General features: G+C 45.2%; 4 protein-coding genes and 1 pseudogene across 5 annotated transcripts; 3 read left to right on the forward strand and 2 right to left on the reverse strand.

The window, feature by feature from the left end:
* Positions 1-116,945: 116,945 nt before the first annotated feature.
* LOC123406266 (AP-1 complex subunit gamma-2-like) lies at positions 116,946-126,988 on the reverse strand. Its single transcript, XM_045099751.1, has 20 exons — positions 126,844-126,988; positions 126,425-126,727; positions 126,186-126,327; positions 125,639-125,812; positions 123,996-124,175; positions 122,790-122,944; positions 122,571-122,661; positions 121,659-121,822; positions 121,532-121,586; positions 120,772-120,894; positions 120,563-120,658; positions 119,900-120,027; positions 119,230-119,334; positions 118,844-119,130; positions 118,621-118,728; positions 118,441-118,536; positions 118,281-118,355; positions 118,030-118,202; positions 117,780-117,884; positions 116,946-117,344 (listed from the first exon to the last, which is right to left on the reverse strand). Exons 1-20 carry the CDS (start codon positions 126,879-126,881, stop codon positions 117,249-117,251), a joined length of 2,694 nt encoding a protein of 897 aa, XP_044955686.1. The 5' UTR covers positions 126,882-126,988; the 3' UTR covers positions 116,946-117,248.
* A 3,239-nt stretch (positions 126,989-130,227) lies between these two features.
* LOC123405834 lies at positions 130,228-221,936 on the forward strand (annotated as a pseudogene).
* A 506-nt stretch (positions 221,937-222,442) lies between these two features.
* Positions 222,443-224,634, reverse strand: LOC123404582 (actinidain-like). 2 transcript variants are annotated; one of them, XM_045098518.1, is made up of 4 exons: positions 224,141-224,634; positions 223,598-223,694; positions 223,364-223,500; positions 222,443-223,293 (listed from the first exon to the last, which is right to left on the reverse strand). In XM_045098518.1, exons 1-4 carry the CDS (start codon positions 224,568-224,570, stop codon positions 223,253-223,255), a joined length of 705 nt encoding a protein of 234 aa, XP_044954453.1. In that variant the 5' UTR covers positions 224,571-224,634; the 3' UTR covers positions 222,443-223,252. The 2 variants fall into 2 exon arrangements, with proteins under 2 accessions (XP_044954453.1, XP_044954454.1); XM_045098519.1 differs by lacking the exon at positions 223,598-223,694 and having other exon boundaries at positions 223,364-223,538; positions 224,141-224,633.
* A 4,340-nt stretch (positions 224,635-228,974) lies between these two features.
* LOC123405836 (probable beta-1,3-galactosyltransferase 3) lies at positions 228,975-229,979 on the forward strand. Its single transcript, XM_045099375.1, has 5 exons — positions 228,975-229,063; positions 229,110-229,321; positions 229,416-229,479; positions 229,570-229,642; positions 229,792-229,979. The coding sequence occupies exons 1-5, from the start codon at positions 228,975-228,977 to the stop codon at positions 229,807-229,809; spliced, it is 456 nt and encodes a 151-aa protein (XP_044955310.1). The 3' UTR covers positions 229,810-229,979.
* Positions 229,980-268,179: 38,200 nt separating this feature from the next.
* LOC123406160 (auxin-responsive protein IAA9-like) lies at positions 268,180-269,172 on the forward strand. Its single transcript, XM_045099638.1, has 2 exons — positions 268,180-268,788; positions 268,905-269,172. Exons 1-2 carry the CDS (start codon positions 268,307-268,309, stop codon positions 268,945-268,947), a joined length of 525 nt encoding a protein of 174 aa, XP_044955573.1. The 5' UTR covers positions 268,180-268,306; the 3' UTR covers positions 268,948-269,172.
* Positions 269,173-272,583: the final 3,411 nt, after the last annotated feature.

Consider the following 272,583-nt stretch of genomic DNA (forward strand, 5'->3'; position numbering starts at 1 on the left):
TGAGAAATTACTGCGCAACTGGAAAGAAAAACCTCTGAACGCTAGGATGAAATACGACCCGAAGTTTGCTACTTCGCCTATCTTTGTGACCGATAAGGATTATGAATTCTCTGTCGACCCTGAGCTAATCACTTTGGTCGAATCTGATCCTTTTCATGGTTATGAGTCTGAAACGGTTGTAGCCCATCTTACCAAACTGCACGATATAGCCACCCTATTCACAAGTGAGGAAAAGATCCGCCACTACTATATCCTTAAGCCGTTTCATTTTTCTCTAAAGGATGATGCTAAGAGTTGGTTCACTTCTCTTGCTCCTGGTTGTGTGCGTAGCCCCCATGATATGATCTACTACTTGTCTGAGAAATATTTCCCTGCCCATAAGAAGCAAGCTACCTTGCAGGAAATATACAACTTTGCGCAAGTTGAAGAAGAGAGTCTCCCACAAGCTTGGGGGTGGCTTGTCCAATGCTACTTCTCAAACAACAGCCCAGAATTTGACAGGTTGACGGAGACTTGCTTGCGTTGGTTTTTCCCTTGAAGAGGAAAGGTGATGCAGCACAGGAGCCGTAAGTATTTCCCTTAGTTTGAGAACCAAGGTATCAATCCAGTAGGAGAATCTCGTCAAGTCCAGAGTACCTGCACAAACACAAAGAGCTTGCACCCAACGCTATAAAGGGGTTGTAAATCCCTTCAAGATTGATTGCAAAGTGAGATCTGAAGGCGTTAAGTGAAACGAAGTAAAAGAGTAAGGCTGAAAATATGGTGTGGAGTAGACCCGGGGGCCATAGTGTTCACTAGAGGCTTCTCTCAAAATAGCAAATATCACGGTGGGTGACCAAATTACTGTCAAGCAATTGATAGCACCGCGCAAAGTCATGCCGATATGTAAGGCAATGATCATACATATAGGCATCACGTCCGAGACAAGTAGACCGATACTTTCTGCATCTACTACTATTACTCCACACATCGACCGCTATCCAGCATGCATCTAGTGTATTGAGTTCATGACGAACAGAGTAGCGCCTTAAGCAAGATGACATGATGTAGAGGGATAAACTGAAACCAATGATGAAAACCCCATCTTCTTACCCTTGATGGCAACAACATGATGCGTGCCTCGCTACCCCTTCTGTCACTGGGTGAGGTCACCGCATGGTATGAACCCAAAACCAAGCACTTCTCCCATTGCAAGAATCATAGATCTAGTTGGCCAAACAAAACCCACAACTCGAAGAGAATTACAAGGATATGAAATCATGCATAAGAGAGATCAGAAGAAACTAAAATAAGATTCATAGATAATCTGATCATAAATCCACAATTCGTCGGATCTCGACAAACACACCGCAAAAGAAGATCACATCGGATAGATATCCATGAAGATCATGGAGAACTTTGTATTGAAGATCCAAGAGAGAGAAGAAGCCATCTAGCTACTAGCTATGGACCCGTAGGTCTATGGTGAACTACTCACGCATCATCGGAGAGGTCATGGTGTTGATGAAGAAGCCCTCCGTATCCGAATCCCCCTCCGGCAGGGCACCAGAACGTGCCCCAGATGGGATTTTGCGGAGACAGAAGCTTGCGGCGGTGGAAAAGTACTTTCGATGATCTCCTGATTTTTTCTGGGATTTTAGGGAATTTTTAGGTGATAACCCACAAGTATAGGGGATCGCAACAGTTTTCAAGGGTAGAGTATTCAACCCAAGTTTATTGATTCGACTCAAGGGGAAGCGGAAGAATATTCTCAAGTATTAGCAGTTGAGTTGTCAATTCAACCACACCTGAAATATTTAGTGTCTGCAGCAAAGTATCAGTAGCAAGGTAGTATGATAGCAGCAGTAGCAATGGTAACCAGTAGCAGTAAAGTAACAACAGTAGCAACAGAGTAAAAGCAGCAGCAGCGACAACAGTAGCGGCAAAGTAACATAGCAAGGACCAGTAGGAAAAACTCGTAGGCATTGGATCGGTGATGGATGATGATGTCGGATGTGATTCATCATGTAACAACTATAACATGGAGAGATATGTAACTAGCTCCCGTTCGTCAATCTAATGTAGCCATGTATTCCGTATGTAGTCATACATGCTTAGGGAAAAGAACTTGCATGACATCTATTGTCCATCCCTCCCGTGGAAGTGGGGTCCTAATGGAAACTACGGGACATTAAGGTTCTCCTTTTAATAAAGAACCGGAACAACGCATTAACACTTGGTGAATACATGAACTCCTCATACTATGGTCATCTCCGGCAGTGGTTCCGGCTATTGTCACTCCAGGGTTGCTGGGTCATAACACATAGTAGGTGACTACAACTTGCAAGTTGGATCTAAAACACACATATATTGGCGACAACATAATAGGTTCAGATCTAAAATCTTGGCACTCGGGCCCTAGTGACAAGCATTAAGCATGGCAAAGTAGTAGCAACATCAATCTCAGAACATAGTGGATACTAGGGATCAATCTCGTCAAAACTAACTCGATTACATGATAGATCTCATCCAACTCATCACCGTACAGCAAGCCTACGATGAGATTACTCACGAACGGTGAAGAGCATGATGGAATTGGCGATGAAGGAAGGTTGGTGATGACGATGGCGACGATATCCCCTCTCCGGAGCCCAAAACGGACTCCAGATCTGCCCTCGAGAGGAAGAACAGGAGGTGGCGGCGCCTCCGTATCGTAAAACGCGATGAACTCTTCTCCTTTATTTTTTTCCAGATGAAAGAGGTTATCTAGAGCTGGAATTGGGGGCGGCGGAGCTCCGAGGAGCTCACAAGCCTGCCAGCCCCGGCCAAGGGGGTGGCCGGGCCTGGTGGGCTTGTGGGCCCCTGGCTCCATCCCTCCAGTTGATTCTTGCACCAATATTTTTTATATATTCCAGAAAAATTCCTCGTAGATTTCCAGGTCATTCCGAGAACTTTTGTTTCTGCGCAAAAACAACACCATGGCAATTCTGCTGAAAACAGCGTCAGTCCGGGTTAGTTCCATTCAAATCATGCAAATTAGAGTCCAAAACAAGGGCAAAAGAGTTCAGAAAAGTAGATACGACGGAGACGTATCAACTCCCCCAAGCTTAAAGCCTTGCTTGTCCTCAAGCAATTCAGTTGACAAACTGAAAGAGACAAAAGAAAAACTTTGACGAACTCTGTTTGATCTTGTTGTTGCAACTATGTCTAACTCATATCCAGAGTTTCAGCAAGATCACAAGTAAACCACATAAACAAATGACATCTAGGTCTCACGGTAAACTCATATCAATGGCATAATCAACTAGCAAGCAAATAATAATAAGTCTCAAACGTCAACACTTCCATCAAAACAATCATGAAGCAACACGAATAGATGGTATCTGGCTAGCTCTTTCTGAGACCGCAAAACATAAATGTAGAGCACCTTCAAAGACCAAGGGCTGACTAAACATTGTAATTCATGGCAAATAAGATCCATTCACAATCATACTCAACACAGTTAAAAGCAAAGCATAAAAATGACAGAGGTGCTCTCTAATTGGTGCTTTTATAAGAGGAGGATGACTCAACAGGAAAACAAATAGACATGCCCTTCGCAGAGGGAAGCATTGATTTGTAGAGGTGCCAGAGCTCAAGCTTTGAAAACAGAGATAATAATTTTGGGTGGCATGCTTTCATTGTCAACGCAATGACTAAGAGTTCTCGCCATTTTCCACGCTACACATGCTATAGGCGGTTCCCAAATAGAAAAGTAAAGTTTTGACTCCCCCACAACCAATCAATCACACTCCACGACTAGCCGAATACTCGGGTGCCGTCCATACAAACATCAATCCAGGGGGAGTTTTGTGTGCAATTATCTTTTTGATTTGAGCATGGAACTGGGCATTCCAATTACCGGCCCCTTTATCGTGAATGATAGTGAATAAACACATATCGAGGATAACACGCCTAGCATGGAAGATACTGATAGCCCCCTGTCACCACATGAGCGGTTTGGGCATGCAAAACAGATTATTTCTTGAAGGTTTAGAGAATGGCACATGCAAATTTACTTGGAACGGCAAGTAGATACCGCATATAGGTAGGTATGGTGGACTCATATGGAACAACTTTGGGTTTATGGGAGTGGATGCACAAGCAGTATTCCCGCTTAGTACAAGTGAAGACTAGAAAAAGACTGGGAAAGCGACCAACTAGAGAGCGACAACAGTCATCAAAATGCATTGAGATTAACTAACATTGAGTGCAAGCATGAGTAGGACATAAATCACCATGAACATGAATATCATTGAGGCTATGTTGATTTGTTTCAACTACATGCGTGAACATGCGCCAAGTCAAGCCACTTGAATCATTCAAAGGAGGATACCATCCTATCATACTACATCACAGTCATCTCAACATTCATGTGGGCATCCAAGACAAACCATTATAAGCTCCTAGCTAAGTAAGCATGGCATCAACAACTATGATCTCTAAGTTGTCATTGCAAACATGTTTCTCTCACAACAAAGCTGAATCAGGAACGATGAGCTAGTCATATTTACAAAAACAAAATAGATCGAGTTCATACCAGCTTCTCCAGGCTCAGTCACTTCATCATATATCGTCATTATTGCTTTTCACTTGCACGATCGAATGATGTGAACAATAATAAGAGTGCTCGTGCATTGGACTAAAGCTGGAATCTGCAGGCAAACACAAAGGAGAAGACAAAGTAATAGGGCTCTTTGTTGGGGAACATCGCATGGGAAACAAAAAATTTCCTACGCGCACGAAGACCTATCATGGTGATGTCCATCTATGAGAGGGGATGAGTGATCTACGTACCCTTGTAGACTGTACAGCAGAAGCGTTAGTGAATGCGGTTGATGTAGTGGAACGTCCTCACGTCCCTCGATCCGCCCCACGAACTATCCCGCGATCAGTCCCACGATCTAGTGCCGAACGGACGGCACCTCCGCGTTCAGCACACGTACAGCTCGACGATGATCTCGGCCTTCTTGATCCAGCAAGAGAGACGGAGAGGTAGAAGAGTTCTCCGACAGCGTGACGGCGCTCCGGAGGTTGGTGATGATCTCGTCTCAGCAGGGCTCCGCCCGAGCTCCGCAGAAACGCGATCTAGAGGGAAAACCGTGGAGGTATGTGGTCGGGCTGCCGTGGAAAAGTCGTCTCAAATCAGCCCTAAAACCTCCGTATATATAGGTGGGAGAGGGGGGACCTTGCCTTGGGGCTCAAGGAGTCCCAAGGGGGTCGGCCGAGCCAAAAGGGGGAAGGACTCCCCCCCAAACCGAGTCCTACTTGGTTTGGTGGGTGGAGTCCTTCTTTCCTTTCCCACCTCCTCCTTTTTTTTCTTTTCTCTTTGATTTTTCTTCCAATGCGCATAGGGCCCTTTTGGGCTGTCCCACCAGCCCACTAAGGGCTGGTGCGCCACCCTCAAGGCCTATGGGCTTCCCCGGGGTGGGTTGTCCCCCCGATGAACTCCCGGAACCCATTCGTCATTCCCGGTACATTCCCGGTAACTCCGAAAACCATCCGGTAATCAAATGAGGTCATCCTATATATCAATCTTCGTTTCGGGACCATTCCGGAAACCCTCGTGACGTCCGTGATCTCATCCGGGACTCCGAACAACATTCGGTAACCAACCATATAACTCAAATACGCATAAAACAACATCGAACCTTAAGTGTGCAGACCCTGCGGGTTCGAGAACTATGTAGACATGACCCGAGAGACTCCTCGGTCAATATCCAATAGCGGGACCTGGATGCCCATATTGGATCCTACATATTCTACGAAGATCTTATCGTTTGAACCTCAGTGCCAAGGATTCATATAATCCCGTATGTCATTCCCTTTGTCCTTCGGTATGTTACTTGCCCGAGATTCGATCGTCAGTATCCGCATACCTATTTCAATCTCGTTTACCGGCAAGTCTCTTTACTCGTTCCGTAATACAAGATCCCGCAACTTACACTAAGTTACATTGCTTGCAAGGCTTGTGTGTGATGTTGTATTACCAAGTGGGCCCCGAGATACCTCTCCGTCACACGGAGTGACAAATCGCAGTCTTGATCCATACTAACTCAACGAACACCTTTGGAGATACCTGTAGAGCATCTTTATAGTCACCCAGTTATGTTGTGACGTTTGATACACACAAAGTATTCCTCCGGTGTTAGTGAGTTATATGATCTCATGGTCATAGGAACAAATACTTGACACGCAGAAAACAGTAGCAACAAAATGACACGATCAACATGCTACGTCTATTAGTTTGGGTCTAGTCCATCACGTGATTCTCCTAATGACGTGATCCAGTTATCAAGCAACGACACCTTGTTCATAATCAGAAGACACTGACTATCTTTGATCAACTGGCTAGCCAACTAGAGGCTTGCTAGGGACAGTGTTTTGTCTATGTATCCACACATGTAAATGAGTCTTCATTCAATACAATTATAGCATGGATAATAAACGATTATCTTGATACAAGAATTATAATAATAACTATATTTATTATTGCCTCTAGGGCATAATTCCAACAGTCTCCCACTTGCACTAGAGTCAATAATCTAGCCCTCACATCATCATGCGAATTACATTGTAATAAATCTAACACCCATACAGTTCTGGTGTTGATCATGCTTTGGCCGTGGAAGAGGTTTAGTCAGCGGGTCTGCTACATTCAGATCTGTGTGCACTTTGCATATATTTTCGTCCTCTCCTTCGACGTAGTCGCGGATGAGGTTGAAGCGTCCTTTGATGTGTCTGGACTTCTTGTGAAACCGTGGTTCCTTTGCTAAGGCAATGGCACCCGTGTTGTCACATAACAAGGTTATTGGATTCAGTGCGCTTGGCATCACTCCAAGATCCGTCATGAACTGCTTCATCCAGACACCCTCCTTAGCCGCCTCTGAGGCAGCCATGTACTCCGCTTCATATGTAGAATCTGCTACGACGCATTGCTTGGAACTGCACCAGCTTACCGCACCCCCATTAAGAATAAATACGTATCCGGTTTGCGACTTAGAGTCGTCCGGATCTGTGTCAAAGCTTGCATCGACGTAACCTTTTACGTCGAGCTCTTCGTCACCTCCATACACGAGAAACATCTCCTTAGTCCTTTTCAGGTACTTCAGGATATTCTTGACCACTGTCCAGTGATCCACTCCTGGATTACTCTGGAACCTACCTGCCATACTTATGGCCAGGCTAACGTCCGGTCTAGTGCACAGCTTGCATACATGATAGAACCTATGGCTGAAGCATAGGGGACGGAGCGCATATGCTCTCTATCTTCATCAGTTGCTGGGCACTGAGTCTTACTCAATCTCGTATCTTGTAAAACTGGCAAGAACCCCTTCTTGGACTGTTCCATTTTGAACCTCTTCAAAACTTTATCAAGGTATGTGCTTTGTGAAAGTCCTATCAGGCGTTTTGATCTATCCCTATAGATCTTAATGCCTAGAATGTAAGCAGCTTCTCCTAGGTCCTTCATAGAGAAACTTTTATTCAAGTAATCCTTTATGCTCTCCAAAAACTCTACGTTGTTTCCAATCAGCAATATGTCATCCACATATAATATTAGAAACGCCACAGAGCTCCCACTCACTTTCTTGTAAATACAAGATTCTCCAACCACTTGTATAAACCCAAATGCTTTGATCACCTCATCAAAGCATTTGTTCCAACTCCGAGATGCTTGCACCAGTCCATAAATGGATCGCTGGAGCTTGCACACCTGGTTAGCATTCTTAGGATCGACAAAACCTTCGGGTTGCATCATATACAATTCTTCCTTAAGGAAACCGTTAAGGAACGCCGTTTTGACATCCATCTGCCCGATTTCATAATCAAAAAATGCAGCTATTGCTAACATGATTCTGACGGACTTAAGCATCGCTACGGGTGAGAATGTCTCATCATAGTCAACTCATTGAACTTGTGAAAAACCCTTTGCCACAAGTCGAGCTTTATAAACGGTCACATTGCCGTCAGCGTCCGTCTTCCTCTTAAAGATCCATTTGTTCTGAATAGCCTTGCGGCCCTCAGGCAGTACCTCCAAAGTCCACACTTTGTTCTCATACATGGATCCTATCTCGGACTTCATGGCTTCTAGCCATTTGTTGGAATCTGGGCCCACCATTGCTTCTTCATAATTGGCAGGTTCATTGTTGTCCAACAACATGATTGATAAGACGGGATTACCGTACCACTCTGGAGCAGCACGTGGTCTCGTCGACTTGCGTGGTTCGACAGAAACTTGAACCGGAGTTTCATGATCATCATCATTAACTTCCTCCTCAACCGGCGTCGCAACGACAGAGGTTTCCCCTTGCCCTGCGCCACCATCCAGAGGGATGAGAGGTTCGACAACCTCGTCAAGTTCTATCTTCCTCCCACTCAATTCTCTCGAGAGAAACTCCTTCTCGAGAAAAGATCCTTTTTTAGCAACAAACACTTTGCCCTAAGATTTGAGATAGAAGGTGTACCCAACTGTCTCTTTTGGGTAACCTATGAAGATGCACTTTTCCGCTTTGGGTTCCAGCTTTTCAGGCTGAAGCTTTTTGACATAAGCATCACATCCCCAAACTTTAAGAAACGACAACTTTGGCCTTTTGCCATACCACAGTTCGTATGGTGTCGTCTCAACGGATTTTGATGGTGCCCTATTTAAAGTGAATGTAGCTATTTCTAATGCATAACCCCAAAACGATAACGGCAAATCGGTAAGAGACATCATAGATCGCACCATCTCTAATAAAGTACGATTACGACGTTCGGACACACCATTACGCTGTGGTGTTCCAGGCGGTGTCAACCGTGAAACAATTCCACATTGTCTTAAGTGAGCACCAAACTCGAAACTCAGATACTCACCCCACGATCAGACCGTAGGAACTTGATCTTCTTGTTACGATGATTTTCAACTTCACTCTGAAATTGCTTGAACTTTTCAAATGTTTCATACTTGTGCTTCATTAAGTAGACATAACCATATCTACTCAAATCGTCAGTGAAGGTGAGAAAATAACGATATCCGCCGCGTGCCTCTACGCTCATCGGACCACACACATCGGTATGTATGATTTCCAACAAGTCACTTGCACGCTCCATTGTTTCGGAGAACGGAGTTTTAGTCATCTTGCCCATGAGGCATGGTTCGCACGTGTCAAGTGAATCAAAGTCAAGTGACTCCAAAAGTCCATCGGCATGGAGTTTCTTCATGCGCTTTACACCAATATGACCTAAGCGGTAGTGCCACAGAAATATGGCGCTATCATTGTTAACTCTAACTCTTTTGGTCTCAATGTTATGTATGTGTGTATCGCTATCAAGATTCAATATGAACAATCCTCTCACATTGGGTGCATGACCATAAAAGATGTTACTCATAGAAATAGAACAACCATTATTCTCTGACTTAAAAGAGTAACCGTCTCGCAATAAACAAGATCCAGATATAATGTTCATGCTCAACGCAGGCACTAAATAACAATGATTCGAGTTCATAAATAATCCTGATGGTAACTGAAGTGAAACTGTGCGGACGGCGATTGCATCAACCTTGGAACCATTTCCTATGCGCATCGACACTTCATCTTTCGCCAGCCTTCGTCTATTCCGCAGTTCCTGTTTCGAGTTGCAAATATGAGCAACAGAACCGGTATCGAATACCCAGGCACTACTACGAGAGCCGGTTAAGTACACATCAATAACATGTATATCAAATATACCTGATTTTTCTTTGGCCGCCTTCTTATCTGCCAGATGCTTGGGGAAATTGCGCTTCCAGTGACCCATACCCTTGCAATAGTAACACTCTGTTTCAGGCTTAGGTCCAGCTTTGGGTTTCTTCGTAGGATTGGCAACAGGCTTGCCTCTCTTCTTTGAATTACCCTTCTTGCCTTTGCCATTTCTCTTGAAACTAGTGGTCTTATTCACCATCAACACTTGATGCTCTTTACGGAGTTCAGACTCGGCGACTTTCAGCATCGCAAACAACTCGCCGGGTGACTTGTTGATCCCTTGCATGTTGTAGTTCAACACAAAGCCTTTATAGCTTGGCGGCAGTGATTGAAGGATTCTGTCAGTGATAGCCTCTTGCGGGAGTTCAGTCCCCAGCTCAGCTAGACGGTTTGAGTACCCAGACATTTTGAGCACATGTTCACTGACAGACGAGTGCTCCTCCATCTTGCAAGCATAGAATTTATCGAAGGTCTCATACCTCTCGATCTGGGCGTTCTTCTGAAAGATAAACTTCAACTCCTGGAACATCTCAAATGCTCCATGACGCTCAAAGCGACGTTGAAGTCCCGGTTCTAAGCCATACAAGACTGCACTTTGAACTACTGAGTAGTCCTCCTTACATGCTAACCAAGCGTTCTTAACATCCTGATCAGCCGTAGCGGGTGGTTCATCTCCTAGCGCAGCATTAAGGACATAATCCTTCTTCCCAGCTTGTAAGATTAGCTTAAGATTACGAGCCCAGTGTACAAAGTTGCTTCCATCATCTTTCAACTTAGCTTTCTCTAGGAACGTATTAAAATTCAGGGTGACTGTCGCGTGAGCCATGATCTACAACACAAATATATTCAAAGTGGACTTAGACTATGTTCAAGATAATTAGTGTTTAACTTAATCAAATTATTCGCTAAACTCCCACTCAAAAAGTACATCTCTCTAGTCATTTGAGTGGTTCATGATCCACTTACACTAGCACAAGTCCGATCATCACGTGAATTGAGTATAGTTTCAGTGGTAAGCATCCCTATGCTAATCATATCATCTATATGATTCAAGATCGACCTTTCGGTCTCATGTGTTCCGAGGCCATGTCTGCACATGCTAGGCTCGTCAAGCTTAACCCGAGTGATCTGCGTGCGTAACTGTTTTGCACCCGTTGTATGTGAACGTTGAGTCTATCACACCCGATCATCACGTGGTGTCTCGAAACGACGAACTGTAGCAACGTGCACAGTCGGGGAGAACATAATTTCGTCTTGAAATTTTAGTGAGAGATCACCTCATAATGCTACCGTCGTTCTAAGCAAAATAAGGTGCATAAAAGGATTAACATGACATGCAATTCATAAGTGACATGATATGGCCATCATCACGTGCTTCTTGATCTCCATCACCAAAGCACCGGCACGATCTTCTTGTCACCAGCGCCACACCATGATCTCCATCAACGTTTCACCATCGGGGTTGTCGTGCTACTCATGCTATTACTACTAAAGCTACATCCTAGCAAAATAGTAAACGCATCTGCAAGCACAAACATTAGTATAAAGACAACCCTATGGCTCCTGCCGGTTGCCGTACCATCGACGTGCAAGTCGATATTATCTATTACAACATGATCATCTCATACATCCAATATATCACATCACATCGTTGGCCATATCACATCACAAGCATACCCTGCAAAAACAAGTTAGACGTCCTCTAATTTTGTTGTTGCATGTTTTACGTGGTGACCATGGGTATCTAGTAGGATCGCATCTTACTTACGCAAACACCACAACGGAGATATATGAGTTGCTATTTAACCTCATCCAAGGACCTCCTCGGTCAAATCCAATTCAACTAAAGTTGGAGAAACCGACACTTGCCAGTCATCTTTGAGCAACGGGGTTACTCGTAGCGATGAAACCAGTCTCTCGTAAGCGTACGAGTAATGTCGGTCCAAGCCGCTTCAATCCAACAATACCGCGGAATCAAGAAAAGACTAAGGAGGGCAGCAAAACGCACATCACCGGCCACAAAAGTTTTGTGTTCTACTCGACAAGACATCTACGCATGAACCTAGCTCATGATGCCACTGTTGGGGAACGTCGCATGGGAAACAGAAATTTTCCAACGCGCATGAAGACCTATCATGGTGCTGTCCATCTACGAGAGGGGATGAGTGATCTACATACCCTTGTAGACCGTACAGCAGAAGCGTTAGTGAACGCGGTTGATGTAGTGGAACGTCCTCACGTCCCTCGATCCGCCCCGCGAACTATCCCGCGATCAGTCCCACGATCTAGTGCCGAACGGACGGCACCTCCGCGTTCAGCACACGTACAGCTCGACGATGATCTCGGCCTTCTTGATCCAGCAAGAGAGACGGAGAGGTAGAAGAGTTCTCCGGCAGAGTGACGACGCTCCGGAGGTTGGTGATGATCTCGTCTCAGCAGGGCTGCGCCCGAGCTCCGCAGAAACGCGATCTAGAGGGAAAACCGTGGAGGTATGTGGTCGGGCTGCCGTGGAAAAGTCGTCTCAAATCAGCCCTAAAACCTCTGTATATATAGGTGGGAGAGGGGGGGGGGACCTTGCCTTGGGGCTCAAGGAGCCCCAAGGGGGTCGGCCGAGCCAAAGGGGGGAAGGACTCCCCCCCAAACCGAGTCCTACTTGGTTTGGTGGGTGGAGTCCTTCTTTCCTTTCCCACCTCCTCCTTTTTTTTCTTTTCTCTTTGATTTTTCTTCCAATGCGCATAGGGCCCTTTTGGGCTGTCCCACCAGCCCACTAAGGGCTTGTGCACCACCCTCAAGGCCTATGGGCTTCCCCGGGGTGGGTTGTCCCCCCGATGAACTCCCGGAACCCATTCGTCATTCCCGGTACATTCCCGGTAACTCCGAAAACCTTCCGGTAATCAAGTGAGGTCATCCTATATATCAATCTTCGTTTCCGGACCTTTCCGGAAACCCTCGTGACGTCCGTGATCTCATCCGGGACTCCGAACAACATTCGGTAACCAACCATATAACTCAAATACGCATAAAACAACATCGAACCTTAAGTGTGCAGACCCTGCGGGTTCGAGAACTATGTAGACATGACCCGAGAGACTCCTCGGTCAATATCCAATAACGGGACCTGGATGCCCATATTGGATCCTACATATTCTACGAAGATCTTATCGTTTGAACCTCAGTGCCAAGGATTCATATAATCCCGTATGTCATTCCCTTTGTCCTTCGGTATGTTACTTGCCCGAGATTCGATCGTCAGTATCCGCATACCTATTTCAATCTCGTTTACCGGCAAGTCTCTTTACTCGTTCTGTAATACAAGATCCCGCAACTTACACTAAGTTACATTGCTTGCAAGGCTTGTGTGTGATGTTGTATTACCAAGTGGGCCCCGAGATACCTCTCCGTCACACGGAGTGACAAATCGCAGTCTTGATCCATACTAACTCAACGAACACCTTCGGAGATACCTGTAGAGCATCTTTATAGTCACCCAGTTACGTTGTGACGTTTGATACACACAAAGTATTCCTCCGGTGTTAGTGAGTTATATGATCTCATGGTCATAGGAACAAATACTTGACACGCAGAAAACAGTAGCAACAAAATGACACGATCAACATGCTACGTCTATTAGTTTGGGTCTAGTGCATCACGTGATTCTCCTAATGACGTGATCCAGTTATCAAGCAACGACACCTTGTTCATAATCAGAAGACACTGACTATCTTTGATCAACTGGCTAGCCAACTAGAGGCTTGCTAGGGACAGTGTTTTGTCTATGTATCCACACATGTAAATGAGTCTTCATTCAATACAATTATAGCATGGATAATAAACGATTATCTTGATACAGGAATTATAATAATAACTATATTTATTATTGCCTCTAGGGCATAATTCCAACACTCTTTAACAGGTAAACAGATATGCATGCGAGAGCCACTAAACATTGTAACCATGGTCTTCTACCTTGACCCAAAGAAAAAGAAAACAATTTACACGGGAAAGCTCCCAAAAAGAAAAAGAAGAACAAGAAAATCTTTTTGGGTTTTCTCAAACTAGACAGACACACGGAAAGAAAACGAGAAAAAGAAAATAAACTAGCATAGATGATACAGTGGCAAAGTGTGAACACCGACGAACAAAGTGAAAGCATAAGAAAGAATGTAAAGTCGGTGAGAAACATGTACTCCCCCAAGCTTAGGCTTTTGGCCTAAGTTGGTCTACTCCCATGGATGGTCCTGGCGATATCCGAAATCATAATGGCGGTTGTATGGGAGCGCTGCAGCCACTGCCTGATTAGCTGCCTCTCGGAGACGAGCAGCTTTTGCCTCCCTCTCATACTCCTCTGCCTCTCCTCTAGTTATGTAATATCTCCGTTTTACCTGAAAGTCAAAGAAGGCAGGAGCAGGAAGGGTAATATGGAAAACACGCTGCCGGTTAAATACTAAACGGCATAGGAGGGATTCATCATCCCTCAAGAGGAACTGGTAGCGTGTCAAAGCGACACGGTCAAGGAAAGCTGTATGGAGCAGGGGATCTCCTTCGCGGATGGGTACTCCAAGGAAATTCGCTATGCGAGTGGCATAAATCCCACCAAAGAAATCCCCTTCATTAGTATTATTATTCAGTCTCCTTGCTATTATAGCTCCCATGTTGAAGCTTTTATCACCCCGTTACTGTGCTTTTAAGAATACTAAGGTCTGGTGCACAGAGATGACAATGATCAATCTTTCCATTAATGCATCTGCCTATGAAGAGGGCAAAGTAATGCAAGGCAGGAAAATGGATGCTCCCCATGGTAGCCTGCGAAATATCTCTAGTTTCTCCCATAGTTATACTAGAGAAAAAAATCTATAACCGAAGATTTAGGAGGATCACTGAGACTACCCCAAATAGGTATCTTGCCAATTCTATTGAAATCCTCTAAATCCATGGTATACGATTTGTCATAGAGATCAAATAGTATAGATGTATTACGACCAACTAAAAGTTTGAATCTACGAACAAAAGAGGAAGTGAGCATAACATACTGTTCACATTTATCGGAGGTGAATTCTTCTAGTCCGACGTTGTGAACAAGTGTATCAAACTCGTCTTTGAAACCTGCCTCAATCATGAATTCATCGGAAGGCCATTCACATGGTTGTACCGGTGCGTTCCTCGGTTGGTAAGGATCGGGCTTCCGAATCGCAAGACGGGGACCTCCCTTGCTTGGGGAAGCACCATGATAGTTTCTCCTGAACATCTTCCTTTTCTGAAATTTTCAGTGACCCAAAGGAAAAGTGAACAAGACTCAACTAAACTCGTAGCAACTACTCCCACAAGTGCCTAGAAGCCATATTACGCATCAAAACTAATTGGGACCAGCTAAAATTAGCATGCAAAGCTCAAGAACATGGTCACCAACGCAGCAAAAATACGCGGAGTATAAGGCACTAGAGAAAAAACTAATTGGACCAATGGAGGAGTCACTTACCAAGGAGTAATTTCCCCAAAACCGTTCGGAGAATGGTGCTTTGAGAAAGGAGATCGAAAATCCCAGCAAGAGGAGCAAGAACACGGGTTTGAGCTGCGAAAAGATTTTTTCTGGAGGTAGGAGAAGTGGATGAGAGCTAGAATAAGTGGAGGGGGTGCCTGTGGGCCCCACAAGCTTGCCAGCCCCGGCCAGGGGGGGGGGGGTGGCTGGGCCTGGTGGGCTTGTGACCCACTGGCGCATCACCCAAACTAGCTATTCGTCTAAGTATTTTTCAAAAATTCCAGAAAAAATCATACTTGATTTTCAGGACGTTCGGAGAACTTTTATTTTCGGGGTACTTTTCTACGGGACGCTAAAACAGAAAATAGGGAAAACTAAACTAAACCTATCATTTTTCTTCTAAGCAACCGAAGGTGAAACCTTGGAACAGAGGTTTGTTACTCCTTGATTCATCCTTCTCATGGTCATCGAAAGAAATCCATCAATTAGGTTGATCAAGTCTCCTCGACAAACCTTTTTGAATCGCAAAAGAGAACGAAGAATTTTCGAGTAGTCACTAGGTCACCTCAATGGGGATGTGTATCTCCCCAGAAAGCAAATCATACTTCATCTTGACAGGAGGTATAGGGCATTCAAAGCTCCCAATAAGAATCGATGAAGTTTTTTCGATAGCATTGATGCAATGTACTCGATATTGTTTCGTTAGGAAGTGCATCGTATGCTCATTACCGTTGACATGGAAAGTGACATTGCCTTTGTTGCAATCTATAACAGCCCCTGCAGTGTTTAAAAATGGTCTTCCAAGGATGACCGCCATGGCATCGTCCTCGGGAATATCCAAGATAACAAAGTCTGTCAAGATAGTGACATTGGCAACCACATCCTCGCAACTGCCGATAGGGAAAGCAGTTGATTTGTCAGCCATTTGCAGAGAGATTTCAGTAGGTGTCAACTTATCCAGTTCAAGTCTACGATAAAAGAGAGAGAGAGAGGCATAACACTAACACCGGCTCCAAGGTCGCATAGAGAAGTTCTAATGTAGTTACCTTTAATGGAGTAAGGTATAGTGGGCACACCGGGATCACCTAGTTTCTTAGGAGTTCCACCCTTGAAGGTATAGTTAGCAAGCATCGTGGAAATCTCAACCTCAGGTATCCTCCTCTTATTAGTCACAATATCCTTCATGTACTTAGCATATGGAGACATTTTGAGCATATCTGTCAAACGCATTTGCCGAAAGACATGTCTAGTCATTTCAACAAATTGCTCAAAATCCTCATCATCCTTTTTCTTTTATGGTTTGGGAGGAAAGGGCATAGGTTTCTAAACCCATGGTTCCCTTTCTTTACCATGCTTCCTAGCAGCGAAGTCATTCTTATCGTATCTTCTATTCTTAGGCTGTGGGTTATCAAGATCAACAGGTTCAATCTCCACATCCTTATCATTGCTAGGTTGAGCATCAACATGAACATCACCATTGATATCATCATTAGGCTCACGTTCATCACCAGATTGTGTCTCAGCATCAGAAACAGAGGAATCGTTTGGACTCTCAGGTGTAGTAGCAACAGGGTTGTTAGCGTGCAGGTTCCTATCATCTTTCTTCTTCTTTCTAGGATGACTAGGTGCATCAGTGCTAACTCCTTGAGAATCTTGTTCAATTCTCTTTGGATCACCCTCATGATACAAAGGTTCCTGGGTCATTCTACCGCCTATAGTGACGACTCTGACAGAATTGTCATTCAACTAATTGAGCAACTCATTTTGAGCTTTAAGTACTTGTTCTACTTGAGTAGTAACCATAGAGGCATGTTTACTCAAAAGCTTAAGATCACTAACATTTCTGTCTACACAAGCACTTAAATGACTAAGCATACGAGCATTCTGTTCCAATTGTCTGCTAACATAATCGTTGAAACTCTGTTGTTTGGCAACAAAGTTATCGAATTCATCCAGGCATAGGCTAGTAGGTTTATCAAAAGGAATATCACTCTCATCAAACCTACGCAGAGAATTTACTTCTACTAGCTGTATCGGGTTATCGAGACCATTGATCTCTTCGATAGGTGGTATATTTTGACATCTTTAGACTTAATGCCTTTCTCTTTCATAGATTTCTTAGCTTCTTGCATATCTTCGGAACTGAGGAATAGAATACCTCTTTTCTTCGGAGTTGGCTTAGGAGGTGGTTTGTGAATAGTCCAAGCATTCTCATTGCACAAGATGTTATTCAATAGGATCTCAGCTTGTTCTACAGTCCGTTCCCTAAAACACAACCAGCGCAACTATCTAGGTGGTCTTTAGAAGAATCGGTAAGTCCATTATAGAAGATATCAAGTATTTCATTCTTCTCAAGAGGGTGATCAGGCAAAGCATTCAGTAGCTGGATGAGCCTCCCCCAAGCTTGTGGGAGACTCTCTTCTTCAGCTTGAGCAAAGTTGTATATTTCCTGCAAGACAACTTGCTTCTTATGGGCAGGGAAATATTTTTCAGAGAAGTAGTAGACCATGTCCTGGGGGCTACGCACACAACCAGGAGCAAGAGAAGTGAACCAAGTCTTAGCATCATCCTTTAGCGAGAAAGGAAACTGCTTGAGGATATAGTAGTGGCAAATCTTTTCCTCACTAGTGAATAGGGTGGCTATATCGTGCAGTTTGGTAAGATAGGCTACAACCGTTTCAGACTCATAACCGTGAAAAGGATCTAATTCGACCAGAGTGATTAACTCAGGGTCGACAGAGAATTCATAATCCTTATCGGTCACAAAGATAGGCGAAGTAGCAAAATTCGGGTCATATTTCATCCTAGCGTTCACAGATTTTTCTGTCCACTTGAGCAATAGTTTCTCAACATCATAGGTATCCTTACACGCAAGAAAGTCCTCAGCTATCTCTCCCTCCATAACATAACATTCAGACATATCAGGCAATTCAGGCATAGGGGAGCTAGTTCTAGCGGGCAAAATAGCAGGTTCTAGTTCAATAGTATCAGCAGTTTCAGAAGTATCATCACATCTAGCAGCAACTATAGCAATTTGTGCATCAAGGAATGCACCTAGTGGCAAAACAGTATCAAGCATAACATCATCAAGCAAAGCAGTATCAGGCATAGCATCATAGGCAGCAGAAGTAGCATCATCAAGCAGAGGCGACATATCAAGATTTCTAGCAGGAGGTGATGTCGCAAACTTACTCATAACTGAAGGTGAATCAAGTGTAGAGCTAGATGGCAGTTCCTTACCTGTCCTCGTAGTGGAGGGCAAGACTTTAGTTCTTGGATCTATCGGATTCCTCATAGTGATTAGCAGACGTAAATCCCAATTGACTCAGAAAATATAGCTGTGCTTCCCCGGCAACGGCGCCAGAAAAAGGTCTTGATAACCCACAAGTATAGGGGATCGCAATAGTTTTTGATGGTAGAGTATTCAACCCAAATTTATTGATTCGACTCAAGGGGAAGCGAAAGAATATTCGCAAGTATTAGAAGTTGAGTTGTCAATTCAAGCACACCTGAAAGATTTAGTGTCAGCAGCAAAGTATCAGTAGCAAGGTAGTATGATAGCAGCAGTAGCAACAGTAACCAGTAACAACAAAGTAACAGCAGTAGCAACAGAGTAACAGCAGCAGCAGTGATAGCAGTAGCGACAAAGTAACGTAGACCAGTAGGAAAAACTCGTAGGCATTGGATCGATGATGGATGATTATGCCGGATGTGATTCATCATGTAACGACTATAACACGGAGAGATATGTAACTAGCTCCCGTTCGTCAATCTAATGTAGGCATGTATTCCGTATGTAGTCATACGTGCTTAGGGAAAAGAACTTGCATGACATCTATTGTCCATCCCTCCCGTGACAGCGGGGTCCTAATGGAAACTACGGTATATTAAGGTTCTCCTTTTAATAAAGTACCAGACCAACGCATTAACACTTGGTGAATACATGAACTCCTCATACTATGGTCATGTCCGGGAGTGGTTCCGGCTATTGTCACTCCGGGGTTGCCGGGTCATAACACATAGTAGGTGACTACAACTTGCAAGATAGGATCTAAAACACACATATATTGGCGACAACATAATAGGTTCAGATCTGAAATCTTGGCACTCGGCCCTAATGACAAGCATTAAGCATGGCAAAGTAGTAGCAACATCAATCTCAGAACATAGTGGATACTAGGGATCAATCCCCGTCAAAACTAACTCGATTACATGATAGATCTCATCCAAATCATCACCGTCCAGAAAGCCTACAATGAGATTACTCACGAACGGTGAAGAGCATCATGGAATTGGCGATGAAGGAAGGTTGGTGATGACGATGGCGACGATCTCCCCTCTCCGGAGCCCAAAACGGACTCCAGATCAGCCCTCGAGAGGAAGGACAGGAGGTGGCGGTGCCTCCGTATCGTAAAACACGATGAACACTTCTCCTTGATTTTTTTCCAGACGAAAGAGGTTATATAGAGCTGGAATTGGGGGCGTGATAACCCACAAGTGTGGGGGATCGCAACAGTTTTCGAGGGTAGAGTATTTGACCCAAATTTGTTGATTCGCACACAAGGGGAAGCGAAAGAATATTCTCAAGTATTAGCAGCAGAGTTGGTCAATTTCAACCACACCTGAAATATTAGTGTCTACAAGCAAAGTATCAGTAGCAAAGTAGTATGATAGGAACATCGTCAGAAATGATCTGTTGACGGCAGACTATTCCTAACTGTTGTATCAATGGCGCCAGTAGGTTGCACGTGGGTGAGTAACTATTCTTCCCCGACAACGGTGTCGGAAAAGGATCTTGCAACAAGTAACAACGAAGTAGCAAGGAACAGCAGTAGCAACAGCAACAGAGTAACAACAGTAGCAACAGTAGTAGCAAAGTGGCCCAATCCCTTTTGTAGCAAGGGACAAGCCTAGACAAAGTAACGTAGCAAGGACCAGTAGTAAAAGACTCGTAGGCAGTGGATCGGTGATGGATGAGTATGACGGATGTGATTCATCATGTAACAACTATAACACGGAGAGTTAAGTCTAGCTCCCGTTCGTCAATCTAATGTAGGCATGTATTCCGTATGTAGTCATATATGCTTAGGGAAAGGAACTTGCATGACATCTATTGTCCATCCCTCCCGTGGCAGCGGGGCCCTAATGGAAACTACGGGATATTAAGGTTCTCCTTTTAATAAAGAACCGGACCAAGGCATTAACACTTGGTGAATACATGAACTCCTCATACTATGGTCATCTCCGGGAGTGGTTCCGGCTATTGTTACTCCGGGGTTGCCGGGTCATAACACATAGTAGGTGACTACAACTTGCAAGATAGGATCTAAAACACACATATATTGGCGACAACATAATAGGTTCAGATCTGAAATCATGGCACTCGGGCCCTGGTGAAAAGCATTAAGCATAGCCAAGTAGTAGCAACATCAATCTAGAACATAGTGGATACTAGGGATCAATCCCCGTCAAAACTAACTCGATTACATGATAGATCTCATCCAACTCATCACCGTCTAGCAAGCCTATGATGAGATTACTCACGAACGATGAAGAGCATCATGGAATTGTCGATGGAGGAAGGTTAATGATGACGATGGCGACGATTTCCCCTCTCCGAAGCCCCGAACGGACTCCAGATTTGCCCTCCAGATGAAGAACAGGAGGTGGCGGCGCCTCCGTATCGTAAAACGTGATGAAACCTTCTCTCTGATTTTTTTCCGGGCGAGACGGAAGATATAGAGCTGAGTTTGGGCGCGGTGGTGCCACGTGGGCCCCACAAGCCCTCACGGCACGGCCTAGGGGGTGGCCGCGGCTTGTGGGCTTGTGGCCCACTGGCACGCCCCCTCCGGTGGATCTTTGCGCATGTATTTTTATTTTATTCCAGAAAAAATCATCGTAAATTTTCAGGACATTCCGAGAACTTTTATTTTTGCGCAAAAAAACACCATGGCAATTCTGCTTAAAACAGCGTTAGTCCGGGTTAGTTCCATTCAAATCATGCAAACTAGAGTCCAAAACAAGGGCAAAAGAGTTCGGAAAACTAGATATGACGAAGACGTATCACGGCGGCGGAGCTCCGAGGAGCTCACAAGCCTGCCATCCCCGGCCAAGGGGGTGGTCAGGCCTGGTGAGCTTGTGGGCCCGTGGCTCCGTCCCTCTTGTTGATTCTTGCGCCAATATTTTTTATATATTCCAAAAAAATTCCTCGTAGATTTCCAGCTCACTCCGAGAACTTTTATTTCTGCGCAAAAACAACATCATGGTAATTCTGCTGAAAACAACGTTAGTCCGGGTTAGTTCCATTCAAATCATGCAAATTAGTGTCCAAAACAAGGGCAAAAGAGTTCGGAAAAGTAGATACGACGGAGACGTATCAATAGGCGAAAGACCTAGGGCAGAGGAGGCCCAAGGAGCCCACAAGCCTAGGAGGCGCGGCCCCCCCTAGCCGCGGCTAGGGGGCTTGTGGGGTCCCTGGTGGCCCCCTGCCCTGATTCTCAGGCTTCCCGATCTTCTTTTGTTTCGGAAAAATCTTTTTGGCAGTTTCGTTCCGTTTGGACTCCGTTTAAAATCCTCCTCTGAAAGGGGTCAAAAACATGGAAAAAACAGGAACTGGCACTTAGCACTGAGTTAATAAGTTAGTCCCAAAAAATAAATAAAAGACATAGAAAACATCCAAAGTTTGACAAGATAATAGCATGAAACCATAAAAAATTATAGATACGTTGGAGACGTATCAAGCATCCCCAAGCTTAACTCCTGCTCGTCCTCGAGTAGGGAAGTGATAAAGAATGAATTTTTGATGTGGAATGCTACCTAGCATAGTTGTCCTTTGCAACTTATTTCATGTGACATGAATGTTCAGATCCGTAAGATTCAAAACAATAGTTTGCTATTGACATGAAAACAATAATACTTCAAGCAAACTAGCAAGGTAATCATGAACTTTCAAAATAACAAGGCCAAAGAAAGTTATCCCTACAAAATCATATAGTCTGGCTATACTCCATCATCCTCACACAACTAATGTAAATCATGCACAACCCCGGTATTGGCCAAGTAATTGTTTTCGCACTCTTACTTTCTCAAACTTTTTATAACTATCACGCAATACATGAGAGTGAGCCATGGATATAGCGCTATAGGTGGAATAGAGTGTGCTGGTGGTTGTGAGACAAAAAAGGAGGAGATGGTCACATTGACTCGGCATATCAAAAAGCTATGGAGATGCCCATTAATAGATATCAATGTGAATGAGTAGGGATTGCCATACAAAGGATGCACTAGAGATATAAGTATGTGAAAGCTCAAAAGGAGAACTAGTGGGTGTGCATCCAATTTGCTTGCTCACGAAGACCTAGGGCAATTTTGAGGAAGCCCATCATTGGAATATACAAGCCAAGTTATATAGTGAAGATTCCCACTAGCATATGGTAGTGACGAAACGAGAGGCTCTCAAACATGAAGAACATGGTGCTATTATGAAGCACAAGTGTGGAAAAAGATAGTAGCATTGTCCCTTCTCTCTTTTTCTCTTTTTTTTATTTGGGCTCTTAGGCCTCTTTTTTTTTCTTTCCTTTTTATTTGGGCTCTTTGGCCTCTCTTTTTTTATTTCCTCACATGGGACAATGCTCTAATAGTGATGATCATCACACTTTTAGTTACAACTCAAAGCTTAGAAATGACTCTATGGGAAATGCCTCCGGCAGTGTACCGGGATGTGCAACGTTCTAGCTTGGCGTATGACGTTGAAACATCTCGCTAGCTATCTTACGATCATGCAATGGCAATATGAGAGTGACGGAACAAGTCATGAGATGGAACGGTGGGAGTTGCATGGCAATATATCTCGAAATAGCTATGAAAATGCCATAGTAGGTAGGTATGGTGGCTGTTTTGAGGAAGGCATATGGTGGGTTTGTGCATCGGCGAAAGTTGCGCGGCACTAGAGAGGCTAGCAATGGTGGAAGGTGAAAGTGCATCTATACCATGGACTCACATTAGTCATGAAGAACTCACATACTTGTTGCGAAAGTTTTTATTAGTAATCAAAACAAAGTGCTAAACGCATACTCCTAGGGGAAGGGTTGGTAAGTGTTAACCATCGCGCGATCCCGACCTCAACACAAAGGATGACAATCAATAGATCAATTATGCACCGACTTCCTAACATAGCGGTTCACCATACGTGCATGCTACGGTAATCACTAACTTCAACACAAGTATTTCTACATTCACAACACCCTACTAACATAACTCTTAGTATTACCAAATCCACGTCTCAAAACTAATTGAGAGGAACCAAGACTTCTCTTTCTACTCAACGCACATGAAGATGGAGGTTTTTGTATCCTCCTTGGATACCTATCACCTTTGAGACTACTTTCATAGCATAAGCCAACTACCAAGTCACGTACCGCCGTGCTCTAAAAGATCTAAGTGAAGCACATAGAGCAGAATTATCTAGCTCAAAAGATATAAGTGAAGCACGATGAGCATTCTAGCAAAATCACGATGAATGCATGTATCTCTCTAAAGGTGTGCAGCAAGGATGATTGTGACACAACGAAAAGAAAAGACTCCTAAGATACAAGACGCTCCAAGCAAAACACATATCATGTGGTGAATAAAAATATAGCTCCAAGTAACGTTACCGATGGATTGAAGACGAAAGAGGGGATGTCTTCCCTGGACATCCCCAAGCTTAGGCTTTTTGGTGTCCTTGAATTTGGCTTGGGATGCCTTGGGCATCCCCAATCTTGATCTCTTTGCACTCCTTATATGTTTGTCCATGAGAACATCACCCAAAACTTGAAAACTTCACAACACAAAACTTAAACAGAAACTCGTGATAACATTAGCACAAGAAAACAAACTACCACCACTTTAGGTACTGTAGCAATCTTGATTTCTATTTATATTGGTGTTGGGCTACTGTATTCTCACTTTTCCATGGGTAGTACCCCCCGATACTAACCATAGTTTCATCAAAACAAGCAACCACCTCAACAAAAACAGAATCTGTCAAAAACAAACCAGTCTGTAGCAATCTGTATACTTTGTATACTTCTGGTACCTCAAAAATTTTGAAACATTACGACTGCCTGGGAAAAAGGCATATCAACCAACAGCAAAAACAATCAACTCAAAAGTTATTTCGTAATAAAAATGAAAAATCATCTCGTGAGCGAAAAGTTTCTGTCTTTTTCCAGCGGGATCAAACAACCATTACCAAGACTAGTCATAAAGGTTTTGCTTGGCTCAAACACAAAAAGAAACAAAAAAAACACAATCATAATAGAATTATGATAGTGTGATCGCAACAAAACAGAAAGAAAAAGAAATAAATTCATTGGGTTGCCTCCCAACAAGCGCTATTGTTTAACGCCCTTAGCTAGGCATAAGGCGATAGAATCACGTATCGTCGTCTTGACAGTAGAATCAAACCATAAGTGGCCCTCATCATGGATTCATAAGGCAATCTTATTTTCTTTCTAGGAAAGTGCTCCATGCCCTTCTTCAAAGGAAATTGAAATCTAATATTCCCTTCCTTCATATCGATGATGGCACCGATAGTCCTTAGAAAGGTCTACCAAGAATAATAGGGCATGTAGGATTGCAATCAATGTCAAGCACAATGAAATCCACGGGTACATAGTTCCTATTTGCAATAATAAGAACATCATTGATCCTTCCCAAGGGTTTCTTGACAGTAGAATCCGCAAGATGCAAATTAAGAGAACACTCTTCAATCTCATTAAAACCCAGAACATCACATAAAGACTTTGGAATCGCGGAAACACTAGCACCCAAATCACACAAAGCATTGCATTCATAGTTTTTGATTTTGATTTTGATAGTAGGTTCCCACTCATCATGAAGCTTTCTAGGTATAGAGACTTCCAATTCAAGTTTCTCTTAAGAGATTTTATCATGGCTTCGACGATATGATCGGTAAAGGCCTTGTTTTGGCTATAAGCGTGTGGAGAGTTTAGCACGGATTGCATCAAGGAAATGCATTCAATCAAGGAGCAAATATCATAATTGAATTCCTTGAAATCCAAAGTAGTAATTTCATTACTACTCAAAGTTTTAATATCTTCTACTCCACTTTCAATGCTTTTAGCATCAATATAGATGGACTCCGAATCATTGGGGCGTTTTTCAACCAAAGTGGATTCATATCCAGCCCCATCATCATTGGGTTTGACACAAGAAAACAAAGATTCAATGGGAGTCACACCAAGCACTTTAAGATCTTCGTGATTCTTATCACGAGAACACGCCTTTTTAAGCCATTCATGTCTAGCACGAATTTGGGCGGTTCTTTCTTTGCTCTTTATCATGGAAACACGCAGAGCTTTCGAAGTTTCATCCATATTGATCTTGGGAGGAGCACATCTAACTTTAAAAGCATCATCACTAGACATTCTATCAACGCTCTTAGCCAAATCGTCAATTTTGAGTAGTTTTTCCTCTATGGACGCATTGAAAAAAATTTGCGAGTTGATAAACTCTTTGATATTACTCTCTAGATCACAGGGTAATCTATTGTAATTTCCATGAGTTGTTGTTGGAGTTGCCAAAGTTATTAGAGGAGTTACTAGGAAAAGGCCTAGGAACATAGTTTCCTCTAAAAGCATTGTTGTTGCCAAAATTATTCCTACCAACAAAATTAACGTCCAAGCTAGCGTTGCTACTCTCAATCAAAGAAGACAAGGGCATATCATTAGGATCTAAAGGAGCACTTCTACTAGCAACCAAATTCATTAACTCATCCATCTTAGCACTCAATGAGTTAATTTCTTCTATAGCGTGTACTTTCTTACTAGTAGGTGACCTTTGAGTGTGCCACTGAGAGTAGTTCGTCATGATATTGTCTAAGAGTTTCGTGGCTTCTCCTAACGTGATTTCCATGAATGTTCCAACTGAGGCGGAGTCCTAGATATTTCTAGAAGCGAAATTCAGGCCAGCGTAGAAGATTTGTATAATCATCCAAAGACTCAAGCCATGAGCGGGACAATTTCTAATCATAAATTTCATTCTCTCCCAAGATTGTGCAACGTGTTCATGATCAAGTTGCTTAAAATTCATGATATCATTACGGCGAGAGATAATCTTAGCTGGCGGAAAATACTTGGATATATAAGCATCTTTGCACTTATCCCAAGAATCGATACTATTTTTTGGCAAAGACGAAAACCAAGTTTTTGCTCGATCTCGCAACGAGAAAGGAAAAAGCTTCAATTTAATCACATCATTATCCACATCTTTCTTCTATTGCATATCGCAAAGCTCTATGAAGGTATTAAGATGGGATGCGGCATCTTCACTAGGAAGGCCGGAAAATTGCTCTTTCATAACAAGATTCAGCAAAGCGGCATTGATTTCGTATGACTCCGCACTAGTGGCAGGAGCAATCGGAGTACTAATAAAATCATTATTATTAGTATTCGAGAAGTCACAAAGTTTGGTGTTTTCAGTCATGGTGACTTCGGCAAGCAAGCTAGGACACAAGCAAACAAAGAGCAAGCAAGAAAAAGGGCGAACGAAAAGGCAAATGAAAAAGGCAAACGAAAAAGGCAAATTGGTGAAGTGGGGGAGAGGAAAACGAGAGGCAACTGGCAAACAAAGTAAACGCAAGAGATGAGTTTGCGACACTTACTTGGATGAGTTCTTGACTTGATCCTCCCCGGCAACGACGCCATAAATCCTTCATCTACTTCTCAAACAACAGCGCCAGAATTTGACACATTGACAGAGACTTGCTTGCGTTGGTTTTTCCCTTGAAGAGGAAAGGGTGATGCAGCACAGGAGCAGTAAGTATTTCCCTCAGTTTGAGAACCAATGTATCAATCCAGTAGGAGAATCTCGTCAAGTCCAGAGTACCTGCACAAACACAAAGAGCTTGCACCCAACGCTATAAAGGGGTTGTCAATCCCTTCAAGATTGATTGCAAAGTGAGATCTGAAGGCAGAAAGTGAAACAAAGTAAAAGAGTAAGGCTGAAAATATGGTGTGGAGTAGACCCAAAGGCCATAGTGTTCACTAGAGGCTTCTCTCGAAATAGCAAATATCATGGTGGGTGAACAAATTACTGTTGAGCAATTGATAGAACCGCGCAAAGTCATGACGATATCTAAGGCAATGATCATACATATAGGCATCACGTCCGAGACAAGTAGACCGATATTTTCTGTATCTACTACTATTACTCCACACATCGACCGCTATCCAGCATGCATCTAGTGTATAGAGTTCATGACGAACAGAGTAAAGCCTTAAGCAAGATGACATGATGTAGAGGGGTAAACTCAAACCAATGATGAAAACCCCATCTTTTTACCCTTGATGGCAACAACATGATGTGTGCCTTGCTACACCTTCTGTCACTGGGTGAGGTCACCGCACGGTATGAACCCAAAACCAAGCACTTCTCGCATTGCAAGAATCATAGATCTAGTTGGCCAAACAAAACCCACAACTCGAAGAGAATTACAAGGATATGAAATCATGCATAAGAGAGATCAGAATAAACTCAAATAAGATTCATAGATAATCTGATCATAAATCCACAATTCATCGGATCTCGACAAACACACCACAAAAGAAGATTACATCGGATAGATCTCCATGAAGATCATGGAGAACTTTGTATTGAAAATCCAAGAGAGAGAAGAAGCCATCTAGCTACTAGCTATGGACCCATAGGTCTATGGTGAACTACTCGTGCATCATCGGAGAGGTCATGGTGTTGATGAAGAAGCCCTCCGTATCTGAATCCCCCTCCGGCAGGGCACTAGAACGTGCCCGAGATGGGATCTTGCAGCGAGAGAAGCTTGCGGCGGCGGAAAAGTACTTTCGATGATCTCTTGGTTTTTTCTGGGATTTTAGGGAATTTATAGGCGAAAGACATAGGGCAGAGGAGGCCCAGGGAGCCCACAAGCCTGGGAGGCGCTGGCCCCCTGGCCGCGACTAGGGGCTTGTGGGGTCCCTCGTGGCCCCCTGCCATGATTCTCAGGCTTCCCGATCTTCTTCTGTTTCGAAAAAAATCTTTTTTGCAGTTTCAATCCATTTGGACTGCGTTTAAAATCCTCCTTTGAAAGGGGTCAAAAACATGGAAAAAACAGGAACTCACACTTGACACTGAGTTAATAAGTTAGTCCCGAAAAACATATAAAAGGCATACAAAACATCCAAAGTTTGACAAGATAATAGCATGAAACCATCAAAAATTATAGATACGTTGGAGACGTATCTGTCACGCCCAAGATGCGACCCTATCCTCAATTTGGCACGAAGGCCTTGTCAAGGATAGAAGCGCATCTCGTCATGTCGCAAGAATGGATATCGTTACAAGTACATGTACTGAAAAGAAGAGATATATATATATATAGAGTTGGCTTACACTCGCCACAAGCTACATCAGAGTCACAACAGTACATTACATAAACATCAAGACTAAGAGCAAGGTCCGACTACGGATGAAAACAAACAAGAAAAGAAGAACGACGTCCATCCTTGCTATCCCAGGCTGCCGGCCTGGAACCCACCCTAGATCGATGAAGAAGAAGAAGAAGAAGCAACTCCAAATGAACAATCAACGCGCTCACGTCAAGTTACCTTTACCTGTACCTGCAACTGGTGTTGTAGTAATCTGTGAGCCACAGGGGACTCAGCAATCTCATTTCCAAAGGTATCAAGACTAGCAAAGCTTACTGGGTGAGGTATGGTTAAGTGGTGAGGTTGCAGCAGTGGCTAAGCATTTATTTGGTGGCTAACTTACGAGTACAATAAATAAGAGGGGGAAGATCTACGCATAACGGACGTGAACTACGGATGATCAAATGAATGATCATGAACACCTACCTACGTCAGACATAACCCCACCGTGTCCTCGATCGGAGAAGGAACTCACGAAAGAGACCGTCACGGTTAGGCACATAGTTGGCATATTTTAATTAATTAATTTCAAGTTATCTAGAACCAGTGTTAAACAAAGTTTCCACGTTGCCACATAACCACGGGCACGACTTTCCGAAAAGATTTAACCCTGTAGGGGTGCTCCAACTAGTCCATCAAAAATTACCATAAGCCGCATAGAAATCCTCAATCACGAAGCTCACGATCTTGTCAGATTCCGTAGTGGAAAACCTCAACTCTGAGATTACCCAAAGCATCACCAGAATCCCGATGCACAAGATATTTTGTCAAAGGTAAAACTAATCCAGCAAGGCCGCCCGACGTGTCGACGATCCCGATAGGAGCCGCGTATCTCGTTCTCAGGACACGACGGATGAGCTAGACGTCGGGATCGCTAAACCTCTGGGTGACCAGAGGGGCGCCGGACATCGCTCAGGTGGGACCAACACTCATGAGGAGCACTGGCCCGGGGGTTGATTAAATTATCCTCGGGGTCCGGAAAGTCCCTATGCAATTTTATTAGGTGTTTAGGCAAATGTAGTACCAAAGTTGGGCCTTGCTAGACCAGCTTTAATCTAAAACGAATTATCAAGGGGGTCCCTATAACAACCCCGATCGTGTTAGGAGTGCTCGTTTATGGAACATAACACCGGTAGCCGAAACTAAGGGGGCAAAGGTGGAAGAAAACACCAGGCTAGAAAGGCCGAGCCTTCCACCTTTTACCAAGTATATAGGTGCATTAAATTAAATAGCATTTAAATATGGTGATATAACAAGGAACCCATGTTATCGCATGGAAGCAATTGCACCTGCAACTAGCAACGCTACACAGGGTTAAGCAAGCGGTAACATAGCCAATCAGTGGTTTGCTAGGTTGAACAGGTTGAAGGTTTCATGGCAATGTTGAGAGGCTGATATTTAACATGTGGTAGGCAACGAGACATAAACGGCAGCAACGGTAAAACTACCATGGCAATGATGGTAATGGTATCTGGGGAAATGGTCATCTTGCCTGAGATCCCGCTTGGAAGAAGAATGACTCCGTGAAGCAGACGAACCGACATAGTCGAACGGGTCCTCACCTCCGACACGCTTGCGGAGCTCTATCGAGACGAAGCAAACCGGAAACACAAATCATCACACGGAATTCACCACACGATGCACAACACAAATGATGCATGAGAAGCTGAATACATGCAAGTCACGGCATGACAATTCACACAAACAGACACTACACATTAAGTGAAGTTCAATATGCAACGAGTTGCATATTGACGAAACTCCACGTTAATTTATTTAGTTCTATCCCGATTAGATACACGACAATATTAAATGTGGTTAAACATGGCAAGAGGTGAAGCGTAATTTAATCTACCTATCTAGGCATTTTAAATGAGGTCGGAAATGACATATAGCATCTCCGAGACGACCTCACATGTTAATTTACAATTCTGTCCAGATCTGAACTAACACATTTAATTAGTTGTTAAACAGCAAAACAAATAGGTTCACATGATTCTACGCTTCATTTCAAGCACTCTACACATAAAGAACATCTCCAACGGAGCTACGGATCAAAAGATACAAGCACCGCAAGATATGATGGCATGAATGCAATATGTGTGCAACGACGTTCACGAGCACTCAAAACATACAACCAACAAGAGAAAATGAAACTACATGAGATTCTAAGAAATTTTCACATAGGACACGATCAAATCGGAGCTACGGTTCAAAAACTACGAGCAAAACAAGAAATCACTACAATCTGCCAAAATCAGCCACATAGCATTTTCTACACCCCACAACTACGGGCTGCACAACTCCGATAAACTCAAGCAAGGCATGACACGAAAAAGGGCAAGAAGCACTACTACAAACAACTAACAACAACTAGCATGGCATCATGGATCACTAGGGAAACAAGACACAAAATGGCATCTCACACACTATTTCAGACTTAGTGAAAATTACACCTCACGAAAGTGCAGTTTTCGATCTGAAGCCATATTGACAGCAGCAAAACCTTAAGCTACAGGTCTCCAAATGGCATGAAAATTCACAGCATGCTAGAGAATTGTTAGAATTATGCCCTAGAGGCAATAATAAATATAGTTATTATTATAATTCCTGTATCAAGATAATCGTTTATTATCCATGCTATAATTGTATTGAATGAAGACTTGTATACGGTTTTACCTCAAGATCCCGTTTCTGCGGAGCTCGGGCGGAGCCCTGCCGAGATTAGATCACCCCAACCTCCGGAGCGCCGTCACGCTGCCGGAGAACTCATCTACCTCTCCGTCTCTCTTGATGGATCAAGAAGGCCGAGATCATCGTCGAGTTGTACGTGTGCTGAACGCGGAGGTGCCGTCCGTTCGGCACTAGATCGTGGGACGGATCGCGGGACGGTTTGCGGGGCGGATCGAGGGACGTGAGGACGTTCCACTACATCAACCGCGTTCACTAACGCTTCTGCTGTGCAATCTACAAGGGTACGTAGATCGGAAATCCCCTCTCGTAGATGGACATCACCATGATAGGTCTTCGTGCGTGTAGGAAATTTTTTGTTTCCCATGCGACATTCCCCAACAATGTCATCATGAGCTAGGTTCATGCGTAGATGTCTTCTCGAGTAGAACACAAAAGTTTTTTGTGGGCGGTGATGTGCGTTTTGCTGCCCTCCTTAGTCTTTTCTTGATTCCGCGGTATTGTTGGATTGAAGCGGCTTGGACCGACATTACTCGTACGCTTACGAGAGACTGGTTTCATCACTACGAGTAACCCCGTTGCTCAAAGATGACTCGCAAGTGTCGGTTTCTCCAACTTTAGTTGAATCGGATTTGACCGTGGAGGTCCTTGGATAAGGTTAAATAGCAATTCATATATCTCCATTGTGGTGTTTGCGTAAGTAAGATGCGATCGTACTAGATACCCATGGTCACCACGTAAAACATGCAACAACAAAATTGGAGGACGTCTAACTTGTTTTTGCACGGTATGCTTGTGATGTGATTGTTGGGGAACGTCGCATGGGAAACAAAAATTTTCCTACGCGCACGAAGACCTATCATGGTGATGTCCATCTACGAGAGAGGATTTCCGATCTACGTACCCTTGTAGATCGCACAGCAGAAGCGTTAAGAAACGCGGTTGATGTAGTGGAATGTCCTCATGTCCCTCGATCCGCCCCGCAAACCGTCCCACGAACCGTCCCGCGATCCGTCCCACGATCCACTCCGATCTAGTGCCGAACGGACGGCACCTCCGCGTTCAGCACACGTACAGCTCGACGATGATCTCGGCCTTCTTGATCTAGCAAGAGAGACGGAGAGGTAGATGAGTTCTCCGGCAGCGTGACGGCGCTCCGGAGGTTGGTGTGATCTAATCTCAGCAGGGCTCCGCCCGAGCTCCAGAGAAACGCGATCTAGAGGTAAAACCGTGGAGGTATGTGGTCGGGCTGCTGTGGCAAAAGTTGTCTCAAATCAGCCCTAAAACCCCACAATATATAGGAGGGAGGGAGGGGAGGAGGCAGCCTCAAACCCTCAAGGTTTGGCCGAAATTTGAGGTGGAGGAGTCCTACTCCAATCCTACTTGGAGTAGGATTCCACCTTCCCACTTGGAAACTCTTTCCACCTTGTGTTTTTCCCTTCTCAAACCTTATGGGCCTTAGTGGGAACTTATTCCAGCCCACTAGCGGCTGGTTTATCTCTTCCCATAGCCCATGAGACCCCTTGGGGCATGACACCCCGCTCGATGGTCCCCGTCACCCCTCCCGGCACTCCCGGTACACTACCGATGAGCCCGAAACTTTTCCGGTAATGCCCGAAAACTTTCCGGTAACCAAATGAGGTCATCCTATATATCAATCTTCGTCTCCGGACCATTCCGGAAACCCTCGTGACGTCCATGATCCCATCCGGGACTCCGAAAAACATTCGGTAACCAACCATATAACTCAAATACGCATAAAACAACGTCGAACCTTAAGTGTGCAGACCCTGCGGGCTCGAGAACTATGTAGACATGACCCGAGTGACTCCTCGGTCAATATCCAATAGCGGGAACTGGGTGCCCATATTGGATCCTACATATTCTACGAAGATCTTATTGTTTGAACCTCAGTGCCAAGGATTCATATAATCCCGTATGTCATTCCCTTTGTCCTTCGGTATGTTACTTGCCCGAGATTCGACCGTCAGTATCCGCATACCTATTTCAATCCCGTTTACCGGCAAGTCTCTTTACTCGTTCCGTAATACAAGATCCCACAACTTACACTAAGTCACATTGCTTGCAAGGCTTCTGTGTGATGTTGTATTACCGAGTGGGCCCCGAGATACCTCTCCGTCATACGGAGTGACAAATCCCAGTCTTGATCCATACTAACTCAACGAACACCTTCGGAGATACCTGTAGAGCATCTTTATAGTCACCCAGTTACGTTGTGACGTTTTATACACACAAAGCATTCCTCCGGTGTCAGTGAGTTATATGATCTCATGGTCATAGGAACAAATACTTGACACGCAGAAAACAGTAGCAAAAAAAAATGACACGATCAACATGCTACGTCTATTAGTTTGGGTCTAGTCCATCACATGATTCTCCTAATGATGTGATCCCGTTATCAAGTGACAACACTTGCCTATGGTCAGGAAACCTTGACCATCTTTGATCAACGAGCTAGTCAACTAGAGGCTTACTAGGGACAGTGTTTTGTCTATGTATCCGCACATGCACTGTGTTTCCAATCAATACAATTATAGCATGGATAATAAATGATTATCATGAACAAAGAAATATAATAATAACTAATTTATTATTGCCTCTAGGGCATATTTCCAATAGTCTCCCACTTGCACTAGAGTCAATAATCTAGTTCACATCACCATGTGATTCCAATGAATCCAACACCCATATAGTTATGGGGTCTGAGCACATCTTGCTCGTGAGAGAGGTTTTAGTCAACGGTTCTGAAACTTTCAGATCCGTGTGTTCTTTACAAATCTTTATGTCATCTTATAGATGCTGCTACTATGTGCTATTCGGAAATACTCCAAATATCTACTCTACTATACGAATCCGTTTCACTACTCATAGTTATTCGGATTAGTGTCAAAGCTTGCATCGACGTAAACCTTTACGACGAACTTTTTAACCACCTCCATAATCGAGAAAAAATCTTTAGTCCATCAGTTACTAAGGATAAATTTTGACCGCTCCTAGTGATTCAGTCATGGATCACTCTCTGTACCTCTCAACAGACTTTGAGTCAAGGCACAAATCAGGTGTGGTACCCAGCATGGCATACTTCAGATTCTATGGCCAAGGCATAGAAGACGACCTTCATCTATTCTCTTTATTCTACCGGGGTCGGGTGTTGAGTCTTACTCAAATTCACACCTTACAACGCAACCAAGAACTCCTTCTTTGCTGATCTATTTTGAACTCCTCCAAAAACTTGTCAAGGCATGCATCTTGTTGAAACTTCTATCAAGCGCTTTCGATCTATCTCCATAGATCTTTGATGCTCAATGTTCAAGTAGCGCAATCCAGGTATTCCTTTGAAAACTCCTTTAAAACAACCTTGTATGCTTTACAGAAATTCTACATTACTTCTAATCCACAAAATGTCAACCACATATACTTATCAGAAATTCTATAGTGCTCCCACTCACTTCTTTGGAAATACAAGTTTCTCATAAACCTTGTACAAACCCAAAATCTTTGATCATCTCATCAAAGTGTATATTCCAACTTCGAGATGCTTGCACCAGTCCATTGAAGGATCGCTGGAGCTTGCATACTTGCTAGTATCTTTAGGATCGACAAAACCTCCTGGTTGTATCACATACAATGTTTGCTCAAGGAAACCGTCGAGGAAACAATGTTTTGACATCCTATGTGCAATATTTCATAAATAATGCATCAACTACTAACATAATTCTAACACACTTTTAGCATCGCTACGAGTGAGAAAGTCTCATCATAGTCAATTGTTTGATCTTGTCGGAAACATCTTTGCGACAAGTCGAGCTTTTCTTAATAGTGACTTATCACCATCATCGTCTGTCTTCCTTTTAAAGATCCATCTTTACTCAATAGTCCTATGACCATCAAGTAGTTCTTCCAAAGTCTACACTTTGTTTTCATACATGGATCCTCTCTCGGATTTCATGGCTTCCAGCCATTTGTCGGAATCCGGGCCCACCATTGCTTTCTCCATAACTCGTAGGTTCACTGTTGCTCAACAACATGACCTCCAAGATAGGGTTACCATACCACTCTGCAGTAGTACGCGACCTTGTCAACCTACGAGGCTTAAAGTAACTTGATCTGATGCTCGATGATTACCATCATCAGCTTTCACTTCAATTGGTGTAGGCGCCACAGGAACAACTTCCTGCGCCCTGCTACACACTGGTTGAAGTGATGGTTCAATAACCCCATCAAGTTCTACCACCCTCCCACTCGATTCTTTCGAGAGAATCCTTTCCTCGAGAAAGGATCCGTTTCTAGAAACAAACACTTTGTTTTCGGATCTGAGATAGGAGATGTACCCAACTGTTTTGGATATCCTATGAAGATGCATTTATACGCTTTGGGTTTGAGCTTATTCGACTGAAACTTTTTCACACAAGTGTCGAAGCCCCAAACTTTCAAGAAACGACAGTTTAGATTTCTCTAAACCTTAGTCTATACTGTGTCATCTCAACAGAAATACGCGGTGCCCTATTTAAAGTGAATGCGGTTGTCTCTAATGCATAACCCATAAACGATAGTGGTAATTCGATAAGAGACATCATAGCATGCACCATACCAAATAGTGCGTGGCTATGACGTTCAGACACATCATCACACTATGATGTTCCAGGTGGCATGAACTGCGAAATAATTTCCACATTGTCTTAACTGCGTAGCAAAACTCGTAACTCAGATATTCATTTCTATGATCATATCGTAGACAGTTTTTCCTCTTGCTACGACGAACTTCACTCCTAAAACAGAATTGAACCTTTCAATATTTCAGACTTGTGATTCATTAGGTAAATACTCTTGTATCTGCTCAAATCGTCATTGAAGTAAGAACAAAATGATATCCACTGCGTGCCTCAGCACCCATTGGACTGCATACATCAAAATGTATCACTTCCAACAAGTTACTATCTTGTTTCATCTCAATGAAAACAATGCCTTGCTCATGTGGTATGATTTGCATGTCACTAGTGATTCAAAATCAAGTGAGTATAAAGATCCATCAGCATGGAGCCTCTTCATGCAATTTATACCAACATGACTCAAGCGGCAGTGCCACAAGTAAGTGGTACTATCATCATTACCTCGTATCTTTTGGTACCAATATCATGAACATGTGTAACACTACGATCGAGATTCAATAAACCATTGAAGGTGATTATTCAAGCAAATAGAGTAACTATTATTCTCTTTAAATGAATAATCGTATTGCAATAAACACGATGCAATCATGTTCATGCTTAATGCAAGCACCAAATAACAATTATTTAGGTTTAACACCAATCCCGATGGTAGAGGGGGTGTGCGATGTTTGATCATATCAACCTTGGAAACACTTCCAACACGTATTGTCACCTCGCCTTTAGCTAGCCTCCGTTTATGCGGTAGCTTTCATTTCGTGTTACTAATCACTTAGCAACCGAATCGGTATCCAATACCCTCGTGCTACTAGGAGTACTAGTAAAGTATACATCAACATCATGTATATCAAATATACTTCTTTCGACTTTTGCCAGCCTTCTTATCTACCAAGTATCTATAGTTGCTCCGCCTCAGTGACCGTTCCCCTCATAACAGAAGCACTTAGTCCCGGGCTTGGGTTTAATCTGGGGTCTCTTCATTAGTGCAACAATTGTTTTGCCGTTTCACGAAGTATCCCTTCTAGCCCTTGCCTTTCTGGAAACTTAGTGGTTTTACTAACCATCAACTATTGATGCTCCTTCTTGATTTCTACTTTCGTAGTGTCAAACATCGCGAATTGCTCAAGGATCATTGTATCTATCCTTGATATGTTATAGTTCATCACGAAGCTCTCACAGCTTGGTGGTAGTGACTTTGGAGAACCATCACTATCTCATCTGGAAGATTAACTCCCACTTGATTCAAGCGATTGTCGTACTCAGATAATCTGAGCACACGCTCAAGATTGAGCTTTTCTCCCTTACTTTGTGGACAAAGAATCTTGTCAGAGGTCTCGTACCTCTTAACAAGGTCACAAGCATGAAATCACAATTTCATCTCTTTAGAACCTCTCTTATGTTCCGTGACATTTGAAAACGTCTTCGGCACCTTGCTTCTAAGCCATTAAGTATTTTGTACTGAACTATCGTGTAGTCATCAGAAACGTGTATGTCGGATGTTCACAGCATCCACAGACGACGCTCGAGGTGCAGCACACCGAGTGGTGCATTAAGGACATAAGCCTTCTGTGCAGCAGCGAGGACAATCCTCTGCAAAGTTTGCTACTATCAACTTTCAACTAAATTTTCTCTAGGAACATATAAAAATAGTAGAGCTATAGCGCAAGCTACATCGTAATTCGCAAAGACCATTAGACTATGTTCATGACAATTAGTTCAATTAATCATATTACTTAAGAACTCCCACTCAAAAAGTACATCTCTCTAGTCATTTGAGTGGTACATGATCCAAATCCACTATCTCAAGTCCGATCATCACGTGAGTCGAGAATAGTTTCAGTGGTAAGCATCTCTATGCTAATCATATCAACTATACGATTCATGCTCGACCTTTCGGTCTCATATGTTCCGAGGCCATGTCTGCACATGCTAGGCTCGTCAAGCTTAACCCGAGTGTTCCGCGTGTGCAACTGTTTTGCACCCGTTGTATGTGAACGTTGAGTCTATCACACCCGATCATCACGTGGTGTCTCGAAACGAAGAACTGTCGCAACGGTGCACAGTCGGGGAGAACACAATTTCATCTTGAAATTTTAGTGAGAGATCACCTCATAATGCTACCATCGTTCTAAGCAATATAAGGTGCATAAAGGATTAACATCACATGCAATTCATAAGTAAAATGATATGGCCATCATCATGTGCTTCTTGATCTCCATCACCAAAGCACCGACACGATCTTCTTGTCATTGGCGTCACACCATGATCTCCATCATCATGATCTCCATCAACGTGTCGCCATCGGGGTTGTCGTGCTACTCATGCTATTACTACTAAAGCTACGTCCTAGCAATATAGTAGACGCATCTGCAAGCACAAATGTTAGTTTAAAGACAACCCTATGGCTCCTGTCGGTTGCCGTACCATCGACGTGCAAGTCGATATTAACTATTACAACATGATCATCTCATACATCCAATATATCACATCACATCGTTGGCCATATCACATCACAAGCATACCCTGCAAAAACAAGTTAGACGTCCTCTAATTGTTGTTGCATGTTTTACGTGGTGACCATGGGTATCTAGTAGGATCGCATCTTACTTACGCAAACACCACAACAGAGATGTATGAATTGCTATTTAACCTCATCCAAGGACCTCCTCAGTCAAATACGATTCAACTAAAGTTGGAGAAACCGACACTTGCCGGTCATCTTTGAGCAACGGAGTTACTCGTAGCGATGAAATCAGTCTCTCGTAAGCGTACGAGTAATGTCGGTCCGAGCCGCTTCGATCCAACAATACCGCGGAATCAAGAAAAGACTAAGGAGGGCCGCAAAACGCACATCACCACCAACAAAATCTTTTGTGTTCTACTCGAGATTACATCTACGCATGAACCTAGCTCATGATGCCACTGTTGGGGAACGTCGCATGGGAAACAAAAATTTTCCTACGCGCACGAAGACCTATCATGGTGATGTCCATCTATGAGAGGGGATTTCCGATCTACGTACCCTTGTAGATCGCACAGCAGAAGCGTTAAGAAACGCGGTTGATGTAGTGGAACGTCCTCACGTCCCTCGATCCGCCCCGCGAACCGTCCCGCGATCCGTCCCACGATCGGCTCCGATCTAGTGCCGAACGGACGGCACCTCCGCGTTCAGCACACGTACAGCTCGACGATGATCTCGGCCTTCTTGATCCAGCAAGAGAGACGGAGAGGTAGATGAGTTCTCCGGCAGCGTGACGGCGCTCCGGAGGTTGGTGGTGATCTAATCTCAGCAGGGCTCCGCCCGAGCTCCGCAGAAACGCGATCTAGAGGTAAAACCGTGAAGGTATGTGGTCGGGCTGCCGTGGCAAAAGTTGTCTCAAATCAGCCCTAAAACCCCACTATATATAGGAGGGAGGGAGGGGAGGAGGCAGCCTCAAACCCTCAAGGTTTTGCCGAAATTTGTGGTGGAGCAGTCCTACTCCAATCCTACTTGGAGTAGGATTCCACCTTCCCACTTGGAAACTCTTTCCACCTTGTGTTTTTCCCTTCTCAAACCTTATGGGCCTTAGTGGGAACTTATTCCAGCCCACTAGGGGCTGGTTTATCTCTTCCCATAGACCATGAGACCCCTTGGGGCGTGACACCCCTCTCGATGGTCCCCGTCACCCCTCCCGGCACTCCCGGTACACTACCGATGAGCCCGAAACTTTTCCGGTAATGCCCGAAAACTTTCCGGTAACCAAATGAGGTCATCCTATATATCAATCTTCATCTCCGGACCATTCCGGAAACCCTCGTGACGTCCATGATCCCATCCGGGACTCCGAACAACATTCGGTAACCAACCATATAACTCAAATACGCATAAAACAACGTCGAACCTTAAGCGTGCAGACCCTGCGGGCTCGAGAACTATGTAGACATGACCCGACTGACTCCTCGGTCAATATCCAATAGCGGGACCTGGATGCCCATATTGGATCCTACATATTCTACGAAGATCTTATTGTTTGAACCTCAGTGCCAAGGATTCATATAATCCCGTATGTCATTCCCTTTGTCCTTCGGTATGTTACTTGCCCGAGATTCGACCGTCAGTATCCGCATACCTATTTCAATCTCGTTTACCGGCAAGTCTCTTTACTCGTTCCGTAATACAAGATCCCGCAAATTACACTAAGTCACATTGCTTGCAAGGCTTGTGTGTGATGTTGTATTACCGAGTGGGCCCTGAGATACCTCTCCATCATACGGAGTGACAAATCCCAGCCTTGATCCATACTAACTCAACGAACACCTTCAGAGATACCTGTCGAGCAACTTTATAGTCACCTAGTTACGTTGCGACGTTTTATACACACAAAGCATTCCTCCGGTGTCAGTGAGTTATATGATCTCATGGTCATAGGAACCAATACTTGACACGCAAAAAACAGTAGCAACAAAATGACACGATCAACATGCTACGTCTATTAGTTTGGGTCTAGTCCATCACATGATTCTCCTAATGATGTGATCCCGTTATCAAGTGACAACACTTGCCTATGGTCAGGAAACCTTGACCATCTTTGATCAACGAGCTAGTCAACTAGAGGCTTACTAGGGACAGTGTTTTGTCTATGTATCCACACATGCACTGTGTTTCCAATCAATACAATTATAGCATGGATAATAAACGATTATCATGAACAAAGAAATATAATAATAACTAATTTATTATTGCCTCTGGGGCATATTTCCAACAGTGATATGGCCAACGATGTGATGTGATATATTGGATGTATGAGATGATCATGTTGTAATAGATAATATCGACTTGCACGTCGATGGTACGGCAACCGGCAGGAGCCATAGGGTTGTCTTTAAACTAACGTTTGTGCTTGCAGATTCGTTTACTTTTTTGCTAGGATGTAGCTTTAGTAGTAATAGCATGAGTAGCACGACAACCCCGATGGCGACACGTTGATGGAGATCATGGTGTGGCGCCGGTGACAAGAAGATCGTGCCGGTGCTTTGGTGATGGAGATCAAGGAGCACGTGATGATGGCCATATCATGTCACTTATGAATTGCATGTGATGTTAATCCTTTTATGCACCTTATTTTTATTAGAACGATGGTAGCATTATGAGGTGATCTCTCACTAAAATTTCAAGACGAAATTGTGTTCTCCCCGACTGTGCACCGTTTCTACAGTTCGTCGTTTCGAGACACCACGTGATGATCGGGTGTGATAGACTCAACGTTCACATACAACAGGTGCAAAACAGTTGCACACGCGGAACAGTCGGGTTAAGCTTGACGAGCCTAGCATGTGGAGACATGGCCTCGGAACACATGAGACCGAAAGGTCGATCATGAATCATATAGTTGATATGATTAGCATAGGGATGCTTACCACTGAAACTATACTCAACTCACGTGATGATCGGACGTGAGCTAGTGTAAGTGGGTCATGAACCACTCAAATGACTAGAGAGATGTACTTTTTGAGTGGGAGTTTAGCAAGTAATTTGATTAAGTTAAACTCTAATTATCTTGAACATAGTCTAAGTCCACTTTGAATATATTTGTGTTGTAGATCATGGCTCACGCGACAGTCACCCTGATTTTAATACGTTCCTAGAGAAAGCTAAGTTCAAACATGATGGAAGCAACTTTGTAGACTGGGCTCGTAATCTTAAGTTGATCCTACAAGCTGGGAAGAAGGATTATGTCCTTAATGCTGTGCTAGGAGATGAACCACCCGCTACGGCTGACCAGGATGTTAAGAACGCTTGGTTAACACGTAAGGAGGACTACTCAGTAGTTCAATTTGCAGTCTTGTATGGCTTAGAACCGGGACTTCAACGTCGCTTTGAGCGTCATGGAGCATATGAGATGTTCCAGGAGTTGAAGTTTATCTTTCAGAAGAACGCCCGGATCGAGAGGTATGAGACCTTCGATAAATTCTATGCTTGCAAGATGGAGGAGAATTCGTTTGTCAGTGAACATGTGCTCAAAATGTCTGGGTACTCAAACCGTCTAGCTGAGCTGGGGATTGAACTCCCGCAAGAGGCTATCACTGACAGAATTCTTCAATCACTGCCGCCAAGCTATAAGGGCTTTGTGTTGAACTACAACATGCAAGGGATGAACAAGTCACCCGGCGAGTTGTTTGCGATGCTGAAAGTCGCAGAGTCTGAACTCCGTAAAGAGCATCAAGTGTTGATGGTGAATAAGACCACTAGTTTCAAGAGAAACGGCAAAGGCAAGAAGGGTAATTCAAAGAAGAGCGGCAAGCCTGTTGCCAATCCGACGAAGAAACCCAAAGCTGGACCTAAGCCTGAAACAGAGTGCTACTATTGCAAGGGTATGGGTCACTGGAAGCGCAACTGCCCCAAGTATCTGGCTGATAAGAAGGCGGCCAAAGAAAAATCAGGTATATTTGATATACATGTTATTGATGTGTACTTAACCAGCTCTCGTAGTAGTGCCTGGGTATTCGATACCGGTTCTGTTGCTCATATTTGCAACTCGAAACATGAACTGCGGAATAGGCGAAGGCTGGCGAAAGATGAAGTGACGATGCGCGTAGGAAATGGTTCCAAGGTTGATGCAATCGCCGTCAGCCCAGTTTCACTTCAGTTACCATCGGGATTAGTTATGAACTTTAATAATTGTTATTTAATGCCTGTGTTGAGCATGAACATTATATCTGGATCTTGTTTATTGCGAGACGGTTACTCTTTTAAGTCAGAGAATAATGGTTGTTCTATTTCTATGAGTAACATATTTTATGGTCATGCACCCAATGTGAGAGGATTGTTCATATTGAATCTTGATAGTGATGATACACATATACATAACATTGAGACCAAAAGAGTTAGAGTTAACAATGATAGCGCCATGTTTTTGTGGCACTGCCGCTTAGGTCATATTGGTGTAAAGCACATGAAGAAACTCCATACCGATAGACTTTTGGAGTCACTTGACTTTGATTCACTTGACACGTGCGAACCATGCCTCATGGGCAAGATGACTAAAACTCCGTTCTCCAGAACAATGGAGCGTGCCAGTGACTTGTTGGAAATCATACATACCGATGTGTGCGGTCCGATGAGCGTGGAGGCACGCGACGGATATCGTTATTTTCTCACCTTCCCTGACGATTTGAGTAGATATGGTTATGTCTACTTAATGAAGCACAAGTCTGAAGCATTTGAAAAGTTCAAGCAATTTCAGAGTGAAGTTGAAAATCATCGTAACAAGAAGATCAAGTTCCTACGGTCTGATCGTGGGGGTGAATATCTGAGTTTCGAGTTTGGTGCTCACTTAAGACAATGTGGAATCGTTTCACAGTTGACACTGCCTGGAACACCACAGCGTAATGGTGTGTCCGAACGTCATAATCGTACTTTAATAGAGATGGTGCGATCTATGATGTCTCTTACCGATTTGCCGTTATCGTTTCGGGGTTAAGCATTAGACACAGTTGCATTCACTTTAAATAGGGCACCATGAAAATCTGTTGAGACGACACCATACGAACTGTGGTATGGCAAAAGGCCAAAGTTGTCGTTTCTTAAAGTTTGGGGATGTGATGCTTATGTCAAAAAGCTGCAGCCTGAAAAGCTGGAACCCAAAGCGGAAAAGTGCATCTTCATAGGTTACCCAAAAGAGACAGTTGGGGACACCTTCTATCTCAAATCCGAGGGCAAAGTGTTTGTTGCTAAAAACGGAGCTTTTCTCGATAAGGAGTTTCTCTCGACAGAATTGAGTGGGAGGAAGATAGAACTTGATGAGGTTGTCAAACCTCTCATCCCTCTGGATGGTGGCGCAGGGCGAGGGGAAACCCCTGTCGTTGCGATGCCGGTTGAGGAGGAAGTTAATGATGATGATCATGAAACTCCGGTTCAAGTTCCTATCGAGCCACGCAGGTCGACGAGACCACGTGCTGCTCCAGAGTGGTACGGTAATCCCGTTTTGTCAATCATGTTGTTAGACAACAATGAACCTGCAAATTATGAAGAAGCAATGGTGGGCCCAGATTCCCACAAATGGTTGGAGGCCATGAAGTCCGAGATAGGATCCATGTATGAAAACAAAGTGTGGACTTTGGAAGTACTACCTGAGGGCCGCAAGGCTATTCAGAACAAATGGATCTTTAAGAAGAAGACGGACGCTGACGGCAATGTGACCGTTTATAAAGCTCGACTTGTGGCAAAGGGTTTTTCACAAGTTCAAGGAGTTGACTACGATGAGACATTCTCACCCGTAGCGATGCTTAAGTCCGTCAGAATCATGTTAGCAATAGCTGCATTTTTCGATTATGAAATCTGGCAGATGGATGTCAAAACGGCGTTCCTTGACGGTTTCCTTAAGGAAGAGTTGTATATGATGCAACCCGAAGGTTTTGTCGATCCTAAGAATGCTAACAGGGTGTGCAAGCTCCAGCGATCCATTTATGGACTGGTGCAAGCATCTCGGAGTTGGAACAAACACTTTGATGAGGTGATCAAAGCATTTGGGTTTATACAAGTGGTTGGAGAATCTTGCATTTACAAGAAAGTGAGTGGGAGCTCTGTGGCGTTTCTAATATTATATGTGGATGACATATTGCTGATTGGAAACAACGTAGAGTTTTTGGAGAGCATAAAGGCTTACTTAAATAAAAGTTTCTCTATGAAGGACCTAGGAGAAGCTGCTTACATTCTAGGCATTAAGATCTACAGGGATAGATCGAAACGCCTGATAGGACTTTCACAAAGCACATACCTTGATAAAGTTTTGAAGAGGTTCAAAATGGAACAGTCCAAGAAAGGGTTCTTGCCAGTTTTACAAGGTACGAGATAGAGTAAGACTCAGTGCCCAGCAACTGATAAAGATAGAGAGCATATGAGCACCGTCCCCTATGCTTCAACCATAGGATCTATCATGTATGCAATGTTGTGCACTAGACCGGACGTTAGCCTGGCCATAAGTATGGCAGGCAGGTTCCAGAGTAATCTAGGAGTGGATCACTGGACGGCGGTCAAAATATCCTGAAGTACCTGAAAAGGACTAAGGATATGTTTCTCGTGTATGGAGGTGACGAAGAGCTCGCCGTAAAGGGTTACGTCGATGCAAGCTTTGACACAGATCCGGACGACTCTAAGTCGCAGACCGGATACATATTTATTCTTAATGGGGGTGCGGTAAGCTGGTGCAGTTCCAAGCAAAGCGTCGTAGCTGATTCTACATGTGAAGCGGAGTACATGGCTGCCTCGGAGGCGGCTAAGGAGGGTGTCTGGATGAAGCAATTCATGACGGATCTTGGAGTGGTGCCAAGCGCACTGAATCCAATAACCTTGTTCTGTGACAACACGGGTGCCATTGCCTTAGCAAAGGAACCACGGTTTCACAAGAAGACCAGACACATCAAACGACGCTTCAACCTCATCCGCGACTACGTTGAAGGGTAGGATGTAAATACATGCAAAGTGCACACGGATCTGAATGTAGCAGACCCGCTGACTAAGCCTCTTCCACGGGCAAAGCATGATGAACACCAGAACTGTATGGTTGTTAGATTTATTACAATGTATTTCGCATGATGATGTGAGGGCTAGATTATTGACTCTAGTGCAAGTGGGAGACTTTTGGAATTATGCCCTAGAGGCAATAATAAATATAGTTATTATTATAATTCCTGTATCAAGATAATCGTTTATTATCCATGCTATAATTGTATTGAATGAAGACTTATATACATGTGTGGATACATAGACAAAACACAGTCCCAAGCAAGCCTCTAGTTGGCTAGCCAGTTGATCAAAGATAGTCAAGGTCTTCTGATTATATACAAGGTGTTGTTGCTTGATAACTAGATCACGTCATTAGGAGAATCACGTGATGGACTAGACCCAAACTAATAGACGTAGCATGTTGATCGTGTCATTTTGTTGCTACTGTTTTCTGCGTGTCAAGTAATTGTTACTATGACCATGAGATCACATAACTCACTGACACCGGAGGAATGCTTTGTGTGTATCAAACGTCGCAACGTAACTGGGTGACTATAAAGATGCTCTACAGGTATCTTCGAAGGTGTTCGTTGAGTTAGTATGGATCGAGACTGGGATTTGTCACTCCGTGTAACGGAGAGGTATCTCGGGGCCCACTCGGTAATACAACATCACACACAAGCCTTGCAAGCAATGTGACTTAGTGTAAGTTGCGGGATCTTGTATTACGGAACGAGTAAAGAGACTTGCCGGTAAACGAGATTGAAATAGGTATGCGGATACTGACGATCGAATCTCGGGCAAGTAACATACCGAAGGACAAAGGGAATGACATACGGGATTATATGAATCCTTGGCACTGAGGTTCAAACGATAAGATCTTCGTAGAATATGTGGGATCCAATATGGGCATCCAGGTCCCGCTATTGGATATTGACCGAGGAGTCACTCGGGTCATGTCTACATAGTTCTCGAACCCGTAGGGTCTGCACACTTAAGGTTCGACGTTGTTTTATGCGTATTTGAGTTATATGGTTGGTTACCGAATGTTGTTCGCAGTCCCGGATGAGATCACGGACGTCACGAGGCTTTCCGGAATGGTCCAGAAACGAAGATTGATATATAGGATGACCTCATTTGATTACCGGAAGGTTTTCGGAGTTACCGGGAATGTACCGGGAATGACGAATGGGTTCCGGGTGTTCACCAGGGGGGGAAGCCCACCCCGGGGAAGCCCATGGGCCTTGGGGGTGGCGCACCAGCCCTTGGTGGGCTGGTGGGACAGCCCAAGAAGGCCCTATGCACCAAGGATAGAAAATCAAAGAGAAAAGGAAAAAAAGAAGGTGGGAAAGGAGAGAAGGACTCCACTTTCCAATCCTAGTTGGACTAGGATTGGAGGAGGACTCCTCCCCTTGGTGCGCAGCCCTTGGGGCTCCTTGAGCCTCAAGGCAAGCCTCCTCTCCCTCCTCCTATATATATGGAGCAATTAGGGCTGATTTGAGACAACTTTTCAAGGGCAGCCCGACCACATACCTCCATGGTTTTACCTCTAGATCGCGTTTCTGCGGAGCTCGGGCGGAGCCCTGCCGAGATAATATCACCACCAACCTCCGGAGCGCCATCACGCTGCTGGAGAACTCATCTACCTCTGCGTCTCTCTTGCTGGATCAAGAAGGCCGAGATCATCGTCGAGCTGTACGTGTGCTGAACGCGGAGGTGTCGTCCGTTCGGCACTAGATCGTGGGACGGATCGCGGGACGGTTCGTGGGACGGTTCGCGGGGCGGATCGAGGGACGTGAGGACGTTCCACTATATCGACCGCGTTCACTAACGCTTCTGCTGTGCGATCTACAAGGGTACGTAGATCGGAAATCCCCTCTCGTAGATGGACATCACCATGATAGGTCTTCGTGCGCGTAGGAATTCTTTTGTTTCCGATGCAACGTTCCCCAACAAGAATCACAATGTCTACAACTTAATCCATTGCACCAACCTCAAAAGAGCTTCAGATGATAAGATACAAGCAAGACAAGACAGCAACAAAAGATAACAGATTCCAGACTTAGAAATATTTCAGCTCCTCCAAATCAACACTATTTCTAGCAACTTGAGAGCAAGCAAACCACACCTAAACATGTATTTCTATTGCAACCAAAAATACCAGGGGCTAGAGTAAACATCAAAGAACAACTCCCTAGTTGACAACCTAATCAGACGAAGCACGGAATAAATCCTACGAATTAAACAAAAGGGCATCACGGCAAAATATCGCGCGTACTAACTTGCTCAAAAGCTAAAACTAGTTGCACGGAAAAATCCTTTGGATTTTTCTAACCCGAAAACATATAAAACAAGTGGGGTTGCAACACAAAAATAACGCGACACTTAAATGCGAGATAATAACCTATACACGGAAAATAAACTAGCGGCAAATCCCTACAAGAAAAAAATACAAATGATCACTCTAAAATACATGGAAAAGTGGTTCCTAAAACATGAACATTTTACCTAAGGCATTCGGGCAATCCGGACATGCGCGAAAAATAACTACGACAATAAACCTATCGAGACAACACGCTAAACTAGGCGTTAGGCACGCTAAACGACGTCAAACAATTATGCGTTTGCAAAGCCGGATTCTACGCGAAAATCTACGCCAAAACCATATGCTACATGTCGCGATCCGATTTACGAATTAAAAGATACGGGGATTCTAATATACGTCTATTTACTGGAATTTAAATAATTCCGAAAACCATCTATATTATCTTACGGGCCGAATCTACCTAATTGGGCCTACAGTGCCATGGGCGCCACTTAATTAAAACTGCACGCGGGCGAGAAATAGTGATAGGGGCGGGGCTTACCACCTTGGGCCGGCCTGGAGGTGATGTGGAGATGGGCCGAGGCCTGGGCGTTGGAGAGGCCGGCTGCGGCGCGCTTGGGCCAGGGAATGCGCTTCGCACCGGACTGGGCCGGCTCGGGGCCCTTTGGGCCACGCGGGGAAGGCTTGGGGCGTTGGGGCGTCGTGCTCCTCGTCTCCTCATCCTCCCAACGAGGAGGTTGCCAGCGCCGGCGGCGGGACGATGGCACGGGGTGACCGGCAGCCCGGGGATGGCGGGACCGGCGGGGAGGCCGAGGAATGGCGAGGTCAACCGGATCTGGCACAGATCGGGGAAGCCACGCGCGGGAGTTGCCAGCGGCCGGCGACGAGGACCTCGCGGATGGATTGGCGGCTGCCGACTCGGGCTGACGGCCAGAGGTGGCACTCCAACCGGCGTAGCAGGGCGGCGCGGCGAGGTAGGCGGAGTAGCAGGACCCGAGGGGGCGCTACCTACTGGCGACGAGGGCTGTCGACGGGGCATCCGTCGAGGGAGAGGCGAGGGGACGCTCCCGCGACGAGGGCTGCCTTGGGCACGGGCAGCGCGGAGCGCTGCGGGCGGGGGCGGCCGGACGGGCCTGCCCGGGCCCGATCTGGGCTCTACGGGCCCGCGGCGGCTGGTGGGTGGCGGGAGGAGAGAGAGAGGGTTAGGCTAGAGTTTCGCATGGATCCCGAGGTAGAGGGGGGTTGCTGCCTAAAATTAAGGGGGAGGTCTATTTATAGACAAATGTGGGGGGCTAGGTTACCCGGAATTTCGTTCCGGATCCAACCGTGCGGTCGGATTCGGATGATTCCGAACACGGGAACGGGTAAGTGGCCATGTAGAGAATGTATCCGAAGAGGAGAGGGAAAGCGGGCGGCGCGGCAATGCATTTTAAAACACCGACAATCGTCTGACGGTAGACCGAATACGGTGCCGCTACGGTCGACCGTTCGGGTACCAGACGGACTCCGATTGTGATGAAACTTGACAGGCAGCCTACCTATATATAAATAATACCGCACGTCAAATCTCACCCCAATCAGAGAAAGTTTTACGCACACTTTAATAACAAGGTTTAAACGATGCCGCGGGCGCGTGCGTGTGAAAACGGCTCAGAACGACCAACGACGAGAACCGGCAACTAACAACGGATGCAAGTTTTGAAAACTGGCGGCAACGGAGATGCCGATGCAATGCAGATGATGCGCATGATGCGATGATGATGCGACAAAAGAAAATAGACACACGACGAAAACGAAAAGAAGGGGGAATCTTCTGGAACACCGACATCGGGCCGTCACAACTCTCCTACACTACAAGAGGATCTCGCCCCGAGATCCAAGAATGAAAGGGGGAGAGGATGAGAAGGCAAGAGGTAAAAACTTAGTCGCATCTTTGAAAAACGAGTGAAACCAACGATCCTTGAAGGTTGCAAAGAGATGAGGAATGATATGAGAAAAAAGCAAGAATTCACGGAAAATTTCGGCAGCACTTCGGTAGGAAAATGGGACAAAAAGTTAGATAAGATGGAAGAAATAGACAATATTCATGACAAACAACTAAATAGAGCAAGGGAACACCATGATCTTGATAGAACAACATGATTGACCCAAAAGAGCAACAACACAATGCCTCTGGAACAATAGAATAGGAACTAGCTCATACGGAAGAAGAGAATGAAGAGAGAATGACAACTACTAACTCCAATGAACTTGACAAGCACCCTTGCGAGAAGAATTGAACGGAGTTGTTGCAAAAACAACAACGAAAAGAACAAGACAGAAGTGGGCTTATGGAAACCTTTTCAAACTAATGAAGTGACAAGCATCCACTAACAGAAACAAAGATTGATTGGGAGAAACAAGATATGAACAATTTCTTACACCAAGAGGATACATTGAGAACTTGGATTAATGACAAGCAGATAATAGCAACAATCCATAGGAAAAGCTTTAGGTGAAATCCAAACCAAGATAGCTCAATGAAGAAATCATGGGTTGAAATATCTCATGACCATAGAATAGGTGGGTTTAATTATCTCATTCTTGAAAGGAAATCTCTTCGAGGCTCCTACACTAACAAGAATGCTATAATACCACCTCAAAGGATAAAGGAATAACAAACACACAGAAATGCAAGAGAAAGAATGCTTGAGGTATTCCAACAGGAATGTTGAAGAACACTTGAGAATGAATGAAATCTTGATGAACCACCAAGAAGGACCTCCGTATACGAATGAATGATGCAAAGATATCAAGGTAGAAAAGAATACGATTATGACCTTGCCAAAATTAAGATGAAGCCTCACAAAGAGATACTTAAAAAAACTTGGAACTCCGGAAAAGAAAGATAAGCACCTGAGAAAAGAATCGATATCATGAGCCACTCCGGAAGAAGAATTGAAATCTCTTGGAAGAAGGAACAACAAGAATAAGAATTATGTTATGCTTATCCTTCATCAAGTTTAAATGATGACAAGCAACGGATTTAGCGTAACACTTATTCTACTAGAAATGAATCTTGAAGATGCACAGAGAGATAAGTGTTGGAATTATGCCCTAGAGGCAATAATAAATATAGTTATTATTATAATTCCTGTATCAAGATAATCATTTATTATCCATGCTATAATTGTATTGAATGAAGACTTATATACATGTGTGGATACATAGACAAAACACTGTCCCTAGCAAGCCTCTAGTTGGCTAGCCAGTTGATCAAAGATAGTGAGGGTCTTCTGACTATGTACTAGGTGTTGTTGCTTGATAACTGGATCACGTCATTAGGAGAATCACGTGATGGACTAGACCCAAACTAATAGACATAGCATGTTGATTGTGTCATTTTGTTGCTACTGTTTTCTGCGTGTCAAGTATTTGTTCCTATGACCATGAGATCATATAACTCACTGACACCGGAGGAATACTTTGTGTGTATCAAACGTAGCAACGTAACTGGGTGACTATAAAGATGCTCTACAGGTATCTCCGAAGGTGTTCGTTGAGTTAGTATGGATCGAGACTGGGATTTGTCACTCCGTGTGACGGAGAGGTATCTTGGGGCCCACTCGGTAATACAACATCACACACAAGCCTTGCAAGCAATGCAACTTAGTGTAAGTTGCGGGATCTTGTATTACGGAACGAGTAAAGAGACTTGCCGGTAAACGAGATTGAAATAGGTATGCGGACACTGACGATCGAATCTCGGGCAAGTAACATACCGAAGGACAAAGGGAATGACATACGGGATTATATGAATCCCTGGCACTGAGGTTCAAATGATAAGATCTTCGTAGAATATGTGGGATCCAATATGGGCATCCAGGTCCCGCTATTGGATATTGACCGAGGAGTCACTCGGGTCATGTTTACATAGTTCTCGAACCCGCAGGGTCTGCACACTTAAGGTTCGACGTTGTTTTATGCGTATTTGAGTTATATGGTTGGTTACCGAATGTTGTTCGGAGTCCCGGATGAGATCACGGACGTCACGAGGGTTTCTGGAATGGTGCGGAAACAAAGATTGATATATAGGATGACCTCATTTGATTACCGGAAGGTTTTCGGAGTTACCGGAAATGTACCGGGAATGACGAATGGGTTCCGGGTGTTCACCGGGGGGGGGGGGGGGCAGCCCACCCCGGGGAAGCCCATAGGCCTTAGGGGTGCCGCTCCAGCGCTTGGTGGGCTGGTGGGACAGCCCAAGAAGGCCCTATGCGCCATAGATAGAAAATCAAAGAGAAAATAAAAGAAAAAGGAGGTGGGAAAGGAGAGAAGGACTCCACCTTCCAATCCTAGTTGGACTAGGATTGGAGGAGGACTCCTCCTCCCTTGGTGGCGCAGCCCTTGGGGCTCCTTGATCCTCAGGGCAAGCCTCCCCTCCCCTCCTCCTATATATATGGAGCTATTAGGGCTGATTTGAGACAACTTTTGCCACGGCAGCCCGACCACATACCTCCACGGTTTTACCTCTAGATTGCGTTTCTGCGGAGCTCGGGCGGAGCCCTGCTGAGATTAGATCACCACCAACCTCCGGAGCGCCGTCACGCTGCCGGAGAACTCATCTACCTCTCCGTCTCTCTTGTTGGATGAAGAAGGCCGAGATCATCGTCGAGCTGTACGTGTGCTGAACGCGGAGGTGCCGTCCGTTCGGCACTAGATCGTGGGCAGGATCGCGGGACGGTTCGTGGGACAGTTCGAGGGGCGGATCGAGGGACGTGAGGACGTTCCACTACATCAACCGCGTTCACTAATGCTTCTCCTGTGCGATCTACAAGGGAACGTAAATTGGAAATCCCCTCTCGTAGATGGACATCACCATGATAGGCCTTCGTGTGCGTAGGAATTTTTTTGTTTCCCATGCGACGTTCCCCAACAGTGGCATCATGAGCTAGGTTCATGCGTAGATGTAATCTCGAGTAGAACACAAAAGTTTTTGTGGGCGGTGATGTGCGTCTTGCTTCCCTCCTTAGTCTTTTCTTGATTCCGCGGTATTGTTGGAATTAAGCGGCTTGGACCGACATTACTCGTACGCTTACGAGAGACTGGTTTCATCGCTACGAGTAACTACGTTGCTCAAAGATGACTGGCAAGTGTCGGTTTCTCCAACTTTAGTTGAATCGGATTTGACCGAGGAGGTCATTGGATAAGGTTAAATAGCAATTCATATATCTCCGTTGTGGTGTTTGCGTAAGTAAGATGCGATCCTACTAGATACCCATGGTCACCACGTAAAACATGCAACAACAAATTAGAGGACGTCAAACTTGTTTTTGCAGGGTATGCTTGTGATGTGATATGGCCAACGATGTGATGTAATATATTGGATGTATGAGATGATCATGTTGTAATAGATAATATTGACTTGCACGTCAATGGTACGGCAACTGGCAGGAGCCATAGGGTTGTCTTTAAACTAACGTTTGTGCTTGCAGATGCGTTTACTATTTTGCTAGGATGTAGCTTTAGTAGTAATAGCATGAGTAGCACGACAACCCCGATGGCGACACGTTGATGGAGATCATGGTGTGGCGCCGGTGACAAGAAGATCGTGCCGGTGCTTTGGTGATGGAGATCAAGGAGCACGTGATGATGGCCATATCATGTCACTTATGAATTGCATGCGATGTTAATTCTTTTATGCACCTTATTTTGCTTAGAACGGCGGTAGCATTATGAGGTGATCTCTCACTAAAATTTCAAGACAAAATTGTGTTCTCCCCGACTGTGCACCGTTGCTACAGTTTGTCGTTTCGAGACACCACGTGATGATCGGGTGTGATAGACTCAACGTTCACATACAACGGGTGCAAAATAGTTGCACACGGGGAACACTCGGTTTAAGCTTGACGAGCCTAGCATGTGCAGACATGGCCTCGGAACACATGAGACCGAAAGGTCAATCATGAATCATATAGTTGATATGATTAGCATAGCGATGCTTACCACTGAAACTATACTCACCTCACGTGATGATCGGACTTGAGCTAGTGTAAGTGGGTCATGAACCACTCAAATGACTAGAGAGATGTATTTTTTGAGTGGGAGTTTAGCAAGTAATTTGATTAAGTTAAACTCTAATTATCTTGAACATAGTCTAAGTCCACTTTGAATATATTTGTGTTGTAGATCATGGCTCACGCGACAGTCACCCTGAATTTTAATACGTTCCTAGAGAAAGCTAAGTTGAAAGATGATGGAAGCAACTTTGTAGACTGGGTTCGTAATCTTAAGTTGATCCTACAAGCTGGGAAGAAGGATTATGTCCTTAATGCTGCGCTAGGAGATGAACCACCCGCTACGGCTGACCAAGATGTTAAGAACGCTTGGTTAACACATAAGGAGGACTACTCAGTAGTTAAATGTGCAGTCTTGTATGGCTTAGAGCCGGGACTTCAACGTCGCTTTGAGCGTCATGGACCATATGAGATGTTCCAGGAGTTGAAGTTTATCTTTCAGAAGAACGCCCGGATCGAGAGGTATGAGACCTCCGATAAATTCTATGCTTGCAAGATGGAGGAGAATTCGTCTGTTAGTGAACATGTGCTCAAAATGTCTGGGTACTCAAACCATCTAGCTGAGCTCGGGATTGAACTCCCACAAGAGGCTATCACTGACAGAATTCTTCAATCACTGCCGCCAAGCTATATGGGCTTTGTGTTGAACTACAACATGCAAGAGATGAACAAGTCACCCGGCGAGTTGTTTGCGATGCTGAAAGTCGCAGAGTGTGAACTCCGTAAAGAGCATCAAGTGTTGATGGTGAATAAGACCACTAGTTTCAAGAGAAACGGCAAAGGGAAGAAGGGTAATTCAAAGAAGAGCGGCAAGCCTGTTGCCAATCCGACGAAGAAACCCAAAGCTGGACCTAAGCCTGAAACAAAGTGCTACTATTGCAAGGGTATGGGTCACTGGAAGCGCAACTGCCCCAAGTATCTGGCTAATAAGAAGGCGGCCAAAGAAAAATCAGGTATACTTGATATACATGTTATTGATGTGTACTTAACCGGCTCTCGTAGTAGTGCCTGGGTATTCGATACCGGTTCTGTTGCTCATATTTGCAACTCGAAACAGGAACTGCGGAATAGGCGAAGGCTGGCGAAAGATGAAGTGACGATGCGTGTAGGAAATGGTTCCAAGGTTGATGCAATCGCCGTCGGCACAGTTTAACTTCAGTTACCATCTGGATTAGTTATGAACTTGAATAATTGTTATTTAGTGCCTGCGTTGAGCATGAACATTATATTTGGATCTTGTTATTTGTGAGACGGTTACTCTTTTAAGTCAGAGAACAATGGTTGTTCTATTTCTATGAGTAACATCTTTTATGGTCATGCACCCAATGTGAGAGGATTGTTCATATTGAATCTTGATAGTGATACTACACATATACATAACATTGAGACCAAAAGAGTTAGAGTTAACAATGATAGCGCCATATTTTTGTGGCACTGCCGCTTAGGTCATATTGGTGTAAAGCGCATGAAGAAACTCCATACCGATGGACTTTTGGAGTCACTTGACTTCGATTCACTTGACACGTGCAAACCATGCCTCATGGGCAAGATGACTAAAACTCCATTCTCCGAAACAATGGAGCGTGCCAGTGACTTGTTGGAAATCATACATACCGATGTGTGCGGTCCGATGAGCGTGGAGGCACGCGGCGGATATCGTTATTTTCTCACCTTCACTAACGATTTGAGTAGATATGGTTATGTCTACTTAATGAAGCACAAGTCTGAAACATTTGAAAAGTTCAAGCAATTTCAGAGTGAAGTTGAAAATCATCGTAACAAGAAGATCAAGTTCCTACGGTCTAGTCGTGGGGGTGAATATCTGAGTTTCGAGTTTGGTGCTCACTTAAGACAATGTGGAATTGTTTCACAGTTGACACCGCGTGGAACACCACAGTGTAATGGTGTGTCCGAACATCGTAATCGTACTTTATTAGAGATGGTGCGATCTATGATGTCTCTTACTGATTTGCCGTTATCGTTTTGGGGTTATGCATTAGACACAGCTGCATTCACTTTAAATAGGGCACCATCAAAATCCGTTGAGACGACACCATACGAACTGTGGTATGGCAAAAGGCCAAAGTTGTCGTTTCTTAAAGTTTGGGGATGTGATGCTTATGTAAAAGAGCTTCAGCCTGAAAAGTTGGAACCCAAAGCGGAAAAGTGCATCTTCATAGGTTACCCAAAAGAGACAGTTGGGTACACCTTCTATCTCAAATCCGAGGGCAAAGTGTTTGTTGCTAAAAACAGAGCTTTTCTCGAGAAGGAGTTTCTCTCGAGAGAATTGAGTGGGAGGAAGATAGAACTTGATGAGGTTGTCGAACCTCTCATCCCTCTAGATGGTGGCGCATGGCAAGGGGAAACCCCTGTCGTTGCGATGCCGGTTGAGGAGGAAGTTAATGATGATGATCATGAAACTCCGGTTCAAGTTCCTATCGAACCACGCAGGTCGACGAGACCACGTGCTGCTCCAGAGTGGTACGGTAATCCCGTTTTGTCAATCATGTTGTTAGACAACAATGAACCTGCAAATTATGAAGAAGCAATGGTGGGCCCAGATTCCAACAAATGGCTGGAGGCCATGAAGTCCGAGATAGGATCCATGTATGAAAACAAAGTGTGGACTTTGGAAGTACTACCTGAGGGCCGCAAGGCTATTCAGAACAAATGGATCTTTAAGAAGAAGACGGACGCTGACGGCAATGTGACCGTTTATAAAGCTCGACTTGTGGCAAAGGGTTTTTCACAAGTTCAAGGAGTTGACTACGATGAGACATTCTCACCCGTAGCGATGCTTAAGTCCGTCAGAATCATGTTAGCAATAGCTGCATTTTTCGATTATGAAATCTGGCAGATGGATGTCAAAACGGCGTTCCTTAACGGTTTCCTTAAGGAAGAGTTGTATATGATGCAACCCGAAGGTTTTGTCGATCCTAAGAATGCTAACAAGGTATGCAAGCTCCAGCGATCCATTTATGGACTCGTGCAAGCATCTCGGAGTTGGAATAAACGTTTTGATGAGGTGATCAAAGCATTTGGGTTTATACAAGTGGTTGGAGAATCTTGTATTTACAAGAAAGTGAGTGGGAGCTCTGTGGCGTTTCTAATATTATATGTGGATGACATATTACTGATTGGAAACAACGTAGAGTTTTTGGAGAGCATAAAGGATTACTTGAATAAAAGTTTCTCTATGAAGGACCTAGGAGAAGCTGCTTACATTCTAGGCATTAAGATCTACAGGGATAGATCAAAACGCCTGATAGGACTTTCACAAAGCACATACCTTGATAAAGTTTTGAAGAGGTTCAAAATGGAACAGTCCAAGAAAGGGTTCTTGCCAGTTTTACAAGGTACGAGATTGAGTAAGACTTAGTGCCCAGCAACTGATAAAGATAGAGAGCATATGAGCACCGTCCCCTATGCTTCAGCCATAGGATCTATCATGTATGCAATGCTGTGCACTAGACCGGACGTTAGCCTGGCCATAAGTATGGCAGGCAGGTTCCAGAGTAACCCAGGAGTGGATCACTGGACGGCGGTCAAGAATATCCTGAAGTACCTGAAATGGACTAAGGAGATGTTTCTCATGTATGGAGGTGACGAAGAGCTCGCCGTAAAGGGTTACGTCGATGCAAGCTTTGACACAGATCCAGACGACTCTAAGTCATAGACCGGATACGTATTTATTCTTAATGGGGGTGCGGTAAGCTGGTGCAGTTCCAAGCAAAGCGTCGTAGCTGATTCTACATGTGAAGCGGAGTACATGGCTGCCTCGGAGGCGGCTAAGGAGGGTGTCTGGATGAAGCAGTTCATGACGGATCTTGGAGTGGTGCCAAGCGCACTGAATCCAATAACCTTGTTCTGTGACAACACGGGTGCCATTTCCTTAGCAAAGGAACCACGGTTTCACAAGAAGACTAGACACATCAAACGACGCTTCAACCTCATCCGCGACTACGTCGAAGGGGAGGACATAAATATATGCAAAGTGCACACGGATCTGAATGTCGCGGACCCGCTGACTAAACCTCTTCCACGGGAAAAGCATGATCAACACTAGAACTGTATGGGTGTTAGATTTATTAGAATGTAATTCGCATGGTGATGTGAGGGCTAGATTATTGACTCTAGCGTAAGTGGGAGACTGTTGGAATTATGCCCTAGAGGCAATAATAAATACAGTTATTATTATAATTCCTGTATCAAGATAATCGTTTATTATCCATGCTATAATTGTATTGAATGAAGACTTATATACATGTGTGGATACATAGACAAAACACTGTCCCTAGTGAGCCTCTAGTTGGCTAGCCAGTTGATCAAAGATAGTCAGGGTCTTCTGACTATGTACAAGGTGTTGTTGCTTGATAACTGGTTCACGTCATTAGTAGAATCACGTGATGGACTAGACCCAAACTAATAGACATAGCATGTTTATCGTGTCATTTTGTTGCTACTGTTTTCTGCGTGTCAAGTATTTGTTCCTATGACCATGAGATCATATAACTCACCGACACCGGAGGAATACTTTGTGTGTATCAAACGTCGCAACGTAACTGGGTGACTATAAAGATGCTCTACAGGTATCTCCGAAGGTGTTCGTTGAGTTAGTATGGATCGAGACTGGGATTTGTCACTCCGTGTGACGGAGAGGTATCTTGGGGCCCACTCGGTAATACAACATCACACACAAGCCTTGCAAGCAATTCAACTTAGTGTAAGTTGCGGGATCTTGTATTACGGAACGAGTAAAGAGACTTGCCGGTAAACGAGATTGAAATAGGTATGCGGATACTGACGATCGAATCTCGGGCAAGTAACATACTGAAGGACAAAGGGAATGACATACGGGATTATATGAATCCGTGGCACTGAGGTTCAAACGATAAGATCTTCGTAGAATATGTGGGATCCAATATGGTATCCAGGTCCCGCTATTGGATATTGACCGAGGAGTCACTCGGGTCATGTCTACATAGTTCTCGAACCCGCAGGGTCTGCACACTTAAGGTTCGACGTTGTTTTATGCGTATTTGAGTTATATGGTTGGTTACCGAATGTTGTTCGGAGTCCCGGATGAGATCACGGACGTCAAGAGGGTTTCCGGAATGGTCCGGAAACGAAGATTGATATATAGGATGACCTCATTTGATTACCGGAAGGTTTCCGGAGTTATCGAGAATGTACCGGGAATGACGAATGGGCTCCGGGTGTTCACCGGGGGGGCAGCCCACCCCGGGGAAGCCCATAGGCCTTGGGGGTGGCTCACCAGCCCTTGGTGGGCTGATGGGACAGCCCAAGAAGGCCCTATGCGCCATAGATAGAAAATCAAAGAGAAAAGAAAAAAAAGGAGGTGGGAAAGGAGAGAAGGACTCCACCTTCCAATCCTAGTTGGACTAGGATTGGAGGAGGACTCCTCCTCCCTTGGTGGCGCAGCCCTTGGGGCTCCTTGAGCCTTAAGGCAAGCCTCCCCTCCCCTCCTCCTATATATATGGAGCTATTAGGGCTGATTTGAGACAACTTTTGCCACGGCAGCCCGACGACATACCTCAACGGTTTTACCTCTAGATCGCGTTTCTGCGGAGCTCGGGTGGAGCCCTGCTGAGATTAGATCACCACCAACCTCCAGCGCGCCGTCACGCTGCCGGAGAACTCATCTACCTCTCTGTCTCTCTTGCTGGATCAAGAAGGCCGAGATCATCGTCGAGCTGTACGTGTGCTGAACGCGGAGGTGCCGTCCGTTCGGCACTAGATCATGGGACGGATCGCGGGACGGTTCGTGGGACGGTTCGCGGGGCGGATCGAGGTACGTGAGGACGTTCCACTACGTCAACCGCGTTCACTAACGCTTGTGCTGTGCGATCTACAAGGGTACGTAGATCGAAAATCCCCTCTCGTAGATGGACATCACCATGATAGGTCTTCGTGCGCATAGGAAATTTTTTGTTTCCCATGCGACGTTCCCCAACAATAAGCATCACTTGAGGCATAATTGAAGGAAGCACCGGTGAGAATTGGATTTAATGGCGATACCAAGAATGAAGAGATCATGAGCCACCTGAGAGAAGAAAAACTTAAACAAGGCACCGGAATAATTGAGAGACGAACAAAGAGACAACAATTGAGAAGAATTGAGGATGAAAGCTGAAAGTTGAGAATGAAGTTTCTTCTGAAATGATGGCCTTCGGAGGATCGATAATGCAAACAACTCAGAGAAGCACCGGATAGCAAGAAAGGGATTACTCATGATTGACACAAATGAGAGGATAACACGAAGCTGAGATGACAATCTTCACCAGAATGGAACAAGATTTGAGAGAAACACCCCTTCAATTTGCAAGCTGAGAATGATGACGAGGAACAACACCAAGAATAACTGAGACACTCCGGAATAAAGAAGAATGCAAGATTGAGCCAAATATGAGAATTAATTCAAATTGATCTTGAAGAAGGGATATGACTGATGAAATTCATACTTATGTCATAGTTGAAAAGGATTAAAGATCTCCGGAAAAGATTACAAGAGCTAAAAGATCCTGGGAAAAACCTGTGGGTTATGGGCCCACTCAAAACAAACCACCGTTGAAAAGATTGCTTAGAAGAGAGATATTGCACCGGTATGAAGAGAACTAGATGAGGTTAGCACCTCGAAATAATTGAAAAGATTGGAAACAAGAACTACAGAGATAACTTCAACGCTCCGGATAGACTAGAGAGAAATGAATAACAAGATAGGCTGAAACGAATCTCGAACATAGGAAAGAATTACAAGCACGAAAAGGATATGATGAACACGGACAACTGAATTGAATTCACCGGGAAAGATGACAAGATTGAATAAATATGAATACGAAGCTCCTGAGAATCTTCACAATGAACCACCGGGTAAGAGAGAAAAGAACAGACAGAGGAAGCATAATGAAAAGAAACCTCTTGGATGAAAATGGAATCACAGAGAAAAAGGGTGGGAGGGCGGGAAAAATAAAACAAAGACAACTTGGGACAGATGAGAGAAACTCCGGAAGACATGAGAGATTGATGTTGCAAAATTGGAGAGGATGGAATTCACTTGAAGAGAAGCACACCGTTGGAAAAGAATTAACATGACAACTCCGGTTGACAAGAATGATAAGACAATTGATTTGAGCAAAGAGAATTAGCATTCTCACATAAAAATATGAGAACACAGATTAAGAAAGATCTGAAATCACCATTGACATCGAAGCAACTTAAATTACCATATTCCAACAAAACAAGGGGTGAGTCTTGGAAATAGCCAGAAAAAACTCATGAGAAAGATTTCGTCCGATATTTTCGTGGACATGACCGCATGGGCTCAATCCTTACAGTATCCATCAAGTGTAAGGCAGTGCACCCGACATACGAAGCGTCCCCGAGTCGTAGCAAGCTACAAGGACTCTTTAAGACACAACGTGTACCGATGTAATTCGACCATGAACAAACGAATCCACTAGATGTCGAACCCCAACCTAACATCATGCATTTGTCGGAAGATTGTCCTATAAGAAACTACTTGAATTCCCACCTAAGAATTCCCGAAATATTTGGTCATGCAATCTGGTACACGGATACAAGGAGTAATAATCACACAACTCCTATACTAACCCGTCACCTGTATCACATTCGTCAACACACAACCAGAATCTCGAACCTTCATCTACAAAAGACCCTCGTGATCACAACGATACAAAGTATGGCAGTACTCCCGAACAATCTGCACCAGTACTGGGGACATTGGGGTTATCTCGCCACTACTAGTATTGAAGCAATTATGAACATCCTTCGTCCTGAGATATTGAGAAATCTGAATGATAACGATGTGCTCAAGAATCCCCTGGAGCTCAACTCCCCTGAAACTCAAAGTAGATAGGAGGAACCAAGACAGAACTCCGTCACATCGGCATCATATAGATTCCAAAAATATCCGCGTGATCCTAAATTTTTTTTGAGTGAGAAGAGGAGTAGAATTAAATTATTACGTCAAGATTCCTCACCAGAGCATAAAAGAGGAGAAAAAAGAATCCTACTCTGCGATATATAACTAGACTCAAAGCAATTTTTTTCACTAGACTCGACTCGGCCAAGTTCGATCAATCAAGGGGGCTCCTAGGTCGGTACTGCTCTGATACCAACTTGTCAAGCCCAAGATGCGACCCTATCCTAAATTTGGCACGAAGGCCTCATTAGGGATAGAAGCGCATCTCGTCGTGTCGCAAGAATGGATATCGTTACAAGTACATGTACTGAAAAGAAGAGATATATATAGAGTTGGCTTACACTCGCCACAAGCTACATCAGAGTCACAACAATACATTACATAAACATCAAGAATAAGAGCAGGGTCCGACTACGGACGAAAACAAACGAGAAAAGAAGAACGACGTCCATCCTTGCTATCCCAGGCTGCCGGCCTGGAACCCACCCTATATCGATGAAGAAGAAGAAGAAGCAACTCCAATTGAACAATCAACGCGCTCGCGTCAAGTTACCTTTACCTGTACCTGCAACTGGTGTTGTAGTAATCTGTGAGCCACAGGGGACTCATCAATCTCATTTCCAAAGGTATCAAGACTAGCAAAGCTTACTGGGTGAGGTATGGTTAAGTGGTGAGGTTGCAGCAGCGGCTAAGCATATATTTGGTGGCTAACTTGCGAGTACAAGAAATAAGAGGGGGAAGATCTACGCATAACGGACGTGAACTACGGATGATCAAATGAATGATCCTGAACACCTACCTACGTCAGACATAACCCCACTGTATCCTCGATCGGAGAAGGAACTCACGAAAGAGACAGTCACGGTTACGCACACAGTTGGCATATTTTATTTAATTAATTTCAAGTTATCTAGAACCAGTGTTAAACAAAGTTTCCACGTTGCCACATAACCGCGGGCACGGCTTTCTGAAAAGATTTAACCCTGCAGGGGTGCTCCAACTAGTCCATCACAAATTACCACAAGTCGCATAGAAATCCTCAATCACGAAGCTCGCGATCTCGTCGGATTCCCTAGTGGAAAACCTCAACTCTGAGATTACCCAAAGCATCACCGGAATCCCTATGCACAAGATATTTCGTCAAAGGTAAAACTAATCCAGCAAGGCCGCCCGACGTGTCAACGATCCCGATAGGAGCCACGTATCTCGTTCTCAGGACACGACGGATGAGCTAGATGTCGGGATCGCTAAACCTCTGGGTGACCAGAGGGGCGTCGAACATCGCTCAGGTGGGACCAACACTCATGAGGAGCACTGGCCCGGGGGTTGATTAAATTATTCTCGGGGTCCGGAAAGTCCCTATGAAATTTTATTAGGTGTTTAGGCAAATGTAGTACCAAAGTTGGGCCTTGCCAGACCAGCTTTAATCTAAAACGAATTATCAAGGGGGTCCCCATAACAACCCCGATCGTGTTAGGAGCGCTCATTTATGGAACATAACACCGGTAGCCGAAACTAAGGGGGCAAAGGTGGAACAAAACACCAGTCTAGAAAGGCCGAGCCTTCCACCTTTTACCAAGTATATAGGTGCATTAAATTAAATAGCATTTAAATATGGTGATATAACAAGGAACCCATGTTATCGCATGGAAGCAACTGCACCTGCAACTAGCAACGCTACACAGGGTTAAGCAAGCGGTAACATAGCCAATCAATGGTTTGCTAGGTTGAACAGGTTGAAGGTTTCATGGCAATGTTGAGAGACTAATATTTAACATGTGGTAGGCAACGAGACATAAACGACAGCAACGGTAAAACTAGTATGGCAATGATAGTAACGGTATCTGGGGAAATGGTCATCTTGCCTGAGATCCCGCTTGGAAGAAGAATGACTCCGTGAAGCAGACGAACCGACGTAGTCGAACGGGTCCTCACCTCCGACACGCTTGCGGAGCTCTATCGAGATGAAGCAAACCAGAAACACAAATCATCACACGGAATTCACCACACGATGCACAACACAAATGATGCATGAGAAGCTGAATACATGCAAGTCACGGCATGACAGTTCACACAAACAGACACTACACATTAAGTGAAGTTCAATATGCAACGAGTTGCATATTGACGAAACTCCACGTTAATTTATTTAGTTCTATCCCGATTAGATACACGACAATATTAAATGTGGTTAAACATGGCAAGAGGTGAAGCGTAATTTAATCTACCTATCTAGGCATTTTAAATGAGGTCGGAAATGACATATAGCATCTCCGAGACGACCTCACATGTTAATTTACAATTCTGTCCATATCTGAACTAACACATTTAATTAGTTGTTAAACAGCAAAACAAATAGGTTCACATGATTCTACGCTTCATTTCAAGCACTCTACACATAAAGAACATCTCCAACGGAGCTACGGATCAAAAGATACAAGCACCGCAAGATATGATGGCATGAATGCAATATGTGTGCAACGACATTCACGAGCACTCAAAACATACAACCAACAAGAGAAAATGAAACTACATGAGATTCTAAGAAATTTTCACATAGGACACGATCAAATCGGAGCTACGGTTCAAAAACTACGAGCAAAACAAGAAATCACTACAATCTGCCAAAATCAGCCACATAGCATTTTCTACACCCCACAACTACGGGCTGCACAACTCCGATAAACTCAAGCAAGGCATGACACGAAAGAGGGAAAGAAGCACTACTACAAACAACTAACAACAACTATCATGGCATCATGGATCACTAGGTAAAGAAGACACAAAATGGCATCTCACACACTATTTCAGACTTAGTGAAAATTACACCTCATGAAAGTGCAGTTTTCGATCTGAAGCCATATTGACAGCAGCAAAACCTTAAGCTATAGGTCTCCAAATGGCATGAAAATTCACAGCATGCTAGAGAATCACAATGTCTACACCTTACTCCATTGCACCAACCTCAAAAGAGCTTCAGATCACAAGATACAAGCAAGACAAGACAGCAACAAAACATAACAGATTCCAGACTTAGAAATATTTCAGCTCCTCCAAATCAGCACTATTTCTAGCAAGTTGAGAGCAAGCAAACCACACCTAAACAAGCATTTCAATTGCAACCAAAAATACCAGGGGCTAGAGTAAACATCCAAGAACAACTCCCTAGTTGACAACCTAATCAAACGAAGCACGGAATAAATCCTACGAATTAAACAAAAGGGCATCACGGCAAAATATCGCGTGTACTAACTTGCTCAAAAGCTAAAACTAATTGCACAGAAAAATATCGCGTACTACCCTGAAAACATATAAAACAAGTGGGGTTGCAACACAAAAATATCACGACACTTAAATGAAAGATAATAACCTATACACGGAAAATAAACTAGCGACAAATCCCTACACGCAAAAAATACAAATGACCACTCTAAAATACATGGAAAAGTGGTTCCTAAAACATGAACATTTTACCTAAGGCATTCGGGCAATCCGGACATGCGCGAAAAATAACTACGGCAATAAACCTATCGAGACAGCACGCTAAATTAGGCGTTAGGCACGCTAAACGACGTCAAACAATTATGCATGTTGCAAAAACGGATTCTACGCGAAAATCTACGCCAAAACCATATGCTACATGTCGCGATCCGATTTACGGATTAAAAGATACGGGGATTCTAATATACGTCTATTTACTGGAATTCAAATAATTCAGAAAACCATCTATATTATCTTACGGGCCGAATCTACCTAATTGGGCCTACAGTGCCATGGGCGCCACTTAATTAAAACTGCACGCGGGCGAGAAATGGTGATAGGGGCAGGGCGTACCACCTTGGGCCGGCTTGGAGGTGCTGTGGAGATGGGCCGAGGCCTGGGCGTTGGAGAGGCCGGCTGCGGCGCGCCTGGGCCAGGGAATGCGCTTCGCACCGGACTGGGCTGGGTCGGGGACCTATGGGCCGCGCGGGGAACGCCTGGGCGTTGGAGCGTCGTGCTCCTCGTCTCCTCATCCTCTCGACGAGGAGGTTGCCAGCGGCGGTGGCGAGGCGAGGACACGGGGCGACCGGCAGCCCGGGGGACGGCGGGACCGGCGGGGAGGCCGATGAATGGCGAGGTCAACTAGATCTGGCATAGATCGGGGAAGCCAGGCGCGGGAGTTGCCGGCGGCCGGCGACGAGGACCTCGCGGATGGATTGGCGGCTGTCGGCTCGGGCTGACGGCCAGAGGTGGCACTCGGGCCGGCGTAGCAGGGCAGCGCGGCGAGGTAGGCGGAGTAGCACGACCCGAGGGGGGTGCTGCCTACCAGCGACGAGGGCTGCCGGCGGGGCATCCGTCGAGGGAGAGGCGAGGGGAGGTTCCGGCGACGAGGGTTGCCTCGGGCACGGGCGGCGCGGAGCGCTGCGGGTGGCGGCGGCCGGATGGGCCTGCCCGGGCCCGATCTAGGCTCGGCGGGCCCACGGCGGCTGGTGGGTGGTGGGAGGAGAGAGAGAGGGTTAGGCTAGGGTTTCGCATGGATCCCGATGTAGAGGGGGGTTGCTACCTAAAATTAAGGAGGAGGTCTATTTATAGACAAATGGGGGGGCTAGGTTACCCGGAATTTCGTTTCGGATCCAACCGTGCGGTCGGATTCGGACGATTCCGAAAGCAGGAATGGGTAAGTGGCCATGTAGAGAATGTATCCGAAGACGAGAGGGAAAGTGGGCGGCGCGGCAACGGATTTTAAAGCACCGACAATCGTTTGACAGTAGACCGAATACGGTGCCGCTACGGTCGACCGTTCGGGTACCAGACGGACTCCGATTGCGACGAAACTTGACAAGCGACCTACCTATATATAAATAATACCGCACGTCAAATCTCGCCCCAATCAGAGAAAGTTTTACGCACACTTTAAAAACAAGGTTTAAACGATGTCGCGGGCGCGTGCGTGTGAGAGCGGCTCAGAACGACCAACAACGAGAACCGGCAACTAACAACGGATGCAAGTTTTGAAAACTGGCGGCAACGGAGATGCCGATGCAATGCAGATGATGCGTATGATGCGATGATGATGCGACAAAAGAAAATAGACACATGACGAAAACGGAAAGAAGGGGAAATCTTCTAGAACGCCGGCATCGGGTTGTCACAGTATCATCCAGCTACTGAATGCTTTGCCTAATCACCCGATTGAGAAGAATGAAATACTTGATATCTTCTATAATGGGCTTACCGATGCTTCTAGAGACCACCTAGATAGTTGTGCTGGTTGTGTTTTTAGGGAACGAACCGTAGAACAAGCTGAGATCCTATTGAATAATATCTTGTGCAATGAGAATGCTTGGACTATTCCCGAACCACCTCCAAAGCCAACTCCTAAGAAAAGAGGTATCCTATTCCTCAGTCCTGAAGATATGCAAGAAGCTAAGAAATCTATGAAAGAGAAAGGCATTAAATCTGAAGATGTCAAAAATCTACCACCTATCGAAGAGATCCATGGTGTCGATAACCCAATACAGGTAGTAGAAGTAAATTATCTTCGTAGATTCAATAAGAGTGATATTCCTTTTGATAAACCTGCTAGCTTATGCCTTGATGAATTTGATAACTTTGTTGCCAAACAACAAAGTTTCAATGATTATGTTAGCAGACAATTGGAACACAATGCTCGTATGCTTAGTCATTTAAGTGCTTCTGTGGACAGAAATGTCAATGATCTTAAGCTTTTGAGTAAACATGCCTCTATGGTTACTACTCAAGTAGAACAAGTACTTAAAGCTCAGAATGACTTGCTCACTGAGTTGAATGACAATTCTGTCAGAGTGGTCACTAGAGGCGGTAGAATGACCCAGGAACCTTTGTATCCTGAGGGTTATCCTAAGAGAATTGAACAAGATTCTCAAGGAGTTAGCACTGATGCACCTAGTCATCCTAGGAAGAAGAAGAAAGATGATAGGAACTTGCACGCTAGCAACCCTGATGCTGTTACACCTGAGAATCCAAACGATGTCTCTGTTTCTGATGCCGAAACACAATCTGGTGATGAACATGAGCCTAATGATAATATTAATAGTGATGTTCATGATGATGCTCAACCTAGCAATTATAAGGATGTGGAGATTGAACCTGTTGATCTTGATAACCCACAACCTAAGAATAGAAGATACGATAAGAATGACTTCGCTGCTAGCAACAATGGTAAAGAAAGGCAACCATGGGTTCAGAAACCCATGCCCTTTCCTCCCAAACCATCCAAGAAAAAGGATGATGAGGATTTTGAGCGATTTGTTGAAATGATTAGACTTGTCTTTCTGCAAATGCGTTTGACAGATATGCTCAAAATGTCTCCGTATGCTAAGTACATGAAAGATATTGTGACTAATAAGAGGAGGATACCTGAGGTTGAGATTTCCACCATGCTCGCTAATTATACCTTCAAGGGTGGAACTCCTAAGAAACTAGGTGATTCCGGAGTGCCCACTATACCTTGCTCCATTAAAGGCAACTAAGTTAGAACTGCTTTATTCGACCTTGGAGCCGGTGTTAGTGTTATGCCTCTCTCTCTTTATCGTAGACTTGACCTGGATAAGTTGACACCCACTAAAATCTCTCTGCAAATGGCCGACAAATCAACTGCTTTCCCTATCGGCATTTGCGAGGATGTGCCTGTTGTTGTTGCTATCGTTACTATCTTAACAGACTTTGTTATTCTGGATATTTCCGAGGATGATGCCATGGCGGTCATCCTTGGAAGACCCTTTCTAAACACTGCAGGGGCTGTTATAGATTGCAACAAAGGCAATGTCACTTTCCATGTTAACGGTAAAGAGCATACGGTGCACTTTCTGAAGAAACAATATCGAGTACATTGCATCAATGCTATCGAAAAAATTCATCGGTTCTTATTGGGAGCTTTGAATGCCCTATACCTACTGTCAAGATGAAGTATGACTTGATTCTTGGGGATATGCACATCCCCTTTGAGGTAACCTAGTGACTATTCGAAAATTCTCCGTTTCTTTTGCGATTCGAAAAAGTTTGTCAAGGAGACTTGATCAACCTCATTGACGTATTTCTTTCGATGACCATGAGATGGATGAATCGAGGAGTCACGAACCTCTGTTCCAATCTTTCATTTTTGGTTGCTTAGAAGAAAAATGATAGATTTAGTTTAGTTGTCCCTGTTTTATGTTTTTGCGTCCCGTAGAAAAGTACCCCAAAAATAAAAGTTCTCCGAATGTCCTGAAAATCAAGTATGATTTTTTCTGAAATTTTTGAAAAATACTGAGACGAAGAGCTAGTCAGCGGGCTACACCAGTGGGCCACAAGCCCTGGAGGCGCGGGCACCCCCCTGGCCGCGCCTAGCAGGCTTGTGGGGCCCACATGCACCCCCTCCACTCATTCTAGCTCCCATCTGCTTCTCCTACCTCCAGAAAAAATCGTTTCGCAGCTCAAACCCGTGTTCTTGCTCTTCTTGCTGCGATTTTCGTTCTCCTTGTGAAAAGCACCATTCACCAAGCTGTTTTGGGGGAAATTGCTCCTTGGTAAGTGACTCCTCCATTGGTCCAATTAGTTTTTGCTCTAGTGCCTTATACGTCGCGTATTTTTGCTGCCTTCGTGACCCTGTTCTTGAGCTTTGCATGCTAATTTTAGGTGGTCCCAAGTAGTTTTGATGCGTGATATGGTCTCTAGGCACTTGTGGGAGTAGTTGCTACGAGTTTCGTTGGGCCTTGTTGACTTTTCCTTAGAGTCACTAAAATTTCAGAAATTTTCAGAGATAGAAAAGGGAAAAGATGAGGAGGTTCTTAAGAGGCTCTTCAAGCCATGACCCCAAGGATGATGGGAATGAGAAGAAGAAACCCAAGTATCCGGTCCCCCGAGCTGCAGAAGTTCGAGCGTGCGAGTGGCCAAGCGATGTGTTCTTATGCGCCGCCGGACTTTATGAGGACTTCTATTACTTGGTGGAGAACGCAGGCCTTACCGCCTTCGTTGAAGATAAGTGTCCGCAATACCTCCTCCTCACTAATATTTTTGTGCAAAGCTTTAACTTCTATCCAAGGAAGAATCCTCCTATGGTTGAGTTCAAATTATAAGATATCCCTCAGCGCATGTCACTCCAGGATTTTTGCAATGTCTGCAAATTGCCTTTTGTTGGGGATATTCATGAACCTCATCCACGGGACTTGGAGGCTTTCATAGATACTATTATTGTAGGAGAGGAGAGAGATTGTCTTGAGCTAGAGCTCCTAGCATACATTTTCCCGTGCTTCGGTACTTCTCATTATTCATGGGAAAATGTCTGATTGGACGTGGGAAAGATGGGTCCCTTAGCTCCCCAGATATTGCGGTCTTGTGTGAAGCCCTTTATAATGATAAAACTTATAGCTTGGGCGCTATAGTAGGTCAACGGTTGAACACGAACCGTTCTAAAGGCGTTGTCTATGGAGGTATCTATGCTACTCGTCTTGCTAGACATTTTGAGATACCCATTAGACTAGACGAGGAAGAAGAGATTCTTCTTCCCGAGAGATATCTAGATTATGATAGCATGGTTCGCCATGACTTTCTTGATAGAGATATAAATATAAGGATGATTTATAACCTGTTATTTAGTCAGGGTACTCGTGAAACTATTACTTTGCCTGCTCCTTCTTTGCTCAATCTTCATACAGGCAGGTACATTATTATGCCCTCGGACATCTACGCATATTGGGGCATAGCCCGACCACATGTGCCCGTGCCCGAGCCACCAGTCGAGTACCAGACGCCAGTTTATCAGTGGGAGCCAGAGGAGCTCACACAGCAGTGGCACCCTTAGTACACTTTGGAGTACCCCAGAGCTGGTTATTTCCCTCCATGGGAGTAGACCAACTTAGGCCAAAATCCTAAGCTTGGGGGAGTACGTGTTTCTCACCGACTTTATATTCTTGCTTACGCTTTCACTTTGTTAGTCAGTGTTCACACTTTGCCACTGTATCATCCATGCTAGTTTATTTTCTTTTTCTCGTTTTCTTCTCATGTGTTTGTCTAGTTTGAGAAAAACCCAAAAATATTTCTTGTTCTTCTTATGCTTTTTGGGAGCTTTCACGTGTAAATAGTTTTCTTTTTATTTGGGTCAAGGTAGAAGACCATGGTTACAATGTTTAGTGGCTCTCGCATGCATACCTGTTTATCTGTCAAAGAGCCATATTACTTTGTCTTCTCCTTTGTGTTTGCTTGCAGATTCCAGCTTAGTCCAATGCACGAGCACTCTTATTATTGTTCACATTATTCGGTTGTGCAAGTGAAAGGCAATAATGACGATATATGATGAAGTAACTGAGCCTGGAAAAGCTTGTATGAACTCGATCTATTTTGTTTTTATAAATATGACTAGCTCATCGTTTCTAGTTCAACTTTGTTGTGAGAGAAACATGTTTGCAATGACAACTTAGAGATCATAGTTTCTGATGCCATGCTTAATTAGCTAGGAGCTTATAATGGTTTGCCTTGGATGCCAACATGAATCTTGAGATGATTATGATGTAGTATGATAGGATGGTATCCTCCTTTGAATGATTCAAGTGGCTCTACTTGGCGCATGTTCGCGCTTGTAGTTGAAACAAAATCAACAGAGCCTCTATGATATTCATGTTCATGGTGATTTATGTCCTACTCATGCTTGCACTCAATGTTGGTTAATCTCAATGCATTTTGATGACTATTTTCGCTCTATAGTTGGTCACTTCCTAGTCTTTTGCTAGCCTTCACTTGTACTAAGCAGGAATACTGCTTGTGCATCCACTTCCATAAACCCAAAGTTGTTCCATATGAGTCCACCATACCTACCTATATGCGGTATCTACCTGTCGTTCCAAGTAAATTTGCATGTGCCACTCTCTAAACCTTCAAGAAATAATCTGTTTTGCATGCCCGAACCGCTCATGTGGTGATAGGGGGCTATCAGTATCTTCCATGCTAGGCGTGTTATCCTCGATATGTGTTTATTCACTATCATTCACGAGAAAGGGGCCGGTAATTGGAATGCCCAGTTCCATGCTCAAATTGAAAAGATAATTGCAAACAAAACTCCCCCTGGATTGATGTTGGTATGGACGGCACCCGAGTATTCGGCTAGTCGTGGAGTGTGATTGATCGGTGGTGGGGGAGTCAAAACTTTACTTTCCTGTTTGGGAACCGCCTATAGCATGTGTAGCGTGGAAGATGGTGAGAACTCTTGGTCATTGCGTTGACAATGAAAGCATGCCACCGAAAATTATTATCTCTGTTTTCAAAGCTTGAGCTCTGGCACCTCTGCAAATCAATACTTCCCTCTGCGAAGGGCGTGTCTATTTATGTTCCTGTTGAGTCATCCTCTTCTTATAAAAGCACCAATTAGAGAGCACCTCTATCATTTTTATGCTTTGCTTTTGACTAATATTGAGTATGGCTGTGACTGGATCTTCTTTGCCATGAATTACAATGTTTAGTCAGCCCTTGGTCTTTGAAGGTGCTCTGCATTTATGTTTTGCGGTCTCAGAAAGAGCTAGCAAGATACCATCTGTTCGTACTGCTTCATGATTGTTTTGATTGAAGTGTTGACGTTTGAAACTTATTATTATTTGCTCTCTAGTTGATTATACCATTGATATGAATTTACCGTGAGACCTAGATGTCATTTGCTTATGTGGTTAGCTTGTGATCTTGCTGAAATTATGGATATGAGTTAGACATAGTTGCAACAACAAGATCAAATAGAGTTCGTAAAAGTTTTTCTTTTGTCTCTTTGAGTTTGTCAACTGAATTGCTTGAGGACAAGCAAGGTTTTAAGCTTGGGGGAGTTGATACGTCTCCATCGTATCTACTTTTCCATACTCTTTTGCCCTTGTTTTGGACTCTAATTTGCATGATTTGAATGGAACTAACCCGGACCAACGCTGTTTTCTGCAAAATTGCCATGGTGTTGTTTTTGCGCAGAAATAAAAGTTCTCGTAATGACCTGGAAATTTACGGGGATTTTTTGTGGAATATATTAAAAATACTGGCACAAGATTCAACCGAAGGGGTGGAGCTGTGAGCCCACAAGCCCACCAGGCGCGGCCCCCCTGGTCGCGCCTGGCAGGCTTGTGGGGCCCACGTTGCTCCACCGCCTCCAATCTCAGCTCTATTTAGTCCCTTTCGTCCGGAAAAAATCAAGGAGAAGAGTTCATCGCGTTTTACGACACGGAGGCGCCGCCACCTCCTGTTCTTCCTCTGGAGGGCAGATCTGGAGTCCGTTCTAGGCTCCGGAGAGGGGAGATCGTCGCCATCGTCATCACCAACCTTCCTTCATTGCCAATTCCATGATGCTCTTCACTGTTCGTGAGTAATCTCATCGTGGGCTTGCTGGATGGTGATGGGTTGGATGAGATCTATCATGTAATCGAGTTAGTTTTGACGGGGATTGATCCCTAGTATCCACTATGTTCTGAGATTGATGTTGCTACTACTTTGTCATGCTTAATGCTTGTCACTAGGGCCCGAGTGGCATGATTTCAGATCTGAACCTATTATGTTGTCGCCAATATATGTGTGTTCTTGATCCTATCTTGCAAGTTGTAGTCAGCTACTATGTGTTATGACCCGGCAACCCCGGAGTGACAATAGCCGGAACCACCCCCGAAGATGACCATAGTATGAGGAGTTCATGTATTCACCAAGTGTTAATGCGTTGGTCCAGCTCTTTATTAAAAGGAGAACCTTAATATCTCGTAGTTTCCATTAGGACCATGCTTCCACGGGAGGGATGGACAATAGATGTCATGCAAGTTCTTTTCCCTAAGCACGTATGACTACATACGAAATGCATGCCTACATTACATTGACAAACTGGAGCTAGTTACATATCTCTCCGTGTTATAACTGTTGCATGATGAATAACATCCGGCATAATCATCCATCACAGATCCAATGCCTACGAGTTTTTCCTACTAGTCCTTGCTACGGTACGTTGCTGCTACTGTTGTCACTGCTGCTATTGTTACTCTGTTGCTACTGTTGTTACTTTGCTGCTACTGCTGTCACTATTGCTAGTGGTTACCGTTGCTACTCTTGCTATCACACTACTCTACTACTGATACTTTGCTGTGGATACTAAATCTTTCAGGTGTGGTTGAATTGACAACTCAACTGCTAATACTTGAGAATATTCTTTGGCTTCCCCTTGTGTCGAATCAATAAATTTGGGTTGAATACTCTACCCTCGAAAACTGTTGCGATCCCCTATACTTGTGGGTTATCAACGAGTTCAACGTAACCGGACCCCGGGGCTCCCGAAACATTCGGATCGCAGCGGGACCCAAAATGAATGAGTAATAGCATACAAAACTGGCCAGAATAGACCAAAACTATGAGTTTTGACGAGTTCGCCGTAACCGGACCCCGGGGTTCCTGAAACGTTCGGATCGCAGCGGGAACCAAAACCAGTAAGTAATAGCATACAAAACTCGCCAGAATAGGCCAAAATTGCAAGTTTTGATGAGTTCCCCGTAACCAAAACCCGGGGTTCCCAAAATGTTCGGATCGCAGCAGGACCCAAAATCAGTGACTAATAGCATACAAAACTGGCCAGAATAGGCCAAAACTGCGAGTTTTGACGATTTCCCCGTAACCGGACCCAGGGTTCCCGAAGCATTCGGATCACAGCGGCACCCAAAATCAGTAACTAATAGCATAGAAAACTGGTCGTAATAGGCCAAAATTGCGAGTTTTGACGAGTTCTCCGTAACCGGACCCCAGGGTTCCCTAAATGTTCGGATAGCACGTGGACCCAAAATGAGTGACTAATAACATACAAAACTGGCTGGAATAGACCGAAACTGCGAGTTTTGACGAGTTCCACGTAACCGGACCCCCTGGGTTCCCGAAACGTTCGGATCGCAGCGGGACCCAAAATCAATGAGTAATAGCATACAAAACTGGCCAGAATAGACCAAAACTGCGAGTTTTGACGAGTTCCCCATAACCGGACCCCGGGGTTCCTGAAACGTTCGGATCGCAGCGGGAACCAAAACCACTCAGTAATAGCATACAAAACTCGCGAGAATAGGCCAAAATTGCGAGTTTTGATGATTTCCCCGTAACCGGACCCCGGGGTTCCCAAAACCTTCGGATCGCAGCAGGACCCATAATTAGTGACTAATAGCATCCAAAACTTGCCAGAATAGGTCAAAACTGCGAGTTTTGATGAGTTCCCCGTAACCGGACCTCGGGGTTCCGAAAATGTTCGGATCGCAGCAGGACTAAAAATCAGTGACTAATAGCATACAAAACTGGCCAGAATAGGCCAAAACTGCGAGTTTTGACGAGTTCCACGTACCCGGTCCACGGGGTTCCCAAACGTTCGGATCATAGCGAGACCCCAAATCAGTGACTGATACGTCCATTTTGCATCATGCTTTCATGTTGATATTTATCGCTTTTTGGGCTGTTATTACACTTCACGGTACAATACTTACGCCTTTTCTCTCTTATTTTGGAAGGTTAACATGAAGAGGGAAAATGCCGGCAACTGGAATTCTGGCCTGAAAAAGGAGCAAGTTTGAGATACCTATTCTGGCAACTCGAAAAGCCGTGAAAATCAACATGGATTTTTTGGGGATTTATAAAAATACTGGGCCGAAGAAGTGCCGGAGGGGCGCCAGCACGAGGCCACAAGCCTGCTAGGCGCGGGCCCCCCTGGCCGCATCTAGGGGGCTTGTGGGATCCCACTTGGCCCTCTGGCTCCCCCCTTTTCCTACAAGAAGGGTTCCATTCTAGAAAAATCAAGAGGAGGCTTTTCGAAGGATTCGCCATCGCCACGAGGCGGAACTTGAGCAGAACCAATCTAGAGCTCCGGCAGGACGATCCTGCCGGGGAAACTTCCCTCTCGGAGGGGGAAATCGTCGCCATCGTCATCACGAACACTCCTCTCATCGGAGGGGACTCATCACCATCAACATCTTCATCAGCACCATCTCATCTCCGAACCCTAGTTCATCTCTTGTAACCAATCTCCGTCTCGCGACTCCGATTGGTACTTGTAAGGTTGCTAGTAGTGTTAATTACTCTTTGTAGTTGATGCTAGTTGGATTACTTGGTGGAAGAGTTTATGTTCGGATCTTTGATGCTACTCATTACCTCTCTGGTCATGAATATGATTATGCTTTGTGAGTAGTTACTTTTGTTCCTGAGGACATGGGATAAGTCTTGCTATAAGTAGTCATGTGAATTTGGTATTCGTTCGATAATTTGATGTGTTGTATGTTGTTTTTCCTCTAGTGGTGTTATGTGAATGTCGACTACATAACAATTCACCATTATTTGGGCCTAGAGTAAGGCATTGCGAATTAGTAAGTAGATGATGGGTTGGTAGAGTGACAGAAGCTTAAACCCTAGTTTATGCGTTGCTTCGTAAGGGCCTGATTTGGATCCACTGGTTTAATGATATGGTTAGACTTTGTCTTAATTCTTGTTTCGTAGTTGCGGATGCTTGCGAGAGAGGTTAATCATAAGTGGGATGCTTGTCCAAGTAAGGGCAGTACCCAAGCGCCGGTCCACCCACATATCAAACTATCAAAGTAACGAACGTGAATCCTATGAACATGATGAAAACTAGCTTGACAGAAATTCCCATGTGTCCTCCGGAGCGTTTTACCTCCTATAAGATTTTGTCTAGGATTGTCCCTTGCTACAAAAGGGATTGGTCCACTTTGTTGCATCGTTGTTACTTTTGTTACTTGCTACTTGCTACGAATCATCTCACCACACAACTACTTGTTACCGATAATTTCAGTGCTTGCAAACATTACCTTGCTAAAAACCACTTGTCAGATCCTTCTGCTCCTCATTGGGTTCGACACTCTTACTTATCGAAAGGACTACGATAGATAGCCTATACTTGTGGGTCATCAAGACCCTTTTCTGGCGTCGTTGCCGGGGAGTGAAGCGCCTTTGGTAAGTGGAACTTGGTAAGGAAACATTTATATAGTGTGCTGAAATTTATTGTCACTTGTCACTATATAAACTAATCCTTTGAGGGGCTTGTTCGGGGTATCTTCACCTCGAACGGAAGAACAAAGAGTTGCTCCTCAACCTTCTGCACCTACTAAAAATATTTGCTTTGAATTTCCTTCGGGTATGCTTGAGAAACTGTTGGCTAATCCTTTTACAGGAGATGGAACATCACATCCAAACTTGCATCTAATCTATGTAGATGAAGTTTGTGGTTTATTTAAGCTTGCAGGTTTGCCCGAGGATGAGGTCAAGAAGAAGGTCTTTCCCTTATCTTTGAGGGATAAGGCGTTGACATGGGCTATGTGATGATACTGGATCATGGAACTACAATCGGTTGAAATTGGAATTTCATCAAAAGTTTTATCCTATGCATCTAGTACATCGTGATCGGAATTATATTTATAATTTTTGGCCTCGTGACAGAGAAAGCATCGCTCGAGCTTGGGGGAGGCTTAAATCAATGTTATATTCATGCCCCAACCATGAGCTCTCGAGAGAAATTATCATTCAGAACTTCTATGCTCGGCTTTCTCATGATGATCACACCATGCTTGACACTTCTTATACCGGTTCTTTTATGAAGAGAGATATTGACTTCAAATGAAATTTATTGGAGAGAATTAAACGCAACTCTGAAGATTGGGAGCTTGATGAAGGTAATGAGTCAGGTATGAATTTCAAGTTTGATTGCGTTAAATCCTTTGTTGAAACAAATACTTTTTGTGATTTTAGCGCTAAGTATGGACTTGACTCTGAGATAGTAGCTTCATTGTGTGAATCATTTGCTGCTCATATTGATCTCCCCAAATAGAAGTGGTTTAAATATCATCCTCCCTTAGAAGTAAATGTAGTTAAACCCAATCCAGTTGAAGAGAAAGTCATTGCCTATAATGATCCTATTATTCCCAGTGCTTACATTGAGAAACCACCTTTCCCTGTTAGGATAAAGGATCATTCTAAAGCTTCAACTATGATACGTAGGGGCTACATTAGAACACCTACACCCCCTGAGAAAATTAGAGTTGAACCTAGCATTGCTATTATCAAAGATCTCCTGTCCGACAATGTTGATGGCCATGATATTCACTTCTGTGAAGATGCTGCTAGAATTGCTAAACCCCATGCTAGAGACAAACATAGGCCTGTTGTTGGCACGCCTGTTGTTTCTGTTAAGATAGGAGATCATTGTTATCATGGTTTATGTGATGTGGGTGATAGTGTTAGTGCAATACCTCAATCCTTATATGATGAAATTAAAGACGAGATTGCACCTGTCGAGATAGAGCCTATTGATGTCACTATTCAGCTTGCCAATAGAGATACTATCTGCCGTGTGGGAATTGTTAGGGATGTTGAAGTCTTGTGTGGTAAAATGAAGTATCCTGCTGATTTCCTCGTTCTTGCTACCACCCAAGATAGCTTTTGTCCCATCATATTTGGCAGACCTTTTCTCAATACTATCAATGCTCATATTGACTGTGAGAAGCAAACTGTCACTGTTGGCTTTGAAGGCGTGTCACATGAGTTCAATTTCTCCAAGTTTGGTAGACAACCTCATGAAAAAGAGTTGCCTAGTAAGGATGAAACTATCGCCTTAGCTTCTATTGCCGTGCCTCCTACTGATCCCTTAGAGCAATACTTGCTTGAGCATGAAAATGATATGCATATGGATGAAAGGGATGAGATAGATAGAGTTGTCTTAGAATAATATCCTATCCTTAAGAATAACTTGCCTGTTGAACTCCTTGGGGATCCACCACCACCAAAGGGTGATCCTTTGTTCGAGCTTAAACAGTTGCCTGATACTCTTAAGTATGCTTATCTTGATGAAAAATAGATATATCCTGTTATAATTAGTGCTAGCCTCTCAGAGCATGCAGAAAAGAAGTTACTAAAAACTCTGAGGAAGCACCGTGCTACTATTGGATATACTCTTGATGATCTCAAGGGCATTAGTCCCACTCTATGCCAGCACAAGATTAAAACCGATCCTGATTCCAAGCCAGTTGCTGATCATCAAAGGAGATTAAATCCTAAGATGAAAGAGGTAGTAAGAAAAGAAATACTAAAACTCCTGGAAGCAGGTATTATCTATCCTGTTGCTCATAGTGATTGGGTGAGTCTGGTGCATTGCATCCCTAAGAAGGGAGGTATTACCGTTGTCCCTAATGATAAAGATGAACTGATCCCACAGAGGATTATTACTGGCTATAGGATGGTGATCAATTTTAGGAAATTGAATAAAGCCACTAGGAAAGATCATTACCCTTTGCCTTTTATCGACCAAATGCTAGAAAGACTGTCTAAACACACACGCTTCTACTTTCTAGATGGTTATTCTGGTTTCTCCCAAATACGAGTTGCACAATCTGATCAGGAGAAAACCACTTTCACCTGCCCTTTCGGTACCTTTGCTTACAGACGTATACCTTTTGGCTTATGTAATGCACCTGCTACCTTTCAAAGATTTATGATGGCTATATTCTCTGACTTTTGTGAAAAGATTGTTGAGGTTTTCACGGATGACTTTTCCGTTTATGGGTCTTCTTTTGATGATTGCCTCAGCAACCTTGATCGAGTCTTGCACAGATGTAAAGACACCAATCTTCTCTTGAATTGGGAGAAGTGCCACTTTATGGTTAATGAAGGCATCGTCTTAGGACATAAAATTTCTGAAAGAGATATTGAAGTCGATAAGGCTAAGGTTGATTCAATCGAGAAAATGCCATACCCCACAGATATCAAAGGTATAAGAAGTTTCCTTGGTCATGCTGGTTTCTATAGAAGGTTCATTAAAGACTTCTCTAAGATTTCTAGGCCTCTTACCAATCTCTTGCAAAAGGATATTCCTTTTGTTTTTGACGATGATTGTGAGGAAGCCTTCAAAATACTTAAGAAGGCTTTGATAACTCCACCTATTGTTCAACCACCTGATTGGAACTTACCTTTTGAAATCATGTGTGGTGCTAGTGATTATGTTGTTGGTGTTGTCCTAGGGCAAAGAGTTGATAAGAAGTTGAATGTTATTCACTATGCTAGTAAAACTCTAGACAGTGCCCAAAGAAACTATGCTACTACGGAAAAGGAATTTTTAGCAGTCGTGTTTGCATGTGAAAAGTTCAGATCTTACATAGTTGATTCCAAAGTCACTATTCACACTGATCACGCTGCTATTAAGTACCTCATGGAGAAGAAAGACGCTAAACCTAGACTTATCAAATGGGTTCTCTTGCTACAAGAATTTGATTTGCACGTTGTCTACAGGAAGGGTGCTGATAACCCCGTAGCAGATAACTTGTCTAGGTTGGAGAATGTTCTTGATGACCCACAACCTATTGATGATAGCTTTCCTAATGAGCAACTGAATGTCATCAATACTTCACGTAGTGCACCGTGGTATGCTGATTATGCAAACTATATCGTTGCCAAATATATACCACCTAGTTTCACATACCAGCAAAAGAGGACATTCTTCTTTGACTTGAGACATTACTTTTGGGATGATCCTCACCTTTATAAGGAAGGAGTAGATGGTGTTATTAGGCGTTGTGTACCCGAACATGAACAGGGACAGATCCTACAGTAGTGTCACTCCGAGGCCTATGGAGGACACCATGCGGGAGATAGAACTGCACACAAGGCATTGCAATCAGGTTTCTATTGGCCCACTCTCTTTAAGGATGCCCGTAAGTTTGACTTGTCTTGTGACGAATGTCAAAGAATAGGCAATATCGGTAAACGTCAGGAAATGCCTATGAATTATTCACTTGTCAATGAACCATTTGATGTTTGGGGTTTTGATTATATGGGACCTTTTCCATAATCCAACGGGTATACTCATATCCTAGTTGCCGTTGATTACGTCACTAAGTGGGTAGAAGCTATCCCCACTAGTAGTGTTGATCACAACACCTCTATCAGGATGCTTAAAGAAGTTACCTTCCCTAGATTTGGAGTCCCTAGATATCTAATGACCGACGGTGGTTCACATTTCATTCATGGTGCTTTCCGTAAAACGCTTGCTAAGTACGATGTCAACCATAGAATTGCGTCTCCCTACCACCATCAGTCCAGTGGTCAAGTAGAGCTAAGAAATAGAGAGATTAAACTAATTCTGCAAAAGACTGTCAACAGGTCTAGAAAGAATTGGTCTAAGAAGCTTGATGATGCACTGTGGGCTTATGGAACTGCCTATAAGAATCCCATGGGCATGTCCCCATACAAAATGGTGTACGATAAAGCATGTCATTTACCTCTTGAGCTAGAGCATAAGGCTTATTGGGCAATCAAAGAGCTCACCTTTGATTACAAACTTGCTGGTCAGAAGAGGTTATTTGATATTAGCTCGCTTGATGAATGGAGAACTCGGGCATATGAGAATGCCAAGTTGTTCAAAGAAAAGGTTAAGAGGTGGCATGATAAAAGGATACAAAAGCGTGAGTTCAATGTAGGTGATTATGTCTTGCCATATAATTCTCATTTAAGATTTTTTGCAGGCAAGCTTCTCTCTAAATGGGAAGGTCCCTATATTGTTGAGGAAGTATATCGTTCCGGTGCTATCAAGATCAACAACACGGAAGGTAATTGTCCGAGAGTGGTAAATGGGCACAGAATCAAGCATTATATCTCAGGTACTCCCATAAATGTTGAAAGCAATATTATCAATAATGTATCTCCGGAGGAATACCTAAGGGATATTTATCAGCCTGTTTCAGACTCCGAAAACGAAGAGGTATGTGTTTCGTAAGTAAACAGACTCCAAAACTTTTCCAGTAGGAATTTTTCTCCGTTTTGGAATATTTAGAAAAATAGAAAAATTTGAAGTAGTCCGGAAAGCGCGCGAGGAGGCGACAAGCCTGCCAGGCGCGGGCCACCCCCTGGCCGCGCCTGGGGGGCTTGTGGCCACCTCGTGTGCCTCCCGGATTCCGTTTTCTTGCGGAGTACTCCTTCTGGTCTGGAAAAAATCATTATATATTCTCCCGTAAGGTCTGACCCTCGTATCACGCAGATTTCCTCTGTTTTTTGCCGCAGATTTAGGGCAAAATGTCTTCTCAAGATTCGGAGGGGGAGAACTATGTGGCTGATTACCTTGCTAACCCCAAGGTATATGGGGACTTGGATCCTTATGGCTGGACCACTGATGAGAAAGAAGATTATGATCCCAAGGGGAAGGAACAAACAAGTTCCGATGACGAGGAGGCTCCTCTACCTCAACTTGGACACATGCATGTGGAGTTCAAGAAGTCGAGCCTCTCTGACTCAAGGAAGAAGCCTAAGACTTTGTTTATCCCTTCTCGTTTCTTGCAGGACAGTAAGCAGGAATTATGCCAAAGGGTGTTGAGGCTTGAAGAGGAAAATGATGATCTGAGGGAGCAGAATTTTATGCTTAAGTGGAAATTAAACAAGTTCAAGACCTCTGCAACAACTCCACCACCATCGCCTCCAAAGGAATACAACTAAGAATGGGTATGGGCAATCCCCTTGGCTTGTGCCAAGCTTGGGGGAGTTGACCCGGTATCGTATCACCATCACATCTTTTGCCTTTACCTTTGTTTTAGTTTGTTCCTTTTCAGTTTTTTCTTTCTCTAGTAGATTAAAGGTCTTAGTGTTTTAGGCTTGAGTTTTGCTTTGTGTCACCCCCGATGTATTCGAGCTCGTGAGCCATATAATAAAGAGTGTCTTAGTTAAGGGCCTTGCCTCATGCCATGATCAAAAGAATGAGAAAAGAACGAAAGCATGAAAGATCATGTAATGATCTTATGGGAAGTGATGGCTTCACATATAAAAAGAATGTTGATTGAAACTTGTTGAGGGTAGACAAACGTAGACCTTGGTCATTGTTGCAATTAATAGGAAGTGATAAAGAAGGAGAGATTCACATATAAATATATCATCTTTGACACCATCTATGATTGTGAACACTCACTAAACTATTGCATGCTTAGAAGTAGATGTTGGACAAGGAAGACAACATAATGAATTTTGTTTTCTTGGTTCTGAACAATGTTATATGATTAGAGACCTCTTAGCATGTGACGATTTCTTCCACCTCATATTAGCCAAAACTCCCGCACCAAGTAGAGATACTACTTGTGCATCCATAAACCTTCAACCCAGTTTTGCCATGAGAGTCCAGCATACCTACCTATGGATTGAATAAGATCCTTCAAGTAAGTTGTCATCGGTGCAAGCAATAAAAATTGCTCCCTAATATGTATGATCTATTAGTGCGTGGAAAATAAGCTTTGTACGAACCTGTGATGAGGAAGACATAAAAGCGACGGACCGCATAATAAAGTTCTTTATCACAGGAGGCAATATAAAGCGACGTTCCTCCACACTAAGAGGACACACATCCAAACCTCAAAAGCGCATGACAACCTCTGCTTCCCTCTACGAAGGGACTTTCTCATACCTTTACTTTTTGCCCCTGAAAGAGTCATGGTGATCTTCACCAATTCCTTATGTCGCTTTTACCTTGGCTAACGCCATATGCTTGGGAAAGATCTATATTCATATGTCAACTTGGAAGTAAGTATTCATGAATTATTATTGTTGACATTACCCTTGAGGTAAATGGTTGGGAGGCGAAACTATAAGCCCCTATCTTTCTCTGTGTCCAGCTGAAACTTTGATCTCATGAGTACGACGTGAGTTGTAGCAATTGTAGAGAACGAAAACATGATTGAGTATGTGGATTTGCTTTACAAGCTCTTATTTGACTCTTTCTGATGTTGTGATAAATTGCAATTGCTTCATTGACTAAAGGCTATCGGTTGTTAATTCTCGGTAAGGTTCTTGATCCATGCTTTACTTTGTGAAGGAATTGTCACTTTAGCATAAGAGATGATATGATGGTATTGTTGTTCTGACAATGATCATGATGCCTGCATGTCCGTATCTTGTTTTGTCGACACCTCTCTGTTGGGGAACGTCGCATGGGAAACAAAAAATTTCCTATGTGCACGAAGACCTATGATGGTGATGTCCATCTACGAGAGGGGATTTCCGATCTACGTACCCTTGTAGATCGCACAGCAGAAGCGTTAGTGAACGCGGTTGATGTAGTGGAACATCCTCACGTCCCTCGATCCGCCCCGCGAACCGTCCCACGAACCGTCCCGCGATCCGTCCCACGATCTAGTGCCGAACGGACGGCACCTCCGCGTTCAGCAGACGTATAGCTCGACGATGATCTCGGCCTTCTTGATCCAGCAAGAGAGACGGAGAGGTAGATGAGTTCTCCGGCAGCGTGACAGCGCTCCGGAGGTTGGTGGTGATCTAATCTCAGCAGGGCTCCGCCCGAGCTCCGCAGAAACGCGATCTAGAGGTAAAACCGTGAGGTATGTGGTCGGGCTGCCGTGGCAAAAGTTGTCTCAAGTCAGCCCTAATAGCTCCATATATATAGGAGGAGGGTAGGGGAGGCTTGCCTTGAGGCTCAAGGAGCCCCAAGGGCTGCGCCACCAAGGGAGGAGGAGTCCTCCTCCAATCCTAGTCCAACTATGATTGGAAGGTGGAGTCCTTCTCTCCTTTCCCACCTCCTTTTTTTCTTTTCTCTTTGATTTTCTATCTATGGCGCATAGGGCCTTCTTGGGCTGTCCCACCAGCCCACCAACGACTGGTGCGCCACCCCCAAGGCCTATGGGCTTCCCCGGGGTGGGCTGCCCCCCCCCCCCCCCCCCCGGTGAACACCCGGAATCCATTCGTCATTCCCGGTACATTCCCGGTAACTCCGAAAACCTTCCGGTAATCAAATGAGGTCATCCTATATATCAATCTTCATTTTCGGACCATTCCGGAAACCCTCGTGATGTCCGTGATCTCATCCGGGGCTCCGAACAACATTCGGTAACCAACCATATAACTCAAATACGCATAAAACAACGTCGAACCTTAAGTGTGCAGACCCTGCGGGTTCGAGAACTATGTAGACATGACCCGAGTGACTCCTCGGTCAATATCCAATAGCGGGACCTGGATGCCCATATTGGATCCACATATTCTACGAAGATCTTATCGTTTGAACCTCAGTGCCAGGGATTCATATAATCCCGTATGTCATTCCCTTTGTCCTTCGGTATGTTACTTTCCCGAGATTCGATCGTCAGTATCCGCATACCTATTTCAATCTCGTTTACCGGCAAGTCTCTTTACTCATTCCGTAATACAAGATCCCGCAACTTACACTAAGTTGCATTGCTTGCAAGGCTTGTGTGTGATGTTGTATTATCGAGTGTGCCCCAAGATACCTCTCCGTCACACGGAGTGAAAAATCCCAGTCTCGATCCATACTAACTCAACGAACACCTTCGGAGATACCTGTAGAGCATCTTTATAGTCACCCAGTTACGTTGCGACGTTTGATACACACAAAGCATTCCTCCGGTGTCAGTGAGTTATATGATCTCATGGTCATAGGAACAAATACTTGACACGCAGAAAACAGTAGCAACAAAATGACACGATCGATATGCTACGTCTATTAGTTTGGGTCTAGTCCATCACGTGATTCTCCTAATGACGTGATCCAGTTATCAAGCAACAACACCTTGTTCATAATCAAAAGACCCTGACTATCTTTGATCAACTGGCTAGCCAACTAGGGGCTTGCTAGGGACAGTGTTTTGTCTATGTATCCACACATGTATATAAGTCTTCATTCAATACAATTATAGCATGGATAATAAACGATTATCTTGATACAGGAATTATAATAATAACTATATTTATTATTGCCTCTAGGGCATAATTCCAACAGTCTCCCACTTGCACTAGAGTCAATAATCTAGCCCTCACATCACCATGCGAATTACATTGTAATAAATCTAACACCCATACAGTTCTGGTGTTGATCATGCTTTGCCCGTGGAAGAGGTTTAGTCAGCGGGTCTGCTACATTCAGATCCGTGTGCACTTTGCATATATTTACGTCCTCCCCTTCGACGTAGTCGCGGATGAGGTTGAAGCGTCGTTTGATGTGTCTGGTCTTCTTGTGAAACCGTGGTTCCTTTGCTAAGGCAATGGCACCCGTGTTGTCACAGAACAAGGCTATTGGATTCAGTGCGCTTGGCACCACTCCAAGATCCGTCATGAACTGCTTCATCCAGACACCCTCCTTAGCCGCCTCCGAGGCAGCCATTTACTCCACTTCACATGTAGAATCAGCTACGACGCTTTGCTTGGAACTGCACCAGCTTACCGCACCCCCATTAAGAATAAATACGTATCCGGTCTACGACTTAGAGTCGTCCGGATCTGTGTCAAAGCTTGCATCGACGTAACCCTTTACGGCGAGCTCTTCGTCACCTCCATACACGAGAAACATCTCCTTAGTCCTTTTCAGGTACTTCAGGATATTCTTGACCGTCGTCCAGTGATCCACTCCTGGATTACTCTGGAACCTGCCTGCCATACTTATGGCCAGGCTAACGTCCGGTCTAGTGCACAGCATTGCATACATGATAGATCCTATGGCTGAAGCATAGGGGACGGTGCTCATATGCTCTCTATCTTTATCAGTTGCTGGGCACTGAGTCTTACTCAATCTTGTACCTTGTAAAACTGGCAAGAACCCTTTCTTGGACTGTTCCATTTTGAACCTTTTCAAAACTTTATCAAGGTATGTGCTTTGTGAAAGTCCTATCAGGCGTTTCGATCTATCCTTGTAGATCTTAATGCCTAGAATGTAAGCAGCTTCTCCTAGGTCCTTCATAGAGAAACTTTTATTCAAGTAATCCTTTATGCTCTCCAAAAACTCTACATTGTTTCCAATCAGCAATATGTCATCTACATATAATATTAGAAACGCCACAGAGCTCCCACTCACTTTCCTGTAAATACAAGATTCTCCAACCACTTGTATAAACCCAAATGCTTTGATCACCTCATCAAAGCGTTTGTTCCAACTCCGAGATGCTTGCACCAGTCCATAAATGGATCCCTGGAGCTTGCACACCTTGTTAGCATTCTTAGGATCGACAAAACCTTCGGGTTGCATCATATACAATTCTTCCTTAAGGAAACCGTTAAGGAACGCCGTTTTGACATCCATCTGCCAGATTTCAAAATCGAAAAATGCAGCTATTGCTAACATGATTCAGAAGGACTTAAGCTTCGCTACGGGTGAGAATGTCTCATCGTAGTCAACTCCTTGAACTTGTGAAAAACCTTTTGCCACAAGTCAAGCTTTATAAACGATCACATTGCCGTCAGCGTCCGTCTTCTTCTTAAAGATCCATTTTTTCTGAATAGCCTTGTGGCCCTCAGGTAGTACTTCCAAAGTCCACACTTTGTTTTCATACATGGATCCTATCTCGGACTTCATGGCCTCCAGCCATTTGTTGGAATCTGGGCCCACCATTGCTTCTTCATAATTTGCAGGTTCATTGTTGTCTAACAACATGATTGACAAAACGGGATTACCGTACCACTCTGGAGCAGCACGTGGTCTCGTTGACCTGCGTGGTTCGATAGGAACTTGAGCCGGAGTTTTATGATGATCATCATTAACTTCCTCCTCAACCAGCGTCGCAACGACACGGGTTTATCCTTGCCCTGCGCCACCATCCAGAGGGATGAGAGGTTCGACAACCTCATCAAGTTCTATCTTCCTCCCACTCAATTCTCTCGAGAGAAACTCCTTCTCGAGAAAAGCTCTGTTTTTAGCAACAAACACTTTGCCCTCGGATTTGAGATAGAAGGTGTACCCAACTGTCTCTTTTGGGTAACCTATGAAGATGCACTTTTCCGCTTTGGGTTCCAGCTTTTCAGGCTGAAGCTTTTTGACATAAGCATCACATCCCCAAACTTTAAGAAATGACAACTTTGGCCTTTTGCCATACCACAGTTCGTATGGTGTCGTCTCAATGGATTTTGATGGTGCCCTATTTAAAGTGAATGCAGCTGTGTCTAATGCATAACCCCAAAACGATAACAGCAAATCGGTAAGAGACATCATAGATCGCACCATCTCTAATAAAGTACGATTACGACGTTCATACACACCATTACGTTGTGGTGTTCCAGACGGTGTCAACTGTGAAACAATTCCACATTGTCTTAAGAGAGCACCAAACTCGAAACTCAGATATTCACCCCCACGATCAGACCGTAGGAACTTGATCTTCTTGTTACGATGATTCTAAACTTCACTCTGAAATTGCTTGAACTTTTCAAATGTTTCAGACTTGTGCTTCATTAAGTAGACATAACCATATCTACTCAAATCGTCAGTGAAGGTGAGAAAATAACGATATCCGCCGCGTGCCTCCACGCTCATCGGACCGCACACATCGGTATGTATGATTTCCAACAAGTCACTGGCACGCTCCATTGTTCCGGAGAATGGAGTTTTAGTCATCTTGCCCATGAGGCATGGTTCGCACGTGTCAAGTGAATCAAAGTCAAGTGACTCCAAAAGTCCATCGGTATGGAGTTTCTTCATGCGCTTTACACCAATATGACCTAAGCGGCAGTGCCACAAAAATATGGCGCTATCATTGTTAACTCTAACTCTTTTGGTCTCAATGTTATGTATATGTGTAGTATCACTATCAAGATTCAATATGAACAATCCTCTCACATTGGGTGCATGACCATAAAATATGTTACTCATAGAAATAGAACAACCATTATTCTCTGACTTAAAAGAGTAACCGTCTCGCAATAAACAAGATCCAGATATAATGTTCATGCTCAACGCAGGCACTAAATAACAATTATTCAAGTTCATAACTAATCCTGATGGTAACTGAAGTGAAACTGTGCCGACGGTGATTGCATCAACCTTGGAACCATTTCCTACGCGCATCGTCACTTCATATTTCGCCAGCCTTCGCCTATTCCGCAGTTCCTATTTCGAGTTGCAAATATGAGCAACAGAACCGGTATCGAATACCCAGGCACTACTACGAGAGCCGGTTAAGTACACATCAATAACATGTATATCAAATATACCTGATTTTTCTTTGGCCGCCTTCTTATCAGCCAGATACTTGGGGCAGTTGCGCTTCCAGTGACCCATACCCTTGCAATAGTAGCACTCTGTTTTAGGCTTAGGTCCAGCTTTGCGTTTCTTCGTCGGATTAGCAACAGGCTTGCCGCTCTTCTTTGAATTACCCTTCTTCCCTTTGCCGTTTCTCTTGAAACTAGTGGTCTTATTCACCATCAACACTTGATGCTCTTTACGGAGTTCAGACTCTGCGACTTTCAGCATCGCAAACAACTCGCCGGGTGACTTGTTCATCCCTTGCATGTTGTAGTTCAACACAAAGACCTTATAGCTTGGCGGCAGTGATTGAAGAATTCTGTCAGTGATAGCCTCTTGCGGGAGTTCAATCCCCAGCTCAGGTAGACGGTTTGAGTACCAAGACATTTTGAGCACATGTTCACTGACACACGAATTCTCCTCCATCTTGCAAGCATAGAATTTATCGGAAGTCTCATACCTCTCGATCCGGGCGTTCTTCTGAAAGATAAACTTCAACTCCTGGAACATCTCATATGCTCCATGACGCTCAAAGCGACGTTGAAGTCCCGGCTCTAAGCCATACAAGACTGCACATTGAACTACTGAGTAGTCCTCCTTACGTGTTAACCAAGCGTTCTTAACATCTTGGTCAGCCGTAGCGGGTGGTTCATCTCCTAGCGCAGCATTAAGGACATAATACTTCTTCCCAGCTTGTAGGATCAACTTAAGATTACGAGCCCAGTCTACAAAGTTGCTTCCATCATCTTTCAACTTAGCTTTCTCTAGGAACGTATTAAATTCAGGGTGACTGTCGCGTGAGCCATGATCTACAACACAAATATATTCAAAGTGGACTTAGACTATGTTCAAGATAATTAGAGTTTAACTTAATCAAATTACTTGCTAAACTCCCACTCAAATAATACATCTCTCTAGTCATTTGGGTGGTTCATGACCCACTTACACTAGCTCAAGTCCGATCATCACGTGAGTTGAGTATAGTTTCAGTGGTAAGCATCCCTATGCTAATCATATCAACTATATGATTCATGATCGACCTTTCGGTCTCATGTGTTCCGAGGCCATGTCTGCACATGCTAGGCTCGTCAAGCTTAACCCGAGCGTTCCGCGTGTGCAACTGTTTTGCACCCGTTGTATGTGAACGTTGAGTCTATCACACCCGATCATCACGTGGTGTCTCGAAACGACAAACTGTAGCAACGGTGCACAGTCGGGGAGAACACAATTTTGTCTTGAAATTTTAGTGAGTGATCACCTCATAATGCTACCGTCGTTCTAAGAAAAATAAGGTGCATAAAAGGATTAACATCACATGCAATTCATAAGTGACATGATATGGCCATCATCACGTGCTCCTTGATCTCCATCACCAAAGCACCGGCACGATCTTCTTGTCACCGGCGCGACACCATGATCTCCATCAACGTGTCGCCATCGGGGTTGTCGTGCTACTCATGCTATTACTACTAAAGCTACATCCTAGCAAAATAGTAAACGCATCTGCAAGCACAAACGTTAGTTTAAAGACAACCCTATGGCTCCTGCCGGTTGCCGTAACATCGACGTGCAAGTCGATATTATCTATTACAACATGATCATCTCATACATCCAATATATTACATCACATCGTTGGCCATATCACATCACAAGCATACCCTGCAAAAACAAGTTAGACGTCCTCTAATTTTTTGTTGCATGTTTTACGTGGTGACCATGGGTATCTAGTAGGATCGCATCTTACTTACGCAAACACCACAACGGAGATATATGAATTGCCATTTAACCTTATCCAAGGACCTCCTCGGTCAAATCCGATTCAACTAAAGTTGGAGAAACCGACACTTGCTAGTCATCTTTGAGCAACAGAGTTACTCGTAGCGATGAAACCAGTCTCTCGTAAGCGTACGAGTAATGTCGGTCCAAGCCGCTTCAATCCAACATTACCGCGGAATCAAGAAAAGACTAAGGAGGGCAGCAAGACGCACATCACCGCCCACAAAATTTTTTGTGTTCTATTCGAGATTACATCTACGCATGAACCTAGCTCATGATGCCACTTTTGGGGAACGTCGCATGGGAAACAAAAAAATTCCTACGCGCACGAAGACCTATCATGGTGCTGTCCATCTACGAGAGGGCATTTCCGATCTACGTACCCTTGTAGATCGCACAGCAGAAGCGTTAGTGAACGTGGTTGATGTAGTGGAACGTCCTCATGTCCCTCGATCCGCCCCACGAACCGTCCCACGAACCGTCCCGCGGTCCGTCCCACGATCTAGTGCCGAACGGACGGCACCTCCGCGTTCAGCACACGTACAGCTCGACGATGATCTCGGCCTTCTTGATCCAGCAAGAGAGATGGAGAGGTAGATGAGTTCTCCGGCAGCGTGACGGCGCTCCGGAGGTTGGTGGTGATCTAATCTCAGCAGGGCTCCGCCCGAGCTCCGCAGAAACGCGATCTAGAGGTAAAACCGTGGAGGTATGTGGTCGGGCTGCCATGGCAAAAGTTGTCTCAAATCAGCCCTAATAGCTCCATATATATAGGAGGAGGGTAGGGGAGGCTTGCCTTGAGACTCAAGGAGCCCCAAGGGCTGCGCCACCAAGGGAGGAGGAGTCCTCCTCCAATCCTAGTCCAACTAGGATTGGAAGGTGGAGTCCTTCTCTCCTTTCCCGCCTCCTTTTTTTCTTTTCTCTTTGATTTTCTATCTATGGCGCATAGAGCCTACTTGGGCTGTCCCACCAGCCCACCAAGGGCTGGTGCGGCACCCCCAAGGCCTACGGGCTTCCTCGGGGTGGGCTGCCCCCCCCCCCCCCCCGGTGAACACCCGGAACCCATTCGTCATTCCCGGTACATTCCCGGTAACTCCGAAAACCTTCCGGTAATCAAATGAGGTCATCCTGTATATCAATCTTCGTTTCCGGACCATTCCGGAAACCCTCGTGACGTCCGTGATCTCATCCAGGACTCCAAACAACATTCGGTAACCAACCATATAACTCAAATACTCATAAAACAACGTCGAACCTTAAGTGTGCAGACCCTGCGGGTTCGAGAACTATGTAGACATGACCCGAGTGACTCCTCGGTCAATATCCAATAGCGGGACCTGGATGCCCATATTGGATCCCACATATTCTACAAAGATCTTATCGTTTGAACCTCAGTGCCAGGGATTCATATAATCCCGTATGTCATTCCCTTTGTCCTTCGGTATGTTACTTGTTCGAGATTCGATCGTCGGTATCCGCATACCTATTTCAATCTCGTTTACCAGCAAGTCTCTTTACTCGTTCCGTAATACAAGATCCCGCAACGTACACTAAGTTGCATTGCTTGCAAGGCTTGTGTGTGATGTTGTATTACCGAGTGGGCCCCAAGATACCTCTCCGTCACACGGAGTGACAAATCCCAGTCTCGATCCATACTAACTCAACGAACACCATCGGAGATACCTGTAGAGCATCTTTATAGTCACCCAGTTACGTTGCGACGTTTGATACACACAAAGTATTCCTCCGGTGTCAGTGAGTTATATGATCCCATGGTCATAGGAACAAATACATGACACGCAGAAAACAGTAGCAACAAAATGACACGATCAACATGCTATGTCTATTAGTTTGGGTCTAGTCCATCACATGATTCTCCTAATGACGTGATCCAGTTATCAAGCAACAACACCTTGTACATAGTCAGAAGACCCTGACTATGTTTGATCAACTGGCTAGCCAACTAGAGGCTTGCTAGGGATAGTGTTTTGTCTATGTATCCACACATGTATATAAGTCTTCATTCAATACAATTATAGCATGGATAATAAACGATTATCTTGATACAGGAATTATAATAATAACTATATTTATTATTGCCTCTAGGGCATAATTCCAACACTCTCTCCCTAAACATGTGGGCATATTTATTGATCTCGGCTTTCGCTTGAGGACAAGCGAGGTCTAAGCTTGGGGGAGTTGATACGTCCATTTTGCATCATGCTTTCATGTTGATATTTATCGCTTTTATGCCTTTTCTCTCTTATTTTGCAAGGTTTACATGAAGAGGGAGAATGTCGGCAGCTGGAATTCTGGCCTGAAAAAGGAGCAAGTTTGAGATACCTATTCTGCACAACTCCAAAAGCCGTGAAAATCAACGTGGATTTTTTTGGGATTTATAAAAAATACTGGGCCAAAGAAGTGCAGGAGGGGCACCAGGAGGAGGCCACAAGCCTGCTAGGCGCGCCCCCTGGCCGCACCTAGGGGGCTTGTGGGCTCCCACTTGGCCCTCTGGCTCCCCCCTTTTCCTACAAGAAGGGTTTTGGTCTGGAAAAAATCAAGAGGAGGCTTTTCGGAGGATTCGTCGCCGCCACGAGGCGGAACTTGAGAAGAACCAATCTAGAGCTCCGGCAAGACGATCCTGCCGGGGAAACTTCCCTCCCGGAGGGGGAAATCGTCACCATCGTCATCACCAACACTCCTCTCATCGGAGGGGACTCATCACCATAAACATCTTCATCAGCACCATCTCATCTCCAAACCCTAGTTCATCTCTTGTAACCAATCTCCGTCTCGCGACTCCGATTGGTACTTGTAAGGTTGCTAGTAGTGTTAATTACTCTTTATAGTTGATGCTAGTTGGATTACTTGGTGGAAGAGTTTATGTTCAGATCTTTGATTCTACTCATTACCTCTCTGGTCATGAATATGATTATGCTTCGTGAGTAGTTACTTTTGTTCCTGAGGACATGGGATAAGTCTTGCTATAAGTAGTCATGTGAATTTGGTATTCGTTCGATAATTTGATGTGTTGTATGTTGTTTTTCCTCTAGTGGTGTTATGTGAATGTCGACTACATAACACTTCACCATTATTTGGGCCTAGAGGAAGGCATTGGGAGGTAGTAAGTAGATGATGGGTGGCTAGAGTGATAGAAGCTTAAACCCTAGTTTATGTGTTGCTTCGTAAGGGGCTGATTTGGATCCACTAGTTTAATGCTATGGTTAGACTTTCTCTTAATTCTTCTTTCATAGTTGCGGATGCTTGCGAGAGGGGTTAATCATAAGTGGGATGCTTTTCCAAATAAGGCCAGTACCCAAGCGCCGGTCCACCCACATATCAAACTATCAAAGTAACGAACGCGAATCATATGAACATGATGAAAACTAGCTTGACAGAAATTCCCATGTGTCGTGGTTTTGTCACGGCAGATGTCCTCGTGAAAGGACTTAGTATTGGAACCATCGCACTTTGGTGGCGACTCAAAGGGGTTTAACGGGAGTGAGACGGCGATTTTACCCAGGTTCGGCCCCTCGTGAGGAGGTAAAGGCCTACGTCCTGCTTTGTGTTGTATTGATGGAGTTTTGATTACAAGGAGGGCGTAACTCGCCAGACCTAGCACTCGATGATTTCTATCCTGCCCTCTTCTTCCCTGGGACTCGCCTTTATATACAGGTCGAGTCCCTAGGGTTTACAAGGGTCCTTTCCTCTCTACAAACCGTGACTCTTACGATCTCTAAGTCGCCACCTTTCCAAAGCTTGGAGGCCTTCTCTATTATGGACTCCTTCCGGAAGTCGTAAACCGCCATACAACCTTTGGTCCTACCAGGCCAAGGCCCGAACCATATTTCAGATGAATCGCCAGCTTTGGTGACCCGACCCAACTAGGGCGGGTTATCAACAGATAATATCCCCAACATTAGGCCCCAGATTGACTTGAATTTCCTTCACGCCAATATCCTTACTCAATTAAGGGCGATTCATCTTCACCCCTTTTATACGCCATAAACATAACCCGCCATCTGTTGCGGAAAAACTTGAGTCGCGAAACCATTTCTCGTTGGTACCTCCTTATCCCTTGAATCCCGGAAAAGATAATGACATAATCCCCAACGGATCCTTCGGTATCGTTATCCCAAAAATCTCGGGGCGCAATCATGGCGAATCTTTATCTTTTGGTGGTTCCCGCTCGTGGCGCCTCGATCCTAGCGCCTGTCCTGATAAATAGGCGGGAGGAAGGGACTGGGCGCATTCCACCTACCAGTCTTGTCGCCCTTCTCTTCCCCACTATCACAGCGAAAAACCCTCATTGTCTTCTGAGAGCTCCGCCACCACCCGAGGACCTCGTCGCCATCCGAAAGCTTCGGTGCCGTCCGAGGACTTCGTCGCCGTCAAGCACTTCGCCGTGGCCGAGCAGTTCGCCGCCGTCGAGCACCTCGTCGCTGCTGAACACTTCGTCGCCGCCCAAGGTTTTCGCGCCCATCGGAGACCTTCATCACCATCCGCGCTCCTCGTCGCGGTCGAGCAGTTCGTCATCGTCGACCGTCTCCAGCCGAATCCATCAGGTTAGGTTTCTGTCATTCACGAGCAGATCCAAGTTCCTTTTCAAAGTTCATCACTGTCGCGTTCTTGGTGCTTCCCGAATAGCTTTATTTGTTCCTGACTAGTTGGCGGCGATGATAACGAGAAAATAGATGTCTTTCATACCTTTATTTGTTCGGCCTCTACTTGCATACTTAGAGTAGGGCTTCACCAAATCAACAGTATTGTCCCACCTTAGTCGCAGGTTACTATATCCAGTCATTTTCCGTCTGCCTGGTAGATCCATAATCTATTGCTTGTCAAGTGAAATCTGTTTGTAGCCTCATACTTCACCATTTTGACAAATACCACTGATGCTCCAAAACATCGCTCCTTTAAGTAGCAAGAATTTCATAAGTCGCCCCTGGCAACCTGACCCGGACAAGTTATTTGGCGAGTCAAATGAAATTGTTTCACCATTTTCAGTAGATGTTTGGCGTGTCAATTCACCCGTAATTTTATCCCTTTGTAGCATGGGCGCCGTCTGCAAAAGCGACTGGCTCCCCACCAAGGTTAATGATGCTATACTAGATGATTATGTGAAAACGGGAAATTTGGACCCTCAGGAGGTTATCGGTTGGCGCACCGGGTTAGGAGAAGAAATCCCCAATCCCAAGGAAGGGGAAATAGTTGTTTTTGTTGAACACCTTGAGCGGGGCTTTAAGCCGCCTCGATCGAAATTCCTCAGAGACGCCATGGCTTTTATGAATGTCCGCCTCCAAGATCTAGGGCCCAACTCGATAAGCAATCTATGCCAGTTCCAGGTGTTTTGTGAGGCTTACTTGCGGATGGAGCCCTCAGTTCCCTTATTCTGGTACTTCTTCCACTTAAATCGCCAAACAGAATTTCACAATGGCCCCAGCCTGGAGCTTGGTGGTGTCAATGTTCAGCGCCGCAGGGATAGCCCATTTCCGTCACTCGCCATGCCAAGCCACCCCAAAGGCTGGGGTGAGTCTTGGTTCTATTGCCAGGAGACTTCGCCTGAGGGCGAGAACAAACTTCTGGGTTATAGGGAAGATCGCCTTCCAACAAATTTCAAACTCCCAGACAAGCTCACCGAAGAGGAGGAGTCAGACTTTATCCCAGTATTGTCCGAGTTAAGATCTTTGACAAACAACGGCCTTACTGGAGTTGACTTGATCTGCTGCTGGGTCGAATGGCGTATCCTCCCTTTAAGTCGTCGGGACGGGTTAATGTGTGAATTCGACGGCACCCTAGATCATCCTCAGTGCTACTTCCACACGGCTCTGACGGAAAATGACATTCTAACAATCATCAAGAAGCTGACCGGCAAGCCCGCAGCAAAATGCGGCCAAATAGGTCTTAAACCTTTCTGCAAGATTAACCCGGCACTGAAGGTAAATAACTTTAACCCGCCTTTTTTATTTTACTCCTTACGTCTTATTTGAATTATGACCTCTTATAAAATATGCCATTTCAGAAAGGTGATAAATTTTGGTCCAAGAGGCCAAAAAAGTCAGCCATGAAGCAAGCTAGGCCACCTCCAAAGAAGAAATCCAAGGGCAAGGGCAAAGCTGTTGTTACCGAGCCATCTGAGGCCGATGAATCCCAAGTCGGCGACACACCTTCGGAGGTAAAAAAAGCTATCCTCTTTTAACTCACCATCCATTACTGATAACTTTGTATTTACACCTCTGCATCTCTTGCGTAGAATGAAGACAATGAAAGCCAGGAGGATTCTGTAGAGGTAATTTCTGTTTCCTCCGATTCATCTCCTTCTCCACCTAAGTCGGCCAGGCGAATTTGTGGGAAAGTTCCCTTCTCACACCCAAATGCTTGTTTGGATCCAAATTTTCTTCTGAAGAAAGCACAACACACCTCAAATCAGAAAACTCGAAGTCATTCTGGCGATCTGGTGTCCGGTTTACCACCAAGGAACAAGAAAAGGCCAAATGAGGTATCTTTTAATAACACTTCTTCGGGTTTTTTTGGATCGCATTTGTAACTCGCTCATATCTTCGAAGTATAACTTTTTGCAGAGTTCTCCTCCTACATCTGGCGACTCAGTAATGTCGGCGCTTCCACCGATGATCCGTGTCCCTGGGTAAACCTTTGATAATTTTTACTTTTAGTCTGATGGCGATAAATTTTCAGTCCTTTAAACGCACCCCCTTCTCCTTTCAGGGCACAGGCGAAGAAAAGAAAAACTGGCGGGTCAACTCCCATTACAACTTCGGAGCCTATCGGAAAGTCGGCGCCGATCCAGGATAACCCGGACCAAGACAAACCTGAAGATCAAGTGGATCTCCCCAGCTCTCCCAAGGAAAACATGGATGCACCTAACCCGCCAAGTCCATTGACAACAGCAGAAGACCCAGACACTGTGGTTATCACCGGTACTCGCTTCTCTAAACTGGCCACAGCAATTTTATCGAAGCATGTATCATCATCAGCTCAACCTATTCTTGAGCATGAACTTTCCAAGGCTAAGCTCTCCCAATATGAAAATCTGGAATTCAAAGAACTTTGCTCTGGCTTTGCAAGTCGCCTGGAGGCGAGTTATGAGATGGAGAAGAGCCTGCTTCGGATGCTGAAGAACAAACATGAGGTACATTTTGTTGTACACTATATTATCCTCATTAACCCCCAAGGGCCGGGTCATCAGTAAAAAGATGAGCCGGGTCTTGATGATTTGAAAAACTTTTGACCTGTAACCCCCAAGGGCCGGGTCATCAGTAAAAAGATGAGCCGGGTCTTGATGATTTGAAAAAGTTTCGACCTGTAACCCCCAAGGGCCGGGTCATCAGTAAAAAGATGAGCCGGGTCTTGATGATTTGAAAAAGTTTCGACCTGTAACCCCCAAGGGCCGGGTCATCAGTAAAAAGATGAGCCGGGTCTTGATACTGTATAATTTTGTCTAAAAAAATTATACATTAGCCCCCAAGTGTCAGGGATGTTGCTTGCAATAATTCTGAGACTTGCCCCTTAACTATATGCTTCAACAGGAATCACTTATCCAAACTGAATCAGCACTTGGCGACTTGAAGAAAAATTTATCCGATCAGCGGGATGCCCGGGCCAAATTAGAAGAGAAGTATCAACTGATCTTATCTAAGATGGAGAAGCTAAAAGCCGACTTAAAAAGGGCTCAAGCTGATCAAGATGCTTTAACAAAGCGAGCAGAAAAAGCTGAAGCCAAATTGGACACTGTGCAACAGGAGCTGTCCGGCTTAAAGCGACACATCTCAAACATGGCGCAAGCTGTCTTCGGTAAAAACCAACTCTTGACCTTTGTCAACCAATAGCTTTATATAAATCGCTAACTATCATTACCTCTTATACAGGTCCGAGAGCCGCCAACCTTCAGGATGATTGCGTCCTGATGCTGAAGGCGATTTACACGTTGATGGAGCAGCTATATACCGGGAGTGTGCTGACTGTCAAAGTAGTGATGGGCGCCAAGGAACCTATAACATCAATAAAGAATATGCTTGGCTGCTTATCCACTCTTCCTCCCCAAATTGGCGAGTTAACTCGGTCAGCCGCCCGGAAAGGAGCGCTGACCACTCTGAGTCGGTGCTTAGCATATGCTCCAGAGATAAACCCAGAAGAAGTAGCGGTGGGCTTTCCTCAACTCAAGGATGATGGGTCAGAATTCGCTGAAGAGGACTATCAACGTGTCGTCAAAGACTCCCATTTGGCAGCGACTCAGCTTGCTGCAAGCCTAGATTTATCAAAATACCAAGCCGCCTACGACAACAAAAACAAGAAGGTTAATCAGCCAACCTTTGTGACGACCAGCTTAACTTCGCGTCGACCCAAGAATCCTTTTGACTTGGACGCAGATCTCTCATCAGTTCTGACCGATGAAGATGAGTTCGCCGCGTTATCCAAATGTAACTGGGTACTGGGCGACTTGCAAATTGAAGTTGGCCAAAGCTCGCAGCAAGCTGATCCAAGGGCATCAGCAGAATAACACCTCATTGATTTGGCCATGAGAGCCATGTAATAGGTCTCTTTAGGAATCAAAAATGCTTCTGTGATATCTTAAAAACCCTTATGTCGCCTTTAAGGCGTTTTGAAATACTTGATCCGCCGTTTGAGGCTTTTATCATAATACTTGACCCGCCATTGAGGCGTTTTTATGATGCTTGATCCGCCATGGCTAGAGTGATTTTGATCATCAACCTGTTCTAAACTTGAAAACATATATCAAACCATCTCAGTGAGTAATAGGTGATAACAAATAGCAATCGCCCCAAGATATTTTGAGGCGAGTCAGAAAAAAAGTCTGAAACACCTTGTGGCGGTGCCAGGGAGGTAAAAAATAGCAATTTCGTCGGCTCATAAGGTCACGACAGGATAGGGCGAGTCAAATAAGCTCAAGCGCCACCCAAGGGAGGTAAAAATAATAATTTCATCGGCTCATAAGGTCGCAACAGGATAGGGCGAGTCAAACAAGCTCAAGCGCCACCCAAGGGAGGTAAAAAATAACAATTTCGTCGGCTCATAAGGTCGCGACAGGATAGGGCGAGTAAAACAAGCTCAAGCGCCACCCAAGAGGGACTTTTGTATCAAAAGCCCAAGTATTTAGACTGGCTGATCAGGCACAAGTCAAGCTTTAGTGAAGCGGGTTCAATGAACCAATGGTTTCTCTATTTTTCATGTGAGGCGCTTGCCGGTACCAGACATGTTTTAACCAAAGCAAGTTCAGGGTCCATTAGCGGAATAACTCGCCAAGAGTTCATGGGTCCATATGGCGATTCTGCCAACACACAGTCCAGTATAACCATTTGTAATGCAGTAATTTTTCGCAGGCCAAATGGGTAGTAAAGCTGATCTCAGTGAGAGGAAGCCCCCAAGTCAGGAGGCGTTTAATTTTATTGCTTTATAAGAAATGAAAAACTTACAAAATGTAGAGCTTAAGAGCTCAAGTGTAATAAGGCCGCAAGTGGGTAATATTCCACGGGCGAGTCGACTCAGCCTCCGTGGTTGGCCGGTTAGGCCGGAGATCCACCAGATAGTAAGACGTGTTGTGAAGATTTTTGCTGACGACGAACGGTCCTTCCCATGGTGGTGATAACTTATGCATGCCAGCGCGATCTTGTATCAGCCGAAGCACTAAGTCGCCTTCCTGAAAGGTTCGGCTCTTGACCCGGCGGCTGTGATAACGCCATAAGTCCTGCTGATAAATGGCCGATCGGGCTGCAGCCAAATCACGCGCCTCCTCTAAGGCGTCCAAAGAGTCTTGACGCGCCAGTTCATTGTCCTGTTCCACATAAGCGGCAACTCTAGGCGAGTCATGCCTTATATCAGTGGGAAGAACAGCTTCTGCTCCATAGACCAGAAAGAAAGGGGTAAAACCCGTGGACTGGTTCGGGGTGGTTCGGATGCTCCATAGCACCGAAGGCAACTTCTCAACCCAACACCCCGGGGTTCTTTCCAAGGGGACCATGAGTCGGGGCTTGATTCCCCGTAATACTTCCTGGTTCGCCCACTCCGCGTGTCCATTAGATTGTGGGTGGGTAACCACAGAAACGTCAAGCCGGATGTGCTCTCGACGGCAAAACTCCTGCATCGCCCCTTGAGACAGATTAGTGCCATTGTCAGTAATGATATTGTGCGGATATCCAAACCGGAATATCAATTTTTTCAAGAATTTGACCGCTGTCTCCGCATCGCAAGCTCCAACAGGCTCTGCCTCAACCCACTTGGTGAATTTATCAACCGCCACCAGCAAATGGGTTTTCTTGTTGGATGACATCTTAAAGGGGCCAACCATGTCTAACCCCCAGACCGTGAAAGGCCAAGTGATGGGAATCATCCTTAGTTCTTGAGCCGGCACATGAGCCTGCCGCCCATAACGCTGGCATCCATCGCATCGACGAACTATTTCCTCTGCATTTGCATGAGCCGTCAACCAAAAGAAACCATGACGAAACGCCTTTGAAACCAAGGAACGTGACCCGGCGTGATGCCCGCAATCTCCGGAATGAATGTCATTTAGAATTATGCACCCTTCTTCGGAGGAAACACATCTTTGAAAACCCCCGGAGGTACTTCGCTTATATAATTCACCGTTGATGATCACCATGGATTTGCTTCGCCGAACGATTTGGCGGGCCAATACTTCATCTGTAGGTAGCTCACCTCGGGCGAGATAGGCTAGATACGGAAGAACCCAATCCGGCGTAACGTGGAGAGCCGCCACGAACTGGGACTCATGATCTGGTATCGCCAACTCCTCCTCTGATGGCAAACTTACGGAAGGATTATGCAAGGTATCCAGAAAAACATTAGGGGGAACCAGCTTTCGCTGGGAACCGAGACGCGAAAGGGCATCAGCCGCCTCGTTAAGGCGTCGGTCAATGTGATCAACCTGATAGCCATGGAAATGACCCGCCACATCGGACACAGCCCTCTTGTAAGCCGCCATCATGGGGTCTCGAGAATCCCAAGTGCCTGAAACCTGCTGAGCCACCAGGTCAGAGTCGCCAAAACATCTGACCCGTGTAAGATTCATCTCCTTGGCCAGTCGCAAGCCGTGAAGTAAAGCTTCGTATTCTGCAGCATTGTTGGTGCATGGAAACATGAGTCGGAGGACATAACAGAATTTGTCTCCTTGAGGAGATACCAGTACCATGCCAGCCCCCGAGCCTTCCAACTGTCTGGATCCGTCAAAACAAATAGCCCAGTCTGTTAGATCAGGCCTGTCTTCCGGGGCCTGTAACTCGGTCCAATCATTGACAAAATCAACCAAGGCTTGAGATTTGATGGCCGTGCGAGGGGTGTACCGTACGTGATGCGGCCCAAGTTCAATCGCCCACTTGGCAATCCGCCCCGTTGCCTCCCGATTCTGGATGATGTCCCCGAGGAGGGCGGAACTAACCACCGTGATGGGATGTTCTTGAAAATAATGTTTAAGCTTCCAGCTTGCCATAAACACCCCATACACTAATTTCTGCCAATGTGGGTATCGTTGCTTGGAAAGAGTTAGCACTTCGCTGATAAAATACACCGGGCGCTGCACAGGGTATTCCTTTCCTTCCTCCTTCCTTTCAACGACCACCGCCACACTTACTGCTTTGGAGTTTGCCGCAATATATAAAAGCATGGGCTCTTTCTCAGTCGGGGCGGCCAAGACCGGCGGGTTGACCAGTTGCCGTTTCAAGGCTTCGAAAGCTCCATCAGCTTCATCTGTCCAAACAAAATGGTCAGATTTCTTTAGCAATTGATAAAGGGGAATCTCCTTTTCTCCCTGGCGGCTTATGAAGCGACTTAAGGCCGCAATGCGACCCGCCATTCGTTGGACTTGTTAACATTTGCTGGCTTCCCAAGGGAAGTAACCGCTTCGATTTTGTCCGGCTTAGCTTCGATGCCGCGCTCAGACACCAGGAAGCCCAACAATTTCCCTGCAGGAACACCAAAGACACACTTGGTGGGATTTAGCTTCATCTGATATACCCGCAGATTATCAAAAGTTTCCTTGAGATCTTCCAATAGCGTCTCCCCCTGGCGGGTTTTAATCACAATGTCATCGACATAGGCATGGACGTTGCGTCCGATTTGGCCACAGAGGCGATTCTGGATACAGCGCTGATAAGTCGCCCCTGCACTCTTGAGTCCAAATGGCATGGACACACAGCAAAAAGCCCCAAAGGGGGTTATAAAAGCTGTTTTATCTTGATCCTCCACGGCCATATTGATTTTGTGGTATCCAGAATAAGCGACCAAGAAGCACAAACGTTCGCATCCCGCCACCGAATCAATAATCTGGTCGATGCGGGGAAGAGCGAAAGGATCTTTTGGACAAGCTCTGTTGAGGTCCGTGTAATCAATGCACATACGGAAGGTACCATTCTTCTTGAGCACCAAGACCGGTTTAGCCAACCATTTGGGGTGGAAAACCTCTACGATGAACCCGGCGGCCAAGAGACGGGCAACCTCCTCCCCGATTGCCTTGTGTCATTCCTCGTTAAACCTACGAAGATATTGCTGGATGGGTTTTGCCTTTGGGTCAACATTAAGATGGTGCTCAGCAAATTCTCTCGGCACACCAGGCATGTCAGAAGGTTTCCATGCGAAGATGTCCCGATTCTCACGGATGAATTCGATGAGCGCGCTTTCCTATTTGGGATCCAGACCCGTCCCAATAGTGAACTGCTTGGTTGACTCGCCAGGGACGAAATCCACCGTTTTAGTGTCATCCATTGGTTTGAACTTGAGGGGCGGCTCAGCATCTGTCGTTGGCTTTTTTAAGGGTGACATATCAGCCGGATCAACATTGGCCTGCTGATATTTGAGCTCCTCCGCAGCGCAGGCGACTTCCGCGTAAGCCGCATCCCCTTCTTCACATTCTCTTGCAAACCTTCTATCACCATCAACCATGATGGGTCCTTTAGGACCAGGCATCTTGAGTTTAAGGTAAACATAGCATGGGCAGGCCATGAACCGGGCGTAAGCTGGCCGCCCAAACAGCGCATGGTAGGGGCTTTTTAATTTGACCACCTCAAAAATCAGCGACTCACTCCTGTAATTAGATGTTGTTACAAATGCAACTGTGAGTCTGACTCGGCCAATGGGGTACGCCGATTTGCCTGGGACGATTCCGTGGAATACCGTGGTTGAAGGCATCAAATCTTTCTCCAACAGGTTCATCCTTTGGAAAGTGTCGAAATACAGAATATTGATGTTGCTACCACCATCCATCAGTACTTTCGACAAGGTATACCCCCCAACTTGGGGAGCCACGACCAATGCTAAGTCGCCGGGGTTGTCAACTCTTGGCGGGTGGTCCTCCCTACTCCATGATATGGTCTACTCGGACCAGTGGAGGTATCTAGGGAGTGCCGGCTCAGAAACACTGTACGCTCGGTGACTCACCTTTTTATCACGCCTGCAAGCATTGGTGGTGAAAACGTGGTACTGCCCATTGCTTAACTGCTTGGGATTGTTGCGGAAACCGCCATTATCATCCTGCCCCTGCGAAGCCCCCTGTGGGGGTGGTTGTTGAAACACTCCGGCCGGGTTATACCGTCACTGGTGATGCACCGGATATTGGCCGTTGTTCGGCTGCGAGCCGCCCTGAGCCCCCGGATCGGGGAAACCGCCGAAGGGGTTCTCACGTTGATTGGGCACGCCGAACTGTTCCTGCCGTTGGTCCGGGTCACCGCTTTGCCCCTTTTTGATCGCCTCCGCCCGAAACTCCCGCATCACGTAACAGTCCTCCCAGGAATGAGTCGTCGGTCCGTCTGCCATGGCGTGGTGCGGGCAGGGGCCCTTGAGTAACTCATTATAGTTGCGCGGCTTTTTACCACTGTATCCCCTGCTTTTCTTCTGGCGTTGGTTGCCATTATTGGTGTTGGTGTTGGCGACTAAGTCCGAAGATTCTTCCTGCTGCCTTCTCTTTCTGTTCGCCCCCTGATTGTGGCGGGGCCGTCCCTGGAACCGGGTATGATTTTTGGATGACTCGCCCTTTCTTGGTGATTTAGTCTTGCCGCCATCTTTGCCGGGATCTTTGGTGTCGTCCGCCTCAGCGTACCTAGTGAGGGTATCCATTAGCTCCCCCATGTCTTGGACCTTTCGTTTGAGTCGCCCCAACTTCTGCACCAAAGGTTCATAGTGGCAATTCTGCTCGAGGATCAGCACAGCCTGAGCCGCCGTAATACCGTCTGACGAGTGAATGATTTCCGCGACCCGCCGTGACTAGTGGTGGGCCGACTCATCGGGGCGTTAAACGCAGTGCTGTAGATTGACAATTGTCATTGGACGCTTGCAGGTTCCTCTGAAGTTTTTGATGAAGCGCTCTTTCAATTCATCCCAAGTCTGGATGGAGTTGGGAGGTAAGTTTTTTAACCAAGTACACGTTGTCCCTTCGAGCATCATTGTGAAGTAACTGGCGCAAACTGCTTCGTTTATGTCGAGCATGTCCATGGCGATTTCATAACTCTCGACCCACGACGCCGGCTCAAGGTCCGGAGTGTAGTTAGGCACCTTTCTTGGCCTTAAAATCCTTGGGCATTCGCTCGTTGCGAAGGGCGGGGGCCAAGCACGGCACCCCCACTCGTCCGCCGCTCCCGACAAGAGGGGCTGGGGCGACTTGGATGTCCGGATGATCCCAGCCTGGCGGGTCTTGATGATCACGCAAGTTGTCCTGGGGGATGAGCCACGGTCCGCTGTTTACAGCGGGCTAGTCCTCTGGCCGACTCCTGGTGCGGCTTGCCTGGGGAGTAGAATGCAGCCTATCTAGGCTATGTGAGAACTGGGCGTTTTGAACCACCGCCGTCTTCAACATCTCAATGGTGTTCCTTGCCTCTATCTCGGCAGGAGTGTTGCCGTGAATCGGAAGGGATTCCAAATGGCGAGTTGCGGCAAGGACGTTGTCCACCGGGTTGGAAAAGTGACCTTGAGGTGTCCGTAATCGGGGGACGCGATCCACAACTGGCTGGACCGGTGGGTTAGGCGGCTGGCCCGGCCCTCCCCCCAGGGCGGCTCCCGTCCAGGGAGTTCGTGGAGTGTCGAACAAGCGGGTCGGGTTGAGATGAGGGGGCAGGCGACCCTAGTGCCTCCGCTGGTGGACGGCGTCAGATGCACGCTGGTGCCTTTCGAGCCGCCAGTTGTCAGTATTTAAGCGAGCTATCTCAGCGGTAATTTGAGCTTGCCGGGTCTCGATCCTGGCGGACTCCACCTTGGCATCCCGTTGGGCCTTTGCCACTGCTTCTCTTAGTTTCGTCAATTCCGTGTTTATTGCCTCCTGGTTTTCCGGTGTGATGGGGGTTGCCATGATCCTTGTAATTTCCGCTGCTAATTCCACCAAGATAGCGGCCGGGCTTCTAGACGTCTCGCCAGTTCCATCTCTGCCTGCCGGGTTTGGCGAGGGTTGAGTCGCCCCAGCCATGTAAACGGCGATCTGACGGCGAGTTCGGTCAATAACTTCGGGGTCCATGGCCAGCGACAAGCCCCCAAGACAGTCCCCATGTAGAGACTGGATTGAATCCGAATCGCCCATGGACGATTCGTCGTCAGTGTTGACCGGCGTGGTTTCCTGGGTCGCTGAGTGTTCTGGTTCCTCCGATCCCTGCGTGAATCCAACAAAGACCGGGCGAGTTAGATTTGGCATCACGACCGAGCGGACGTACCTGGACGGCTCGACGATGTCGGAGGAGATGTCCGGCTGAGGCACGGGCGATCCAATCATGCTGATGAAAACGCTGATCTTGCCGAAGGGGACCCTGTAACCAGATTTGATCGAATCCACCTCGGGCCCCCATAGCAGGTTGTTGATGTAGTACTTCCCACGACGGCTCTGAGTCATGAGCCCCGTCGCGTAGCTCCCAAACCCTGGTAGGGCTCCCTTTGAGAACTCAATTCCACCGTGCGCAGGCCCCACGGTGGGCGCCAACTGTCGTGGTTTTGTCACGGCATATGTCCTCGTGAAAGGACTTAGTATTGGAACCATCGCACTTTGGTGGCGACTCAAAGGGATTGAACGGGAGTGAGACGGCGATTTTACCCAGGTTCGGCCCCTCGTGAGGAGGTAAAGGCATACGTCCTGCTTTGTGTTGTATTGATGGAGTTTTGATTACAAGGAGGGAGTAACTCGCCAGACCTAGCACTCGATGATTTCTAACCTGCCCTCTTCTTCCCTGGGACTCGCCTTTATATACAGGTCGAGTCCCTAGGGTTTACAAGGGTCCTTTCCTCTCTACAAACCGTGACTCTTACGATCTCTAAGTCGCCACCTTTCCAAAGCTTGGAGGCCTTCTCTATTATGGACTCCTTCCGGAAGTCGTAAACCGCCATACAACCTTCGGTCCTACCAGGCCAAGGCCCGAACCATATTTCAGATGAATCGCCGGCTTTGGTGACCCGGCCCAACTAGGGCGGGTTATCAACAGATAATATCCCCAACACCATGTGTCCTCGGGAGCGTTTTACCTCCTATAATACTTTGTCCAGGCTTGTCCCTTGCTACAAAAGGGATTGTGCCACTTTGCTGCACTGTTGTTACTTTTGTTACTTGCTACTTGCTACGAATCATCTCACCACACAACTACTTGTTACCGATAATTTCAGTGCTTGCAGATATTACCTTGCTGAAAACCACTTGTCAGATCCTTCTGCTCCTCGTTGGGTTCGACACTCTTACTTATCGAAAGGACTAAGATAGATCCCCTATACTTGTGGGTCATCAGTGACTAATAGGGTACAATACTGACCGGAATAGATCAAAACTGCGAGTTTTCACGAGTTCCACGTAACTGGACCCCGTGGTTCCCGAAACGTTTGGATCGCAGCGGGACCCAAAATCAGTGAGTAATAGCATACAAAACTTGCCAGTATAGACCAAAACTGCAAGTTTTGATGAGTTCCCCGTAACCGGACCCCGGGGTTCGTGAAACGTTCAGATCGGAGTGGGAACCAAAATTAGTGAGTAATAGATTACAAGACTGGCCACAATAGGCCAAAACTACGAGTTTTCACGATTTCCCCGTAACCGGACCACGGGGTTCCCGAAACATTCGGATCACAGCGGGACCCAAAATCAGTGACTAATAGGAAACAAAACTGGCCGGGATAGGCCAAAACTGCGAGTTTTCACGAGTTCCATGTAACCGGACCCCGGGGTTCCCGAAACGTTCGGATCGCAGCGGGAACCAAAATTAGTGAGTAATACCATACAATACTCGCCACAATAGGAAAAACCTGTGATTTTTAACTAGTTCACCGTAACCGGACCCCTAGGTTCCTAAAACGTTCGAATCACAGCAGGACCCAAAACCAGTGAGTAATAGCATACAAAACTTGCCGCAATAGGCCAAAACTGCGAGTTTTGACGAGTTCCACGTAACCGGACCCCCTGGGTTCCCAAAACGTTCGGATCGCAGCGGGACCCAAAACCAATGAGTAATAGCATACAAAACTGGCCAGAATAGACCAAAACTGCGAGTTTTGACGAGTTCCCCATAACCGGACCCCGGGGTTCCTGAAACGTTCGGATCGCAGCGGGAACCAAAACCACTCAGTAATAGCATACAAAACTCGCGAGAATAGGCCAAAATTGCGAGTTTTGATGATTTCCCCGTAACCGAAACCCGCGGTTCCCAAAATGTTCGGATCGCAGCAGGACCCATAATTAGTGACTAATAGATACAAAACTCGCCAGAATAGGCCAAAACTGTGAGTTTTGACGAGTTCCCCATAACCGGACCCAGGGTTCCCGAAACATTCGGATCACAACGACACCCAAAATCAGTAACTAATAGCATAAAAGGCTGGTCGTAATAGGCCAAAACTGCGAGTTTTGACGAGTTCTACGTAACCGGACCCCGGGGTTCCCGAAATGTTCGGATCGCACGAGGACCCAAAATGAGTGACTAATAGCATATAAACGTGGCTAGAATAGGCTAAAACTGCGAGTTTTCACGAGTTCCCCGTAACTGGACCCCAGGGTTTCCAAAATGTTCGGATCGCAGCGGGAACCAAAATCAGTGACTAATAGCATACAGAACTCGCCGGAATAGGCCCAAATTGCGAGTTTTGATGAGTTCCCCGTAACCGAAACCCAGGGATCCCAAAATGTTTGGATCGAACCAGGACCAAAAATCATTGACTAATAGCATACAAAACTTACCAGAATAGGCCAAAATTGCGAGTTTGGACGAGTTCCCCGTAACCGGACCCGAGGGTTCCCGAAACATTCGGATTACAACGGGACCCAAAATTAGTTACTAATAGTATAGTGGAGTATGGGGAGCAATTTACAAGTCTTCATCGAGCCAGCGCAATCAAGAAAGGTGGTCCATCTTGAGGAAGTCAAGATCGTCATCATCTAGCTCAAGTGGACTATGTGCAAGGTATAGGTTTGTCCTTGATAGGTTTTATATTTTAGGATAGATTTTCGTAGTGTCAAGGGGGGATCTCAAGTGATTAGCTTGATCGTATCGTTCATTGAGAGCTCAAACCATTTGCATCCTTGCATTATCTTTCTTTCTTCTTGTTTGGTGGTTCTCTTTGTGAGTTTTAGAGCTTATGGTCATCTTTATGACAAGCTCGAGTTCATCAAAAACGGAGTTCATGTGCATCTTCTATGATGTTTTAGATGTTGGAGTTTTTGTCGGTTCTTCATTCATAGAGGTTTAACATCTCTATATCATCGATGTTGGATAGCTCTTGTCGTCGTGAATCTAACAAGCTTGAGTTTGCTCAATTCGGAGCTCATTTGCAGAAGCTATGGCAGTTTTGGTATTCGTGCCTTCCATCTGTTGCATGTGGTCTACCTGGAATCAGCCAAGCGGTAGTACCGCTCCCTGGAGCGGTACTACCTCTTATCATTGGTAGTACCGCCCGTGCCGGCGGTAGTAGCCCAGCTTGTACCGCTGGCCAGTACTGCTGCCCATAAGTTTGACACCTTTTTTGGTCAGACTTTGCGGTAGTACTACCTCTTATCATTGGTAGTACCGCCCGTGCTGGCGGTAGTGGCCCAGCTTGTACCGCTGGCCAGTACCGCTGCCCATAAGTTTGACACCTTTTTTGGTCAGACTTTGCGGTAGTGCTGGGCGGTAGTACCGCCCGTAGGGTGGTACTACCACTCCTGGTGGTACTATCAAGCCTTGTGTCCTCTCAGTTCGGCCTCCCTCTGCCTGAGCGGTAGTACCGCTTTGGCTCGGGCTGAGGGGGTAACGGTTGGATTTTTCCCTTCCTATTTAAGGGGGCCTTCTTCCCCAAAGGTACCTATCCGTTGAGCTCGTGTTTGCCCCCCATTGTTGACCTTCTTTGAGCTTGATAACTCTCAATCCCTCCAATGATTCTTGCTAGTTCTTCAGGGAAAAGAGAGAGGATATCTAGATCCACACTTCCACCAATCACTTTCTCCTCTTTGTGAGGGGAACCCCTTGGATCTAAATCGTGGAGTTCTTAGTGTTCTTCTTTGTTCTTTCTCTCATTTTCTTCCATAGTATTAGTTGTGGTTGAGGGATTTGGGAGAGAAGGACTTGGGCACTCCATGTGCCCTTGCCATTGCATTTGGTGCATAGGTTTGAGTTCTCCACGGTGATACGTGGAATTGAAGTTTGAGAAGCTTATTACTCTTGGGTGCTTGGTACCCTAAGGCTTGTTATTCTTGGGTGCTTTGGCATCCTAGAAGCTTGGTGGTGCCTTGGAGCTCAATCATTGTGGTGTAAAGCTCCGGGCAAGCGTCGGGGTCTTCAATTAGGTTGTGGAGATTGCCCCGAGCATTTGAGTTCATCTCGGAGCCAAAGTCCATTGTGGTGAAGCTTCGTGGTGTTGTTGGGAGCCTCCAATTAAGTTGTGGAGATTGCCCCAACCTTGTTTGTACGAGTTCGGTGACCGCTCTCAAGGGTCCCTTAGTGGAATCACGACATCTTGCATTGTGTGAGGCCGTGAGTAGATTATGGTGCCTTAGTGGCATCTTGGGGAGCATTGTGCCTCCACATCGCTCCAAATGGAGATTAGCATCCACAAGGGTGTGAACTTTGGGATACATCATCGTCTCCGCGTGCCGCGGTTATCCCTTTCTCGAGCCCTTTACTTATGCACTTTACTTTGTGATAGCCATATTGTTTCTTGTTATATATCTTGCTATCACTTAGTTGTTTATCTTGCTTGGCATAAGTTGTTGGTGCACATATGTGAGCCTAGTTGTTTTAGGTTTTGTGCTTGACTAATTAAACATTAGTTTTATTCCGCATTTGTTCAAGCCTAAACCAAAAAAAATTAAAGCGCCTATTCACCCCCCCTCTAGGAGACATCCACGTCCTTTCACCAACAAACACACCACAAAAGAAGATTACATCAGATAGAACATCACGGGAATCGCGGTGAACTTTGTATCGAAGATTAAAGAGAGATAGAAGCCATCTAGGTACTAGCTATGGACCCGTAGGTTTTTGATGGACTACTCACGCATCATCATGGAGGCACCAAGGTTGATGTAGATGGCCTCCATGGTCGATTCCCCTTTGGTAGAGTACCAAAAAAGGTCTCGAGATGGCCTCTCATTGGAAGAGAGGCTTGCGGCGGAAAAAAAGGTATTTCGAGGGGCTCTTTGCCGATTTTAGAGAATTTACTAGGGTGGAATTACGTCATACGGAGCCACGAGGGGCCCACAAGGCATTAGGGCACGCCTACCCCCCCCCTCGGGCATGCCTTGTTGCCTTGTCGTCTCCTTGCGTTGCTTCCTGACTTCTCCTGAAGCTTCATGGGTCTCTTTTGTCCAGAAAAAAATCATCAAAAAGTTTCGTAGTATTTGGACTTCGTTTGGTATAGATTTCATGGAAAACCAAAAACAGGTACAAAAATAAGAACTGGCACTTGGCACTAGGTTAACAGGTTAGTTACCAAAAATGATATAAAATTGCATATTAAGTATCCTAGATTGATAATATAATAACATGGAACAATCAAAAATTATAGATACATTGGACACGTACCAACCACCGGCTTGACATGAAATGCCCTAATGTTAGCTGGAAGGCATGCTCCTGAACCAACGCCGGAATCCAGAACACAACTCCAGAACTTCTGGGAGGTGTGCGAACACTCCAAGGAGGATTTCTTTGTGGGCTATATAAAGAACACTCGGTCTTCCCCAAGGGGTATCCTTTCCCGTTATATTCAGCTGAGATTTTTCTCTCCCTTACCCCATTTTTGAAATCTCTAAAGCTCGATCTCATATACTTCCATCCATCAAATCATTCTACTTCTAAGGGAAAATAGGTAGGAGCCCTGATCTATACTCCACCAAACCAATTTGGGTTTCATTGATTTCATTGAGGACTTTTTGCTCTTGGAATTGTAACCTCCTAGACGGTAGGATTCAAGGCCTAGAAGCTTCCTTGCTTGTGGTGTGTTGTGGGAAGTTTGTAAAGGTGTGGTGGGGTCACCTTCATGAACCAACCCTAGGCGATTTGAGGCTTGTCCATTGGGGTGACTCAAACAAAGAATAAGGTGAGCCACTTGGTGGCACTCCGGAACTTTGGCTTCGACATCTCTCCAACAGAGGTTAGCACTCCCCAAAGAGTGAACATGGGGATAAATTTTACATCCTCGATTCACTTGTGGTTAATCCTTTCCGGCACCTTTACGAGCTTCGTATGCTTGTTGGCTTGCTAATTACTTTGTTTCCTAGCATACCTTGTTGCTTGCTTGCTTTTCACATAGGTTATTCTCACGTAGTTGCACACCAAGAAAACCTAATTTATTTGCATTATCCTAAAATTGCCAATTAAGTCGCGGCTTGTAGTCACCTATTCACCCTCCCCCTCTAGTCGACCATTTCAACCATTTCAATTGGTATCAAAGATTTGACTATTTATTTGGGTTTAACACCTAAAAGAGAATATGGTCGATCTAGGGAATGATGGTGTGGACAATATGGTGGGAGCCCCCGTCCAAAATTATAATCGCCGCGCAACCTCTAGCTCTCTTTGCTACCTTGATTGTAGCAGAGTTCTCTTCATTTATGGCGGAGTTCAAATATGATATGGTGAAAGAAGTATGTAGCTCATCATATCGATGATGCAAGATAAACTCTTGATCGCCCAAAGCCTACCACCTCACATCTGTGCAATGTCATAGAGGGTCACTACATGCCACAACCTATCCCTCATCCACATATTAATGATGTTGGGGGCTCCATCTCATTTGAAAGCTAACGCATTTTCTAAGTTGAAACTCGCTACGGAGTCTCACATTCAGAGTGTCTTAACACAACTTTGGTGGGTTGTTGTTAATTATTTCAAGCCCAAGGATCCCTAAAGCCTCTCCAAGGGAAGATGTTGATGAGCAATTAAATGCCACTGTCGTTCTGTTGTCACGGATGAGTACGTTGATCACTCCATTTCTCTCCTCGGTGTCGCCAAGGAAATATGGGATTGCCTTGACAAAATGTGTTAAGTTGATGGAACCTTTCAGAGATCTCGGTTGGCCTTGTTCAAGAAAGGATTGAGTTTGTTCATGAGGAATGAGGGAGAGAACGATGTTCCATAGGTTTAAGTGTCGTGTGTGGTTGTGTTGGACTTCAGGAACTTTGGTTGCACAGGGCCGGATGCCAATAGTATTAAGGATAAATTTATTGGAGACATGGTCATGACAGATCACACTATGTTTATGATGATTCATCAACGTCCAAACTATGATCGAATAACTTTCAATCAAGTTGTGTTTACCTTTACCACCCATACATTATGGAGACCAAGTCAAAGAATACTCTTGCAATTGTTTAAGGAACCAAGAACTCCAACCTTGCATTGAAGGCCAAGAAAGTGGTTGTGCGAGCTTCAAGGGAGGAAGTTAAAGAAAATATGTTGAAGATGAAGAAGATACCATGTGCCCAGCTAATGACTTTGAATAAGACTTGGCCCTCTTGGTCAAAAAATATTTGGCACTATGGCAAATAAGAGTAAGAATCTCAAGAGGGGGAGGGGGTCCTCCAAGCGAAGAAAGTGTTAGAATTGTGATAACCCACAACACTTTGTTCTGGATTGTCCCTATGAGAGAAGAGAAGACAAGTCTAAGAAGTTTGTGCTCGAGAAGAAGAAGTTCACCAAGAGGAGAGATGACTAGGCGCTTGTTGATGAGGACTACATGTACGATGAAGAAGAAGATGGCAAAGATGAGAATATGGGTACAACCATCATTGCCATGCGCTCCAGGTCTTCCTCCTGCACAAGCCTCATAACGAGAACAAGCTTTATAAGTCCATTTTGCATCATGTTTTTCCGTTGATATTTATTATTTTTTAATCATTATTTCACTTTATTATGCAATCTTAGTGCCTTTTCTCTCTTATTTTGCAAGTTTCACACAAAGAGAAAGATTGCCGACAGCTGGAATTCTGGACCGAAAAAGGCTACGCAAGAGTTAGGTATTCTCTAGAACTCCAAATGACATGGATATTTATGGGTAACTGTTTTGGAATATATAAAAATTATTGGTGAAAGAATTACCAACAGGGGACCCACCAGAAGGCCACAAGCCTCCGGGGGCGCCCTACCCCGCGGGGCGCACCCCCTGGACTACGGTGCCCATCTTCTCCTATATGATGACATTTACCCTAGAAAAATTCAAGAGAAGACTTTCAAGACGAAGTGTCGCTGTACCGAGGTAGAACGTGGGCAGGAGCACTTTTGCTCTTCGTGGAGCGATTTCGACGGGGAACCCCCCCCCCTCCCCCGGAGGGGGAAATCGAAGTCACCGTCGTCAGCAACACTTCCTCCATCGTGGGCGGACCAATCTTCATCAACATCTTCACCAGCACCATCTCATCTCAAACCCTAGTTCATCTCTTGTATTCAATTTTTGTCTCAAAACCTTAGATTGGTACAAGTGGGTTGCTAGTAGTGTTGATTACATCTCGTAGTTGATGCTAGTTGGTTTAATTTGTGAAAGATTATATGTTCACATCCTTAAGCATATTCATTACACCTATGATCTTGAACATGATGATGATTTGTGAGTAGCTACTTTCGTTCTTGAGGACACGAGAGAAATCTTCTTATGAGTAATCATGTGTCGTTCGATATTTTGATGATGTGTATGTTGATCTTTCTTTTATGGTGTCATATGAGCTATGACTACATGACACTCCACCATATTTGGGCCTAACGGAAAGCACTGGGAAGTAATAAGTAGATGGGTTGCGAGAGTGACAGAAGCTTAAACCCTAGTTTATGTGTTATTCTGTAAGAGGTTGATTTGGATCCATATTTTTCATGTTATGGTTAGATTTATCTTAATCCTACTTTTGTAGTTGCGGATGCTTGCGGGAGGGGTTAATCATAAGAGGGTTGTTTGTTGTAGTAAGAACAACATCCTAGCACCAGTCCATTCATATATCAAATTATCAAAGTATCGAACGCGTTTTACTTCCTATAAGAGAACTTTCTGGCTTGTACTTTACTATAAAGATATTGGGCTACCTTGATGCATCTTTGTTACTATTCTTCCTTGGTACGATTTACCTTGCTATAAAACTATCTGTCACCGCTACTTTCAATGCTTGCAGAAAATACCTTACTAAAAACCATTTATCGTTTCCTTCTGCTCCTCGTTGAATTCAACACTCTTATTTATCAAAAAGACTACGATTGATCCTCTATATTTATGGATCACTAAAGCTCATCACACGTAGTAGCAAAGTCCAACTTCCCTTTATAGTGAAAAGTTGGAGGACAAGTGCGATGATGGTGTGGATTACGATGAGGATGCCTCAATAACCTCAATGAAGACCTTTCATAGTGAACCCCTTGTTCATTTTTGCAATCTCTTAGGGTGTGTTTGGTTGGAGAACCAACTGTCATGGAATGGAATGGTTCCATTCCAGAGGAACGGGTCGGTTCCGTTCCTGTGTTTGGTACGAGCAAAAAAGTGGAACGGGATGGTTCCGTTCCAGTGTTTGGTTGGGAGGCATGGAATGAAAATTGGAATAACAAAAATTCGAAATTTCAGCAGCATTTCGTTTGTATTTTGAAGAAAAACAACACAACAATATATGTATTGACATGTAACACAATTTGCAGCAACAATATCATTAAATATCCAAATATCCAAATATCCACAAGGTGCTAACAATGACTGCTATTGCAGCAAGTGTGACAAAAACTGCAGCTCCCCTAATCATCCTTTGTCTTTTGTTCATCTTCTTGACCATCTACAATTGCTATCAAATATTACAAAGATGTACTGGACAGATATATTGCAAAGATGTACTGGATGGCACCAATTTGAGCAAAGGGGATAGACAGAGGGATTCATACCTTGAGGCAGCACAAATTTCGCTGTGTCGCCGCGCTGGAGTAGCACCTTCTACCTGCATCAAAACATTGGCAAAAATCAGCAGCAGCAGGCAGAGAGTGCAGCAGGCAACGCGGGCAGCAGCAGGCAGCAGCAGGCAGCGCGGCAGGGAGGAAGGGGCGGCGCGCGCAGCAGCAGGCAGCGCAGCAGGCAGCAGGCAACGCGCGCAGCAGCAGGCAACGCGCGCAGCAGCAGAGCGCGGCGCGGCAGGGAGGAAGGGGCGGCGCGCGCAGCAGCAGAGCGCGGCGCGCCAGGGAGGGAGGCGGCCGGCGGCCGGCGGCGCAGCGCGGCAGGGAGAGAGGGAGGCGGCCGGCGGCCGGCGGCGCAGCGCGGCAGGGAGAGAGGGAGGCGGCGCGGCAGGGAGAGAGGGAGGGAGGCGGCGCGGCAGGGAGAGAGGGAGGCGGCGGCGCACCTGGAGAGGGAGAGAGAGCGCCGGCGCAGCTGGGGAGGAGATGAGGATAGGGCTGCGCGAGACGAGCCGTTCCGTGCGATTCCGTGGATTTGCTGGTGCTAGTGCATTCCGGATCTGAGGGGAATATTCCCTAAAGTGGAATGGGTGGGTTCTACTCCGGTTGGTAAACCAAACGCAGGAACGAGGGCTAGGAACGGGTCCGACCCGTGACATTCCAGTCCATGACAGCAACCAAACACACCCTTAAAAGTCACTTGCCAAACGCGATGACTACATCTCCTTGTAGACGAGCAGGAGAGAGTCGATCTCCTGGAGAAAAATCTCCATTAGAAAGTGACAACGGATGATGAAGGCAAGAAACACCTCTGATCTTGAACTCATTTGGTTGAGTTCCTGCATCTTGGCTTACTTAATACTCCCTCCGTCCGAAAATACTTGTCCTAAAAATGCATACAATGGATGTATCTACAATTAAAATAAGTCTAGATACATTCATCTTTAGGACAAGTATTTTCGGACGGAGGTAATATGAACTAAGAAATTCCCAAACAACTATGATTGCGACAAGTTTTTCATTTATTGCTTGATAACTCAAGGGGGCATGCCAAATAATTTTGATTATCTTTAAATGTGAAATACACATGCATGAAAATACATTATGATGATTCCGAAGATTTTACACTGGTGTGAACTACTATACACTATATATTGAGACAATGATGGGCAAGCTGGACTATCTGTTTAAGTGCCCTCAAATGGGGAATAAGAGCCGAAAAAGTATAACAAGAGATAAGAATCTCCCCTCTGCCCCGGGCACAAACATAGCTATCACAACAAAACATAGGTTACACACAAATGGCACTATACTCCAGGTGGAAAATTGCTGACTTGGCCTTGTTCCAACCTGTCCTCGCCATTCACTTTGTAAGACATCCGGATCCGCATTGCAAGTGGTTTCTGCGTGAACATTCATTAGAGGCGACAAAGATAAATCAGCCATCGCAGCAGGGCAGAAACGATAAGTACAAAACATCGAAGAGAAACCAAATAAACTCATTCTCTAATCATGGCTAACCGTGTTCATTTATCAAAAGGTTATTTATGCAGGTGCTACCATAGTACGATGACATGATAGGCAATCTAGAGTGTAGCCTCTGATAACTGATGGAATAATCGACTCTCTTCTTATAAAGCACTACCAAACTCTACAGACAATTCACTTCTCAGCCTGCTATGTACATGCTGTCATGCTGGTAACTGGCACATGAATGGAAATGATGCACTATGCATTATAGGATGGTCTCAGCTATAAAAGGAGCGTAAATTCCCAATGTGGAATGCAATCCAATCTAGTCAGGAAGATGAACCCAAAGTGAAGGATGCAAATCAAACCTGCCCATGCTGATTATTCGTGACACTGAAACCTTGTGTGACTGAACCCTTCCCATTAGCTGGAACAATGTTACCACTAGCTGGATCCAGTCGCAATTGAATGAACTGCAGTATCGTTTAGGAAAGCATAAGGAACATTCCATCAGTATCAGAAAATATTTTAGCCATTAGTCAATAAAACAAGCAAAGAAACAAGCATCCACCACAATTTTAGGCTATATTTCCTTGACCCAAGGGAACATGATGTTACCTTTGGAACAGCTGCCTGAAAAATGAAATCTGTATAATTGCTAGATGTCAAATTTGTAAAAGTGGCATGGATGGTAGTCTCCTGTGGCTTTCCAGGCTGTTTTCTGATATCAAAGGTGATCTTCAAAGTTGCACTCTGGAAAGCCGTTATTGACGGACGAGTATCTTCAAGTCCTGCTCAAATAGAATTTTCAGTGAACATTGACATATCATGGTCAGTTCTTCCTTGCAAAACTCTAAAACTAAACTTACCAGAAACGGATGTACTTGGTGACAAACTATCGAGCAGATCCACAGCTTGAGGTGCAGCGATAGTGGATTTAGTTCCTGAGGCACAAGTATTACAATTTGGGACTGGCGATAAACAGATACAGAGGAAGCAACTGGTACTGTTAGCATCAACCAAACTAACCAGAAATAGATGCACTTGATGACAAACTGCCGAGTAGGTCCATAGGTTCAGGTACAAGAGAACCAACTTGAGGTGTAGCAGAAACGGGTTTTTTCTCTGTTATACAGAAGTGTTAGACAGATCAGCAATGGTTACAAAAACAGAAAATAAGGTCATTGTTACAATTAGAGTTACTTTTACCTTGGGCAGGAAAACTCAAACCTGGAGCTGGCAGACCATTCTGTGAAGGAGACGATCCCATGGATAGAAGATCCATTAGAATATCTGTGCTTGCAGATGAAGGTGCTCCTGAACAAAACGAAAGGAACTTATGAAGTACCATCTAGCACCATTTGCGTCAAGTGAGAAGCAAAGTAACAAGGCATGTCCAAGAGAACAATAATGGAAATGCAAAACAAAATACCTGCAGTTGATAAATTTGTCCCACCAATACCCAAAAGGTCTTGGAGAAAATCACTAGGTGCTGCAGTAGCAGAAGCAGTGGTAGTGACTGGTGCATCGTCAGAACTTAAATCAAGCAAATCAACTAATGGAGCTGCAGCAGGTTTTGCTACACCATTAGGAAGCTTAAGGCCTCCAGGAGTGACTGCTGCAGGCTTATATGCTGGAATAGTTGCTTGTGTAGCACTAGCCCTCTTCACAAGATAAGTAGCTTCATCCAGTACAGGCATACGCTCAAGCAAAGATGACCTGCACTCATACCACATTTCTGTAAGGTTAATACCATTCATAAGTACCAGGATAAAAGAGAAAGTCTATGCAGTAATATTTAGAAGTTCTGTAGCCCACCTGATAGACTGATGTCTTTGTATAATGGAACCGAATTCAATTGATCTTTGCTGTAGTTCAAGCACCATATTCTCTTTATTCTGGGCAACTATTTGTTTTATCCTCCTGTTAAGAAAGATAAATCATATGATTTAATGTAAATATAATGTAAGAAGCAGTTGGCAGTAGTTAACACTATTTACGTTATATAACACGGTAAAGCCTTTCCAGGTAACAACCTGGCACCATGGCAAGGATCTAAAAGATGTGGTGAATTTGTACAGAAGTTCGTGGAGATGCCAAAAAGATGAGAAACATAAACAAATGCACAATGGCAGTAGTATGTACAAAAAGATGAGGAAATCATACATAAATACACCATATGACTACCATAGTGTAGACATCAATACGGCATTACATAGTTCTATCGTAAGTGAAGGACAAAAACTCCATATTTGAAAACCCAGCAGGTCCAAAATTCAATTGTAATAAAAGATGATACAATTGCATAGATTTAGAAGTCATCGTGGAAAATGGTTTTGCAGTATTCAGAAATTACCGAAATATTATGGATACAGGAGAACCAAAAGAACAAATTAGACTGGTTCCCAAAACCATTGCAGCTTTGAGCAGGTATTTTTTTTAGAAGTTATTCAACTACAGTACAAGGTCAAGTCGGAAGATATCTTACTCCGACATAGATGGAAACCGTGAGGAGAGCTTCAAAAGAGCAACTAGACACATAGACCTAGTTGTCACATCTGCAGCATAACGGTTAAGACCTAGCTCCACAGCATCAACAGCATCGGATTCTGTTACCTGCACAAGTTGATGTGTTTGGTATGATGTCTGACAACAATACGGTAGAAAAGTAATACTACCAAATGGAATATTAGCCTTGCAAAAGTTCATGGGACTGAGAGCCTAAGCCCCAGACACTTCACTGTTGGATGCTGACTAAGCATTATTAGCACAAGTGGCCTTTAACTGACCCACTTTGAGCCCACTAATCAAGCTTTGTGACCAAAACAAACGGTTGTAGAGTTCCGTACATAGTTGCATCCACCTCACAAGCTGTTCTTACCCACAATGTAATTTACTCATCCGAATACTCTCTTAGACTAAATACCACATAATTAAATGAATGTTGTGCCGAGAAATACTGCCAGCAATTATTGGAAGTATATAGATCGTGAAAGCAGAAAGAAGAATGAGAACAATAATGGGGGATCAGACAATATTGTGACATATATGTGCTAGCTATTGGAGTAGGTGAAACTTAAAATACAGCTGAAACCTGTCTAGGTAGTTCAGAACATCAAGAATAGCATGGCCTACAAGAATGTGCACTCACCGTGATTGGTCCCTCAGCTTCAAGCATGCCGACATTGTTCACTAGCATTTCACCATATTCACCAATGCACCAAACAGCTACTCTCAATAAACTTCCCTGTTGTGTAAATATGCAATGTCAACAAGGTTACACACGTCAGATAGACTGAGATGTTAAGATGGATGGAATCGAATGGCATACATTATGAAGAATAAAAACTAAATCCAAACCTGTTCACTGTATGCTTGTAAAGCCGTGTATAATGATCTCACTGAGTATCCTTGAAGTTCGGACGCATTGCTTATTACAACAATAAGGGCATGCCACACATCATCTTTCACATGATTTCCAGCCTGTTAATAGAAGTGCAGCATAAATTCGAAATTGTTTTCTATATTGGTCATTGCAGAACTGGAGGTATGTGTATGTTCCATTTGTAGGTTCAAGCATTCATATGCATTCAATAGTACCAACGTGAATTCATACATTTCCAATAGCACATTACTAGACATTTTATTTCTCAGATGGCTAGACTTTTCTTGGATTTCTAACGAACGTGAACAAGAACAACACATTATTGATGATTCTAGTAATCTTTGTCGGCCAACTATTTCAAACTACTTAACCAACAGTTTCTTAATCTAACCCGCAAACCTAAATCAAATCACTTAAGTAACAGGTATCACCAGTAGGCCACAAAATCAAATTCTCTCTGCAACCTCCATATTCTCATGCAGTATTGTCATTTGTCAATGGAGGTCAATGATAGTGATAGTCTGTGATACACTGATACCCTCACTTGCTAGTCCCGGTGTGTACCATGTGCACAGACTTCCCCATAAAACAGATTGAGAAAGCAATGATGATAGCTAAGTCTTCCTACTAGGTCCAACAACATTGTAATGAAGAGGCTACATTGCTAATACCCAATATGTTCTGGACTGCAAACCTTTCCGATACAAGATAGATCCACTGCATTTTGGCACTTACCAGGGATAAAACCTTGAACATCTGATCAAGATACCATAACTTTTCTTGAGAAAACCTATTAGAGACGCAACCTTGTTAAACGTGTCATACATCAACAGGAAACCCCCCTAAAAAGAGAAATACTAACTTTTCAGCTATGGAGCATATCTTGGCTGTGAGATCTTCTTTGAAGTCTGGATCAGCTACTTGCAAGTAGTCGACGAGCTCTTTGGTCAGAGGCTTTACATTGGTATCATTGACCAACAAATAAACAAGTTCCAGGGCCCTTTTGCGAATGGAGGCATCGGCATCCTGAAAGGTGCACAGGTGATTGAAAATGTTACATCATGAGTAACACTGAATAGATTACAGCCTGACTATGCCAGCAGAGGCCTAGACAATATGTTCCAGAATTACTGTTCCAAAATAGCAGAACTAAGGTTCCAAAATTAATAAATGGAAATGTTAATTAAAGCCTGAAAGATTGCAACACTGAATTACTGTACAGTAAGGTTTGAGTTACTTATATATGAGTAAAGTGTAAAACCTTGAGTTAGATATTGCTGTGAAAGAGCAGCAGTATCCGAACATGACTATGCCAGCAGAGGCCTAGACAATATGAATCAACCTTTAGCAAGTAAGAAACTATCTATTCCAAGGGAGCAGGGAAATATGAGATTCCTGATAAGATGTTAGGCTACATATGCCAAGCATTGGGGAAAGTTATTTACAACACAACCACACTCGAAGCATAAGGAATAAACCCCGCATTTCTGGCAATTCTTGTACGGGGACATGTTTTGATTCCACAAAATTCAGAGGGGGGAGAGAGATGATGAAAGAAATACAAACGTCATAGAAGATAAAGTAACGTTAAAACAGATTTTCTCTTTTTTTTTGGGTGGACTGTACTAAAATATTGAACTTTTCACAAGTGCGGACCTTCGGAGGGTGAGGAATTACCAAGAATCCTTATTCTGATACTGAACATACATTGGTCCCCAAACCCCAGTAGAAGACAAATACTCAGCATATCGGACAGATTTATATTTATTGTTACCTTTACACACTCCAATATTGTCACCCTGTGCCTCTGTACTGCTTGTGTATCTACTGTAATGGCCCTCATAAGTATGTTCAGAGCAACATATCTGAAAGAAAAAAATAGATTAACAGTGAAATTTTACCCCAAACAGAGCAGATGGATGAACATTTTTACTGATGTAAGTATTAAGAGAAAAAACAGAGCAATCAAGGTGAAAATAAATAGAAAAATAACCTTATATTGTTATCGCGATTTGACAAGAATCTACCCAGAATATTAATAGCCAGGACACGTAGACCACTAGTAGCTTCAATACCCATTATAGTCTCAACACATTCATACAAGATGGCATTTCCAGCATTCTTGTTTGACTCGGTTTTTGTTGCAACCTGGAAAAATAGCGCAGTTAATTTCCAATGTAATATGCAAACAAGTACCGATTACCAAACAAAATGTGCTTTGTGGTACATTCTCAGTAAATAGGGAAGAAAAGATGAATCTTTCATGGGTCTTCTAATCCAACACACATGCAGCACTACCCTAAGCTGGAGCTAAAGGAACAACAGTATACAGTAATTAACACAACATGAGCAATGGGTCAAGAATGCAAAAGTTGTTCTTCAGACAAAAAAAGAGCAAAACTGAGCTTATGGTGTTGTATAACATCTACTCCCGTCCCAAAATAAGTGTCCCAGACTTAGATTCTGACATATCTCTTGTTGACCTTCTTCCAATCAAGGGATATGCTTATAATATTGTACTCCCTCCGTCCCAAAATAAGTCTGCGACACTTATTTTGGGACGGAGGGAGTACAGTATTATAAGCATATCCCTTGATTGGAAGAAGGTCAACAAGAGATATGTCAGAATACACTGCAGATTTGCTGTCAGATTTTTAGCTTGGTTCTTGAGCCATGTATTACGTGCTCCCATTGTGTTTCGAATTGATGGGTTCAATTGCTTGTGTGATGTAACAATAAAATTCAGCAAGATTTGTCTTTCATCTCAGGCTGCTAAGTTGCTCGAATCTAGAAGTTCATGACTGTATGTTCTAAGCTTGTCCAGTTTCTTTCCTCAATCTGGTGCTCTTACTCTCTCGAGGCTTTGCCAATTGTCATGATTTGTTGCACTTTCAAGCAGATATTGTTATCTGATGCTTTCCACTTTTGTGATTTGCACAGTTAAAATATATGTTTTCCCACATTGTAGCACGGTTGTGTAAGATCACTCAACTTACTGATGTTGTATATCCTCTTAAACAGAATAAATGGTTAACCATTGTCAATACAGATTAAGAAACCAGATAAAACTAGAATTAATAAATAACTTGGGCAACAGGAATTGACCAAATCATCATACTTTGCACGGACAACAATAAATGACAGCATTGTGCATGTGCATGCGGAAACAAAGACAGATACTAACTTATTAAGCAATCACCTGAGCAAGAATGTCATTCATATAGTCACTGCAATCTGCATCGCCTTGACCCAACATACGCATAAGTTTAAGAACTCGAATATGCAAGAAAGGATCCGAAATGCCAGCAACATCATACTCAGGAGCATATGAACTATTGGAGACATCTCTAAGTATCCGGACCAGACCTTCGATGCAGTTCTGCAATGAAATATTTTGCAAAAGTTAAAGAGGATAGCTCGTGTTTCAGGTAATGTTATTTAAAACTTGTAAAGTACTCAGGTTAAATGCTACTCCCTCCGTTCCAAAATATAAGACCTTTTAGAGATTTCACTAGAAGACTACATACGGAGCAAAATGAGTGAATGTACACTCTAAAATATGTCTATGTACATCCGTATGTAGTTTATAGTGCAATCTCTAAAAGGTCTTATATTTAGGAACGGAGGGAGTAGAACACAAAAGATGATTTAATGTATTGACGGTCTTGGGGTGTAATAATCTAATATGTGGAAGCAATTGTAGTACTTTGAAACATAAGGTGTAGACTGCAGGTCAAAGAATATTTTCTATTATGAAACATTGCAGCTTGATTTCTTGACCGCTACAAGGTGTAAAACTTTCTACCAATAAACTTCACTATCATAAATATAATAGTTGAGATGTTACATTAATATACATGATGGGCAACAACTATAAATATAATCATCGATCATCCCTTTGGCGATGTAGGGCAGCCATATGTTTCCCCCTCGTGAGCTCGACCATCCCTTGGCGTGGTTACGATTCTTCCTTCCGAAGCCGGGTTAGCGGGGTGTGCTCCTCTCCGGACCACTTCGTTCCCGTACGACACCTCTCTCCTTGCGGGTGTCGTTGGGTGGCGACCAGATGGCCAACGTTCAAGGCTCTCCTTGCTTGGTCAGATGAAGATAGAAGTTGAGGCCCCCTTTGTGCTGGTTGTGTTATTCTTCATGTCTTTCTCTTCGGCTGCCCTTTGGGTACTCCCGTGCTTGCTCAAGACCCTACCATGGTTGCCGTTGTGCTGCGGCAAGCTTCGAGCTCTTGGTGTGGTCTTGGTTCAACTTTGCTCAGTGACGAAGCAATGATGCCTCCCCAACCTGCTAATCATTTCGACCTCCGTGGCGGATCTTCCGGTCAAGGTTCGTGTTTAGTTCGGCACTCATTGGTTATGGTTGATCCTCTGTTGTGCCGTGGGGCTCGATACGCATGTCGGTGCGGTGCGTTAGGTTGTTTGCAGAGTCTTGGTATTGTGATCCTTCAACAACACCCCACATCTACTTGTGTCTCTCCTGGTGGTGGTCTTTTTGCCTAATAGCTAGGCCATGCCTTTTCCTGGGTGCCAATTTTTTCACATCTTCTGCAACCTTGTTACCTGTACGTTTTTTTGGCCCAGATTCCCTCATAAACGGGGTCAGCTTGTTTAGGTTTTCGATCTGGTTTCCCTTATAAACTGGATCAGCCGAAGTTCAAGGGGTGACTCTTGGCTTTGGCAGCTTTTCAGCAATATATTCAGGTGGGGATCCCCCCCCCCCCCCCCCCGGTGATCGTTCAAAAAAATAATGATCATCGATCATTGTCATAATCCAGTTATTGTCAAAACAGACCTCAGGGCCTCAGGTGTAACATAAAAAAAATGGCATTACCTTTCTCAGGTACTCCAATGCATCTTTGCTGGCTTTACACAATTCAGTGCAGAGCTGAACTGCAGATATCAAAACCCCATGGTGTTTTTCCTTCAGTAATGATGCAGCAAGACCCATGAAATTTTCCGCCAAATCCGGGACTTTTCTTACAATCCTCACAGAGCACAGAGCAGCCTAATAAACAGGGACAAGAATATCATGAATAATACCTCCATAAAACTCATGATTTCAAAGAGAACCAAAGAAAGTATTTTGTCAGTAGCGTAGATGAGTACAGCAAAATGAATAAAATGCCGGGTAATTTTTTTAAATACTCTCTGAAATAACGGGCCAAGAGGAAATCTTTTGTTGCATAGCAAAGCGCCAGGATTTATTTGTGTAAATGACAATCTATAGTGACTGACTTCGATAGTAATGTGCAGTTTCTTAATCTACCCCAAACCTTGGCATACCAACAATTCCTCTGGAAGATGCTTATTTTGGACATGCTCCACCGGATGAGTGGATTCACTGACTATAAACTGAACCGTGTTATGAAAACAAGCACCTTCTTCTTTGTATTAGCATCCCTGCTTCGCATGAGCCTCTCCACTTCAGGCGCCAGATCCCGGGCCATCTCAGCAGAGCAGATGTTCCCGAGCGCGCACAGCGCGAGCCCCACGATGAACTGGTTGGAGTGGTTGAGATCCCTGCCCCCAAATCAAGCAGTAGCATTACTCAAAACTCGGCATCACATCTACGTACTGAAGCAAACACTGTGCAGCAGCAGGGAGGATGCGGGCCTACTGCTTGAGGGAGTTGGTGACGAGCATGAGGACCTCCTGGCGCTCGTCGAGGAGCAGCATGAGGCCGAGGTAGCCGATCCGCTTCTCGGGGTATCCGACGGCGGCGATGAGCTTGAGGCACTCCATCTGGCCGAAGTGGGTGGGGTAGCCGAGCATGTGGATGAACATGAGCTTGGCCATGTTGCGGTGCCGCAGGTCCTGCCCGTCCCCGCTGATCGCCGCCCGTATCGCCGCGCACTCCCGCCGCACCACCGCCCGCTCCTCCGCCGCCGTCTTGCACGCGCGTATCGCCCGTATCATGTCCCTGCGGGAAGGAAGGAAGGAAGGAAGATCGGTCAGTCAGAGCAAGCAAGCAAGCAGGCGCGATTCGCAGCATTGCCGCGGCGGATCCGGGGGTGAATTTCGGGGTTTGGGGCTCACCGCAGGCGGGTGCCGGAGGAGAAGGGGTTGAGGGCCATGTCCGAGGCGAAGTCCTCGACGATCTTCTCGACGGTATCCAGCTTGGGATCCCGGGGAGCGCGCGCGCGAGCGCGCGCACGAGAGGGGCGTGGGGGTGGGGGTGGGAGCTCGCGGGATCTGGCGGCCGAGGTGGTTGGGGGCGGGAAGGAAGGAAGCAGGGAGGCAGCGGGGAGGAGGACGATGGGTGGATCTGGAGGAGTGGAAATGGTGGCGACGGTCGGTGCTCGGTGGTGGGAAGAACTGCCGGCGGCCCCCTGTATTTTTCTGTATTTTAAAAACTTCAGCCCCGTTTGGAACCATGGAAGTTCAAACATAAAATTCGGAGGAATTCGTGTGGAGACGTTTCGATTAAGCGACGGTGTGAGGAGTTTTTATGCGATGGATTTGGTGAGCTACATTCTCGAGAGCAGGTTGAGTAAACATAGACCCGCGAAACCCACAAAGACTGAAACGGCGTAATTCGGTGCTGCGTAGTGATAGCACGGTAGAAGTGAACCCTCGTGTGGAAAGAACTAGGTGTGTACATGTGTTTACATCCGTGTGCATAGATGAAGGATAAGTTTTATGTCTTTCTTTTTCTAAATGATTGCTTTTATGCATATTTTCTTCCTTTTTCAACCAGATCTACTCGTCTTGAAGCGTGTCAAGATATAAAGAAAGACGGCTGCTACGGATCAACCGATTGGTTTTTCAGAAAATCAGCCGGGTCCCCAGCCATTAGATGCATTCCACACAGACGCTGAATCGGGTCAACGCGAGCAACGACCGCTCGTCGTGGTGAAGATCCATTGCGGCGTGAGTGGAGCTTCACTGCAGCTCGGGCGCTGCATATCACAAATCTTGGCGTCGTCGATGAAGCTCCATTGCAGCCGTCGGTGAAGCTTCATTGCAACTTTGGGCGCTGCATGGCAACTCTTGGCGCCGCCGGTGAAGCTCCAATGCAACCGCCTATGAAGCTTCATTGCAGCGCGACACGGCGGCGCTCCAACGCAGCAACGACGACCCATCACAGCCCCAGTGATGCTTCACTGGAGCGCGAACTCCTGCACGGCGGCGCTCCAACGCAGCAACGACGACCCATCACAGCCCCGGTGATGCTTCACTGGAGCGCGAAATCCTGCACGGCGACGCTCCAACGCAGCAACGACGACCCATCACAGCCCCGGTGATGCTTCACTGGAGCGCGAACTCCTGCACGGCGGCGCTCCAACGCAGCAACGACGGCCCATCACAGCTCCAGCGATGCTTCACTGGAGCTGGAGCGCAACAATGACGATGCAGCAAATGACGACTGTTGTGATGAGGTTAGGGGAGCCCCTGTCGCTTCGGCCGCCGCCACACTTCAACACCTTCGACAGCGCGGCTCCCCCCAATCCCGTCGGCGACGCGTTGGACGGTCATCCCATCGGATCAACGGGTACCCCATCTAGGAAGAAAAGAGTGGGGGAGTGGGTGAGGGAGGGAGGAACGAGGAAGACGATCCAAGTGTGGAGAGGATAAGGCTGGGATGTGGTGTGCGAACCTCGTGCAGGGCACGTATCGTTAGGAGAGAGCGGCTTACACAAGGGAGAGATCAGACGGTTTATTTTAAGTGTTTTCCATAAAGAAATCATCATTTGAAAAAATTGTTATTAATTTATTTTGGTTATAATAATACGACGTAGCTTAGGTATCTCATGCTTTTGTGGTGTCCATTGAGGTTGAAAGCATATGACGAGCCTAAACCAACCGTTTAGTTTTCGATCCCAGGCATTTGGCAGGGCTCACCATGATCACATCTAGGCTTCGCTTGTAATTTTTACCTAAACTTTAGCCTTCCTTACTTGGAGAAAAAAGTTCAAATAACTTTTTCCTAATAATTTTGAGGAGATAAGGAAGCTTAAAATTAAAGGAGAAAATTGAACCAACGAAATACTTCTAAAGAGATGTCATACTTTTTTCTTAGGTATGTACCTAATCAATTTTTTAGGTGGAGAGAGTGAGAGAGCTGTATTAATGTTCAGAATTTTAGAACGCTACGGATCTTTTGCTGACTTATATGACAATTTTGACAGGTATTTATTTGTTCTTAGAAATGAATCAATGTCTCTCTCTTTTACCTTTTTGCGCAAACTGGAACATAGAAACCGATGCATTATTTCACTTACTCAACCGACTTTTTTTTTACCATCGCACAAACGCACTTATTCAACCGCTTTTGATTTGCTATGTACGTAAGCACGAATGTAGATGGCATTTGCGTTATACTGATGATTTGGGGGTGAGGAGGAGGGTAAGCATGTGAAAGTTTACACAAGGCGACTAATTGTTGCGGCTTTGGATGGGTAGAGGGTTGTTGTATCCAACGCTTGGTTTAAGCAAGTGTGTTCCAATTTTGATTATATAAACATAAAAAAATGTTGTCAACCAATAAATGGCTAGCGATAGAACCCACAACCATCAAATTTTGATCATATGGACAAAAATGATGGGATAATTGGCAACAAATTTTTGACTGTTAATTACTGCTTTTTAGAAGGTGTGTTAAATTGATTTTAAGTCACCAGCAGGATAAAGCAATGGTTAAACAAATTGTCACCGTTGCAAGACAATCCTAAAAATTATGTATGAACCGTTTTCTTTTCACCTGCTCCGATGACCTAAGATACAGAGGCGATGGCCAATCTACCTGCCTTCCCAGCAAGACCAAGGGCGCCCACTCCCTTTATATGCCGTTATGGAGACGTGAGGGGCATGGACACCAGGGCTTCAGTTGGATGGTTGTAGGGTTATGAATAAGTTTAGTTTTTGTTTTCGGTGAGACGATGGTGTTGACGTTGACGTGAAATAAGGTCTCTCTGCCTCGCTCTTGTTCTAGTGCTGCTTATTCGCATTGTAGGGGAGTTGATGTCTTCTACACACTTCCATTTTTCAGACTATGTTGGGCCTCTAAGTGTAGAGTTTTATCATATTTTTTTCTCAAGTGGGTGAGCTAAGGCTCATCAATCTGCATAAGGTGTAGGATGATTGTATTCTCCTCTCAAACAATCATGTAATAAGATACAAGTAGTGTCTTATCTTTACCTACTAATAAAGTACGGATAACTTCTGTCCGTACGTCATCGAAATTGCCTCTGAAGTTGGTCAAAATTACTCACCAATGCCACCCGTAAGTCAAAAAACGATTCAGTTTTTTCTTTCACCGGCCCAAACGTATTATCTGAACCTATGCCGCCATATTATGTCCATAGTGAAGGACTAGCAGGATGGAGAGAGCCTTGCTCTTCTTAGCTGAAGACCCAGGTTCAATTCCCTCTGCACTCTGTTTTTGCTTTTTCTTTTTTAGTTTTCCTGCCCCTTCCCCCAACTCCAACTCCCCTCGCCGGGGATAGCGCAGCAGCTTTCTTGAACTTGGATCCGATCTGGCTGAGGACAGCAACGCCGGCGAGCGTCGCGGCGCATATGTGGACGGGCTCCCCGTACTCCTTCGCCGTCCTCGAGCGCCTCCTCCAGAAGCACTTCTCCGCCCCTCGCCGGCTCCTCCAGGTCCATGCCCTCCTCCTCGCCTCCGGCACGCTCTCCACCTCCCACGCCGCCGCCACCTTCCCCTACAACTGCCTCATCCATGCCCACCTCCGCCTCCCTGCTTCCATAATCACCCCGCTATGCGCCACCCTCCGCCTTTTCTCGGCCATGCTCGCCGCCGGGGCGCGCCCCAACGGCCACACGTTCCCTTCCATCCTCAGGTTCGCCTCCGCCTCCGGACCAGCCACCAGGGCCTTCCACGCGCAGTGTCTCCGCTGCGGGCTTACGGCTGATCGCTTCATTGTATGCTCGCTGGTCAGCTCCTATGGTCGAGCTGGGCGTCTCGGGTGTGACGCATCTAAGGTGTTTGACGAAATGGCCAACCCGGATCTGGTCTCCTCTAATGCCATGCTTGATGTGCTATGCCTCGTCGGAGACGTGGCTGCGGCTAGAGAATTCTTTGAGCGGATGGTGGTGAGGGATGTGGTGTCTTGGACGACGCTCATCTTTGGTTATCCAGGAATGGGTGCCACTCGGATGCTGTTGAGGCCCTCAGGAGATTTTTGTTGGACAACATTGGGCGGCTCGGGGAGGCCACATTGGTCAGCGTGCTCTCGGCTTGTGCAAACTTGGATGGTGCCGGGGGGCTTGCGGTCGGGACGGCTGTTCATGCATATGTTTTTCGGCATGAGGCTGACTCTACAGCGTTCTTGGAAACGACGTTGATCGACATGTATGGGAAGTATGGGAAGCTTGACTGTTGCAGGAGAGCCTTTTAGATTGTATGTGAGAAGGAGGCATGTACGTGGAATGCATTGTTGTCTGCACTGGCTAATCATGGGAAAGAGACTGAAGCACTGGTTAAGTTTAACTTGATGATAGTTGGAGGGTTCTTGCCGAATCAGAACACATTTCTTGCTCGTGTTTCACACCTCTGCCATTCCTTGACTAGAGTTTGTTTGTTGCAAATATTGCTCTTTTGGGAATACTGTTTGTTTCTCATGACTTGTACCTTTGGGAAAATATTAAACCACACCATGTCCAAGCTTATAACATTTATTTGACATAAATAAAGAATCATATTTTTATTCACTGAATCGGACGGGGTACTTTTGATTCGCAAGCTTGCAAAAAGGTTGTAATAGAAAACATTTACATTATTATACACATTTATTACAATTAATGCTGCATAATGGCACTACAAGAAGGTTGGGTACTTTTTTATTGCCCGGTGCAACGCACGGGCATTTGTACTAGTGTCTCCAACAAACCTAACACGATTGTCAATTGTATAGATATATTAGTTCGAGGAAGGGACTGATAAATTGGATGGTAGATAGGTCATAAGAATGGCGGACATATTTTTATATTTTCTCAAATAATAAAAACAATGAGGTAACAAGTAAACCGTGACTAAGAACAAGATTGCAATGGTTGGAACAAGGCCTAGGGTACGTAGGTTTACAAGTGTCTACTCTCAACATGGTAACTTCTTTAAAATAAATGTTGTAACCATACAAAGTTATTTTTTATTGGTTCAATTCCGGAATAGATCTCGTAGGTGCGCAAATAGCAAAACATATCAAAGTTTTTTTCTAGTCTTAGTCTAACAAGCCACCCCAATGTCACATCATTCAGCCACCGAGATTATACTATGAAAACACTATATGACATTGTCATTCAATACTTTTCGAATGAGTTTCCTCAGTGTCTCGCGAATGTCTCCAGAGATTATGCTAGACATGCATCATATAATCTCATTAACTCCTTATGTTCAAGAATATAACATGAACAAGATTTGATCCATAAAGATACTCGTCACAAGAGGTACATTATATAATTCAACTAATCATCAATGCCCAAGATCATAATGATGATGACAATTCATAAAATCAGGAAAGAAAGATACATGACACACACATACCACCACAACCCGTCGGTCTCGAAGGTGAACTATTCCTAGTTTGTCGTGGGGACAACAAGGATTGATGTGTAGAGGTTGAAGATGCAGGTTCCCCCTTTCTGCAGAGTTCTAGATCATGCCAAAGGGGAGATCGCCTTGGAACGCAAAGAGGCGGCGATAGAAAATCAACAATACTTAAGGTAGGAGTTTTGAAGTCTATATAGACCATCTGCGACCAAAGGCTCTCACAGGCCCTAAGCGTCTTGTAAGGTGGCACCTATATATCCCGCGGGGTCCACCAGAGTTTGGTCTTGCCCATTGGTGCTCTTCTCACACAAAAACATGCCATCTATTTTCATTATCTCACCCAATGCTTATGAACAAAACAAAGTTTTTACTCAACATATAGTGAAAACTATGGTGAAAGCTTATGATGAGAAATTTTAGTTTGAAGTTTCTATTCCTAGAAAGTTGCATGATGAGTGGGAACCTACTATCAAAATCAAGATAAATAAATATGAATGCAATGCTTTGTGTTACGTTGGTGCTAGTGTTTCAACTATACCTAAAACTTTATGTGATGTGCTTGGTCTCACTAATATTGAAGAATGTTCCCTAAACTTGCATCTTGCGGATTCTACCATCAAGAAAGCCATGGGTAGAATAAATGATGTGTTGATAATTGCAAATAAAAATTATGTGCATGTAGATTTAATTGTGCTTGATATTGATTGCAACCCTACTTGTCCAATTATACTTGGGAGACCCTTCCTACGAACTATAGGTGCAATCATTGACATGAAAGAGGGGAATATAATGTTCCAATTTACATTAAAGAAAGGAATGGAACACTTACCTGGAAACAGAATTAGGACACCATATGAATCAACCATGAGAATCACTTATGGGTTGAGTGTCGAAGATGATAACACTTGAAACTATGCAATATGCCTAGCTAGGGGCGTAAAACAATAGCGCTTGTTGGGAGGCAACCCGATAGTTAACTTATTTTTTGCTTTCTCTGTTAGTGTGTGATAACATGATTATTGCCTCTATAATGATTGTGTTTTTTATGTTTTACTTAATGTTTGTGCCAAGTAAAGCCTTTGGGATGATTTGCATGATGAGTAGAATTGGTACAGTGCAAAAACATAAACTTTGACGTCCAGTGCAGAATTTCTATGATTTTACTGGAACCTCTTTTTAAGCTGAATGTTTTAAACAATATTTTTATATAAATTCCTTGGGTCATCCTAATTTTTCATAATTTTTGGAGTTACATAAGTATAGGTTCATTATAGATTACTACAGATTGTTGTGTTTCAGTCAGATTCTGTTTTCGCATGTGTAGTTTGCTTGTTTTGATGATGCTATGGATTGTATCGGGGTATAAGCCATGAAGGAGTTACTATACAATACCCTATGCTAAAATAAAATAAGAATCAATTTTTAACAACACCTGAAAGTATTTGATATGTTGTTTATACTAACGGATCTCACAAAGTTTTGTTGAGTTTTATGTGATTGAAGTTTCCAAGTTTTGGGTATTGTCCCGATGAACAAAGGATTGAGGAGCAACAAAAGCCTAAGATTGGGTATGCCCAAGGCACCCCAAGGTAATATTCTAGGAAGACTCAAGCGTCTAAGCTTGGGGATGCCCCTGAAGGCATCCACTCTTTTTGTCTCAATCTATCGGTATGTTACTTGGAGCTATATTTTTATTCATCACATGATATGAGTTTTGTTTGGATAGTCGTTTGCTTTTGTTTGATTTTACTTTTAGTTTGCCATAATCATTGTTTGCTGGACACACCTGTTTGAGAGAGATACCACATCATCATAATTTGTTAGAATACTCTATGTGCTTCACTTATATCTTTTGAGTTTAGTAGTTTCTCTAGAACTTCACTTATATCTTTTTTAGCACGGTGGCGTGTAGATTTTATAGTAGTATTATGCTCTCGTTCTTCATTTATATTTGTTTGAGAGCTGGAAAAATAGTGACGGTAATTTTCATGGATCATAAGACTAGATAAAAAATAATGAGTATCCAATGAGTGATAATTAAACCATCATGTAGCACATATAGAGAAATTGTGGGTTAATGATATTGATGTGGTGATATGAAAGAGGTGTGAGTGCATTATTATTAATTCAGATAGATGTCGATATTAAGAGATGTTAAAATTCTTGTTCATCTAAAAAATTTAGAAAGGCATGGTGATGATGTGTGAGCATTTATATTCCTTATTGAAACCCTTGTGTTGTTTTGAGTCGGAGTCGCACAATGGTTACTTCCTACCAACCCTTTTCCTCGGGGCATGCGAGTAGTACTTTGATTTGTGATAAAACTAATAAAACTTTGCAATAAGTATATAAGTTCTTCATGACTAATGTGACACCATGGACATACACACTCTCATCTCCTCGTATTTGCTAGCCTCTTCGGTACCGTGCATCGCCTGTTCTCACCTTGAGGATCGGTGCAACTTTCGCAAGTGCATCCAAACTGGTGACATGACACACTTTGTTGCACATAAACCTTTTTATATCCTCCTCAAAACGGCCACCATATCTACCTATCATGGCATTTCCATAGCCATTCTGAGATATACTTCCATGCAAATGACATCATCACTTCACATGACTAGTCGTTCATCATCATAATGTTTTGCATGATCATATAGAGCTGGCATAGTATTTGCGGCAAAGTCGACGTTCATAGTCATGCTAGATCTTTGCACATCCTGCTACACTGTCAGAGGCATTCATTCAGAGTCATAACGTCCTACCAGTTTTCATATTGAGTTGTAAGTAAACAAAAGTGTGATGGTCATCATTATTAGAGCATTGTCCGAGTGAGGAAATAAAAATGGGGGAGGCCAAATGGGCCCATCATAATAATTCAAAAAATGAAAAAATGAATGAGAGAAAAAGAGAGAAGGGACTTTGCTACTATCATTTACCACACTTTTGTCTCAAAGTGGCACCTTGTTCTTCATATAGAGAGTCTCACGTTATATCATTCATATGCTAGTGGAAATCACTTTTTCATAAACTTGGCTTGTATATTCCGATGACGGACTTCCTCAAATGTTCGAGGTCTTCATGAGCAAGCAATTTCGATGCATACCCCACTTAGCTTCAGTGGAGCTTTCATACACTTATAGCTCTTGTGCATCATTTGCATGGCAATCCATGCTCCTTGCATCGATATCTATCGACGGGCATCTCCATAGCTCGTTGGTACGCCTAGTTGATGTGAGACTATATTCTCCACTCTTACCCCTTTGAAAACTACCACCATATTCTATTCCACCTTTATGATATGTCCAATGGTTCACGTTCATGTATTGCATGAAGAATAAAAAGTTGATGCATATTGAAAAAGTATGATCCAATTGCCAGACTTGATGTAGTGCCCCAAGTGTAAACCTTCCCTATTTGGAACCTATTGCAAGTGGGTCCACCTTGTCAGAGATATGATGATATCATGTGTGCCATGACCTCTTGTGGTGTCCCTTGTATTTTTTTTCTTCCTTGCATGCATGCATGGCATATCATCTCTTCCATGTATCTTTGTGACCTTGAGTTTGCAAGTGTGGTGGTGATGATGTGGTGTCTTGTGATTTCATGTGATGTTGGTGCATATGTGTTGTGGTGAGTAGAAGTAGTAGTGTGGTGTTGGAACTTTGCAAAACCCTTTGGTTGCAAACCCCTCTCTCTTTTAATTCCCTAGTTCAAATATTAGTTTGCTCCTAAGTTGTTTTAAAAAAATGTCTTTTATTTAGGGGATATTGTGGGTGTTAAGTGGTGCTAGTTTGGTGATTTTAAAAGTGTTGTGAACAGGTGCAATAAGTACAAAACAGAGGCATTAATTCTGTTTTGTGAAATATTGCTTGCTCCTAAAAATCTTGTTCTTGTTTTATTTAAATAGGTCATATTTTTCTATGATCACGGGTATTTTCTTTTGATTTTATCCCCACTAGTTTGCCTTGCTAAATTCTTTTCCTTCTGGCATATTTCTTAAATAGAAAAGCCACAGAGATCTTTGAAAACGTCGCATGGGAAACAAAAATTTTCCTACGCGCACGAAGACCAATCATGGTGATGTCCATCTACGAGAGGGGATGAGTGATCTATGTACCCTTGTAGATCGTACAGCAGAAGCGTTAGTGAACGCGTTTGATGTAGTGGAACATCCTCACGTCCCTCGATCCGCCCCGCGAACTATCCCGCGATCAGTCCCACGATCTAGTGCCGAACGGACGGCACCTCCGCGTTCAGCACACGTACAGCTCGACGATGATCTCGGCCTTCTTGATCCAGCAAGAGAGACGGAGAGGTAGAAGAGTTCTCGGGCAGCGTGACGGCGCTCCGGAGGTTGGTGATGATCTCGTCTCAGCAGGGCTCCGCCCGAGCTCCGCAGAAACGCGATCTAGAGGTAAAACCGTGGAGATATGTGGTCGGGCTGCCGTGGCAAAGTTGTCTCAAATCAGCCCTAAAACCCCACTATATATAGGAGGAGGAGGGGGAGCCTTGCCTTGGGGTCCAAGAACCCCTAAGGGCTTCGGCCGAGCCAAGGGGGGAAGGTCTCCCCCCCCCCCAAACCGAGTCCTACTTGGTTTGGAAGGTGGAGTCCTTCTTCCCTTTCCCACCTCTTCTTTTTTTCTCTTTTCTCTTTGATTTTTCTTCCAATGCGCATAGGGCTCTTTTGGGCTGTCCCACCAGCCCACTAAGGGCTGGTGCGCCACCCTCAATGTCTATGGGCTTCCCCGGGGTGGGTTGCCCCCCCCGGTGGACTCCCGGAACCCATTCGTCATTCCCGGTACATTCCCGGTAACTCCGAAAACCTTCCGGTAATCAAATGAGGTCATCCTATATATCAATCTTCGTTTCCGGACCATTCCGGAAACCCTCGTGATGCTCGTGATCTCATCCGGGACTCCGAACAACATTCGGTAACCAACCATATAACTCAAATACGCATAAAACAACGTCGAACCTTAAGTGTGCAGACCCTGCAGGTTCGAGAACTATGTAGACATGACCCGAGAGACTCCTCGGTCAATATCCAATAGCGGGACCTGGATGCCCATATTGGATCCTACATATTCTACGAAGATCTTATCGTTTGAACCTCAGTGCCAAGGATTCATATAATCCCGTATGTCATTCCCTTTGTCCTTCGGTATGTTACTTGCCCGAGATTTGATCGTCAGTATCCGTATACCTATTTCAATCTCGTTTACCGGCAAGTCTCTTTACTCGTTCCTTAATACAAGATCCCGCAACTTACACTAAGTCACATTGCTTGCAAGGCTTGTGTGTGATGTTGTATTACCGAGTGGGCCCCGAGATACCTCTCCGTCACACGGAGTGACAAATCCCAGTCTTGATCCATACTAACTCAACGAACACCTTCGGAGATACCTGTAGAGCATCTTTATAGTCACCCAGTTACGTTGCGACGTTTGATACACACAAAGTATTCCTCCGGTGTTAGTCAGTTATATGATCTCATGGTCATAGGAACAAATACTTGACACGCAGAAAACAGTAACAATAAAATGACACGATCAACATGCTACGTCTATTAGTTTGGGTCTAGTCCATCACGTGATTCTCCTAATGACGTGATCCAGTTATCAAGCAACAACACCTTGTTCATAATCAGAAGACACTGACTATCTTTGATCAACTGGCTAGCCAACTAGAGGCTTGCTAGGGACAGTGTTTTGTCTATGTATCCACACATGTATATAAGTCTTCATTCAATACAATTATAGCATGGATAATAAACAATTATCTTGATACAAGAATTATAATAATAACTATATTTATTATTGCCTCTAGGGCATAATTCCAACAGTCTCCCACTTGCACTAGAGTCAATAATCTAGCCCTCACATCATCATGCGAATTACATTGTAATAAATCTAACACCCATACAGTTCTGGTGTTGATCATGCTTTGCCCGTGGAAGAGGTTTAGTCAGCGGGTCTGCTACATTCAGATCGATGTGTACTTTGCATATATTTACGTCCTCCCCTTCGACGTAGTCGCGGATGAGGTTGAAGCGTCGTTTGATGTGTCTGGACTTCTTGTGAAACCGTGGTTCCTTTGCTAGGGCAATGGCACCCGTGTTGTCATAGAACAAGGTTATTGGATTTAGTGCGCTTGGCACCACTCCAAGATCCGTCATGTACTGCTTCATCGAGACACCCTCCTTAGCCGCCTCCGAGGCAGCCATGTACTCCGCTTCACATGTAGAATCCGCTACGAAGCTCTCCTTGGAACTGTACCAGCTTACCGCACCCCCATTAAGTATCCGGTCTGCGACTTAGAGTCGTCCGGATCTGTGTCAAAGCTTGCATCGACGTAACCTTTTACAACGAGCTCTTCGTCACCTCCATACACGAGAAACATCTCCTTAGTCCTTTTCAGGTACTTCAGGATATTCTTGACCGCCGTCCAGTGATCCACTCCTGGATTACTCTGGAACCTACCTGCCATACTTATGGCCAGGCTAACGTCCGGTTTAGTGCACAACATTGCATACATGATAGAGCCGATGGCTGAAGCATAGGGGACGGAGCGCATATGCTCTCTATCCTCATCAGTTGTTGGGCACTGAGTCTTACTCAATCTCGTACCTTGTAAAACTGGCAAGAACCCTTTCTTGGACTGTTCCATTTTGAACCTCTTCAAAACTTTATCAAGGTATGTGCTTTGTGAAAGTCCTATCAGGCGTTTTGATCTATCCATGTAGATCTTAATGGCTAGAATGTAAGCAGCTTCTCCTAGGTCCTTCATAGAGAAACTTTTATTCAAGTAATCCTTTATGCTCTCCAAAAACTCTACGTTGTTTCCAATCAGCAATATGTCATCCACATATAATATTAGAAACGCCACAGAGCTCCCACTCACTTTCTTGTAAATACAAGATTCTCCAACCACTTGTATAAACCCAAATGCTTTGATCACCTCATCAAAGTGTTTGTTCCAACTCCGAGATGCTTGCACCAGTCCATAAATGGATCGCTGGAGCTTGCACACCTTGTTAGCATTCTTAGGATCTACAAAACCTTCGGGTTGCATCATATACAACTCTTCCTTAAGGAAACCGTTAAGGAACGCCGTTTTGACATCCATCTGCCAGATTTCATAATCGAAAAATGCAGCTATTGCTAACATGATTCTGACGGACTTAAGCATCGCTACGGGTGAGAATGTCTCATCGTAGTCAACTCCTTGAACTTGTGAAAAACCCTTTGCCACAAGTCAAGCTTTATAAACGGTCACATTGCCGTCAGCGTCCGTCTTCCTCTTAAAGATCCATTTGTTCTGAATAGCCTTGCGGCCCTCAGGCAGCATTTCCAAAGTCCACACTTTGTTCTCATACATGGATCCTATCTCGGACTTCATGGCTTCCAGCCATTTGTTGGAATCTAGGCCCACCATTGCTTCTTCATAATTTGCAGGTTCATTGTTGTCTAACAACATGATTAATAAGATGGGATTACCGTACCACTCTGGAGCAGCACGTGGTCTCGTCGACCTGCGTGGTTCGACAGGAACTTGAACCGGAGTTTCATGATCATCATCATTAACTTCCTCCTCAACCGGCGTTGCAACGACAGAGGTTTCCCCTTGCCCTGCGCCACCATCCAGAGGGATGAGAGGTTCGACAACCTCGTCAAGTTCTATCTTCCTCCCACTCAATTCTCTTGAGAGAAACTCCTTCTCGAGAAAAGCTCCGTTTTTAGCAACAAACACTTTGCCCTCGGATTTGAGATAGAAGGTGTACCCAACTGTCTCTTTTGGGTAACCTATGAAGATGCACTTTTCCACTTTGGGTTCCAGCTTTTCAGGCTGAAGCTTTTTGACATAAGCATCACATCCCCAAACTTTAAGAAACGACAACTTTGGCCTTTTGCCATACCACAGTTCGTATGGTGTCGTCTCAACGGATTTTGATGGTGCCCTATTTAAAGTGAATGCAGCTGTTTCTAATGCATAACCCCAAAATGATAATGGCAGATCGGTAAGAGACATCATAGATCACACCATCTCTAATAAAGTACGATTACGACGTTCGGACACACCATTACGCTGTGGTGTTCCAAGCAGTGTCAACTGTGAAACAATTCCACATTGTCTTAAGTGAGCACCAAAACTCGAAACTCAGATATTCACCCCCATGATCAGACCGTAGGAACTTGATCTTCTTGTTATGATGATTTTCAACTTCACTCTGAAATTGCTTGAACTTTTCTAATGTTTCAGACTTGTGCTTCACTAAGTAGACAAAACCATATCTACTCAAATCGTCAGTGAAGGTGAGAAAAAATGATATCCGCCGCGTGCCTCTACGCTCATCGGACCACACACATCGGTATGTATGATTTCCAACAAGTCACTTGCACGCTCCATTGTTCCGGAGAACGGAGTTTTAGTCATCTTGCCCATGAGGCATGGTTCGCACGTGTCAAGTGAATCAAAGTCAAGTGACTCCAAAAGTCCATCGGCATGGAGTTTCTTCATGCGCTGTACACCAATATGACCTAAGCGGTAGTGTCACAAAAATATGGCGCTATCATTGTTAACTCTAACTCTTTTGGTCTCAATGTTATATATGTGTGTATCACTATCAATATTCAATATGAACAATCCTCTCACATTGGGTGCATGACCATAAAAGATGTTACTCATAGAAATAGAACAACCATTATTCTTTGACTTAAAAGAGTAACCGTCTCGCAATAAACAAGATCCAGATATAATGTTCATGCTCAACGCAGGCACTAAGTAACAATGATTCAAGTTCACAACTAATCCTGATGGTAACTGAAGTGAAACTGTGCCGACGGCGATTGCATCAACCTTGGAACCATTTCCTACGCGCATCGTCACTTCATCTTTAGCCAGCCTTCGTCTATTCCGCAGTTCCTGTTTCGAGTTGCAAATATGAACAACAGAACCGGTATCGAATACCCACGCACTACTACGAGAGCCGGTTAAGTACACATCAATAACATGTATATCAAATATACCTGATTTTTCTTTGGCCGCCTTCTTATCAGCCAGATACTTGGGGCAATTGTGCTTCGAGTGACCCATACCCTTGCAATAGTAACACTCTGTTTCAGGCTTAGGTCCAGCTTTGGGTTTCTTCGTCGGATTGGCAACAGGCTTGCTGGTCTTATTTGAATTACCCTTCTTGTCTTTGCCGTTTCTCTTGAAACTAGTGGTCTTATTCACCATCAACACTTGATGCTCTTTACGGAGTTCAGACTCTGCGACTTTCAGCATCGCAAACAACTCGCCGGGAGACTTGTTCATCCCTTGCATGTTGTAGCTCAACACAAAGCATTTATAGCTTGGCGGCAGTGATTGAAGGATTCTGTCAGTGATAGCTTCTTGCGGGAGTTCAATCCCCAGCTCAGCTAGACGGTTTGAGTACCCAGACATTTTGAGCACATGTTCACTGACAGACAAGTTCTCCTCCATCTTGCAAGCATAGAATTTATCGGAGGTCTCATACCTCTCGATCCGGGCGTTCTTTTGAAAGATGAACTTCAACTCCTGGAACATCTCAAATGCTCCATGACGCTCAAAGCGACGTTGAAGTCCCGGTTCTAAGCCATACAAGACTGCACATTGAACTACTGAGTAGTCCTCCTTACGTGCTAACCAAGCGTTCTTAACATCCTGATCAGCCGTAGCGGGTGGTTCATCTCCTAGCGCAGCATTAAGGACATAATCCTTCTTCCCAGCTTGTAAGATTAGCTTAAGATTACGAGCCCAGTCTACAAAGTTGCTTCCATCATCTTTCAACTTAGCTTTCTCTAGGAACGTATTAAAATTCAGGGTGACTGTCGCGTGAGCCATGATCTACAACACAAATATATTCAAAGTGGACTTAGACTATGTTCAAGACAATTAGAGTTTAACTTAATCAAATTGCTCGCTAAACTCCCACTCAAAAAGTACATCTCTCTAGTCATTTGAGTGGTTCATGATCCACTTACACTAGCTCAAGTCCGATCATCACGTGAGTTGAGTATAGTTTCAGTGGTAAGCATCCCTATGCTAATCATATCATCTATATGATTCATGATCGACCTTTCGGTCTCATGTGTTCCGAGGCCATGTCTGCACATGCTAGGCTCGTCAAGCTTAACCCGAGTGTTCCGCGTGCGCAACTGTTTTGCACCCGTTGTATGTGAACGTTGAGTCTATCACACCCGATCATCACGTGGTGTCTCGAAACGACGAACTGTAGCAACGGTGCACAGTCGGGGAGAACACAATTTTGTATTGAAATTTTAGTGAGAGATCACCTCATAATGCTACCGTCGTTCTAAGAAAAATAAGGTGCATAAAAGGATTAACATCACATGCAATTCATAAGTGACATGATATGGCCATCATCACGTGCTCCTTGATCTCCATCACCAAGCACCAGCACGATCTTCTTGTCACCGGCGCCACACCATGATCTCCATCAATGTGTCGCCATCGGGATTGTCGTGCTAATCATGCCCTTTGTCCTTCGGTATGTTACTTGCCCGAGATTCGATCGTCAGTATCCGCATACCTATTTCAATCTCGTTTACCGGCAAGTCTCTTTAATCGTTCCGTAATACAAGATCTCGCAACTTACACTAAGTCACATTGCTTGCAAGGCTTTTGTGTGATGTTGTATTACCGAGTGGGCCCCGAGATACCTCTCCGTCACACGGAGTGACAAATCCCAGTCTCGATCCATACTAACTCAATGAACACCTTCGGAGATACCTGTAGAGCATCTTTATAGTCACCCAGTTACGTTGCGACGTTTGATACACACAAAGTATTCCTCCGGTGTCAGTGAGTTATATGATCTTATGGTCATAGGAACAAATACTTGACACGCAGAAAACAATAGCAATAAAATGACACGATCAACATGCTACGTCTATTAGTTTGGGTCTAGTCCATCACGTGATTCTCCTAATGACGTGATCCAGTTATCAAGCAACAACACCTTGTTCATAATCAGAAGACACTAACTATCTTTGATCAACTGGCTAGCCAACTAGAGGCTTGCTAGGGACAGTGTTTTGTCTATGTATCCACACATGTATATAAGTCTTCATTCAATACAATTATAGCATGGATAATAAACGATTATCTTGATACAAGAATTATAATAATAACTATATTTATTATTGCCTCTAGGGCATAATTCCAACACCCCCCCTTTAAAACGCGTTGGCGTCCGTGCCAACTGCCTAGGTTTCCTCTTCCCCCCTCAGCCGCCGCCGCCACCTCTCCCCATCGCCATCTTTCCTCCCTTCCTTCCTCGCGGTAAGTCTTCTGTAGACAGTAGCAGAGAGAAGCAGAGAAGGTGCCCGCGTCTACCACGCCGTCGTCGCCGCCCGGCGAGTCCGCCATCTCCAGGATCTCAGGCCTTGACCCCGCGTTCCATTCCTGGCGCTAGGAGCCCCGGGGATTGATCGCTCCGACGGCCACGAGTTCGTCAAGGTTGTGCCCGCGGTGTTCTTCTACCTCTCCTTCGGTTCGGCAGCAGGATCTTCTCCAGCCTCCTTCTTCCTCTCCGGCCGGGCCCTCTGCTCCGATCGGGACCCCTCCTTCCTTCCCCAAGGTGAGGAGCAGCCTCCCCTTCCTTCTCTCGTCGGCTCCACCTTAGATTCGCCGTGGTGCTGCGCAGTGCTTCTCTGGCAGTAGATCGGTAGCGGGTTGATGTTTGTGCGTGCATCTTACTCAGTCAGGTGTGATGTGTAGCGATGTAGCAGTAGCAGGGGAGCTCTCCCTTTCGTGTTGCAACGTCATGGTGCATGGGTTCCTCCGGTAGCAGCAGCAGCAGGAGGACACCGGCGAACTCTCTGTCGCCATGCCTCTCTATTCGTGTTAGTTCAGCAGCGAAGATGTTTGTGTGTGTGAGTATCGAGTCCTAGCAGAGTAGCAGTAGCTTGGTGCGTGTCCGTGGCTGTTGTGACATAGCAGTCGCGACGGTAGTGTAGGTAGATCTTCCGGTCGCGCAGCAGCAGCAGCAACCCCGACGAGAACACCCCGGCGATCTCCCTGTCGCTGGTGTTTCTGTGTAGGCAGAGAAGGGCTTCTTGATAGCTTACCTTGTTTCAGTCCCCTAATTTGTCAAGTATTATATCGTGGCGCAGTGGTAACAACAGGTGTTTGTCTTCGAGAGGGTGTGTGTTCGAATCCCAGCTTGCCCCCTTTTTTAATTCTTGTTTCTTGGCATAGTAGCATGCAATAGCTATAGTTGCTCTATAACCTGTTCTTTTCCCTTGTTGCTGTCGAACTAGAGGCTGCAGTAGAGTGGTGATGTTGTTGGGTGTGTTAGCCGGGGATCCAGGGTTCGATCCCTCCCCTGTCCCTTTTATTTTTTGTTGCATTTCAGATCTGTTGCTATGTTTGCTTGCAAAGTTGCTGCACATGCTTGGTCTTTTGTGGGTATTCTTATTCACTCACTTCAGCTTGTGTAGCCTAGTATATTTTGGTGATGGTCATATATGTTGTGTGTGTGTGTAGGTGTTGCACACACATGTGGTGATGCTAGTGTATGTATGCATGTGTGTGTTGGTGTCATATGCTTGTGTTGGTCATCTTTGTTTTGCTAGCATGTGTAGGTGGTATGGATGCCACTAGAGGATGTGCATATGAGTGGGTGTGTGTGTGAAGAGATGATGTGTGTGTAGGTGATGCACACACATGTGGAACCTAGTAAGTGCATGTAAATGAAGCTTGCATAATACTTGCTTGGTAGTTTTCCCCTTATGTTGTTCTTGGGGTTTTAGAGCTTATGATGAGATTTGTGGTGTGATATGTATGTGGTAAAACATCCCCATATGCAAGTTGTGCACCTCCTCATGTTTAATATGAGAGAGAGCATGATGTGTGTGTGTGTGGGTGACTTAGTGAGAAGTATTTGTGTTGTTGATGTGCTTGACACCAACATGGGGTCCAAACCCTCATGTCCATATTGTCTTTGTGCACATGAGCATAGCTATGTGATAGTTGTTCTAGTGAGAGTTGCATGAAATGTTGCACTATTCACTATGTTGGATTCTATGTAGTTTTTCCTTCCTAGTTTGAGCTCACTTGCTCCAAGTAAGTGCATGTGTTTTATATATGGTTTTGTGGTAGAAAGATCCCAGGAATCCATTGGTGAAATCATTATTGCCATTGGAACATTTTTCTGGAAAGTCATATTTGCATTTTCTTCTAAGTTTAGAGCTTGGTTCCATGAATGGTGATGTGCTCTTGTATTTGTTTCTTGATTGTGGTAGTAGAGGGTGACCCCCTCTACCACATGTTAGTTTCAATTCATGATTTGGAATCCATGTGTGCAAGTTGTGCCCATCCAAAGTAGGCTTGTGGCTGAAATTCCAACTTAGTGAAAATCTGAGATTTTCATGAAGTCTGAGAATCTGATTATATTTTCTTCTCCTGTAGATGAGGTTGTGCTGGTCATTGTGTTGTGATGTAGCCCTAGCTTTCAACTAGAAAGTTGGACCTGATATGTTTGTCTAGCTCCTTGTAAAATTTCATGTCATTTGGAGCCCTGTAGGTATTGTTTTGGCTGCTGTCAAAAGGCTTCAGAGCAAATACAGAAAGTTAGGTGCAGGAATTTTCACTAAGTCCCTGTGATCTGATGGTTTTGGGAAAGTTTGCAGCCTTGTATCTTCCTGTGTTTAATTCCTTTTTGGGTGATTCTTGCTTGTGCTGGTAGTATTCTTGGCTAGCTACAGCCACATATATTATTTGTCATAGTTGGGTGGTTGTAGGTACTTTGCATGTAGCTCACAAAGTGCTATGATGCAGTTTATGGCAAATTGTGTAGTTTTGTCATTTGGAAGTTTGTGAGTGCTTAGTTGATGTTGTGGTGTTCTTATTTGCTCCACCCCATCCATGATGGGTTGTTTTATGTCTTGGCAACCTGGGAATACCAGATTTGTGCCATTTGAGTGTGTGGTGATGATTTTGACACGTAGGGCTTCATATCTTGTTTCGTTGATTCCCGTTGATCCATAGCTCCGACTTAATGTTCTTTATATGGTTTTGCATCGTTTTCACGAGACGCATCTAATCATGTCATTCTCATGCATGTCAAAATAGGTTAGCATGCAGTTCTGTCCAGGAACTTGTGTTAGCTTCTTAAGCTTGTGTTGGTGATAGAAATAGGGATGCATGCTCATTCCTCATCTCATGCATCATGTGCTTGTTGCATCTTGAGGTGTTGTTGTTCATTGGATGTTATTCTTATGTTGGGTAGCACCGGGATCGGAGAGCGAGTACGTGGATTCGGGAGAGTACGTGCAGGACGAACAAGAACCATTCCAAGCTGAGGATATCACAGGCAAGATGATATGACCGTGATTCCATCTCTAGACTTGTTATGCTAGATTGCGTTTCCATGTCATATTGCTCGCTGCCTACCACTGAATTAAATTGCCTCTTGATATGCCATGAACCCAAACACTGATCCCTTCCTAGCAAACTTGAATGGCTAAGTAGGCTTTGCTCAGCTACTAATGTTAGCGTTGCTAGATGCAGGTGCTTTGCCTCATGTGATAACATGAGCTTGATATCATTATCTTAAATGCTGTTATTTAATTAATGCACCTATATACTTGGTAAATGACGGAAGGCCTAGCCTTTTGCCGGGTGCCTTGTTCCGTTATTGCCGCCATAGTTACCGGCTACCGGTGTTTGATTCCATATTGATCGCTCCTAACACGTTCGGGGTTGTTATGGGGACCTTCTTGATAAATCGCGTAGTGTTAAGACTTGTCCGGCAGGACCCAACATTGGTTTTAATCTGCTAATCATATAATAATCTGCATAGGGAATAGCTACCCCGAGGAATTTAATCAACAACTCGGGCCAGTGCTCCTCATGAGTGTTGGTCCCACCTGAGCGATGTCCTGGGCCCCACTGGTCACCCAGAGGTTTAGCCATCCCAATGCCTAGCTCATCCGTCGTGTCCTGAGACTGAGATACGCGGCTCTTATCAGGGTCGCCGACACGACGGGAGGTCCTGCTAGTCTTGCCTTACCTTAGCGATATATCTTGCGTATAGGAATCCTAGTGAAGCTTTGGTTCTCCCCAGAGTTGAGGTTTTCCTCTAAGGAATCCGACGAGATCATGAGATTCGTGATAGAGAATTACTTTGCGGCCTGTGTACGTTTGTGATGGACTAGTTGGAGCACCCCTGCAGGGTTTAATCTTTCGGAAATCCGTGCCCGCGGTTATGTGGCAACTTGGAATATTTTGTTAACATCCAGTATTAGATAACTTAAACAAAAGCTAATAAAATTGCCAACTGTGTGCGTAACCGTGACTGTCCCCTCGAAGATCTCTCTTCGATCGGGAACACGGTGGGGTTATGTTTGACATAGGTAGGTGTTCAGGGTCACTTAGTGATCAAGTATTTGTCGACCGCTAGAATAGTCCACCTTCACAAACGCTCTACGTAAGTTAGCCAGCAAATCAAGCTTAGGATGCTGCAACCTTAACCACTTCACCTTATCCTACCTAATAACTTGACTAGTTCTGGCACCAAGGTCTTAGATTGCCGAGTCCCCGTGGCTCATGGTTTCCTCCATAATACCAACAGGTTCAGGTACCCCAGAGACAGATGATCCCGACGGCACACTGCTGGCGTGGCAGTACGATGAGGAGACAGACCGCCTGTACGTGAACTATCCAGAAGATTGAGGCGTGGTCGTGATTGTGGGCGTGCAGGCAGGGTAGCATAGCCTTTCTATGTTTTGTAGTCCGTATGCGGAACTACCTTGGTTGTATGCGTGATGTACTCTGAGACATATTTATGAGAAGGCAATTGAACCCCTGATTGTCTATCTTTACTATTATGTATGTGATGTGTTACCTGTTTGCGAGACGCTTAGATGCGCTCCTTTCCAATTCGGGGCCTCGATCCCCAGATCGGAAAGGACCGCATCTTGGTCGTTACAAGTCTCCCCAAGTATAAGTGCTTCACTGTTGATGCCAGGGACACGTTGTTTTTCGAGGATCGCCTTGTCGTCCCGAAAGGTGATCTCAGGAAGGTGATCATGGAAGAAGCTCATAACTCTCTGCTCTCTATTCATCTTGGAAGCTCGAAAATGTACCATGACTTGAAGCAGACCTTCTGGTGGACTCGTATGAAACGTGAGATTGCTCAGTTCGTAAACGAGTGTAATGTATGTCGAAGGGTGAAAGCAGAACATCAACGCCCAGCATGCCTTTTGCATCCTTTGCCAATTCCCGAGTGGAAGTTCGTTCACATTGAGATGGATTTCGTCACCGGGTTTCCGAAGTCCAAGAAGGGTAATGATGCTATCTTCGTCGTCATCGAGAAGTTGAGTAAAGTGGCTCATTTTCTTCCAGTCAAGGAGTCCATTTCAGCAGCTCAGCTGGCAGAGTTGTACACCTCCAGGATTGTCTCTTTGCACAGCGTGCCTATGATGATCTCTTCAGATTGCGGAAGTATCTTCACTTCCAAGTTCTGGGACTCCTTTCAGTCTGCTATGGGCACAAAGATCCGCTTCACCACAGCGTTCCATCCTCAGACTAGTGGTCAAGTGGAGAGAGTGAATCAAGTTCTTGAAGATATGCTGAGAGCCTGTGTTATCTCTTTTGGCATGAAGTGGGAAGATTGTCTACCTTTCGCGGAGTTCTCGTATAACAACAGTTATCAAGGTAGTTCTGGCAAGGCTCCGTTTGAAATTCTTTATGGCAGGAAGTGTCGTACCCCGCTCAACTGGTCAGAGACCGGCGAGCGTCAGATCCTTGGGAATGATATGATAGAAGAAGCTGAGGAGATGTGTCGGATCATTCGCGACAACCTCAGAGCAGCTCAGTCCTGTCAGAAGAGCTATTATGATAGCAAGCACCATGACATGTCTTATGAGCTTGATGACTTTGTCTATCTCAAGGTGTCGCCTATGAAGGGTATGCAGCGCTTTGGCATCAAAGGCAAGCTTGCGCCTCGTTTCGTTGGTCCGTTCAGAGTGGTTGGCAAGAGAGGCGACCTTGCGTACCAGCTCGAGCTCCCGTCAACCTTTGCAAATGTCCATGATGTGTTCCATGTTTCTCAGCTTCGGAGGTGTTTTAAGACCCCCGAGCGCACTGTGCATCTTCAAGACATCAACCTTCAGCCTGACCTTTCTTATCGTGAGCATCCAGTTGCGGTTCTCGAGACGACTGAGCGCAAGACCCGTAACAAGGCTGTCAAATTTCTCAAAGTGCAGTGGTCTCACCATTCCGATAAAGAGGCTACGTGGGAACGCGAGGATCACCTCCGTTCCGAATTTCCCGATTTATTTCAGTCTTAGATCTCGAGGGCGAGATCTTCCTTGTAGTGTGGGAGAGTTTGTAGTGCCCCAAGTGTAAACCTTCCCTATTTGGAACCTATTGCAAGTGGGTCCACCTTGTCAGAGATATGATGATATCATGTGTGCCATTACCTCTTGTGATGTCCCTTGTATTTTTTTTCTTCCTTGCATGCATGGCATATCATCTCTTCCATGTATCTTTGTGACCTTGAGTTTGCAAGTGTGGTGGTGATGATGTGGTGTCTTGTGATTTCATGTGATGTTGGTGCATATGTGTTGTGGTGAGTGGAAGTAGTAGTGTGGTGTTGGAACTTTGCAAAACCCTTTGGTTGCAAACCCCTCTCTCTTTTAATTCCCTATTTCAAATATTAGTTTGCTCCTAAGCTGTTTTAAAAAAATGTCTTTTATTTAGGGGATATTGTGGGTGTTAAGTGGTGCTAGTTTGGTGATTTTAAAAGTGTTGTGAAGAGGTGCAATAAATACAAAACAGAGACATTAATTCTGTTTTGTGAAATATTGCTTGCTCCTAAAAATCTTGTTCTTGTTTTATTTAAATAGGTCATATTTTTCTATGACCAGGGGGTATTTTCTTTTGATTTTATCCCCACTAGTTTGCCTTGCTAAATTCTTTTCCTTCTGGCATATTTCTTAAATAGAAAAGCCACAGAGATCTTTCCTTCTTTAAGTGGTGCCACCTTGTGGGCTCCCTCCCACAAGGCAGGCCCATCTTCCCCCTTTCCCTCCATGCACACAGCCCAGCGAGGCCATCTCCTTCTTCCCTCACGTCGTTCCTTTCTCTCTGTCTTTCCGTTAGGCACCAGAGAGGGCACGCAAGCGCCGTGAGCAGCAACGTCGAGCCCCCCCTTTAAAACCCGTTAGCGTCCGTGCCAACTGCCTAGGGTTCCTCTTCCCCCCTCAGTTGCCACTGCCACCTCTCCCCATCGCCATCTTTCCTCCCTTCCTTCCTCGCGGTAAGTCTTCTGTAGACAGTAGCAGAGAGAAGCAGAGAAGGTGCCCGCGTCTACCCCGCCATCGTTGCCGTCCGGCGAGTCCGCCATGTCCAGGAGCTCGGGCCTCGACCCCGCGTTCCATTCCCGGCGCTAGGAGCCCCCGGGATTGACCGCTCCGACGGCCACGAGTTCGTCAAGGCCATGCCCGTGACGTTCTTCTACCTCTCCTTCGGTTCAGCAGCAGGATCTTCTCCAGCCTCCTTCTTCCTCTCCGGCCGGGCCCTCTGCTTCGATCGGGACCCCTCCTTCCTTCCCCAAGGTGAGGAGCAGCCTCCCCTTCCTTCTCCCCTCGGCTCAGCCTTAGATTAGCCGTGGTGCTACGTCATGCTTCTCTGGCAGTAGATCGACGACAGGTTGCTGTTTATGCATCTTACTCGGTCAAGTGTGATGTGTAGCGATGTAGCAGTAGCAGGGGAGCTCTCCCTTTCGTGTTGCAACGTCGTGGTGCAGGGGTTCCTCCGGTAGCAGCAGCAGAAGCAGGACGCCGGCGAACTCTCTATCACCGTGCCTCTCTGTTCGTGTTAGTTCAGCAGCGGAGATGTTTGTGTGTGTGAGTATCCAGTCCTAGCAGAGTAGCACTAGCTTGGTGTGTGTCCGTGGCTGTTGTGGCATATCAGTCGCGACGGTAGCGTAGGTAGATCTTCTGGTCGCGCAGCAGCAACAACAACCCCGACAATTTCCCTATCGCTGGTGTTTCTCTGTATGCAGAGAAGGTCTTCTTGCTAGCTTACCTTGTTTCAGTCCCCTAATCTGTCAAGTATTATATCGTGGCGCAGATGATCCTGAGGAGACAGACCGCATGTACGTGAACTATCCAGAAGATTGAGGCGTGGTCGTGATCGTGGGCCTGCAGGCAGGGTAGCATAGCCTTTCTATGTTTTGTAGTCTGTATGCGGAACTACCTTGGTTGTATGCGTGATGTACTCTGAGACATATTTATGAGAAGGCAATTGAACCCCTGATTGTCTATCTTTACTATTATGTATGTGATGTGTTACCTGTTTGCGAGACGCTTAGATGCGCTCCTTTCCAATTTGGAGCCTCGAGCCCCAGATCGGAAAGGACCCCATCTTGGTCGTTACACTTGGACACTGTGGCGCTTAACATTTGTATTAATATGGTGAAGATGGAGCCATGCCTCACTAATATAATAAAGATGGATGGAGGGGGGGTAAAACAATCTTTGAGGATCGTATACTTTGAAAGATAAATGATTTGTTGCTTATACCTATAAGTATTGCTATGTTAATGTTTGTTAATTCATCGTTTCTCAATGAGCATACATGCATAAGATTACATCATGGATAGAATGTCACATCAAAAATTCCGTTTTTACCATTTACCTACCCGATGACGAGCAGGAATTAAGCTGGGGCATGCTTGATACGTCTCCAATGTATCTATAATTTTTTATTGTTCCATGCTGATTATTATCATTCTAGAATACTTTTGGGGTATTTATTTACCATTTTATATTATTTTGAGCACTAACCTAATGACCGAGTGCCTAGTGCTAGTTGTTGTTTTCTATGTGCTTTCACTTTTTAGGTTTTCTATACCAAACGAATTCCAATTACCCTGAAATGTTTTGGTGATTTTTTCTGAACCAAAAGAAGACTAACGAGCATCGGAAGAAGGTTGGAGGCCTTACAAGGGGGCCCACAAGACAATAGGGCGTGGCCTGGGGGCGCCCTGATAGCTTGTGCCTCCCTCGTGGCCCTCCGACTCCGTTCTTTGGCTTATAAATTCTCATCTACCATAAAAACAGCAGAGGGAGTCCCGAAACACTTTTTACGCTGCCGCAAGTCTCTCTTCTGACGGGGGGCATCTGGAGCTCCGTTCCGGCACCTTGTCGAAGGGGGGTCGATCATGTAGGGCCTATTCATCAACATTGCTGCCGTCACGATGATGTGTGAGTAGTTCACCACAAATCTATGGGTCCATAGTCAATACCTAGATGGAAATCTCTCTCTCTTTGACACGTCACGATGATATGGATCTTCGCTTTGACCCATATGATGTAATGCCTTTTGTGAGGTGCATTTGTTGGGATCCGATGAATTGTGTGTTTATGTTCAGATTATTCATGATAAATATTTGAGTCTTCTATGAATACTTATATGATTCTTATGTGAATGGTTACGATAGCTTCGTAATTCTTTCTGTAATTCTCTTGAAATAGTTTGGCCAACTAGATCGATATTTCTTTGATGAGAGAGGTGCATCGTGGTAGGTTCAACCTGGCGAATTTCTATACCCAGTGACAAAAGGGGACAAGATGTGTCTTTGTGTTGCTGCTACTATGGATAAAATTATGGGGTTTATTCATATTGCTCGAGTTTACTTTGTCTGCATCATGTCACCGTTCTCCATGCATTACTCTGTTTTACTTAATACTCTAGATGCATGTTGGATAACATTCGATGAGTGGAGTAATAGTAATAGGTGCACGTAGGAGTCTTCCTATTTGTCTAAGGATGTGATGCCTATATACCCGTGAATATCGCATAACTATCCTCTTTTCTGTCAATTGCCCAAGAGTAATTTGTTTACCCATCATATGTTATTTTTCATGAGAGGTGCCATTTGGGAAAGCTATGCCCCTGGGGTCTATTCACAACATATTGATAAAACCTTCGTTACATTGCTTACATTTACTTGTTTTTATTTTATCTTGCTATCTACAATTATGTACACACCTCACTTTCTTGCAAATAATAAGACAAGGGGATTGACAACCCTCTTGCCCGCGTTGGGTACAAGTTGTTTGTTCTTTTGTGTGCATCCACTAAAGACGGTTGTGGTTGATATTCCTTTTGGTTTGATAAATCTTGGTTTCATAACTGAGAGAAATACTTATCCACATTGTGTTGTGATAACCCATTCCTCTTCATGAAAAACCCAACGCAGATCACAAGTATCAAAAGACAGGAAGAGCGACACCAGTAAATATAAAGAAGCAGAGTTCCGAACATAAGCACACCACCAGTGCGAAGGACGCATGCAACCTTCGAACTCGCTGGACCAAAGCATCAAGCCCTCCACGGCTCCTGCAGGTTCCGGCCAAAATCACTGAAGCCATCATCATGTCCTTGCACGGGGGTCAGGAGTAGAATCACAGAATCATGTCAACATCGATAACACACCAATGTCGCCGACCGCGAGAACGAAGATTACCCACACAAGGAACACACCCTACTAGAGAGGCGCATAAGTGTAAAATGCACAATGTTGGGCGTTGACATCTCCTGACCTCCTCGAGCGGCAACGACGGAAGCAATGGGAATCTATCACAACACCTCCCTAATCTACCTCCCCCCTCTACAAGAACTGTCCAAGCTGCCACCCACCAATTTTGACCCGAGCCTAAGCCATCCCTTCGCCCCACCGACACACTCACAATAGGTAGACACTTACATAAGGATCCCACCTAACATCGGTACCATCTGTATGACTCATGAAGACGATTAGGTCAAAATTGAGATACCAAATCACAAAGGCGACTACTATGGATCAACCACGTGATTTCCTAGAGAAATCATCTGTGTAGCCAGCCGTCCGATCTAGCGCAACACTTGGAGCCTTCGGGTGCTATCCATGGAAACATCGGGCGCATGACATTCCCCAACAATTGCAACCCCCACAGCGAGACAAAGTTGTTGCATAGAACCGATGATGCCGTGAAGCTCCACTGCAACACTTCTTGTTGTTGGTGATGCATTTCCCCCCTCCAAGTGTAAAGGATGATGTAGCACAACAAGGACAAAAATTACCTCATTTTGGAATCAAGGTATCGAACCAGTACGAAGATCCACAAGACTATGTAAGTAGTACCTACACACAAACAACAAATCCTCGCAACCCAATGCGTGTAGGGGTTGTCAATCCCTCGTGGGTAAGATAAAATGGTAAATAGATAGATTGATAGATGCAAATAAAGTAACAGAAAATAAAACGCAACAAGGTATTTTTGGGTGTTTGATAATATAGATCTAAAAATAAATTGGAAACGCAAATATCAAAATAGATCTTGCAAATAGATGATGGTAAATAGACCTAGGGGTCATAAGTTTCACTAGTGGCTTCTCTCGAGAAAATAGCATCCGGTGGGTAAACAAATTACTGTTGGGCAATTGATAGAAGAGCGAATAATTATGACCTAGGGGTCGCAAGTTTCACTAGTGGCTTCTCTCGAGAAAATAGCATACGGTGGGTAAACAAATTATTGTTGGGCAATTGATAGAAGAGCAAAATAATTATTATGATATCCAAGACAATGATAATGTATATAGGAATCACGTCCAAGACAAGTAGACCGACTCCTGCATGCATCTATTACTATTACTCCACACATCGACCGCTCTTCGGCATGCATCTAGTGTATTAAGTTCATGGAGAAATGGAGTAATGCTTTAAGAACGATGACATGATGTAAACAAGATCTATTCATGTAGGAGTAGACCCAATCGTTTTATCCTTAATAGCAACAATACATGCGTGTCATGTCTCCTTCTGTCACTGAGATTGAGCACCGCAAGATCGAACCCATCACAAAGCACCTCTTCCCATTGCAAAATAAAAATATCAAATTGGCCGAACAAATCCCAAATATCAAAGACGAAATACGAGGCTATAATAATCAAGACTAGATATAATTTCATAGATCTGATCATAAACTCACATTTCATGAGATCCTAACAAGCACACCTCAAAAGAAAGAGTTACATCAAATAGATCTCTGATACGTCTCCATCGTATCTACTTTTCCAAATTCTTTTGCCCTTGTTTTGGACTCTAATTTGCATGATTTGAATGCAACTAACCTAGACTGACGTTGTTTTCAGCAGAATTGCCTTGGTGTTATTTTTGTGCAGAAATCAAAGTTCTCCAAACATCCTGAAAATTTACGGGGAGCAGTTTTGGAAAATATAAAAAATATCTGCGCCAAGTTCCACCTGAGGGGGTGGGCCACTGGGCCACAAGCCCTGGCTCCTCCACCACCACCCCTGGTGGCGGTGGGCAGGCTTGTGGGGCCCACACGGCTCTGCCGCCCCAAACTCAGGTCTATAAGTCCCCTTTCGTCCCAGAAAAAATAAAAAGAGAAGTTTTTGTCGCGTTTATGATATGGAGGCGGCACCACCACATGTTCTTCATGTGGAGGGCAGATCTGGAGTCTGTCTTGGGCTCCGGAGAGGGGAAAATCGTCGCCATCGTCATCATCAACCTTCTTCCCTCTCCAATTCCATGAAGCTCTTCGTTGTTCGTGAGTAATCTATTCGTAGGCTCGCTAGGCGGTGATGAGTAGGATGAGATATATCATGTAATCGAGTTAGTTTTGATGGGGATTGATCCCTAGTATCCACTATGTTCTGAGATTGATGTTGCTACTACTTTGCCATGCTTAATGCTTGTCACTAGGGCCCGAGTGCCATGATTTCAGATCTGAAATTCTTATGTTGTCACCAATATATGTGTGTTTTAGATCCGATCTTGCAAGTTGTAGTTACCTACTATGTGTTCTGATCCGGCAACCCCGGAGTGACAATAACCGGAACCACTACCGGTGATGGCCATAGTTTGAGGAGTTCATGTGTTCACCAAGTGCTAATGTGTTGGTCCGGTTCTTTATTAAAAGGAGAACCTTAATATCCCGTAGTTTCCTTTTGGACCCCGCTGCCACGGGAGGGATGGACAATAGATGCCATGCAAGTTCTTTTCCCTAAGCACGTATGACGACACACGGAATGCATGCCTACATCACATTGACGAACGGGAGCTAGCCACATATCTCTCCGTGTTATAGTTGTTGCATGATGAATATCGTCCAAACAAATCACCGACCCATTGCCTACGAGTTTTTCCTATTACTGTTGTTACTTGTCTTGCTCTGCTGCTGCTACTACTACTGTTGTTATTGCTGTTACTTGTCTTGCTCTGCTGCTGCTACTACTATAGCTACTGCTGTTACTTGTCTTGCTCTGCTGCTACTGTTGCTACTACTGTCGCTTGCTACTGTTGCTACTTGATACTTCTGTCACTAGTGTTGTTCCTTCCCACTGCCGTTACTCGCTACTTTGCTGTTACTACTTTGCTTGCAGATACTAATCTTCAGGTGTGGTTGAATCTGACAATTCAACTGCTAATACTTGAGAGTATTCTCTCACCTCCCGTCGTGCGAATCAACAAATTTGGGTCGAATACTCTACCCTCGAAAACTTTTACGATCCCACGCGCTGGTGGGCGTCAACAACATTCTTCTAGTTTCGGTTGCTGGGGATTGCAATCAGCATTCTTCTGGTGCTGTTGCAAGGGGAAGAACAGTTGACATCAACCATTTTTCTGGCGCCGCTGCCGGGGAGGTATTGCTATATTCTCTGAGTCACTTGGGATTTATATCTGCTGATCACTATGAAGTATCTGAAGGATGCGAAGACCAAAGTCTTGCCCTCAACTATGAGGGGAGGTAAGGAATTGCCATCTAGCTCTGCACTTGATTCACCTTCAGTTATGAGTAAGTTTGCGACATCACCTCCTGCTAGAAATCTTGATATGTCGCCTGTGCTTGATGATGCTAGAGATGCTATGCTTGATACTGCTTTGTCTGATGATGCTAGAGATGCTCTTGTTAGAAGAATTCCTCTGTTTGATGCACTTGTCGGCAATGTCGGGTTAGAAGAATTCCTCTCAGATAAATGTGAACAGTATGATATGCTCACTGCCTCTTTCGTGCATAGATTTAAATTTTTAGCTGACCGTGAATCATCCATACTGTTTGATTTGCACGATAAATCCTATACCATGGATCTGGGGGATTCCAATAGGATTTGCAAGATACCCGATGGGGGTAGTGTTAATGATCCTCCTAAGTCTTCGGTAAGTGACTTTGTCTCCAGTATAACTGTTGGAGGAACCAGAGATATCACGCAAGCCACCATAGGAAGCATCCATTTCTCTGCCTTGCACTACCTTTCCCTCTTCATAGGTAGGTGCATTAACGGCAAGGGTGCACTTTGTCACCTATGCGCTTCCGACCTTAGTATCCTTAAGAGCGCAGTAACCGGTGACAGGAGCTTCAATATGGGAGCTATAATAGCAAGGAGGCTGAATAAAAATGCCACTGAGGGTGATTTCTTTGGTGGAGTTTATGCTACACGCTTAGCAAAATTTCTTGGGGTATCCATCCGTCCAGAAGACCCTCCTCTCCGTACAACCTTCCTTGATCGTGTCGCTCTAACACGCTACCAGTTCCTTGAGAGAGATCTTGGATCCCTCCTATACCGCTTGATATTTAACCGGCAGCGTGTTTTCCATATTACCCTTCCTGCTCCTGCTTTCTTTGACTTTCAGGTAAAGCGAAGATACTACATAACCATAGGAGAGGCAGAGGAGTATGAGAGGGAGGCGACTGCTGCTCGACTTCGTGAGGCAGCTATTCAGGAAGTGGCTGCAGCACTCCCGTATAACACCCATTATGACTTTGGGTTTGGCCAGGATCATCCATGGGAGTAGATCAAGCTAGGCCAAAAGCCTAAGCTTAGGGGAGTATGTGTTCTCACCGACTTTACATTCATGCTTATGCTTTCGCTTTGTTAGCCGGTGTTTACACTTTGCCACTGTATTATCCATGCTAGTTTATTTTCGTTTTCTTGTTTTCTTGTTTTGTGTCCTTTTGAGAAAACCCAAAAAGATTTTTCTTTCTTCTTTTGCTTGTTGGGAGTTTTCCCGTGTAGATAGTTTCTTTTTCTTTGTGTCAAGGTAGAAGATATTGGTTACAATGCTTAGTGGTTCTTACATGCTTACCTGTTTAGCTTTCAAAGAGCCATATTATTTTGTCTTATCCTTTGTGTTTGTCTGCAGATTCAGCTTAGTCCAATGCGCTTATTATCGTTTTCACCGTTCGATCGTGCAAATGAAAGGCAACAATGATTATATATGATGAAGTGACTGAAACTGAAAAGCTGGTATGAACTCTATCTATTTTGTTTTTGTAAATATGACTAGCTTGTCGACCCAGATATAGCTTTGTTGTGAGAGAACCATGTTTGCAATGACAACTTAGAGATCATAGTTTCTGATACGATGCTTATTCAGCTGAGAGCTTATAATGGTTTGTCTTGATTGCCAACATAGATTTTGAGATGACTATGATGTAGTATGATAGGATGGTATTCTCCTTTGAATGTGTCAAGTGGCTTGACTTGGCGCATGTTCATGCATGTAGTTGAAACAAAATCAACGTAGCCTCTATGATGTTCGTGTTCATGGTGATTTATATCATGTTCATGCTTGCATTCAATGTAAGTCAAACTCATTGCATCTTGATGACTGTTGTCGCTCTCTAGTTGGTCGCTTCCCAGTCTTTTGCTAGCCTTCACTTGTACTATGAGGGAATACTGCTTGTGCATCCACTTCCATAAACCCAAAAGTTTTTCCATGAGAGTCCACCATACCTACCTATTTGCGGTATCTACTTGCCGTTCCAAGTAAATTTGCATGTGCCATTCTCTAAACCTTCAAGAAATAATCTGTTTTGCTTGCCCGAACCGCTCATGTGGTGATAGAGGGCTATTGGTATCTTCCATGCTAGGAGTGTTATCCTCGACATGTGTTTATTCACAGTCATTCACGAGAAAGGGGCCGGTATTTGGGATGCCCAGTTCCATGCTTAAATCGAAAACATAACTGTAAAACAAGACTCCCCCCCGGATTGATGTTAGTATGGACGGTACCCGAGGATTCGGCTAGCCGTGGAGTGTGATTTATTGGTGGTGGGGGAGTTAAAACTTTACTTTTCTGTTTGGGAACCGCCTATAGCATGAGTAGCATGGCAAATATTGAGAACTCTTGGTCATTGCATTGACAATGAAAGCATGCCACCCAAAATTATTATCTCTGTTTTCAAAGCTTGAGCTCTGGCACCTCTGCAAATCAATGCTTCCCTCTGCGAAGGGCCAGTCTATTTATTTTCTTGTCGAGTCATCCTCCTCTTTTATAAGAACCTATTAGAGAGCACCTCTGTCATTTTTATGCTTCGCTTTTGATTGATATTGAGTATGACTATGACTGGATCTTCGTTGCTATGAATTACAATGTTTAGTCAGCCCTTGATCTTTGAAAGTGCTCTGCATTTATGTTTGCGGTCTTAGAAAGAGCTAGCGAGATACCACCTATTCATATTGCTTCATGCTTGTTTTGATTGAAGTGTTGGTATTTGAAACTCATTATTATTTTCTCGCTAGCTGATTATGCCATTGATATTAGTTTACCGTGAGACCTTTGTGTCATTTGCTTATGTGGTTAACTTGTGATCTTGCTGAAATTCTGGTTATGAGTTAAACATAGTTGCAACAACAAGATCAAACAGAGTTTGTCAAAGTTTTTCTTTCTCTCTCAGTTTGTCAACTGAGTTGCTTGAGGACAAGCAAGGTTTTAAGCTTGGGGGAGTTGATACGTCTCCATCGTATCTACTTTTCCAAACTCTTTGGCCCTTGTTTTGGACTCTAATTTGCATGATTTGAATCGAACTAACCTGGACTAATGCTGTTTTCAGCAGAATTGCCTTGGTGTTATTTTTGTGCAGAAATCAAAGTTCTCCAAACGTCCTGAAAATTTACGGGGAGCAGTTTTGGAAAATATCAAAAATATGTGTGCCAAGTTCCACCTCAGGGGCTGGGCCAGTGGGCCACAAGCCCTGCTCCGCCACCACCCCCTGGTGGTGGTGGGCAGGCTTGTGGGGCCCACACGCACCTGCCGCCCCCAACTCCAGCTCTATAAGTTGCTTTTCGAACGAGAAAAAATAAAAAAGAGAAGTTTTCGTCGCGTTTTCGATACGGAGGCGCCGCCACCACCTCTTCTTCATCTGGAGGGTAGATCTGGAGTCCGTCTTGGGCTCCGGAGAGGAGAAATTGTCGCCATCGTCATCATCAACCTTCTTCCCTCTCCAATTCCATCAAGCTCTTCGTCGTTCGTGAGTAAGCTATTCGTAGGCTCGCTGGGCGGTGATGAGTAGGATGAGATCTATCATGTAATCTAGTTAGTTTTGATGGGGATTGATCCCTAGTATCCACTATGTTCTGAGATTGATGTTGCTACTACTTTGCCATGCTTAATGCTTGTCACTAGGGCCCGAGTGCCATGATTTCAGATCTGAAATTATTATGTTGTCACCAATATATGTGTGTTTTAGATCCGATCTTGCAAGTTGTAGTTACCTACTATGTGTTATGATCCGGCAACCCCGGAGTGACAATAACCGGAACCACTCCCGATGATGACCATAGTTTGAGGAGTTCATGTGTTGACCAAGTGCTAATGCGTTGGTCCGGTTCTTTATTAAAAGGAGAAACTTAATATCCCGTAGTTTCCTTTTGGACCCCGCTGCCACGGAAGGGATGGACAATAGATGGCATGCAAGTTCTTTTCCCTAAGCACGTATGACGACACACGGAATGCATGCCTACATCACATTGACGAACGGGAGCTAGCCACTTATCTCTCCGTGTTATAGCTGTTGCATGATGAATATCATCCAAACAAATCACTGACCCATTGCCTACGAGTTTGTCCTACTACTGCCGTTACTTGTCCTGCTCTGCGGCTGCTGCTACTACTGTTGCTACTGCTGTTACTTGTCTTACTGTGCTGCTACTGTTGCTACTACTGTCGCTTGCTACTGTTGCTACTTGCTAATGCTTTCACTACTTCTGTTCCTTGCCACTGCTGTTACTCGTTACACTGCTGCTACTTGCTAGTGTACTTTTTCGCTAACTGTTGACGGGAATTGACAACTTCCGTCAACGCGGCAACGGAGGCGCCATTGATACAATCGTTAGGAATAGTCTGCCGTCAACAGATCGTTTCTGACACCGCTGTTATCATATTACTTTGTTGTTACTACTGTGCTTGCAGATACTAATCTTTCAGGTGTGGTTGAATCTGACAAATTCAGCTGCTAATACTTGAGAGTATACTCTCACCTCTTGAGGCTTATCAACAAATTGGGTCGAATACTCTACCCTCGAAAACTGCTGCGAACCCACGCGCTGGTGGGCCATCAACGACATTCTTCTAGTTTCATTGCCGGGGAGTGATAGCAGCATTCTTCTGGTGCCGTTACAGGAGAAGGTTCGTTGTCATAAGCATTCGTCTAGCTAATACTAGAGATTGCAGGATCATCACTTTTCTGGCGCCACTGCCGGGGAAGCACACCTGACATCATTTTGCGGTCTCAGAAAGAGCTAGCGAGATACCACCTATTCATATTGCTTCATGCTTGTTTTGATTGAAGTGTTGGTATTTGAAGCTCATTATTATTTGCTCGTTAGCTGATTATGCCATTGATATTAGTTTACCGTGAGACCTTTGTGTCATTTGCTTATGTGGTTAACTTGTGATCTTGCTGAAATTCTGGTTATGATTTAGACATAGTTGCAACAACAAGATCAAAGAGAGTTTGTCAAAGTTTTTCTTTCTCTCTCAGTTTGTCAACTGAGTTGCTTGAGGACAAGCAAGGTTTTAAGCATGGGGGAGTTGATACATCTCCATCGTATCTACTTTTCCAAACTCTTTTGCCCTTGTTTTGGACTCTAATTTGCATGATTTGAATGGAACTAACCTCGACTGACGCTGTTTTCAGCAGAATTGCCTTGGTCTTATTTTTGTGCAGAAATCAAAGTTCACCAAACGTCCTGAAAATTTCCGGGGAGCAGTTTTGGAAAATATCAAAAATATCTGCGCCAAGTTCCACCTCAGGGGGTGGGCCAGTGGTCCACAAGCCCTGCTCCGCCACCACCCCCTGGTGGCGGTGGGCAGGCTTGTGGGGCCCACACGCACCTGCCGCCCCCAACTCCAGCTCTATAAGTTGCCTTTCATCCCAGAAAAATAAAAAAGAGAAGTTTTCGTTGCGTTTTCGATAAGGAGGTGCCGCCACCACCTGTTCTTCATCTAGAGGGCATATCTGGAGTCCGTCTTGGGCTCCGGAGAGGAGAAATCGTCGCCATCGTCATCATCAACCTTCTTCCCTCTCCAATTCCATGAAGCTCTTCGTCATTCATGAGTAAGCTATTCGTAGGCTCGCTGGGCGGTGATGAGTAGGATGAGATCTATCATGTAATATAGTTAGTTTTGATGGGGATTGATCCCTAGTATCCACTATGTTCTGAGATTGATGTTGCTACTACTTTGCCATGCTTAATGCTTGTCACTATGGCCCGAGTGCCATGATTTCAGATCTGAAATTATTATGTTGTCACCAATATATGTGTGTTTTAGATCCGATCTTGCAAGTTGTAGTTACCGACTATGTGTTATGATCCGGCAACCCCGGAGTGACAATAACCGGAACCACTCCCGGTGATGACCATAGTTTGAGGAGTTCATGTGTTCACCAAGTTCTAATGCGTTGGTCCGGTTCTTTATTAAAAGGAGAACCTTAATATCCCGTAGTTTCCTTTTGGACCCCGCTGCCACGGGAGGGATGGACAATAGATGTCATGCAAGTTCTTTTCTCTAAGCATGTATGACGACACACGGAATGCATGCCTACATCACATTGACGAACGGGAGCTAGCCACTTATCTCTCAGTGTTATAGCTGTTGCATGATGAATATCATCCAAACAAATCACCGACCCATTGCCTACGAGTTTGTCCTACTACTGTTGTTACTTGTCTTGCTCTTCTTCTGCTGCTACTACTGTTGCTACTGTTGTTACTTGTCTTGCTCTGCTGCTACTGTTGCTACTAGTGTCGCTTGCTACTGTTGCTACTTGGTACTGCTGTCACTACTGTTGTTCCTTGCCACTGTTGTTACTCGTTACACTGCCGCTACCTGCTACTGTACTTTTTCGCTAACCGTTGACGGGAATTGAGAACTCCCGTCAACGCGGCAACGGAGGCGCCATTGATACAATCGTTATGAATAGTTTGCCGTCAACATATCGTTTGTGACACCGTTGTTATCATATTACTTTGCTGTTACTACTGTGCTTGCAGATACTAATCTTTCAGGTGTGGTTGAATCTGACAAATTCAGCTGCTAATACTTGAGAGTATACTCTCACCTCCTGAGGCTTATCAACAAATTGGGTCGAATACTCTACCCTCGAAAACTGTTGCGAACCCACGCGCTGGTGGGCCATCAACGACATTCTTCCAGTTTCATTGTCGGGGAGTGCTAGCAGCATTCTTCTGGTGCCGTTGCACGAGAAGGTTCGTTGTCATAAGCATTCGTCTAGCTAACACAAGAGATTGCAGGATCATCACTTTTCTGGCGCCATTGTCGGGGAAGCACAACTGACATCATTTTACGGTCTTAGAAAGAGCTAGCGAGATACCACCTATTCATATTGCTTCATGCTTGTTTTGATTGAAGTGTTGGTATTTGAAGCTCATTATTATTTGCTCGTTAGCTGATTATGCCATTGATATTAGTTTACCGTGAGACCTTTGTGTCATTTGCTTATGTGGTTAACTTGTGATCTTGCTGAAATTCTGGTTATGATTTAGACATAGTTGCAACAACAAGATCAAACAGAGTTTGTCAAAGTTTTTTCTTTCTCTCTCAGTTTGTCAACTGAGTTGCTTGAGGACAAGCAAGGTTTTAAGCTTGGGGGAGTTGATACGTCTCCATCGTATCTACTTTTCCAAACTCTTTTGCCCTTGTTTTGGACTCTAATTTGCATGATTTGAATGGAACTAACATGGACTGACGCTGTTTTCAGCAGAATTGCCTTGGTGTTATTTTTGTGCAGAAATCAAAGTTCTCCAAACGTCCTGAAAATTTACGGGGAGCAGTTTTGGAAAATATAAAAAATATGCGCGCCAAGTTCCACCTCAGGGGGTGGGCCACTGGGCCACAAGCCCTGGCTCCGCCACCACCCCCTGGTGGCGGTGGGCAGGCTTGTGGGGCCCACACAACTCTGCCACCCCCAACCTCAGGTCTATAAGTCCCCTTTCGTCCCAGAAAAAATAAAAAATAGAAGTTTTCGTCGCGTTTACGTTACGGAGGCGCCGCCACCACCTGTTCTTCATCTGGAGGGCAGATCTGGAGTCCGTCTTGGGCTCCGGAGAGGGGAAATCGTCGCCATCGTCATCATCAACCTTCTTCCCTCTCCAATTCCATGAAGCTCTTCGTCGTTCGTGAGTAATATATTCGTAGGATCGCTGGGCGGTGATGAGTAGGATGAGAGCTATCATGTAATCGAGTTAGTTTTGATGGGGATTGATCCCTAGTATCAACTATGTTCTGAGATTGATGTTGCTACTACTTTGCCATGCTTAATGCTTGTCACTAGGGCCCGAGTGCCATGATTTCAGATCTGAAATTATTTTGTTGTCACCAATATATGTGTGTTTTAGATCCGATCTTGCAAGTTGTAGTTACCTACTATGTGTTATGATCCGGCAACCCCGGAGTGACAATAACCGGAACCACTCCTGGTGATGACCATAGTTAGAGGAGTTCATGTGTTCACCAAGTGCTAATGCGTTGGTCCGATTCTATATTAAAAGGAGAACCTTAATATCCCGTAGTTTCCTTTTGGACCCCGCTGCCACGGGAGGGATGGACAATAGATGTCATGCAAGTTCTTTCCCCTAAGCACGTATGACGACACACATAATGCATGCCTACATCACATTGACGAACGGGAGCTAGCCACATATCTCTCTGTGTTATAGCTGTTGCATGATGAATATCATCCAAACAAATCACCGACCCATTGCCTACGAGTTTGTCCTACTACTGCTGTTACTTGTCTTGCTCTGCTGCTGCTACTACTGTTGCTATTGCTGTTACTTGTCTTGCTCTGCTGCTGCTACTACTGTTGCTACTGCTGTTACTTGTCTTGCTCTGCTGCTATTGTTGCTACTACTGTTGCTACTTGCTACTGCTGTCACTACGGATGTTCCTTGCCACTGCCATTACTCGCTACTTTCCTGTTACTACTTTGCTTGCAGATACTAATCTTTCAGGTGTGATTGAATCTGACAATTCAACTGCTAATACTTGAGAGTATTCTCTCACCTCCCGTCGTGCGAATCAACAAATTTGGGTCGAATACTCTACCCTCGAAAACTACTACGATCCCACGCGTTGGTGGGCGTCAACAACATTCTTCTAGTTTTGGTTGCCGGGGATTGCAATTAGCATTCCTCTGGTGCCGTTGCAAGGGGAAGAACAGTTGACATCAATCTCCAAGAGACCATTGTATTGAGAATAAAAATGAGAGAAAAAGCCATCTAGCTACTGCCTACGGACCCGTAGGTTCATGACCCACAAGTATAAGGGGTCAATCGCAGTCCTTTCGATAAGCAAGAGTGTAGAACCCAATGAGGAGTGAAAGGAAATGACAAACGGTATTCAGCAAGATAATTTCTACAAGCACTCAAATAGTGGTAACAAGTTGTTTGATAGCAAGATAATTGTAACAAGTGACAAGTAGCAATAGTAACAATAGGTCCAGCAAGGTAGCCCAAACCTTTTGTTGCAAAGGACAGGCCTACACAATTTCTTATAATAGGCAAAGCGTTCTTGAGGGCACATGGGAATTTCATCTAGTAACTTTCGTCATGTTGGGTTAATTCGCGTTTGGTATTTTGATAATTTGATATGTGGGTGGGACGGTGCTTGCGTTCTGTTCTTATTTGAACAAACCTCCCACTTATGATTAACCCTCCCACAAGCATGTGCAACTACGAGAAAAATATTAAGAATAAATTATAACCATAGCATTAAACTTAGGGATCCAAATCAGCCCCTTACGAAGTAGTGCCTAGACTGGGGTTTAAGTTTCTGTCACTCCCGCAACCCACCCTCTAATTACTACTCCACAAAGCATCCCCTTAGGCCCAAAATATTGTGAAGTATTATATAGTCAATGTTCACATAACACCACTAAGGGAATCACAACATTCATATCATCAAAATATCGAATGAATATCAACTTCACATGACTACTTGCAACATGATTTCTCACATGGCGTCAAGAACAAAAGTAACTACTCACAAGTGATAAACATGTTCACGATCATAGAGGTATTATATAGCATAATGTATCTGAACATATGATCTTCCACCAAATAAACCATAAAACTGTTGGAAATATGCCCTAGAGGCAATAATAAATTAGTTATTATTATATTTCTTTGTTCATGATAATCGTTTATTATCCATGCTATAATTGTATTGATTGGAAACACAGTGCATGTGTGGATACATAGACAAAACACTGTCCCTAGTAGGCCTCTAGTTGACTAGCTCGTTGATCAAAGATGGTCAAGGTTTCCTGACCATAGGCAAGTGTTGTCACTTGATAACGGGATCACATCATTAGGAGAATCATGTGATGGACTAGACCCAAACTAATAAGCATAGCATGTTGATCGTGTCATTTTGTTGCTACTGTTTTCTGCGTGTCAAGTATTTGTTCCTATGACCATGAGATCATATAACTCACTGACACCGGAGGAATGCTTTGTGTGTATCAAACGTCACAACGTAACTGGGTGACTATAAAGATGCTCTACAGGTATATTCGAAGGTGTTCGTTGAGTTAGTATGGATCGAGACTGGGATTTGTCACTCCGTGTGACAGAGAGGTATCTCGGGGCCCACTCGGTAATACAACATCACACACAAGCCTTGCAAGCAATGTGACTTAGTGTAAGTTGCGGGATCTTGTATTACGGAACGAGTAAAGAGACTTGCCGGTAAACGAGATTGAAATAGGTATGCGGATACTAACGATCGAATCTCGGGCAAGTAACATACCGAAGGACAAAGGGAATGACATACAGGATTATATGAATCCTTGGCACTGAGGTTCAAACGATAAGATCTTCGTAGAATATGTGGGATCCAATATGGGCATCCAGGTCCCGCTATTGGATATTGACCGAGGAGTCACTCGGGTCATGTCTGCATAGTTCTCGAACCCGCAGGGTCTGCACACTTAAGGTTCGACGTTGTTTTATGCGTATTTGAGTTATATGGTTGGTTACCGAATGTTGTTCGGAGTCCTGGATGAGACCACGGACGTCACGAGGGTTTCCGGAATGGTCCGGAAACAAAGATTGATATATAGGATGACCTCATTTGATTACCGGAAGGTTTTCGGAGTTACCGGGAATGTACCGGGAATGACGAATGGGTTCCGGGTGTTCACCGGGGGAGGGCAACCCACCCCGGGGAAGCCCATAGGCCTTGGGGGTGACGCACCAGCCCTTGGTGGGCTGGTGGGACAGCCCAAGAAGGCCCTATGCGCCAAAGGATAAGAAATCAAAGAGAAAGAAAAAAAAGGGGAGGTGGGAAAGGAGAGAAGGACTCCACCTTCCAAACCTAGTTGGATTCGGTTTGGAAGGGGAGGACTTCCCACCCTTGGCTCGGCCGACCCCCTTGGGGCTCCTTGAGCCTCAAGGCAAGGCCCCCCTCTCCCACCTATATATACAGAGGTTTTAGGGCTGATTTGAGACAACTTTTGCCACGGCAGCCCGACCACATACCTCCACGGTTTTACCTCTAGATCGCGTTTCTCCGGAGCTCAGGCAGAGCCCTGCTGAGATCAGATCACCACCAACCTCCAGAGCGCCGTCACGTTGCCGGAGAAATCATCTACCTCTCCGTCTCTCTTGCTGGATCAAGAAGGCTGAGATCATCGTCGAGCTGTACGTGTGCTGAACGCGGATGTGCCGTCCGTTCGGCACTAGATCGTGGGACGGATCGCGGGACGGTTCGTGAGATGTTTCGCGGGGCAGATCGAGGGACGTGAGGACGTTCCACTAGATCAACCGCGTTCACTAACGCTTCTGCTGTGCGATCTACAAGGGTACGTAGATCGGAAATCCCCTCTCGTAGATGGACATCACCATGATAGGTCTTCGTGCGCGTAGGAAATTTTTTGTTTCCCATGCGACGTTCCCCAACAAAAACATCAACTACAAGATGTAATTAACACTACTAGACACACCCCACGTATCAATCCGAGGTTCCGATACAAAATTGAGTACAAGAGATGAACTAGGGTTTTGATAGCAGATGGTTTTGGGGAAGATGTTGATGAAGATTGGCCTCCCTAAGATGAGAGGGTTATTGTTGATGACGATGGCCTCGATTTCTCCCTCCGGGAGGGAAGTTCCTCCAGTGGAGTGCAAAAGTGCTCCTGCGCAGGTTCCGCCTTGAGATGGTTGAGCTTTGTCCCAAAAGTCCTCTCCTTAATTTTTGTAGGTTGAAGGAGAATTTATACCACAAGATGGGCACCAGAGGTGGGCCAGGTGGCCCACTAGACATCACGTTGTGCCAGGGGTGCCTGGCACGCCCTCGTGTCTAGTGGCCGTCTGGTGGCCCCCTCCGGCACTTCTTCATTCCAGTATTTTTTTTATTTATTACTCCATAAATTTTCATCCCAATTGGAGATGTGTAGAATAGGTATCTCTGACATTGCTTTTTCAGGTCCGGAATTCCATCTGCCGGCATTCTCCCACTTGATATAAACCTTGCATATTACGTGAGAAAAGGCATTAGAATTACTCCACCAAGTGAAAAAAAATGCATAAAACACTATAAATAACAGTAACAAAACATGATGCAAAATGGACATATCAACTCCCCTAAGATTAGACCTCGCTTGTTCTCAAGCGAAAGCCGATAGAAAAAATCATGACCACATGCTTTGAGAGAGAGCTGTCGATAAAAACAAAATACGGACATCACAACATCATGCTCACTATTATAAGAGAAAATAAAACTTTATAAAATACTTCATCACAACATTCTCATCATATAACTTTGATCAGAAAGGCTTCTTATAAACAAGTAGCAATTCATCACAACATCGAAGTGTGAAGCATGAACTCAATTGAAAGCTAACAAACTATGTACTCACTCAACTTTGCAAGACAATTCATCACATTTTCATGAAGGGTCACATGTGAGAGCTTTTAAGCAAGTCTACATACTCAACCATCATTTAGTCTTCTATGATTGCTAACACTCACCGCATACATATGAGCAAAAGGGTTCAACTGGACACATAGAAATATAGGGGCTTATAGCGTCGCCTCCCAAAGTATTCACCTCAAGGGTGATGTCAACAATAATAACTCATGGCCACCCACATTCAACTAGATATATATGTTTAGATCTTTCCCCACCACATGATGCTTGCGAAAGAGAAGATAAAGGAAGTAGAGGAAAATACTTTGACTCTTGCACAAAAGTAAATACATAAAGATTAAAGATAGGCCCTTCAGAGAGGGGAGATGAGGTTGTCATGCGCTTTTTGGTTGTATGCTAAATCTGTTAGTTCAAAGGAACATTACGTTATACTGCCTCTTGTGATGACAACCTTTATTACGCAGTCCATCGCTTTTATTATCGCCATCACAAGTTTGTACAACGCTTAATTTCCCTTACTCTAAATGATCAAACATGTTTAGAAGCATTTTTTACTGCTTTGTGCACCGATGACAACTTACTTGAAGGATCTTACTCAATCCATAGGTAGGTATGGTGGACTCTTGAAACATACGTTTGGGTTTAAGGTTTTGGTTGCACAAGTAGTATCTCTACTTAGTGCAAAGTGTTTGGCTAGCAAAGGTATTGGGCGATCACCACATGTTGGAGGATCTATAACAATATAACTTCTATGCAAATGTGAACAAGCATAAATCATTACGTTGTCTTCCATGTCCAATGTCAACATTTTTTGCATATTATAATTAATGGGGGCTCACAATCATAAAATATGTCAAGGATAGTGTATTTGCATGTCAATCTTCTCTTCCCTTATTAATTATTTTCACGTGTTGCATCACCGACCAATGCTATGTTTGTCAATCTTTAACTAATTTTACCACATATGTTTCCTTATGTGGTGTCACTACTTACTATAAGATTGGCATATGATATTTTTCATTATTTTCCTTTATTTTGATTGCAGCAGGGAAGTAAAGAAGTAAAACTCAAACTAAAATTTATTATATAACTCTCACTCGATTACAAAGATAGATAGATGGATCACGAAACTAGAACTCAAAAGCAAAATATTAAACTAAACTTTTATTTAACTAGATTTCAGAATAGCTAAAGATCAAACTAAGATGGATAAAGATAAAGAAGGGTGATAGTGATATGATACCAGGGTGCCTCCCCCAAGCTTGGCACAAGCCAAGGGGGGTGCACATACCTGTGTGCTCAAGTCTCCTCCTTTGGTGATTAAGATGGGGGTTGTTGTGTAGATGATGAGGTAGCATCAAACTTTTCCTTTGGCTTCCATGGCAGTGGATCACTATTATAAGAAGAGGCACGAATCTCCACAGTCCTGCAACTGGCAGCTAAACTCATACCTTTAAACTTTGCTTCATATTTAAAGATTTGGTTTTGAAGATCGAAGACTTGGTCTTGCAGAAAATTGATTTGATCATTGAAATGAAGACGATATCCTCCAAGGGCCTGTCATCCACCTTTAGATCATGGCTGAATTCCGTGACCATGGTGTGGTTGGCACTGAATCCCTGCTCCACCATGCCTTGGCACCTAAAGACCCCCTGCTCCACCGCCTCGAGCCTAGCTTCCACGATTCCCATCTTCTTCGGCCCTTGAACATCCCGGATGTTAAGCACCCCATCACGCATATCAATGGTTTGAGGGTGCTTCATCACCTCCAGTAAGTAGGGGTTGATGACCTTCTCAAAGAACTTGTCCTTGGAGGACCTTGATGAGGCCATGGTAATCTCGATTTGTCAGAAAAATAGCACGAAACAACAACAGAGGATTTCTCCGTGCTACTAGGGTCAAATCATCGGGAGATATATATATATATATATATATATATATAATTTTTATACAAGGAAATACGTGTTCCACAAGAAAACGGGGCCACGAAGGTACCCAAGTGGCCCACTAGACATCACGTCGCGCTAGGGGGCCTGGCGCGCCCTGGTGTCTAGTGGACACGTGGGTTGCCTTCCCATGTGTTGCTCAGTTTCCTATTTTTTCTAATATTCCAAAACTGACAAAAAATATTTTATGGAGTTTTCTGAGCCCATTTACTTACAATATCACACACCTTTTCCTTTTAAGAGTTCTTGAGTGTTCTCGAAGGTCTCCCTAATGTGCTCCTCCGGTGTCATGGTTTGGATAATATTTGTTTCAACACTAATTGATGTACCTGAAATATAGTGCTTTATTCTTTGTCCATTGACCACCTTCGGGTTGGTGCCTTCAGTATTATTGATCTTAATAGCTCCAGACCGATAAACTTTTTCGATGATATATGGTCCTTCCCATTTGGATAGAAGTTCTTGTTGGAAATATGCCCTAGAGGCAATAATAAATTAGTTATTATTATATTTCTTAGTTCATGATAATCGTTTATTATCCATGCTATAATTGTATTGATTGGAAACACAGTGCATGTGTGGATACATAGACAAAACACTGTCCCTTGTAAGCCTCTAGTTGACTAGCTCGTTGATCAAAGATGGTCAAGGTTTCCTGACCATAGGCAAGTGTTGTCACTTGATATAGGGATCACATCATTAGGAGAATCATGTGATGGACTAGACCCAAACTAATAGACGTAGCATGTTGATCGTGTCATTTTGTTGCTACTGTTTTCTGCGTGTCAAGTATTTGTTCCTATGACCATGAGATCATATAACTCACTGACACCGGAGGAATGCTTTGTGTGTATCAAACATCGCAACGTAACTGCGTGACTATAAAGATGCTCTCCAGGTATATCCGAAGGTGTTCGTTGAGTTAGTATGGATCGAGACTGGGATTTGTCACTCCGTGTGACGGAGAGGTATCTCGGGGCCCACTCGGTAATACAACATCACACACAAGCCTTGCAAGCAATGTGACTTAGTGTAAGTTGCGGGATCTTGTATTACGGAACGAGTAAAGAGACTTGCCGTTAAACGAGATTGAAATAGGTATGCGGATACTGACGATCAAATCTCGGGCAAGTAACATACCGAAGGACAAAGGGAATGACATACGGGATTATATGAATCCTTGGCACTGAGGTTCAAACGATAAGATCTTCATAGAATATGTAGGATCCAATATGGGCATCCAGGTCCCGCTATTGGATATTGACCGAGGAGTCACTCGGGTCATGTCTACATAGTTCTCGAACCCGCAGGGTCTGCACACTTAAGGTTCGACGTTGTTTTATGCGTATTTGAGTTATATGGTTGGTTACCGAATGTTGTTCGGAGTCCCGGATGAGATCACGGACGTCACGTGGGTTTCCGGAATGGTCCGGAAACGAAGATTGATATATAGGATGACCTCATTTGATTACCGGAAGGTTTTCGGAGTTACCGGGAATGTACCGGGAATGACGAATGGGTTCCGGGTGTTCACCGGGGGGGGGGGGGCAACCCACCCCGGGGAAGCCCATAGGCCTTGGGGTGGCGCACCACCCCTTAGTGGGCTGGTGGGACAGCCCAAGAAGGCCCTATGCGCTATAGGAAGAAAATCAAAGAGAAAAGAAAAAAAAGAGGAGGTGGGAAAAGGGGGAAGGACTCCTCCTTCCAAACCTAGTTGGACTCGGTTTGGAAGCGGAGGGTTGCCCCCCTTGGCTCGGCCGAACCCCTTGGGGGTCCTTGGACCCCAAGGCAAGGCTCCCCCTCTTCCCCCTATATATACGGAGGTTGTAGGGCTGATTTGAGACAACTTTGCCACGGCAGCCCGACCAGATATCTCCACGGTTTTACCTCTAGATCGCGTTCCTGCGGAGCTCGGGTGGAGCCCTGTTGAGATTAGATCACGACCAACCTCCGGAGCATCGTCACACTGCCGGAGAACTCATCTACCTCTCCGTCTCTCTTGCTGGATGAAGAAGGCCGAGATCATCGTCGAGCTGTACGTGTGCTGAACGCGGAGGTGCCGTCCGTTCGGCACTAGATCGGATCGGATCGTGGGACGGATCGCGGGACGGTTCGTGGGACGGTTCGCGGGGCGGATCGAGGGACGTGAGGACGTTCCACTACATCAACCGCATTTCTTAACGCTTCTGCTGTGCGATCTACAAGGGTACGTAGATCGGAAATCCCCTCTCGTAGATGGACATCACCATGATAGGTCTTCGTGCGCGTAGGAAATTTTTTGTTTCCCATGCGACGTTCCCCAACAGTGGCATCATGAGCTAGGTTCATGCGTAGATGTCTTCTCGAGTAGAACACAAAAGTTTTTGTGGGCGGTGATGTGTGTTTTTCTGCCCTCCTTAGTCTTTTCTTGATTCCGCGATATTGTTGGATCGAAGCGGCTCGGACCGACATTACTCGTACGCTTACGAGAGACTGGTTTCATCGCTACGAGTAACTCCGTTGCTCAAAGATGACTGGCGGGTGTCAGTTTCTCCAACTTTAGTTGAATCGGAATTGACCGAGGAGGTCCTTGGATGAGGTTAAATAGCAATTCATATATCTCCGTTGTGGAGTTTGCGTAAGTAAGATGCGATCCTACTAGATACCCATGGTCACCACATAAAACATGCAACAACAATTAGAGGACGTCTAACTTGTTTTTGCAGGGTATGCTTGTGATGTGATATGGCCAACGATGTGATGTGATATATTGGATGTATGAGATGATCATGTTGTAATAGATAATATCGACTTGCACGTCGATGGTACGGCAACCGGCAGGAGCCATAGGGTTGTCTTTAAACTAACGTTTGTGCTTGCAGATGCGTTTACTATTTTCCTAGGATGTAGCTTTAGTAGTAATAGCATGAGTAGCACGACAACCCCGATGGCGACACGTTGATGAAGATCATGATGATGGAGATCATGGTGTGACGCCGGTGACAAGAAGATCGTGTCGGTGCTTTGGTGATGGAGATCAAGAAGCACATGATGATGGCCATATCATGTCACTTATGAATTGCATGTGATGTTAATCCTTTATGCACCTTATCTTGCTAGAACGACGGTAGCATTATGAGGTGATCTCTCACTAAAATTTCAAGACGAAATTGTGTTCTCCCCGACTGTGCACCGTTGCGACACTTCTTTGTTTCGAGACACCACGTGATGATCGGGTGTGATAGACTCAACGTTCACATACAACGGGTGCAAAACAGTTGCACACGCGGAACACTCGGGTTAAGCTTGACGAGCCTAGCATGTGCAGACATGGCCTCGGAACACATGAGACCGAAAGGTCGAGCATGAATCGTATAGTTGATATGATTAGCATAAAGATGCTTACCACTGAAACTATTCTCGACTCACGTGATGATCGGACTTGAGATAGTGGATTTGGATCATGTACCACTCAAATGACTAGAGAGATGTACTTTTTGAGTGGGAGTTCTTAAATAATATGATTAGTTGAACTAATTGTCATGAACATAGTCTAATGGTCTTTACGAATTACGATGTCCCTTGCGCTATAGCTCTACTGTTTTTATATGTTCCTAGAGAAAATTTAGTTGAAAGTTGATAGTAGCAAACTTTGAAGAGGATTGTCCTCGTTGCTGCGCAGAAATCTTATGTCCTTAATACACCACTCGGTGTGCTGCACCTCGAGCGTCCCGACATACACGTTTCTGATGACTACACGATAGTTCAGTGCAAAATACTTAATGGCTTAGAAGCAAGGCGCCGAAGACTATAGCGACCCGACTCAAAATGAGTCAAGCCTCTGTGTTTCTGTGCCATCCCTGGATCAGTATGCTGGCACACACAGTACATCAATGTATATATCAAAGTGCAATCACATGTAAATAGCGTAAAACTGATATATACCTTAAATATTTCAGCGGAAGCAGTCAAGGGAGTGGAGTCCCAATAAACACCAACGGCAAGTTGAGTGTAGGCCGTAACCCTGAATCGTACTCTTACTCGTCAAAGAAAAATATCTGCAACATAAGACGTTGCAGCCGTCTAGGTCAGCATATTGAATATGCCGGCAAATCACATAAGAGAGGGGTGAAAAGTAATCATCTATAATATATGCATATATGGCAGGTGGGGCTATAAGTTTTTAGCGAAAAGCAAGTTTTCTCCTACATCAAGAGGGGGCTAAAAGCAAAATGTTACTACATTGTTGGTTGTTAACGAGATGGTTCCGTCAACCAGTTCTCGTACCCGAGTTGTCAATAATTACCCTCATCAAATATATTTAATGGTGTTGAGAAATCCAGATAACTTCAGTTCCTTTGGCTCAAGTCGTCCATGACCATGGACACGGCTAATCGATTAGGTTTGAGTACTCTGCAGAGTTTTGCACACGTTCCCCACAAGATTTGATCGCCTCCGAGTATGTCCTCGCACTTCAGGGTGTTTGAAGACCGGATGATCAAAACATGGTCTTTCAACGGGTCCCTCTGAATCCCTGTCGGTGCCCATCCATTCCTACCGTTCTTCTACATCTGCTAGCACCGCCTGTCGAGAGTCGCCGCGTTGTCCAACCAAGCCAGAGCCCACAATGACTTGTGGCTGTGCAGGTAAGCCTTCGGTCTTGAAAATATCCGTCCGTCTCTTTGAGCCTGGGTGAAGCTTTCCGCAGGATGACATGGCCGTCCCCAGCATCCCGGGCATCTACTGGGTTCTCCAGGGAGCCGATCAACCGTCCTTCACCCAGAGTTGCATTGCGTCCGAGGTCTTGAAAATCTTGTCTTAACCGGTCTTGATTATTTAATCAACCTCGCATCACTCGTGTTATGCACTCAACCGAAATCCCGTCTACTCAAGCATAGCAATATGAGATTTGTCGTCCCGGGCCAAGTATCGGGGTTGTTGTGTGCCTACCACATGATACTACAATCTATACTAAAATTTCCAAGTACCTAAGCAGCATGCAAATGGGCATAGGATGGTAGAACTACGATGCATAAAAACATAGGTGATAGTATGATCAAAGTGACTTGCCTGGTGATGTTGACGAAGAAGAATTTCTCGAGAAATAACTTGATAGACTACTCGTCACTCTCCGATGAAATCTATATAACAAAGATATCATTCACATAAGCACTCATACTAGCAATCATTCTAACAATCAAAACAAAAGAGAGAGCGAATAGGAAACCGAAAGAAACTTCACTAAAGCTAGGAGTCTTCTACTACATCAAACACTAACTAGTTTTTGTCTAACAGAAAATAATAACAAGGAACTAAGATAAAATAAAGTATTTTTCACAAAACTATTTGAAAGCATTCCCAAACGGGATTTGAAACAGTGCGGAAAACAATTGCAAGTTACTAAGGAACTAGAATTGATTTCATGATAACAAATAAAAATAAAATAAAAACTTGTTGCAAAACTACTGTTTATCTAACATAAACAAAACAATAATGTTTCTGAAATAATATATAAAATATTTTAAAACAAAAGTAGAAAAGGAATTAGCCGCAATCCTAAAAAAGGTGAAACAGAAATTGTTTCACATGAAAGAGTGAAGTCAAATACTCAAACAATTCTGAAATTTTTACCACTGATATATAAGATCACTAGTGATCAGTACCAAAAGGAATCAAATTAAAAGCTATTTTTAAACTCCTGGAATAGGCAAAACAAGGTTTAAACTAAATCTGATCTAACGTATATTTGAAAATTTTAAACACAGATAAATTATATGTTTTTAAAAACTACAGGAAATTTGTGAGCTACTGGAAAAAGAATCACTATCATTGGACTTCGGTATCAGAAGTTGTGGGCTAAACAAGATTGAAACTTTCTGTTTTTGCAATTTAGACAGAAAAACGTTGACTAGCTAACAAATAGGGGGTAGACGTGGCACGCTACGATTGGCTGTGGAGGCGATTGTTGCAATGTTTTGAGCAAACGGCTGGAGCTAACAAAAACATGCTAGTTAAAAGAATAAGTGAATTAAAAACCGCCGGTTTTCTAATCTAAACCGAAGAGGTAAGTTACTCTAATCTATACCGTAGGATCTAGATCTAAGGGCTAAAATTAAAAAGAACAAAACAAGTAAAAAAAGAAAGGAGGGAGGAGAGGTACCTCGGTTGGGATGCTGCTCCCGTGCTGGTGGCCGATGGGGCTGGTCGTGGTGGAGCTCCGGTGGGTGGGGTAGGGGCCGACGAGGGGTGGGGAAGGGGGGCCGAAGGTGGGGGCTCCAGGGAGGGGAGTGGTGGCGAGGTGGAGGGGGGGGCTGCAGGGGGGGGGCGAGGGGTGGAAAAACTGCTGGTGTGCTGCTGCTCGCTGGCAATGGCGATGGGGATGGGGATGGGGCAACAGGGGGCGATGGAGGGGTGCAGCGAGGTGGTGGCCGAAGTGGTGGAGGGGTGCAGCGAGGTGGAGAGGGCTCGGCAGGGAGGGGCGGTTGCAGGGGGCCGACGGTGGGGAGTTCTCTGGCAAGTTTTTCGGTGACAACTCCGGCGAGGGGTGCGCGAGCTAGAGGCGAGGAGAGGGCATGGTTTCAACGGGAATGGAGCGAGGAGGACGTGGGGCTTCTTATAGAGGCGACGGGAGGCGCTGGGAAGGAAAGGATTTCGCGAATCCCGGAGGTGGGGATCTCCTCTCCATGGAAGGCAAGTTTCTTCTGTGACGTGAGGGAGAGATGGAGGTAGGAGATGATCTTCCTGGGCCAAAATAGGGAAGGGTCTTAATTGAGCCAGCTCCTATTTCCTAATAAAAGTGATTCTATTCCTATTTTCAAAACTAGGAAACTAAAACGTTAAAAAGGAAATCAAATCAATTCGGAATAAAGAGTTTTTATATACTAAAATTATCAGAAAAATAAAATATAGATGATGGGCATTTTTCCACGGCAAAAATAAAAACTTCAGAAAAAATTATTTTCACAAAATTGCCAAAAGGTTTATTTTCTTTTGCAAATAATTCTCAAATGATCCTCTAAGTTTGAGGGTTCAAATAACTTTCAAAATTCCCGTGGGTTCGAGGGTCATGTTCCTCCGCTCTAGAAGGTATTTCCCGGCATTTTGTTGCACGAAGAAAACGAATGGAAATGCAAAAGAATTCAATGCAAATATCTCCGTTCAAATTCTTTATAGTTGAAGAAGTCATGTCATCTTCTCTCTTTGCTTTTAAAAGATTGAATTTGAATTCACCGGAGAAGGGGAAAGTCATTTTATTCCCTCTCATTCAAAAGTTTCGAAAAGTTTCAAATTTCACACAAGTTTCAGTCACTCAACAAACAAATAAACAATCAATCTAATAATTATATTAACATTCCAATATTTATAATTTTGGGATGTTACAAACTACCACACTTAAAATGAATCTCGTCCTCGAGATTCGAAGAGGCTAGAAAGAAAAGGTTAGGGTTTGGGGGTGTTCTAACAATTCCAATCTCCGGCAAGGTGGGATGCTACCACACTTAAAATGAGAGGTACTGGTCCCTTAAAATACTTTAACGATCCTCTGGGGTTTTTTTGGCAACTAACATCGCACAGTCTTCATATTAAATCCTTTGGTGATGCTCTCCCGTTATATTCATAACGTTTTCCATCAAAATCGAGTGCTCTTCCGTTGATATAAGCTTCTTCCGTTACTGGGTCTTCTTAACTGACAGTCTCGTGGTCAATTCTAAATAACATATCGATGGTTCTCATGGTGGTCTACCATTTGTGGTTATCCTTCAGAGAGAGGGGTCTTGGTTTCATTCTCACCGTAACATTTCCTACGCGTGACAACAAGTGCCATGTACATGGGCTTTTCTTATACCATTCTAAGGCTTAAACAAAAGCTTCAAAGAACGTCATCTCTCTATGGGTAAGTCTCTCAGATTTACCATTTCGAATAGCAAGAGAATGATAATAGTAAGTCATCATGGTGGCCAAGCCATGTCGCACTGAAATCATTACCTTGTATAATGCTTAGTGAATCTCGCATTCTAACACTTGGGCATCCTCACAAGCGTTGCAGAATTTCTCTTGTCCACGAACGAAGTTCGGATAATCCATTGGTTCTGCAAGCTGAACGAAAACATCTATCGTATCTTCACAACTCTCAGGTTTTCGTATGCTCCTAAGGAAACGTGTGCTGATCCATCATAGTTTCTTCCATAAATCATATTCATTTCATAATCAATCCTTTATTACATCCTTAATTTCTTATGAAAAACTCCAATTCAAAAGTACTCTATTACAATTGCTGCCATCCACATGGTTCGGTATGGTCGAGCATTTCTGCCAACTTTATTCATCTGCCTCTCTTGAAGGTACTTGAGTCCCACTGGAACTTTCCAATGTGCTCCTTGAAAACATCCATATTTTGCTTCATCATGGTGGTCCTGAGCTTCATCTCCATCATCTCCGCACGTACTTCACTCAGGTATTCCTGGGTATGAGGGAGTCTTGCTTCAAGTATTTCTCCAATCTGACGTATGGCTTCCATGGCAGCTTCACGAACAACATCAAAGAAGGTTGCTCGTGGTACACGTGAAATGAAAAAGTATTGCCCCATAGTCTTTGGTCAAACTCCTTTGACATGGTGGAGGTGTACTTCCACGTACCAAAGTTCCACTCCATTTTCCACAAATGGGTAGCCTTTGTAGACTGCATCTCCTTCAAGGTGAATGTGCTTCATCATGTCCTTCAGGATTTTCGGGTAATCATGATCACTGGTCAGGGTAATGATCGTTTCTGGGCCCTTGAGGAATGACTCGTAGAGAGTTGTCATCTGCAGGTGTCAGTAAATAGGTACTCAGAGGAATGTATGTGTCTCCTTGGTAATCATGGTACACTCCTACTCAATGGATCCTGTGCGTTTACCGATTACTACCACACTTAAATGAATTTTACTCATGCCTGCATAGACCATATTTTCTCATATCCTCATAATTGTTCAGAGATCTTTGTTCGAAGAGAAACAACGCATACAATTTCAACATAGGCAATCATGAGACAATAAATTCCATTTATTCATGATGTTATTACAATCTCAGGGACTTCTGTTACAAAAATTTCACTCCATGATCTCATGAAATACAAGAGTGCTTCGGATTACACTTATTGCCATGGTCAAAACTTAACTACTCCATTCTAGCTTTCTTCCTTTGTGGACAATCGCTGGCAAAATGTCCTGCTTCCTTGCAACAAAAGCAAATGATTTCTGACAAGTCTCGAGGCTTCTTAGCTGCTGCTTTTGCTCCTTGGATTCCCGGCTTCCTTCCTGAGCACATGTATTTGTGGTGGCCAAATTTCATACACTTGTAACATATGACATGAGTCAGGTCTATGTCTGCAGAGATTTGGCTCTTCCGAGGGTACTTTTTCTTCTTTCCGGACTCCTTTATTTTGGCCAGTTCTTCCATTTCAAGAGGATCAAACTCCACTTCTTCCGTCGGGAAGTTTCCCAGATACTCTTGGCTTCTCTTCGTGCAATCCTGTGAATAATGTCCTTCTTCTCCACATGAGTAGCATGCATTGGAGAAAAATCTGGTCAGACCTTGTCCATCAGGGTCTTCAATATTTTCGTTCATCACCGGTTCTTCTAGAATCTTCTTCTTGAGTGTTTCCTTCACTGCATCTTTCTGCTGCTTGACAACTTGTTGCACCTTGGGGTAAATGTGACACTGAGCTGGGTAGTGGGTGGTTCCTTCACACAGGAAACAAGTCACCTGACTAGTTGGGCATTCCTCAGCTGGGTGATTTTCTTCACAATGAGTGCATCCATCCATGTGTTCTTCCTCGGTGTGTCCTATTTCTACACAGATCTTGCAAGCACAAGTCTTCTCCTTCGGATTGCCATAGCCCTTCTGAATGAGACGGGATCTTAACAGAGTCTTCTTGAATTCCTCCCAACTTTCTGCTCCACTAAATCCTTGTATGGCATGATGCATTTTCCACCACATTGCAGCACTTTGTGTAAAGTACTGAATGGCGTGTTCCACTTCATACTTCCTTGAGATCAAGTTACTCCCGAAGTGGTTCTCCATGTTCTGCATCCATATTTTAGCCTCCAGTTGGGTCATTGGTCCAGAGACTACAAGTCCAGCTTCATACTCCATCTGGTAGGGTTGAGGTTTTGGGGATGAGACGGGTAAGAGAGGGAGGGAGATACACACAATACAAACAATATTTTTGAGAATAATTTTTTGTTGTGGCCGTCGGAAAACACACACCAATGACGGCTCACAAATCATCGTATCTAACGTGGGTACATAAGAGGGGTTTGGACTTCTAATGGTCATATAATTATCCGGACACTTCAGGGTCTTCGAGTTATTCGGGTCTTGAGAGTCTTCTGTTTGTGTAGCTTCAATTCTTCAAACGCGTGGTGAAATCCTCTTTACTTTGAAGTAGAACTCCGTTGATTCTTCATGAGGTCAAAGGGGTAAGGGGATTGTATAACTATTTGAGGTGAGAGAGAACATTTCATGAAATCAGAAGAGATGAGAAGTAAAAGGTGTAGTTGAAAATAATTTTTTGAGAGATCCTATCCTAAGAAGTTTCCAGTTTCTAGGGTCACGTCCTACAGTCAACATGTGCTCTGGTACCATTTCTGTAGCGACCCGACTCAAAACGAGTCAAGCCTCTGTGTTTCTGTGCCATTCCTGGATCAGTATGCTGGCACACACAGTACATCAATGTATATATCAAAGTGCAATCACATGTAAATAGCGTAAAACTGATATATACCTTAAATATTTCAGCGGAAGCAGTCAAGGGAGTGGAGTCCCAATAAACACCAACGGCAAGTTGAGTGTAGGCCGTAACCCTGAATCGTACTCTTACTCGTCAAAGAAAAATATCTGCAACATAAGACGTTGCAGCCGTCTAGGTCAGCATATTGAATATGCCGGCAAATCACATAAGAGAGGGGTGAAAAGTAATCATCTATAATATATGCATATATGGCAGGTGGGGCTATAAGTTTTTAGCGAAAAGCAAGTTTTCTCCTACATCAAGAGGGGGCTAAAAGCAAAATGTTACTACATTGTTGGTTGTTAACGAGATGGTTCCGTCAACCAGTTCTCGTACCCGAGTTGTCAATAATTACCCTCATCAAATATATTTAATGGTGTTGAGAAATCCAGATAACTTCAGTTCCTTTGGCTCAAGTCGTCCATGACCATGGACACGGCTAATCGATTAGGTTTGAGTACTCTGCAGAGTTTTGCACACGTTCCCCACAAGATTTGATCGCCTCCGAGTATGTCCTCGCACTTCAGGGTGTTTGAAGACCGGATGATCAAAACATGGTCTTTCAACGGGTCCCTCTGAATCCCTGTCGGTGCCCATCCATTCCTACCGTTCTTCTACATCTGCTAGCACCGCCTGTCGAGAGTCGCCGCGTTGTCCAACCAAGCCAGAGCCCACAATGACTTGTGGCTGTGCAGGTAAGCCTTCGGTCTTGAAAATATCCGTCCGTCTCTTTGAGCCTGGGTGAAGCTTTCCGCAGGATGACATGGCCATCCCCAGCATCCCGGGCATCTACTGGGTTCTCCAGGGAGCCGATCAACCGTCCTTCACCCAGAGTTGCATTGCGTCCGAGGTCTTGAAAATCTTGTCTTAACCGGTCTTGATTATTTAATCAACCTCGCATCACTCGTGTTGTGCACTCAACCGAAATCCCATCTACTCAAGCATAGCAATATGAGATTTGTCGTCCCGGGCCAAGTATCGGGGTTGTTGTGTGCCTACCACATGATACTACAATCTATACTAAAATTTCCAAGTACCTAAGCAGCATGCAAATGGGCATAGGATGGTAGAACTACGATGCATAAAAACATAGGTGATAGTATGATCAAAGTGACTTGCCTGGTGATGTTGACGAAGAAGAATTTCTCGAGAAATAACTTGATAGACTACTCGTCACTCTCCGATGAAATCTATATAACAAAGATATCATTCACATAAGCACTCATACTAGCAATCATTCTAACAATCAAAACAAAAGAGAGAGCGAATAGGAAACCGAAAGAAACTTCACTAAAGCTAGGAGTCTTCTACTACATCAAACACTAACTAGTTTTTGTCTAACAGAAAATAACAACAAGGAACTAAGATAAATTAAAGTATTTTTCACAAAACTATTTGAAAGCATTCCCAAACGGGATTTGAAACAGTGCGGAAAACAATTGCAAGTTACTAAGGAACTAGAATTGATTTCATGATAACAAATAAAAATAAAATAAAAACTTGTTGAAAAACTACTGTTTATCTAACATAAACAAAACAATAATGTTTCTGAAATAATAAAGAAAATATTTTAAAACAAAAGTAGAAAAGGAATTAGCCGCAATCCTAAAAGAGGTGAAACAGAAATTGTTTCACATGAAAGAGTGAGCTAAAATACTCAAATAATTCTGAAATTTTTACCACTGATATATAAGATCACTAGTGATCAGTACCAAAAGGAATCAAATTAAAAGCTATTTTTAAACTCCTGGAATAGTCAAAACAAGGTTTAAACTAAATCTAATCTAACTTATATTTGAAAATTTCAAACACAGACAAATTATATGTTTTTAAAAACTACAGGAAATTTGTGAGCTACTGGAAAAAGAATCACTATCATTGGACTTCGGTATCAGAAGTTGTGGGCTAAACAAGATTGAAACTTTCTGTTTTTGCAATTTAGACAAAAAAACTGAAGTTGACTAGCTAACAAATAGGGGGTAGACGTGGCACGCTACGATTGGCTGTGGAGGCGTTTGTTGCAACGTTTTGAGCAAACGGCCGGAGCTAACAAAAACGTGCTGGTTAAAAGAATAAGTGAATTAAAAACCGCCGGTTTTCTAATCTAAACCGAAGAGGTAAGTTACTCTAATCTATACCGTAGGATCTAGATCTAAGGGCTAAAATTAAAAAGAACAAAACAAGTAAAAAAAGAAAGGAGGGAGGAGAGGTACCTCGGTTGGGATGCTGCTCCCGTGCTGGTGGCCGATGGGGCTGGTCGTGGTGGAGCTCCGGTGGGTGGGGTAGGGGCCGACGAGGGGTGGGGAAGGGGGGCCGAAGGTGGGGGCTCCAGGGAGGGGAGTGGTGGCGAGGTGGAGGGGGGGGCTGCAGGGGGGGCGAGGGGTGGAAAAACTGCTGGTGTGCTGCTGCTCGCTGGCAATGGCGATGGGGATGGGGATGGGGCGACAGGGGGCGATGGAGGGGTGCAGCGAGGTGGTGGCCGAAGTGGTGGAGGGGTGCAGCGAGGTGGAGAGGGCTCGGCAGGGAGGGGCGGTTGCAGGGGGCCGACGGTGGGGAGTTCTCTGGCAAGTTTTTCGGTGACAACTCCGGCGAGGGGTGCGCGAGCTAGAGGCGAGGAGAGGGCATGGTTTCAACGGGAATGGAGCGAGGAGGGCGTGGGGCTTCTTATAGAGGCGACGGGAGGCGCTGGGAAGGAAAGGATTTCGCGAATCCCGGAGGTGGGGATCTCCTCTCCATGGAAGGCAAGTTTCTTCTGTGACGTGAGGGAGAGATGGAGGTAGGAGATGATCTTCCTGGGCCAAAATAGGGAAGGGTCTTAATTGAGCCAGCTCCTATTTCCTAATAAAAGTGATTCTATTCCTATTTTCAAAACTAGGAAACTAAAACGTTAAAAAGGAAATCAAATCAATTCGGAATAAAGAGTTTTTATATACTAAAATTATCAGAAAAATAAAATATAGATGATGGGCATTTTTCCACGGCAAAAATAAAAACTTCAGAAAAAATTATTTTCACAAAATTGCCAAAAGGTTTATTTTCTTTTGCAAATAATTCTCAAATGATCCTCTAAGTTTGAGGGTTCAAATAACTTTCAAAATTCCCGTGGGTTCGAGGGTCATGTTCCTCCGCTCTAGAAGGTATTTCCCGGCATTTTGTTGCACGAAGAAAACGAATGGAAATGCAAAAGAATTCAATGCAAATATCTCCGTTCAAATTCTTTATAGTTGAAGAAGTCATGTCATCTTCTCTCTTTGCTTTTAAAAGATTGAATTTGAATTCACCGGAGAAGGGGAAAGTCATTTTATTCCCTCTCATTCAAAAGTTTCAAAAAGTTTCAAATTTCACACAAGTTTCAGTCACTCAGCAAACAAACAAACAAACAATCAATCTAATAATTATATTAACATTCCAAAATTTATAATTTTGGGATGTTACAAAGATGTTTTGAAACGTCACGGAACATAAGTGATGTTCTAAAGAGATGAAATTGTGATTTCATGCTTGTGCCCTTGTTAAGAGGTACGAGACCTCCGACAAGATTCTTTGTCCACAAAGTAAAGGAGAAAAGCTCAATCGTTGAGCGTGTGCTCAGATTGTGTGAGTACGACAATCGCTTGAATCAAGTGGGAGTTAATCTTCCAGATGAGATAGTGATGGTTCTCCAAAGTCACTGCCACCAAGATGTGAGAGCTTCGTGATGAACTATAACACATCAAGGATAGATACAATGATCCTTGAGCGATTCGCGATGTTTGACACTGCGAAAGTAGAAATCAAGAAGGAGCATCAATAGTTGATGGTTAGTAAAACCACTAAGTTTCAAGAAAGGCAAGGGCTAGAAGGGATACTTCGTGAAACGGCAAAACAGTTGCTGCACTAATGAAGAGACCCAAGATTAAACCCAAACCCGAGACCAAGTGCTTCTGTAATGAGGGGAACAGTCACTGAGGCGGAGCAACTCTAGATACTTGGTAGATAAGAAGGCTGGCGAGAGTCGAAAGAAGTATATTTGATATACATGATGTTGATGTGTACTTTACTAGTACTCCTAGTAGCACGAGGGTATTGGATACCGGTTGGGTTGCTAAGTGATTAGTAACACGAAATGATAGCTACGGCATAAACGGAGACTAGCTAAAGGCGAGGTGACGATACGTGTTGGAAGTGTTTCCAAGGTTGATATGATCAAACGTCGCACGCTCCCTCTATCATTGGGATTGGTGGTGAAACCCAAATAATTGTTATTTGGTGTTTGCGTTGAGCATGAACATGATTGGATCGTGTTTGTTGCAATACGATTATTCATTTAAAAGAATAATAGTTATCCTATTTGCTTGAATAATCACCTTCAATGGTTTATTGAATCTCGATTGTAGTGTTACACATGATCATGATATTGGTGCCAAAAGATACGAGGTAATGATGATAGTACCACTTACTTGTGGCACTGCCGCTTGAGTCATGTTGGTATAAATTGCATGAAGAGACTCCATGCTGATGGATCTTTATACTCACTTGATTTTGAATCACTAGTGACATGCAAATCATACCACATGAGCAAGGCCTATTTTTCATTGAGATGAAATAAGATAGTAACTTGTTGGAAGTGATACATTTTGATGTATGCAGTCCAATGGGTGCTGAGGCACGCAGTGGATATCATTATGTTCTTACTTCAATGACGATTTGAGTAGATACTAGAGTATTTACTTAATGAATCACAAGTCTGAAATATTGAAAAGTTCAATTCTGTTTTGGAGTGAAGTTCGTCGTAACAAGAGGATAAATTGTCTACGATATGATCATAGAAATGAATATCTGAATTACGAGTTTTGGTACGCAGTTAAGACAATGTGGAAATTGTTTCGCAGTTCATGCCACCTAGAACATCATAGTGTGATGATGTGTTTGAACGTCATAGCCACACACTATTTGGTATGGTGCATGCTATGATGTCTCTTATCGAATTACCACTATCGTTTATGAGTTAAGCATTGGAGACAACCGCATTCACTTTAAATAGGGCACCACGTATTTCCGTTGAGATGACACAGTATAGACTGAGGTTTAGAGAAATCTAAAATGTCGTTTCTTGAAAGTTTGGGGATTCGACACTTATGTGAAAAAGTTTCAGTCTGATAAGCTCGAACCCAAAGCGGATAAATGCATCTTCATAGGATATCCAAAACAGTTGGGTACATCTCCTATCTCAGATCCGAAAGCAAAGTGTTTGTTTCTAGAAACGGATCCTTTCTCGAGGAAAGGTTTCTCTCGAAAGAATTGAGTGGGAGGGTGGTAGAACTTGATGAGGTTATTAAACCATCACTTCAACCAGTGTGTAGCAGGGCACAGGAAGTTGTTCCTGTGGCGCCTACACCAATTGAAGTGAAAGCTGATGATGGTGATCATCGAGCATTAGATCAAGTTACTACAAACCTCGTAGGTTGACAAGGTCGCGTACTACTGCAGAGTGGTACGGTAACCCTGTCTTGGAGGTCATGTTGTTGGACAACAATGAACCTACGAGTTATGAAGAAAGCAATGGTGGGCCCGGATTCCGACAAATGGCTGGAAGCCATGAAATCCGAGAGAGGATCCATGTATGAAAACAAAGTGTAGACTTTGGAAGAACTACTTGATGGTCATAGGACTATTGAGTAAAGATGGATCTTTAAAAGGAAGACAGACGATGATAGTGATAAGTCACTATTAAGAAAAGCTCGACTTGTCGCAAAGATGTTTCCGACAAGATCAAACAGTTGACTATGATGAGACTTTCTCACTCGTAGCGATGCTAAAATTCTGTTAGAATTATGTTAGTAGTTGCTGCATTATTTATGAAATATTGCACGTAGGATGTCAAAACATTGTTTCCTCGACGGTTTCCTTGAGCAAACATTGTATGTGATACAACCAGAAGGTTTTGTCGATCCTAAAGATACTAGCAAGTATGCAAGCTCCAGTGATCCTTCATTGGACTGGTGCAAGCAACTCGGAGTTGGAATATACACTTTGATGAGATGATCAAAGATTTTGGGTTTGTACAAGGTTTATGAGAAACTTGTATTTCCAAAGAAGTGAGTGGGAGCACTATAGAATTTCTGATAAGTATATGTGGTTGACATATTGTGGATCAGAAGTAATGTAGAATTTTTGTAAAGCATACAAGGTTGTTTGAAAGAAGTTTTCAAAGGAGTACCTGGATTGCGCTACTTGAACGTTGAGCATCAAAGATCTATGGAGATAGATCGAAGGCGCTTAATGGAAGTTTCAACAAGATGCATGCCTTGACAAATTTTTGAAGGAGTTCAAAATAGATCAGCAAAGAAGGAGTTCTTGGTTGCGTTGTAAGGTGTGAATTTGAGTAAGACTCAAAAACACGACCACGGAAGAATAAAGAGAATAGACGAAGGTCGTCTTCTATGCCTTAGCCGTAGACTCTAAAGTATGCCATGCTGAGTACCGCACCTGATGTGTGCCTTGCAGCAAGTCTGTTAAGAGGTACACAGAGTGATCCAGGATTGAATCACTGATCAGCGGTCAAAGTTATCCTTAGTAACTAAATAGACTAAGGAATTTTTCTCGATTATGGAGGTGGTTAAAGAGCTCGTCGTAAAGGGTTACGTCGATGGAAGCTTTGACACTAATCCGAATAACTATGAGTAGTGAAACGGATTCGTATAGTAGAGTAGATATTTGGAGCATTTCCGAATAGCACGTAGTAGCAGCATCTATAAGATGACATAAAGATTTGTAAAGAACACACGGATCTGAAAGTTTCAGAACCGTTGACTAAAACCTTTCTCACGAGCAAGACGTGATCAGACCCCATAACTATATGGGTGTTGGATTCGTTGGAATCACATGGTGATGTGAACTAGATTATTGACTCTAGTGCAAGTGGGAGACTGATGGAAATATGCCCTAGAGGCGATAATAAATTAGTTATTATTATATTTCTTAGTTCATGATAATCGTTTATTATCCATGCTATAATTGTATTGATTGGAAACACAGTGCATGTGTGGATACATAGACAAAACACTGTCCCTAGTAAGCCTCTAGTTGACTAGCTCGTTGATCAAAGATGGTCAAGGTTTCCTGACCATAGGCAAGTGTTGTCACTTGATAATGGGATCACATCATTAGGAGAATCATGTGATGGACTAGACCCAAACTAATAGACGTACCATGTTGATCGTGTCATTTTGTTGCTACTGTTTTCTGCGTGTCAAGTATTTGTTCCTATGACCATGAGATCATATAACTCATTGACACCGGAGGAATGCTTTGTGTGTATCAAACGTCGCAACGTAACTGGGTGACTATAAAGATGCTCTCCAGGTATCTCCGAAGGTGTTCGTTGAGTTAGTATGGATCGAGACTGGGATTTGTCACTCCGTGTGACGGAGAGGTATCTCGGGGCCTAATCGGTAATACAACATCACACACAAGCCTTGCAAGCAATGTGACTTAGTGTAAGTTGCGGGATCTTGTATTACGGAACGAGTAAAGAGATTTGCCGGTAAACGAGATTGAAATAGGTATGCGGATACTGACGATCGAATCTCAGGCAAGTAACATACCGAAGGACAAAGGGAATGACATACGGGATTATATGAATCCTTGGCACTGAGGTTCAAACGATAAGATCTTCGTAGAATATGTATGATCCAATATGGGCATCCAGGTCCCGCTATTGGATGTTGACCGAGGAGTCACTCGGGTCATGTCTACGTAGTTCTCGAACCCGTAGGGTCTGCACACTTAAGGTTCGACGTTGTTTTATGCGTATTTGAGTTATATGGTTGGTTACCGAATGTTGTTCGGAGTCCCGGATGAGATCACGGACATCACGAGGGTTTCCGTAATGGTCCGGAAATGAAGATTGATATATAGGATGACCTCATTTGATTACCGGAAAGTTTTCGGAGTTACCGGGAATGTACCAGGAATGACGAATGGGTTCTGGGTGTTCACCGGGGGGGGCAACCCACCCCGGGGAAGCCCATAGGCCTTGGGGGTGGCGCACCAGCCCTTAGTGGGCTGGTGGGACAGCCCAAGAAGGCCCTATGCGCCATAGGAAGAAAATCAAAGAGAAAAAAAAAAGAGGAGGTGGGAAAAGGGGGAAGGACTCCTCCTTCCAAACCTAGTTGGACTCGGTTTGGAAGGGGAGGGTTGCCCCCCTTGGCTCGGCCGAACCCCTTGGGGGTCCTTGGACCCCAAGGCAAGGCTCCCCCTCTTCCCCCTATACATATGGAGGTTTTAGGGCTGATTTGAGACAACTTTGCCACGGCAGCCCGACCACATATCTCCACGGTTTTACCTCTAGATCGCGTTTCTGCGGAGCTCGGGCGAAGCCCTGCTGAGATTAGATCACCACCAACCTCCGGAGCGCCGTCACGCTGCCGGAGAACTCATCTACCTCTCCGTCTTTCTTGTTGGATCAAGAAGGCCGAGATCATCGTCGAGCTGTACGTGTGCTGAACGCGGAGGTGCCGTCCGTTCGGCACTAGATCGGATCGGATCGTGGGACGGATCGCGGGACGGTTCGTGGGACGGTTCGCGGGGCGGATCGAGGGACGTGAGGACGTTCCACTACATCAACCGCGTTTCTTAACGCTTCTGCTGTGCGATCTACAAGGGTACGTAGATCGGAAATCCCCTCTCGTAGATGGACATCACCATGATAGGTCTTCGTGCGCGTAGGAAAATTTTTGTTTCCCATGGGACGTTCCCCAACAGTTCTCCTGCAAAGAATCTAAGAAGAGAATTGTACAATAGAATATATTCACCAACTCTGAATTCTCGCTTTTGGATTCTTTTGTCATGCCATCTTTTAACTTTTTCTTTGAATAGTTTGGTATTTTCATAAGCTTGGGTTCTCCATTCATCTAATGAGCTAATATCAAATAACCTCTTTTCACCAGCAAGTTTGAAATCGTAGTTGAGTTCTTTAATTGCCTAATAAGCTTTGTTCGAACTCAAGATGTAAATGTTATGCTTTCCCATAAACCATTTTATAAGGAGACATACCATAGGATTCTTATAATCTGTTCTGTAGGCCCACAATGCATCATCTAATATCTTAGGGCAATTCTTTCGGGACCTATTGTCAGTCTTTTGCAATATTAGTTTTTTTATCCATTGGTTAATTCTACTTGATCAGTAGACGGAGGATGATAAACAGATGCAATTCTATGCTTAACATCATATCTAGCAAGAAGCTTACGAAAAGCACCATGAATAAAATGTGAACCACCATTAGTCATTAAATATCCATGGACTCCAAAATGTGGGAAAATAACTTCCTTAAGCATCTTAATAGAGGTGTTATGATCAACACTATTGGTTGGAATTGTTGGGGAACGTTGCATGGGAAACAAAAAAATTCCTACGCACACGAAGACCTATCATGCTGATGATCATCTATGAGAGGGAGATCGGATCTACATACCCTTGTAGATCGCTAAGCGGGAAGCATTAAGAAACGCATTTGATGTAGTGGAACGTCTTCGTGATCCAAATCGCTGTCGTCCCACGATCCGTCCCGATCTAGCACTAAACGGATGGCACCTCCGCGTTCAGCACACGTACAACTCGATGATGATCTCCGCCTTCTTGATCCAGCAAGAGAGACGGGGAAGTAGATGAGTTCTCCGGCAGCGTGACGATGCACCGATGATGGTGGTGATCTATTCCTGCAAGGTTTCGCCTAAGCACCGCAGAAATCCGATCTAGAGGAAGAAATACGAACTAGAGGAGAGGGTAGTACGTGGCTGAATATTGTGTCTCAAAAACCCCCACACATCTAGTATATATAAGAGGAAGGAGGGGGTAGGCTTGAGCACCAAGGGAACCTCCCTTGGGCTCGGACGAACTAGGGGAGGAGGAGTCCTCCTCCAATCCTACTTGGATTAGGACTCCTCCCCAAGTTTCCACCTCTTTTGGATTTTCCACCATTTTTCTCATGGGCTTTCTTTGGTTAATTATTCAGCCCATCAAGGGCTGTTGCGCCACCATCAAGTCCACGTGGCCCCCTTGGGGAGTGGTGGGCCCACCCGATGGACCCCCGGTACCCATTCGTCACTCCTGGCACACTGCCGATAATGCCCGCAATCCTTCCAGAATCCAAATACCAACTTCCTATATATCAATCTTCATTTCCGGACCATTTCGGAACTCCTCGTGATGTCCGATATCTCATCCAGGACTCCCAACAAAACTTCAGTCACCAACACCTACAACTCAGCTATATCGAAACGTCATCGAACCTTAAGTGTTCAGACCCTGCGGGTTCGAGAATTATGTAGACATGACCTGAGACACTCTCCGGTCAATATCCAATAGCGGGACCTGGATGTCCATATTGTATCCTACATATTCTACAAAGATCTTATCGGTTGAACCTCTGTGTCAAGGATTCATATAATCATGTATACCATTCCCTTTGTCCTTCGGTATGTTACTTGTCCGAGATTCGATCGTCGGTATCTCCATACCTATTTCAACCTCGTTACCGGCAAGTCTCTTTACTCCTTCCGTAATACAAGATCCCGTCACTAACTCTTTAATCACATTGCTTGCAAGGCTTGTATGTGATGTTGTATTACCGAGTGGGCCCCGAGACACCTCTCCGTCACACGGAGTGACAAATCCCAGTCTTGATCCATGCTAACTCAACAGACACCTTTGGAGATGCCTCTAGAGTACCTTTATAGTCATCCAGTAACGTTGTGACGTTTGCTACACACAAGGCATTCCTCCGCTGTCAGTGAGTTACATGATCTCATGGTCATAGGAATGAATACTTGACATGCAGAAAACAATAGCAACAAAATGACACGATCATATGCTACGTTTATAGTTTGGGTCTTGTCCATCACATCATTCTCCTAATGATTTGATCCCGTCATCAAGTAACAACACTTGTCTATGGCTAGGAAACCTTAACCATCCTTGATCAACAGGCTAGTCAACTAGAGACTCACTAGGGACATATTTCTGCCTATATATCCACACATGCATTCATGTTTCCATTCTATACAGTTATAGCATGGACAATAAATGATTATCTTGAAACAGGAAATATAATAATAAATATTCTAGGGCATATTTCCAACAGGAATAGCTTCTACCCATTTAGTGACATAATCAACAACTAAAATGTGTGTATACCCGTTGGAGGAAGGTAAATGTCCCATATAATCAAATCCCCAAACATCAAATGGTTCAATAACAAGTGAATAATCCATAGGAATTTCCCGAGGTCTACTAATATTACCAATTCTTTGACATTCATCACAAGAGAGGACAAACTTACGAGCATCTTTGAAAAGTGTAGGCCAATAAAATCCAGACAGTAATACCTTGTGTGCAGTTCTACCTCCCGCATGGTGTCCTCCATAAGCCTCAGAGTCACACTTCCGAAGGATTTGTTCCTCTTCATCCTCAGGTATACAACGTCTAATAATACCATCTAGTCCCTCTTTATAAAGGTGTGGGTCATCCCAAAAGTAATGTCTTAAATGAAAGGAGATTTTTTTCTTTTGTTAATAAGTGAAACTAGGTGGTATGTATTTAGCAACAATGTAATTAGTATAATCAGCAAACCACGGTGTATTATGAGAAACATTGACCACACCCAGTTGTTCATCAGGAAAGCTATCATCAATAGGTAGTGGTTCATCAAGAATATTTTCTAACCTAGACAAGTTATCAACTACGGGGTTCTTAGCTCCTTTCCTATCAATGATATGCAAATCAAATTCTTATAGCAAGAGAACCCACCTAATAAGTCTAGGCTTAGCGTCTTTCTTTTCCATAAGATATTTAATAACAACATGATTAGTATGAACAATTACTTTAGAATCAACAATGTAAGATCTAAATTTAGAACAAGCAATTACAACTGCTAAAAATTCTATTTTAGTGGTAGCATAATTTCTGTGGGCATTGTCTAGAGTTTAATTAACATAATGAATAACATTTAGTTTCTTATCAACTCTTTGTCCTAGAACAACACCAACAACATAATCACTAGAATCACACATAATTTCGAAAGGAAAATTCTGTGTGCAATGGGTGCAGAAGGTAAGGATTTCTTAAGTGTGTCAAATCCTTCTACACAATCATCATCAAAAATGGAAGGAACGTCCGTTTGTAATGAATTAGTAAGAGGCCTAGAAATTTTAGAGAAGTCTTTAATAAACCTCCTATAGAAACCAGCATGCCCAAGGAAACTACGGATACCTTTAATATATTTTGGGCATGGCATATTCTCAATTGCATCAACTTTAGCCTTATCCACCTCAATACCGCGTTCAGAAATTTTATGACCCAAGACAATACCTTCATTCACCATAAAGTGACACTTCTCCCAATTCAAGACAAGGTTAGTTTGCTCACATCTCTACAAAACTCGATCAAGGTTGCTTAAGCAATCATCAAAAGAAGTTTCAAAACGGAAAAATCATCCATGAAGACCTCAACAATCTTTTCACAAAAGTAAGAGAATATAGCAGTCATACATCTTTGAAAGGTAGCAAGTGTATTGCATAATCCAAAAGGCATATGTCTATAAGCATAGGTTCCAAAAGGACAAGTAAAGGTGGTTTTCTCTTGATCAGTTTGTGACACACGTATTTGTGAGAAACGAGAGTAACAATCTAGAAAGCAAAATCGTGTGTGCTTCAGTAATCTTTCTAGCATTTGGTCTATGAACGATAAAGGATAATGATCTTTTCTAGCAGCTTTGTTTAATTTTCTAAAGTCAATTACCATTCTATAGTCAATCACATTTTTTGTGTGGAATGAGTTCATTTTTATCATTAGGAACAGCAGTAATACGTCCTTTCTTAGGAACATAATGAACGAGACTTACCCATCTACTATAAGCTATGGGATAAATTATACCTGCTTCAAGAAGCTTTAATATTTCATTTCTCACCACTTCTTTCATTTCGTGCTTCAGTCTTTGTTGGTGATCAACAACGGGTTTAGCATCTGGTTCCATATTAATCTTTGATGGCAAAGAGTGGGACTAATGCCCTTAAGATCATCACGAGTATACCCAATAGCAGCTCGGTGCTTCCTTAAAGTTTTTAATAATCTTTCTTCTTCGTGCTCTATAAGGTTAGCACTAACAATAAGAGAATATATCTTCTTTTCATCAAGATGAGCATATTTCCAAGTGTGAGACAATTGCTTTAATTCAAACACAGGATCACCTTTGTGTGGAGGAGTGATGACCCACAAGTATAGGGGATCAATCGTAGTCCTTTCGATAAGTAAGAGTGTCGAACCCAACGAGGAGCAGAAGGCTCTGATGAACGGTTTTCAGCAAGGTAATAACTGCAAGGAGTGAAAGTAGCGGTAACAAGTGATGGTGTAGTGAGGTGAAACGTAGCAAGCGAAAAGTAACAAGTAACAAGTAGTAGCAACGGTGGGTGCAAAAGGTAAGGCTTTTTTAAGTGTGTCAAAGCCTTCTACACAATCATCATCAAAAATGGAAGGAACGTCCGTTTGTAATACATTAGTAAGAGGCCTAGAAATTTTAGAGAAGTCTTTAATAAACCTCCTATAGAAACCAGCATACCCAAGGAAACTACGGATACCTTGCATTTTGCAAAAGTTTTATTAGTAATCGAAATAAAGCATTCAACACATACTCCTAGGGGAAGGGTTGGTAGGTATAAACCATCACGCGATCCCGACCGCCACGCAAAGGATGACAATCAATAGACTAATCATGCTCAGACTTCATCACATAGCGGTTCACCATACTTCATCACTAACTTCAACACAAGTATTTCTAGATCCACAAGACCTTACTAGCATAACTTCAATATTTTTTTTGACCGGCTACTGTAGGGAAAACCTCCCACAGTCATTTTTCTGTATTCTCAACTATGAAAGCCTTCAATATTACCATAACCACAACTCAAAACTAATTGAGATGAATCAAACTTCTCTAACTATTCAATGCACATGAAGGTGGAAGTTTTCGTATCCCTTTGGATAACTACCCCTTTTGAGAATACTTTCAAAGCATAAATCAACTACCAAGCCACGCACCGCTATGATCTAAAAGATATAAGTGAAGCACACAGAGCAAAAGTATCTAGCTCAAAAGATATAAGTGAAGCACATGTGAGTTGAATTGTCTACCAAAAGATATAAGTGAAGCTCGACAAAATTACGGTGAGTGCATGTCTCTCTCTAGGTGTGCAGCAAGGATGATTGTGACACAACAAAAATAAAATACTCCTACGATACAAGACACTCCAAGCAAAAACACATAACATGTGGTGAATAAAAATATAGCCCCAAGTAACGTTACCGATGGATTGAAGACGAGAGAGGGGATGCCTTCCCGGGGCATCCCCAAGCTTAGGTTTTTACGGCATCCTTGAATCTCTTGGGGTGCCTTGGGCATCCCCAAGCTTGAGCTCTTGCCACTCTTTATCTCTTTGTCCATAAGAACTTCACCAAAAATTTGAAAACTTCACAACACGAAACTTAAACAGAAACTCGTGATAACATTAGTATGAGAAAGCAAACCACCACTTACTTAGGTACTGTAGCAAACTTAAATTCTACTTGTGCTGATGTTGAGTTACTGTATTTTCAATCTTCCATGGGTAATATCCCCCGATACTATCCATAGTTTCATCAAAATAAGCAACCAACACAACAAAAACAGAATCTGTTAATAGCAGACCAGTCTGTAGAAATCTGTATATTTCGTATGCTTCTGGTACTTCAAAAATTCTGAAAAATTACGACAGTCTGAAGAATTTGCGTAGCAATCAGCTGCAAAAATAATCAACTCAAACTCTCTTACAAACAAAAAATGAAAATTCTTTTCGTGAGCAGAAAGTTTCTGCCTTTTTCCAGCATGACCAAACGATCATCCCCAAGACTAGTCATAACGGTTTTGCTTGGCACAAACGCAAAAAGAAACACAAAAAATACAATCATAACAGAATTATGAAAGTGTGGAAAACGCAAAACAGAAATAAAAAGAATAGATTCGTTGGGTTGCCTCCCAACAAGCGCTTTTGTTTAACGCCCTTACCTAGGCAAAAGGTGATGGAATCACTATAGTCATCTTTGGTGCTCAAACCATAAGTAGCCCTCATCATAGATTCATAAGGCAATCTTATTTTATTTCTAGGAAAGTGCTCCATGCCCTTCTTTAAAGGAAATTGAAATCTAATATTCCCTTCCTTCATATCGATGATAGCACCAATAGTCCTTAGGAAAGGTCTACCAAGAATAATGGGACATGAAGGACTGCAATCTATGTCAAGTACAATGAAATCCATGGGTACATAGTTCTTATTTGCAACAATAAGAACATCATCGATCCTTCCCATGGATTTCTTGAGAGTAGAATCTGCAAGATGCAAATTAAGAGAACACTCTTCAATCTCATGAAAACCAAGAATATCACATAAAGACTTTGGAATCGCGGAAACACTAGCACCCAAATCACACAAAGCATTGCACTCATAGTTTTTGAGCTTGATTTTGATAGTAGGTTCCCACTCATCATGAAGTTTTCTAGGTATAGAGACTTCTAGTTCGAGCTTCTCTTCAAGAGATTTCATCATAGCATCTACGATATGCGCGGTAAAGGCTTTGCTTTGGCTATAAGCATGTGGAGAGTTTGCAATGGATTGCATCAAAGAAATGCATTCAAACAAGGAGCAATTATCATAATTGAATTCCTTGAAATCCAAAGTGGGATTTTCATTACTACCAAAATTTTGATTTCTTCTACTCCACTCTCCACACCTTTATCATCAAGATAGGTGGACTCCGAATCATTGGGGCGTTTTTCAACCAAAGTGGATTCATATCCAGCCCCTCCATCAAAAGGTTTGATACACAAAAACAAAGATTCAAGAGGAGACACACCAAGCACTTTAAGATCTTCGTGATTTGCATCACTAGAACGCACCCTTTTAAACCATTCATGTCTAGCGCGAATTTGGGTGGTTCTTTCTTTGCTCTCATTCATGGAGATACGCATAGCTTTCAAAGTTTCATCCAAGTTGACCTTGGGAGGAGTGCATCTAACTTTCAAAGCATCAATATCACAAGACATCCTATCAACGCTCTTAGCCAAATCGTCTATTTTGAGTAATTTTTCCTCTATGGACGCATTGAAAATCTTTTGAGAGTTGATGAACTCTTTGATATTACTCTCTAAATCATAGGGTAATTTGTTGTGATTCCCATAAGTGTTGTTGTAGGAATTGCCATAGTTGTTAGAGGAGTTACTAGGAAAAGCCCTGGGAACATAGTTTCCTCTAAAAGCATTGTTGTTGCCAAAATTGTTCCCACCAACAAAATTCACGTCCAAACTAGCGTTGCTACTCTCAATCAAGGAAGATAGTGGCATGTCATTAGGATCTACAGTAGAGTTTCTACTAGCAACCAAATTCATTAACTCGTCCATCTTAGCACTAAGCGAGTTAATTTCTTCTATAGCGTGCACCTTTTTGCTAGCAGGCGACCTTTCAGTGTGCCACTCAGAGTAGTTGGTCATGATATTGTCTAGGAGTTTTGTAGCGTCTCCGAACGTGATTTCCATGAATGTTCCACCTGAGGCGGGGTCCAAGATATTGCGAGAAACAAAATTCAAGCCAGCGTAAAAGATTTGTATAATCATCCACAAACTCAAGCCATGAGCAGGACAATTTCTAATCATAAGCTTCATCGTCTCCCAAGATTGTGCAACGTGTTCATGATCAAGTTGCTTGAAATTCATGATATCGTTACGTAAGGAGATGATCTAGCCGGCGGAAAATACTTGGATATGTAAGCATCTTTGCACTTATCCCAAGAATCGATACTATTTTTAGGCAAAGAAGAAAACCAAGTTTTTGCGCGATCTCGCAACGAGAAAGGAAAAAGTTTCAACTTAATCACGTCATTATCCACATCTCTTTTCTTTTGCATATCGCAAAGCTCAATGAAGGTATTGAGATGGGATGCGGCATCTTCACTAGGAAGGCCAGAGAATTGCTCTTTCATAACAAGATTCAGCAAAGCTGCATTGATTTCATATGATTCCGCACTAGTGGCGGGAGCAATCGGAGTACTAATAAAATCATTATTATTGGTACTCGAGAAGTCGCAAAGTTTGGTGTTTTTAGCCATGATGACTTCAACAAACAAACAAGCAAGCAAGAAAACCGGCAAAAGGCAAAAGGCGAAAGAAAACGGCAAAGGAGAAAGGCAAATGAAAACGGCAAATGTGAAGTGGGGGAGAGGAAAACGAGAGGCAACTGGCAAAAAAGTAAATGCAAGAGATGAGTTTGTGAGACCTACTTGGATAGATCTCTCCTCCCCGGCAACGGCGCCAGAAATATTTCTGCTACTGCAACAAAAGACCTTCCAACGGCGCCAGAAATAGGTGTGTTGACGGCACCAGGAATCCTTCTGCTACGGCTACGCCTTAAGGGACTTCCTAGGCAAATATGCAAAGGATTTCCCCCGTGGCCTTGGAGCCTTGTGTTGGTGTTCCCTCGAAGCGGAAAGGGTGATGTAGCACAGCGGTGGTAAGTATTTCCCTCAGTTTGAGAACCAAGGTATCGATCCAGTGAAGGAGTATCACAAGAGCCTGCACAAACACAAAAAGCTTGCTCCCAACGCTATGAAGGGGTTGTCAATCCCTTATAGATTGTTCGCCAAGTGAGAACTGAAAGCAACAAAGTAACAAAGCAAAGTAAAAGCAAAAGTGGAAACGATAGGTGTGAATAGACCCGGGGGCCGTAGTGTTTACTAGTGGCTTCTCTCATGAAAGCAAATAGACGGTGGGTGAACAAATTACTGTCGAGCAATTGATAGAACCGCGCAAAGTCATGACGTCATCTATGGCAATGATTATATCTATAGGCATCACGTCCAAAACAAGTAGACCGATACTTTCTGCATCTACTACTATTACTCCACACGTCGACCGCTGTCCAGCATGCATCTAGTGTATTAAGTCCAAAAGAACAGAGTAACGCCTTAAGCAAGATGACATGATGTAGATGGACAATCTCATATCTACGACAGGGCCCACCTTGTTACCCTTGATGGCAACTACACGATGTGTGCCTTGCTGCCCCTACTGTCACTGGGAAAGGTCACCACACGGTAAGAACCCAAAACCAAGCACTTCTCCCATTGCAAGAATCATAGATCTAGTTGGCCAAACAAAACCCAAGACTCAGAGAGACTTACAAGGATATCAAATCATGCATATAAGAAATCAACAAAGACTCAAATATATATCATAGATAATCTGATCACAAATCCACAATTTATCGGATCTCGACAAACACACCGCCAAAGAAGATAACATCGGATAGATCTCCATGAAGATCATGGAGAACTTTGTATTGAAGATCCAAGAGAGAGAAGAAGCCATCTAGCTACTAACTACGGACCCGTAGGTATGAAGTGAACTACTCACGAGTCATTGGAGGGGCGATGATGATGATGAAGAAGCCCTCCAACTCCAAAGTCCCCTCCGGCAGGGCACCGGGAAGAGTCTCTAGATGAGATCTCGTGGAAACGGAAGCTTGCGGCGGCGGAAAAGTATTTTCGTGGATCCCTTGATTTTTTGTTGTATTTTAGGGAATATATAGGCGAAAGATCTAGGTCAGGGGGGCGCCAGGGAGGCGACAAGCCTGCCCACCGCCGCCCCCTGGTGGCAGAGAGGGGGCTTGTGGGCTCCCTGTAGCCCTCCTCGCTTGGCCCACAAGCCCCCTGATCTTCTTCCGTTCGAGAAAAAATCATTTCGGGGATTTTATTCCGTTTGGACTCCGTTCCAAAATCAGATCTGAAAAGAGCCAAAAACACAGAAAAAACAGGAACTGGCACTTGGCACTGAATTAATAAGTTAGTCCCAAAAAAGATATAAAAGGTACATAAAACATCCAAAGATGACAAGATAACAGCATGAAACCATCAAAAATTATAGATACGTTTGAGATGTATCAGTACCACAAAGTAATATAACAACCCATAAAGCGATAAATATCAACATGAAAGCATGATGCAAAATGGACGTATCAACTCCCCCAAGCTTAGACCTCACTTGTCCTCAAGCGAAAACCAAGTTCCATAAACATGTCCACATGTTTAGGGACGAAGGTGTCGATAAAACATAATACGGACATGAGGGCATCATGATCACACATAGAACAGCAATACATCATAAAGATTCTTATGGGAAAGTAACAATTCCTTCACAAAGCAAAGTATGAAGCAAAAACCTTACCGAGAAGTAACAAACAACTGTCCATAGTCATTGAAGCAATTGCAATTTATTATAACATCAGAAAGAGTCAAATAAGATCTTGTAAAGCAAACCCACATACTCAATCATCTCTTTTGTTTTCCACAATTGTTACAACTCACGTGGTACCCATGGTATCAAAGTTTCAGCTGGACACAGAGAAAGATAGGGGCTTATAGTTTTGCCTCCCAACCATTTACCTCAAGGGTAAAGTCAACAATAATAAAGCATAAGTACTCATCTCCAAGTTGATATATGAATATAGATCCTTCCCAAGCATGTGACAGTAGCCAAGACAAAGGCAAAATAGGGAATTGGTGAAGATCACCATGACTCTTACAAGGGCAAAAAGTAAAGGTACAAGATAGGCCCTTCGCAGAGGGAAGCATAGGTTGTCATGCGCTTTTGAGGTTTGGATGTGTGTCCTCTTAGTGCAGAGAAATGTCACTTTATATTGCCTCCTGTGATAAAGAACTTTATTATGCAGTCTGTCGCTTTTATGTCTTCCTCATCACAGGTTCGTACAAAGCTTATTTTCCACAAACTAATAGATCATACATATTAGAGAGCAATTTTTATTGCTTGCACCGATGACAACTTACTTGAGGGATCTTATTCAATCCATAGGTAGGTATGGTGGACTCTCATGGCAAAACTGGGTTGAAGGTTTATGGATGCACAAGTAGTATTTCTACTTGGTGCGGGAGTTTTGGCTAATATGAGGTGGAAGCAATCATCACATGTAAGGGATCTCTAATCATATAACATCGTTTGGAACCAAGCAAACACAATTCATTATGTTGTCTTCCTTGTCCAACATCTACTTCTAAGCATGTAATAGTTTGGTGAGTGCTCACAATTATGAAAAGTGTCTAAGATGATATATTTATATGTGAACCTCTCTTTCCTTATTACTTCTTATTAATTGCAACAATGACTGAGGTATATGTTGATTTATTCTCAACAAGTTTCAATCATCATACGTGTCATATGTTAAGCTATCACTTTCCATAAGATCATCTCATGATCATTCATGCTATCGTTCTTTTCATACTTTTGATCACGACACAAAGCAAAGCCCTTGACTAAGATACTCTTTATTATATAGCTCGCAAGCTCGAATACAACGGGGGAGAGACAAAGCAAAAGACTCAAACTGAACACTAAAGACTTATTCCACTAAGAGAAGAAATAAAAACTGAAAATGAAAGAACTAAAACAAAGGTAAAAGCAAAAGGTATAAAGGTGATATGATACCAGGGCAACTCCCCCAAGCTTGGCAGAAGACAAGGGGATTGCCCATACCAATGCTTAGTTGTCTTCCTTTGGTGGTGATGGTGGTGGAGTTGTTGGAATGGTCTGATCCTCCGTCTTCCAAGGCATAGGTGCTCCATCATGGCAGGATGAAAGGATGAACGAGTCGCCGGAATCCTCAAATCTGCAGGCAACCTTATTGATTTAAATCTATACTCATACTCACAGTTTTGGTTCTGCAGGTCATAGATCTGGCCCTGAAGTTGGTCAACCCTGTCATAGAGCCTGGAGAGGTGCTTCCCAATGTCAATGGCATCCATCTTGTGATTGCTGGTGAACTCCGTGATCATCATGTGGTTGGCGTTGAGTCCATGCTCCACCATCCCTTGGCACTAGAAGACTTGTTGCTCCATTGCTTCGAGCCTCGTCTCCATGCTTCTGGTCTTCTTAGGCCCCTCAACATCACGGATGTGCAACATCCACTCGCTCATCTTGATAGATTGAGGGTGTTTCAGCACTTCCGTGAGGTAGGGATTGATGACCTTCTCAAAGATCTTGTCCTTAAGAGCGTTTGGGGAAGTCATGATGATCTAGATCTGCACAGAAACAGGCTCGAAAAGAAAACAGAGGAAAACTGCGCGATACGGAGATCAAAACCCTCGGGCGTATATATAATGATTTTTTCTGGACCAGAAGGAGTGCTCCGCAAGAAAACGGAGTCCGGGAGGCACACGAGGTGCCCACAAGCCCTGTAGCCGCCGCCAGGGGGTAGGTGGCGGCTACCAAGCTTGTGGCCGCCTTGTGCGCTCTCCGGACTGCTTTTTATTTTTCTAATTTTCCAAAAAATCCAAAACAGAGGAAAATTCCTATTGGAAACGCTTCGGAGTCCAATTACTTACCGAAACAGACACCTCTTCGTTTTCAGGGTCTGAAACAGGCTGACAAACATCCCGTATGTACTCCTCTGGAGTTATGATATTGATGATATTGGTCTCAACATTTATGGGAGTACCGGAGATATAATGCTTGATTCTTTGCCCATTTACCACTCTAGGAAAATTTCCTTCCGTGTTATTGATTTTGATGGCACCGAAACGATATACTTCCTCGATAACGTAAGGACCTTCCCATTTAGAGAGAAGCTTGCCTGTGAAGAATCTTAAGCGAGAATTGTATAGCAGGACATAATCACCTACATTGAACTCTCGTTTCTGTATTCTTTTTATCGTGCCATCTCTTAACCTTTTCCTTGAACAACTTGGCATTCTCATATGCCTGGGCCCTCCATTCATCTAACGAGCTGATATCAAACAACCGCTTCTCACCGACAAGTTTGAAATCGAAGTTGAGCTCTTTGATTGCCCAATAAGCTTTGTGTTCCAGCTCAAGAGGTAAGTGACAGGCCTTACCGTAAACTATTTTATACGGCGACATGCCCATGGGATTCTTATAAGCAGTCCTATAAGCCCATAGTGCATCGTCAAGTTTGCTAGACCAATTCTTTCGAGATCTATTGACAGTCTTTTGTAGGATCAATTTGATCTCCCTGTTACTCAACTCCACTTGACCACTAGACTTAAGATGATAAGGAGATGCAAATCTATGGTTGACATCATACTTAGCAAGCATCTTGCGGAAAACACCAAGAATGAAGTGTGAACCGCCATCAGTCATCAGATATATAGGGACTCCAAATCTTGGGAAAATAACTTCTTTAAGCATCTTAATAGAAGTGTGGTGATCAGCATTTTTAGTGGGGATAGCTTCTACCCACTTAGTGACATAATCCACAACAACTAAGATGTGAGTGTACCCATTGGAACTTGGGAAGGGTCCCATATAATCAAAGCCCCAGACATCAAACGGTTCAATGACAAGTGAATAGTTCATAGGCATTTCCTGACGCTTACTGATGTTCCCTATTCTTTGGCATTCGTCACAAGACAAGACAAACTTACGGGCATCCTTGAAGAGAGTGGGCCAATAGAAACCTGATTGCAATACCTTATGAGCAGTTCTATCTCCAGCATGGTGTCCTCCGTAGGCTTCAGCATGACACTTCTGCAGGATCTGTCCCTGTTCATGTTCAGGCACACAACGTCTCATAACACCATCTACTCCTTCCTTATAAAGGTGAGGATCATCCCAAAAGTAGTGTCTCAAATCAAAGAAGAATTTCTTCTTTTGCTGATAGGTGAAACCGGGTGGTATGTATTTGTCTACGATGTAATTTGCGTAATCAGCATACCACGGTGCACTATGTGAAGTGCGGATGACATTTAATTGCTCATCAGGGAAGCTGTCATCAATAGGTCGTGGGTCATCAAGGACATTCTCTAGCCTGGACAAGTTATCTGCTACAGGGTTATCAGCACCCTTTCGGTCAACGACGTGCAAATCAAATTCCTATAGCAGGAGAACCCATCTGATCAGCCTAGGCTTAGCGTCCTTCTTCTCCATAAGGTATTTAATAGCAGCATGATCAGAGTGAATAGTGACTTTGGAATCAACTATATAAGATCTGAACTTTCACATGCAAACACGACTGCTAAAATCTCCTTTTCTGTAGTGGCATAATTTCTTTGGGCACTGTCTAGAGTTTCACTAGCGTAGTGAATAACATTCAACTTCTTGTCAACTCTTTGTCCTAGAACAGCACCAACAGCATAATCACTAGCGTCGCACATGATTTTAAAGGGCAAGTTCCAGTCAGGTGGTTGAACAATAGGTGTGGTTATCAAAGCCTTCTTAAGTATTTCGAAAGCTTCCTCACAATCCTCATCAAAAACAAAAGGAACATCCTTCTGCAAGAGGTTGGTAAGATGCCTAGAAATCTTAGAGAAGTCTTTAATGAACCTTCTATAGAAACCAACATGACCTAGGAAACTTCGTATACCTCTGATATTTGTGGGGCAAGGCATTTTCTCAATTGCATCAACCTTAGCCTTATCAACCTCAATGACTCTTTCAGAAATTTTGTGTCCTAAGACGAGGCCTTCATTAACCATAAAGTGGCACTTCTCCCAATTCAAGACGAGGTTGGTATCTTTGCATCTCTGTAAGACTCGATCAAGGTTGTTGAGGCAATCATCAAAGGAAGACCCATAAACGAAGAAGTCATCCATAAAAACCTCGACAATCTTTTCACAAAAGTCATAGAATATAGCCATCATACATCTTTGAAAGGTGGCAGGTGCATTGCATAAGCCAAAAGGCATACGTCTATAAGCAAAGGTACCAAAGGGGCAGGTGAAAGTGGTTTTCTCTTGATCAGATTGTGCAACAGATATTTGCGAGAAACCTAAATAACCGTCTAGAAAGCAGAAGTGTGTGTGTTTAGATAGCCTTTCTAGCATTTGGTCGATAAACGGCAAAGGATAATCGTCTTTCCTGGTTGCCTTGTTCAAATTCCGGAAGTATATCACCATCCTATAGCCAGTAATAATCCTTTGTGGGATTAATTCATTCTTATCATTAGGAACAACGGTGATACCTCCCTTCTTAGGTACACAATGTACTGGACTTACCCAATCACTATGAGCAACAGGATAAATGATTCCTGCTTCCAGAAGCTTTAATATTTCTTTTCTAACGACCTCTTTCATCTTAGGATTTAATCTCCTTTGATGATCATCAACTGGTTTGAAGTCAGGATCAGTTTTAATCTTGTGCTGACATAGAGTGGGACTAATACCCTTAAGGTCATCAAGAGTATATCGAATAGCAGCACGGTGCTTCCTCAGAGTTTTTAGTAACTTCTTTTCTTCATGCTCTGAGAGGAGAGCACTAATAATAACAGGATATATCTCCTTCTCATCAAGATAGGAATACTTAAGAGTATCAGGCAACTGTTTAAGCTCGAACACAAGATCACCCTTCGGTGGGGGAGGATCCCCAAGCAGTTCAACAGGCAAATTATTCTTGAGAATAGGATATTGTTCTAAGACAATTTTATCTATCTCATCTCTTTCAACCATATGCATATCATTTTCATGCTCAAGCAGATATTGCTCTAAAGGATCCGTAGGAGGTGCGGCAATAGAGGCAAGAGCAATGATTTCATCCCTACGAGACGACTCTTTTTCATGGGGTTGTTTTCCAAACTTGGAGAAGTTAAATTCATGAGACACACCCTCGAAACTAACAGTGACAGTCTGCTTAATGCAATCAATGTGAGCATTGACAGTGTTGAGAAAGGGTCTACCGAATATGATGGGACAAAAGCTATCTTGTGCAGTACCAAGGACGAGGAAATCAGTACGATACTTCGTCTTATCACACAGGACTTCTACGTCTCTCACAATTCCCAGAGGGCAGATAGTGTCTCTATTAGCTAGCGTAATAGTGACATCAATGGGTTCTAACTCAGCAGGTGCAATCTCATCTTTGATTTCATCATATAGGGAACGGGGTATTGCACTAACACTAGCTCCCATATCACATAAACCATGGTAACAGTGATCTCCTATCTTGACAGAAACAATGAGTAGGCCAACTACCGGTCCGTATTTGTTTTCCGCGTGAGGTTTAGCAATTCTAGCGGAGTCCTCACAAAATTTGATAACATGCACGTCTATGTCTTCGGCTAAGAGATCTTTGATAATAGCAACACTAGGTTCAACTCTAATCTCCTCAGGGGGTGCAAGTGGTTTAATGTAACCCCTATGTATCACAGTTGGAGCTTTAGAATAATCCTTTTTCCTAGCAGGGTAAGGTGGTTTCTCAGCGTAGGCACAAGGAACAACAGGATCACTAAAAGCAATGAATTTCTCCTCAACTAGATTGGTTTTGACTATGTTGCTTTCTACAGGAGGGTGATACTTAAACCACTTCTCTTTGGGAAGATCAACATGAGCAGCAAAAGATTCACATAGAGAAGCTACTATCTCAGAGTCAAGTCCATACATAGTGCTAAAATCTCTAGAAGTGTTTGTTTCAACAAAAGATTTAACACAATCAAACTGGAAATTCATACCTGACTCCTTACCTTCTTCTAGCTCCCAATCTTCAGAGTTACGTTTGATTCTTTCCAATAAATTCCACTTGTGGTCAATATCCTTCTTCATAAAAGAACCGGTACAAGAAGTGTCAAGCATGGTACGATCTTCATGAGAAAGCCGAGCATAAAAGTTTTGAGTGATAATTTCTCTCGAGAGCTCATGATTGGGGCATGAATATAGCATTGATTTAAGCCTCCCCCAAGCTTGAGCTATGCTTTCCGTGTCACGATGCCAAAAGTTATAAATGTAATTCCGATCACGATGTACTAAATGCATAGGATAAAACTTTTGATGAAATTCCAATTTCAACCGATTGTAGTCCCATGATTCAGTATCATCACATAGCCTATACCATGTCAACGCCTTATCCTTCAAAGATAAAGGAAAGACTTTCTTCTTTACCTCATCCTCGGGCGAACCTGCAAGCTTAAATAAACCACAAACTTCATCTACATAGATCAGATGCAAGTCTGGATGTGAAGATCCATCTCCCGTAAAAGGATTAGCCAGCAGTTTCTCAAGCATACCCGAAGGAATTTCATAAAAGATATTTTCAGTAGGTACCTCAGGTTGAGGAACAACTCCTCGTGCTTCCGTTCGTGGTGAAGATACCCCGAACAAACTCCTCAAAGGAACAGTTTCCATAGTGACAAGTGACAATAAATTTCAGCACAGTATATAAATGTTTCCTTACCAAATTCCACTTACCAAAGGCGCTTCACTCCCCGGCAACGGTGCCAGAAAAGAGTCATGATGACCCACAAGTATAGGGGATCAATCGTAGTCCTTTCGATAAGTAAGAGTGTCGAACCCAACGAGGAGCAGAAGGCTCTGATGAACGGTTTTTAGCAAGGTGATAACTGCAAACACTGAAAGTAGCGGTAACAAGTGATGGTGTAGTGAGGTGAAACGTAGCAAGCGAAAAGTAACAAGTAACAAGAAGTAGCAACGGTGCAGCAAGTGGCCCTATCCCTTTTTTAGAAAGGGACAAGCCTAAACAAAGTCTTATAGAAGGAAAAACGCTCCCAAGGACACACGGGAATTTCTGTCATGCTAGTTTCATCATGTTCATGTGATTCGCGTTCGTTACTTTGATAGTTTGATATGTGGGTGGACCGGCACTTGGGTACTGCCCTTACTTGGACAAGCATCCCACTTATGATTAACCCCTCTCGCAAGCATCCGCAACTACGAAAGAAGAATTAAGACAACGTCTAACCATAGCACTAAACTAGTGGATCCAAATCAGCCCCTTATGAAGCAACACATAGACTGGGGTTTAAGCTTTTGTCACTCTAGCAACCCATCATATACTTACTACTCCCCAATGCCTTCCTCTAGGCCCAAGTATGGTGAAGTGTTATGTAGTCGACGTTCACATAACACCACTAGAGGAAAAGACAACATCCAGCATATCAAAATACCGAACGAATACCAAATTCACATGACTATTATTAGCATGACTTATCCCATGTCCTCGGGAACAAAAGTAACTACTCACAAAGCATAATCATAATCATGATCAAAGGTGTAATGAATAGCATCAAGGATCTGAACATAAACTATTCCACCAAGTAATCCAACTAGCATCAACTACAAAGAGTAATCAACACTACTAGCAACCTTACAAGTACCAATCGGAGTCGCGAGACGGAGATTGGTTACAAGAGATGAACTAGGGATTGGAGAGGAGATGGTGCTGATGAAGATGTTGATGAAGATGCCTCCCCTCCGACGAGAGGAGTGTTGGTGATGACGATGGCGATGATTTCCCCCCTCCGAGAGGGAAGTTTCCCCGGCAGGATCGTCCTGTCGGAGCTCTAGATTGGATTTGCTCAAGTTCCGCCTCGTGGCGGCGGCGAAACCACGAAAAAGCTCCCGATTGATTTTTTTTTCTGGAACGAAACCCTTCATATAGCAAAAGAGGGGGGTCAGTCGGCCGTCAGGGAGCCGACAAGCCTTGTAGCCGCCACCAGGGGGTGGTGGCTACCAGGCTTGTGGGGCCCTGGTAGCTCTCCTCTGGTACTTCTTTCGCCCAGTATTTTTTATATATTCCCAAAAAATTCCACGTTGATTTTCAGGGCATTTGGAGTTGTGTAGAATAGAGGACTCGGATTTGCTCCTTTTCCAGTCCAGAATTCCAGCTGCCTGAATTCTCCCTCTTCAAATAAACCTTGCAAAATAAGAGAGAAAAGGCATAAGTATGGTACCACAAAGTAATATAACAGCCCATAAAGCGATAAATATCAACATGAAAGCATGATGCAAAATGGACGTATCAAGGAGGACCTCCTAGAGTTTCAACGGGCAAGTTGTGTTTAAGGATAGGTTTTTGCTCAAAGAACATATTATCGATTTGATTTCTTTCATGCATATGCATATAATTTTCATGGTCTAGCAAATATTGTTCTAATGGATCAGTAGGAGGAATGGCAACAGAATCAAGACCAATTACTTCATCTTTACTAGGCAATTATTTGTCATGGGGTTGCTTACTAAACTTGGAGAAATGAAACTCATGAGACGTACCACCAAAATTAATATTGACAGTTTCCTTTTTGCAATCTATTTGAGCATTGCTAGTGTTCAAGAAGGGTCTACCAAATATTATGGGACAAAAATTATCTTGTGGTGAGCCAAGTATTAGAAAATCACTAGGATATTTTACTTTCCCACACAAGACTTCAACATCTCTAACAATCCCAAGTGGTGTGATGGTGTCTCTATTAGCAAGTTTAATAGTAACATATATGTCTTCTATCTCAGTGGGTGCTATCTCACACATAATTTCTTGATATAAGGTAAAAGGGATAGCACTAACACTAGCACCGATATTACATAAACCATGATAGAATGATCTCCTATTTTGACTGAAATGACAAGCATGCCAACAACGAGTCTATTCTTGTCTTTAGTATCAGGTTTGGCAATTCTAGTAGCTTCATTACAGAAATAAATAACATGCCCGTCAATATTGTCTACCAAGAGATCTTTAACCATAGTAGTACCAGGTTCTACCTTAATTTTCTTAGAGGGTTTGGTTGTTCTAACATAACTTTTATTAACCACAGTTGAAGCTTTAGCATGTCCCTTTATCCTAGCAGGGAAAGGTGGTTTCTCAATGTAAGTAGTAGGCACAACTGGGTCAACATTGTAAATAATAATTTCAGCTTCAACTTTAATTGGTTCTTCGATTTTTTTTCATTAATAGGTGGATGATACTTAAACCTTCTCTCTAGGGAGATCAACATGAGCAGCAAAGGTTTCACAAAATAAGGCTACTATCTGAGAGTCAAGTCCATACTTAGTGCTAAAATAATTGAAAGCATCGGTATTCATAAAAGATTTAACACAATCAAACTTAGGTTTTATACCTGACTCTTTACCTTCATCGAGCTCCCAATCTTCAGGGTTGCATTTAATTCTTTCTAAAAGATCCCACCTGAATTTAGTAGTCTTCTTCATAAAAGAACCATAGCAAGAAGTATCGAGCATGGTTTGATCATTACGAGAAAGGTGAGCATAAAATTTTTGAACAATAATTTCTCTCGAGAGCTCATGATTTGGGCATGAATATAACATTGACTTCCGCTTCCCCCAAGCAAGAGCGATACTTTCTCCTTCACGAGGCAAAAAATATAGACAAAATTCCGATCACGATGAACAAGATGCATAGGATAATTTTTTTTGGTGAAACTCCAACTGCAATTGATTTCAGTTCCAAGATCCTCTATCTTCACATAGCCTATACCATGTAAATGCTTTTCTCCCAAAGATAAAGGGAAAACCTTCTTCTTGATTTCATCTCTGGATAAACCTACAAACTTAAATAATCCACAAACGTCGTGCACATAGATTAGGTGCATATCTAGATGTTTTGTTCCATCTCCTACATAAGGATTAGCTAGCAGTTTCTCTATCACACCCAAAGGAATTTCATAGTAAACATTTTCAATAGGTGCAGCAGGTTGAGGGACAACTCTTGGTGTTTCTGGTCGAGGTGAAGATACCCCGAACATGCCCCTCAAAGGATTACTTTCCATAGTACCAAGTAACAATATATTTTATTCATTGGATTGCCTTCCAACAAGCTCTTTTTTTATAGCCATTAAGATAGGCTTGAGATTTTATTAATGCTCACATGAAAGATAGTAGTTAAAACACAAAGAGAGCATCATGTAGCATAAGACAAACACATTTAAGTCTAACATAATTCCTATGCATAGGAATCTCATAAGCAAACAAATTATAAAGACAAAAAATATCTAACATATGCATGGAAGAAGAAAGAAACAATAACAATCTTAGCACGAAGAGAGATAATTTAATAAAATGAATATTTCTATAACCATATTCCCCTCTCTCATAATAATTACATGTAGGATCATATTCAAATTCAACAATATAGCTACCGCATAAAATATTCTCTTCATGATCCACATGCATAAAAGTCTTATAATCTTCCAAGGCAGTGGGATTAACATTAACTAAAGTCATGAGCTCTCCTAACCCACGTTTATCAAAAAAATCACGAGATAGATAATTCTCCAAAATAGTGGGATCATTATTACCTAAAGTCGACACTCTTCCAAACCCACTTTCAATACTATTGCAAACATTATTATCAATATCATATTCATCATGAGGATTAAATAAATTTTCAGGATAATAAGAAGCATCACCCCAATCATGATCATTAGAATGAGTAGTGGACATGACAAAATTGCCATCCCCAATCTTGTATTTTTCCATATTATTAGCACAATTTACATTAATAGAATTTATAATAACATCATTTTAATCATGCTTTTCATTCAAGGAGATGTCATAAATCAATTTATAAATTTCTTCTTTTAACACTTCATCACAATATTCAGATTCACGTTATTTCAAGCAAAACTTCACAAAAATAATCAAGAGCACTCAAATCAATAGCAATTGGTTCAAGATAATTAGATCTTATGAAAAGATTAGCAAGTGGATGAGGATCCATAAGTCTTTGATTTTCCTGTTTATTTTTCTGTTTTCGAGTTTTGACATGAAGGCAATAGAAGCAAGCAAGCCAGAAAAAGACAAATGGAAAATATTTTTGTATTTTTTGTAAAAGAAAATTAGAAGAGGGGGAGATGAAAGTGAGAGGCAAATGGCAAATAATGTAATTACAAGGAGATTAGAGTTTATGGGTGGGAACGTGATAGATCTTGACTTAATCCTCCCAAGCAACGGCGTCACAAAGCTTGCTTGGTGTTGCTGATGCGTTGGTTTTTCCCTCCAAGTGTAAAGGGTGATGTAGCACAGCGATGGCAGGAATTCACTCAGTTTGGAACCAAGGTATCGAATCAGTAGGAAGATCCACAAGACTATGTAAGCAATACCTGCACACAAACAACAAATCCTCGCAATCCAATGCGTGTAGGGGTTGTCAATCCCTCGTGGGTAAGGTAAATCGGTAAATAGATAGATTGATAGATGCAAATAAAGTAACGCCAAATAAAATGCAACAAGGTATTTTTGGGTTTTTGATAATATAGATCTGAAAATAAATTGGAAACACAAATAGCAAAATAGATCTTGCAAATAGATGATGGAAAATAGACTAGGGGCGTAGGTTTCACTAGTGGCTTCTCTCGAGAAAATAACATACGGTGGGTAAACAAATTACTGTTGAGCAATTGATAAAATATCCAAGACAATGATCATGTATATATAGGCATCACGTCATGGACAAGTAGACCGACTCCTTCCCGCATCTACTACTATAACTCCATACAACAACCGCTATCCGACATGCATCTAGTGTACTAAATTCTTGGAGAAACGGAGTAATGCTTTAAGAATGCTGACATGATGTAGACAAGATCTATTCGTGTAGGAATAGACCCAATCGTTTTATCCTTAATAGCAACGATACATGCGTGTCATGTCTCCTTCTGTCACTGAGATTGAGCACCACAAGATCAAACCCATCACAAAGCACCTCTTCCCATTGCAAGATAAAAAGATCAAGTTGGCCAAACAAAACCCAAATATCGGAGAATAAATACGAGGCTATAATAATAAAAAATGGACATAGTTTCGTAGATCTGATCATAAACTCACAGTTCATCGGATCCCAGCAAACACACCGCAAAAGAAAGAATTACATCAAATAGATCTCCAAGAGACAATTGTATGAAGAAGAAAAATGAGAGAGAAAGCCATCTAGCTACTGCCTATGGACCCGTAGGTCTGATATGAATTATTCACGCATCATCGGAGGAGGACCAATGAGGGTGATGAACCCCTCCATGACCGTGTTCCCCTTCGGTAGGGTGCCGGAAATGGCTCTAGAGTGGATCTCGTGACTTGTGGAACTTGCGGCGGCTGAAACGATTTTTCGTCCACTCCTGTAAGGTTTCTGGAATATCTGGATATTTCTGGAGTCAAGAGGCGGTGGAGGAGGTCCCGAGGCCCCCACTACCCACCAGGACGCGCCAGGGGCCCAGGACGCGCCCTGGTGCCTAGTGGGCCACCTGGGCCTCCGCTGGTGACCTTTCTTGGTTCTCACGTTTTCTTCCGGTCAGAAAAACTCCAAAAAGTTTTGTGGCATTTGGACTTTATGTGATATTGATTTTCTGAGAAGGAAAAAACAAGCAGAAAGCAGCAACCGACACTAGGTACTATGTCAATAGGTTAGTCCCAAAAAATGATATAAAGTTGCTATAAAATAATTGTAAAACATCCAAGAATGGTAATATTGTTGGGGAACGTAGTAGTTTCAAAATATTTCCTACGTCACACAAGGATCTATCTAGGAGAAACCAACAACGAGCAAAGAGATAATGCATCTTCATACCGTTGAAGATCGCATAGCGGAAGCGTTACTATGAACACGGTCGATGGAGTCGTACTCGCGGCGATTCAAATCGCGGAAGATCCGATGTAAACACCGAACGTACGGTGTCTCCACATTCAACACACCTACAGCCCGGGGACGTACCCTCCTTCTTGATTCAACAAGGAGAGAGGAGAAGTTGGGGTGGAACTCCGGCAGCACGACGGTGTGGTGGCGGTTGAGCTATGTGGTTCTCCGGTAGGGCTTCGCCAAGCACCGCGGAGGAGGAGGAAGTGTAGGAGGGGGAGGGTTGCGCCAGGGGCTAGGGTACAACTCCCATGCGCCTCTCTGCTGCGGCAACAAAAGTCCTTCCCTCGCGCGTAGGAATTCTTCTTGTTACTTCTCTGGTTTGGGTTGGTTTTTCCCTTGAAGAGGAAAGAGTGATGCAACACAGGAGCAGTAAGTATTTCCCTCAGTTTGAGAACCAAGGTATCAATCCAGAAGGAGGGTCTCGTCAAGTCCAAAGTACCTGCACAGACACAAACGAGCTTGCTCCCAACGCTTCAAAGGGGTTGTCAATCCCTTCAAGATTGTTTACAAAGTGAGATCTGAAGACGAAAAGTGCAACGAAGTAAAAAGTGTAAGGCTGAAAATATGGTGTGGAGTAGACCCTGGGGGCCATAGTTTTCACTAGAGGCTTCTCTAAAAATAGCAAGTATTACGGTGGGTGAATAAATTACTGTCGAGCAATTGATAGAACCGCGCAAAGTCACGACGATATCTAAGGCAATGATCTAGCATATAGGCATCACGTCCGAGACAAGTAGACCGGTACTTTCTGCATCTACTACTATTACTCCACACATCGACCGCTATCCAGCATGCATCTAGTGTATTGAGTTCATGACGAACAGAGTAACGCTTTAAGCAAGATGACATGATGGAGAGGGTTAATCTCAAACCAATGATGAAACCCCCATCTTTTTACCCTTGATGGCAACAACACGATACGTGCCTTGCTATCGCTTCTGTCACTGGGTGAGGTCACCGCACGGTATGAACCCAAAACTAAGCACTTCTCCCATGACAAGAATCATAGATCTAGTTGGCCAAACAAAACCCACAACTCGAAGAGAATTACAAGGATATGAAATCATGCATAAGAGAGATCAGAAGAAACTCAAATAAGATTCATAGATAATCTGATCATAAATCCACAATTCATCGGATCTCGACAAACACACCTCAAAAGAAGATTACATCGGATAGATCTCCATGAAGGTCATGGAGAACTTTGTATTGAAGATCCAAGAGAGAGAGAAAGCCATCTAGTTACTAGCTATGGACCCGTAGGTCTATGGTGAACTACTCACGCATCATCAGAGAGGTCATGATGTTGATGGAGAAGCCTTCCGTGTCCGAATCCCCCCTCCGGCAGGGCACCAGGACGTGCCCCAGATGGGATCTTGCGGAGACAGAAGCTTGCGGCGGCGGAAAAGTGATTACGATGCTCTCCTGATTTTTTTGGGAATATTTGGGAATTTATAGGCGCAAGATCTAGGTCAGGGGACCTCCAGGGGGCCCACAAGCCTGCATGGTGTGCCCCCTGGCCGCGGGGTGGGGGCTTGTGGGGTCCCTGGGGCTCTTCTGGCTTGGCCCCCAAGCTCTCCGATCTTCTTCCGTTTCAAAAAAATCTTTTCGGGGATTTTCTTCCATTTGGACTCCGTTTCAAAATCTTCTCTGAAAGGGGTCCAAAACATGGGAAAAACAGAAACTCGCACTTGGCACTCGATTAATAAGTTAGTCCGAGAAAATAAATAAAAGGCATGCAAAACATCCAAAGTTTGACAAGATAATAGCATGAAACCATCAAAAATTATAGATACGTTGGAGACGTATCACTCCCCACTATATATAGGGGTGGAGGGGGCTGGTTTCTTGCCCTCCAAGTCCATTGGGGCGTTGGCAAAGGTGGGAGGAAAGAAATCACAACCTTTCCCTTCCCCACCGATTGCTACCCCCCTTTTTAGGGATCTTGATCTTATCCCTTCGGGATATGATCTTATTCCTTCTAAGGGGGATCTTGGTGCGCCTTGACTAGGGGTGTGGGGCCTTGCCCCCACTGCCCAAATTCTTGTGGGTCCCCCATGCAGGTGGGCCCCACTCCGGAACCTTCTAGAACCTTCCCGGTACAATACCGAAAAATCCCGAACATTTTCCAGTAGCCAAAATAGGACTTCCCATATATAAATCTTTACCTCCGGACCATTCCGGAACTCCTCGCGACGTCCGAGATCTCATCCGGGACTCCGAACAACCTTCGGTAACCATTTATACTATTCACATAACAACTCTAGCGTCATCGAACCTTAAGTGTGTAGACCCTACGGGTTCGGGAACCATGCCGACATGACCGAGACACCTCTCCGGTCAATAACCAACAGCGTGGTTTGGATATCCATGTTGGCTCCCACATGTTCCACGATGATCTCATTGGATGAACCACGATGTCGGGGATTCAATCAATCCCGTATGCAATTCACTTTGTCTACCGGTATGATACTTGCCCGAGATTCGATCGTCGGTATCTCTATACCTTGTTCAATCTCATTACCGACAAGTCTCTTTACTCGTTTCGTAACACATCATCCCAATGATAACTCCTTAGTCACATTGAGCTCATGATGATGCATTACCGAGTGGGTCCAGAGATACCTCTCCGTCACACGGAGTGACAAATCCCAGTCTCGATTCGCACAACCCAACAAACACTTTCAGAGATACCTGTAGTGCACCTTTATAATCACCCAGTTACATTGTGACGTTTTATACACCCAAAGCACTCATACGGTATCCGGGAGTTGCACAATCTCATGGTCTAAGGAAATGACACTTGACATTAGAAAAACTTTAGCAGACGAACTACACGATCTTGTGCTATGCTTAGGATTGAGTCTTGTCCATCACATCATTCTCCTAATGATGTGATCCCGTTATCAATGACATCCAATGTCCATGATCAGGAAACCATGACCATCCATTGATCAACGAGCTAGCCAACTAGAGTCTCACTAGGGACATGTTGTGGTCTATGTATTCACACATGTATTACGGTTTCTGGTTAATACAATTATAGCATGAACAATAGACAATTATCATGAACAAGAAAATATAATAATAACCAATTTATTATTGCCTCTAGGGCATATTTTCAACAAATATAACAACATGGAATAATAATAAAATATAGATACGTTGGAGACGTATCAAGCACCAACCACACTCCAATGCAGCACCGACGAAGCTCCATTGTAGCCTACGACCCCGACGGTGCTACATTACAGCCCTGGATGATGCTTCATTGCAACCCCGCTGAAGCACTGACGACCCTGGCGGCTCGACAAAGTTCCATGGCAGCACAACGACATCCCGATGAAGCTCCAACGTAACACCGACGAGGGCTACGTCGCAACGCCGCCGGCAACTAAGAGAGTTGCATCTCAGCGCCAATACCTTGTAGGCGGTGCTGTGTCGATGGTGCATCGCAGCGTCAACAACCGAAGAGAAGAGCCGCATCGCAGCGCCGGGCAGCTTGCAGACGCCTAGGGCTGCTGCATCAGGGCACTGACAGACGCGAAAGAATTTGCATCACAACTCCTCTCGAAGCAGTAGAGAGATGACCCGAGGATGTTGGGAGGACACGGGACAAGAGAGAGGTGCTCTCAAGGGAAGGTGTCTAAACTCGCCGAAGGAGTGTGTGAGGAAGGATGCAGCCTACAATGATTTTGGGAAGAAGAAACGAGGGACGAGAGGATAATGTAGGTGCGGTGGTGAGGATAAGAACGAGGGGAAGAGAGAATGTGCATGCAGGCCGAGAGGACACGTGCCGCACATTCGACACAGTTTACGTAAGACACAATTTAGTCGGTTATTTTTAAACAATTTCCTCAAATTGTTAGTCGAAATAAAAACGTCTGTTAGAAGAGGTACAATATTTTTATGGGCTCCTCGATCTAATGCTTAGTCATGAGGCACTTTACTAGTCTCCTAAATCCATGAGCTGTCTTATTCGTTTTTCTATTACAATGTTTAAATCTAGTACGTATTGTAAGACTACCCACAATGAAAGTAACATAGGTAGTAACATATATGCCACCTAAGCAATAAATATAATGTGACAAATAATTAATGAGAAGAGAGAGAAATTGAGTAACTTAGCATGTTACTCGGGCTCATTGTAATGGGGAGTATCATATACTAGTATCATGCACATGATAATAGTGTATGATACTACACCCGTAATGCATAGTATCATATGTTAGTATAATAGCCTAGGTTATTTATTGCCATGCATGACACACAGTAGCACAACATTTAATATGATACGGTATCATGATATGATACTTAATCTTCTCTTTCTTCATTTAATTCTAAGTCACATCATTAAAATTGCCTAGTTGGCATGCATGATACTACATATGATACTACCATTAGATTGATCATAGTGGGAAATATCATATAGTAGTATCATGCATATGATACTATTGTATGATACTACCTTTATAATGCATAGTATCATAAACTAGTATCATAGATGACCTTATTTATTGACATGCATGACACATACTAGCATAGCATTTAACATGTTACAGTATCTACCTATGTTACTCTAACCATCTCTCTCCTCTTTAATTGTCTGCCACATCAACATGTTTGCTAGTCCCAAGTATATGATACTACCTAAGTTACTCCCACTATGGTCAGCCTTACGACCAGCCTCATACTAGGAGGGTGCTTGGATACGTTTTAGTCTCATGACTAAAAATAGTGAGACTAAAACTTGCTAGCCTCACCATGCTTGGATCCAAATACTAAAGAGACTAAAATCAAGTTAATGAGCATTTATTATCTTGCAAACCCTCCAATCCAAAACTCGTCTGAGGAGTTAAATAAGGAGAGAGAGGACTAATGTATATTTTAGTAGGGGTACCCCTGACTAAAAGATTTTAGCCTCCAGACTAGTTTTAGCCTCTTTTTAGTCACGGGTGGTTGGAACTTTAGCCTCTTAAAGAGACAAGTTTTAGTCAGACTAGTTTTAGTCCCTTGGATCCAAGCACCCTCTAAGAGTAACATAATCTTACCTACTAATAAAGCAAATATTGCTTCTGCCGTACGTCATTCAAATTGCCCCTAAAGTTGACTAAAATTACCCACCAATGCCACCGATAAGTCATAAAAAACGTTTCAAACAGGAAAATCTCTGGACTGGGCCGGCCATGTAGGCGTCTCCTATATTACGCTTTGGGCGTTGCAAAAAGATGCAGCACAACAGTTTGGGCCGGCCCATGCGTGGGTGCCTGTTCTTTTTGGTTTTGTTTTTTTTTTCTTTTCAGTTCCATTTTGTTTTTGTACTTTAAATAATTTAGAACTTTAAATAAATTTTCTAAATTTTAAGAAACAGATAATTTCGAAATAAAATATTCAAAAAAACATAAATTTTTTGAGAATTCAAAAGCTACTCAGGAGTTTTGAAAAATGTTTGCATATACAAAAAAATGTTTAAATTTTGAGAAAATGTCCATAAAATAAAAAAATTCAATGATTTTAAACAAAAGTCCGTTTAAATATCTTAAAAACAGCTTGTGCATCTGTTTTTAGTCTTTTTTTATTTTAATTTTTCCGTTCCATTTTTTAATTTAAATAATTTAGAACTTTAATTTTTTTGCAACTTATAAAACTGAGAATTTTGAAAAAACAATTGAAGAAAACATAAAATGTTTGTGAATTCAAAAAATGCTCAGTGTTTTTGTAAAAATATTCGCATATTCAAAAAAATGTTTATAATTTTGAGAAAAATGTTGGTGAAAACAACAAAAGTCCATGATTTTCAAAAAAAAAGTTTGTGTATTATTTTTTGAGTGCAATTGAAAAAAATGTTTGCTAATTCAAAAAATGTTCATGCATTTTAAGAAATGTCCTAAAAATTTAAGACATAATATACCATTGGAGATTTAATTGTTTTTCTCCCGTTGCAACGCACGGGCCCTTTTGCTAGTGGATACCAAAATAAGATGAGTCTATATGCTAATAAATGAAAGGCTCAATGTTACTACCCTTATGTTACTATCCACTGTAGAGGTAGTAACTTAGACTAGGAACATACTCCCTCCTCCGATAATAAGTGTACTTTTTCCTTTTCTGTCAGTCAAACTAGTTGAATTTTGACAAACTTTATTAAGAAAAGTGTTAGCATTTATGACACCAAATTAGTATCAATAGATTTGTCTTTATATGAAGTTTCTAAATATATCATTTTCATATCATATATGTTGCTACTATTTTCTATGAAGTTGGTCAAATTTTAAATTTTTTTGACTAAATACAAATTTATATGTACACTTATTTGTGGACGGAAGGAGTATGGATGTTACTATTCTATGTTACTCTTTATTGTGAGTAGTAAAAGAGAAAAATCAGTGGAGCATATAGTGAATTAAAGGATTGCCCAGCGGGTGACGCTCTGCCGTAATGACCCACCCCCTCACCCCTCAACTTCTCACGTCAAACCACTCGACGCTTCAGTTCCTGTCCACGGAGAGCCACCGCCGCTCCCGATCCCATCTAATCGATCCCCATTCACATCGCCTCTCTCTGCTCTATCCTGCCCCGTGTTGCCACGCCATGGAAGTTCATGTCCCCGCCTCGCCGTCGGCAGAAAGCCAGGAGGAAGACGACCCTATAATCCACGACGACCACAACGAGGAAGAAGAAGAGCCGCAGGGCCGCCATCTTTCAAATGACGCCCCGAACACCACCCAGGAGGAGGGGCTTGAGCACGTTGCAGGCTCCGAGCAGGTGGCAGCCGCCGACGTGAACAGCAACGCCGCTCCCGCCTCCAGCGTCGCCGGCGCCACCGCGCCCGCGGCAAACCTCCTGCCGTTGGTCGACGGCGGCGAGGAGGAAGAAGGCGGCACGGACTCGGACATGGACATGGAGGACTCGGGCGGCTACGAATCCGAATGCAGCGAGTGTGGCACCAGCTCGCGCGGCTACCTGTGTTGTTCGTGCGGCAGGCCGCGGCTTCAGGTGCCGCGCGTGCGGGCAGGAGCCGTTCGGCGACGGAGGCGACTGCGGCTCGTGTGGCCAGGGCATGCTCTCGCGAGCCGTGGTGTGCGGCGGCTGCGCGCCTGGTCGCGTCGACGTTGCCGCGTCCTTCGGGTGTGTCGTGTGTGGCCGAGGCTTGGCAGCCGGTACCCATGCCGCACGGCGAGGAAGGCGGTGACAACTCCGTATATCATCATGTTCGTTTAGAGTCTGGACCCGATGCATGCCGGACGGTGACGCATGGACGGCAACTAATCTGACAGTTAAGTGCACTGGCGTCCATGAAATCATGATTCCTGCCAATGATCATGTCATTATGTGCTCAAACCTAGTCACTAGGCTGGTCGTAAGTATCATGAGTACTATTATCATACTCCCACAGTCTCAAAATAATTGTCTTAACTTTCTAGTACAAAATTGTATTAAGTTTGAGAAAATTATTTTAAGACGGAGGGATTACATGGCAACTAAGCTTATTCGATGATATGATACACCATTAAATAAAGAAAGAGAGGAAGTGCACCATCACCTTACAGTGCTACGTGTGATGATGAAATGATGATGGCTATGGGCACAAGGGCGACCAGGCTGCTCCACTTCATACCTGCTGATCTGATGATCGATCTAATTCAGTTCTTCACCTCACCTCTTGCTTGAGTTAGAGAGATATATATTACGCGTTAAATAGAATAATGGAGAGATCGGCGCACAAATTGCAGATCGGGTTATATTGGAGTGAGCATGCACATTATGCGATAATATGCTCCCCAATTATGAATTCGCACAGTATGTCGCCCTTGTTCACAAAGTACAAGAAGACTTCTACTACCACACAGACCAAACTTCCCGTTGCCACCAAGAAATTTTGGTGTATCATCTAATTCTGCTGATAAAGGAAAACCATCAAAAGCCGGCCACTCGCTAGTGGCCAGTTCCGATCTCACCCGGACTCGTCACTACACGTTGCTCGATCTAGACGCACTTGAATATTTTCAACCCCATCACACCTAGGTCAGCCAGACCGCAGTTGGTCAAGCAGTCTCTACATCCATCCATTTGCAGCACACTTCTCGGATTTCCGCCTAGTTGTTCCTTCTGGAATAAGATCTCGTTAAAAGTCGCCCGCATAAAGCCATGGCAAATTACCCTGGACTCTCAAGTGACATATAGCATCCCAGGCCGCCCTTGGTACCCGGTGGATTTCTTTGCTTGAGAAAGCAAAATAAGATGTTCACGAGAATTCTGAGCAGTATCTTGGATCTCCCAGGAACAGCAAGTCAAAAACCTTTCAGCAGCCAGAGCAAGCTTAGATAGCTCAGAACCATGATGCACTCTTTACATGTGTCACTCATGTATAGTTGTATACATGGACGACGGCAAACAATCTCTCACTTCATATTCTGGAAATGCATACATTTTCATCTCAGTTTTTATTATACGAGCAACATGGTTCTGCTAACGTTATCGGCTTCCAGCAACAAACAGACAGATCCATCTGTGCTTCATCTCTTCCAAGGATAGTGCTACCTCCAGATTTTATTCTGGTTCCAGGGCAGCCACCGTACTGGTAAACAGGTGACTAATGAGATTGTGCTGACAGAAATACTCAGAAATAAACCAAACTGTAGACACACCTGCCGCGTGACACCGCCGCTGTTCCCCGCAGCGACTCCCCCTCCCACCCTGCCGCTTCTCCGGCCCTCCGGACTCCCTTGTGACTCTCCCCGCCCCACTCACCGGCACACCAATGCAATATGGAAGAAACAGCTGCCTGGTATGCTCCATATAGATGCATGAAGTAATGTATACCTGAGTTGGTTATCAAGAGGCGTATGCTTAATTCGTTGCTAGAGCAAATGTATATATACCGTAGTTTGTAATCCCTAAAAAGGGATAATTTGAGTGTGGCTGGATGGTTTAGGGTCATAGAATATGAGTATTGCGTGCAAGTTCTGTCTGCATTACCTGTAATCCAACTCAGTTTCAATTCAATACAAAGTATTCATGGTACTGAATCATAGACGTTGAGCATGTATAGGGAGCACTATGGTTTAGCTTCTAAGAAAAACTGTTAGATCGGAACCTAGACAATCGGCCGGCACATCTTACCAGGATGTTTAGCTAGTTGTACTCCCTCCGTTCCTAAATATAAGTCTTTCTAGAGATTTCACTATTGAACTACATATAGATGTATATAGACATATTTTAAACTGTGGATTCACTCATTTTGCTCCTATTGAAATGTCTAAAAAGACTTATATTTAGGAATGGAGGGAGTATGAATTATTATATTTTCGTTGTCTTCAGCTATGTGTCGTTCAATTTGTTGTCAGATTTGTCAATAGGATTGATGATGATGGTCATGCAAGGCAAAAAGATAGAGAGAAGGAACAGCGGCGGTGCTCACGTACCCCTAGACGACCATGGCCTCGATCGCCCGCTGCGCTCCTTTCTCCCTCCAGTCGACGGCGGGCCTGATCTTCCGGCCCCGCAGCAGATGACGTTCCACTCCTCCGTGGTCATGTCGGCGAGCCCGTTGATGCCCATGCGGGCCACGCGGACCCCGGCCTCGCCGGCGGCGTTGTGCTGGTCCACCAGACGGAGGGTCTCCTTGAACACGGCGTACCTGCGCTCCTCCTCGCCGACGGAGCTGTAGGTCTTCCCGAACTTGGCCTTCCACGCGCCGAAGACCAGCCGCGCCTCCACATCGCTCCTCTCCCTGTACCATATCTCCCTGCCCGATACGGTCCACGTGGCCGCCGCCGCCGGCGACACCAGCAGCAGCAGCAGCAGCAGCATCGCCGCCGGCGAGAGAGCCGCCGTGGGGTTCCTCATCCTCATCTCAGATCTCGTGTGCGGGGGATGGATCGGGGTGGCGCACGAAACGGGCTTGACGCTACGGCAGGCCCATTTATTTGTCCAGAACCCCTAGAAAAAGGAAATTTTGTCCAGAAAGTTATTTCTTCAAAACAAATACGGAGTACTCCGTTTGATGGAGTGTCCAATTTTTTTTTACTCTGTCTGATGGAATTCGCTCCAAAAGCCATTGTCACTCACATCACTTATCTATATTTATGTCTATATACCTGCCCTTCAAAAAAAAAATATTATATACCTATATCTATCATAAAATCTAAAAAAATGCAAGTATACAAGAACGAAATGTATATGTGTGTAAAATTTCAGGATGGAATATCTTAAGATGCGGTCTGTGCAAAAAGAACAAATTTATAAATTTTTGGGATGAATAGTATCATATGTTAAAAGGCCACGGATTTGGGGAGTGGTGTTTTGGCTCCCGGAGCATATGCTCCGGCTGAACAGTAACGCAAAAAAAAAAAACAAATGTTTTCGAAAAAATCTGAAAATTTTTGTAGATGATTGTATTAGTGTCGCAAACATGCATCTCAATTTTTGTGTGATAAGGAGCAGCGGTGTTTCGTCAGCAAAAAAAAAATAGGGTAACTTTTGGTGTTCAAATTTTTTTTTCACAAGACAAAATATTTAATATTTTTGTCTCAAATTTACACGTAGCATTTGGATGCGACTAAGTACACAAATAAATTTTGTCTTGATTTTTTTTTATTTTGAACTTTTTTGGCCCCGGGAGCATATGCTCCTCGGAGCCGAATTGCATTTCCGACATATTTGTCTTTTTAACACAACCTTCGTTTTAACATATCTCGTTCTGAAAATTTACACATATGTGCGTTACACCTCCAAGTATATATGTATTATCTTTGAGAAGTTTTTTTAACATAAAAATATAAATTTTGATGAATTATTAATTTTTCAGAAAACGGCCTCCATAGAGGCCGAGCTCCAAACAACATTTTCGAACTAATCCCAGCTATTTAATCATGTCAATGCAATTATCTAAATTATTCCAATTATGTGCCCTCAAGTTGTTAAGCGTGCAACTAATATCATGCAAAATATCAATATCAGCATTGATCAAATAATTAACATGCAATTAATATTCTACTCCCTCCTATCCGAGTATCTAATACATTGTGCGGTTAATGTTCTATCAAATATCAACGTGATGTACATACACATTTACTAATTTTATGAGTCATTCTAATACATTTGGACATGCATTCCAAAAAATATTGTTTGGTTTTGAGCTTTAACCCAAATCAACGCAATAAATACACATTATCAGATGAACTAAACCCCGGATGAGTAGGATGATGCCCCCTTGAACTAAACCCTCTCGTTTATACAGATACCAAGGGTATCTAGGGTTACACATGGGCGATTTCCATCAGAGAATAAACATGTCGATTCTACCATCTTGACTTCGAGGACACATCAAGGCTTCGGAGACCTTCCTGAATATGGAGTCACCTTAGAGCTCGACCTTCGAGCAATAGTCACATAATGGCCCACAAGCCTGACCCATAAGAGATAGACCGACGACCAGAGGAACCCTTAGTCCTGGACTCCCTCGGTAGCCCCCGAACTAGTGTCCAATGTGGGTGTCCATGATCCCTAGTAGCCTCACATGCCCAAGGTCTTTGGTTTGCAGGACGAGTTCTCCTCCCCTTCTATGTTTGACTAACACTAGCCCGGCCACCGATGAGTTCCTGATTGTCGAAGCATCACGGGGACCACATTATTAACTTTCCTTCTTAAGGTTTATGACACCCCTCAATTCCCGTTCGTCAACGGGAGGTAGGCGGTCTAGTAATCTTTTACAGAAACGCCTTTCGTGAGTGAGAGGAAAAACTTCAATTAAATAGGCCGGTGTGCAATGAGAAACACATACTATTCCCCAACCATTGAGAAGCCAAAATCAGGGAGCTCGGAGACATGGCAAGTGTCCCAGGCTCCTCCTTACGCCCCCATGGCCCCCTCCCAGGTGACTGGGTATCTTCGTGCTTCAGATCCAGCGTCCATGTAAGTGCATCTAAGTGCCCCTTAGTGATTTTGGTGGTTTGAAAACTTATAGGTTAAGAGAGTGATATGTTTGTAAGTGTACACAAGCTATATAAGTCACTGAGGAGTTTGAGTTATTCGATGAATATCGTCCCCTAAAAATGTATGTCTTCGGGTGAAGACTTTGGTCATTCCTCGAAGACTCTGATCGCGAAGAAATTGCGAAGAAATTGATATTCCTCATAAAGATATTGAAGATGAGGAATTCGGTGCGTCCTGAAAAAAATACACTAAATACTTTGAAGATTGAAGATTTACTCTTTGTGTTTCATTTTTTTTATACTTGAGTCATAGGAACACCGTACTGTTAAAGGGGATCGAGGTAAAACTATGGAACGAATTTCCTCATGATGCTCAACCCAAACCTACATCTACCAAATCCTTAAAGTGAGGAACATGAAAGACATGAGGACTTTCACAGTTGAAAGTTTCGACCGTTGTCACGCCACGCGCCACCTGTCCCAGATCTTATCCACCCAGCAGTCATATTATCAAAGGTCATTTATGTCAAATCTTGTCGAGATGCTCACAGGTTGTAAATAGCCTTCCCCGCAACCACTAGCTGGTTGGCTGCTCCGAGAGAAACTTGCACTTATCATTTAGAGCAACCCAAATCTCTCAGTCTTCGAGTGAAAATCATTAAGTGAGAAAATACCTCAAACACCCAAACCCAAACTAAAACCCAAGTGATTTATCATCACTGAAAAAGTTATTCCTGCGTGGAACCGACGCTTGTTACCTTTGAGGACTGTGCATCCTCCAGACGACTAGGCGTCATGGTCTAGAGCATTCAACAGTCAATTGTGGATCGCTGGTGTGACCGAATTTGTGAGGGTTTGGATAATTTACAATCTGTATGAAAAAAATAATACCTCAAAGCATATATTTGAAAAAAAAATCACGTACTTCGACAATGATAAATGATTATAAAATATGTGCTTGTTCTATACAAGAAATGTACATTACGTATAAAAAAGATAAAAAATAAAGAAAACAAGAAAAAATGAAGAAGAAGAAAACATGCAAAATAGTGAAACATAGTATAAATGAAAAGAAACAAAAACAGAGAAAGCAACAAATTAAACCGAAGCAAAAAAAATGCAAGAATGAAAAACACACAAAAAAACCTATGCAAAAGTGTGGAGCAATGTGAAAACCAAAAAGAAATAAAAGAACCAAAGGGAAAAACCGAAAAAACTCAAAAAAGATGCAAAAGAGTGAACACAGTAAGAAATATTGATCCGGTTTAGTACCGTAGCAACCGGAAATGTTTCGGGCGAGAGAAACATATCTCTCGAACTTCCCGGGCTCTCATCACATCATATCAGTACTGTGGGCACGGACCACAATGAACTTAGCCACGAGCTGGCGGCATTAGCCAGGAGAGATGGTGACGACGAGGTGATTGCTGATGTGCCCAACGACCTGATAAGAACTGAATGTAACGGGTTGTCCTGCAGTCTGTCCTGAGTAAACGTTGTGTTTACTCCTTCAAATAATCTCTACTATTAAAGCAGGATCGAACGTCGTGATGGTTCAACCTAGCGATGGTTCGACCTCTCCCAACGATCCCACCTCCTTGTACGACCCTGCACATAAAAAAAAAAACACACCCACGAACGCACGATCCCCTCCTGCGATGCTCCCAACTGAGCCTCCTGGATCTCCGCCCCCCTCTCTCTCTCTGTCTCCACCTCGCTCGATCCGCCAGCGCAACCGACGCCGCCGCGATCGATCCTCGGGATCCATGTCCATGGCCGCCGTCACCAAGAAGAAGAAGGTCATCATCGACACCGACCCAGGGATCGGTCCGTATCCACCCGTCCCACGCTCTCACGATCCCCTCCTCTCTCGCGCGTTGACCGCGGCGTCATATCGCCGTCGCCGGCCTTCGTGGTCTCCCCCAACCCCGCAGTCGACGGCGACCCGGATGCTTGCGCGCAGCGCCGTCCCCGGCCACCTCCTCCGCTCCGCCGCCGCCACCGCCAACCCCGCAGTCGCGACGGCGGCGCTGCTGCAACATCGCCGCCGACCCAGATGCTTGCGCGCAGCGCCGTCCCCGGCCACCTCCTCCGCTCCGCCGCCGACCCGGATGCTTGAGCGCAGCGCCGACCCGGATGCTTGCGCGCAGCGCCGTCCCCGGCCACCTCCTCCGCTCCGCCGCCGCCACCGCCAACCCCGCAGTCGCGACGGCGGCGCTGCTGCAACATCGCCGCCGACCCAGATGCTTGCGCGCAGCGCCGTCCCCGGCCACCTCCTCCGCTCCGCCGCCGACCCGGATGCTTGAGCGCAGCGCCGACCCGGATGCTTGCGCGCAGCGCCGTCCCCGGCCACCTCCTCCGCTCCGCCGCCGCCATCAGTGTACCTTTGATTTGTTCCAGCAAAGCATCAAGGTGGATTTTTATCTGACTAGAGTTCAAATGGCTCCTCCTCCTGCAGGACACTGGACAAGACAATAGGAAACTTGGAGACGGAGCTTCCGGCTGCAAGGACACTGCAGGGGTCATTCCTCAATGGCTCTCCGGTTTCACAAGAGTATAAGGCCTTCGAGTCGTCTGGAAGGCACAAGTACCTCATGATCATCAGCATCAACACAGCTTTCAGCAGCTGTAAGAGGAGGGATTCCATCCGCAATACCTGGATGCCACAAGGTTTTTTTTCTCCCACATGGAATTGTTCGTCCTTCTATTCTTGAAGCATTTTTGTGGCATGAGTTATTCATGGTGGAATGACCGTGGAAAACAGGAGAGAAGAGGAAAAAACTGGAGGAAGAGAAGGGCGTCATAATTCGTTTTGTCATTTGTCACAGGTGTGCAACATGATTATTTTTCAACCTCGGCTTGTCTCACATTTTTCAGTCCAATTGGTAATGATGAATGGTTATTTGGCACAATTGCAGTGCTATTTCAGGTGGAATTGTGGATAGAGCAATCGCGACAGAGGATAGAAAACATGGAGACTTCATGAGACTTGTAAGCTTGAATTTATCTGCTTTACTAACAGTTATTAGTCGTCCCTACAAGAAAGTTGTTAGCCACACCTGTGGGAATTGCCAATGTAATTGTTACACACGGGATTGATATCGCACTCGGTTATTACGTTTATTCTTTGTGATGTTTAGGCTCTGAACATGGTCTGATGTTGGGCCGAAGATCCAAGGTCTGAAGCGTTCAAGCGGCATCTTGCCAGGGTACCTGATTTCCTGTGGATCTCAGAAGATGGCATGAAGGTGGAGGTATGGTGATATTTTGGTTTTCATGCACTTCTAGGTACTTTGTTGTGTTGCGCTGTTTTTGTTTATGTTATGTAGTGAGAAGAGAATATGTTTTCATTACTTTTTGCCCTGATTGGATGATTCATGGATGCGCTACTGCTATCAAATTAAAATCATGCTAATTTACAGATTAATAATTGAGAGGGAGAAAATCATTGCCAGTTTTACATTCAGTGATGCACATTGCATGTGCAGGAATTACAAAAGCTAGAAAAACATATTGTTTTTATATTTACCTCTGAAATTACAGGGGTGTGTTAAGAAAAGGTAATCAGTCCATATGTGCCTGGTAAATTATGAGTTAATTTTTCAGCATAACTTTGATATTTGGTCGTGTAAACTGACAGCACGGATACTGGTACAATCATATGAACCTTTGTTTACAATACCAGACACCTTCAGTTGTTTCAGAAAATTGCTATACGTATCTAGAAGTTCATCGTGTCGCCGCCCCTGTTCAATTGTTTCAGTTACTGTACATGTCGCTGCCCCTGTTCTCTGAATACATGCTTCTCATTTCTGTTCTCCGTATGCAGGCTAGAAATAAGAAGTTTCAGATGGAGTTCATCATGTACCAGGATTGGTTGAAGCATGATTCACTAACATGGATGAGGCCTGCAGCATCCTACAAACTAGAACCAAAGTCAGAGTCTACTACTCAAGTCTGTGTCTATGAATTTATTATAGATTGGTAAAGAAGAGGACCTCATGTTAGCTTTGATCTTAGCAGAGCCGGAGATAAGCTTCAAACTGAATTTAGGTGTTCAGTTTTTAGGGATCAGTAGCCTCTTAAACCTTGGGCCTTGGTTCCAAACTGTTAATCGGTAAATTGAACTAGCAATTGGTGAAATGGCTTTATGGAGTATCCCAATGCTCACTGCAAATATGGCAGTATCCTGATTTCTAACTTCTAAGCATATGTCCATGCAAGCTCTGGGATGCACTTTGCCAACGTTGTGTCATGTGTTTGCATCTTAGTATCTTGTGTTATTGGACATATGGATGAGGATCATGAGCCAAGGAAAACCCCTCTCCTGTGCATTCAGTGCCTTCCCATGGGGCTCTCCCATTCATGGTGATAAGCTGTCGGCCAACCGTGTGTTTAATGCGGCTATGACAGGAGAAGAGCCTTTGTCGGCAAAGCGAGGCGCACGACTCACGTGCTCGAGGAAGGGGATGCGAGGTGGTCTTTGGGTCTTTGGTGCCTTGCAAGTCCACGCGGTGGCTGTAAGCTCGGACCTTCTTTCTTCCTGACCTCTCATGGCTACACAGAGGTACATATTACAGAGCGCACTTGCAAGCCTTCCGTGTAGAAAAACATTTATCGGAACCAACTGATTCATGGTACCATCTTGTTACTCTTGTTTAGACATCGTCCAGGGGAGACGTAATTTAATCTAGCTGATTTTTAGAGTTATAATCTCAGTAAGTGAAATATTAACCTCATGAGGTCTCTTCACTAATTTTAGAATTGAATTTTAGACCCAAACAGATTTAGTCCCCGTAGAAATTTGTGAATGGTGTACGTCCAATCTGCTTTCGGCCATAGCAACATGCACATACAAGGGCTTGCAAGCAGGAATGATGATCGACTTTTGGGAGACTAGCATGCACGAAGAAGCTAGCTAGATAAACTTTCGGCCGTAGCTAATAAATATACTCCAACGCATTTCTTCTCTGTTGAACTATTTATGTCGCATTGCAGATGCCTAATTATTGGAACTATGAGCAAGTAGATCATCGTTTACAATCTCAACGATTCAGTGATGTTGAAGCTAATCACTCGACTTCACTAGCTTCGCAACATATAAGGTATTGCACCAATTTTAAATTTGAAGTTAATTGGATTGATAACTTGGTACTGTAGACAGTCACATAATGACTAGGTATTGCTAATTTTTCCAACAAAGCAAACTTAGGTTCATATGTTCCGAGGAGCCGTCCGCTGTTAAGGAGGAGGCAGTCGAGCCGCGGACGCCCGTGGCCTGGGCCAAATGAGAGCATTTGTTTCGTTTATGCTTCCAGATAAAATTCATTTACATTTAGAGTTCGTGTTGAAGGTGTGGCGTTGGCCTCTGCTTGAGATGAATTGCCTCTAGGTTGTTCGTGTGTTGTGTTGTTATTGTTCTTTGAGTAGCCGTTGGTTCCCCCTTTATTTGTGTGTGTTTGTTAATTACTTCCGTTTGTATCTGTAAGGAAGAATTATCTCTACTTTGTCGTGGCAATGATCAAGCTTGACCGGAATATCTGTCACAAAAATTCTCAGTTAATACATATTTTATAGTAGAAAAAAGCTGACATATTTACAATTATGTAGCGTAATGTTAGATTGAAGGTGAGGAACGAGGCCCAAATTGTGAGCAATCCAACCTTCATTCTAATGGCGGTAATGTGTTATGAACCCTTATCATGTGTATATTTGAATTTATGTGCAAGCAAGGACATATTTGACTACTCAAGAATAAGGTTTCAGCAATCACAACATTTTCTCTCCTTTTCATTGTTAGTATGATATGTCATTGATTGCCTTTTCTTTCTCTTGAGCAAGGATAATGATTCATATCTGAATGCCCATGTAAATCTCTAGCATGGATGTAATATTGTACTGTAACCCATTGGTAGAAAAGTCAACACTAGGAGTCAAGCCGTTCTGTTTAAAACTTTCAAAACCGCTATGAACTCTGGTAAGTGATTATAATCTAGTCGGGCAATGCATCATGACATCTAATTACTGAATATGCAGTACACAATCAAAGTACCAACAGAAGTTCTGGTTTGCTGCCATCTATTAGCCTACTGAAATTGTGATATGTGTTATTTACTCGTAGCAGTTTCTGTAACCGTTAAGCTCACATTGTTGTTACATTTTCATTTAATTGGAGGTGATATTTTATTTGTGCAGGTCCCTCGTTTGATCTTATTCTCTGGTGCCAGTGCTTTATTTGGGGGTAAGTTTTTGCAATGAAGTTCAGTAATCATTTTCTTATCTAAAAAGGTTCTTAAAATTAGCATCTATACTAAATATCCTTTGTATAGAAATTTGAATATTATAGCTGAAACATGAAACATGTTATTTTCTTGTTTTGTTTATGCATTGGTAATCATTGTAAATCTACATGGCCTGCACACATTTCTGAAGGGTGCATGCAAATCATGTAGTGAGGTTGATAGAGATTTTAGGTGCAATAGAAAGGAATTATTTGATCAGGGTGGGACTGGACATGGGGTATGCTTCATTTTAGCATTCTTTAAGCATGGTATCTACCTTGCCAATTTCTGTTGTCCTCGCAAAGTAAAAATTGACAGCTGGGCAATGTTACACAAGACATATCGTATTCTTGCCAGTTCTACGAGTCTTAAATTTCTTAGGTTAGCAAGACGCGATCTCGAACAGGAAGTGGGTCATGTGCACTTTGGCAGATTAGAGCGTATGATACATCCTGGCTTGTTCCAAATATCCGAAGTCTATTTTGTATACTTAGCTACATGTTGCCAGGCATGTTGCCAACATTAACTAGGCGCACTAGCAAAGAATGGTTGTTTACTTTCTTTTTATCCTCTGCCTGTTATATTGTAAATAAAAAGTACTCCTGAATACTCACAAGCCATATGGTGGAGCGTGTAATGAAAGCAATTGCATTTTTGAGAGACATAATGCCATATAATGCCTGATCATCTGTTACTCTGTCTCTTGCAGCATATGCGCTCCCAACGTTTTCTCAACTCACTGTGACATCTTATTATGCTGCATCAAGTGCCTCTCACCACGCAGTTTCACATATCACACGCCACATCGAGAAGGCCCATTTATCTGGCGCTGCTGACGAGAAGTCTTGATTACCTGCTTGCATTGAGTTTGTTTGGTGCACATGCCATGTACATGGTATATATGGACTCCCTGCTTATCCGAGACTACAAAAGAACAGAAAGGAAAGAAAAGGCGGAACAAACCAAGCAAAAGAGGCACGACAAAGAAGGCTACGGCACCCTTAACCAAGTTGTCTGGTGAGAGCGAGGACAACAAATTTGTCATGGAAGAAGCGCAGCTGATGACGGTGGAGAAGGTGGTGTTGTCCGGTTGCACGCCGTCCCGCAGCATTGCGTCCCAGAGCACCTCGGTTTTGCTCCAGCGCTGCCGCTTGCGCAAACACCTTGAGCACGACGTTGTACAGGATGACCTTGTTGCGGACCTCCGCGTTCTCCAGGAACCAGCGCAGCGCGAGCACGGTGGTAGCCGGGTTGCCGGCGACTGTGTTGAGCATGATGGCGGGGTCCTGCTCGGAGGGGGCCTCAGGGAAGGCGGCCTCGAGCGCAGCAGCGACGGGTGCCTCGGCGGGCTCGCACGCGGCGAGCGCTGCCGCGACGGTGGTGAGGCGGGCCCGGCGTCTGGATCCGGCGTGCGCGCGGGCGAGTTCGGCGGCGCGCGGGCTGTTGGGGTTTACCCAGAGAAACCTTGCAGTGCTGGAAATCTTGGGGTTCTGGCCATCGGTTATATTAGGCTCGATGGTGTATCCGACTTACATCGGTTAACAGTAAGTCTGTGTGATGCCGGTAGCACCAATAACGACGATGATGACAACGTTCATCTCGTCTCCAGGTATATAATTTCTTTTTCAGTTAAGGTGGTTCCTTGCTTTTTTATTACAATATTTCTTACAGTAATATGAAGGTGTGGTAATATGATTCTGTTTCACAATGTTGCTATTCCGTTTACAGAGGTTAGCCATATTATAACATGCTTACGAGCTTTTATTTGCCAAACCATAGGAAGTGGTATTTGGTGCCGCTTTGCAGTTGTAGAAGTAGAAACACACCCCCACAATCTAAATAATTAGTGTTTAGTTGCAAATCTATTCCTAAATTTTTACTCCCTTTGTCCCATAATATAAGAGCGTTTTTTGTATTAGTATAGTGTTAAAAACGCTCTTATATTACGGGACGGAGGGAGTATAAGATATTTGCTTTAAATCACTTCCTTACTGTCCTCGAACGATATTGTGAATTTGTTTGGAGGAATAAATTGGTGCTTTTATATTTTTCTGTGTAGTTGATTAGTTATCTCTATGTTCTGAATATTGCAGGCCAATGCATGAGATAGCATTAGCATTTGCATCAACTGATAAGCCAAAGCTACTTAATCAGTTAAACAAACGTAGCAGGACAAGGCATAATCCCCATCTAAGTAGGCCTCTGCTGTCATGACATTGCAATTTTATTTACAGAGTTGGTCAACCTGCTATTAGCACAGCAAACGAAATTCAGTATATGCAGAAGCTGGCAAGTAGTCGGTAAGAAAATGAAACAGAAAAATAAATGAATAGAAGAAGAATTTAAATAATATAAAATATAAGAAACAAGCTATCAAGATGCATTGACAGCAGAAACATAATGTGCCATGGTAACCCAAATGTGAATTAGCTATCATGAAAACCACTTAAAAGAATTGTTGTAAATTTTGTAAATGGCATTATTGCGGATCTTAAAGGCATCATTGTAAATTAGAGTATCTTTTTTATATATCTTCTTTTCACGAGACAATTAAACTATCTGAGACTAGCGCATTGCATATCTATGTGTTTAAACTAGGAACCAATAAATCACTTGGTTTATTTGACTGCATTTTAAAACTATGTGTTTAAACTAGTTTAAGATGCACGATGGTGATGACATGGACAACATATGGAGTAGTTCGTCACGGAGGTCAATGGGCAGGAAGTGCCTTGTTTCCTTTGAGCTGCTCGAGAGAGTGACGAAATAGGTGCCCATGATCCACGTCCACATGGTGTTTTTCGAGCTGTCTCAAGCTGGGGGAGATATGTGCCCTATCTGCTGACGCAAGGTGTCAACTCTGCTAAATTACTGATTGCTAAAATCCAAGGTGCTATGTGATTCTTTAAAGGCAACACAACTTTGTCTTGTTGTCAGTGAGATTTTTTTTCAGATTTATATTATTTTTCTTTGGATTGGTGAAGTTTTTTAAAGTTTTACAATGTATTTGATGCAAACATAACACTGTCAAAATCTTGGTTTTCATTCAAAGGAAAGATGTGCCTGGGGTACTTTGTTAATCCCCTTTTCAAATATGATTACATGATACTGTATATTTCTTGATCAATTAATGGTGTATTTTTATGCGTGGTGCTATGAGAAATAGTGGATTTTGTGTATTCGAAGTATCATGGTCATACATGTCTTTCCATATCATACAACATGGGTCATCTTATGATGAACACACAATAAAAATAAAGCAAAGCAAAGGGAAAACAAGAATTTGTTCTGAGATAGTCATACATCGGTAACATCGCATACACATTAACCTCAGTATAGACATTCATTATAAAACAGAAAATGTAGGTAATCAATCTGTATGTATAGTTTTTAATAATAGAGATTCCGTGGCAACGCACGGGCAGCCAACTAGTCTACACTAATGGGAGTGGTAGATGGACAGAGGCATAACTAACGTTCAACAAAGATGGTTACAGGAATTGTTGTCAGGGCCGGCCCTGGTGTATGGCCGGAGGGGCGACGGCCCAGGGCCCGGCCGATGAAGGGGCCATGATATAATACACATATACAGTATAGCCTGGCAATAAAATACAAGACAAAGAATTTACAAGAGCAAAAACCGAAAATGGGGCCCATCAGATAGCAGGTAGTAGTGAGTAGCAAAGCGTCACGCGCCAGATGAAAAGGCACGACCGCTCGTTTCTCTTGTGAAAAAAATCAGTCGAAGATCTCAGTGGGTGCCTCGCTCGTCGGTTTGTCGCTGGGCGTCGCGGTCGCCGCTGGTTGTCGCCGCTGCGCGTGTAGCGCGGCAGTCTAGCAGCCGCAGCCCGGCCATCAGGCATCCGGCAAGGCAATGTGTTATATGTGTCCAAGCCGTGAGCGCAGCAACACCAGTACGTATCCATCCATGACTCCATATACCATGTTCCTGGTTCATCCTCTAAACATCAATTTGAGTAGTTTCTTCTATTCCTTATAGTACATATTCAACTTTTCATCCATAATCAGTCCTCCAATTTCAGTGTACACGTAGATTTAAATTTTTTATTTTTTTTAATAAGAAAAAAAATTAATGTATAATTTTTTAATTCAATACTGTACAGTATATTAGTATGTATTCAACCATCCTAATTTTTGTTCTGCATGTCTGGGGTTCCAATCATCCAATGTATAAATTTCCAATTTTTGGAGGAAAAAGATAGAAAGTGATCTAAAAATTAGCATTCATGTTGCCTAAGAAGCATTGGTCCTTGGATGATAGCAATGGTGGAGCTACAGCCAGGATAACAATCTACGGGAAGGGTTGCACTAATTTTGCAAAAGCTTTTTCTAACTCATCTAATGTTGAACTTGGCAATTTTGTAAATGAGCATACATATATATGGTCTTATGACATGGGGGCCCATGTCGTCAAATTCGACTAGGGCCTCCTGAAACCCAGGGCCGGTCCTGATTAATCCATCAAGGATTGTAAATAAGCATACATATATATTGTTGTATCCTCAATCCATCAAGGATTAAGTCATGGCGTTCGTATTTATTTTAAGATTTTCGGTGTTGCGTTTTAGTAGGAGAAGATGTTTACGTCGACAATGAGATATCTACGATGACTTCGTGAATTTTAAAATGATATGTCAGCTCAGTTTTTTAAAGATGTTCGTAGGATATAAGGTGTGCAGGCGTGCATTTTTAGGGATGAGTGTAAAGCATATATTTGAAAACAAAAGAAAAAACGGCGTTCATGATTTTCTAGTTTCACGGGGCGCACGGAACAACGCCGACAATAAAATCCGAGTGTTGAGGGACAAAGCCGTCCATGAGACCCGCCGTGTCCCGGGGATACGGCAGCGACCAGCTTGCCATCGATGGTCTCCCTCCCTCCCTTCTCCCCCAAGCCAGGGCCACTTTGCTACCCGTACGTGCGTACGCGTAAATGTAAGAATATCGGCCATTTGTGCCCTTTACGCTAGCGAGAAAGTAGAGAAAAATGTTGGTTCGTTTATGCCAAGGCATCGAGGGGAACGGCATACGAGTCGGGCAGGGCGTGTATGTAGAGTAGAGGAATATCTTGTCCTAAGAGCACGTGCTTAAACAATGCCCCATTCTAGTCGAGGTGGCGACCGGCGCCGAGGGAAGCGGCGGCTAAATTAGTCAGGGCCTAGACGATTATTGACCAATGAACCAAGAAACAAACAAAAAAAAAGATGCTTGGCGTGTCCTGATTCCTGAAGAATCCGGGCGTGGACGAATTGATTATCAGGATAGCAAAGAAGGAAAGAAGATATGTTCTCATCTAGTACTAAATCTGAACTGAAAACTTCTTGTACGAGCATCACATCTTTGCAAACGAGAAAGAAGTAGCAGTATTTGCCACGGCTGCTATATCATCTCTGTATGAAAATATACCAGGATGAATTTTGCTTTGTAAACCATGTGAAATCATTTTTGCCGACGAGTCAATTGTCTGTTCAGCGCGGCCGTTGAGCCGCATCAGCGCGCGTTTTGTCTGTCTGTCTGTGTGTTTGCCTTGACTTTGTTTGCTCCGCGTGGCCGGCGCGCGCACGTGGCTGTGGCTCGGTGATGGCTCACGGAGGAACACCGACCGTGGCCGCGTTCCACGGTGGCCAGACCAGCCGATGCCCGGGGCCGCCGCCGGTCGTGCGCTCGGCCGCTCTGACCTGACACTCGCAGCGTCACACCTCGCCTGCCTATACCACTCAGGTCTCAGCTCAGATCGCACCGTAAACAAAACTGTTATGCACCGAGATTGCTGACACGGCCTGCAATACATACCACGGTCCATCAAATCTGCAGCCACGCAACAACCGAGATCAACGCTCGATCTTGACAAAGCCAAAAGGGATTGAGCAAGTATCTGCTTACCACTTGCTGCAGGTTCCAGGGGATTTGCAAGCCTTGACGACACGACGACTGAGAGACTGAGACAGGCAGCTTCCGAGCTTGTCCATCCATCGCCCAAAACGAATCCGCCATCTATTTTTGCTCACCCGAAGGCACAGGGAAGAAAAGGTGTTGGTCCGTTCGGACGTGCCGAGGCAGAAAAGGATGTGGATGTGCACGAGTCGGGCAGTGGAGTGGATGGAGACGAATATCTCGTGTGCTCCTTAAACAACAAAAAACAATGGCCCATCGGGCATTGTCGGGCGAGGTGGCGATCGATTAGCCACACGCCTAGGCGTTTCCCGTGATGTGGCTGCCGAGTGAACAAACAGACGAACAAGCAGAGAATCGCGCCGGGTGTGACGTGTTATTATTCAACGTCCAGTCCTGCTGAGTGCCGAGCACATTGTTGTTCGCACATTTGACACGTGTGGCGGCAGATGAGCAGTGCCCCAAGCGAGGCCAGTACGTACGGTGCTAGGGATTAGGGAACTGCAACGCAATGCATGGGCACGCAAGCACCCGGGGCGGGACGGAGCAGAGCAGCAGCGGTTTGCTTGTCCGAATCAGGTTGCAACGCGGACGGGATATCCCGCCAGGCTCGCCACTCGGACCTTACACAGTCAATGGAAGTGCCTAGTTCTATTTTATTTTGAAACGGAGGCAAAAACTTTGCCTCATCTCATTAATTGACAAGAAGAGAATTACCCGGTTAACTAACGGAAAATCGGGCGAATACCGTTATAACACGTTCACAGAGGACACACACGGCCATCTGGCAACCCACATAAGAACGCACACACGTTGCCGAGTGTCGTGGGTATAAGACTGACAGTAGATGTGTAGGGTACGAAAGGATGGGCAGAGCCTTAGCTACGACGAGGTTGTATGAGTTCAGGCCCCTCTGCGGTGGAGGTAATAGCCCTACGTCTCAGTGCTCAGGGAGCTTGTTGTGAGTGGAATATATAATACAGTGAATTGCTAACCCCTGCACCAGTGGGGGAGGGTGGATTATATAGAGTGCGCTGCCCTCCACAACGGTCTGGTGTATAGGGTGAAGTAGTGGCGAATAAATGACTACGTTACAGGTAATGTACGTCTTAAATGCTAATAAAGGCACATAGAAACGTATGTCCGTTTCCCTCCACGGGGGTTACGATGCACAGAGTGGAATCCAGACGGTTAGTTTGATAAACTCCGAAAGTTAATCTCCGACTGGACGGTCGAGGATCTGTTACCGACTGGATGAAGGGAACTCCTTAGTTCAGTCGGAACTGACTAAGGGTCTTGTCCCTTATGAGGGGTAGTGTCGTGGGTATAACTCTGACAGTAGATGTGTAGGGTACGAATGAGATGGGCAGAGTACTAGCTACAGCGAGGTTGTATGAGTTCAGGCCCCTCAGCGGTGGAGGTAACAGCCCTACGTCTTAGTGCTCTCGGAGCTTGCTGTCGAGTGGAATATGGAATACAATGATTTGCTAACCCCTCTACCAGTGGGGGAGGGCGGTTTATATAGAGTGCGCTGCCCTCCACAACGGTTCCAATACAGGGGTGGAGTAGTGGGGATTGAATGCGTACGTTACAGGTAACGTATGCTCTAAATGCTATTAAATGCACCCGGAAACGTACGACAGTTTCCCTCCAGAGAGGTTATGACGTACCGAGTGTAGCCAGTCGGTTAGCTTGGTATCCTCCGAATGCTAGTTTCCGACTGGATGGTTGAGGACCCGTTACCGACTGGATGATGGGGACCTCTTAATTCAGTCGGGACTGACTAGGGCCTTGTCCTTTGTGAGGGGTAGTCCTTGGGTAGGACCTATATGACAGGCCTATGACCCTACCCTAGGACTATGACTCCATCAGGTAGTCCTTGGGTTGGACCTTCAGGGCAGGCCTATGACCCTACCCTAGGACTATAACCCTATCATTAGTCCCCGAATGGATTGGGGTTGGAACGACGAAGCGATGCTTGAAGTTTGGATCCGACTGGAATGGATGTGACTTTGGCGTTGCTTACCTCGATCCATTTTATCTTTTCTGACGAACGATCCTAGTGGAAGTATTGGTGGAACAAACTGTCGGAAACCGAGTGCTTCCAGGGTATCTCCTGACGTGACCAGTCAACTGACAGCGGCGGATTTTCCGGGATCCTCAAATTTTGATTACCGCGCGCTCCGCGGGGATGACGACATCGCGCTCGAGTAGCGCCTTGTCCTTTGTGAGGGGTAGTCCTTGGATAGGACCTATATGACAGGCCTATGACCTTACCCTAGGACTATGACCCCATCATTAGTCCCCGAATGGATTGGGGTTGAAACGACGAAGCGGTGCTTGAAGTTTGGATCCGACTGGAACAGATTTGGCTTGGGCGTTGCTTGCCTCGATCCATTTTATCTTTCCTGACCAACGATCCGAGTGGAAGTACTCGCGAAACAGACTGTCGGAAGCCGAGTGCTTCTGCGGCATCTTTTGACGCGACCAGTCAACTGACAGCGGCGGATTTTCCGGGATCTTCAAATTTCGGTTTCCGCGCGTCCAGCGGGGATGATGCCGGCGCGCTCGAGTAGCGCCTGACGCCTCGATTCTCGCGCCTTCAACTCCTCCACTTATATCGCCGCGGCCGGTCGGGCGGATAAGGTTTCGGGGCCACCCGCCAGTGACCCAGTCGGAACCCTATTTAAATCTCGGCGGCGAGGCTTCTTCGTTACGCTCGCCGAATCTTTCGCTCTCGCCTGCTCCGTCTTCCTCGCCACCTCCAGCGCTCCTACACTCCTTCCTTCTCCTTCCTTCCGAGGGTTCGCCGTCGCCTCCATGACCAAGGGTCAGACCAGCAAGATGGAGGCGAGGAAGAAGAAGGGCAAGGCGGCGGCTCCTGCTCAGCGGCGGCAGCGGCCGCTGCCGGCGGGGTGGATTCAGGGCGACTTCCTCCCCTCCACGGTGACGGAGGGGGATCTGCTGCAGGTGGTGGAGCACGGAATGATCGTGCATAAGTCCTGGAGGCTGCCGGCGGAGGACGAGGTCGAGCCAGCGCCTCGGGAGGGGGGAGCGCGTCCTGCTCCTCAGCCACGTCCACCGAGGTTTTTGTTTGCCCCCGCATCCTTTCTTCAAGGGCATCATGAATCACTTTGGGGCCCAACTTCACCATTTTCCTCCGAATGCCATCGCCCATCTTTTTGCCTTTATAGTTTTGTGCGAGTGTTTCATCGGCTGCCCTCCCCATTGGGGTTTGTTCAAACACATCTTTTCCGCCAGATCCCAAACCATCAAACGACTTAGCCAGTCGGATGATAAGACGCATCTCCTCCAGCTCTGCGGGGGTTTAGGTTTTCAAAAGAAGAGTCGGAGTAGTTATCCTGCTCTTCAGTTAAGTGAGTCAGTCAGGAACTGGCAGTCGACGTGGTTCTACTGCCAGGATATCGCCTGTCCGAATGCGTCGACTGGGCTGCCTCCTTTTAGTTTAGATCGGCCCGCTCCGCCTAAGCAACTCGCGCTCTCGAAGGCGGAGAAGATCGACATTCAGCCCTTGGTTGAGGCACTCGTGGACGTCGTCGGGAGGGGGGTCACCGGCATAGACTTGCTGGAGGTCTTCCTTGGTCGGCGGATCCAGCCTCTGCAGGCTCGCGACCATGCCATGTGGCATTACACGGGGCCCGAAGATTCCACTCGGACCAACGTGGTGGGCGTGACTGAGGAGAGGGTGACCTCGTGGGTGCTCCAAATCACGGGCCCTTGCGAGAATCCCAAAGGATCTCGGCGAGTGAAGCCTTACAGCGCGGATCATCCTCCACCGAATCAGGTGAGTGACACTTGTCGAGTGCACTGAACTGTCTTAATTCTTGTCGTTTGTCTATATCTCTGTGTGATGTCTGATGTCGCCGACTGAATTTTATGCAGGAGTGGACCAACTGGTTTTCCCCCGTCTCGAACGGGAACCCGGCCGAGGAGGAGGAAGGCAGCCAGGAGGGCAGCGTGGAGAGCACTGAATATGTCTCCGACAGCGGGGAGTCGGAGGAAGAGACCAGCGAGGAAGAGGAGGAAGACGAAGAGCAGGTCTCTCCGCCTCCACAAACAGAGCATCGGACCAAGCGCCGACACGAGCCTGTCGTTCCCTCGGCCCCTCCAGCATCTTCGAGTGCTCCGCCTACTGCCCCGGTGGTCCCGAGTGCTCGGAGCACCAAAAGGGCCAGGGATGCTGCCGCTGAGCCCGCGGGTCAGTCTTCCAAGGCGGCCAGACCGAGTGGGTCCAAACCTCGGAAGGCTCTACCACGGATGAGGGTTGCTGTCCCCGTCACCTCCACGTAAGTGTATCGATCCTCTAATTTTTTCTGATATCCGAGTGAATTCTTGTTCATTGGTCGAATGGATTTTACTCGACAGAGTCGCTACTTCTGCCACCTCTCCGACGCGTCAAGAAGATGACCCCATGGACACGGACAACGTCGTCTCGTCCCAGCCAGGTGCGTTGTAGTGACTCCGAGTGTTTTATTCTACCATATGTTCTGCCTCTTTCTTTTTCTGAGACCTCGTGTCATTCGGCCTGTCAGGGGCGATTTGCCTGGACGATGGGGACCAGAGGAGAGCAGACCCAGCCGTGGAGCCTGTTCTTGAGGCTGCTCCTCCCGCTGCCGCTCTCGCCGCCGACGTGCTGCCGACTGAGGCGTTGCCGCCGACTGAACCGGCGCTGGTGGTTGAGGTGCCGACTGGAGCGGACCTCGGGATGCCTCAGGAGCTTCCGACGATGCCAGGCTCGTCGAATGCCGAGTTCAACATCCGGCGTCTCCCAGAGGAGCAGGTGGGAGCGGCCAAGGGAGCCATGGTGCAGGCGGAGCTGATGGCTGGGGAGGCCAAGAGGGCCTACGACTCCGTTGCGTCCTTGTACCAGCGGAGCCTGGAGCTGCGGGATGATATCCGAGTAAGTGGGCTAGTAAGTATTTACTTTTCTCTTGTAACCCACTGGGTGTTTTTGGATAGCATCTGTTGTTTGCAATGGGTTCACTCTGAGTGAACCCAGTGTGTGTAGTCCCCGAGACTTCTGTCGAGTGCTTGCACCGACAGTTGTCTTTATACATATTGTCTGTGCTTTGGTCAGGTCTGTAAATAACATGACCGAGTGCGCGTAGATGTGGCACTCGGAGTGCACTTACTGTAAGAGTCCTCGAGAGTAATTTGTACTCAGGTCGGGTATTATTGGCCTCGTAGGCGTAGGTGATAACATGTATCTCAATAGGGCAGGCCTGCTTGAGCTGCATGCCAGTGGGGTCACTCTTAGTGAACCCACTGGGTGTAGTCCCCGAGACCGCTGTCGACTGCTTGCGTCGGCAGTGGTCTGAAGAACTTAGACTTTTAACTGTTGAACTTTCTGATTGTTCCTTGGTGCTTGGTGGCAGAAAACTTGTGACATGGGGACGACCTATGAGGCTCTCAGAGCGGAGAGGAACCAGTTCGCTGGGGAGCTTGATGCGGCTATGCTCGCAATGGCCGGCATGAAAGATGCTCTGGAGGGACGAGAGAAGTCCTTGGAGGAGGCGCGTGAAGCGAACAAGGTGTTGACTGAGGAAGTGGAAAAAATGAAGAAACAGAGGACTGCTCTCATGAATCAGATGGTCGTCCTGAATAAGCGATGCACCTCTCAGGAGAAGTATGTCAGCGACTGGGCTGGGCAGATGATGACGCGTCTGGCTGGTAAGTCTTATGTTTTGCCGAGTGCTTGTACTGTGTGCGTGACACTCGTCGTTTATTATATGTTTGCCCTTTTGTTGCAGACTTTTGCGTTGATGCTAAAGCTGAAGCGGCGGATGTGGAGCGGTCCATTCGCGACAACGTGCCACTCGGCGAGGACGTCAATCGGGATCTGCTCCGGGCGCATATCCGCGTAGGCAAAGTGGGTACTTTCATCGATCGACTGAGAGAGGTCGTCGGCCGAATTGAGAAGGAACTTTGGCCAGAGGATGAGTCGCGGCAGGAGATGGAGAACCTGATGGCCCGACTGGAGAAGATTCCCAACTGAGTGCAGTCGTGGAAGAAATCTGCAACTCGTTGCGGTGCAGATGTTGCTCTGTCCCTGGTCCGAGTCCATTTCAAGGAGGTGCGCGAGGAGAAGTTGAAGACACTGAAGGTCGCCAACACGAAGAAGCTTCGATTCGAAGACTTCATGGAGACGTTCCTTGAGAGTGCTACCCGCATCGCCGACGGAATCGACTTGGAGACCTTCGTGGAGCCCTCCAGTCCTGGCGCCGACCCAGCTGACGCGTGAAAAAACTTTATGCTCGGTATGCCGAGTGTTAATCTGTAAGAAACTTTGGCCACTGCTGTTGGCCGTCACATTCTTAGATCGGTGCGGGTAAGCTTGATCCGCACCGAATAAACTATCTTTGCTAGAGCTTTGAATCGAATTTTTGCTCTTCTGTTGCAATTTTGATTCGGGTTTTTGTTTGGCGTTTCTTGGTGAAGCCAAAGGCAAACATTCGGAACATGTCATCTGCATGAGCCTCATTGAGGGTCCGTGGAATTCCCTAAGTCTCCGAGTGTGACGTTAAGAGTACACTCGGAGAAGGTTAATACTTAGGCGATTCTTGATCGCAGCTAAGCTCCCGAGTGTGACGTCTAGTGCACACTCGGAGAAAGTTAATACTTAGGCGATTCTGTATCGCAGCTAAGCCCCCGAGTGTGACGTGTAGTGCACACTCGGAGAAGGTTAATACTTAGGCGATTCTGGATCGCAGCTAAGCTCCCGAGTGTGACGTGTAGTGCACATTCGGAGATAGTTAGTACTTAGGCGATGCTGGATCGTAGCTAAGCCCCCGAGTGTGACATGTAGTGCACACTCGGAGATAGTTAGTACTCAGGCGATTCTGGATCGCAGCTAAGTTCCCGAGTGTGACGTGTAGTGCACACTCGGTGATAGGTAGTACTTAGGCAATGCTGGATCGCAGCTAAGCGTCCGAGTGTGACGTGTAGTGCACAGTCGGAGAAGGTTAATACTTAGGCGATTCTGGATTGTAGCTAAGCCCCCAAGTGTGACGTGTAGTGCACACTCGGAGAAGGTTAATACTTAGGCGATTCTGGATCGCAGCTAAGCTCCCAAGTGTGACGTGTAGTGCACACTCGTAGAAGGTTAATACTTAGGCGATTCTGGATCGCAGCTAAGCCCCCGAGTGTGACATGTAGTGCACACTCGGAGATAGTTAGTACTCAGGCGATTCTGGATCGCAGCCACGTTCCCGAGTGTGACGTGTAGTGCACACTCGGTGATAGGTAGTACTTAGGCAATGCTGGATCGCAGCTAAGCCTCCGAGTGTGACGTGTAGTGCACACTCGGAGAAGGTTAATACTTAGGCGATTCTGGATCGCAGCTAAGCCCCCAAGTGTGACGTGTAGTGCACACTCAAAGAAGGCTAATACTTAGGCGATTCTGGATCGCAGCTAAGCTCCCAAGTGTGACGTGTAATGCACACTCGGAGAAGGTTAATACTTAGGCGATTCTGGATCGCAGCTAAGCCCCCGAGTGTGACGTGTAGTGCATACTCGGAGAAGGTTAATACTTAGGCGATGCTGGATCGCAGCTAAGCCTCCGAGTGTGACGTGTAGTGCACACTCAGAGATAGTTAGTACTTAGGCGATGCTGGATCGCAGCTAAGCCCCCGAGTGTGACGTGTAGTGCACACTCGGAGATAGGTCGTACTTAGGCGATGCTGGATCGCAGCTAAGCCTCCGAGTGTGACGTGTAGTGCACACTCGGAGATAGTTAGTACTTAGGCGATGCTGGATCGCAGCTAAGCCCCCGAGTGTGACGTGTAGTGCACACTCGCAGAAGGTTAATACTTAGGCGATTCTGGATCGCAGCTAAGTTTTTTTTTGAGACCGAAGTCTGCGACCGCGGAAGAACTTTGAACCTGCAAAAAACTCAATCTGCTTTATATTATTTCGCCAACACTTGTTCTTTACATTGCTTCAGTCGACGGTCACGTGTAGAAGCGCTTCAGGAGATCTCCGTTCCATGCACGCGGCTCGTCTGTCTCCCTCTCGATGTTGTAGAGTCTGTATGCTCCGTTGTTCAGCACCTTGGAGATGATGAAGGGTCCTTCCCAGGCCGGAGCCAACTTGTGAGGTCTTTGCTGATCCACTCGGAGCACCAGATCGCCTGCTTGGAACGTGCGACTTCTGACGTGGTGTGCATGAAAACGCCGCAGATTTTGTTGATAAATGGTCGAGTGAGTTAATGCCATCTCGCGCTCCTCCTCCAGAAGATCCACTCCGTCTTGCCTTGCTTGTTCTGCTTCGGCTTCGGAGAAGAGTTCGACTCGTGGCGCATTGTGAAGCAAGTCACTCGGAAGGACCGCTTCTGCTCCATAAACGAGGAAGAACGGTGATCGCCCTGTAGATCTGTTCGGGGTTGTGCGAAGTCCCCAAAGCACTGAAGGTAGCTCGGTAACCCAAACGCCAGTGGCATGTCCTATCTCTCGCAGGAGTCGGGGCTTCAAACCTTGCAAAATAAGTCCGTTTGCCCGCTCTGCTGGTCCATTGGACTGAGGATGTGCTACGGAAGCAAAATCCACTCGGATGCCTTGGCTTGTACAGAAACCTTTGAATCTGTCCGAGTCAAAGTTTGTCCCGTTGTCCATGATTATACTGTGAGGTACACCGAATCTGAAGATGATGTCCCTGACAAACTTGACGGCTGTTGAGGCGTCGAGCTTCTTGATGGGCTTCGCTTCGATCCATTTCGTGAACTTGTCGATTGCCACCAACAGATGTGTGTATCCACCTTGGCCTGTCTTGAATGGGCCGACTGTATCTAATCCCCACACTGCAAACGGCCACACCAGAGGGATCGTCTTCAACGCAGACGTTGGCTTGTGGGACTTGTTGGAGTAGAACTGGCAGCCCTCGCATCGATCAACCATATCCTTAGCCATCTCGTTAGCCTGCAGCCAAAAGAAGCCAGCCCTGAATGCCTTGGCGACGATTGCTCTCGAAGAAGCGTGATGACCGCAGGTCCCCGGGTGAATATTTTCCAGAATCAGCTGCCCCTCCTCTGGGGAGATGCATTGTTGAAGGACGCCTGAGATACTTTCCTTGTACAATTGGCCATCAATGACAGTGAATGACTTCGACCTGCGGACTATCTGCCTGGCTTGGACTTCGTCTTCTGGAAGTTCTTGCCTCAAGATATATGCCATGATCGGCACAGTCCAATCGGGAATGACAGCCAGAATCTCCATGACCAGATCAACCACAGCAGGTACATCGGCTTCAGTCGGATCTATTGTGCTCTTGGGTTGTACTGGTTCCTCTGTGAAAGGATCTTCTTTGACTGAGGGGAGGTGGAGGTGCTCGAGGCAGACGTCACTCGGGACTGGTCTCCGAGTGGATCCGAGTTTTGCTAACTCGTCAGCTGCTTGGTTCTTCAGTCTTGGAACATGGTGAAGTTCTAGACCTTCAAACTTCTTCTCAAGCTTCCTCACTGCATTGCAGTATGTAGTCATGGTGGGGTTTCTGACGTCCCACTCTTTCATCACTTGATTGACCACCAGATCTGAAGCGCCGTAGACCATTAGGTGACGGACGCCGAGTGAGATGGCCATACGCAACCCGTAGAGGAGAGCTTCATACTCCGCCTCGTTGTTGGAGGAATCGAAGTGTATCTGTAGCACGTACTTGAGCTTGTCGCCCTTTGGTGATATGATCACAACACCAGCGCCGGAGCCATTCAACATCTTGGACCCATCAAAGAACATTGTCCAATGAGCCGAGCAGATGTGGGTCGGTTGCTGTTGTTCTACCCATTCTGCTATGAAGTCAGCCAGAGCTTGAGACTTAATAGCTTTCTTGGCCTCGAACTTGATGTCACAGTACAGCATCTCCATCGCCCACTTCGCCACTCGGCCTGACGCATCTCAATTGTGGAGAATTTCTGACAATGGAGCATCATAAACGACAGACACTGAGTGGTCTTGGAAATAATGGGCCACCTTCTTCGCAGTCATGTAAATCCCGTAGATAAGTTTTTGATAATGGGGATACCTATGCTTGGAAGGGGTCAAGACTTCGGAGACGTAGTACACTGGCCGCTGAACTTTGTACGCTTTGCCTTCTTCTTCTCGTTCGACTGTAAGAACATTACTGATGACTTGATTTGTAGCCGCGATATACAGAAGAAGGGGCTCTATACTGAGCGGAGCAGTAAGAACCGGCTGGGTGGAAAGCAGGACTTTGAGGTCGTTGAATGCGACTTGGGCTTCATCTGTCCACTCGAAAGTATCTGATTTCTTCATGAGTCGGTACAGAGGAAGTGCTTTTTCGCTGAGTCGACTGATGAACCTGCTCAAAGCCGCTAGGCAACCTGTGAGCCGTTGAACATCGTGTATTCTGACCGGCCTCTCCATTCGGACGATGGTCCCGATCTTTTCGGGGTTGACGTCGATCCCTCGTTCGGAAACGAAGAAACCGAGCAACTTTCCGCTGGGAACACCGAATGAACATTTGGCTGGGTTGAGCTTGATATCGTACCTACGAAGGTTGGCGAATGTTTCTGCCAAGTCAGTCAGCAGGTCGGAACCTTTGCGTGACTTGACTACGATATCATCCATATATGCCTCCACATTCCGACTGATCTGATCGAGGAGACATTTTTGGATCATGCGCATAAAGGTAGCTCCTGCATTCTTCAGACCGAATGGCATAGTGATGTAGCAGAAGCAGCCGAATGGGGTGATGAAGGCTGTTTTTAATTCATCGGGGCCATACGGACGGATCTGATGATAGCCTGAGTAGGCATCGAGAAATGACAGACGCTCACAGCCCGCAGTCGAATCGACAATTTGATCTATGCGAGGGAGCGGAAAATGGTCTTTCGGGCAGACCTTATTGAGATGCTTAGAGTCGATGCACATTCGGAGCGACTTGTCCTTCTTGGGCACCATGACAACATTGGCGAGCCACTCGGAGTGGTGAACCTCGCGAATGAAGTTGGCTACCAGCAGCTTGGCCACCTCTTCCCCGATTGCCTTCCTCTTGTGCGCGGCGGACCGGCGCAGGCGCTCTCGGACAGGCCGAGCCGTGGAATCCACGTGCAATCGGTGCTCAGCCAACTCCCTGGGTACACCTGGCATGTCAGAGGGTTTCCATGCGAAGATGTCCCAGTTCTCACGGAGGAATTGGGTGAGCTCGGCTTCCTATTTAGGATCGAGGGTGGTGGAGATGTTCGTCGGGGCAGCAGTGGCGTCCGTCGGGTGCATGCTGACCTTCTTCATCTCTCCCGACTGAAATGCAGACTCTGAAGCCGGCTTCTTCTAGCGCATCAGGTCGGCGGGGTCGACAGTTTTCTTGTACTCGTCCAGCTCGAGGACGGCCATCTACTGGTCGGCGATTCTTGATCCCTGCTGCAGACACTCTTCAGCCCGCTGCCGATTGCCTGTGATGGTGATCACACCTTTCGGGCCTGGCATCTTTAGCTTTAGGTACACGTAACATGGACGGGCCATGAAGTGCGCATACGCTGGGCGACCCAGAATTGAGTGATAAGCGTTCTGGAAGTCAACCACTTCGAATGTCAGCTTTTCCTTGCGGAAGTTCTTGTCGGAGCCGAAAACGACGTCCAACGCGATCTGGATGAGTGACTTGGGCTTCCGTCCAGGGACGACTCCGTGGAACTGCATGCTGCTCTCGTTGAGTTTGGACATCGGGATGCCCATCCCCTTGAGGGTGTCGGCGTACATGATGTTCAAGCCGCTGCCGCCATCCATGAGGACTTTGCGCAGTCGGACTCCTTCTACCACCGGGTCGACGACCAGGGCCTGTCTCCCCGGGGTGGGTACATGTGCCGGATGATCCGACTGGTCGAAGGTGATCGCAGTCTGAGACCATTTGAGGAACTTGGGGTTGGAAGGGGTGGCCATGTTCACCTCTCTGTTCACCAGCTTCAGTCGGCTCTTGCTCTCGACATCAGCAAAGATCATCAGGGTTGCATGGACTTGGGGGAACAGATCCTCCTTATCCTCCTCATCCTGTTCATGGTCCTTCTCACTCGGTTGCCCTTCGCTGAACCCCTGGATCAGGAGGCGACACTCTCGAGTGGTATGCTTCGCATATATGGGGTTGCCTTCTTCGTCCATCTTCGTATGAACCGGACATGGCTGGTCCAGGATGGGGTTATTGAACTGCTTCTTCTTGGGGGTGAACTGAGCCTTCCCTTTACCCTTGAACTTGGCATTGGTTACGGCTGCAGCCTCCGCTTGCGGAGTGGTCGGAGCTTTCAGCTTCTGCTTCCGAGTGTTGCCCCCATCGCCATCAGCGACTGTTTTGTGCTTGCCGCTCCGGATGCGGTCCTCTTCTTCGCCATTTGCGTAGCGTGTTGCTATCTCCATCATCTTGCTCATGGAGATGTCGCCTGTTCGGCCGAACTTCAGGTACAGATCCCTGTACCGCACGCCTGCCTTGAAAGCGCAGACTGTTTGATGCTCGGTGACGTTCTCCACCGTGTGATAGAGAGTTGCCCAGCGCTGGATGAAGTCACGCAGGGGCTCATTCTGCTTCTGGACGCAGTGCTGGAGCTCCACAAGGCCAGCAGGGCGCTTGCACGTCCCTTCGAAGGTCCTGATGAACACTCGGGCCAGATCTGCCCAACTGTAGATGCTTGAGGGGGCCAACTGGTTTAGCCACACTCGCGCCGAGCCGTCGAGCATCAGAGGGAGGTGCTTCATGGCGACATGGTCGTCCCCTCCTCCGATCTGGATCACGACTCGGTAGTCATCCAGCCACGTTTCTGGCTTGGACTCTCGTGTGAACTTGCTAATTCCCGTCGCCAATCGGAAGTTGGGAGGGATGTCAGCCGAACAGATGGCTCGACTGAAACACTCGGGACTAGACACGGTGGCCCTGCTTCCACTCGGACGGTCGGTATCACGACCATCACGGTGGGCTCGACCTCTGTCGACTCTTCGCTGGGCGATATGTCCTCTTGCGTCGGGTCTTGGGTCGTAAGTGTCGCCGACTGAATGCCGATCATCATGATGTCGGGACCCATATGGCCCACCCCGCGGAGGGGTGCATGAGCGGTGGCGATCTTCATGAATCATGGAACGGCTGCCTCCCCTGTGGCGCTGATGGGAACCAGGGCTGTGAACCGACCGATGCGTATTCGCGTGGAGGGAACTATTATAGATCCGGTTGTGCGACTGGGAGACCGCCGAATTCTGCTGCTGCGCCGTGTGCAACAGGGCTCAGATCTGCTCGATCCCTCTACCAGCCTCTGAATCAGTGGGCTGGAGGGAATCGGCTATCTTGGCAGCTGCACCCAAGTTGAGGAGTGGAGTGCGGAACAGCTCCACGTTGCTCCGCCGAGTGTGCCGACTAGCAGAACGGAGAGGTGGACGACGTGCGCCGGACGCTTCGCCGATCTCGTGCTCGTTCCGGCCAGCCTGACGGGGATCTTCATGGGAGTTAGCCATGTGTACTTCTGCTACGGGCCCGTGACCCCCATACTCGGAAGGAAACTCAGTCGGAACCGAGTCCGAGTGCTGGGACGACGGGGCTACCACAACGGACTCAAGAACCGCCACTTGCGAAGATGGTTCTGGCGCGCCTGGGCGTGTTGCACCCAACGCTGGAGCCGCGGACGGTGGGACCGCTTGACGCGGCGCGTGACGGCGGTGTAGGTCGACACCGGAGCCGACCACTCGAGAAGAAGAATGCCGCGGGCGCCGGCACGGAAGTGCGTAGCCCCGCGACGGGGAAGCGCCTCGATGTCAAGGGGTGCATCCCGAAGCCACGCCGAATCATCGACGATGAAGGAGAGAGCGCCGAAGAAGATCTGGTGACCCATGCTCGAATCTCCACCGGACGACATGACGAAAGGAAGTAGTCGCAAACTCGCCGGAAGTCGCTTAGACGCCTGCCCCACGGTGGGCGCCAACTGTCGTGGGTATAAGCCTGACAGTAGATGTGTAGGGTACGAATGAGATGGGCAGAGTCCTAGCTACGGCGAGGTTGTATGAGTTCAGGCCCCTCAGCGGTGGAGGTAACAGCCCTACGTCTCAGTGCTCTCGGAGCTTGCTGTCGAGTGGAATATGGAATACAATGATTTGCTAACCCCTCTACCAGTGGGGGAGGGCGGCTTATATAGAGTGCGCTGCCCTCCACAACGGTTCCGATACAGGGGTGGAGTAGTGGGGATTGAATGCGTACGTTACAGGTAACGTATGCTCTAAATGCTATTAAATGCACCCGAAAACGTACGGCAGTTTCCCTCCAGAGAGGTTATGACGTACCGAGTGTAGCCAGTCGGTTAGCTTGGTATCCTCCGAATGCTAGTTTCCGACTGGATGGTTGAGGATCCGTTACCGACTGGATGATGGGGACCTCTTAATTCAGTCGGGACTGACTAGGGCCTTGTCCTTTGTGAGGGGTAGTCCTTGGGTAGGACCTATATGACAGGCCTATGACCCTACCCTAGGACTATGACTCCATCAGGTAGTCCTTGGGTTGGACCTTCAGGGCAGGCCTATGACCCTACCCTAGGACTATAACCCCATCATTAGTCCCCGAATGGATTGGGGTTGGAACGACGAAGCGATGCTTGAAGTTTGGATCCGACTGGAATGGATGTGACTTTGGCGTTGCTTGCCTCGATCCATTTTATCTTTTCTGACGAACGATCCTAGTGGAAGTATTGGTGGAACAAACTGTCGGAAACCGAGTGCTTCCAGGGTATCTCCTGACGTGACCAGTCAACTGACAGCGGCGGATTTTCCGGGATCCTCAAATTTTGGTTACTGCGCGCTCAGCGGGGATGACGACATCGCGCTCGAGTAGCGCCTGACGCCTCGATTCCCGCGCCTTCATCTTCTCCACTGATATCGCCGCAGTCGGTCGGTGGATAAGATTTCGGGGACACTTGCCAGTGGCCGAGTCGGAACCTTACTTAAATCCCAACAGCGAGGGTTTTTCGTTACGCTCGCCGGACATCTCGCCTTTGCTCCGCTTCCTTCGCCGTCCTCTGCGCGCCCCAAGCTTCTTCCTTCTCCATCTCCCTTGCGAATCTGCAGCTCCCGTCATGACAAAGGGGCAGACCAGCAAGCTAGAGGCGCGGAAGAAGAGGGGGAAGGCGGCTGCTCCTGCGCGGAAGCAACGAACGCTTCCGGCAGGGTGGATCCAGGGGGACTTCCTCCCCTCCACGGTGACGGAGGAGGACCTGCTGGAGCTGGTGGAGCACGGGATGATCGCACACAAATCATGGAGGTTGCCGGCGGAGGGCGAAACCGAGCCGGCGCCCCAGGAGGGGGAGCGCGTCCTGCTGCTCAGCCGCGTGCATCGAGGTTTCTCCTTGCCCCGCACCCTTTCTTCAAAGGCATAATGAACCACTTTGGGGCGCAGCTCCACCACTTTCCCCCGAATGCCATTGCCCATCTCTCTACTTTCGTAGTCTTATGCGAGTGCTTCATCGGTTGTCCCCCCCCCATTGGGGGCTTTTCAAACATATCTTCTCTGCTAGGTCCCAAACTATCAAACGACTTAATCAGTCGGATGATAAGACTCACCTTCTCCAGCTCTGTGGGGGTTTAGGCTTCCAAAAGAAGAGCAAAAGTAGTTATCCCGCTCTTCAGCTGAGTGAATCGGTTAAGAACTGGCAGTCGACATGGTTCTACTGCCAGGACGTCGCTTGCCCGAATGCCACGACAGGGCTACCTCCTTTTAGCTTAGATCGACCAGCTCCGCCTAAGCAGCTCGCGCTCACGAAGGCGAAGAAGATCCGTGTCCAGCCCCTGGTCGACGCACTCCTAGATGTCGTCAGAAAGGGAGTCACCGACATATATTTGCTGGAGGTTTTCCTCGGCCGGCGCATCCAACCACTGCAAGCCCGAGACCACGCCATGTGGCATTACACGGGACCCGAAGACTCCACTCGGACCAACGTCGAGTGCGTGACTGGGGAGACAGTGGCGTCGTGGGTGCTCCAGATCACAGGCGCCTGCGAGAACCCCAGAGGGTCCCGGCGAGTGAAGGCTTTCTGCGCGGACAACCCTCCTCCGAACGAGGTGAGTACAACTTGTCGAGTGCACATAATTGTCTTAGATTTATCACTGTCTTGAATCACCGTCTGACGTCTGATGTCACCGACTGTATTTTATGCAGAAGTGGACCAACTGGTTCTCTCCCGTCTCGAACGGGAACCCGGCCGAGGAGGAGGAGGAGGGCAGCCAGGAGTGTAGTGTGGAAAGCGTCGAGTACGTCTCCGACAGTGGAGAGACAGAGGAGGAATCTGGTGAAGAGGAGGAGGAAGATGAAGAGCAGAACTCGCCACCCCCGCCGCCAGAGCATCGAACCAAGCGCCGACATGAACCTGCAGCTCCCTCAGCCCCTCCAGCATCCTCGAGCGCCCCGCCAATTGTTCTCGTGGTCCCGAGTGCCCGGAGCACCAAAAAGACCAGGGACGCTGCTGCCGAGCCTGCGGGTCAGCCTTCCAAGGTGGCCAAACCGAGCGGGTCTAAACCTCGGAAGGCTTTGCCGCGGATGAGGGTCATCGTTCCCGTCACCTCAACGTAAGTGCATTGTTCTTCTAACTTCTTCTGATATTCGATTGAACTCCTGTTTGATGGTCGAATGAATTTCACTCGACAGAGTTGCCACCTCTGCCACCTCTCCAGCGCGCCAGGGGGATGATCCCATGGACACGGACAATGTTGTCTCGTCCCAATCCGGTGCGTCATAGCGATCCCGAGAGTTTACATTATTGCATCATGAATTCTGTCTTCGGTCTTGCCTTTTTTCTGTGATCTCACGCCGTTCGGTCGGGTTTCTCTCAGGGGCGATTTATGTGGATGAGGGTGACCAGGGAAGGTCTGAGCAAGCTGTGGTGCCTGTCCTTGAGGCTGCTCTGCCAGTTACTGCTCTCGCCGCGGACGTGCCGCCGACTGAGGTGATGCCGTCGACTGAAGCAGCGCTGGTTGCCGCTGAACCGACTGGAGCAAGCCTTGGGATGCCCAAGGAGCCTCCAACGATGCCAGGCCCGTCAAATGTCGAGTATAACGTCCAGCGCCTCCCAGAGGATCAGGTGGGAGCGGCCAAGGGGGCCATGGTGCAGGCGGAGCTGATGGCGGGAGAAGCCAAGAAGGCGTACGACTCCATCGCATCCCTGTACCAGCGGAGCTTGGAGCTGCGGGATGATATCCGAGTAAGTGGGCTAGTAAGTATTTACTTTTCTCTTGTAACCCACTGGGTGTGCTCGGATACCGTATGATTTTTGCAATGGGTTCACTCTTAGTGAACCCAGTGGGTGTAGTCCCCGAGACTTCTGTCGAGTGCTTGCACCGGCAGTTGTCTTTATACATATGGTCTTTGACGTGATCAGATCCATAATTAATCTGGTCGAATGCTAACAGTTGGTGCAATCGGAGTGCACCTACTGTAAGAGTCCCCGAGAGTAATTTTACTCAGGTCGGGTAGTATTAGCCTCGTAGGCGTAGGTATTGTCATGTAGCTCAATAGGGCGGACCTGTTTGAGTTTCAAGCCAGTGGGGTCAGTCTCAGTGAACCCACTGGGTGTAGTCCCCGAGACCGCTGTCAACTGCTTGCGTCGGCAGGGGTCTGAAGAACTTAGTCTTTTTATTGTCGGATTTGTCTGATTGTCTCTTGGCGCTGGCTGGCAGAAAACTTGCGAGATGGGGACAGCGTACGAGACTCTTAGGGCTGAAAAGGTTCAGTTTGCTGGTGAGCTGGATGCGGCACTGGTTGCAATGGCTGGCATGAAGGATGTTCTGGTGGAACGAGAGAAGTCGTTGGAGCAGGCCCGTGAAGCAAACAAGGCACTGACTGCTGAAGTTGAGCAGATGAAGGCGCATAGGTCTGAGCTGATGGGGCAAATGAATGTGCTGAACAAGCGGTGTATAGCGCAGGAAAAATACGTCAGTGATTGGGCCCGGCAGATGATAACGCGTCTGGGTGGTAAGTCCTGTTTTTCCGAGTGCTTGTGGTATGTGCGTTACACTCGGCGCTTATTGTTTGCTTGTCCTGTGTTTGCAGATTTTTGCATGGACGCTGAGGTGAAGCAACTGACGTGGAGCGGTCGATTCGCGAGAACATTCCACTCGGCGAGGACGCCAATCGAGATCTGCTCCGAGCGCACATTCGCCTGGGCAAAGTTGGGCCTTTCATCGGTCGACTGAGAGAAGTCGTCGGCCGGATCGACACGGAGCTTTGGCCTGAAGACGAGTCTCGGTATGAGATGGAAGGCTTGACGACTCGGCTGCAGGAGGTCCCAAACCGAGTGCAGTCATGGAAGAAATCTGCGGCTCGCTGTGGTGCAGATGTTGCGCTGTCCCTGGTCCGAGTGCATTGCAAGGAGGTGCGCGAAGAGAAGCTGAAAACGTTGAAGGTCGCCAACACGAAGAAACTTCGATTCGAAGACTTCATGGAAACCTTCCTTGAGAGTGCCACCCGCATCGCCGACGGGATCGACCTGGACACATTCGTGGAGCCCTCCGGTCCTGGCGCCAATCCGGGCGACGCTTAAGAAAACTTTTACCTCGGTATGCCGAGTGTTGGTTGTAAGAATCCTTGGCCACTTCTGTTGGCCGTCACATTCTTGGTTCGATGCGGGTAAGCTTGATCCGCACCGAGTCAACTATCCTTAGGTGAACTTCGAATTTAAATCAAATCTTTTGCTCTTCTGTTGCCAAAGAGTTGTTGACACCATTTTGGCTCGAGTTTTTGTTTGGCTTTTCTTCTTGAAGCCAATGGCAAACATGCGGATCATGTAATTGTCAGTTTCCTTGACATCTGTGTGAGCCTCTCTGAGGGTCTGCCAAGTCACCGAGTGGATCTGTAGGATACACTCGAGGGTAATAGAGTACTTAGGCGATTCATGATCGCGGCTCAGTCTTCGAGTGCGACGGATATGCCGCACTCGGAGCGAGTTGTTACTCATGTAATTGTCTGTGGTCTTGACATCCACATGAGCCTCAATGAGGGTCTGCTACTCATGTAATTGTCAGTGGTCTTGACATCCACATGAGCCTCAATGAGGGTCTGCTGAGTCCCCCAGTGTATCTGTAGGATACATTCGCGGGAAGCTTTCCCATTTCAGCGATTCTTGATCGCAGTTAAGTCTTCGAGTGTGACGAGTAGTGCACGCTCGGAGAAAGTTATTACTTAGGCGATTCTTGATCGCAGCTAAGTCTCCGAGTGCGACGTTTAGTGCACACTCGGAGAAAGTTATTACTTAGGTGATTCTTGATCGCAGCTAAGTCCCCGAGTGCGACGTTTAGTGCACACTCGAAGAAAGTTAGTACTTAGGCGATTCTTGATCGCAGCTAAGTCCCCGAGTGCGACGTTTAGTGCACACTCGGAGAAAGTTAGTACTTAGGCGATTCTTGATCGCAGCTAAGTCTCCGAGTGTGACGTCTAGTGCACACTCGGAGAAAGTTATTACTTAGGCGATTCTTGATCGCAGCTAAGTCCCCGAGTGCGACGTTTAGTGCACACTCGGAGAAAGTTATTACTTAAGCGATTCTTGATCGCAGCTAAGTCCCCGAGTGCGACGTTTAGTGCACATTCGGAGAAAGTTAGTACTTAGGCGATTCTTGATCGCAGCTAAGTCTCCGAGTGCGACGTTTAGTGCACACTCGGAGAAAGTTAGTACTTAGGCGATTCTTGATCGCAGCTAAGTCTCCGTGTGCGACGTTTAGTGCACACTCGGAGAAAGTTAGTACTTAGGCGATTCTTGATCGCAGCTAAGTCTCCGAGTGCGACGTTTAGTGCACACTCGGATAAAGTTAGTACTTAGGCGATTCTGGATCGCAGCTAAGTTTTTTTTGAGACCGGAGTTTGTGACCGCGGAAGAATTTTGGATCTGCAAAAGCTCAATCTGCTTTATATTTTTTCACCAATACTTGTTCTTTACATTGCTTCAGTCGACGGTCACGTGTAGAAGCGCTTCAGGAGATCTCCATTCCATGCTCGCGGCTCGTCTGTCTCCCTGTCGATGTTGTAGAGTCTGTATGCTCCGTTGTTCAGCACCTTGGAGATGATGAAGGGTCCTTCCCAGGCAGGAGACAACTTGTGAGGTCTTTGCTGATCCACTCAGAGCACTAGGTCGCCTGCTTGGAACGTGCGACTCCTGACGTGTCGTGCATGAAAACGCCATAGATCTTGTTGATAAATGGTTGAGCGAGTCAGTGCCATCTCGCGCTCCTCCTCTAGAAGGTCCACTCCGTCTTGCCTTGCTTGTTCTGCTTCAGCTTCGGAGAAGAGTTCGACTCGTGGAGCATTGTGAAGCAAGTCACTCGGAAGGACTGCTTCTGCTCCGTAAACGAGGAAAAACGGTGATCGCCCTGTAGATCTGTTCGGGGTTGTGCGAAGACCCCAAAGCACTGAAGGTAGCTCGGTGAACCATGTGCCAGCGGCATGTCCCACCTCTCGCAGGAGTCGGGGCTTCAAACCTTGCAGAATAAGTCCATTCGCCCGCTCTGCTTGTCCATTGGATTGAGGATGCGCCACGGATGCAAAATCCACTCGGATACCTTGGCTTGCATAGAAACCTTTGAATCTGTCCGAGTCAAAGTTTGTCCCGTTGTTCGTGATTATGCTGTGAGGTACACCGAATCTGGAGATGATGTCCCTGACAAACTTAATGGCTGTTAGGGCGTCGAGCTTCTTGATGGGCTTGGCTTCAATCCATTTTGTGAACTTGTCGACTGCCACAAACAAATGTGTGTATCCTCCTTGGCCTGTCCTGAATGGACCGACTGTATCTAATCCCCATACTGCAAACGGCCACACAAGAGGGATTGTCTTCAACGCAGATGTTGGCTTGTGGGACTTGTTGGAGTAGAACTGACAGCCTTCACATCGGTCGACCATATCTTTAGCCATTTCGTTTGCCTGCAACCAGAAGAAACCAGCTCTGAATGCTTTGGCGACGATCGCTCTCGAAGAGGCGTGATGACCGCAGGTTCCCGAGTGAATATCTTCCAGGATTAACTGTCCCTCCCCTGGGGAGATGCATCGTTGAAGAACGCCTGAAACGCTTTCCTTGTACAACTGGCCATCAATGACAGTGAACGACTTCAACCTACGGACTATCTGCCTGGCCTCGACTTCGTCTTCTGGTAATTCCTGCCTCAGGATATATGCAATGATCGGCACAGTCCAATCGGGGATGACAACAAGAATCTCCATGATCAGATCAACCACAGCAGGTACGTCGACTTCAGTCGGATCTGTCGAACTCTTTGGTTGTACTGGTTCCTCTGTGAAAGGATCTTCTTTGACTGAGGGAAGGTGGAGGTGCTCGAGGCAGACGTCACTCGGGACTGGTTTCCGAGTGGATCCGAGTTTCGCCAACTCATCAGCTGCTTGGTTCTTCAGTCGCGGAACATGGTGGAGTTCTAGACCTTCAAACTTCTTCTCGAGCTTCCTCACTGCATTGCAGTATGTGGTCATGGTGGGGTTCCTGACGTCCCACTCTTTCATCAAATGATTAACCACCAAATCCGAATCGCCATAGACCATCAGGCGACGGACGCCGAGTGCGATGGCCATACGCAGTCCATAAAGGAGAGCTTCATACTCTGCCTCATTGTTGGAGGAATCAAAGTGTATCTGCAACACATATTTGAGTTTGTCGTCCTTTGGCGATACGATCACAACGCCAGCGCCGGAGCCATTCAACATCTTGGACCCATCGAAGAACATTGTCCAATGAGCCGAGTAGATGTGGGTCGGTTGCCGCTGTTCTACCCATTCTGCTATGAAGTCAGCCAAGGCTTGAGACTTTATAGCTTTCTGGGCCTCAAACTTGATATCGCAGTACAACATCTCCATTGCCCACTTCGCCACTCGGCGTGATGCATCCCGATTGTGGAGGATTTCCGCCAACGGAGCATCAGAAATGACAGACACCGAGTGGTCTTGGAAATAATGGGCTACCTTCTTCGCAGTCATGTAAATCCCGTAGATAAGTTTTTGATAGTGGCGATACCTCTGCTTGGAAGGAGTCAGGACTTCGGACACGTAATACACTGGCCGCTGAACTTTGTATGCTTTGCCTTCTTCTTCTCGTTCGACTGTAAGAACAGTGCTGACGACTTGATTTGTAGCCGCGATATACAGAAGAAGGGGCTCTTTACTGAGCGGAGCAGTAAGAAACGGCTGGGTGGAAAGTAGGACTTTGAGGTCGTCGAATGCGACTTGGGCTTCGTCTGTCCACTCGAAAGTATCTGATTTCTTCATGAGTGGGTACAGAGGAAGTGCTTTCTCTCTGAGTCGACTGATGAACCTGCTCAAAGCAGCTAGGCAACCTGTGAGCCGTTGAACATCGTGTATTCTGACCGGCCTCTCCATTCGGACGATGGTCCCGATCTTTTCGGGGTTGACATCGATCCCTCATTTGGAAACGAAGAAACCGAGTAACTTTCCGCTGGGAACGCCGAATGAACATTTGGCGGGGTTGAGCTTGATATCGTACCTACGAAGGTTGGCGAATGTTTCTGCCAAGTCAGTCAGCAGGTCGGAACCTTTGTGTGACTTGACTACGATATCATCCATATACGCCTCCACATTCCGACCGATCAGGTCGAGGAGGCATTTTTGGATCATGCGCATAAAGGTAGCTCCTGCATTCTTCAAACCGAATGGCATAGTGATGTAGCAGAAGCACCCGAATGGGATGATGAAGGCCGTTTTTAATTCATCGGGGCCATACAGACGGATCTGATAATAGCCCGAGTAGGCATCAAGAAATGACAAACGCTCGCAACCTGCAGTCGAATCGACAATTTGATCGATGCGGGGGAGCGGAAAATGGTCTTTCGGGCAGACCTTATTGAGGTGCTTGAAGTCAATGCACATTCGGAGCGACTTGTCCTTCTTGGGAACCATGACAACATTGGGGAGCCACTCGGAGTGGTGAACCTCGCGAATGAAGTTGGCTGCCAAAAGCTTGGCTACCTCTTCTCCGATTGCCTTCCTCTTATGCGCGGCGGACCGACGCACGCGTTCTCGGACAGGCCGAGCGGTGGGATCCACATGCAGTCGGTGCTCAGCCAACTCCCTGGGTACACGTGGCATGTCAGAGGGTTTCCATGCGAAGATGTCCCAGTTCTCACGGAGGAATTGGGTGAGCTCGGCTTCCTATTTAGGATCGAGGGTGGTGGAGATGTTCGTTGGGGCAGTAGTGTCGTCCGTCGGGTGGATGCTGACCTTCTTCGTCTCTCCCGCCGACTGGAATGCAGACTCCGAAGCTGGCTTCTTCGAACGCATCAAGTCAGCGGGGTCGACTGTTTTCTTGTACTCGCCAAGCTCGAGGACGGCCATCTGCTGGTCAGCGATTCTTGATCCCTGCTGCAGACACTCTTCGGCCCGCTGTCGATTGCCCGTGATGATGATCACACCTTTCGGGCCTGGCATCTTCAGCTTCAGGTATACGTAACATGAACGGGCCATGAAACGCGCATACGCCGGGCGGCCTAGAATTGCGTGGTAAACGCTCTGGAAGTCTACCACCTCGAACGTTAGCTTTTCCTTGTGGAAGTTCTTGTCGGAGCCGAAAAGGACATCCAACGCGATCTGGTCGAGTGACTTGGCCTTTCGTCCAGGGACGACTCCATGGAACTGCATGCTGCTCTCGTTGAGTTTGGACATCGGAATGCCCATCCCCTTGAGAGTGTCGGCGTACATGATGTTCAAGCCACTGCCGCCGTCCATGAGGACTTTGCGCAGTCGGACTCCCTCCACCACCGGGTCGATGACCAGAGCCTGTCTCCCTGGGGTGGGTACGTGTGCTGGATGATCCGACTGGTCAAAGGTGATCGTAGTCTGAGACCATTTGAGGAACTTGGGGTTGGTAGGGTTGGCCATGTTCACCTCCCTGTTCACTAGCTTCAGTCGACTCTTGCTCTCAACGTCAGCAAAAATCATCAGTGTTGCATGGACTTGGGGGAACGGATCCTCCTTCTCCTCCTCATCATGTTCATTGTCCTTTTCACTCGGTTGCCCTTCGCTGAACCCCTGGATCAGGAGGCGACACTCTCGAGTGGTATGCTTCGCATATATGGGGTTGCCCTCTTCATCCATCTTCGTATGAACCGGACATGGCTGGTCCAGGATGGGGTTATTGAATTGCTTCTTCTTGGGGGTGAACTGAGCTTTCCCTTTGCCCTTGAACTTGGCATTGGTTACGGCTGCAGCTTCTGCCTGCGGAGTGGACGGAGCTTTCTGCTTCTGCTTCCGAGTGTTACTCCCATCTCCATCAGCAACTGTTTTGTGCTTGCCGCTTCGGATGCGGTCCTCTTCTTCGCCATTTGCATAGCGTGTTGCTATCTCCATCATCTTGCTCATGGAGATGTCGCCTGTTCGGCCGAACTTCAGGTACAGATCCCTGTACCGCATGCCTGCCTTGAAGGCGCAGACTGCTTGATGCTCTGTGACGTTCTCCACCGTGTGGTAGAGAGTTGTCCAACGCTGAATGAAATCACGCAGGGGCTCATTCTGCTTCTGGACGCAGTGCTGGAGCTCCACGATGCTAGCAGGGCGCTTGCACGTCCCTTCGAAGGTCATGATGAACACTCGGGCCAGATCTGCCCAGCTGTAGATGCTTGAGGGGGCCAACTGGTTCAGCCACGCTCGCGCCGAGCCGTCGAGCATCAGAGGGAGGTGCTTCATGGCGACATGGCCGTCTCCTCCTCCGATCTGGACTGCCACTCGGTAATCATCCAGGCACGTTTCTGGCTTGGACTCTCCTGTAAACTTGCTAATTCCCGTCGCCAATCGGAAGTTGGGAGGGATGTCAGCCGAACGGATGGCTCGACTGAAACACTCGGGACCAGAAACGATGGTCCTGCTTCCACTCGGACGGTCAATATCGTAACCATCGCGGTGGGCTCGGCCCCTGTCGACCCTTCGATGGGCGATATGCCCTCTCGCGTCGGGCCTTGGGTCGTAAGTGTCACCGACTGAACGTCGATCATCATGATGTCGGGGCCCGTAGGGCCCACCCCGCGGAGGGGTGCGTGAACGGCGACGATCTTCGGGATTTATGGAACGGCTGCCTCCCGTGTGTCGTTGACGAGAACCAGGGCTGTGAACTGACCGATGCGTATTCGCATGAACAGAACTATTGTGGATCCTGTTGTGCAACTGGGAGACAGCCGAATTTTGCTGCTGCGCTGTGTGCAACAGGGCGCAGATTTGCTCGATCCCCCTGCCAACTTCTGAATCAGTCGGCTGAAGGGAATCGGCTATCTTGGCAGCCGCAGCCAAGTTGAGGAGGGGTGTGCGGAACAACTTCACGTTGCTCCGCCGAGTGTGCCGACTGGCAGAACGGCAAGGCGGACGACGCGCGCCGGACGTTTTGCCGATCTCGTGCTCGTTCAGGCCAGCTTGACGGGGATCTTCATGGGAGTTGGCCATGTGTACTTCTGCTGCAGGCCCGTGACCCGCGTACTCGGAAGGAAATTCAGTCGGAACCGAGTCCGAGCGCTGGGACGGCGGGGCAACCACAACCGATTCTAGAACCGCCACTTGTGAAGACGCGTTCTGGCGCGCCTGGGCGTGTTGCACCCAACACTGGAGCCGCGGGCGGCGGAACCGCTTGTTGCGGCGCGTGACGGCGGTGTAGGTCGACACCAGAGCTGACTGCTGGAGAAGAAGAATGCCGCGAGCGCTGGCACGGAAGTGCGTAGCCCCGTGGCAGGGAAGCGCCTCAACGTCGAGAGGGCGTCCCGAAGCCATGCCGAATCGTCGACGATGAAGGAGAGAGCGCCGAAGAAGATCTCGTGACCCATGCTCGAATCTCCACCGGACAACATGACAAAATGATGTAGTCGCAAACTCGTCGGAAGTCGCTTAGACGCCTGCCCCACGGTGGGCGCCAACTGTCATGGGTATAAGCCTGACAGTAGATGTGTAGGGTACAAAAGGATGGGCAGAGCCTTAGCTACGGCGAGGTTGTATGAGTTCAGGCCCCTCTACAGTGGAGGTAATAGCCCTACGTCTCAGTGCTCAAGGAGCTTGTTGTCGAGTGGAATATAGAATACAGTGAATTGCTAACCCCTGCACCAGTGTGGGAGGGTGGCTTATATAGAGTGCGCTGCCCTCCACAACGGTCCGGTGTACAGGGGTGGAGTAGTGGCGAATAAATGCCTACGTTACAGGTAACGTACGTCTTAAATGCTAATAAAGGCACATAGAAACGTATGACCGTTTCCCTCCACGGGGGTTACGATGCACAGAGTGGAATCCAATCGGTTAGTTTGATAAACTCCGAATGTTAATCTCCAACTGGACGGTCGAGGATCTGTTACCGACTGGATGAAGGGAACTCCTTAGTTCAGTCGGAACTGACTAAGGACCTTGTCCCTTATGAGGGGTAGTCCTTGGGTTGGACCTTCAGGGCAGGCCTATGACCCTACCCTAGGACTATAACCCCATCACCGAGGAAAGAACACCGTGGAGGCTGTAACCGGTGTCATCGCCATCACACCTACACAAGAGCGACTCCGAATCCACTACCGACGACCATCAATATAAACCTCACCGAAAGCAAACACCAAGGCCCACGTCGGCCACTGTCAAACAGTCAACCGCACGCGTCAAATACCACGCAGTTCCGACTGTGTCGACGAGCACTGTAGGAGAAAAGAACTGAGCGTGAGTCGAGCCAGCGCCACAACCGACCACCCGCCTGACATCATCGTCGCCGCAAGGCCCCACATCAGCAGCTCCGACTCCACAAAGACAAAGTGAGGCGCGACAACCCTTCGAACACGCATGATGAGACCGACTACCAAAACTCAACAACAGACCAACCCCACTCAAAGCTGCTATGGTAACCACACAAGAAGTCACGCCAACCACATCGCTAGTCGAGCACCTGCCGCCCCCGATGTCGTGTGTGTCCAACTCCGGGAAAGCACGGAAGAGGCGAGTGACCCTCAAGGCAACGCCCCAAGGGGGTAGAGCGACGTGGAAGAATGACACAGTCACCGACTCACTTCGAAGTCTTAGGCTTTCGGCCGATGTCCATGGTCCGAAGGTGCTAGGCAAGGAAGGTCTCCACAAGGACCCCCATGGAGGAAAAATGACGTCAGCGGACGCCGTGCCATCTAGGCTTTCGCCCGGAGCCACCTCGCCGAGCACCCCCAAAGCAACCGGCGGCGCAACACCACCGGTCTACAAGCCCGTTGTTCCACTCACCTACACGACGACGACGTCGTCCTCACGCGGGAGCCGTCAACCTCACCGCGTGCGAGCTGGAGCTGGCCAAACCGGCCAGATCTGACGCCCACCACCGCACTGCCACGGAGCGGCACCGCCACAATCCCAGGGCGTGGTCAGCACCAGCACCACATCGCCGACGGCCCCAACACCGACCACACCTTGCACCTTTGCGCCCGCCGCAGATCGACGCGCGCGCGCCGCTAGATCCGTCGCGCACACGCCGCACCACCCTGGCTCGGGCGAGCGCGCGTGCGCCCACGCAACCGCGCAGCAAGGAAGCCCACCCATGCCCCAGGCACCCCCGTGCGCCTCGCCGCCGCCATGCCCCGCGCCACGCCACGCGTTGCACCGCGTCGGAGAGGAAGATGGCTCCGTCGCCGCCCACGCAAGCCAGGCTTTGCCTGGCCGTGCATGCCGACGGCGGCGGGGAAGAGGGAAGGCGGGGAGGGACCGCGAGCGGCGGCGGCGGGGAAGAGGGAAGGCGGGGAGGGACCGCGAGCGGCGGCGGCTAGGGTTTCGGCCTGCCACTCGCAGGGGTGAAGGGGAAAAAACCACACAGCACTCGAAGTGCCTAATTTTATCTCTTACTTTATTCGTTTTATAATGTAATGCGTGTGTGTTTTCTAAAATTTAAATTTGATCATATATGTAACTAAAGTGATCGACTACGAAGGAAGCAAAAAATTATACAATTGAATTCGTTTTCAATGGTGTATAAATTTTTTGTTCCACCCGCAGTCGCCCATGTTTTACGAATAGGTCTTTTGGAAAACCAGACGTACTAGGAAGTTTCAGTAGGCCGGAGAGGGATGCACCGACAGATTAGTCCTACACGTAGATTAGCGGTGCACATTAACGAATCAGGGTCGAAACATGCAACGCGCTCGGCGAATGCATTCAGTGAAAATTCAGCGCCGTCAACGATGGCTTTGGTCTAATCATTGTGATATCATATGGTGGCAATCAGGTAATGACGTTGCAGTCGGTCCACCGTGCTGTTTTGGTGGACACGCAGAGGCGCAGCAGCAGCGGTCTGTTGGTCTGTTTTGCCTTGACTTTGCCTGCTTGGCGTGGCCGGCGCGCCACATGGCTCCCGGGAAACACCAACACCCACCGCCGCCGCGCTCCATGGTGACCGGACCAGCGGATGCCCACGGCCGCGGGGCGGAGCAACCTGGCTGCCGGACAGCGCCACTCACGCCTCGCCTGCCACTCAGCTCAGGGTTCCATAACAAGGGTCACTGCACTACAGTGGTTAACTTTCACCGGCGGTGCTGCTGGTTCACTTCAGATAGGTGCAGTTATCAGACCAGCCAGCGTCCTGTAAGTCAGTCAGTGAAATTAACACTCGGTTTTGACAAAGAGGTTTCCAGGGATTAGCCGTCCCTTGTCGGATAAGAAGTCACGCCGAGCATCAGTGGATGAAATAAATAAAAAATGTTGTTGGAGGAAGAGATCTTTGCTTGTTGATGCTAAGCCGCCAAGGCAAGGCACATAGGCAGTGGATGTGGATGTGGATGGAGACGAATATCTCGTGCGCTTAAACAATGCACCCATTGCGTAGGGTCGTGGTGACGGGTTAGCCATGGGCTACTGCGGCTGTCGAGTGAACGAACGTAGCATCTCATCTGGGTGTCATGTGTTTTTTCCCGTCTCTGAACTATGTTCGGGACGTGTAGTAGGAGTAGTATACAGTCGTAAAATGTGGGTTCAGATTCAGGTCTGCTAGACGACCACTGCCACGGCGGCCAAACCGATCGACGCGCACGGCCAGTCTGACCGACCTGCCACTCAAGCCTCGAGATGATCAGCAGCTGGGGAGCAGCCGCAGAGAGAAGAATCAGTCGAGCGAGATCGCTGCCGGTTTCATGCAATCGGCCAACCATGAGGACACGGCAGATTTGATTAGTCCGAAGCGGCGGGCGCGCGTGTCGGCATGCCACTGGAAACCCAAGTACAGCCGCTCGCTCACTCGGCCGACAACGGGCCGGCAGGCAGACAGGCTGCGCCCCCTCCACCCCCGACACCCTGTCCCCCTCCCGCCGATTCTCCCCGCCCCCGCCGTTGGCGCGCGCGCATATATATATACCCACCCGCCGGCCGGCATGGCGGCATCTCATTCCCTCCCACCACGACTCCATCAACCAACCAACCAACCCATCATCAGCATCATCGTAGCTCTCCGCAAGAATCAAACGCCAGCTAGCTCTGGGCTCTGGCTGGGCGGGACCGACGCGGCATGGAGCTGGAGCTCGGGCTGGCGCCGCCGACCAACACAGGCCGCCTCCTCCTCGGCGGGGGGAAGAGGGGCTTCGGCGAGGCGTTCGGGGAGGATGGGGAGCAGCAGTCGGCGGCGGTGGCCACGACGCTGCCGCTCTTCGACGACGGCAGCAGTAGCAGTAGCAGCGGCAGCGGCGACGGTGGCGGCGTTGGGGGGACGAACAAGAAGGCGCTGGTGGGGTGGCCGCCGGTGAGCTCCGCGCGCAGCAGGGCGTGCGGCGCAGGCGGTGGTGGCGGCAGGCACGTGAAGGTGCGGAAGGAGGGCGCGGCTATCGGCAGGAAGGTGGACCTGTCCCTCCACGGCTCCTACGCCGACCTCCTCGCCACGCTCGCCCGCATGTTCCCCGACCCCGCCGGCTGCCTTCACGCTGAAAGCGAGATGGTGGTCACATACGAGGACGCCGACGGCGACTGGATGCTCGTCGGAGACGTGCCGTGGGAGTAAGTCCTTCATCATCATCATCCCTGGAGCATAACTGAATAACCGACACCATTGGGTACTACAGTATGTACTGAATGACTGACATCTTGCTGTGATGGTGTCTTTTTTTTTTCAGGGATTTCGCGCGGTCGGTGAAACGCCTCAAGATTTTGCTCTGAAGAAAAAACGGAATGACACCGCTAGATGTCGAGAAATGTTTCTGTTTTCTTTTCTCTGAGATCTCAGCTATGCATCCTCACTGGCTGCTCATGTTGCAGACATCTTGTAATACTACAAATACTTATAAAATATACAACATTTCCTCATATCATTTTCCCGTTTTCTCTCCTAGAATGTGTAAACATGTTACCGCTATACTATATGGGATGTGTTTCCAACCAGAATGCAGTTTGAGTTGTCAAGGTGTCTGCTCCACGGAAAAGGGTCAATTCAATTCTACGATGTTCAATCGATGCTCTGTCAGATCCTTTGCGATTTCATTCATTCCCAGCTGATTTCTTTTCTCAATGGAATCAGATGAGCGGCTCAATATGTAAAGCCTCAGGGGCCAGCAGTTCTTGCAGGTAAGCAGCTGTTACAGATGCCAACAGACAAGCATATATGCTCGGACAGATTCTGCAGGAGCGCTGGACATGAATGTGACCTGACCTGACGGGGGAATGTTTGGTTGGAAAGGAGGATCGGTGTGCCGCGCTGGGAACCAACTTGGCTTTGCCTTTGCCTGTGTTGTGAGTTGTGGCAGCGTTGGGTTTGCCTGTGTTGTGAGTTGTGACAACTTGGCTTCAGTCTTCGCGATAGATAAAGACAGTAGGCACCCTTTTGGGATTATCCGCGGTTGGATGGGAAATTGTCCAAGGAGATCGCAACAGGTGGAAGAACAATAAACAGACAATTTATTTATTTCTGCATGAAAATAAACAATGTTTGGTGTTTTCTCCCAGCCTTTGATGAAGAAACTTCCCAAAATAAACTTGCACAAGCTGTACCAATTAATGTCATATGTTTTGACAAGCAGCGTCAGCCATGCAGTTCGAATTGGAAATAACTGGAAGATGACCATTTTTTTGCGGAAAGGCCTAATCCCATTTATTAAGACTAGTAACAGTGCACGTGCAACGCACGTGTAATCAAATGAATTTTCTCATCATCAGGTTGCCAACTAGTTAATATTGGATGAAAACAATGGATATCTTACTTTGAGCAAATACACAGGTAATATTTCAACACATAACACATTGATACCTGTACATTATTGACATTACACAACTTAAAAGCAGCATAATGGATAAACCTTACATCTACACTGTCAGCAACATGTATATATGAAGGGCATTTTTACGGTACTCTATACTGCTGGGGTTGAGGCGACCAGTATAACGCCGCCAGGCCCTTCTGCAACGTCTCTGCCGCTCCTTGACCTCGCCACGACCGCCACCATGCTCTAGCTGACCTTGCTACCGCGTACTGCAACCAGGCCACGCGCTCGTCTACCTTGGTGTCCCGTCCCCATTTGTCTCGCCACGGCGCTCATGCCCATCACATACATGCATGGACCAAGACATAGTGGCCATAACTCCTGCCCAAGCACCATGGCCGGGACGACGAACTTCTGTACACGGCAAGCCTCTGCGTCGACGGACAACAGTGCCAAGTGGTTTCGTCGCCACCGTTGTGAACGAGAACGAGACGAGCATGGTGTGGAGGTATGTTGAACCATGGAAGGGGTGCAAGGCAACGCCTCATGGTTGTCGGACCTAATTGAGAAGGAGGCTCGGCAGTGGCCGCTGGAACTCTACCAGCGTCGCTGTACTTGACTAATGGGTTGAGTGGGTCTGGGGCGGAGTGGATCGTAGAAGTCACAAAATGCCCTCAGAATAATGTATACCTCTGGTCAAGAATATCAGTGCTATCTATACTGCTCGCCATGCTGCTGGTCTTACTGTAGCGGTACAGATCTGGCATGGCCATTAGATTTTACGTATGAACGGCCTATGCTCATTACAGGGTACCATAAAAGAATGTGCTAAGCCTAGCTAGAAATGTGTTTGAGATAGATGTAGGTTTTCAGTGGAAAACTACAACACAAATAGATTATTCTTTTTCTAGTACAGGGATGGAGAGAACATTCCAAGGGGAAGAAAGTCGAAGCCATCGCATTGAAGATGCATTACGTGTGATTGGAAATTTGGTTATGTTAGCACAACCAGAATGACCAAAATGATCCAAAAGAAGGTATTTTTACTCTCAAAGTAATGATACACATATGTTATAAGCAGAAGTGTTGCAAAGAGAAATATAGGATCAAACGGAGGCACTTGAATCGAGAAAAACAGTTAAGCATTGAATTAGTATCACCACCTTTTTCTTTACTATCTTGACCATTTCACTTAGTATATGATGCTCAATGATCTGTTGGTAAACAATATCCCCTCTTCTATTCCAGGCATCGCCCAGCCGGAGAACGAACTGTTCTGTTGGCATTTCTCAAGGTCGACTTTCAGGGAACTGACACTCCGATTGGGTCGCGTCCTCATGCTGCAGCTTCCACTGATAGGGCCCCCGCCAAGGACAGGCTGCAACAACTTTATGTGAAGAAAGGTGTGCTCCCCAAGCATCTGGATATCATGCATCGGATCTTCCGCAACACCCTCTTGTTGGAATTATGCCCTAGAGGCAATAATAAATGTATAGTTATTATTATAATTCCTGTAACAAGATAATAGTTTATTATCCATGCTATAATTGTATTGAATGAAGACTCATTTACATGTGTGGATACATAGACAAAACACCGTCCCTAGCATGCCTCTAGTTGGCTAGCCAGTTGATCGATGATAGTCAGTGTCTTCTGATTATGAACAAGGTGTTGTTGCTTGATAACTGGATCACATCATTGGGAGAATCACGTGATGGACTAGACCCAAACTAATAGACGTAGCATGTTGATCGTGTCATTTTGTTGCTACTGTTTTCTGCATGTCAAGTATTTATTCCTATGACCATGAGATCATATAACTCACTGACACCGGAGGAATGCTTTGTGTGTATCAAACGTCGCAACGTAACTGGGTGACTATAAAGATGCTCTACAGGTATCTCTGAAGGTGTTAGTTGAGTTAGTATGGATCAAGACTGGGATTTGTCACTCCGTATGACGGAGAGGTATCTCGGGGCCCACTCGGTAATACAACATCACACACAAGCCTTGCAAGCAATGTAACTTAGTGTAAGTTGCGGGATCTTGTATTACGGAACGAGTAAAGAGACTTGCCGGTAAACGAGATTGAAATAGGTATGCGGATACTGACGATCGAATCTCGGGCAAGTAACATACCGAAGGACAAAGGGAATGACATACGGGATTATACAAATCCTTGGCACTGAGGTTCAAACGATAAGATCTTCGTAGAATATGTAGGATCCAATATGGGCATCCAGGTCCCGCTATTGGATATTGACCGAGGAGTCTCTCGGGTCATGTCTACATAGTTCTCGAACCCGCACGGTCTGCACACTTAAGGTTCGACGTTGTTTTATGCGTATTTGAGTTATATGGTTGGTTACCGAATGTTGTTCGGAGTCCCGGATGAGATCACGGACGTCACGAGGGTTTCCGGAATGGTCCGGAAACGAAGATTGATATATAGGATGACCTCATTTGATTACCGGAAGGTTTTCGGAGTTACCGGGAATGTACCGGGAATGACGAATGGGTTCCGGGAGTTCACCGCGGGGGGGGGGGGGGGCAACCCACCCCGGGGAAGCCCATAGGCTTTGGGGGGACACACCAGCCC

This window comes from Hordeum vulgare, chromosome 6H, assembly GCF_904849725.1.
Source record: "Hordeum vulgare subsp. vulgare chromosome 6H, MorexV3_pseudomolecules_assembly, whole genome shotgun sequence".
NCBI lineage: Eukaryota > Viridiplantae > Streptophyta > Magnoliopsida > Poales > Poaceae > Hordeum > Hordeum vulgare.

Coding starts and splice junctions, on each gene's coding strand:
- LOC123406266 (XM_045099751.1), bottom strand. CDS start 126,881: ATGGCCCTCAACCCCTTCTCCTCCGGCACCCGCCTGCG. Junction 121,823..122,570: donor CAATATTGGAGTGTGTAAAG/GTAACAATAAAT, acceptor TGCACCTTTCAG/GATGCCGATGCCTCCATTCG. Junction 118,203..118,280: donor ACCAAGTACATCCGTTTCTG/GTAAGTTTAGTT, acceptor CTATTTGAGCAG/GACTTGAAGATACTCGTCCG.
- LOC123404582 (XM_045098518.1), bottom strand. CDS start 224,570: ATGAGGATGAGGAACCCCACGGCGGCTCTCTCGCCGGCGGCGATGCTG. Junction 223,501..223,597: donor TTTAGGGATTACAAACTACG/GTATATATACAT, acceptor GGAGCATACCAG/GCAGCTGTTTCTTCCATATT. Junction 223,294..223,363: donor GCGGCGGTGTCACGCGGCAG/GTGTGTCTACAG, acceptor CCTGTTTACCAG/TACGGTGGCTGCCCTGGAAC.
- LOC123405836 (XM_045099375.1), top strand. CDS start 228,975: ATGCTTGCGCGCAGCGCCGTCCCCGGCCACCTCCTCCGCTCCGCCGCC. Junction 229,322..229,415: donor CAATACCTGGATGCCACAAG/GTTTTTTTTCTC, acceptor CGTGGAAAACAG/GAGAGAAGAGGAAAAAACTG. Junction 229,480..229,569: donor CGTTTTGTCATTTGTCACAG/GTGTGCAACATG, acceptor GCACAATTGCAG/TGCTATTTCAGGTGGAATTG.
- LOC123406160 (XM_045099638.1), top strand. CDS start 268,307: ATGGAGCTGGAGCTCGGGCTGGCGCCGCCGACCAACACAGGCCGCCTC. Junction 268,789..268,904: donor GTCGGAGACGTGCCGTGGGA/GTAAGTCCTTCA, acceptor TTTTTTTTTCAG/GGATTTCGCGCGGTCGGTGA.